The sequence below is a fragment of the Stegodyphus dumicola genome, chromosome 2 (assembly GCF_044657685.1).
Source record: "Stegodyphus dumicola isolate Sdum_Otavi_A_Nest chromosome 2, ASM4465768v1".
Classification (NCBI taxonomy): Eukaryota; Metazoa; Arthropoda; class Arachnida; order Araneae; family Eresidae; genus Stegodyphus; species Stegodyphus dumicola.
The window spans coordinates 87,967,097-88,225,994 of NC_140769.1; the positions used below are offsets into that span (position 1 = coordinate 87,967,097).

Here is a 258,898-nt window from a genome sequence, read left to right on the forward strand (position 1 = left end):
TTTTCCAGCTTCTTAATAATTGCCGACCACAGTCGTGTAGCGACTTCGTGAGAAGAAATTGGTTGCTCCTGCGCTTTGACGTAAGACTTATCTCATCCAACTGCATCCTGTAAAAAAAAATGTATGGCTCGACCGTAAATCCTGGATATATGGGTTCCCTGCAGCCGTTTGAAAAAAAAATATATTATCCAGCTAGAATTGGGAAGAACCACGTTTTCTTTCGATTAGTGTGTTCCACGTGTTGTGACCTGAACCCTCGTAGTTGAATTTGGAAGATGTTATTTTTGCATTTAATCCTCATGTGAATGAGCGTCGCCAGCTTCTTCAGAAACACTCCAAGTCACCGTGTTGGATAAAATCCGGACAGATTACCAATTTTTTTGGCCAGGAGCTTTGCTGCCGTGTAGGACTTTCGGTTCCCGTTTTCGACGATAGTTCTTCCAGTTTCAGTGCAGGAGTTCAGTTCCCCTTCAAGATAAGTGTTTCTCTTTATTCATACTACAAACTAAGAAGTGGCCTAGTAGCTGATCACTAACTTTCAATGAATATAAATTAAAAAAATTAATTAGCAAAAAAACTCTTAATTGATTCACCTAGTAATTACGTCTTGTGTTGGTATTAAAATAGGCATTATTGACAAATTGATATATGCTTGGCATTTGGTGTGATGATGACGCGCGCCGCAGAACTAACAGTGAGTGCAATTAGAACAGTATTTGTAACTGTGGGTAATGTCTTGACAATTAGAGCATCTTTTTATTCCATAATATTCAATGATTCTTATAAATTGCCATCCAATGTTAATTGTTTTTTGTTTGGAAGTTGAGTGAAAGCGTCTGGAGAACATTCAACAAGCGACTTTGAGGTAGATTCTGTGCGTTCAGAGAATTTAAACAAGGGAGTGAATTCTTGACTTGGGAGGTTGGTTGACGAAGAAAGAAGTTTTATAATATCTTGTTCAGAATATTGTGCAGGAACATGATGAAGGTTGCATTTAGGAAGTCTTGGTATTGAATTTCTGAGCAAACAATCTTTTACTGGACTACTAAGTATTTTGTCCTTAAGTTAGACAATGTGTTTGCTATTGTGCACGAAACGGCAATTCCACCACGTCTGAGTTTAGAGATTTTGACGAAGTTAATATTGAGGCAATTGAGCGGGAGATCCTGATCTAAGTCTTCTAACAGTTTCGTTTTTCGTATTATGTTTGGGATAAATGAGAAGAGCTGGTAGTCTTTTATTAGAGTATTCGTCTTCATTGTTATAATTATTCATGACTGAAGTAGTTGGATTGTAAGCGTGCGATGTATTTCTAACATGATCTTGATGTAGGCATTTGTCAATATCAGCATAAGAATGTTCATTAGTCTGGGATTCTTGAAATTTAGAGTCTGGGATTATTTGATGTGATTTATGTTTTTTGGTTATACACTGTTGGTTATATACCGTAAATGCAACACCCTGAAGGAAACATGAAATTTACAACATGCATTAGCGGAGGTGAGATATGCAAATGATCAGAATTTCAGCGCAGACGCACATCACGCGCGTGTGTGGCGCCACTTCAAAGCGCTACTTAAGGCTTGGAGTTTACGACGATTTCAAGTTCGACAATTGTGTTTTTCTTGTAGTTTTTTTCAAAAAAAAATCAATTATACCTCGTAGTAAACAGCGATCATCCTTTGATCAAGTATCCGAGTTCGACAGAGGAAGGATAGTGGCCTACCGAGAGTGGATTACTTTTCAGGGAAATCGGTAGTCATGTTGGACGAAACCAAACAACTGTAATGCAGATATGTGACTTTTGGATACAGAAGGGTACGACGGACCGACGTGTTCGATCGCATCCACCTCAGTGCAACACTTCACGTGATGACAGGAACATTGTGCGCATGGCAGTGACGGATCGCTCAGTCACATCACGAACCATAGCACAGCACATTCAGTCTGTAATGCATCATGCAGTGTCTGCGCGTACCATTCGACGTCGTTTACAGCAGAGTTGTCTGTCCGCAAGACGTCCATTGCTTCGTCTACCCTTAACGCAGAACCACAGACGTCTCCGGCGCCCATGGTGCGATGAAAGAAGGATGTGGACGGTAGAATGGAATTAAATTGTCTTTACTGACGAGTAACACTTCTGTCTGCAACATCACGATGCTCGGATTCGAGTCTGGAGACACCGTGGAGAGAGGATGCTGAACAGCTGCGTTATGCACCGTCACACTGGTCCTGCACCGGGTATTATGGTATAGGGCAGTATTGGATATCACTCTCGCACTCCTCTAGCACGCATTGTCGGTACTTTAAACAGCCAGCGCTATATCTCCGAGGTGTTGAAGCTAGTTGTATTTCCTTACCTTCAGGGCTTGCCCACAGCCATATTTCAACAGGATAATGCGCGACCTGACGTGGCACGCATTGTCCAAGGATTCTTCGTCAATCGCCAGATTGAATTGCTTCCCTCACCAGCTCGATCTCCGGATCTTTCGCCGATAGAAAATATGTGGTCCATGGTTGCTGAACGATTGACCCAGATTACAGCCCAAGCTGCCACACCAGATCAACTTTGGCAACGTATGGAAGCTGCTTGGTCTGTTGTACCCCAAGAACACATCCAAAGTCTCTTTGAATCAATGCCGAGGCGTGTGTCAGCGGAGATCTCCAACAATGGCGGCTACTCTGGCTACTGATTCTGGAAGGAACCACATTTCACAGAAGTTTATAAATTTAATCGTTTGATACTTGGTCAACAAGTTATTCACTAAATAATTTTTGTTGTGATATCTCTTGTCTTTCTTAGTGTTGCAATTTTGGGTGGCCAGCAGTGTATTTGATTTATGTATATCTGGAGAAAATTTTGTTGGTGTAACTGGAGTGGTAGTGTTCATTTGGATCTTCTTATCCGTGAAGTTGAGTACAGCGTCCTTTAGTTTGTTCAAAACGTTCTTAAAACTTATCTTGGAGTTTGCGATGTATGATTGTTTTAGATCCTTTTCTCATTTTTAGTAATTTTATGCCCAGGTTGTGGTAATGGTCGATGATAGTTGCCTTGTCTGAACAATTTAATATTAAGTCTTGTGATTTTTCTAAGACTGAGTCTGTATTAAAGTCGAAATCATAATCAGAGTTCGTATCAGACATCGTTGCATCTATATGGCTCATACTGCAATGAAAAATGGTGGACTGATTTGCTAAATGAGCTTGCAATTAAATCAAGCAAAATAATTAGAAATTTTTTCTTACGTTACTAATGTTAACAAGTAAAAATAAGATTACATGCAATATGGCTAATCTTCCATAAGCGGGGTAAGTTGGCGCCAAACTATTGTGGCTTTCAAAATATAGCGAATTTTTTTGGCGGCAATGTGAGCACTAAGATGTGATTTTTAAACGTAAAGAGAATTTTTAAGTTTTGCAGTAGTGAAGTGCCGTTATTCTATGTAAACCGAATCGTAAAATGAGATAAAATACTAGACGAGTAAAACTTGCAAAGCATCGGCTTTGCAATCCATCGTTGAGTCCATCGGCTTTGCAAGTAAAAACATAATCCTATCTTTGTAATTCACAATAAACTAGTATAATGAATAATAAAATAATAAATTGTATAACACTTTCTTTGGACTTCAAAATTGTCAACCAAGTAAATATGTTCAAATTCACTAACAACGGATGCATCCATAAATTCACTAAAATATATAAATATGCACTATGGGTTTTAGAAGTTACTATCGTGGTGGAATTCAACACATTAAACAACTTTCGTTCAAAACTTTAAACATTCCCCATCTTTCGATTGCCACATACAAGAAACAAAACTAAAAATAAATAAATATTTAAATTATGTCCAAAGGGGTGTTTTTTAAAGTTTTATGTGTTACCCTTAGTTATTAACTATCATGTTCTCCGCATTTAAACCGTAAAATTCAGTTCAACAGCAATATCGCAAAATAATTTTAAAATGAGCATATCTTTAGAATTTCCGATACACAGTTCCGCGCGCTGACGATAAAAAGGTTCCCGCCCTCCCCCCCCCCGTAGAGTGTTGCCATCGCTCGCTTTTAAATTGTTGAGTTTGTTAATCAAAAAACAAAATACAAATATGAAATAGATATAAAATATGAAATTTACAAAATATGAAATAGATAATAAAACAAATTCAAATTTGTGCTTCCAGATGCCCATATTCGGGTGGAAACTTAACGTTATTCAAAATTGGATAGCTTTAGGTACAGTTGTTTTATCACAATGCGAAAAACATACATACATTTATGCAGATTCTTCATTAGTTAATTTCTTTAAATATAATATAAGGCGATAATATTTGGAGGCAACAATTTGAAAAGTAAATCGGATATTTATAGTGAACCAACGCAAAATGCCAAAAGTAAAATAATAGTCCTGAGACCCTGTGGACTAATAATAAACTGACCCGGGAAAATATTAACGAAATAATAGCAAATGAAAACATTCATAAATTATAAAATTCATGTCATCTGAAATCCAACATTCTCCCACCAACAACAACTTAGCTTCTTGCAAATATTAAACAGTAAAACTTTCGAAAACAAACACAGTTTTACAAAATTAAATTTTAAAAAAAATCTTGTGATCTTGTCGGAGAATCAGTCGCCGAAATAAAGCTCTAGGTTTGCCACAGGAAAACATACAGCCGGAAAACACAACCAAATCAAAATCACGCCAAATTAAAAACTCTCGCCGAGTTTTGCGCTCACCTTGATTATGGAAGTTTAACCAGCAATATTAAAAATACAGGATTATATTTAGATTTATGAAGATTGTTTTCTTGCATTATTGTACAAAGAAGGAAAAATGAAAATGCAAGTAATATTAAATGCATAACGTATTAATATAATTACCAGAAATGACCCTAATTTGCTAATTAATCCTTATTAATGTGTTGAGTCATATTGAGCTTGACAACAATAGAGCATGAAAAATATTCATTGTTCATATAGATTAACGTTTACTTATTGACTGATTTTACACCAATCAACTTCTGGAAATGGAGGAGATTCTTGAACACGATCTGCTGGAAGCGGAGCTGTGACTTGCACTGCTGGGCGAACCTTATATCGCCTGCATATTAAGCACTTATTGAGCACAGACTTAACGTTCTGTCTTTCTTTGAGAATCCAAAATTTGCTCCGTAGTTCAGCCAGTGTGTCAGCTATTCCTGAATGTAGTACCTTATTGTGCGCGTCCATAATTAAGAGTTCTGCTTACTTGTATCCTCCAGGAATTAACTATGGGTGTTTTTCTTTCATTTCACATTTTGAAAATTGTAGTCTTCCCTTTATGCATATCAGTTTGTTTTCATCTTATGCTGGATCGAACTCAATAAGTTTCGATACCTTTGCTATTGGTTGATGATTAAGCAGTTGATTTTTTTCTTCTTCAAAATACTTTGATTGGATAATTTTCACCCAATAAATTTCTGCTTCTGACAATTGTAAAGCTGCTAGGGGACCTTCTTTCTTCTCACCAAATTTTCTCGCATTATGTATAAAGCGTTTTATCCAAGCTGTAATTCGATACAATCTTGACAATTTGCTATATATTTCTACATCGAGAACTGGTTCTGGTATTGGTGTGACATTACATGCAAACTGCACTGTAGTTTTCAGTTTTCAAGTCTTCTGAATTAACTTCACTCAAATTGCTTCGAGGCCATAAACAATCTGGTAACATTAACCATGGAGGACCTTGTCACTTAACATCTTTCATTAAATTTGAAACACTTTTTCCTGAGTATATCGGCTGGGTTATCCAATCCCTTATAATGATTCCAGTTTTGAGACTCGGTATAGTTCTTTATTTCAGCTACCCTATTGAATACAAATGGTTTCCAATCCTTCACCGTTCCTTTTATCCAATGCAATGTAATGGAAGAGTCTGACCAAAGTAAAGTATTGCTCACTTCGAATACATCTTTCAGATAATCGGCAATTCTGGCTGCAATCACTGCACTCATTAATTCTAATCTCGGTAGTGTCAGTTTCTTTAGAGGAGAAATTCTGGTTTTAGCCATCACAAAACTAGTGCTGATGTTCTCACTTTCTTGAAATCTGAGCTATGCTACTGCGCCGTAAGCTCTAGGGCTGGCATCGCAAAATATGTGTAACTGCAATCATCCCCACATTAGTTGGAAAGTATTTCCTTGGAACTGAAAATTCCTTCAGGATTTTACTTCAGAGCACCAGTTCTTCCAGCTTTCCTTTAATTCTTGACGTAATTCTTCATCCCAATGAATTCCTCGTTCCTATAATTCTTGGAAAATTATTTTTAGCCTGATTGTGAAGGGGGAAAGAAAACCCACTGGGTCAAATATTCTTCCTGCAGCTCTTATTATAAACAAAATATATGTAAGTCTATAATAAAGCAGACTGGATCAAATGTAAGTAATAAACAGAGGAGCGTTACTCCACACAACGTTTGTTGACGAACACCAAAGACGAACTGATACATATACATAATTATGAAATCACAGTTTCTTTCTACAAACAAACACTACCGCCATCTATTGGCAATCTAAGGATACATAATCCTAAACTTAACACTCCCCCCCCATGCATCCGTAAACGGATGCATAAATTTTATTGAACTTCAAGATTATAAAGTCTTTCAATTGGTCTTCTAACAACACCCTTATCCAACTGAATCTCACAAGATCTAATTCTATCATCTCTTCCGTGAAATAATTCCTTTATCCTAGCTATCTTCCAGTTACAGCGTTTCGCATTATCTTCTCGTACAAGTACAACATCATTAATTTTAAACACGGGAGAACTCTTTGGAGGTTTTGAAAACATGACTGATCTTAATTCTAACAAATATTCTTTATAAAACCTTTTCCAAAAATCCTCTAATATTAATTGCCTATGCTTCCATCTTTTAATCAACTGAGATCTTGTAGATTCTAGTTTCAGATGAAGGTAAAACAGTCAATCTAGATCCAGTTATAAAATGAGGTGGTGAAAGAGGATCAGGTTCATTTGGTTCATTGTATACATACGTTATAGGTCTAGAATTAATAACAGCTTCAACTTCAACTAAGACAGTATATAGTTCTTCATAATATAAAGAAGCTTTACCTAAGATACGTTTTAAACAAGTTTTTACATATCTTACCAAACGTTTCCAGAATCTACCCCACCAAGGAGCACCTTCTACAATAAATTTCTATTCAAACCCATTTTTACCAAGGAAATTTAGAACCTTTTCATCTTTACATAATTTATACAAATATTTTAATTCACGATCAGCAGTTTTAAATGTTTTAGCATTATCAGAATATATAACTCTACAAATACCCCTACGTGCAAAAAATCTACGTAAGGCTTGAATGAAACACTCTGTACTTAACTTCGATAACAATTCTAAATGGACTCCTCGAGTCACTGCACAGGTAAACGATGAAATATACACTTTTGTACCATCCTTTAAATACAAAGGGCCAGCGAAATCTATGCCACTTACCTCAAATGGTTGAGCTTTCTCCACTCGATCAGCAGGAAGAGGAGTCGATATCTCGTGTCCAGCTTTAGCATTATATTTTTTACAAAATCTACAATCATGTAACACAGATTTTACAAAACGTCTAGCTTTTAAAATCCAAAATTTCCCTCTTACTTGCATTAAAGTTTCATTTACACCACTATGAAGTACCTTTTCATGACAATTCAAAATAATTAGAGAAAAATAATTATTTGGTAATATTATAGGCTGAATTTCATCGACATCTAATGATGATTTTACTAATCTACTTCCAACTCTTAAACAACCTTTTTCATCCATTACTGGATTTAACCCAAACAATTTGGAATTATGAGACAATGGTTTTTTACATTTAACATCATTCAATTCTGCAAAAAAATACTCACCTTGTGATAAGATAATCCAATAACACATAGCATTACATATTTCATTTTTGGTCACAGGACCAATTATTCTGTGACTTTAAATTATTAATGAATCTAAATATATATGATGTTACTCGTAAAAGTTTACCTAAATCACTAAAGTTCTCTATTTTTAACACAGGTTGTAAAGGTTGAACACTGCTAGTAACTTGAGTCACAACTCTCTCTTCAACACTATCTACTATGTTACGATGCTCGTTCACTTTAGGCCAATTTATTTCATCTTGATGAAGCCATGGAGGTCCATGCCACCACACTTGATCTACTACAAGATCACTCACTTTAACACCACGTGTGATTTTGACGGCCGGATTATCTGAGCCAGGGCAATGATGCCACATACTGGGGGATGTTTTGTCTTGAATTTCAGACACTCGATTGTGTACGAATGTTTTCCATCGCCGTGGTGAGTTCTTTATCCAATGAAGCACAATAAGAGAACCTGTCCATAAATGAATCTTAGCTTGAGGAAAATGCACACGGACTGTAGTTACAAGTCTTGCACCTAACACTGCTGCCATAAGCTCGAGTCTTGGTAAAGATAATTTTTTCAGGGGAGCCACTCTGCTCTTGGCTATCACTAAACTTGTTCCAGAATATTTTAAGCTACGGAATTTCAGGTACACTGCTGCTCCGTAAGCACTTCGAGATGAATCACAAAACCAATGTAGTTCCAGTGTTTCAGGCGTTTCATCAACATCACGAAAATACCACCGAGGTATCTGGATTTTAGGTAGATCACATAGTTGCCTAAACCATTTGTACCACTTGTCTTGCAATTCTGGTGGTATAATTTCATCCCAATTTACACCTTTCAGCCATAAATCCTGAAACAGAACTTTTGCTTGAATAAAATATGGAGCAAGAAACCCAACAGGATCGAAGATTTTTGAAGCGGCTTTTAAAACACAACGTTTTGTTTGGTCATTTGACTGGATGAAAACAATAACGTCTTGAGCATTAAAACAGAAGATATCCTTAACTGTATCCCATTGAAGTCCAAGAATCTTTGAGGCGGAATCATAGTCAGGCAATTTAAAGCTAACGAAGTTGTCACTTGATTTATACTGGTTTTTTATAGTATCCGAATTAGAATTCCATTTGGTCAGTCATTGATGCCTTTTTCATTATATCATTGGCTGCATGATATATCTGTATAGCTTCCTCCTCCGTATCTGATCCACAAATAAAATCGTCAATATACATGAAGTTTTTTAACATTTCTACAGTTATGGGATGTAGTCTTCAAATTTCTTTAAATGATGCTTAATGCAAGCGCTCAGCAAAAATGGACTTGATTTTGCTCCAAAAATTACACGACACATCCGATAAACTTGAATTCTCGGATTGCTCAAACTTGAATTCTCATCAATCCACAAAAATCGCATTGAATCTCGATCTTCAGGTGCAACAGAAATTTGCAAAAACGCCTTCTCAATATCTGACGTAAATGCAATTCGATGAAGTCGAAAATTTATTAAAACTTTCAAAAGTTCAGGAAGAAGATTTGGTCCTTGTAGTAAATTATCATTTAGAGATTCATGATTTTTTTCCTTTGAAGAAGCATCATAAACAATGCGAAGTTTTGTAGAATTATGATCTTCACGGATGACAGCACGGTGAGGTATGCAGTAAGTTCGTCTCCCAGATGGAGTACCAAGATCGACCTTTTCTATGATTTCTTCCTTAAACTGATAGTCAATCACTTCTTTATATTGCGCATAAAAGTTCAAGTTTGATTTAAATTGTTCGATCAGATTTAAAAATCGTCTTTCAGCATTCTTAAAATTGTCCCTTAAAATCACATTCTGATCTTTCCATGGAAGTCTAACTTCGTATCTATCACCCTTTTGTGTAATCGAGTTGTTAAATATTTGCAAGGCCATTTCATTTTGTTCTTCGTCAGAAATATTTTTAATTCCTATAGATTCAGTATCCCAAAACGATTCGACGCTTTTTAGAAGTTTCTCTTCTACACTTACGTTTAAACACGCATCATGGATTTCAAAGTCTGATGAAGAAAATTTGCCTTGTATACACCACCCAACAAGGTTTTCATCGCTACGGCATTTCTGTTTATCCTTTTTATTTCTTCGCTTGCTATTTTCCACATACTGTCCGCACCGATAAATATGACTCATTCCATCGGCGCCACGTAAGTCTGTCAAAATGACGCCGAATACTTGGAGTTTGGATTTCATTTCTACATCTGGTATCCGTATATCGGCATTTGTTATGACTGGTACTTCAGTGACTTCGAGATTTATGGATTTTTCAGGGTCATTAATATTTCGGAGCGTAAGTTCAACTTTCTTTCGCCGCCAGTGCTTCGCGTTCTTCTCACCGCAGTGTATGCAGATTTAAAACAGTTTCTCCTTTCACTGGTAACTGTAATTTTCTTGATAAATCTTCTCGAATTGCAGAGATTTGGCTACCGCCGTCAAGAAGACAGCTCACAATACAATTCTTATTTCTGCCCTCAGCCACAGCATACACCGTTTGAAGTATAACATTAGATCCAGTTTTGGCAGAAGAATTTTGAACAATTTCCGCCGATGTTTCGGTTTCCTTATTTTTTACGCTGGAGACAGCTGATGCGGGATTTACACACACACTTTCATGATGTTTACCGCGGCACTTTTTGCAGGAAAACTGTTTTTACAGTTGACAGCTAAATGTTTACTTCCAAAACACAGAAAACATTTTCCTGTACGTTTCAAAATGTTGCGTTTCTCTTCAGAGTTCACGTCAGTACATTTATATTTCGTATGATCTTCTTTGTCACAAAATATACATTTGTATCCAATTGTTGATAAAGCTGAAGCAGTCGGAACTTTTGGTTTATAATTCGGATAAACTTTCGTGCGTTGTTCATTTTGATGAATGTATGGTTTCTGATTCGTTTTCGCAGAGTTCATTAAACTTGCAGCTTCTCGACAGTTAACTTCCTTTTTTAAGAATTCTATAAGTTCCTTTATAACAAATCCTGCTTCCGTTTTTCGACTTCGATTAAATTCCAAATTTAATTCCTCTGGAAATTTCTGCAAAATGATAGGACAGAGAATATTTCCATAACTTCCAGAAGTAACATTTAACGATTCTAAACTTCGAATGTTGACTTCGCATTCATCGTACAGCTTACGCAGTGCTTTAACATTTGAAATGTTCCCCACTGGTTCAAGAGATAATAATTTATTCATATGCGAAGTGATAACAACATCTTGTCTTCCAAAACGTTCTTTCAATATTTCTACTGCAGAATCATAATTCTGGTCACTTAAAGCGAAACCGAAAATGGCAGCTAAGGCATTACCGCCAAGTAAGGATTTTAGGTACGCAAATTTTTCAGTTTTTCTCAATCCACTATGATTGTGAATTGTATTTTCGAACTGGTTCCAGAAGTCCAACCATTTACACGAATCTCCGTAATAAGTTCCGATTTGAAGACGTGGTAACTTCATTGTTTTCGTTTCAACTGGAAGTGCAACATTAGCCGTTTCGTTCTGATGAACTGTTCTAGAAGATTCCGAATTCTTCTTCAAAAATCGTTGCATTCTTCCTCTCCATATAACAGTTTTATCCTGGTATTCTTAACTTAAGGTAACTTCATTTTCAATCTCCTCCAAAGTTACTTTCGTTTCTATTTCTGAATCTAAACTTTTCAGTTCGTTGATTTTCTCAATTAACTGTTCATATAAATCCTCGATTATCTCAATTTTTCTCATTTAGCGGAATATTATTTACTAAATTCGTTTCGACTTTGGTTATCAGTTTCGTAGTTAATTGTCTTACAACTGATCGTTTCTTTTTCAAATTTTCAAGAACGCCCTCCATTTTCGAACTATTCAGTCTGTCGATTTTCCGGTTCGTAATAATCCCGGTTTGCAGGCACCATAAACAAAATATATGTAAGTCTATAATAAATCAGACTGGATCAAATGTAAAGAGGAGCGTTATTCCACACAACGTTTATTGACGAACACCAAAGACGAACTGATACATATACATAATTATGAAATCACAGTTTCTTTTTACAAACAAACACTACCACCATCTATTGGCAATCGAAGGATATATAATCCTAAACTTAACATATTATTATACGTTTAGTATCATCAGAATTCAAAACAAAATTTAATAGGTTTTTGACGTCAAATTTAAACAGTTCTTTTGAGTATCCCATAACATTCCCAATACCTTTGATGAAGTGCATGTATTATCTGGTGTACAAGTTTCAAATCCATAATCAGACTACAGATTTTCAAGTTCTACAGAATTACTTTTCCATTTCCGAAGTTTCATTCCTGCTTCTTTGATTATGTAGTCTGCTTCTTTTAATCTTCTGAAAGCTTCTTCTTTATTCGGAGCACCTAATAACAAATCGTCGACGTACATCGATTCATTTAAGATCAAACAAGTATCTGGATACATAGTGGAATACTGCTTCAAGTGGAATTTAATTACAGCAGCTAAAAGAAACGGACTTAAAGTATTACCAAACAAGACTCTAGTCATTCGTAGAATTTTTAGTTGAATATCAGATACGTTACCTGGCAAATCATCTATCCACAGAAATCGTACAACATCACGATCAGTCTCTACTAAACTAATTTGCAGAAATGCCTTCTCAATATCAGCAATAAATGCGATTCGGTTAATTCGAAATTTAAATACAAGTTTTAAGAGATCTGGGTTTAAGTTTGTTCCTCCAGGATGTAACAATTTGTTTAGCGAAGGAGCATGAGGAGGATGCGATGAAGCATAAAAAACAATCCTCAATTTCGTTGTATTCTTATCCTTTCGAATTACAGGGTGATGTGGTAAATAATATATCGGAATCTGACCTGTATCATTTTGTTCAGTTACTGATTCTACGATTCCCAACTTACAGTATTCTTCTATCTCATATTTATAGTCAGCATACAAGAATGGATCCTTATAAAATCTTCGAAGTCTTTTCTTAGCATTATCGTAATTATTTTCCAAATTATCAAAGTTATGTTTCCAAGGAAGTTGTACATCATAACGGCCTTCTTTAAAAGTCAAACTTGATTCGAAACTTCGAAGAGCTTCTTCATCCGAAGTGGACACTTTTAAGTCATTATAGATACCTAGGGATTCTAATTCCCAAAATGCTTTTAACTGAGACGACGTTAACTGATCCTCATCCAAATCCTTCGTAAGAACACCGTTTAAAACTTCAATGGATGATGGTTTTATGTTTAAAGAGGAATGTGTAACTGGACCTTGAATTGACCATCCCATCAATGTATATCTATTAACATCACCGATTAACTTAAAGTTTTTGTTTTACCAGAAACTATTTTCCAGGGGCGTAGCTAGAGGGGGCCAACTGCACCCGGGCGCAGAATCCAAGGAGCGCCAAACTGATGTTACGACATTTTAGAATTAAGTGCTTTCCATCCTTGGCAAGCAGTAGGGGGCGCGAAATCTTCAGTTGTCCCCGGGCGCTGAAAACCGTAGCTACGACTCCTATTTCCTATATTCCTCGAAATATTTCCCCGAAATAGTCTGATCCAATTAGAATGTCATTTTTATGATGATTACTTTCACCATCTTCATAATCAGATAAGTTAATATTTAAAGATTGGATCTGGTCATACAGTTCTTGGCTAGGAATTTGTATTAAATCATTACAAATTTCTGGGGATTCTAATGCTTCAATAGTCAGATGTTTATTTTCGTTTTCGATATTACATAACTGGAATTTAACCCTACATCTTGTATTGTTCACTGCAGCATTATTACCAAAAGTGTGTAAATTTATTTTTTCTTTACCTACTACTGGCAAATTTACTTTCTTCGATAAATTTTCATGAATAAATGTTCGTTGACTTCTTGAATCAAGTAAACAACGAACTTTTGTTTTCATTCCTGTTCCACGAACAATGGCTCGAAATGTCTGTAGAAAAACAATTTTTTTTTACCATTTGTAATTTCTTTCTTTTCTGGCATTACTGATGTCAATACTGTTTCAGAGTTATTAATAGAATTAACCTATTCACATGAGGAATCATTTACAACTGGATAGGCCTTTTCACATAAACCCTTTCTGTGTTGTTGCCTTTTATGGCATACATTACATTCAACCTTAATTCTGCATAATTTTCTGGTATGAAACTTTTTGTAATACAAGAGACATCTGCCATTTCGTTTCAGAATATCCTTCTTTTGTGCTATGTTAAATTTATTACAATCGTCTGATAAATGATCTGTTACTTTATCACAAAAACGCATAAATTATCAACAAATGTGTTCAATGCTGCAGCTGTTGACTGTTTTCTTGGATTTTTATTTTTATTTTCGTATGATACAAACTTTTTTTATTTTGTTTATTTGCGTGAATATATTTATCTATTTTTTGAATAAATATTATCGCAATCCATCGATTTAGATAAAAGAAATGTACGTTCTCTAGCTTCGATTTCTCTTTTTTAAAAAAGTTTAATAAATCCCGTTATTTTATTTCCTTCGGCATCATGCAGTCGGTTAAATTCTAAAGCTATATCAGTTAGTAATGCTCTAATTAAAATGGGGAAAGGAAGTGCTCCATAAGAATTTGGCTCAATGCCAAGGCTCGCTAACGCTTGTATTTCGATGTTAACGCGGTCTTAAATTCTTCTTAATGACGTTAAGTCTTTCGAGTATCAGGGGTATTTGTGGGACCCCAAAAAATCCCCTGAAACTTTTACGGACTTACTACCGACATTTTGAAGTTTCGAGAAGGGGGGGGAGAGAAATGAAAAATTACAATTATGAAGTATTGAATGACCTAATTATAAAAGTTCAATGAATTACTTTTTTTTTTCAAAATTAATAACCATAAATTTTCAAACATATAAACTACTACATCTTATGTAAATATTTTAAATTACCTGAATTAATTCTTTAAAAAAAATATCTAATTTCTGCTGCTTTTTTTTTCTGATGTTTGTGGGCTTGTCATTCTTTTGTGGTGAACTTCATAATTGCAGGAAGGTTGACTTTTATTTTCCTCATTTACAGTTGAAGAAATTTCCTCGAGAACTGCACATAAGAGGTAGAAGCAGTTTGCTTTTCTGCTAATGTAGAAGGTTTTTCAGAGACTTTTATAGGTGACTCATCTGAAATACATGTTTTTAAGTCCTCTTGATATGTTTTCCAACATCTGTTCATATTCAGTAAGAGATCTTTGTGAATTGGATCAGTCATTGGATTTTTTTAGCCATATTTTTCACATGAGGTTTCTTTAGAAGCCATATTTAATAGTCTGCACTGCATCTAGGGAATCAATCTTAAGAGAGGTTCTATAGTCAGTGACAAGTGTATCCATTAAGTTGAATGCATTTTCCACTAATGGGCCATGGAAGCTTTGACCAATTTAGCCAATGTAGGATACTTATAATCATTTGTGAAATCATATTTTAAATTAAAAACTTTAGACCAATATTTATCAATTGTACACTTGACTTAATTTCCACTTTCATCAGATGTGTAGAGCATTTCTTTGGTGATATCAATATCACTCTGGTATAACCTTATTTCAGCTTTTACTTTTGACTTTTCATTATCTCTAAAAATATGGGACATAAAAGATGATAATTTTTCAAAAACTAATATTGTACTGGTTTTACCTCTTAGCTGTGGATCTAATGCTGTAAAACTAATTAGATATGAACTTTTAAGGGGTAATTTCTGTTTCATATGCTGTGCTGTATTAGTATAAGCTTTCATCAGAGAAATTTGGAATTCTTTTGCTATTGGATGATTTTTTGATAATTTCTTCAGGAGAGTGGAAGCTTCTGCACCAGTAAATATTACTTTGCTAGGTAGATGGAATTCTGGATTTGTGACATCAACCTTTAATAAATCATTATAAGATGTGCACTCTATATTTTCTGGCTTCATAAAAAAAAGAGAAAAATTTTGCCATCAATTTATAAATACTGGAATGTATTAAATGAAGCATTGGTTTTTTTTTGTTTCAAATAATTTAATATATGTGTTGAACTCTGGTAATACTGCTGTATCTATCAAAACATGAAGCAAATTTTTTTTGCACAGTTATTAGCTGTGTGACATGTGTCACCATCAATATCTAATAAGTGGGGTGCTTTGTTTGATCGTAGTCTGGTTTCAACACCCTTTTTTTTTCCACGCATGGTGTTACATGAGTCCATTAATACACTAATTAAGTTTGCCCATGGAATATTATTATCTTCAATAGTATTAACAACTTCTTTAAAAACAGCTTCTGAATTGCAAGATTCCATCTTTAGAGATGCAAAATGATGAACTACGACTTCATTTTGATTGTTGTCATAAAACTGCACCAATATTGCCAGTATACTTTCTTGAGCATTGCTAGTACTTTCATCCAAATTTAGAGAAAATAGAGTCTCCTTTAAAGTTTTAATGATATTTTCCTTAATAGTTTTTGCGAGCCCATATTTCATCTTATAACATGCAGTAGTCCTGGACATTTCCAACGAGTTTAGTGCCATCTGATCGCGGCTCAACTGTTTGCAGAGTTCAATTAAATTGGGAGCTACATTGAAAGAAAGAGAATTCTCGGCGATAAACGAAGTTATTAATACCTCTTGGTGTGCTTTTCTTGTCACTATATCCAATGGCCGAGCATCAGTCTCCAGTAAGTCATCAGTATTTTTTGAATTAGCATAATTACTTAAAGTCATTGAATGTCTAATGCACTTTGAATATTTTATGTGCGTCACAGTTTTAGAATGATTTGTGAAAGCATTGAATCCTTCCCCACCATACTTCAGCAGTGAGTTACAAAAAACACAATATGCTTGTCCAGCAACATTTATTTTCTTGCATCATGTGCCGATGGTATCCCCATTACCATCTCTCCGTTCAATCCAATTCCACCTAAATGCATTCCGGACACCACCTTTTAATTGTATAATATCACTATTTATATAGAGAAATTTCATAGTGAAATTCTCTTGCGTACATAAATAAAAAATATTTCAATAAACGAAACGAAAAATTTACACGTGCATCAATAAATGAAACGAAAATTTTACACAGCGGAGAAAAAAAAGTTGAGAAGCGATCAATGACAAATAGCTAATACGGCGAAAAATCCCCCTTCTCTACTTATTGGCGCCACGCCAGGAGAGATAAGACCTTTGAACCCAGAGTCACGTGATCGCACATCCGGTCGAACGAAGTCTCTCCCTTTTTTTTCTGCCGCGCCTACTTGCCGAAAAGAATCCAGAAGAGAATGTCCGAGAACAGGGGGAATGAGTCATAACTCGCAATAAGAAAAGAACAAAAAAGAAGTTTTTCCCCCTTTTTCACACATTATCACTGCCTTTGGAGAAAGAAAGGAAACGTTTTCACCACACACACTGACCTTGCGTTTTCTGCTTTCAAAGCAAACAAAATTACCCAGATCAAAATAAATAATTCATTATTATTCCTAATTCCTTTTGAACGACAATCCCCGGAATTCCGGGGTTTCCCCTTAGCACAAACACCCCTGGAGTATTTACATGGCGTGAGATTGAGTAATCTAGACATACGAATGTCTATCTGTAATTCTTTCTACTAAAGCGCGATTTTAATATCGCGATTGCCTATGTTAAATGTTCATATAAAGTGTCTTTCCCTCGCTAGATGGCGCCAGAAGCTTCATTAGTGAGAGAAAGTCAAACTGTTTTTATTATTCTTTTTGTAAACAGTAGATAGTTCGGTTTCGAATCCGTGTGATGGACGGATAAATTGTTTCGTACAGCCATAAAAGAAAAAGAGAGGCTGTACAAGAAAATGTATTTAAATCTTAATTTGGTACAGCTTGAGTATAGGACCCCCATTGGCGACTTTTGGCTTGGCGCACTTTTTGGACGGTTGTTTTTCTGGTTACCCAGCAAATTCTAGAATACTCCACTTCGGCAACCCTGTCGCATTCCCGCGTGTTTTAAACTGGAAAGTGACATTTTCTTCGAAGAAGCAAAATATTGTTGTACAGTCAAAAGTCCTTAATTCGGACACCCATAATCCGGAATGATCTATAATCCGGACCTCAAAGCTACAAACTTTCTGCGCATGCGCGTAAGACTTTTAAGGCTGCGAATTTGCGTGTGCGCGTGGGCAAAATATGTTTACGAATGCATGTTTAATGTATAACGGACGGTATAAGCTAAGCTCTAATTATCTATTTCAGTTAATGTTGCAGATTGCGTTGTTCCTTAATCTTCGAATTGGATCCGGCTTATTATTTTTTGCAGACTGTTAGAGCAATTTTATAAAAGTAAGCTTGAACTTTCGATTATGTCAAATAGAATTTCCGATTTATATTTACTAATATGTAACGGATCTACAAAGCGAAAGTATGTTTCGGAGTCCATTAAACAAAAAGTGGAATTGCTGTAAAAATTGGATAAAGGCATATCCTTTGTTTATCTAAACTTTGTTTATCTTTAACGCTGCGGCGGGCGCGCAATGAATTGGAAGTTGATCTGTCAGCACTATCCTTATCTTCAGGGCAGATGTTTTTATTTTATTTGGCTTATAATTGCTTACTAAATGTAGTATTTCATTTCGATATACTCCGTCTTTGATATGATTTAAATCAAATGCCTCGTCATTATAATTCGCTTCCGATAGCGAAGAAACTGACAGAGGTTATTGAAAACGAAAAAATTTCGATTGACAAATTAGTCGGTATTCTCGACACAGCAATTATAGGACTTGAACAGCGGAACTTTGTAACTGAATAAGAAATTATGTATGTTTATAGAATTAAAGACAATGTATTATCACATAAAAAACGAAGCAACTTAAACAACTTACATTGAAAGAAATGTTTAATAAAGTAAACAAATAAATATTAAGCTTTTTTTTTTTTTTTTTGTAAATTTTGATACACTTTAGATCATAATTTTTCTTTATTTCGTAAATTACGGTTTCATATTTTTAATTTTATAATTTCTTTATGCCATTTTACCAGATTTAAACTGATGATCTATAATCCGGAATCGCCGAAGTCCCGACGAGTCCGGATTAACGACTTTTGACTGTATTGAACAAATTTCTCGAAATTGTAAGGGACATAAACTGGGCAGAGTATAGGATTTCTTTGTAAATTTACCATGATTTTGTAAACTTTACTAACTTTCCAGCATTTCTTTTATTTTTAATTTAAACACGTATTCTGAACTCCTGTTTTCAGTTTTATAACTTAAAACTTGCATTTTCAATATTGCTGCTTAAAATATGCCTCCATGTACTAGTGTATTTTCAAACTTTTCTTTACTTTTAATTTAAACATGCATTCTTAACTCCTATTTTTTTATTTCATATTTTTAATTAAAACATGTATTCTGAGCTATTTTCAATTTTATAGCTTGTAATTTGTATTTTCAGTATGACTGCTAAAAATATGCCGTTATTTATTTATTTTCAGTTTCACTGTTTAAATATATATTCTAAATTTGTATTTAAAATTTTTCTTATTAAAATGTGCATTCTAACATCTATTTTCAATATTACTACTTAAAATGTGTCCCTACTAACTTATGTACCTTCAAATTTGCTGTTTAAACATATATTCTAAAATTTTTTCTGGTTAAAACGTGCTTTCTAACTTGGGAAGCACTTCCGCAGAGAAGCCGGTAAATGTAAACATCGCCAAATTTGGCGATAATAGTTCAAACCTGGTAACCCATCCGATATATCCTATTCGATTGTTCGAAGTATGCAACCATTTCTCTTGCGTTTATTTTGTTGAATTATCACTGCCGTTGTTCGCATTTGCAGATTTATATTATTCTTCTCTTTTTTATTATTATTTTTTCTGAATTTTTTAACAACGAATACATGGAAATATTTTCGTAGATAGATGCCGGTTCTCGGTTCGGGATGAAAGGAGAGGTGAATGGTACTTTGTAACACGGCTGTTCACGTTGTGTTCTTAATTATTAACAGCTCTAAGAACCATGAGGTTTCCAACGTCTAAAATAATTTGTTTTCCTAGACAGCAAAAATGTGCATGTGCATTTTAAATAATTAAGTAATGCTTTTATTTTTATTATTGGTTCTGAGAATAAATGAATTTTTATGGCGTAAAATTTTAACAAGATAATATATTGTTAATGCTTTCCTAACAATAACCTTTCAGAGGATGGCAGGTGTAACATAAATAGATGATTAAATTGAAATAAAAAAAATATTATTATCTAGGACGACAGAATAGTTTGATGCATCACCATGGTCATCAAAATTAGCAAACCACTGCTGAAGTAAGGAATATATTGTTTTTTGTGTTAACTGGACTTAAAGATAAATTTTTTTCGTATATCACATTTAACCGGTTAATTTCAGTATATTAATACTAATTTATAATTTTAAATAAATTTTTATTTCCGTTATAAATGCTCTTATGCTTAATATATTCTTTTCTGTGCTAACTTGAATTTAATACAATTTTCGTATATCACGTTTAACCGGTTAGTTTTACATCTACATGCTTATTATCTGTGAATTTTTACTACAATATGCTCAATATATTGTTTTATATGCCAACTTGAATTTACATGCACTAAAAATCACGTTCAACGGCTCGGCTCATCGTCGATGAACCGCGAGCTTGGCGAGTAAAAATGCAACTGCGCCAACGGGTTCTCTGCGGATGAAAACCCCTAACTTGTGTTTTCAATTTTAACGGCTTTTCCATGGCTTGGCGACCAATCGCCAATGGGGTCCTATACTCAAGCTGTTCCATTTTCTTAATTAAAACATTACAGTCTTTTCCTCTTTCTAACACCAAAAGAAAACCCTGATAAGAAATATAAAATTATCAGTAAAAATAAATTATATTATTGAATGACACTTTACATTAATTACACTTATGCATATATTATTTCAAAATCAAAGAAGAGAAGGGGGAGAAACTTTAATATTGGCATTTCTAAAATGATATAATCATTAATCATTTAGTTCAGTTTGTTATTTCAGGCAAAAAGAATTCACTTTTCTGGATAGCATTTATATTTCCAACTCACTTTCAATGAAACATTAAGAGAAATGCATATAATTTAAATACCAGTTTATTTTATTCATCAGACAGATTATGTCAACTAAAAAAAACCTATCAGTAAAATTCGGTAGTAATAATTCTGAATGTTAGACAACTTGCAAGATTCAACAAAAATTATCAATATTTTTATTATAATGACAATACTACAGTAACATGAACATAAAATTAAACTGCATATAACTACAAAATAAGCCAGCATATAATAATGGTGTATTGGTTTCTAAAACAATGGGCTGGATGAAAAAATATATGTATTATGGTAGCTATTCATATTCTTCAGCTTTCCTAATATTCTCATGTTCACTTTACATAACTAAAGTATCTAAAATACAATAAAAATGCAAACAATATTTATGAGAAAATGTTAAAAGCAATCATTTGATTGAATGACCATATTTTGTCTTCCTGCAAGTCGAATCTTAAAATGATATGCAGTTTGAAAAATGCGGCTAATCTTTGGTATATGGTAACAGGTAGTTTGGCGACATTTTGGTAAGGCGATAAAGGTTACTAGTTAGGACTTTAGCAGTGTACATGGATAAAGTCAAGAGTGTGCGCAATGCCATTTTTGTGCAATTCTGGGATGTTTTTTTACGTGGAAATAGGTCGACGTGTACATGGATGCTCTGTATGTGCAATTCTTAAACACGCGGCAAGCAGTTTGCGATTCTGCACTTTCTCCCAATTTCGCACCTAATCTTCGTCATGATTAAGCACTTTTGTTCCATAAAAGTTCTAGCATAAGCGTAATTCGGCTAGCAAATTGTTGGAAAAAAATGTTGAGTAGGGGAAGGGAAAAAAAAAAAAAAATGCCTTTACTTCGTGAAAACAAAATGGCGTCCAAGCAAAAACTAGCAGGTTGCTGTAGCAAGGTTGGTCGCCAAATTTTCGCCAAAAAAAATTCCAAGTTACCATAATCCAAAGATTAACCAAAAATGCTTAATCCTTTTGTAAAATATTCAAAAAAGGTAAGAAAAGGTACTGTTCTGTTATCAGGACCGGGTTCAGAAATGTATTTATGTATGCTTGTATATTTGTATGTGTGTGTGTCTACATATATACACATCTATGCACATACTTACAAACACAGGTTCATACATTTCCGAATATGGTCCCGATAACAAAACAGTACCCCCCAAAAAACTTAAAACTTCTAATTCTCCATGTTTTAAAATTGAATTACAAACTAGATTAAGATAATGCTTCAACCATACGTATTTTGGACAAAACAATGAAACTCTTATTTTTATACAATTGTTCAAACTATTTAACATAAATTTATTGCTGCAATAAAATAATAAGCAATCTGATCACACATATTATTTTGAAACTGAATGCATAAACTAGACTAAAAAAAATTCAATCATAAACATTTGGATAGCAGGGCAAATTAGATATTTGAAAAGATATACACGTAATTCACGACAGAATGGTAACAATTCATAAAGCTGTAATAGCTAACACATTTAACTGTCGAAATGACATAATTCGAAAAGTCAAATGTCAAAATTCGAAAAGCAAAAAAAGTAAACATACAAGTACTGCAAATGAACTTACCTTTCATGCAGCAAAAAATATTCATACAAGTAAACCTCATGGCGCAGCCATTTTGGATTTCGCTTCAAATCAGACAGACGTTTACGGATTTGCGGAAGAATACAAGCAACTAGTAGTTTCCCGGATACAATGCAATGACGTGAAAGAATATAGTTCTGCAGAACTTCCTACATTATTCCGTAATAAACAGTACTGTTTCATAATTTTTTTCTTTATCTAATTAATTAATTAATAGGGAAATAGTTAAATAATGCTGAATTCATTTTTAATTAAATGTAAAATTTTGCATGTATGTGACGACCACCTTCTGTCCAATATTTCTGAGAATATAAACAAATTTTGGAATCTGAGAGTATCAGTAAATAAATATATAGAATATCACCTCTCAAACGACCACTTCTGAAAGTGACCAATAGTTCTAAGATTATGAATAAATATTGATATTAAGTATTATTTTTCAAAGACGACCATCTCTATATAAGACCAAAGCTTCTAGAATCTTGGATAGTCATCACAGAATTATTTTTACTGCGAAATTATCGCACGACTGTAATTCAATATCAATAACAGATCGCGCGATTGAAAAACATTTTCAGTCCTGTAATTAGGGGAAAGTTTTTTCCCCTAATAAGGTATTTCTCCCGCTTTCCTAGAGTGCCTTCGTGGTGTAGTGGTTCTGCCCGCTGAGCCGGTAGTTCAGAGGTCTGTGGTTCGATTCCCGGTGAAGATGGTTGCTAATTTTTCATCTCTCCGGCACTCCAAAAAAATCCTAATGTCTCTACAGTGGCGCCCGAACTAAAAGGGTGTTGGAAGAGATATATCCACACCCAGAATTTAGCGATTGGGTCCCCCTTTAAAAAAAGTCCCTGTTTAAAAAGGGCAGTAATATAAGGTATTTCTCTCGCTTTCCTAGTGTGCCTTTGTGGTGTAGTGGTTCTGCACTCTGGGCTGGCATTCGAGAGGTCCGTGGTTCGATTCCCGGTGAAGGCAGTTGTTAATTTTTCATCTTTCCTGCTTCCAAAAAAAATACCTAATGTCTCTACACCCTAATTAAAAAAAAATTCCAATTTTTACCTGTATTTATAGTAGGGTTTGTAATCTGTAAGTAATTATACATGTAATTTATACATTTTTTATTAAAAAATATATGTTATTTGGAATTTAGCAAATATTCTAGAAAATGCTAATCCATTGAAAAAAATCTTTTCATGACTAAATAATTTTTAAGAACGTCAGAAAAAATAGCAGTTAAAATTAATAACAAAATAACAAGAATAAATTATCAATCATATCAATATTTTTAGTGTACAGCATTTAGAAACAACTTTGTAAAATACATATGAAAATTAAATAATGTGCAAGTTTCAGATGTGCAATGTCATAAAACTAAAACTGGTAAATTTGAGAACAAATATCCTCAGAATGTTTGACAACCGAAGTCCTCTGGACGATGCAGTATGAATGTCCTCAGGATGTGAAATTGGTGAAGTCCTCAGGACATCTGAGAATCAACATCCTCAGGACATCCTCTCATATCCCGGGACATAGCGACTTAAATAAGACATCGTCAGGATGTTAAATTACGATGTCCTCAGGACATCCTAAGTATTGCGACTTAAATAGTAAATCCGGGATATTGCGACTTAAATAGGACATCCTAAGGATGTTTTGTGCTATGGGGGATCTATTTAATCCGTTATCTAGTTTTGAGTTTTCATAACAACATTTAACTCTGTGTTATAAACCTTGAAGAAACGTGTTTACTGCATTTTCTGGATGTTACAAATAAATTAATAAAGCAGTAATTATTGTTAAATTATGAGGAGTCATGTAGCATTGCCGGCATAACGTATAAGACTGCAGAGCGCTGGATATATTTTTTTCGCGCTTTGTTTAGCAAAGACCGAATATTTGTATGGTTAAAGAGGTAGCAAAGTGAGGTTTGAGGAGAGTAAGAACTTAGTGTTGGTTCTTCGCATTCTTAAACCTCATTTTCCTATTACAGAGAGGTAAAAAATAAGTTACTTCTTACCTCAGTCGCTTTGAAAGACTAATTCTCATTATTAAAGAACTTACCAGAAAATGAACGAAGAAACTGCAATGAAATTTTTAGCCCAATAAAATTATTCTTCTGTTTATAAATTCAAATTAAAACAAATTAAACCTCGTACAGACTAAACTGCGTCTGTAAATTAAAATTTCGTTTGTTAAAAAAAAAAAAAATGTTGTTAATTATTACTGCACAGCACTAAACATCATTCATTACTAATATAATAGTGTAACAGATCAAAAAGTATTTTTTTCTTTTGAAGTTTCAAAATATAGTTATTTCTATGCTAAGAACTATCGATGAATTTAATAGAATACTTTTATAACTTGATATTTCTGATTAGTGCCTCAGAGACGGGTAAGTGATTAGTGACTGATTGTCGTACAGAAGGGCTCAATTTCGAATGACAGATAAGGCATGGATGGACATCATGCCCATCTGTTCATAGAATAAATGTCTTCGTAAAAGATTTTCTGAGTTAACCTGTAACGTAAATAATATTTGTGTTCAAAGATATTAGAAAAGTATCTAAAATAATGTTTACAAAATATATGATGTAGCAATTAGAATTTAATCGTAAACACACTTTCAATATGAAACTCAAAACGGCTGAAAACACGTGCATATAATTTGTAAGAAAGTACTCTGATCACTAGGCACTGTGAAACAACAACAAAAATTTGAAAATATTATTACTTAATACTTACAGCCAACATACACAAGACAAAAACCAGTGTAAGCATAACAATTAAATTTTCATATGCAGAATAGGTAATCCATAGAGTAAGATTTCGATTCTTATAACATGACTTGCGTGTGGTACAAGGTTACTTTACTTTAATATTTTCAGATATGAGCTTCCATAAAAAGTAAGTACTGAAGATATCTGAGAAACAACATCCTTAAGATGTTGATTTACGAAGTCCTCAGGATATCTGAAAATCAACATCCTGAGGAGATCTTCACATATCCCGGGACATTGAGACTTGAATAGGATATCCTCAGGATGTTGACTTAAGAAGTCCTCAGGATATCTGAGAATCAACATCCTCATGATATTCTAACTGCTTCCCGGGACATTGCAACTTAAATAGGATATCCTGAGAATGTCTTGTGTTATGGGGGGATAAACTATGCTGGTTGAACGAGGCCGGATTAGGTCCGGCGGGTGATTTCACCCGGCCACCGAGATATTTCTAGTATTTTATGCTTCTCGAAATTACTGGAATTCATATGAGAGCTGGTTACAGTTACATATGAATTCAATAAAATTTATTCAATTACGATATGCGATTACTCGTATATATATATGATACAGGGAAATGGCGAAGATGTCGCCAAGACTGGCGACTTTTTACGATTTTCCGCCAAATTAGGTGACTAAAATTAGTCGCCAGAACAGTTACCGAGATAGCCATTTACTCAATGTTAAAAGCTTTCCTTTGTATTATTATATTTCCGGCAGAACATCCTCCTTCTAGATTTTCATGTTACATTATACAGAAAAATATTTAACAGTTCCACATATAATTTCACTAAAATTTTCTGTATTTGTACAGAATAAATAACAATATCTTGAAGAACATAATATAATTTATAAGCAAATTTATTTAACACCTCAACATTTGGGGAGTGCATAGCATAAAAACAGAATAAACTAATCAAGCATTGTTCTCATAAGAATTTAATAATAATTCTGACATCTATGAAACCTTCAGATGAATGGAAGTATTTTTTATTCCTCCTGAAGTTATATTTCTTCAGAAATTGAATATATTGTCAGGAAAACTTTTGAGGAATTATAAGTAAAACTGTTGTATTTCTTTTATATAAAGTAACATGAAAAATTCAAAGAGAAGAGCTATGCCAGAAAAGTAAGAATACAGGGGCAAGTCCATTTAACTTTGAGTAAATGGGTATTCAGGAAATTTGGGGAGAAATCGCCAAAAGTCGTCAAACATGGCGACCATCAACGTAATAAATATTGTAGCTGAAAAAATGTAATTGATCACCATATTAGCTGCAACCGTAATTCGACATTCATATAACTTTCCAGTAATTTCGAGAAGCAGAAAGTACTAGAAATATCTCGGCGGCCGGGTGAAAACTATATAAAATCGGAGAGAGAGTCTACTCTCAGTTGTTCAGTTGTTGTTTTTGCGAGTTGTTAGTACAGCGTGAATTGAGATATCTCCGGGTTAGCCTTTCTCTTTAGATGGGCTTTACATTGCGTTGTGTTTAACATTATTAGTAGTTTGAAGTGTAACTACTGATTGTACTTTGTGATACTGTGAACACCTGTACGAGTATTTCTGTGGAAAATTCCAGAACTTTAAAGTGTTCCTTTTCATAAAATAAATTTATCCTATCATTGGACCTGTGTGGATTCCGTCTATTACGAACACATACTCGTGCAAAAGTGGGATTGAATGCCGGTGAGAAGAGCGATGGAAAAGCAACTAAGACATCTCGTGACTGCCTTTGCTGCATTCCATGAAGAGATAGAAGGGACAATCAAATCCGTTATAGAAGATGTGAGAGCTGTTCAAGCAAAGATGGAAGCTGGTTAAGAATCCGTTAAAAAAGAGATGAAACTGTTCAAGACGAGATAGAAGCTGGTCAAATATTCTCTAAAGCATAGATGAAAGCCATTTAAAGCTGGTCAAGAAAATAGGCAAAATAGTCAAGAATCGGTTAAGGAGGTGCAAGCCGTTCAAAAAAAAAAAAGATCGTTGCTGATCAAGAATCTGTTAAAGAAGAAATGCAAACTGATCAAGGAAAGATTGAAGCAGGTCAAGAGGAAATGAAAAGAAAAATTATGTGCATAATTTAGAAAACAAATTTGAGCCTATGGAATGCAGAATAAACGTGGTTTGAAATAATGTCGGACAAATTGAAGAGTTTCTTCTGTCAAAGAACAAATAGATGAGAGAGTTTCTGCCGTGGAACAACAAATCAATTACATAATTTCTGCTGTTACTAAAGAAGGTGACACTTTAAAGAAATTCATAGTGACAGCAGGAAGCAATACTGATGGTTCTAAATTTTTACACATGCCTTTTCGTCCCTCTCTAAAGTTATCTACATAAGATGGCAAGTCCTCTTGGCAAGTATATAAGACATAATGTTCTATATCGGCGGAAGAGAATGGATGGAATTCCAAAGCTAGGGCCTGTTATCTCGCCGCTTTTCTGAGAGCATACGAAGCGGATATCCTTCATCTTCCCGAAAATCAGAGGCTAGACTTCGAAACTCAATTTGGCACGTTTGAGCTGCGCTTTGGCGAGAAGTGCTTAAAGGATTATATCAGACTTCAAATAAAACCAAGTCAACAGAAGACCAGCAAAACACACCAGGAACTTGCCACGGATGTTTGAAAGGCCATCTCATCTCGCCTTTTAGGAGTGCTTGCGATTAACAAGGGAAATCCTGACCTGTAAGTATTTCATCGAAGGCGTCCGAGATCCTGAAGTAGAGGAGGCTTTGCGAATGGCGGATGTCAATGATTTAAAAAGCGCTCTAGTGTAACAATTTAAACAGAAAAGTCAGTGACTTAAGATAGAATAGGAGTGGCAAGAAACCAAACTTAAAGTGCTGAAGGCTACGCACGAAGGAGCTGCAGAACACCCCAGGGCACAGAAGAAAAGATATTTCCTAGGAACAACTCAGGAAACTAATTAGAGGCCGTCTTGCGGGGCGGAGTAATGAGAAGCCCCATCCTAAAGCGCTTCATACTTCTACACTGAGTGGCGGCAATAAAAAACTCTTAACCCCTTCCGGTTTTTTATTTTGAATGCATAAATAAAAAATATTTAAATATTGAATTTTGGAACAATATTGAAAGAACTTTTTACACCATTTAACTGAAGTTAATTCTTCACACCAACCATAAATAAATCTTACACATTTCATGAAACTCAACACTCGGCGACTTTATCGCTTGCACCGGCGAAGGAAAAGTACCGTTTTTCCTTTACAGAAATATATATTGACCGATGCTCACACTAAATTTTTACACGAATGAAATCTTACAGACTAACAACAATTCGGCCGTGACTTGTACCAAGAAATTCTAACGGTAAGCAATATGTGATAGGATCTGTGATATTTCCACAAGTAAAAAAGGTGTTGCCAAATTCAGTACTCTAGAAATTTTAAACTAAATTAATTATCATATTTAACAGTATGCATGACGAGTGTAGCTCGTCATTGTGCGATATGGCATGAAAAACCAATGACGAGTTAGTCTCGTCATTTTACTGGAAGGCGGTTAATCATGGGGCATATGAATGGAGTTCCTTGCAATGTGATCATTGATTCCGGAGCCAATGTTACCGTCATTTATCTAACAGTTTAAAGATAAACTCATTTGGACGCCATCCTGTGCGTTACCCTCCAAAATGCGTCTGGTGATAAAATCGAAATTGATGGGAAGTTAAACGTAAACATCGCGTTTGGAAGTGCCGCCTACCATCACACGTCATACGTTGCAGATATTACAGATCCTGGTATATTCGGATATCCGTCATCGAAACACCGATGCCTCTTCTACAAGATCCTGCTCAGAAAGCTGACGATTTTGTTCTAGGATCGAACGGAAACACCAGCTTATTCGGTCTTACGTCAAGTTACAGGACATTTCGATCCACAGTCCTACGACAAAATAGTATTGGTTTCTTTAACACTCACTCCATATTCGAAACGGCGTCTTGTTCTAGAAATTTGAATTGGACGATGGAAAGGCTTTCCGATGGCACCTGATGCTTCCAAGATCCCGGACTTCATTGAAGAACTACATAGCTGTCCTACAGGAGGGCACTTCGGAATAATGAAGACTTTACACACAGTTTAATCGAACTATCCTTAATAACCGCTCGTTTGTCGTTTTCAGAAACCAACAGAACTGGAACAAGAAGTTACCTCTGCTTTTACTGGCCTATCGCAGTGCTGTTCACGAGAATACCGGCTGTTCCCCATCCTAGATGCTCTTCGTCTGCCTTGTGATGGCGACTTGTTTGATTTCCCTCCGAATATGCCTTCAATCGCGTGAGGAGTACATGCAACATCTCCAGGCAGGGTTTGAAGTGATGCATAGTTTTGCACGAAAGCGGATCAACTTGACGACGGAGAAGATGAAAACCCGATACGATACGAGAGCTACAGGACATCGATTCAACGAAAGAGACAAGGTGTGGCTGTGGAATCCGATTCGACGGAAAGAACAGTCTCCAAAACTACAATTCCCTTGGGATGGTGCTTACACAGTCCTAAAACAGGCTGTACGACGACGTAGTTCGGATCCGTAAATCAGCGAATTCGAAGTCTAAAGTAGTTCATTACCACAGGCTAGCTCCTGGCCATAGTATGTAGTGTATACACTGACTACCAATAAGTATTTGGACACCTGTGATAGAAAAGAAAAACTAACTTTATTCAAAATTAATAGTTGGTAGAGCCTCCACGAGAGGTAATTACAGCGTGGACCCTCCGGGGCGTACTTTCCACCAGTCTTTGTATGACAGCTAGTGGTATTTTCTTCAACTCGGCTTGGAGAAGACATAGAGTTCCTTCACCGATTTTGCACGGGTAGTGCACCCCATTCGGCGATGCAACTCGTCCCAGAGGTTCTCGATAGGGTTCAAGTCTGGACTCTGGGCAGGCCAGTCCATTCGATGAAATCTATTGGCACCATACCAAGCCTTGGTTAACGTCGAAACATGACAACTGGCATTGTCGTCCTGAAAGTAACAGGGGTCCAACCCGTTTAACTGCCACAACGTAGGAAGCACATTGTCATCCAAAATAGTACAGTAAGCATCGGAGTTGAGCTTACCATGAATGGGGACCAAGGGTCCCAGCCCATACCAGGAGAAACATCCCCAGACCATAATTCCACGTCCGCCGAACTTGACTGTTGGCACAATGCATTCTGGCAGGAGACGTTCTCCAGGTAGACGCCAGACCCAGACCCTGCCATCCGAACGGTAAAGGGTGAACCTTTATTCGTCACTCCAAAGAACCCGTTTCCACTGATCTACGGTCCGATTTCGACGTGCTTTGCACCACATTAACTAAGCAGCGCGATTGGACTTTGTGATCAAATGCTTATGGGCAGCAGCACGACCATGAAAACCAAGCAGATGTGCTTCCTTACAGATGGTTATCATTGAAACAATACTCCCGGATGCCCGTGAAACTCCTTGCGGATGAGGGCTATGGGTTGGGTGCGGTTCTTCGGAATTTCTCTGAAGAGCACTCGTCGGTCTCTATCCCCCAGTTTCGTTGGTCTGCCGACTCGGGTCACATTCCGACAATCACCGCTCACCTTCCACTTCTTAATCACATAGGCCACTGTCGATATTGGGTACTTCAGATCGCTAGATCTGTCCCTTAAGGATCGGCCACATTTTTGATACCCGATAATTATACCTATCTCGAAATCAAAGAGCTCCGAACTGCGAGGCATCTTGCATGCGACTAAAGCCGATGCTGTTTCCTACACGATATATACCGGCGGAGTCCGTGACGTACCTTGGGACCGCAGTTATCGTCATTTGCATAGGTGTCCAAATACTTATTGGTAGTCAGTGTATAATGTAAGTAGTATACTAAGACCATGGTCCTATTTGTTTCTAAATTCGTAAAATTTTGCACTCATTTATTGATTTAGAATTTGATTTGTTTTATGTTATTTATTGCAATTATTGTTTAAGTATTCCCTTAGTTGTAAGTAAAGCTTCCTGTCCAGGGATTGTCTTGCCCGGGACGTGCAGACCATGGCAATGTTACGAATTCTGTACTTAGACAGGTAATTTTAGTAGAATTGTAAATAAAACTATTGTATTTCTTTTGTATAATGTAACATGAAAATGCTAAAGAGACGAACTATGCCGGAAAATTAAGAATATAAGGGACGCCCTTCTAACATTGAGTAAATGGGTATCTCGGTAATTTGGCCACATTTTGGTCCGTTCCGTGCATTACCGTAATAAATATTGTAACTGAATAAATGACATTGATCACTATATTAGCTGCAACTGTAATTCGACACTCATATCGCCTGCCAGTAATTTCTAGAAACAGAAAGTACTAGAAATATCTCGGCGGGCGGGCGAAAACTATATAAGGCCGGAGAGAGAGCATCTTCTTTTAGTTATGTAGTTGTTGTTTTTGTTTGTTATTAATTCAGCGTGACCTGAGATATCTCCGGGTTAGCTTTCTCTTCAGATGCATTGCCTTGTGTTTAACGCTATTAGTGGTTTCAAGTGTAACTACTGACTGTGATAATGCTCTGTAATTCCCTGTACGAGTATTTTCGCGGAAAATTCCAGAACTTTGAAGTGTTTCTTTTAATAAAATAAATTTTATTAACCTATCATCGAACCTGTACGCACGTAACAATATACTGATCAGTTAAATTTATTACTTGATTTGATAAATTTAACATTCTGATGTCCTTATACAAAATATTTCAGAGAGTTACTGTAATTTTATTACTTATAGTATGTACTATTTTGCTACTACACTGCTTTTAGACTTTTTTCAATATTAGTATGTACTCTAATGTCCAAAAATTAATCACAATGATCTAGTTTCCCAATGCTTTTTATTATAGAAGCTGAATGATTAAAACAAAAATCTATCTAAAAAATGGGTCACGTGCAGTCAGTCTACCAAGCCACATCTTGTTCGAGTTTCTCATTATGTCTCAATGTCATTTTATTTTTTAAAGATTAAATTAAAACAAAATTGCCAGTGTCATGCTGTTTATGGTGATGTCAATAAGTTGTCCGGAAAGCAGGGCCCATTGATGATGTAAAAAAGTTTTACTCCTCTCTAGGTTAGTGAAAGAGGTTGAAGGTCAACAATATGCCTCTTGAAAGCATCCCACGCTTGCTCAATGGGATTAAAGTCAGGACAGCATGCTAGGCATTCATTTGAACTACAGTTTCTTCTTCAAGAAACTGATGCATGAGCCAAGCATTGTTAGGGTGCGCATTATCTATTTGCCAAATGAAGTTGTGGCCAATTGTAGTAGCATATGTAGAACCAATATAATCCAGTATGTAGTCTCTATAACTGAAAGTGGAGATTGGCAAAACTGTTTTTTTATGGAACCGGATCAGAACCCTTCGCTCACTAAAAATTAATCAGATATATTTCCCGATTCACTGCTCACTAATAATAACCTTGATGGAAAAGATCCAGAACTATGAAAGAATCAAGAGCGGTTAGCGAGGTTAGAGTGAAGAGTGGAAAAATTCAAATGAGATCTATTTAGCGAGGCTGGGGAGAAGAGAGAAAAGTATCGAGCGATCCTTGGAATCCGAAAAACTGACTCAATCAAATGCTAACTCCCTGAATTGGTTTCTTTGAAGCATAGTTCCGAGATTCCCTAAAGCCTCCTTTCTACACAGAACTAACAATAAAATCATAGAATAAAAATTTTTCAAATAGTTGGAAATGATAAAAATAAACTCAGTTTTAACAATTTAACAAGGGAGGATAAACAGTCTTTTCTCCTCTAAAATGGGAAGTGAATACGCTTTCCTTCCATTCTTTTTTCACCACTCATGCTTTCACTCGCTTAGTACATGAATGAATAGTAGATCTCTATTTCGGCCACGATTCCAAAAAAGCTGTCCATGAACCGTAAAACAGCTACGATTCCATACTTCCGGAATTGGAGTAAATTCGTTCAGTAAAGTGAATCTTTTCTTTGAATCAGTTCCGGAACAGATCATCCAATTCTACATCTGAGCATTAAGAGTTCCATGTGGTAACGCATACAGATCTGTGCAGCAACCTAAAGATACTCCTCCCCATATAAGAAAAATACAAGTATTCCTTTCCCATATATTAGACGGAAGATATCGAATGTTTGCTTCTCTCCATATGTAAACATGTCGAGAATTACTCTGTAAAGCAAAGTGGGACTCATCTGTGAACAGAACTCACCTCTACTGATTTTTAGTCCGGTTTACATGCCTAATTCAAACACTCCCTCTGGGGACAGAAGATAAGAGGGATACACAATGCTAGTTGCCCAGCACACAGAACTCTTTCATGCAGTCTTCTGGTACTGTCGTAGATGATATTGTTCTTCCTGTAACAGAAATAAGTGCGGATCTAAGCTATGATGGAACTGAAGTCCTGTTGCAACGCACATTCAGCCACAAATGCTGGTCATCTCCAGAAATAATAACCTTCAGTAGATTTTTAAGAGGCTGGTTAGATATTGGTTTCACAACTGGCTTACAACAAAACAGTTGACATTTAGCTATCTTGCAACATTTGACTATCGTACCTCTGCTTTTAATCAGCTTATATAGCATAATTCTGCTGGTAAATATCACTTCGAGCTCATTTAAAAATGAGCTATCTCAAATTTGTTTCATTTACTGTTGTTTATTGAACAGGGATTCCCTCCTAAACAGCTGGCTTTAAGCCATATCATATTTATGTAAAGTGATGGCAGCACCACTCTTTTGCAAAATGCTACTCGATGAAGTTTGCTTTTATTTGTAACATATGCAAATTTAAAAAAAATGTGAACTATTTTAGCCAATTTATAGCAACTCTTCAATTTGTCGCTTGCAAGTGATAAAACAGTATCACACAGGATTGAGAATATTATACTTATAATCAATTTCTATTTAACTTATGCATCGATTTGCGGTTTGAAGGATAAGAAATTTCGAATACTGACTTGCCTTTTTAGGCATTCTGCCGAAACAGATCCAGAGTCCTCCGTTCACTGTTTTGATGTAGAGTGGTGTACATGCCCAGGTGCCTGAGCATGTGGCTCCAGGGCTTGGTGTACAAAATTAGAAGTGCTGGCACCCTAGAGCAAGCCATCAGGAAGGATAAAAAATAAATGTAAATAAATAATAAAAATTAGAAAATTAATTTGAATTTTAAAACAAAATAAAGTACCGAATTTCTTTTTATTTGGAGCACAAACTGGAATTACAGTTTCCCTCGAAACCTGAAAAGTACAGCAGCCAGGCTCCGGTAAGTTCCAACTGAATTTAAACCATGAATATATTTCAAGGAATACTAGAACACAAATCATTCTTTTTTCTGTATACCAATGAAAAAATGTTTAAGAGTGGTTAAATTTTCACTAATGAGAGAGGAGAGAATACTAGAAATAGTATGAAGACATGGAAGAAAATATGGGTACGATGACAAAGAAGAATCAAACACTGTTTAACCATTATCCTAGTTGATGTAATTACTGTGGTAAGAAGAAGGTGTGAAAGGAGAAAAGTGCCCCGAATCAGAGAGTCGATCTGTAAGCTGAGAACATATGTAAAATTCTGACCCTTTTCATCCACATTATCTGATAACATTGGTCTGATTAATTCAGCAATTAGGTGTTACACATATTTTGCACAGCCTTAGTTTAAAACACAGACAAACACTGGGGGGTGGCTAATGATAAAAGATCAGTGATATAAAAGCATTTTCCTTATCGTGATATTGATGGAATATCGATCTCCCAATATCATAAATATGAGTGATTTTATGGATTAGGAATTTTCCAGTTAAAATTTGTAGAGACTTTATGAAAAAAATATGATAAATGTAAAAAACAGTTTCAACTAAAGATATCCATAAAATTTGACACATCTAATTTTTATACATAGGAAGATTCTCTATAGAAATATAAAATAATAATAAAGTTTTAGAAAACTGAATGGGACCAAAGTGTTTGCTATAAACTAGTCTCACTACAGTCAGGTGTGATTATCTATATATATTTTGCAAAAACAATATTACATACTTTCTAAATCATCACAGTATTCAGTAGTAATATGAAAACGATATAATGAATATTTGTGTAAGTGATTTGAAAGACAGCAAGTAAATGAAACAGCAAGCATATAAGATAAAATAATTTATTTTAACAGCTATGATTAATATTTGAACTTTATACATGATAATTTTGGCATATCTTAACATTTGTGTATATAACATTTCAGTTTAAACATAACTGAAAAAGTATGAAATATAAACAATCTTTATCAATTTCATTTCGCATGAGCTGTACAAAATATTCATACATGATTATTCAATGATGACTATATTACAAATGAACAACATTATCAGATCTTAATAAACACATTTCACACAAAATGAAATATTTTGAATGAATGTTTTTCCATTATCTAAGCAAAATGTAAAGAAAAATATACATTTACATAATACATATTTTTCACAGCATTATGTTAATGGATAATTTATCTATTAATAGAAACAGCTAATTCTGTAGTTATCTGTTAATCGAAACAACTAACTCCTAAATCTTGGAAGGTATTAAGAATTAAGTAAAATTAAATGATCATAAAAATATAATAAATACAAAAAACAGGTATTAATATAAAGTTGACCAGGAAAAAAATCAACACAAAATATTAATTTTTTTATGTCTGAATAGGAAATCTGTTGTGTTAAGGAAGAATTTATCATAAGAATAACAATTATTACAAATAAACTCTACAATAGCATTTCTTTGTAAAAATTAGACAATTTCAATTTTTAAGATTACTTACATGCCATGAGCTTGATTTTCTGTATTAACTAATAAATAATATTCTAGGAATGAAATCCATCAGTCTTGTACCAATTTCTCCAGAGTAGGTTCTTCATATGGAATAAACATGCACTAATTTCTCTTATAAAGGTCTTAATCTGGGCAGACAATCTTTAAAAACTCTGCCAGAATAAAAAAACTTCAATTCATGAATTATTACAAAACTGTGATCAGCAGGAACAAAAGAATTGTGATATAAAAAAACTCTAACTGTTAAATCCTATCTAGTTTGGTAGCACTTTCTTATAATTAAATGCAGTATTTTAAAGACTGAATAACAGAAAAATGGAAGATTTGTTTTCCCTTGTTCATCATAACTTTTTAATATTATACAAAATTAAAATATATAAAATGGAATGTGAAAAAGAAAATAAAATGTCATAAAATGGAAGTATATTATACATTTTTATCATTTTAGTTTTCAAAAAACTTTTATATATATGATATGATAAAAAGCTCCAATCTACTAGGGCTGTGGAGTCAGTAGGGAAAATGACTGACTCCTGGAATTTTAATGACTCCGACTCCTTCATATATATGTAAACATATACACATGGGTACAGCTTATTTTTTAATATAAAAGAAGTAATAGATGCTACAGAAAAAAAAATTGATGCATAGCAAATTTTTTATATTAATTAGCATTTACTATGAAATGGAAAAACTGGCATTAGTAATTTCTAAGAAATAGTAAAACTTTGGTAAGACCCTCTTTGTTAGAGGACTATAGATCCGATTTGATAAACTTCAGATCTGAAAAGAGTCTTTCCGCACTGATTTGAGTAGGATGAAGAGATGTTACTGTTAGGGCTACTTCCTTTAACTTTTCAGGATAGATTTTTATAAATTCTAAAAGAGGTGTCTTGCAAGAGCAATCATATTTATCTATTTCTTCAAAGGCAGTGTATACATCTTGTTTGTATTTTTTAATTTTTTATCTAAAGGCTCTTGGTTATTTATTTTCATTCGCTTTGCCTTAGCCTTTTCAATATTATCCAAATATTTTTCAAAATCTAATTCATCAGTGGAAGACGATGATAGAGATTCAGTTACAATATCTGCAGTTTGACTGTCCTGATTTGAATACTCCAGTTGTTTTGATAATAATTTCATTTTTAATGAAAGTTCATAGATGGCTTGATTTGCCTTTTTACTCTGATTCCTTCTGCAATAAACCCTCCATTTCAGGAATAACAAAGATCACATTCTTCCAATCTTGCCTCTTGTTAATTTTTCAGATTGTAGCTTTTACGGTATAGAAAGAAGAGTTTCCAATTCTGCAAGATAATTCCACAGTCTTTCTATTAGTGAAACATTAAGGTTATCTACATCTTCTAACATTCTCATTTCCTGTTAATTCTTCAGATTGTAGCTTTTTTATGGCTATATACGGTGTTGAAAGAAGGGTTTCCAGTTCTGCAGGATCATTCCACAGTCTTTTTGTTAGTGAAATATTAGGGTTATTTACATCTTCTGAAAAAGTTATTAATCCAAACAGCCACTATATCATCAACTATGTACTTCTCCATAGCGTTGCTCTTTTTCCTGCTCGCTTCCTAAGAATGGCATCAATTGTGGGAGTTCTTGCTGCTTACCTCAATTCACCAATGAGATTAGCAACTAAATGAATCAGTTTAATTAATAATGGCAAATATCACACCCATCTTGTTTCCTTATATTTATTTATTATTATGTCAATAAAATAGAAAATAACTATTTATTAATGTATATAGTCCATAAATAAAAATATTAACTTAGTTTGTCATTAATTTTTTTTCAATTCACTTTAATTTCATTTCAAATTCAAACTGTTCAATAAAAACTGGAGTCGGAGTCGACGTTTTTTTTAGCAACTCCAACTTCGACTCCTTTTACCCAAAAATCTACCCGACTCCACAGCCCTGCAATCTACTATTAAAGTCTCAATTAAGTCCCATTTTCTGAAATTGACTTAAAAAGACAATACATAATTACCCAAACAAAAAAAAGAGTATTTTGTCTTTTGATATAATTTATGCTTCTAATTTTCTCAATCACGTGTAAAATGAGTTTCCGATTAGAGGGGGAAAAAAGAGAGAGCCATTGCCACCTAACTGAGAAGGGGGGAAAGTTCATTATTTTTTTTAATATTTTATTTTATGTGATACAAAACAAAACTTATGGAAAGATAAAGACTAACATGCTATATTTAAATTAATAACTGAAGGAAAACAACCACTAAGATAATTTATATTCAAAAGAGTGAAAATTAACTTTGAAAATATATCCAACATTAGAGACAAATTAATTATTACGGAATGTACAACAGTGAAATTTTGGTCTTCTGTGGATTTGGCTTCCTTATAGAACAAGACTATTAACGATATTATATACCAGTGTTCATTCGCTTTCTAAGAAATTCTGATAAATTCAGTAATGGTCATTACACAGAGGCAGATTTATAGGATAGCATAAGTTACAACAGTAAGGAGCTTCATGTTCCAAGGCGTCCTCTAATAATTAATTAAGTTAACAAATGGTTTGTGTCTTCAAATAGAACTTCAAAAATTTAGGCGAGATGAATCCTCTACTTCATAAATCTATCACTGTTGCCATAAAAAGATTTACTATATCACCATTTCTTGCCTTTAGTACTGATTAAAAGGAAGAACATTACATTAAGAGTGAACAGCAAGTTTCTAATTACAAAGAATAAAAAGCTAATTTTTTCAATTCATCTATGAACACGGATAATCCCTGGAACTGAAGTAATGTTTCAGATGTTATGTTTAAATCATAGATGCAAGTTTCCATAAGCATAAGATGCAGACAGACAATTATTAAGTATTTAGTATGTATAAAATTTTTTATCTGAAATGTTCTAAAATTTTAAAACTACTGACAGCAGAAACTAGAAATGTACAAAGATGATTAATGAAATGACACCAAGGAAAAATATATCTTTAATAATAAAAAATCATGGCATTATTATTTAAAATGATGTTTTGCCTACAGTTATATTTAAAACTGACACTTTCTCTTTCATGCTTAGAATCAGATATAAGGTATAGGAAGACGTTAATCATAAAGGACGATACAAAAGTTTCCATTTGAGGGCATCGCTGCAGCATATATGCAAATTAGTGTTTCACTGATGTTGGTATATAATCACTAACATCTTGGCACGGATTATTGTAGCATTCGTTTATTTCTGAAGTTTGAATGTTGACAATAGCAACTTTATTACCAAATGCATACAAACGGGATCAATGTGATGTTATTCTTTTTTTTTGGCTGCCAAAGAACAAAAACTAGTAGCCATTCATCAGAGAATGAAGGGATTGCAGAAGCATGCCTATCAAAAACCACCCTTGTGGAATGGTGCTCTATGTTCAGTGACAGTTGCGATTTGACTCAAAATGCAAGTCAATTTGGAAGGCCCTTCACATTCCTTACAGACAACAACACACAGGTAGTTGATGATGGGATTAGGGCAGAACACTGGATATCCATGCGTGCACTCTCAAGGAATCTCGATATAAGCTTTGATAGCAGGCAATGCATTATCTGTCAAGAGTTAGGCTACCATAAGGTCTGCAGCCAGTGGATACCCTGGTATTGGATTCTGAACAAAAATCAAACCGGATGGCTGTTTGCCTAAAGCAAACATGGTGCATTTTCAATACTGAAGGCAACACGTTCCTTGCACATATTGTTGCAAGTGACAAAAGCTGGTGCCACCACCAGGAACCTGAGTTGAAACCATTGACTATGCAGTGGTGTCATCCTTTGTCCCAAAAAGTTCAAAAGCCTGTCATCTGTTAGAAAAGTGATGCATTTGTTCTTTGATTTCTAGGGTCCATTGTTTATTCATTTCAAGAATCTAGGTATCTCCATCACTGGGAAATGGTATGGCAATGCTGAAGAGATTATGATGTGCAGTTAAGGTAAAACATCCGGGAAAAGTGCAGAATGGGGTGATTCTGCTTCATGATAATGCATGTTTCCAATTGCAAATGTCACGATGGAGAAGTTAGACACGCCAAAGTGGGGGATGACCGAGCACTCACCTTACAGTTCTGATCACTCCCCATGCAATTTTTATGCCTTCGGTACCTTAAAAAGCCTTTGAAAGGTTGATGGTTCTGGTTGGATGGACAGGCAGTTTTAAACTCATCAAGAAGCAGAAAAAAAAAAAAAAAAAAAAAGTTTTACCCAACTAGTATATCCAACCTGGTGAAGCGGTGGAGATGATTACCTAAAAGCTCAAGGTGATTTTTCATGATCGGCATAACAAATTTGGACAGCACAACCTTTGAATGAAAACTTTATGATCTCCCCTTATATTTAGCAACTGCTTTTTTGGCACAAAAGTTATTCAAAAATTTCTTTTCCACACAATTTAATAAAAATAATATGACAATTTAAAAAATCAAAACACTTACTACCGTAATTTCCGGAAGAAAGGCAGCATCAGCGTAAACACTGCACTCGAGAAAAATCGCGGGAAGAAAATTAAAATTACACAGAAACGCCGCAATAGATTAAATTGCGCCTGACATCGTCGTGGGCTGTATAGATGCAAAAACTCAACCTACGTCCTGATATATGACATACCAGTTAAGAAAAATGCATGAAATGAAACCATAACTCAAAAATAAATTAAAGGTAAGAAATGTATAGCTTCTGTGCCGTTTAGAGACATTTTCAAAAATTTTCCGCTCCCTTCTTGCTTAAAAACTATCCAACAAGTACTTGTACCCAAACTGATGGGATCTGTATTTGGCAGAATGCCAAGAAAAATCCATTCATGCTGAAGGGGAAATATGTCAGAGTTCGTTATTGCGAGGCAGGTGGAGTCGTGTCCGCCTTTGAAAAAAATTGCAGAAAAGGCAGGGGTGGGGAGAGGATGGGTCCTGGAAGATTCATCGAATGACAGAGGAGAGAGACTATTCAAACTGATGAGAATGTTGATTTGAAAGGGGGAAGAATGTTATTGTTCTGAGATCTCGTTTAGGGTGAATAAGGCATGTAGGTCCGTTCAAGGGAAAGAATGTAAACAAAATAACGCTCGCAAAAAGCAACTGAGTGGTCTTTTGCACCAGTCTATGCACAATGACAAGGCCATCCAAACTATGTACAATGACCATCATAGGAAATATTTTATTTTTAGTGCACCTAAACGCCGCATGGGTAGAAACGCCACACCCGCTGAAAATTTAAGTTTTAAACACGTAAATGCCGCGGCATTTCTTCCGGAAATTACGGTATATCCTTTAGCAAACAGATCTTATTTTTTCAAAAACTTTTATTATACTGATGAGATTGTGAAATGACCAGTGAGTTCATCTATCTGCCAGTGAATAAATATCCTAATCATCAAGAGCTTTACCACTATGGAAAATACACTGTACTAAGTATAAAATCTGCTGTCCACACTGAGCTATTTTCAAAACCTGACTAATAATTTAATACATCCAATAAATTAAAACACTTAATACAATGAAACCTTAAATTAGACTTTTGGCCTAGTTTCAGATATACATATTTATTTATATTTAAATTATACTGTCTATCATTTTTATAAATTAGAAATATAAAAAACAACACATTGTGAAAAAATATTAAGATATGGTATACTATTGTGAAAATATAAATATATAAGATAAATTTTAAACTTAGCATTTGCATAGTTTATAATGGCTGTAAATGACATAGAAAAGAAAGAAATTATGCACACTGAACAAGTATTTCTAATTATTGAAGAAATGTAACTTATATGCACCACAACTATTTGTTAATGTATGGTAATATGTAAAATGACAAGAGATTACTTTTATTACATTCCTAAAGTCAGAAAGCATATGGAATAAGGAAATCACTGGTTTAATTAAAATTATATCTCCCCCAAACAATAAAATTATCTTTTTTTTAAACTTTACTTTTTAATCAACCATTTATAGCTTTTAGATATATTTTATTTAACTAAATGCAATATAAGGTTTTTTTTAATTACTTTTAACAGACCTGATACATAACCTGATATATTTTTTTATCTGGGAGACTAAGAATTCTTTCTACAATCCCCATCTAAATATTGTTCCTATATCAGTAAAATAATATAATAATTAATTAATTAATATAGAATACTATACAGTGTTTCAAAAAGCTTCTCATCATTGTATACCAATTGATCTTTGAACTCTTAATATATTAATTTAAATTTTACCCAGTGTAAAATTTGATTACACATACTGAAAAAGAAAACACAGCAATTCTGACACCATATTAGGCCATCCTCCAAAATCACCTACAGTACAAAGTTCGAGATCTGGATGTTCAGTATCTGCAGTGATTGAATATTTAAATCTCCAGACTTCCAGAAATATTTTGCAAAAAGGGGGAAAGAAGTAGGTTCTAAAAGCTGCATCTCGCTTTAGCATATGTTTAATGCATAACACATGTGCAAACAGTTTTTTCATAATAAAGTACGTGAAAGCACTGATTCTTACTTTAAGTTCAGCACTAAGTAAAGCATCTCCCTGTTGAAGAAACACAATTATTTATTAACATGAATGTATATGATTAATAATTTTTTGACCTCATAGCTGCCTTTTTGCTTGACATACATCTCAAAGCAAAACAGCCTATCAAAATTCATTGCTGATTTTACACATACTGAATAGCTTCAAACCCTGATGTCAACCTGGTAATCATTTTTGCTATTAGCCCAAAAGAAGCTATTAATCTGGAAATCAAATTTTGTGTTAGTTCAATATAAATAGCATATTTAAAGAAATTAAATAATGAAGAATCTGCATGTATGTATGAATGATTCTTAGCCTGTGGAAAAAAGACAGTACCTAGAGCCATCAGACTTTGAATAATGTAATCCTCCAGTCAAACATGTGCATATGGAAACCCAAGTCTTGAATTTCAAATATGTTTTATTATTTATTTTATATTTTTTAAAACTTCAATGAATTTTTTATTAACAAACTCAACAATCTGAAAGCAAGCAGTGGCAACACTCTTCAAAATAAAATGTTTTTATCTCCAGAGCTAGAAACTATTATCATTTGGAAAAATGTAAGATATTCATCTTTCAATTTTAATTTAGAAACTTGGCTATATGAAAGCAATGTGTTAGTGAAACCAGAAATACAAAACTTTTATCGTCCATGCACCAGCATATTGCCATTCAGTAAATTCTAACATACTTTCAAATTTAATCTGAAAGGTAATTATTGAAAGCTTAATAAATTTAATTTTATGTGGTATAAGTGCGAAGAAGGTGATATTTAATAAATGAAGTTAACACATAAAAAGACATAAATAAAAATTTGTTTAGCCACCTTATTAAGAAAACTGAACTTCTTTGAAACCCTTAAGAGAATTCTAAACATGTGCTGTTATGCAGCCTTTAAAAATTCAGTGAAGTTTTGTTGTTGAACTGTATGTGACATTAGCGCAAAGAAAATAATACTTAATAATAAGTTAAAAAGAAAAGAAAAAGAGATTAGCAGGAGTGTGTGCAAGAGCAGACTGGTAGACTGTGAGCTTAATGAGAGCATACAAAACCTTTACAAACTCTTTTGGGCAAAAATCTAAAAGCTTTCAGATTTTTTGAAAAATCATTTTAATTTTTTGATTTCATCACCATGTAACTATCAATCCATGACAACTTGGGAAATAACGCATGGAGTTATTTCTCATGTACCAAATTGAATACCAAACAGCATGGTACCTTTTATGTTGATATTATGCTTGGGAATGATTACAAATTCAGCTAACTGTCCTTTGTAGTGCTGAGTGTGTTGAAAAGAAAAAATTTAACAGAAATTTCTCTTCATCTGAGGCCTAACAACTGTATTTGCTTCCACTTCAATTAAGAATAACTCATTTGTTATTCAAGCCCTAAATATATATGAGAATTTATTTATTTGGACTCAGCCTTAAGCATATGCAGAAAACAGACATAATTATATCGAATAACTAAACTAATATTATTCAGCCTTAATTTAAGCAGCATGCTACAGATGCAAGACAAAATTTATCAGAACAATGAATCTTTAGTCTCCGATATCAGGATACATTTCCAATACTAAATAAGACATGCTAGCTAAGCATTAATCTATACTAAAACAAGACACAACTAAAAATCTCTAGAAAATCTAAATGCAGAAAATATCGCTATCGATAATGAAGAAAGTGACAAAGAAGTTGCTGTGAAAACATTTTGACTGGCAATTAAGTGGGAATTCTTGACTTGGTAATTACAGAACTTTTTTTTTTTTTTTTAAATTTGATATCCTTAATATCATAAATGATTAATGTTTGATAAATAACTATTTCATATTTTTTATTTTATTTATAATTTGTTAATATTTTCAATTTTATAATTTAATTATATAAACATCATTTTACTAGATTTAAACTGATGATCTAAAATCGAAAAATTCTGAAATCTGGAATAGCTGAAGTTTCAACAAGTCCAGATCTAGGATTTTGTATTGTAGCTCTTTTTGATGTTTTTTCACAAATAAATGGAAAAACTATGATAAATATCCTTATCTTTAGGAAGTTTTTTCAATACTACTTATATTACTCATATCAAATATGAAGGGAACTCTCTCTACAGTGATAGTAGTCATTTTGGAAAGGCAATATTCAATGCTAATATTTGTTTTCAGGAATACTAGCAACTTTCAGAAGTAACTGTCAGAAAAATATTCTCTATATTTAGAAATGTAACTAAATGACTATTACTGCAAACTAACAATTTATAGAATTTCCAGTATTCATAAGAAAAATATGATTTTTGGAGCTGTTTAACTAAGTCTTACCTCACATAAAAGTTGAATGTACATAGTTGTTAATTAATCACATATAAATTTTCATTTATATTACATAATTTCTTGTTTCTATCATGATATGAAATTATTTAGTTACCGTTAAAACAAATGTTTACAAACTAATGAAGTTTCATTTGTACCATATAAAACACAAAATATATTACTGATCAACAAACAGCTGTCCCAAAGAAAAATATGAAATGTTCAAATAAATTGCAGCTGTTTTTTGTAAATACAGTTTTCATTAGATTTGATTTATGCATAGACCTCTGCTGGCTAAAATTAAGATTTGCTCATGTAAGAATGAGGTAAGAAAACCTTTATAAAAATTATAAAATAGCAAACGTAAGCCTTTATACTCAGCTATACAGAAATTGCAGTCCTGCTGCAATATTACATAAACTGAGTGAAAGACAACTGCAAAAATAAGATACTAACAGTTCATTAAATAATCAGATCGGTTATACTATACACATTAAGTAAAAACACGAAATAATAATAATAAAAAAAATACAGGCATGCAAAATCACAACTTACACTGAACAATTACTTTTCAAAGTATAAGAGAACAGGAAAAATAACTAAATTACCACATAGAGTATATTTTATTTCTTCTAGATTTAAAAGCAAATATTTCTTGGTTATTTTAATATTTGATATAAAACATTTATATAAAATCACATTAAAAATTGTTTTCACCAAGAATGTATCTCATTCACCAATAACTCTTTACAGACAATCAAGGTAAAAAAATGGTTAATTTCATATATTTAGACATATGTTTCATATTTACCTGATTGGCTCATAGGATTAAATTATTTGCATTCCAATTGGAGTAAAAAATTCAAATCACTAAATTTCTTACAAATTTTCTTTCATTGGCTACAAGAAATATTACTAAATTACAATATCTTTCCAATATATTCCCCAACATTTTCAAATACACTTTATATTTAAAGTATTTTAAATACAGTTATTTTTTAATTTGGCTTTCTTTCTTCACTTTATGATATGAACAAAAGTCAAACCTATTTATTTAAATATTAAAAGATGTTGAGCACAATGAGGCATTTGTTATTTTAATAAATAAACTGTCTGAAGCATAAATACATCTAAAGCACTGCAATTAAAAATGATGGTATTTATAAAAATATTTTTGAAATTCTCTCAAGAGTTATAGTACATTTTAAAGCAATGCCTAAATGATTATGATTCATGAAATTACACGTCTATGATATTGAACACTCAGATGTTTGATTTTCCTCTTGCGGAGAATCTAAACTTTCTGCAGATTCAGCTAGAGAACTTTCATCATCTTTATCAATTTGTGTACCCTGTAACACAAGAGTACCTTCTATGCCTGGTATATCACTACTTGTAGAAAGTCTGTGACTGCTTTGTTCTTTGCTATAAAGAACATCACTGCAAAATTCTTCAGAAGCTGGCTGCATGTCAAGTTTGAGCAGAGATGATGATGGAGAACACTTTTTGCTGAGAGCTTTTGCTTGGTTGTGTATGACATGCATAAAGGCTTTATAACCTGAGCTGTAGTGGGGAAAGAAAAAAAAAAAAAAAAAAAAAAAAAAAAAAAAAAAAAAGATAATATAAGTAATATGATCACAAAATCTAATATTGGCTAATCTTATATGCCAGAATTTCGTGGCATATACAGCAGCATATCTTAAAAACCATGAGTTTATTGCAGCTATCTAAGAAAGTATGAAATCCAAGTAATTTCATAATGGATATTTGATAAATACATGTGAAAACTTTAATTTCAGAATTTTTGAAAGATTCCCCATTTTTAAAATGCTGACTTCAGTTTTATTAAATCTTAACAGTAATGTATAAAATAATTTGTTTCAAGTTAAAAAGGGAAAACTAAACAGGAATTTAAAATTTATTTTTCCAATGCAAAATAATGAATAGCAAATTACTTAAATGATTTTCTCCACCATGCAAAAACATATAGCAAAAATTTCTGTACTTGTTACTTGTATCAAGTGCCCATGATAACACCGAGAAGAAAAAATGTGTAAATACAGTATAGGTAACCAAATGTATTATATATAACTAGGGTTAGTTTTATCATTAGCCGATTTTAGGGATTACGTAATCAGCAAGGGTGACAAGATGGGTGCACAGATTTTCCTCATTAAAAAAAAAAAAAAAAAAAAATTAGTCAAAAAGTCTAGCCAACAATAATTTAATATAAATGAATAAAACTTTAATACTGTAAATAAATATAGAATGAAATCCTTCACAGCAGTTATCTTCATAAGATCCTTCATGATAAATATCTTCCTTCACCTTCGAAAGTGACTGGCATTGCTGAACACTACAGATGGGTATTCATTTCATTCATATATTTATACATCCTCTTAGGTGAACATCTTTAAAGACCAATCTCATTCAGAACCTTGTGTAATCATCTCATAAAGGTTTGATTACATACAGTATATACACAAAAGCACAGGAGCACCTAAATTTTCTTTGTGTAGGGCATCAGATACACTTTTGCCAACTCTATATACAGCATTGAAAATCTTTTTTTGTCTTAAAAAATGGACAGAAAACACTCAACAGCAATTTTTCGGCAATTACTTATTACAGCCCATTATTTAAAGCAGACTGTATAATTTACATCATCATAAAAGCACACACAAGCATTCTGTTTATTTACTATATATTCAACAACAGCTTTTGTTTTTCTGATTACTATCTTTTGATGAGTCATGATTTTGTTGTCTTTTTTTTAATAGAAATGAAATTATGATAAAAAAATATTTCATTTCCATAGTAAAATCATCTTCAATTCTAGCCACTGCATTTAAGAAGCTCATTACTTTAAATCTTTTCCACATGATATCTCACGACCAGTTCCTCACACTGACAGTATCCATATCATAGCTGATTCACCATCCTTTTGTACTTGTACAATACCACCACATAGTATAGTCATTTCTTCCCATGGAAATGCCAGCACAGAGATTGCATAGTTCAGTATTTGTTTCCCCTTATATAATCCTTTTTTAAAATCAAGGTAAGACATTACAGGAACATACATGACATTTTAAATTAACTACCATTTTTTTCCTGTATTCACACAATAACTTCCTGTGATAATCTCCCGAAAAACACCAGCATGGAGATTACATGGGTTAGCATTTTTTTCCTTTCTAAAAAATACATAGATACTACATGAAGACATAGAGTATTTTAAATCAAGCATCATACTTTAGATGATTCAGAAAACCTACTAATTCAGCAGCATTATAGTTTGTATTCCATAATTTTTACTCTTCCTGTAATTTTAGACTTATTTCATAGTTCATATGTGTAAGTTTATAATCATATGTGTGTGAATTAGAATTTATTCAACATCAAGATTATTTTCAGATGAGGAAATATGTTTTAGATAATTTCTTTTAGGTATGCATTATTTAATTTTTTTTAAAATTAGCCCTCACAGTGATGCATTTTTTTAGATCTGCTCATATATTTAAATAGCATTTATTAGCTAATTTTGTATCATTTTATATTTTAGCCTCGGTTTTTATGAACACCTGTATTTAAATAGCATTTATTAGCTAAATTTGTATCATTTTTTGTTTTAGTCTCAGTTTTTATAAACACCATTCATTAAATATGATATTTAAATCATTAAAGGAAGCACAAAAACAAAATATTTTAAGTCATTAGCTAATATAAAGCAAATGGGGGAAAAAAACAACAACTTATGACCAGATAAAACCAGTTCTGCTATTCAGGGAGATACAAACATTATTATTAGCCTTTAATCATGTTCTATAATGTTATTCAAATTAAAAAAAAAATTCAAATTAATTCAGAAAAATTAGTGAATCATAAAAAAATTGTGGTTTGCTCTCAAATGAACAACTATGATTTTCTGTGATTCTTCTCACCCTTTCCCCCCCCCCACTAATAGCAATTCAGTATTCAAATATTTCCTTCTCCTTATTTTGTTATACAGTCAAAAGTCTTTAACCTGGACTCGTCGGGACTTCAGCGATTCCGGATTATAAATCATCAGTTTAAATCTGGTATAAGATGATAAATTATAAAATTAAAAATATGAAACTGTAATTTATGAAAAAGAGCAATTATGATCTAAAGGGTATCAAAATAATAATAATAAAAAAGCTTTATATTTATTTGTTTACATTATTAAACATTACTTTCAACGCATGCATGCATAAAGCATACATTACGCATAGTCAAAATTAAAAAATTGCAACCAGAAAACTATTTGATGTGCATTCGTGATATTTATAATGACGAGGGAAATACTACATTTAGTAAGGAATCATAAGCCGAATAAAATAAAAACATCTGCTCTGAAGATAAGGATAGTGCTGACAGACCAACTTCTAGTTCATTTCGTGCCTAGCCCCCCCCCCCGCAGAGCAGCGTGAAATTGATAAACACACTTCGGAATAATTAGAGAATCAAAGGATATGCCTTTATCCATTTTTTGCAGCAATTCCACTTTTTGTTTGATGGACATCGAAACGTGCTTTCGCTTTGTAGATCCTTTGGCAGCTCCAGCATTGGAAATTCTATTTGACATAATCGAAAGTTCAAGCTTACTTTTATAAAATTGCTCTAACAGTCTGCAAAAAATACGCCGGATCCAATTAGAAGATTAAGGAACAACGCAATCTGCAACATTAACTGAAATAGATAATTAGATAATTTTAGCTTAGCTTATACCGTCCATTATACATTAAATGCGCATGTGTAAACGTATTATGCGCATGCATAGATGCATATGCACATGCATAAAGGTATTATGCACATGCGTTAACGCATTATGCATTGACGCATGCACAGAAAGTTTGTAGCTTTGAGGTCTGGATTATAGATCATTCCGGATTATGGACATCCGGATTAAAGACTTTTAACTGTATATACAACAACAATTTTATAAATCTTCTAAGCTTGTAAAACTGTATTGTAAATTTGTATACATTAAAACCATAAAAAAAATTTCATTCACAATTTACTTCCTCTTTCTCTGTACATATGTGAAAAGGATGTAAATAATATATTTTAAGTAATTACTACAGTAAAAAGTCGTTAATTCGGACACCCATAATCCGAAATGATCTATAATCCGGACCTCAAAGCTAAAAACTTTCTGTGCATGCGCCGCGTTGACACATGCGCATAGGCGTTTACGTGTGCGTGTAAGACTTTTTACGACTGCGCATATGCAGAATACGTTTTCGCGTGCGCGTTTTATGTATAATGGACGGTATAAGCTAAAATTATCTAATTATCTCAGTTAATGTTGATAATTGCGTTGTTCCTTAATTTTCGAACTGGATCCGGCTTATTATTTTTTGCAGACTGTAAGAGCAATACTATAAAAGTAAACTTGAACTTTCGATTATGTCGAACAGAATTTCCAATTCTGGAGCTCCCAAAGGATCGTACAAAACGAAAGTATGTTTCGTTGTCCAACAAACAAAAAGTGGAATTGCTGCAAAAAATGGATAAAGACATGAAGAATGTGACAGAGAGGTTAGTGAAAACGAAAAAATTTTGATTGACAAGTTAGTTGGTATTCTCGGCACAGCAATTAACGGGACTTGAACAGCAGAACTTTGTAACTGAACAAGAAATTATGTTTGTTTATAGAATTAAAGAGAAAGTATTATCACATAAAACGAAGCAACTTAAACAACTTACATTGAAAGAAATGTTTAATAAAGTAAATAAATAAATATTAAGCTTTTTTTTTTTTTTTTTTGTAAATTTTGATACTCTTTAGATCATAATTGTTCTTTATTTCATAAATTACGGTTTCATATTTTTAATTTTAGAATTTCTACATGCCATCTTATAAGATTTAAACTGATGATCTATAATCCGTAAAAATCGATAATCCGGAATCGCCGAAGTCCCGACGAGTCCGGATTAACAACTTTTGATTGTATTTAGCTGGAGCTAAAAGGTACAAGAATCTAAAATGTATTCAAACAAAGCTTTGAGACACTTATATGGCATAGCTAAAAAATTATACTAGCCAGTTAAAATAAATAAATATTTCATTCAAAAAAGTACATTAAACATTTCATACAAAGCAACAATTGATAAATTTCTATACATATATAATTTATATCACTTAAAAAAATACCATTCTCTTTCAGCCCACTGTTCAATGGATGCCATTCCATCTCGTAGGTGTTTCAAAATTTCTTGAGGTTGGTCAGGTTGCTTTGCTAAATTTACAACACGTATCACAGCCATTGCATCTCGTAAAATTATTGCAATAAGAAGAGACCAATCTAAACATCCCGCTTCTAGAAGCAGCTGCAGTAGATACCTAATACAATTATTTATTACAAATAAACAATGTTATTATGAATGTGATATTACATAATCATAAACTACTTATGGACACATAAAATGTACAATGGTTTTTTTTTGTAAATAAATCATGATATTTTTCACCTTATTTTTTAAATAAAATATGAGCTTGTGGAATTTGCCAGCAATGGAAGAAACTGCAGTAAAATTTATGGAGGAATACAGAATTCTGATGAAAATTTTCTAAGGGGAACAATCACTAAATGAGTTTCCTAGATAGCTGCTGTTCCCAAGAATCACACGGAGCCGACTCTCTGTGATTATCTGATGTTTTTTCAAGTGAAAATGGATTGCTGTGTACTTCAGGAAAAGAACAGTGGGAGGGATACAGAAAGATTTGAAGAATTTTTTTCTCTCTCTTTTTTTTTTTTAACATACCATGTAATCATTATTTAAGACTTCAAATTTGTATTTTAAATTACTGTAGTATGTTTTCTTTTCTTAATTGACTTACGATAAATAAATAAGGCAAAAAAATATTTAAGAAACATTATATATTAGCTTACTTTTTACATTTTATTTTAAACATTTTATACAGTCAAAAGTCTTTAATCCGGACGTCCATAATCCGGAATGATCTATAATCCGGACCTCAAAGCTACAAACTTTCTGCGCATGCGTAAATGCTTGCGCATATGCGTTTATGCATGCGCTTAATACCTTTATGCATGCACATAATATGTTTACGCATGCACGTTTAATAAATAACGGACGGTATAAGCTAAGCTAAAATTATCTAATTATCTATTTCAGTTAATGTTGCAGATTGCGTTGTTCCTTAATCTTCGAATTGGATCCAGCTTATTTTTTTTTGCAGACTGTTAGAGCAATTTTATGAAAGTAAGCTTGAACTTTCGATTATGTCAAATAGAATTTCCAATTCTGGAGCTGCCAAAGGATCTACAAAGCGAAAGCATGTTTCGATGTCCATTCAACAAAAAGTGGAATTGAAGCAAAAAATGGATAAAGGCATGAAGAAAGTGACAGAGAGGTGATTTGTTTCTCTAACCATTCTGAAATCTGTTTATCAATTTTACGCTGCTCGCGGGTGTGGGGGGGGGACGTAGCGGCGCGCAATGAACTGGATATTGATATGTCAGTACTATCCTCAGCTTTAGGGCAGATGTTTTTATTTTAGTCGGCTTATAATTCCTTACTAAATGTAGTATTTCATCTCGATGTATTCCGTCTTTGATATGATTTAAATCAATTTCTTCGTCATTATAAATATCACGAATATGCATAAAATAGTTTTCTGGTTGCAATTTTCTAATTTCGACTATGCGTAATGTATGCTTTACACATGCATGCATTGAAAGAAATGTTTAATAAAGTAAAAAAAAATAAATATTAAGGGTTTTTTTTGTACATTTTGATATCCTTTAGATCACAATTGCTCTTTATTTCATAAATTATGCTTTCATATTTTTAATTGTATAATTTCTGTCTGCCATCTTACCAGATTTAAACTTATGATCTATAATCCGGAATCGCCGAAGTTCCGACGAGTCCGGATTAAAGACTTTTGACTGTACATTAGCTTGAAATTTATTACGATATTTCAATCACCGTGTAACACTTTTGATATCCTAAATAATTCACTTTTAAATGATTTGCAATAGATGATCTTTAAATTTTAAATAAATAACAAAAGAATGGATTTGCATCAAACTTATTACATGTTCTAGAAATTTAAGGAGAGTTACTTTAGCGCAGCCTTTCTTAATCTTCTTGAGCATGCGAACCCCATGAAACAATACATTAAAAAGGCCAAAATCCAGACATCCCAATATCTGGACCATCAGCAACTTTTTAACCCAAAGGGGCAATTTGCCCAGAGGGGTTATTAATTTCATTTTGCATCGATTTACTATAAAGTGCGAATTACTTTTTAAATTGTTGCCACCAAATATTAGAGCCCTGTATTATATTTAAAGAAATTAAATAATGAAGAATCTGCATAAATTTATATATGTTTCTGGCATTGTGATAAAACAATAGCACCTAGAGACATCGAATTTCAAATAATGTAAGTCTCCACCCGAATATGGCAACACGGTACAGGGGGACATTTTTATCTCCAGCATGTGAGACTGTGTATCTGAAATTCTACAGATATGTTCTTTTAAACATTTTGTGATATTGCTGTCAAATTGAATTTTATGGTTTAAGTGTGAAGAACATGATATTTTGTAAACAAACGTAACACACGAAACATATATATATATATATATATATATATATATATATATATAAAAGACCCTTTGGGCATAATATAAAATCTGAAAGCTTTCAGTTCTTCCCCTTTTCTTTTTTTTTTTTTAATTTTTATTTTTTGTATGCTATTCACGCAAGCACATTTCATACCTTTTTATAATAAAATATGTGGAGAGTCCTGATTCTAAATTTCGCTTTGGCACTAAATAATATGCTTCCATATAAAAGAAACAATTATTTATTAACATAAATCTGTAAAATCAATAACTTGACTCTGTAGCTGCATTTCTACTTGGCATACATCTCAAAATGAAACCTTCTATTTTGAAATATCCTTAATTTAAAACCCTCTTGCTGTGCAAATTTTTTTTTATCAAAATGGGTTAAAAAATTTCATATTTTTTCCATTACATATTTCAAATTTACATATATTTTAGAATTAAAATCCACAAAATTTTTTTGTAAAAGAGTTTTTTTCAATATCGAATCGAATCATAAAAAAGGGTTGTTGGAAACTTGAAGAATAATTATATAAAAGCAAAATTCTGAAAATTAATCTTGGCTAAATTTTCATTTACTTTATGAAATACAAAAGTAAAGGGTATATACTAATGAAAATATGCAAAATACTTCCAAAATATTTATTAGAAATAAAGTTTATTATGATAAACTTTGAAACAAGATTGAAAAAAGATTTGAAACAAAGATTGCAAGTCCTACATTGCAATCTTTGCACCAAATTTGTGTTTCTTTGAGAATTTCTTTGCCAGTTTCAGTTTCTTTTTAGCAATAAACAGCACACTGTCTACGAGGCTCTTTCTTGATGGAAATTGGGGGGTGGGTGGATTATAGCTAACAAAATGTCGAGCAGTTAGTCTCATGGAATTGAGAGTTGAACTACATCTGCCAGGGTAAACATTTGAATACTTTTGAATGCTTAGCCAAATAATTTGCAAATGGAACTCTAGAAGCATTATATTATGCAATGGGTTATCTTTTTTATGAAGGATATAAGCATTTCAGAGTGATTGATATATTAATCCTTGGAACATTTTTATGTAATATTTTCCTTGTTTTCTGAGAGTCATATTTCTTGGTCACATAAATCAATCCCACCCATCATGTTATTGTAATCACAAACAACTAGTTTCATTACAGTTTTGTTTGACTTGCAAAATTAACCAAAACTTGCATCATGAATTGTACTCATCAGAAAAACACTCTTTTTGGGCTGCCATTTCAAAGCCATTAACTTTAGCCCTTTGGTAAGCAATGACTTCACCATTAGGGATTTCTTCTTTGCAAAATTTGGAGGAAAGTCTTTCCTGGTCTTATTTACAATGTCTTATGAGTCTGTTTTTTCTGAAACTAAAATGTCTGCTAATTGTGGAGAAATATTGTAGTTGTCCATAGTTGCACAGTAACTTTTGCCAAGGAATCTGTCCATCAAGTGCAAAACAGTTTTATTGGAAACTGGATAATTCGAAATTTAGGGTTAAAAACAGTTCCATTACCTGTATATATCACGAAGTCTGATAGATTTCCAGTTTATGCATCACAAAGCACAAAAAATTAAGGCCAAATCTCGCTTTTTTTTTTTTTTTTTAAAAAAAAAAAAGATAAACATTTTCCAGCTGAGTCTGCCTTTAAAAAGCATCAAATTCTCATCTATGCTCAGATTTTTTCCTGGTATAGAAATATTTCAAAATTTATTTCAAAGATGCTTTATGATGTCATAAATTTTATTTAATTTTGGTCATGGATGATTGTCTTTATAAAACTCTTCATTATTTGTAAAATGAAGAAGCTTCATCAGCAAAATAAATTTATCTTTTTGAATTATTTGTTAGAAAATTGGTGCTTGCAATATATGATGTTTAGACCAATAATATACCTGTTTTGGCTTTTTTTACAATTCCTTGGAGAGATAAAACAGGAAAGAATAATCCATTCATATCTGTCCATTTCTTCCACCTTGATCTTTCTTTAAGAACTGCTCTATTGATATACTGCTTAGTGTAACTATTGGTCTCTTGTACTATTATTTGTAATATAAGACAGTAAACAAAAAGTAAAAAATAATCCAAAGTTGTATCATTTTTCATAATAAAAGTAGCTCCAGTATTGCCAAGAAAAACAAATGAAGCAGGAGCTGGGGAAATATTTTGCACCACTGTTGAGCGTTTTGAATGTAAAGTGAATCTTTAGATTAATCACTATCTGCAGAGAAATCCGAGAAATTCTCATCAGTTTTGCTATAACTATCTTCAATACACTTGAAATCAAAGTCAGAACTACTATCAGTGCTTGAAATATTGTGAGGAATATAGGTTACATCACTTGAAAAACACTTCCTGCCAGACAGCTTTCAGCTTTGAAAAGAGAGTGCAATATGTTGCAAAACATATTTGCATATTTTATAACTATCTTCAATAAACTTGAAATCAAAGTCAGAACTACTATCAGTGTTTGAAATATTGTCAGGAATCTAGGTTACATCATTTGCATCCGAAATGAAACCATAAACAGGAAAAAAGCAGGTTGCACAGTTACATAGATGAAAAAGATGCATTCCTGCGGAAACTGCAGGTTGTGCAAATTTTGCTACTTCTACGTTGTCTGTGGAAATTGTGGGATATGCAGCAGGTATTGTGACATATAGTGTGGGAAATTGTGGGTTGGCATGACAGATGTAAATTATTCAGTAGGTAATAATTTACATCTGTCATGCCAACCTAGCGAATCATTATTTGTAATTTTTTGCTTTCATCACCAGATGACTGTCAACACGTGGCAGCTTGAGAAATGACTTACACATAGCAATGCTTAAACAAGTTTTATATATATATTAGTAACTGAATATCAAAGATAATGGTAACCTTTCATCTCAAATGACACTTGGTGATCATTACAGACTTCAACCAACTGTGTTATGAAGTGCTGAGGAGGAGAAGTTTAATAGACATTTCTTCCAAATGTAAAAAATTGGTTTTGTAAATCATACTCATAGCCTAAAAGATTACATTTAGTGCTGTTTGAATTGAGGATAACTAATTTATTAGTTAGATAATCCCAGTACTGGCATCAGAGCAGGTGCAGCCTTTTATAATTCAGTGAAGCAATAATTGACAAAATTAAATGATGACAAAATCTTTAGAATTCAGTGAAGGCACAGGGACACAAAATTTTCAGTGGTTTGAAGGTTTTCAAATATTCAAAACAAAAAACTAAATTTCCAATTGATGAAATTTGCGAAGAAATGTGGAGAAGTGATAATAAATGAAGATGATATAAGAGAAGTTTTTCATTGCAATGACAATGCTCCAATCATCAATTAACTAAGAGAAGGTGAAATCTGTAGTATGGTTCTAAACTCAGAAGATATCACTATCAATAGTGAAGAAAAGTGACAAAGAGATTGTTCAGAATGAAAATATTTTGATTAACAGTTTAGTGGGAATTCTCGACATGGCAATTACAAGACTAAAACAATGGAACTTTATGATTGAAGAAGACATTATATCTGTCTATAAAATTAAAGAGAAGGCATTAGCACAAAAAATAAAGCAAATTAAACAACTTACGTTGAAAGAAATGTTTAACAAAGTAAAAAAATAAATATTGAGGCTTTTTTTTGGGGTACATTTTGATTAAGGTCATAAATTCTTCATTATTTCATAAACCACAGTTTCATATTTTTAATTTTATAATTTTTACATGTCATCTTACTAGATTTAAACTTACTAGATATCTGAAAAAATCTCAAGTCCAGAATTGCTAAAGTTTCAACATGTTCAGATTTTGGACTTTGAACTGTATTCATGTTCCAAGAAATCTTTATATTCTGAATCACAATTGCATTTACATACGATTATACATTTTTCACTGAATGCCTAGAGATTTCTCATGAACATCATGATACCAGAGAACCCTGGCAAGCTATATGGCTATAAGGTAACATAGTACAGCTGCTGAAAATACTAAAGTATTTTTAAAGAACAAATCTTATCATAAAAAATCATCATCTTACATCATATTACATTATGAAATGAGTAAAAGTAGAATGCAAATTATAATAATATCTCTAGAATAAGTCACAAAAATAAAAACAAAAATAAGAGATACATATTGAGCAAATGTAATCGTACTACAGTTGTGTGAAACTTTTTTAAGAATGCAATTTCACTGAAGAATGATTTTATTTTGAAGATTTTAAGTCATTAGGCAAATGAAGCAATGGGTTAAAATCATAATTAAATACACATTTTTAAAACAGCATTTATTTTAAATTTACTGACAGTAGTTACATTTAGTGTCCAGTTAAAAATCTGATTTAGCTACCTCTAATGCATAAGATGCAACAAAACAAACAACAACAAAAAATATGTTATTAACTGAAAATCTTCGTAATCCCTTAATAATGCCTGTGATCTCGAAGAAGGTCATAATTCAACAACAGGTTAGCATTACCATACAGTATATAAATGCATCACACTACTTGCTATCAGCAGCATAATTAATTCTTTTAAAGACAAGTAATTATACAAGGTGACTACAATGTTGCACTTATTAACCATAATGTATGAATAAAAAATTATTCAGAACAAAAATACAAAAAGATGCAACAGAATAACATGCATGCTAACTGAATTATGAATGTTATCAAAATCCGCATTAAGAGAGCTAATCTTAATCCTCTATTTTGATTGTAAATTTATAAGAATACAGTTTTCAGAATTATATATTACAAGATTATGAATAAATAAGTTTATAAAATGGTGAACTATACAATAAAAACAAAGACATCTGTTTTTAACTATATATACATATTTTTATTATCATTTTTATATTTCTTGAAAATGAGGGATTAATGTTAATTACATTAATAAAGGAGTTATACAAATAAATGACTAATATCACAAAAAAATGTTACCGTAACTGAACTTCAGTTTGTAAAGGTCCTCGGCTAGCCAGTTCCTCTGAAATAGCTTCTAACTCTGTAGGTAAAGGCATATTGGATAAGCTTTCATCATCAAGAGTATTTAAACTTTCTTCTGTCCATAAAGAACTATTCTCCGACACATCTAAATTCAATAAACTGTCCCCTGTAAAATATACTAGAAAAGGGAAGATTCTTCTTAACAATGATAAAAATCTTCATAACTAAACTACAAATATCAGTCAACAACAACAACAACAACAACAACAACAACAACAACAACCAAAAAAAAAAAAAAAAAAAAAAAAAAAAAAAAAAAGAGCTGAAAACTATTGTGAAAAATTTATGGTATAGGCAATAATGTCAATTACAATGAAAACAGTCACATCCCTACGGAAAATAAGGGGGATAGCATTGTGAAGCATGTGATATTATAAACAGCAAGAATTTCAACATGTGAATAACAAGGGGGCAGGCTTACTGCATGTGATATTCAAAATGTAGTAGCACACTAAAACTAAGAAATTGATTCATTGAAGGAAAAACAGTGAGGTGTAGTACACATTTGATACTGAAAATAACCTTGTGAACTTCAAGAGATTTCCACAAATTTCAGTACCTTACACTCACTGAATCACCTGATAACCCTTCTACCAGATAAAGTATACTAAAATCTATAATATAAAAAACTAAGCATATTCCTGCAGTCGAATATCGTGCTACAGCTTGTCAATGTAGTTAGAAGATCCAAGTTTTCCCTGAGAAGCCACCCATGAAGGCATTCATCCCAACAAGCAACTCTAACATGCTTTTCTGTACTTAAATAATTTATCATCCATTCCCATCAGCCCATCTCTTTGTTTTCATATGCAGATAACTTCTGGATGGTGTAAGCAGTAAGTTAATCCCTCGACAATCATATAAAGTGCAGCTATTAGTGCTAAATGTAAAGGTTTGTCATTTTCATTACAGATGTGGTTGGTTCCCTAACAATTGGCATCATTGCCTGCCCAAAAAATTTTCAGTAATAGCATCAAGTTTATTTTTTATCGTTTCCCCATCATACATTCAAACTATAAATAAATTAATAATTCAGAGATATGTATTTTATTCTACCAAAAAAATATTAAAATACTAACCAATCTCCAAAATTAATAATATATATTCCATATGCTGTGATATTTCTTATACAGTACAAAGTCCGTAATCCGGACTCGTCGGGACTTCGGCGATTCCGAATTAGGGGTTTTTCTGGATTATAGATCATCAATTTAAATCTGGTAAGATGGCATGCAGAAATTATACAATTCAAAATACGAAACCGTAATTTATGAAATAAAGAGCAATTATGATCTAAAGGGTATCAAAATTTACAGAAAAAGCTTAATATTTATTTGTTTACTTTATTAATCATTTCTTTCAATGTAAGTTGTTTAAGTTGCTTCGTTTTTTGTGCTAATACTTTCTCTTTAATTCTATAAACAGACATAATTTCTTGTTCAGTTACAAAGTTCCACTGTTCAAGTCCTGTAATTGCTGTGTCGAGAATACCGACAAACTTGTCAATCGAAATTTTTTCGTTTTCAATAACATCTCTTTCACTTTCTTCACTATTGATAACACGCATGGGTAAACACTACACACGTGCGTAAGTATGTGACCTTTGAGGTCCGGATTACAGATCATTCCGGATAATGGATGTCCGGATTATGGACTTTGTACTGTAATTAATTAATGTTTAATGCATTAAATATACAGACAAGTACAGTCAAAGTATTAGAAGGAGAAAAGAGACAAGTATTAGAAGGCAAGCCAATTAAAAATAAGTGCAGGAAACATAAAATAAATGTTTAGGAAATAAAAACTGTTAGTAAACTAGCATATTTATATGAAAACTGATAAAATGAATAATAAATATTTTATTTTCTTTAACAGCACTCTACCTAAATGTCAAAAGGCATGATTGTTGAGCAGATGATGTATACTGCATGTTTATGCATTTTGGATGAGAGCATGAGATAAAAAAAAAATACGAAAGCTTTCAGATTTTACATTAGGTCCAAAGGGGCTTTTATTTAACATTTGTGTGTTACCTTTATTTATTAAATATCATGTTCTTTGCACTTAAACCATTAACTTCAGTTCAACAGCAATATTGCAAAATAATTTTGAAATGAGCATATCCTTAGAATTACAGTCTCGCGCTCCGTAGATAAAAAGGCTTTTTTTTCCTCCGTACAATATTGCCATTTCTTGCTTTGCAATCACTGAGTTGCTTAATCAAAAACTCATAAATGCTTTAGAAAATATGAAATAGGTAATAAAACAAAGTCCAAATTTGGGTTTCCAGATGCCCATATTGTGGAGCAATTCATAACGACAGCGATGAGGCTGTACAACTCCCCCCTCACCCCCGCTAACTGTGATTGGACTTGATCCAAAAAAAAAGGGGGGGAAGGAGAAACATTCTCTCCTTGTACGACTCACTTCTCGCGTTATGCAATGGACAGTAAACAACGCTTGTAATCATCGCTATATTTTTTCCCTTCATATACCTAATAAATATGTTATTTTTGTGTTTGCTAATACAATGATCGTGTTCCTTACCTCCGCAGCTTGGGTTACACTTTATTAAGGTAAGAACTTTAATTCTGTTTTATTCATCTGCTCGTCTCGATTTAGCGAAGTTGTAACAGTAAACAGAAATGAACCACGAATACCTTCAACAAAAGATTATGAGACCGAAAATATGTTTACTTCAACTAAACGCATAAAATATATCGAGATAAGCCATTAAGAATAAAAAACAGAAAAGATACTTTACCATAAATTATCGCTGGATAATCCGAAAAAGGAAAAGCCAAGCCTGTCTTCAAAAGCGAAACAAAACTGCATAGTTGCATACTGCGCATTCGAAATACAGAAGCAGAAATATCATGTTCAAGATAAATATTCGAAAGATAAATATTTTATTGCGAAAATAAATATTCGATCATGAAACTAAACAATAACAATTATCAAATATGGAAATACAAACTTGAAATGATCCTGAAAAAGGAAAATTTATGGGATTTAATAGCAGATGATACACCAAAAGAAATAAACGTCGAATGGAGAAAACGAGATGAACAAGCACAAGCTACCATTAGTTTACTCGTAGAGGACAACCAAATCGTACACATAAGAAATAAAACGACAGCCAAAGAAATATAGAATGAATTAAAGAAAATACATGAAAGAAAGAATCTTTCCAATAAACTTTACCTACTGAGAAAGCTGTATACAATAAAAGCAGAAAACGAATACAAACTCAAAGAACACGTCAACAAAATGCTCGAAATCGTAGATGAACTGCGAGGAATTGGTGAAGAAATAAAGGACAGTCACATTGCCGCGTTCTTACTAAGCGGCTTACCAAAGAGCTACGAAAATCTCATTGCAGCTTTAGAAGCACGCCCAGAAGAAGAACTAACGCTGGAATACATAAAAACGAAACTCATCGACGAATGCCTGAGAAGAAAAGAAGGCACGCGAGCAGAAGAAATGACTGCCTTCAAAACGAATTTTAGCACAAATTTCAAGCATTTCAATCAACGAAGATGCAATTATTGCAAAAAAATAGGACACTTAGAAAAAGAGTGCAGATTCTTAAATAACCACAAAGAAAAAGATAAAAACGAAAGTAACTCATTTTTCAAGAATGAAAAGCAAACGAATAAAGAAAATTATGGAAATAAACAGAAAACGAAAGTTGCTGTAAACGAGGATACACATGAAGATGAAAGTGAAGATAATCATGAGAAGACTGAGAATTACACGTTCGAAGTCACCAGAGAAAGAAAATCTCAAAACTCAAACTGGTCAGTTGACTCAGGTGCTACTTGTCATATGACCGATAACATAAACTTTTTCACCAAATTGGATAGAAGCAAAACTGAGCAGATAACAATTGCTAACGGCACGCAGATGAAGTCCGAAGGTATAGGAGAAGGATACTTATACTATACAGACGACGAAGATAACAAAATAGAAGTGAGACTCGTAGATGTTCTGTACGTTCCTGACCTAGAAGGAGGATTGATATCCGTACGAAAAATTACAAAGAAAGGATTCACAGTTGAATTTGAAGAAGATATTTTCAGAATAAAGAAGAAAAATAAAACCATAGGAATTGCTAAAGCAGAAGGAAATTTATACACCATAGTTGAATCGCAAAGAAGAAAAGCCAAAATTGCAGCTGCAGAAAGAAGAGAAAATAGTATAGATCTTTGGCATAGAAGGCTAGGACATAGAAATTATGAAGCAATCAAGAGGCTAAAGAATGATGACCTGGCAACCGGAATAAGAATTGACGGAGAAGCCAAAAAGGAAAAAGAATGCGAATGCTGTATCAAAAGCAAAATGACTGAATTGCCGTATCCCAAGCTGAACAACTATAGAGCAAAATCAGTTCTAGACTTGATACATTCACATATCTGTGGACCAATCGGTACAACATCACTAGGAGGAAAGAAATACTTCATAACATTCATCGACGATCATTCGAGATACACAACAATCTATCTGCTAGCGACAAAAGATGAAGCTATCTCCAAATTAAAACAATTTGTAACCATGACGAAGAACAAATTTGGAAAGAAGCCAAAAGTATTAAGAAGAGACAATGGAGGAGAATATACAAGCAAAGAGATTGAAGACTATCTAAAGGAAGAGGGAATCGAACATCAAACCTCCGTAGCATATTCACCGCAACAGAACGGTAGAGCAGAAAGAAAAAATCGATACTTAATGGAAATGACAAGATGCCTGCTACTCGATTCAGGACTCAAAAGAGAATTTTGGGGTGAAGCCGTAATGACAGCCACCTATTTACAAAACAAGCTACCATCAAGATCAGTTGAAAAAACACCGTATGAACTATGGAATAATAAGAAGCCGAACCTAAGCCATATCAGAGTTTTCGACAGCCCAGCTTATGGTCGAGTTCCAAAGCAGAAAAGAAGCAAACTAGACGAAAGAGCAGAAAAAGGAATTCTTGTTGGATATAGTGACCGTACTAAAGGATATAGAATTTACATGCCACATGTAAACAACGTCGTGATCAGAAGAAGCGTAATATTCGATGAAAACAAAAAAGAAGAAATGCCTTGTCAATTAAACGATCAGCATGAGGAAATAGAATGGCCTTTTAAAGAAAATAAATTGACAGAACCACGTCCAAGTGGTATTACAGAGGAAATAATTGAAACAGAAGAAATTCCCCCATTACTGAGAAGATCCCACAGAACGACTAAAGGAATCCCACCAAACAGATTCTCATAAATGGCTAAGAATGAAGAAATCAAAGTTCCTAAAGACTGGGAAGAACTTCACACTTTTCCTACCAAAGAAAAGGAACTGTGGTTAAAAGCTACGAAAAAAGAAATGGAAGCACCGAAGAGGAACAAAACATGGGAACTAGTCGATCTTCCAAAAGGAAAGAAAGCAATTGGAAACAAATGGACATTTAAAACAAAATCCGACGCTTCAGGAAATATTATCAGATACAAAGCTCGTTTAGTAGCTAAAGGATATTGCCAAAAATTTGGGCACGACTACGACAAAACATTCGCACCAGTCGTAAAGTATACAACAATAAGGACTATTTTGGCAATAGCAGCTCAAAAGAAAATGCACGTAAATCACTTCGATGTAAAAACAGCTTTTCTATATGGAGATCTGAAAGAAGATATATATATGAAGCAACCAGAAGGCTACATCTCTGCTTCAGAAGCAAATAAAGTCTGTAAACTGAATAAAAGTATCTACGGACTAAAACAGGCAGCCAGAAACTGGAATCACAAGATAGCTGAAATCCTGCACAAACAAGGATACGTTCAAGGAAAGGCTGATCCATGTTCCTTCACACTAATCGAGAAAAAGTCAAGAACTTACATAATCGTTTACGTTGATGACATATTAGTCGCGAGTGACAAGTGTGAATCAATTCAAGAAGTTAAACGAATTCTCAAAGAATATTTCGACATTCGAAATCTTGGAGAAGTATCTACATATCTAGGAATTGAAATCGAAAGAGAAAAAGACGGAAGCTTTAAACTTCATCAAGCTAACAAGATTAATAGTATGATCGAAAAATTCGACGGAGAGTCACCAAAGAAACTAAGCTATACACCCATGACTACGAATTTTACGAAGAACCAAAACAACCAGGATGACGTTTTTTCCGATAATCGGAAGTATAGGGAAGCAGTGGGAGCACTTTTATATTTAGCAACAGTATCAAGACCTGACATAGCAAATTCTGTTGGAATACTTAGCAGAAAAGTAGAAAATCCATCAACATCGGACTGGAACGGTATCATTAAAATCATACGATATCTGAGAGCGACAATTAATTACAAATTATATCTAAAATCCAATGGTGCACCAGTCATCAAAGCTTACAGTGATGCTGATTGGGCAGGAGATACCTCTGACAGAAAATCCACATCCGGATATATATTTCAAATAGGAAACAGTACGGTATCATGGGGAAGCAAGAAACAAAACTGTGTCGCCCTATCTTCGACAGAAGCCGAATACATCGCTCTAGCCTTAACATTGCAGAAGCTACAATGGATTAGACAACTGATGGGAGATTTAGGTTTCGCTCAACAGGAAGCTAACATCGTATTCGAGGACAATATATCATGCATAAATCTTTCCAGAAAAGAGAAAGGAAGCAGTTACACCAAACACATCGATGTGAAATATCATTATGTATGTGATCTACAAAATCAAGGGATTGTTAAATTAATACACTGCAACAGTAAAATGATGTATGCAGACATGTTCACGAAACCTTTGCCCAGACAACGGCTGGAATTTCTATTGAAAGGAATCGGGCTTACTTCGGACAAAACAGCTCATCGAGTGGGAGATTGTGGAGCAATTCATAATGACAGCGATGAGGCTGTACAACTCCCCCCTCACCCCCACTAATTGTGATTGGACTTGATCCAAAAAAAAAAGGGGGGGGAGGAGAAACATTCTCTTCTTGTACGACTCACTTCTCGCGTTATGCAATGGACAGTAAACAACGCTTGTAATCATCGCTATATTTTTTTCCTTCATATACCTAATAAATATGTTATTTTTGTGTTTGCTAATACAATGATCGTGTTCCTTACCTCCGCAGCTTGGATTACACTTTATTAAGGTAAAAACTTTAATTCTGTTTTATTCATCTGCTCGTCTCGATTTAGCGATGTTGTAACAGTAAACAGAAATGAACCACGAATACCTTCAACACATATTCAGGTAGAAACATACGTTATTCAAAATTTGATGGCTCTATGTACCGTTGTTTTATCACAATATGAGAAATATACATACATTTATGCAGATTCTTCATTATTTAATTTCTTTAAATATAATACAGGGCTCTAATATTTGATAGCAACAATTTGAAAAGTGAACTAACATTTAAAGTTTTCAACGCAAAATGCCAAAATGAATTTAATAGCCCTTCTGAGCTAAAAAGAAAGAAAGAAAAAAAATGTTCTTTCCTTCTAAGTTGATAGTACATACTTGGTTGAAGAATCTATTTAATATGTTTCGTTTTATAAAAGACTAATAGAAGCTTTAGAAGAATCTGATTTTAATGTGACATAACTTCATTCATCCCTCCACAGTATTTGTTGTTCACATCCCTTCATAAGATTTGTTGCCCTCACAATAACTAGGAATAAGTAACAGTTATATTAAAGCCATACATACCTGCAGACCTATACCTAGACTTTTAATTCCAATATTTTAGAAACACTTAAGTTCTGATTTATGATGTATGATGTAACATAAACTCTGTTAGCATTATGATTCAGCCTATAAGGCTTTTTCTAATCTTTTTATACATCAACAACTCTCATGCTCTGGAACATACCTGTTAAATGCCTTTTTAGAAAATACACATATAACACATTTTAAATTTTCTTCACTACCTAACTTAGACTTAAAGTTATGCTGTGTATTAGCCATAAAGACCCTAAATCTGTAGACTGGTGAATGCATGGAGAAAGACAAAATAAAATGATACCATTAGATCTTTTAGAAAAATGTCATTTTATTTAGAAAGACATTAGTTAAATTTTAATTATCAAAATGATAAAAATAATAAGAAAAAATATATACGCTTTACCCGGGTAAAATAAAAAAAAAAAAAAAGAAAAACTGACATATGATATTGTTAACAAATGTACAGGCGCAGTGAGATGGCTTCCCTGCAAAGCAATTTTAGGGTTGTTATAAAATGGCAAGGGAAGGCAGGGTTACCATATTTGGCAAGAAATCGCCCATTTTGCGACATTTGGGAACAAAATTATATTATGGACAGACGGAGAACCTTCTGGAATGAATTCTTACCGGTTTAGTACAGAATGTTCTCAGACACAAGCTGAAAGCTATATAAACCCTGCTGTTCCGCAGTCAGTTAGTGTGTGCCTCGTCTAGCGAGTTGATAATCAGTCATCAAACGAGTGTCTCGAAGTCTAGTGCCGAGTGCATTGAAGAGTCTCTTAGTGTATCACAGTTAGTGCATCATCGAGAGAGTGTGTTAAGCTCCGGGAATGACTGAACCGAACAGTCGGGAGCTGTGCTCTGTGTGCCGTCGAGTGCATCGCGAGTTGTACCGTGAAGAGTCTTGAGAGTACGTGGAGTTCCAAGAACGACCGAGCAGAGTTGGGAGCTGTACTCTGGTGCTTTGCAGTGAAGCTATCTCCACCATCATTGCCTGACAGTGTGAAGGCTATGTTGCTGATTGTGTCAGCGTGTTTATAATAGTTCTTCAATGACTGTAAAAGTGTTATGGAGCTGTCCTGATTAATATTGGCTAAATAAAGCGTGTCTCAATACTTCATCAAGTGTCGTTGCTATTCACTCCAAATCTAGGAATGTGAAGGTAGAAAATAATGTAACAACTGGTGTCAGAAAAGAAAAACGCAAAAATATTTTATAAACTTTAATATTGCACTATTTCTATTCACTTTACATTTTCATATCTATTATACACTATTTGTAATCTACATAGATTTTGTTTTGACAAAGGTTACTTGATAACGTTATGGTATAACAAATGTAATTTCAACAATATTGCATATATAAAATTAATTAACCAAAAGACTTTACAAACCTTAACAAATTTCTCGGAGTAAACAAAATTAAAATTTGAGTTACAAATTCTTGCCAAGGGAGTTAAGAAATGGTTTTCTTAAGCCATCTGATACACTAAAATCAATTAACCTTAACAAAATGAATTAATCTTAACAAATTTAATTAACATTAACAAAATTAATTATCCTTAACCAAATTCCATTAACTTAATATCTATTAAAAATTTTTCTTTTATTTCTAACAAGGTACTTCAGGTAAGTTTAGCATGGTTAACCATTGTTCCCTCACAAATTACCTAACAAATTGGTTTATTAAACTTAGCAGGGTTGAACAAAACTAAGAGAGAAGTGGATTATGACTTATCTTTATAAATGAGGAACGACGATGTGGTCACACGGGATTAATACCAACTTGTTACAAGGATCTCCTTTATGTAGAACCAATGGCTCAGGCAGGCGACGAACAGGAACCTGGTATCAGAGATGGACTCAGATATAAGTGGATGTAGAATATCCATTAACTCAGGCACTCAAAGATGGAGTAAGAGATGCTAACACCAAGACATCTCCCTGAAGAACTCACGCCGAAGAAAGAGACGATGAGCGGAACTAAAAACTCTATGGAACATTGAAGATTTCGTGAAAGCAGATCACACAACCAGCAGGAGAAAAACTAAATTTTTTCGTTAATCATTCAGCAGCTGGCAAAGTCGATGAGGTGGCTGAATTTGACGATATACTTCTGATAGATAGGAAACTAGAGATGCTGGCTATGAAGGAAACGTTGAATTTTGGTTAGAATATCTTACATCATTTTGAAGAAATTACTGCAGTTCGGCAACATAGCAAGCTCTTGGGCCGAAGCCATGAGAATCCGCTTCTTCGACATTTCTCAGGGAACATAGGTCAAGCAAAGCAGCTCTTTCAAAAGTGTAAATGATGTGCAGGAGCAAGGGTCAAGAAGGACAAATTCCTGCGAAACAACCCCCTTTAGATATGACGGGTCCGCCACCTTGGCCAAACCTGCACCCAAAAAGGTGAAAAAAAACCAGTTGTCGATAACTCCCGCCTTAAGCCATGCAAAATTTCTACTTTTCCTGAATGTTGAACTAAAAACAAACTTAATTATCATGCCAATCCAAGGCCACGCCTGGTGCAGGTGCAGAGGCCAATATGACAACCCTCGAATTCCCCCGGCCGGAAGTCACTTCCCGCCTCAACCGAACATGGAATTTTTGTTACAATCTTGACTTCTTTCACCCCTTTTTTTCCAAACACACTTAGGAAGTTTTTCGTTAATTAAATGACTATAGCTTAAAATCTGCTCAAGCTAGAATTATGAAAGTGATCTTTTTATGAATTATGAAAGTGAACAATTTTTCTGCATCTAATGATACTAAATATTAAGAGTTAAACTTAAATTAAGTCACAAAAATCCTAGTTTATTATGTAGAAATTTACCCAATTCCATTGTGTGTTTCAGCACATTTGCAAGTAACGAGTACAGAAAATCCCAATTAAAATTAAACCAAACAGTGTTAAATAATTAATTGAAATACACGTTGCATAGCATAAATTTAGAATAGTTAATAAATTAAATTTTGATAAGCAGTAATTAAAATAATTAAATGAATTTGCTACACAACATACCTGCGAATATGTGACTACTTCCCTGACCATCAATGCCAAAAATATTATGCAATAAATAGAAATTAACTGTAATTCGACTGAAATTTATTTAAAATAAGATTTCTTTGTGATAAGATTTGAAAGTGGTTTTTCTGGCAACTTAGTTTCTCATGATAAAAATCTGTATAAAAAATATTTTCTAGAAAGAAAAAGTGCATTTTTCAATTCTCCTATATATATAAATTTAAAATATGGAAAAAAAAAAAAAAAAAAAAGCAATCTTGGAAGCAGTTTCGGCCCACAAATTGAGCAGTCAGAGGATTAAAGTATTTAATTTCATTAATAACCACACACAGTTTGTTGCTCTAAAATAAATTTTGCTCAGAATGTATAATAGACATGGTCTGTGACTTAAACCAGATTTTAAAGTGGTACAAAATCCATACTTACGATTTGAAGATAGCATCTAAACAGATGGCAACTATTTTGTTAAATGCCACTAATAGCTCTATTAGAAGTAAATCGTAATCTAAAGATTAAGCTTTTTAGAAACAAAGATAGGCAATATACTAACAATGAAACTATTTTATTTTAAAGAAAAGAAACTTACCTCCAAGTTTTGGAGATAAACGAGCTTCAATAGTTTGTTCACGAACAGTACTTAAACTTGAATTTGAAGTAACATTTGAGATATTTTTAGAATCCAGTTTTTCTGATAGATTGCTCCCATAACCATTATCAGGAGTATCATTGGCATTCAGCTCATTTAATTTGACAGGAGAATTAAAAGGTTTATAGCTTGAGTCTGCGAATATTGTTTTATGGTCCAAAAAATGATTCACATAACCTAAAATTTTTAAATAAAACATTTAACATGACAAAATTAATACAAAGTAATATTATATATTTAAACATTTACAATATATAGTCATGTTTTAAAATAAAATGCTTAACATATAACTATAGATATACATATATAGAGAACCCCAAATAAAAATATGATAATTTGATTTACATTGACAATTTTACAGGTTTTTTTTTTGGGGGGGGGAGTGTTATGTTTTGTTAATTTTAGGGCAGTAGTACTGTAAGAAATATAGTTAATGATAGTGCTCAGTATCCCCATGATAGCTAGTTAGTGAAATCTCAGTATATGAAGTTAGTGCTGATACAGAAGCAAAGACTTTTTATTGTAAAGCCATATGCAATATGTGTCTCCTTTAAAATTTGTGTCAAAATGAATGTTAGCTAAATTTCACGTAGCACTACTAATCAAAGCTGCTATACAAAAATATATTAAAAGAAAGAACTGCTAGAAGAAAGAACTGCTAGAAAGAACTGGCCTATGCCTACAAGCAGCAGATCAGTTTCAACACTTTCTGTAGCAAAACTACTTAAATGCATGGCAATACAGTATACAGTCAAAAGTCTTTAATCTGCTTAATATTTATTAAACATTCTGTCAATGCGTGCATGCGTACAGCATACATTACGCATAATCGAGATTAGAAAATTGCAACCAAAAAACTATTTGATGTGTATTCGTGATATTTATAATGAATTTGATTTAAATCATATCAAAGACAGAGAACATCGAGATGAAATACTACATTTAGTAATGAATTATAAGCCGAATAAAATAAAAGCATCTGCCCTGAAGATAAGGATAGTGCTGACAAATCAACTTCCAGTTCATTGTGCGCCACGACGTTTCCCTCCCCTGCAGAGCAGCGTGAAATTGATAAACAGATTTCAGAATAGTTAGAGAAACAAAGGATATGCCTTTATCCATTTTTTTTGCAGCAATTCCACTTTTTGTTTGATGGACATCGAAACATACTTTCGCTTTGTAGATCCTTTACATATTAGTAAATATATATCGGAAATTCTATTTGACATAATCGAAAGTTCAAGCTTACTTTTATAAAATTGCTCTAACAGTCTGCAAAAAATAAGCTGGATCCAATTCAAAGATTAAGGAACAACGCAATCTGCAACATTAACTGAAATAGATAATTAGATAATTTTAGCTTAGCTTAAACCGTCTGTTATATATTAAACGCACATGCGTACACGCATATGCGCATGCGTAATGGTATTACGAGCATGGGTGAACGCATTATGCGTTGACGCATGCACAGAAAGTTTGTAGCTTTGAGGTCTGGATTATCGATCATTCCGGATTATGGGCATCCAGATTAACGAATTTTGACTGTATTAGTATGTCTATGCTACATATACACTTAAAAAAGCAGTGCTGTACTGAAATTTGATGTGAGTATACTTCTATTTGGGATATCCTATATATTATGTAGATATAAGAAAGATATTATAAAGTATATACACACATTATAGGCATAAATGGACTTTGAAAATCTAATGCTATCACTGCTAAGAATAAAAATGCAAAATTAATTATTAATTTTCTATTTCTGATTATTTCCTAGGAAAGGAAGTGCAAGCTCATAATACTTAAGAGAACAGTAATAAAGCTATTAAAACTTGTAACAAAAGTTTAAAATTTGTAATGGTATGCATCAAAAACATTAATTTTTAAAAAAGAAAAAGAATGACACGTACATAAAAATGCAAGAAATTTCCAATGATTTCTTGGAAAAGGGGGAAGTAACTATCCCCCCCAAACATTCTGTAACAGTTTCGGTACGATCATGTTTTGCCTTTTTCGTATGTTTGAATGAATTCTTTTAATTGAAAAAAAAAAAAAAAAAAAAAACTAATTTTTAAAATTTGGATTTAAATTAATAATTTTCAAACTTGAAGGTAATTAGAAGTATCAATTAAAAATTGGCAATGTATATATAACTGCTGTAAAAATATTATACAATTGAATCTATCATATAATTATAATGTCTTAATTACTTTATTTATAATTACATTATATAAAGAGCTCCCGCAAAATATAAATTTTAATCCTAACTTATAGTTTAAACTTCAAGGCTGCAATTGTAAATTTTTTAATGGAGAAAGATGTTCGTTGAAACCAACACTTGAAGAATGCTTAGGTTTACCATAAAAGAGGTGGGAAAGAGTAGCAAAAACTGCATATGTAAATAGGAATGGCAAGAACTGAATTCAAAGGAAGCCCGTTGATTGGATGTACACCAACAAAATTTAAATGGTATGTGTGAGGGTGTTAGACGAGCACTTTTATCTTCCTTTTGGTTATTATGTGAATAAACAGCTTTGGATTTGAGTAAATAAATCAAAATTAAATATTAGAATATTTTCTGGTTGAAAGTCAAGGATATAGGAACTAGTAAGAATAACAGTCAAACGTCTTCATCCAGAATTTCAGAGATATTAGGGTTTTCAGAAACTAAAAAGCATTTTGTTAATGAAAGGAAAGTAGCCAGAACTATTTACACTAATTTACAATTAAATATAAAATATAAAAATCTTTAAAGCAAACAAAACATCTGGATTTAAGATAAGCACATCATTCAAGAATAAATATGAAAGTTGATGCTTATTTTATTAAGTGAATAATTAATAAAATAGGAAGGAATTTGATTACCTATAAGAACTTGTGTGAATAATCAATTCATCTTTTAAGTAGTTTATTTCCATGCAGATATTTTTTATTATATGATATATAATTGTATTGCTAATAACTTTTCTTGATAAGCTGGTTTGTCAATTAATTGATATGATAGCGATAAATTTAAATTCTCTTCTTTTAACAGTTTAATTTTTAACTGTTATTAAATAGCAAAATATTGTATTCTGTAGATGAATTGTATCTGTAGTAGTATTTCTTGTTGACTTGCATTAGTTTTATTAAGTGTTATGCAAGAAGGGTATATATGAAATTTCTCAACAGATCCCAAATTATTTAAAGTAATAATATTATTAATGTACCTGTATGCATTGGCATAAAATTTTAAATTAGTATTGTGCAAAGACTTGTGAAAATGATATTCTTTTGTAAGTAAGAATAAACTGCAGTTTGAGAAGAGAAATTACAGCCCATAGGGGGATTCTGTTAATTTGTTTAAAACTAAGGACATTAAACGTTGCAAAGTTGCAAAAGAATGTGCAATGGATGAAATCTTTCCATTTGTCTTTTGCTAAATGAGTAAGCATTTCAGGAAACATATTTGGAAGAAATTGTAGATAACTACAAATTTCTTCCAAAGGAAGAGTAGTATAGAGATTTTCAAAATTGCAGCACTGAATTTCTTGAATTTTGAGATTTTTAATTCTTGAAATAACAGGGAGATTATTATTGATAATCCAACAGAAACTGTGATCTTGTCTAGCTGAACTAAAAATAATAGAACAATTTTTTAAAATTGGATCACAAATTTTTATAGTCAATATTTTTCTTAATACTTTTTGGTACCAATTCACTACAGATCTGAATTTAAATAGTTTCTTACCAGAACTGGGATAGGTTAGAGACTTTGTTGCAGTCAGGTGTAGCAGAAATTTCAAGTCTGTAGTGAAAAGGCTTTTGTTTGTTGATAATGGAAATTTCTTTTTCATATGTTTTGGTAGGTAATATGTAGATAAAGTTCAGTTTCAACTACCTGGCTGTAAATTTGTTTTCATATGATATTGAAATAATTGCTTATTTTATCTATTATGGTAACAGTAAATTCTTCTTAATTTTTAGTACTTTGTACTTAAATGCATTCCAGTTTAAATTTCCTATAAACTTCAATTTATTAATTCTAATCTAAATTTTTCTAAAAACCTTTCTCTCCCAATCTAAGAATGGAAGAGTGAGTTTATAAGCTGATTTTAATTATAAATTCATTCAGGTTATTTTTAATATTGCTCAGATAGCTGTTGTTGATTCTGTGTACTAATCTGAATTTAGTACCAAGTTTCATTAATTCCTCTGATTGTAGTTCATTGAAAATGCCCAAATTGCTTGTGATTACGATGATCACTGACATGAGAAAGATATTCTGTTTCTTGGAAATATCAAATTCCTTCAGTATTGTGTTAATTATGGTTAATGAGCCAATTGATTAAAGTCTTTTGATATTTAAATGAAAGAATTATACTAGCATTAACCGCAGGGAAGAAGCATTGCTTATTCTTGAAAATATACCTGAATTTAATTTTGTCAAATTTAGGATGTAAGAAGTTGACGTTGCAGTAAAACTTGCTGGATTGTTATTCAGACTAGAAAGTCTATAATTACAAAAATCTAGCACAAGATCCTTAATAATATTTTAACCTGCATAAGTCATTTGAATGAAATTTTTATTTGAATTAAGAACCTGTTTTTAGAAGTTTGCAACGAATTAATTAGATTTTTGATCAAATTTAATGAATTTTCTGTATTAGTAAATTCAAATTTTATATATTAGTTAGTATCAGATCATAAATCCAAATTTTATATGCTAGTTTTGTGTCAATTCAGTGTCACTGTAAAAAAAGCGAAGAACATACTCTGCACATATCTTTTTGGGACTGTTACTCTGAAAGTTCAAATTCTGCAGTCTATTTCAACTGATATAATGATAGGAACTCAGAATCAGAAAAAAGAACACAGATTTTTTTTTTTTTTGTTTTGTTTTTGGTGTGTGTGTGTGTGTCATATTGTATACCTGAAGGGGTGAACAAACGGCTTACCTCTCGCCTGTGGCCTATCACAAGAATAAGAAAATGATACTTGGCAGTAGACTTAATAATTCAAGCATACTTGGTATACTACATATTTCTTTTGATAATGCCCTGCATACTACAAATTCTCAATTAAAAAGTTCATAAACATTTCTTAAAAAGAAATTAAAGAATCAACAACAAAAAAACTTATGGACCTATCAGCATACAGAAATGAATAAATTCACACAATTATAAACATAAACACATTCACTCTTGTAATACTATTCTAATGATGTAATTCGGATGTAAGTAGAATGAATTATTGTTACACATAATCTAATATTTAACATAAAGCAATAAATATATAATAACTGAAAGTAAAACTTCAAAATTCTTAAAGCTTTCAAACAGTTAACATTAAATTACAAACATAATTTTGTGAAACGTTTATATTTTACAATACATATTTTGCACTTATTAAAAACTTTTTTTTTTTTTTTTTTCCAAATGGCGGGCACTTGCCTACAATGGCATTGGCCATTTTTAAGGCCAAAAGTGGTGACCATTTTATTGTGGAAGAACCTAACAAGAGGCCACCGTTACCTCCTATGAGGGGACAGACAATTTACATTCATGCCTTCTCAGGGATTCGAACAAGAGCCCTTTGGTATCATAGTTAGCTCTCCTAACTACTATACCATCTGGGCGCACTATTAAAACCATGGTGTAAGCAAATTTCTCAGCTTAACACTTAATTACATACACAATTTGTTATTATATACACAGTGTTGGTTTTTAAATTATATTACCTATATAACAAAACATCCAAAACATGATGGATACACCTGCTCACCACTAGGGGACGCTAAGAGCGCTATTATGTGTGTTCATGCAGATGGATGTGAGACATGATAAAGGAGACACATCAGATTATGATACATGGATTGTTAATTAAATTAATTTTGTTATTACTGATTGTGATTAATACTGAAAATTTGATATAATGACCACTGAACCACTTAATTAATCAGTTTGTCCATATACGACACAATAAATGTCAATTTTAAATGTCAAATTAAGAACAACAATTAATTGTCTTCTTAATTTGACATTTTACAGGTATTTTTGCTTATTTACATCTGTTCCATCCTCTTTATTCTTTTAGTACATCAGCTTTAATAAATAAATTAATGTTCAGATCAGTCTTTGCATCATCTGCTAATTTGTTAAAATCTTCAACATCCATATGAAGAAGAATTTTATTTTGTTTTATGTAACCAATTTTTTATTCAATAATTTTTCTCTTCATCTATAAATTTCCAGACTTAATTAAAAAAAATAAACTTCTTTTTCTAAAAAATTGTTTCTGATTTTTTTTTTAATAATTAATATATATATATATATAAACTTTGATTAAAAAAATTGCATTTAAATTGTGCAGATCTTATTATCTAATCTTATTTCTTTAATTCAATACTGAGAATAACTCCAGAAAACCTTTATGAGATGATATAATACATATTCAGATATATAATATGGATATTTTAAACTGTTAATTTTCGTTAGAGTAATTTTTATTAACACCAAAAATTCTTTTCTATAGATGGCCTGTACATATGTCAATATTAGAATCTTTTTTGTAGTTTTCCACACTTCTGAATAGAAAAAATTGTGTAAAAGAAGAGAAAATAAAGAAAAGAGAAATGCATTTGAAATCAAAAGAAAGGCGCATCCTTATTATTATAGGCATTGTTATTTAAACTGCTGACTTGCACCAAAATAGCAATCAACATGGTACTCTTTATATGCCATTGCCAAACGGCTGACAGTCCTAACCATAATCACTATATGCCCATTAACAGAACAGTCTGAGTAGGGTTGCCATTTTGACATAGTCCACTAACAAGAAGATTCTTGGCATCATTTAAGTAATGAAGTCATAATGATAACGATGTACTGTAAAGAATCCAGATAACATTATTCTTCACACTTTTCCCAAACATTTCCCAATTAAAAAAAAGAAACCATTTATTTTGTGTTAATAACATTAATACATTTATTATTTTCTCATAGGCTTATTTAGAACTTTTAGCCATTAACATATCTGCCAGCTTCCTGACACAGCATTAAGGTTTTTGCCACTTGGTACCAAATCTTACAAATTTTGCCACCTAGTTCAAGTGCACTTATTCTGCCATCGGCCCTGTTTGGCACCACATTTTTTCAAAATGCAAAAATATTTGGTTACTTAATAGGTTCCATAAAATTAACATCTGTATAAATTACCTTTTGCCTAATTTTGAATTTGAAATTGGCATACTTCTGTTCCATATATAGTGAATCCTTTCTAAGATAACTACCAACAGTTTCAGATAGATTTGGTTTCCTGTGGAAGTCATTTTGGTAAGGATTTTTCTGATATTTTCAATGTTCTGCTTACTTTCAAAAATGATCATCATAAGCGTTTTCAGTATGATTGATATAGCATTTTATAATATAAGTGAGTAAAAAATACATACATTTCTCTACTTTGTATCTATACATACAAAATACTCTATGTGTATATAATATATACATTGATATACACATATATAACATGAACTATGAAATTACTTATACCATTTTTATGTACCAATGAAACTGACCCCCCCCCCCAAAAAAAAAGAGAAAAGAAAAGAAAGGGGGGGTCTAAAATCTAACATTTTTAGAAAGCATTCTCTTTTTTAAGAAAATAACAAGAAATTTATACAAAATTTAGTGTATGACTAAATCTTTGAAAACAGAAACCGCTGCCACAGTACACATTTCACATATAGCTTTCATTCAACACAGAAGTGGAAACATTCTATTCCTAAAGAGAATATAGTGCCCAGTCTTTGAGTCACAGATACTGTATTGAGTGAAATATTAGCAGCTCTTTTGTTAAACAGAGGGGATGAATTACATATTTTATAGCTAATTGTTTTCCCACCAAACTATACCAAGGAAGTAACACATTATTGCCATAAAAATGAGGCTAAACTTACAAAATTTGCTCTTTATCATTCAATATCTCCAGCCCATCTGTTAATGGAAATCAATACAAAAAGCTAGTATGAATCCATCTTAATGTATGATGGTACTTTCCAGCCGTTTCACTGAGAAAGAAATTCTATATATATTTTAATCAGACCTAATTATATCACAAACCAATTAAATACTTTCACAAAATGGTAAAATGCATGTTTCATTTCATCTATTTTTAATGAAATTTTTGACTGACAGTTTTATACATTTATGTTGCATTTGTTTCAGCATCAAAGGATTTATTCCAGTTTTCTCAGAAAATATTTTTAGATTTGATACAACATGCATCAAGTATAATTCCAACAACAACAACAACAACAACAAAAAAAAAAAAAAAAAAAAAAAAGGAAATAGTAAGATTACCTGAATTTTTATTTACAGAATAAGAGGAAAAAATCGCAGATGACAATGGAAAAGGCCACTGAAAATCTTGATGCAATGTAAATAAAGCTCTAATAAAATCGTCAACATGGGCAGCTCCACTTCTAATAAGAACAAATACATTTATTTAATTAAAATTTCACACTAATTCATCTGTATCACATTAGTTAATTCAGCTTCAATGAAATAAATTATTATAATCTAAAAAAAAATTACCTTTCTTTAGAAAAAAATGTCACTAAATGAAAATCAAGATAGGCAGCAAAATATCCCAAATCTTTTAATTTTCCAGCCCTGAGAAGTTTTCTTGCATGGCGAGCTAATAATGTATCTATAAAAAATTCTTCAGATGTTCCCTTTTCTTTGTGATCAGAAATTCTTCTGCAAATAAATGTAATAAAAGCATATTACAAAAAGCCAGAAATCAAATACTATTTAAAAAATGTAAAATATTTAACTTTGTACACATCATCTATACACATTTAGTACATGCAAAAATATTTTACAATAAGCTAAATATAAAATTCACATATTAAAAAAAACCATAAAATTTAAAAAGAAGGGTGTTCTGGAATTCAAAATATCACATTTAAAACATATATAGTGTGATTTCAGCAGTATTTTTGCATAGAGGGAAGATATTGGTAAAAAGATTTTATCAATAAAATAAAATAAATAAATATGTTAAATTAACAACTCCTGCAACTTATCCTCAAATGCTGCACTGTTCCTGAAATGATTTGATATATAGTTCAGTTTTATACAGCTTTACTGATCTAATCACATGTTCATTACACAATTTAGTGTGTCTAAACATAAAATGCTACAACTCTTTCTCTTCAGGCATAACTTAACACTGTTACTTTGCATACAGGAAAAATTCAATAACTTTTCACTTCTTCCCATATGTGTGATCCTTTTCTTAATTAGATACATCCAGTGCCAGATGCTCTAAATCCACTTTGCATAATCCTATCTCAAGACATCAGCTAAATTGGATAAGATATTGGATCATATACAAATGTTGGCATTTGTTTTGCATGCAAAACATACAGTTTAAGAAATATAAGAGCTGCTGACAACACTGTGCAATTTTTATGATATCTATTATTCAATACAACCTTTTCTTTAATCGTTTTCCATCTATTATATTATTTGGTCATAATTTGATTAAAATACAGCTGACTTCAATCTGAATACTGTGTGCTCTAAAATTATAAATTGAATTAACAGAAGAATGCTTTTATTAAAAATTAGAGATGTAATCTTCAATATTTAATCCTTAGCTTAGAACTGCCAGACCAAAGTATTCTATAAAATCAAAGTTAAGCAAAATTACATTAACATAATCTGCTTTCAAAACCTAAACTCTGTAGTCAAACTTCCAACAGGAAAAAAATTTTAATAAAAAATGGAAAAAATAAAAGAAAAACTAGCCAAACAAGTACACTTATTAACTATTTTCATTTCAAGACATTCAGCCAGATTTAGGTACTTCTTCTATTAAACCCTTTAAGATGGTAAATAGAGTAAAGTCCATGTAATAAATGTATTAACATCTTAAAAAATACTATTAACATTTAAAAAACTGTATTAGCATCTAAAAAATGAATCTGAAAAATTTCTGCCACTGATGGTTTTTCATAAATGAAACATAATACATAACATTAAACATGTTTTCATAAATGAAACATGATGACATAATAAATTTAATTCACTTAACGAAAACACTTGATAAATGTGTAGAGGGCGACCTATCATAAAGGAGTACCTAAAAAATAGGTTAATAATTCTGAGAATATAAATAAATAACTAAACTGAATATCACAAACAGTCATGCAAATAAAGCAACAACTAATATTAAAAAATAAAACTGTCTGGATTCATGCACAGTTTTCTTAAGGAGGTCTCACTGTATTAGTTATAATAAAATACAAACACCTGTTTAGAAATAAACAGAATATGCATATGAAACTACATATCTTGATAATGTTGCTGTTTCCATAAGAACTTAGATAAGCAAGTTTTATTGTCTATAAAACAATATAATAAGTATTTGGGAACAATATTTCATGAGTAGCTATAAGACATGCTAAAAAATGTATGAATCTTCAGCAGGTCCATGTAATACACTTGATAAAGAAAGACAGAGGGAAAAGAAAAGTATTCATGAAGAAACTAAGATGTGTATTTTTAATACTTACAATGAAAGCACATAACAATTTCTTATTTTAATCTAATTTTAAATTAAATAATTTAACATATTAATTATTTATTATTTGATAAAAACTGATACTCTTTACATATTAAATTCAAACATATTTTCTGTTCATCACAAAGTCTTTGAAATACTCAGTTATAGATTAAACATGATGATAAATTATGTCTACTATCTCACCTCTTTCGTGGAATGTTATGGGGATCACTGATTGTTCTGGAAATGTCTTGATGCTGAATGCGAGAACTTTTCTCCTGAGTTGAAGAAGCAAGTTTTTGAGTTACAGTAGTACTATGAGAACGTCCTCTGGTCAATGACACAGTACCAAGCACAAATGATAAATCATCTTCTGTAGGACTGACAGGTGGAGTTGAATGAGGAAGACCATATTTGTTGGGAGGATTGAATGAACGTGGCAAACTTTCGTTGTCACTGGGATCTAAAAATGAATTTAATGATCTAATCACCATTATTATTTTTAGTGGAGTTTACTGATACTATAAGAGATACTTATACATTGTAATTAATTATTTTTTATAAAATATACAATATTTCAAAATATACCTAAAGTTTTTGCTTTAATTATAGGTAATACTATGCTTGTTGATACCAAACATTTGATTTCTTTGTATGTAATTCACACATATAAATTCATTGAAAAATTATTAAAATTTATAGAAAACTTGAAATGATAAATACCAATTAATGCACAGATAATTGACAAAATCAATGTGAAAATAAAATAAAATAAAATAAAATCTTAAATTTTAGTCAATGCTTAAGCATAAGAACAAGTGATTGAACTCTTAAACACGGCAGTTTTTTACTGTAAAATTTTAGTTCCTGTTACTACCCACTTGTTCAGTTAGCCTTCTAAAATAGAAATCACAGAAATAGAAAATAATGATTTTAATCAATCATTCTAATGTAATTTCACAGGACCAACTAATTATTAATAACAATAGAGATTAGGAACTGCATCTACTGCTTCTAAATTGTTTAGCTTGTTAATCAATAAGAGACAAATTAAATTTTAAGGAAAAATTAAATACCATATGTTTTGCCTATCAGCAATAAGTACAGCATGCAGAATCAAAATATTATATTCTGGGCAGGGGCAACACATTTCCTTTAAATTGTTGAATTTTCTGAGTAGACTTGAAACACAAATGTCTTAAGTTTTGCAGAGTGGCAATACATTTCTTTTAAATCACTGAGTTTTCTGATTAATTCTGAAACACTGATACCTTATGCTTTACCAAGTGGTAACACACTGCTTTTTAGAGCATCCAGTTTGCTAATCAAGATGCCATTAAATTTGCACAAAATATGAAATAAATAAATTTAAAAATAAAAAACTCACAATCTGGGCTTCGAGGTGTACCTAAGAAGATAAAGGACTATTATGTGTGTTCACATTTAACAGCTCTCACTGCCGCTGCTTATCGACAATGAGAGGGACATACACATATACATAACAGAAAGACCCAAAAGTAACTGAAAGCATACTCCTGTGCATTATGTACTTGTAATACAAATTAGAGCCACTACAGCACTGTGGAAGGACCTCTCTTGGGTCAGTATGCCAAGCAGCATCAACTGACAATGTGTGTGGCTTCTTTGGCAGTTCTGTATGTGTGTGTCAGTAGTGCACTCATGACACAAAGAAACAGCTGACTCTCACAAAAAAACATGCGGTTATGAAATTTGGTTTCTTACTTGGCAAGAAACATGGCTGACACTATTATGATGATGCAAGCACTTACAAAGAACATGCTCTCAATAAAATGCAAGAATATGAATGAGAAAAAGGGGGTGAAAAGGCCATTAAAGATCAGCCCTATCCTGGTCATCCTTTAAGTGCACGACACATGGAAAACATCCCCCAAATCTCATCAGGAAAGATTTGATGCAGAACAATCAACCAGTTTATCCAGCGCATTTGTGTTTTTCCATTCATTTTGCATGACAGTTTGGGAATGCAGAGTGGCTGTGAATTTTATGCCCAGACTTCTCACCAAAGAGCAAACAGATCGTTGTGTGGAAGCCTGTTGTGAAATAAAGGATGTAATCACAGATGATCAACAGCTTTTCAACAAAATCATCATAGGTGATGAGTCATGGTACTATGGGTACAATCCTGAAAGTTAACAACAGTCAAGTCAATGAAGTCACCTGACTTGCTTCATCCAAAAAAAAGCTTGTCAGGTAAAATCAAATTTGAAGAAAATACTGACTGCTTTTTTGACATCAAAGGAACTGTACACTCAGAATTTGTCCCTTAAAACCAGACCATCAATCAACAATTCTATCTGAAGGTGTTGAAACAGTTGCTGAGAGGTGTGGTGCAAAAACATTCAGCCTTATGAAATTCCAGAAAATCTTTCCCGCATTATGACAATATTCCTGCATACATGGCTCTCGGGGTCCACCAATTTTTGGCCTAAAAACAGACAACTACCTTGACCCATGTGCTCTATTTGCCAGATTTGACTTCCACAGACTTCTTCCTATTTCACTGCATGAAGAGGGACTTAAAAGGGAGTGTTTTGCCGATGTCGACAAAGCCAAATACAGTATTACAATGGCACTAGCAGGTAACAACCAAGCTGAATTTCAAGGTACTTTTGACAATGAAAAGAATATTTGAACAAGTGCATAAGTACCAATGGAGAGCACTTTGAATGTCATTAAAACCGTACCTGAAAAACAGTTGTATATAACACACACAGCTGTACACAGCTGTAATGAAAAAAATACATGTCATGATTTTTATATCCCCCCTCCTTGTGTACATACTGTTATATGTATGCAGGTTTGTAATGGTTTGAATGCTCACAGACCCAAAATGAAAGCTTGATGAAACTTATTTTTTCAAAAATGTTTTACAGTTCTGGAACTTTTCACACAAAAGTAGTCATACAGCTTTTGTAAGTATGACAGCGCACAATGAGTAGTTACCACTTCAAACTACTAAGAATGTTGAACACAAGGTAATGAATGCCAAGAGCCTCAAAAGCATAGCTCACACAGTAAACTCTCAATACTCAGAGCTAAACTCTGAACTAGACTGAAAACTGACACTCTCTCTGGTCTTAAATAGTTCCCCCTATTTGGCGAGACATTTCCAATATTTTTGGTTTCTCAAAATTGCTGGAAGGAATACACAATTACAGTTATATAGAGATCGGACAACTGGCGACAAAAATTAGTTGCCAAAACATCGCTACCTTGATAATTGGCAAGAGAGCCATTTATCTAAATGTTAAACAAACTTACATTTGTAACCCTTTCTCCCTCCTTTGAGGTCTTTCATGTTACATTATACAGGAGATACAATGATTTACATATATGAAAAGCTTAACAATAAAGTTATAAATTCTTCATTATTTAATAATACAGATAATACATCCTGAATCTTAAAAAATGCTATACTATGAAGGATAACAGCAGAATCATATTTGTTTTACAAATATATTATAATGAAAGCATGAAATAATTATAATTCCAAGCAGTTTTGAGTTAGACAATATGTAAAAATATATATCCTGAACATCTACTTCTGGCAATAACAGCAGCCATCATACAACCTAGCATGGAGTCAAAAAGCCTTTTGATAGTAGTTATGAGGATTGCAGACCATGAAGCTTTAATTCCATGCTACAGTTCCTATTATCATACTGTCTGATGATTGTTGTCATGACAATCTCTCTGTAACCACTGATTAAAAATTTTCAAATGATGGGAGCATGTGTTGGTAGAATTAGTATTCAAACACCTTATGTATTGAAGAAACATACGACAGGAAACATGCTGTCTTGTATTATTTTGGTCAAAGTACAGTCAAAAGTCGTTAATTCGGACACCCATAATCCGGAATGATCTATAATCCGGACCTCAAAGCTAAAAACTTTCTGCGCATGCGCCGCGTTGGCACATGCGCACAGTCGTTTTACACGTGCGCGTAAGACTTTGACTACTGTGCATATGCGTGTGCGCAAGTGCAGAATACGTTTTTGCCTGCGCGTTTAATGTATAACGGACGGTGTATGCTAAAATTATCTAATTATCTATTTCAGTTAATGTTAATGATTGCGTTGTTCCTTAATCTTCGAATTGGATCCCGCTTATTATTTTTTGCAGACTGTAAGAGCAATTTTATAAAAGTAAACTTGAACTTTCGATTATGTCAAATAGAATTTCCGATGCTGGAAGTTCCAAAGGATCTACAAAACGAAAGTATGTTTCAATGTCCAACAAACAAAAAGTGGAATTGCTGCAAAAAATGGATAAAGACATGAAGAATGTGACAGAGAGGTTAGTGAAAACGAAAAAATTTTGATTGACAAGTTAGTCGGTATTCTCGGCACAGCAATTAACGGGACTTGAACAGCGGAACTTTGTAACTGAACATGAAATTATGTCTGTTTATAGAATTAAAGAGAAAGTATTATCACATAAAATGAAACAACTTAAACAACTTACATTGAAAAAAATGTTTAATAAAGTAAACAAAAAAATATTAAGCTTTTTTTTTTTTGGTAAATTTTGATACCCTTTAGATCATAATTGTTCTCTATTTCATAAATTACGGTTTCATATTTTTAATTTTAGAATTTCTGCATGCCATCTTACTAGATTTAAACTGATGATCTATAATCCGGAATCGCCGAAGTCCCGACTAGTCCGGATTAACGACTTTTGACTGTATTGGTCATTTTGGTGGCTGGTCAGTGTACTAGATTTGAGAACTACCGCTAAACAGGATATATACATAATATTACTCATACTATCAATCCAGAATCTTTGCTGATGTGAGGATGAAGAATGCAAGCTCTCAATGTTTGAGTCTCCATAGGTGGCCAGGTGACGAGATCCCTGAAAACTGGCGATTCAACCCTGGTTTAAATCCCAGCAAAGGAGCCTGTGCCATCATTGGTCTTCATGGTTTTCCCTACATGTAATGTGAATGCAAGCTAAGAGCCAAGCCTTAAAAGGATTCTCCACAAAAGTATCTTTTTTCTAACACAGGCCCACCAATGGCCAAGTGCTGAGCACTTGGCCTCAGCAATGGTGCTCAGCAATGCAGCAATGGTGCATCACTGAATTTGTCATTCTAGGCACTTATCCCTATGCAGTAATGGTCGCCCTACCGACAATCTGAGGTGTTAAGAATGTCATTACACTGTACATGTGAATATTTGGTGCTGTGCAACACACCCAATTTTTTGATGCAGGATACATGATTTCTTTGTATGATCCCTTACAGCAAAGTAACAAGATGTCTGTTTACTTAGGCATTCGTAAATGGGAGTCATTGTGATATCACATACCATTCTATATAGCATTCTGAATTCACAGATTGCAATTTCAAATAACAAGTTACTGGAAACAGTTGGGCAGTATGGAAACCCACAGTCCCACTAGCTATGATTCTCCAGAAATTAAATTTTGAGACAAGTATGAGTAGCATGAGTTCCTCTTATAAGAGACGTAATTCAACCTTCAACACACACAAAAAGAGCAAATGCACTTTTGGATGAAAAATTAGCATTTCCATCTGTCTTTTCATGCTGTTGTTGATACTGTATTGTGCAAATACCATGAATTACCAATCATTTACATATATTAGCTTTTTTCTCCTTTCATAACAATCTTAGTTTTGATGTGCACTTCCATTAAAATGCAGCAATTTTATCAGTCAGTAGTGTAACATTAGAGTTTATTTATTATGCATGCATAGTTTTATATATATCCACATACACACATTAGAAAGAATGCATGGACAAAGTACATATAATACTGATATTTTTTAAAAAAAGTGACCAATGCAGCTTCAAATATTCTCAAAAAAGCAATATTAGTACCACATCTACACACAATGAATAAAAAAAAATTAGTAATATAATAAACAACTTATTGGAATATATAAATTAATCAAAAAAGTATAAGTAACAGACATTTTTAAAAAAAAACAAAAGAAAACATTACCTATTGCTTTGAGAAATCTAACCAGTTCATTGGCTAGCTGTAAAAAAAAAAAAAAAAAAAAAAAAAAAAAAAAAAAAAAAATATATATATATATATATATATATATATATATAGATATAGATATATTACTATGAAAGCTAAATAGTTTAAAAACATGTATTATTTTTATACTTTCAGATTTATTATTTGGGTGAAATTTTTCTTTTACAGATACTGTAAAAGAATTTTTAAATATTTGAACACACACACAAAAAAAAAGGTGCATCTTAACTATATTTAAAAGATAAATTAGTATTCTATTTATTTAAACTATATGACAACTATTAAACAATTAATAAACAGATGTGGGTTTATTAAACAATTAATAAACAGATATTTAATGGCAAAAAGCAGTATGACTTCATTATGTTTTTCCATTTACTTTTATGGGCTAACTATTTAGGGTACACACATCCATCTAAATTAATTTAAATCTTTTACACATATAACTGATTGCCATTTCAAAATGTGTGGATCTGATTTCCACACAAGGTTTGTTATTTGTGTGCTATGTTTCCTTCTCATTGCAAGTACAATAACAAGTGTCCTAAATGGTGCTCCCGTGCAATGCCTTTATTGACATTTATTATTGAAAAATAAAAGAAACTGCCCTCCAGAAAATATATATCAGTACTTTTATAAAACTAAATAAAAAATAGAAAAATGTAAATTTTATTTAAAACTGCATTAAAAAATAAAAGGGAGTCAAACTTTACTATAAAGAACATGATGGAAAATAACAATGAGTTCAAAATTATATGAAACATATATCATTACTAACAGTAAATACCCATTCGCAAATGTTCAAGTTATATTATGTTATTCCACTTACATACTTACATATATACGAGGGTTGGAACTTTAATAGTGGCAACTATTTATTTAAAAGTGATTCATGTCACCATGTTTTACAGTCCTTCAATATAGTCACCAGCATTGTGTACGACCCATTTCCAACGATGTGGAAGTCACAGAATACCTGTAGCAGTGCCTGTTTTGTTGATAGTTTGAATGAACTAGTCTACTGCCGCAAGAATCTCAGGAACAGTTTGGAAGTGAGTGCCACGAAGTGGTTCCTTCATCTTAGGAATTAAGTCAGAGTCACAACGGCTTAGATCTGGGGAGTATGGTGGATGGTAAAGCACTTCCCAGCCCCATCACTTGAACAAATCAGTCACAGTTTGCGCTGCATGCGGCCGAGCATTGTCATGCACAATGAGAGGACATTCTGCAGAAAGTGTCGCCTTTTTTTTTTTTTTTTCAAAGCTGGTCGAAGATTGTGCTCCAAAAATGAGCAGTAATACTGCGCAGTGATGGTCCGCTGGGGGAAACGGTATGCGTTAGGATGACACCATCACAGTCGCACATGAGAATCACCATAACTTTCACATTGCTGGGGTTCTGACGAAATTTCGAACATCGTGGTGACCCGTGATGACGCCATTCGTTTCATTGGCGTTTCAGTTCTGGCTGATACGATCAGGCCCAAGTCTCATCCAGCGTAATGATACTGCGTAAAAAAGCATCTCCTTCGCACTCATAGCGCTCCAGGTGGGTTCGGGCAGCATCGTATCGTAGCCATTTCTGCATTTCCGTCAATTGATGTGGAACCCATCGTGAAGCAATTTTTCTCATGGACAGGCGTTCCTTCAGAATGTGCAGCACAGTCGTATGCGCTAATCCTGTTTGTCCGGCCAGCAGATGAATCATTTGGATGCGATCACTGTCCATTAGTGCGGCAACAGCTTGCATGTCTGCATCGCTGACACTCGGACGACCTGGCCGCTGCATGTCTGCCACGTTTTGGCATCCTTCATTGAATGCTTTCACCCATTTTGCTACAGTTCTGTAAAGCAATGCAGATTCCCCACAAGCCTCTTGAAGCCCTTGATGACACTGTCATGCTGTACGACCTCTGGTACATTCAATTTTTATCCAACATCGTTGTTCTTGTTTTGAAAACATCCTGACAACACTTACTTTAGACCACGAGCTGATACAAGGATTCGTTCTTCGCATCACTCCGCATGCGCGTGACGTAGCCAGGACGAGTCTTTTTGCTAAGAGGTAAGGTAGGTATGTAGTTCACGTGTGGTACACGCGATATTCTTTGGTTTTGTTGCGTAGCGATTTTTCAGTTGTGTTGCCACTATTAAAGTTCCAACCCTCGTATATATATGTAGAGAGAGATACACACACACACACATATACATATATATATATACATAAAAAAAAGTAAAAAGCAGTTCAAAATCTAATCCAATTGCTCGCTGAAACAACAACAGATGTTTAGCAACAAGTGGTGGTAATAATGCAAAATAAAATAAATAATACATTTAAAATTCATTCTGCATTATTACATATGCTCATTTCAAATTGAATATGGGATGAATTTTAAATGAATTATTTACTTTCATTTATTTTGCATTACATATATATATATCTGTATCACCACCCAGACGGTACAGTAGTTAGGGGAGCTGACTGCGATATCAAAGGGCCTGGGTTTGAATCCCGAAGAAGGCATAGTTGTAGCTGTCTGTCCTTTCAGAAGAGCCAAAGGTGGCCCCCACCTATTAGGTGCCTTCATAATAAAGTGACCACCACTTCTGGCTTTAGTAGTGGCCACTCTGATGTTGGCTGAGGGCCCACCATTGGGGGAAAAAAAAAAAAATCTATATCTGTATATATATAGTACAAAGCCCAAAATCTGGAATCATGGGCACTGGTAATTCCAGATTTTAGATCATCAGTGTAAACCCAAAAAGATGGCAAAATTGGAGCTTCGTTTATGCTCTAAGTCATTAAGGCTAAAAATATTATAATATTAAATTTCCAAAAGAACAGTGCTAGTGCACTGGGCAGTGGTGGCAAAAATTTTAGAATTTAGAGGAGTGCTGAGCAGAAAAAATTAGGGATGCTAAACTTTAGTCCAAAGGCGTGTTAGTCAAAAAGGGCACTTTGTGTTGATTCACTATAAACAGTGCTGTTTAACTTTTCAAACTGTTGTCACCAAATATTATCGCCCTGTATTATATTCAAAGAAATTAAATAATGAAGCACCTGCATGAATGTATGCATGTTTCTAGCATTGTGAAAAAATGATTCATTTATTTTGCATTACATATATATATATATATCTATATCGCCACCCAGACAGTACAGTAGTTAGGGAAGCTGACTGCGATATCAAAGGGCACAGGTTCGAATCCCAGAGAAGGCATAGTTGTAACTGTCTGTCCTTTCATAAGAGCCAAAGGTGGCCCACCTATTAGGTGCCTCCATAATAAAGTGACCACCACTTCTGGCTTTAGTAGTGGCCACTCTGATGTTGGCTGAGGGCCCACCATTGGTAAAAAAAAAAAATCTATATCTGTATATATATATATAGTACAAAGCCCAAAATCTGGAATCATGGGGACTGGTAATTCCAAATTTTAGATCATCAGTGTAAACCCAAAAAGTGGCTTTGTTTACGCTCTAAGTCATTAAGGCTAAAAATATTAAAATATTAAATTTCCAACAGGACAGTGCTACTGCACTGGGCAGTGGTGGCAAAAATTTTAGAATTTAGAGGAGCCCTGAGCAGAAAAAATTAGGGATGGCAAAACTTTTAGCCCAAAGATGTGTTAGCCAAAAAGGGCTATCAGTTTAAAAATGGCACTTTGAGTTGATTCACTATAAATAGTACTGTTCCACTTTTCAAACTGTTGTCACAAAATATTATCGCCCTGTATTATATTCAAAGAAATTAAATAATGAAGCACCTGCATCAATGTATGCATGTTTCTGGTATTGTGAAAAAATTATACCTAGAGCCATCAAATTTCGAATAGCGTATTCCTGCATCCAAATATGGGCACATGGAAGCTGGAATCTTGAATTTGTTTTAATATTTATTTCATATATTTTTTAAACTTTAATGAATTTTTGATTAAGAAACTCAATAATTTCAAAGCCAGCAGTGGTAGCACACTATACAGAATAAAACATTTTTATCTCTAACGTTTCAAACCGTCTATCAGAAATTCTTAAGATACATGGTTTTTAAATATTTTTAGCCTTAATGCTCTCAAAACGTGCACATATATGTAAATGGAGGGGGGGAGGCTTGGGCATAATAGAAGCTCTCAGATTTTTTTTTCCCAGAATTTAAAAAGACACTGAGTAGCAAAATTTTGGGACAGCAATATTTGTAGAAACTAACTACAGAGCTATCAGGCAGCAGAACTTAACTACCTGCAGAGTCTGTAGGTAGGTGAAATGCGAAACTCTCCCCTCCTCCATAACCACTTAACCCCTTCGCGCCGACTGACACGTATACGTGCCAGCAACGAACACACTTAGCTACCAGACAACACGCAGGCGTGCCAGAGCATTTTTGCGTTTACTACCGACTGTCACGTATTTGTGCCAGTACCCTGGAACGTTTTTCAAATTATAATTTCTGCCACAAATGGCACTGAATGTCCATATGGTTTCAGATACATGTACATTAGACCTTCTACTCGAAATGAGAGAAGCATGACTCACATACACGTGTTTTTGATTATATAAACAAATGGGGAACTAAATGTTTCTGAATGGCGTGATTTATGACGTCTCTTTAAATCGCACTTTATTCGCACGTGGTGGTTGTTTATTGTAAGTAGAAGTTTTATATGCGCTAAAGCGTTGAGTATTTCGGTTTACAGTTCAGTTTTTAGAAAATAATTAGATCTTGTTAGACGTGAATTCTTTCTGCTTTTACTGTTTCAATGTCGAAGCGTCGAAAATGTTTAACAGAGCATGAAATAGCAGAAATGATGCAAAATATTTCAGATATTGATTCTGAAATTCTGATATTCTGATATTGATTCTGAAAGATTAACTGAAAGACATTTTCCAAAACTTTGTTCAGAAGAGACTGATAAGAAAATGAGACGACGATGATTTGTTTGTTCACATTCCCGGAAAAATCCTCCAAACCGGCAAATGAGTTATCACGAGTTCAAGGAATGTAACGTAGGACTGTGTGTAGATCCCTGTTTTCAAATTTTTCATACGAAAAGAGAATTTTAAGTAATATATTTAGTTTTCAGATGTATAATGTTAAAAGTCATAAAATGGTGAGTAATTAAAATAAAATGTGTATAATATGCATTTAAACAAGAAATAAGATAATTAAAGTATATATATAAAAATATTTATAAAGCATAAGCCCTTTAAATACTCTATAGAACATTATTAAACAATGCGTTGATACTTCGGAAATTTCATGGATTTAGGCTTAGTAGCAAAAAAGTCCCCGGCCCTGGAGAGACGCTCACGGAAGACACTGCCGGCCTCCGCGATAAGCGCGCGTTTTTGCTACTCAGCTCGAAGGGGTTAAGTCCTGTCTGCATGAGCAGATATATCTCAAACAAGTACCTCTGTAAGTGTGTGGTGCTTGCATCAATCCATTTACAATGAGAAACAAAATCTCCAGTGCATCAGATACATGTCTACGATGCCTACACTGACAGGCATGAATAAAGCACAGGGTAATCATCCAGACATAATTCAGAAATGGGGCTCTGTTGAAAATTTTCTCGCTGCTTCTTGAAAAGAAGCAAATAATTTTCAAATATTCGTTATTATGTTATTTCAAATAATTGTTATTTTATGTTTCGTTCTTGCTTCAATTATAACTTCTATTCTTCCTTTAGTCAGTTTGCCACTCGTATTAATTGAATTACTATCTTTCAATTATTCCATTAACTTAGCAGCATACTGCAAGGTTTTAATAATTAATACATGACTTTAGTAATTAAAAATCTTAATTTTGGAATTTATAAACTCTTGATTATATATATATGAAATGTAATTTCTCATACATTATTTGTTTTGTGCAGCCGGGGCAACAGGAATGAGACAAATTTTGGAATATAAAGTGGTAGGTTTATTTCAGCATCCATCTCACAAGCGTTCTCCTCGTACCTTGAGCAGAAGCCCTACTTATACATATGTGTACGTCACGAAGCTCCTCCAATCAGCGATATTAATTGAAATCACGAGATGACGCTATCTTCTCATCAGGAGTGTTCTTAAGTACTTTATGTAATATGACAGATTTATGACTTTGGTGATTTGGCGGGCGCCAACAGGTTAATATATTTTATACTAAAGAAAGGATTCCGCCAAAATTTTGGAAAAGGGATGCAATTTAGGTAGAGAATCGCCAACACATTATTAAGCAATATTAATAGAATTTAATTTAATCAATTGCTTTAAAAATATCATTACATATATATATATATATAGTTATGAATTTTGTATGTATGCCAATAAGTTCAGTGAAATTATACGCAAAATAGTAGTATCTCTTGTATAATGTAACATAACGGAGCAAGGCCAACTTATACTCAAGGCCTACCAGTGTGAAAATATTCTTTTGTGTTTTCAGTTGCCTGCGTGATATTCCTACTGACTGCAAGATGGTGCTACAATTCTGCTACACTTTGCGATGTTTACAAAAATCAGAAAAGTACCAAAAACGAATTCTGTCTTGTTATATGCAGAGTTTAAAAACGATTAATCTATAGTAGTCAGAAATTGTTGATTATTTTAATTAGAAGGAAAGCACGGAATTTTAAGCTATCTCACCTTTTATTTATTTTTTTTTCCACATAAACACCAGCTATTTGATCTCGATTTTAATTCCTGCTTTCATCTAGAAATGCGCTATTCTGAATTGTACGCATTACAACTATTTATTCTAATTTAGAGGTAATTCAGAGTATACACCTTATTTTTTAATTATTTATACAGTAAGAAGTAAACAGATAGCTTCAGATCATGTACTATTTCAGTGAAAAATTTTCAAAATATTTCTATCGGCTGTACTGGGCCAAAAAAAAATTTAGTATCCCCTATCAAAGATGTAATTAACATATTAATACACCGTGATCTAAAATTTGTATATCTGTTTCCACAGCATTGGAGTAAAAATATTACTTAAAGAGATTAAATTTTACATACTGAAGAATTTTTTAAAATTATTAAATAACTGTTTTTAGGAAATCTTAAACAATAAAAGTTTAAATAATGCAGATTTTGATCTCTGTGCAGTATTTGCATTGCAGATATTCAAAGACATTCTAAAATTATTAGGCACCCTCCCAAAAAAAAAAAGTCTTACTGTGGCATAGATTTTGAATGAAACTCAAACCCAAAGTTGCTTTTTTTGACTAATTTTAATATTACACAGGTGTGTTTCTCTTCACTTTCATTTGTATTCTAAATTTCATTGATGTTAACATTAAGAAACTAGTAATTGAATTAAGTGCATTGTAGCAATTTACATTTTCAGTATTAGAGAAACTTCAATTTTTCAAATGAAAATAATGAAATTTTTGATAAAGCTATTGATCAAATCAATCTGTTTGTTATAAATAAAAGAGACACAGACATCATAAAATATATTTTAGCAGCACACAAAAAAATAATAACTCTCATAATCACAATATACACTTAAGAAAACGTTCAGTTCAAGGATAAAATTTGAAAACTTGCAATGGCTGAATATAAATAACTTATCCATCACACATGCCCACAATGCTAAGTAGAATGAGGTATATACACAATTTTAGATACATATGCATTTAAAGTTAGGCAAAAAAACAAGCTTATTAAATGCATCACTTAAAATATACATCAGGTAGACATTTTTACACACATACAACATTTATCAGAACGACATGTATACAAAATTTTATGGCTGGCAGCATGAGATCCTGATATAGTTCATTATCAAGAATAATGTATACATGAAATAAAATTACTGAATTTCACAAAACAATATCACTATTAAGCACACATACACATGAGTGCCATCTTGATACATTACCTACATGACATAAATGCATGTGTAGCATTCCCATTCCAGATTAATCAGAAGAAAGTTCCACGCAAAGTTTTGAAAGTAACAGCATTAGATGCACAAAGATTTCAGAATTAAATAAGCAGAATGAAGAATTTCAGAACTGAGTTCAATGAGGTATATACACAATTTTAAACCTATATGCATATAAAGTTAGGCAAAAAAACAAGCTTATTAAGTATAGCCCTTAAATATAAAACAGCTAGATATTTTTTACACATATACAACATTAATCAGAATGACATGTGTGCAAAATTTTATGGCTGGCAGCGTGAGATACTGATATAGTTCATCATCAAGAATAATGTATATATGAAATAATATTACTGAATTTCACAAAACAATATTATCACTATTAAGCACACATATACATGAGTGCCATCTTGATACATTACCTACATGCAACTACCTGACATAAATCCATGTGTACCATTCCCATTCCAGATTAATCAGAAGAAAGTTACAAAGTTTTGAAAATAACAACATTAGATGCAAAAAGATTTCAGAATTAAATAAGCAGAATGAGGAATTTCAGAACTGAGTTCAATGAGGTATATACACAATTTTAAACCTATATGCGTATAAAGTTAAATGAAAAAAAAAAACTAAGCTTGATAAGTATAGCCCTTAAATATACAGCAACTAGACATAAAATACACTTTTTGTTAATAACGAGCCACGTTACAAATAGTGAGCGTATAACAAAATTGTAGCAGAGTGCGAGCGCCACCTAGTGATGAATTTCACGAAAGCCACTGAAAACTGGGAACCGGAATTTAGTTCAGTCTGGTAGGCCTTGAGTATACGTTGACCTTGAACGGAGAGAGCAAAGTTTCGCTGGAAAATTAAGGTTACAGAGGGGAGTCTATTTAACACAGAGGTAAATGGTTGTCTTGCCAGATTAGCAAGATAGCACCAAGCTGGCAAGAAATTGCCAAATGGCACCAAATTAATGACTATTTATGCAACATTTTGGTATGACCCCTGTATACTATAACTGGTCCAATAATTATGTAACTATAACTGTGTCCAACCATATGTAACTGTAACTGTAACTGTATGCCTTCCACAAATTTCGAGAAATTGAAGTTGCTGGAAGTTTCTTGGCTGCCAGGGAGGCTATGAAAAGCATCAGTTCTTTTCAGTTCAGTACTGAAATTTTGTATACTGTCTTGTGTTTAATGTCCTTAGCAGTTTGAAGTGATAACTATTGTGATAACTACTGAGAAGAGTTGTACAAGAACTCTTGTGAAAAGTTTCAGAATTGTAAAGTGTTTCTTTAGGGAAAATAAATTTCATCAAGCTGTTACTGGTTCCATGTGCATTCAATCCACTATTTGCTGTTAGTATTTATTCTGGTCAGGTATGCAAAGTGTTTTGAGTGTTAATAAAAGGAAAAATGAACAAGCAGTTAAGAATGTTTCAAACATTCCACTTCAATCACAAAAGGCTACAAATCTCAGCCTTTGACACAAAGGCAGACAAGCACACACAGAGCTGTAGATAAAGGGCTACACATTCAGCAACAAATTTTAGTATCTCTAAGAAAAATGCAATTTTTTTCAACAAATAAGATCTTACAGAACCACATGAATGCAGCAAATATAATTTTAAAAGCAACATTATGAAGCTACGTGCAATGTGACATTGATAGAAATGTTCCGAATCTTTTTATTTCTGGATTTCTAACTAAAGTATTTCTATTTCATGCACATTTTGCTCAAAAACATAAATGCTTTAGAATAATGCTGTCGAGAGCTTAATCAAGCAAAGAGAAGAAAAATTATGATCAGAACCGTTCTTTGCCATTGTTGGTAATAATAGATTTTTACTTGAAATTCACAGGAAGCTTCTGATTGAAACAATAATATAGATATATACAAAAAACGTCTCATAAAAGTCGTGGTTAGTTATCAATTATGAAAAATTGTTGTTAGATTTACTCCTTACTGTCTTACCTGCCCTGATGGACTAAAATAATGACAAGATTTTAAAAGTTAATCCTTTTCTGTTCCTATGTTTCAATCTCCTAAACCTCACATCCATGAAATTTTAATGATCCAACTTAACACATCATCAACACCTTTATAACTACTCAGTCTTCTACTATGCTGCTTGCTACCTTCTTGATTTCAGAAAGCAAAACTACACTACTCTAAAAGAAGAAATGTTGATTTATGATGATAAATTGAAATTTGGAAGTATGATAACTACACACTATACAAAAGAAATAAACATCAGTTTAGACTATGCCTTTATCATAACATTCTTACTTTTACTTTATACTAGATTTTTTTTAAAGATTTATACATTATTTGATGTGATTCACAATAGGCTACTTTTGGGGTTTGGGAATACTCTAGAATACTTCTCACATAAATTAATCATAAAAGGTTTTTTTGGTGGGGAAGGGGGCTATTTTATTTAAGGAATAAATTTACTATAAAGCTCAACTTCCAGATAACAGGAAATACCAATATCTAACGAATGAATGCATATGCAATTTCTACATACACATAAGTTTCAATGAAAAATTTTAAAATGCAGTGCATTTATCCAGTATCTTATATGTATACATTTTTTTATTTATAAATAATTGAAAAATGAACATACCTCCCATTTTCCAGCTTCTAATGATGAGTCTAAAAGAAGAGTTGCATGCTGTTGACTTACAGACGATAATTCCAAGTTCTGTAGAATGATTAGATAAGAAGCAGCAGTATCAAGTTGGCCTTGATTAAGACAAGCCTGAGAAAAATAGTCATTTCAAATAAAAATAGGAATTTCCTTATTATTCTCATCCCTACAAAAAGTCCTCAACTCACTGGTAACTTTGCAAAATACTTGTTTATGGGTAATAAGTACTGTTCTGTTAATAAATAATTATAACAAGAAATGTAAGTAAAACAGAAATTTATATGGCCAACATTTACAATTTTACAGCCCATGAATAAGACTCAGAAAAATAAAGGATGTAAATCCACATGCACTCAAACACATGCATAGTATGCTCACACATGGGTTGGTTGGCTATTGTCAAATGTATACTCAAGAGTAGGCCAAAGACACAGTAATTCTATGAAATGTTGAAATAAGGGGTGTATGTTAGTCAGAAAGTACTTACAAAAATATATTATTCCATTAATATTCTAAAAATACATAAATATGCATCACATAATATCGAGAAAAAGACACACAGTATACTAGATATATGACAAGAGAGTTCATGCCTTCTAATAATACAAAGGTATATAATTAAGATTACGAAGCACTGTACCAAAGATGAATAAAAATGTATGCTTAAAATAATATCAAGATTTATACAGAAAATAAATAAATTTATTTAATCTATTATTTAAAATCTGAATTTACTACTTTATTATTATTTCATTCTCATACTTTTTACTATCACTACATTCTGGTCAAAATATTTTTAAATATTATCCATGATTACGTAAATTAGCACACCACTCAAATACAGCTCCATGCTACTTAAGATAATACAAAATCTAGAGAAAACTAAATTAATTGAGTTATTTAAAATACAGTGATTTTAACACATATTTATGTATTTTTTTTTATTGTTCTTTATTTTAACCTTAAAAATAACACTTACTTGAAACAAGTTCTTAGGGTTACCAACAGCTGAAAAGAGATAAGGCCATAATGCTAGTTCTGTCTTTCTTGCACATTGTACAACAGTTTGTAGAAAAACAGGAAATTCCTGAATAAAATCTATTATTCTAGGGAGTAAGGCATCTGAAAATTTAAAAAATGCAGTGTCAGAATACATGCAGATCAAAGTACATAATTATAAAAATAAAGAGCAAAAGATCACTTCACACTGAGGATCGAGATTTAAATGCAAAAATTCTAAAAAATTGCATTCACACATAGTAAAAAAAAAAAAAAAAAAAAAAAAAAGCACCTTTGCAGTTAGGGCTCAAATAAAAAATAACTAAAAAATGTTAAATACTTAAAATACTTTAAAAACAAAAAACATCCCAAACGAGAAATCTTTTTCACAAATGTAACATAAAATAAAAAATTAGTAACAAGTTTTAATTAAACTAAACTTAGTGATAAAATATTAAATAGAATTTAGTATCATAGATGGATCTAAATTCTAGTTTTATTCCTTAAGTAAAAGTATAAATGCATACAAATTCAGAATTTTTAGATTCCTGATTCATACAGAGAGTTTTAATTAGATGGGAAAATCTTGATCAGGAGAACACGTAGTTAAAAAATCATTACATACAAATGACAAAAGAAAAAATAATTAGTAAATTTTCATACTAAATACATAAGTAATTAAGTAGTTTATTAAAAAGTTAGTTTCTTGCATGCTTTATTATTGACAATTCCTTATACTAAAAAAGATAACTCTGCTTATTTTCATAATTTGTTTTCAAAACTCCTATTACATTCACTGCAATATGCAGTGGGCTGAAAGTGTTTGGCAGCACAATGTTTCAAGAAAATGTAACATAACATATATATGTGTTTCAAAATAAAACACATAGATTTCAATTTATCAATACATGAATTTAAGTACTGGTATTTCTCAGTTGGTTTAAATATAAAGTTAATAAAAAAAACAATAAATAATAATATAAAAACAAATTAATAAAAAAGTAAAACTTTGTATTCAGAAATACAATGATAATTGATTCACAGGTTGTCATAGCAAATAATTTCTAATTTCGACTATGCGTAATGTATGCTTTACACATGGGCGCGCTGAAAAAAATGTTTAATAAAGTCAACAAATAAATATTAAGCTTATATATATATATATATATATATTGCATGCAGATTTATATATATAAATATACATTCTATAGAACCCCCCCCAAAAAAAAAATCAACACACAAGAAGGAATCATCCAATTGCTTTGAAATTTCATATGCATAAATGTTTTGATCAAATATGGAAATGATTAAAATTTTGGTGTCCAGTGAATGAATGAATAGTACGATCTCCAGCTCATTGGAACTGTGCATCCAGCAGATGTATAGCGACTTCGATTTTGGATACCTTTCAACGATTGAAAAAATACCTCGCCGCAGGATTAGAGCTCGTTAAAAGCAACTGTCAAGAGCTTGAAAGAGGTCATATCATTGGATTGAAAGAGACAGGTCAGGTAAATTGGAAAATCGCTCGTCATATGAGTTTAAGTGATATGGTGATTAAAAGATACTGGCAAGAATGGGTAGACAATGGCAGATTTCAGAGTCAGGATGGTAGCAGTTGACCTAGGGCAACAACAGATCAGGAAGACAGAGTGATTGTCAGATCAGCTGTTACAGTGCCTGATTCATTGCTATCAACTATCAGATGTGTAACACACACACGAATGTCCACCATGACCATTCACAGATGGCTGATAGAGCAAAATCTATGCTTGTTATGCCACCTGCCCCTCATGCCTGCACACTAATGAGCCAAATTACATTGTCTGGCTCGATCAAGTTGGAATGATGCTGCTTGGGGGTGTATAGTCTTCAGCAATGAAACCCGCTTCTAATTGTGTTGTCACGATCATCAAAGACGTGTCTGGAAAAGCCCAAAGCACTATGCTGATCCTGCTTTCCCTACTGCATCTACACACTGCATGTCTAGGATGCCATTTCCATTAATAGCCGGACCCTTTGGTTGTCATTAGAGGCACACTTACAACACAGTGGTATGTTAACGACATTCTGACACCTGTTTTGATATTGTTCCTTTTGAAATACCCTGGCCTTATTTTTCAGCAAGATAATGCCAGACTACATATGGCAGTTGTTACTACGCATTGTCTTACAGCTTGTTAAACACTTCTTTAGCCAGCCAGTTCACCAGATCTCTCTCTCGTCAAACGTGCCTGGGATATGATGGGAAGGCAACTGCATCTACCAGGGAAAGGTTTTTGCATTCGACAGAGCTCAAAACGGATATTTTTGTTGAAATATGATACCTGAAATTTTTCGTGAGTACAATACTTCCTTTACTTCATACAAGGAAGTAAAAAGGGAGAAAATAAGCATTCTGGATTAATAACTTTTTGGTTCCTTATTTCCACAAAAAAAATTTATTTTCTTAAATACAATTTATGTTGTTCTTATATTTTTGCGTAGACGCATGCTTCAGTATGTTGGCTCATCCACCATGCAAAATAGAAAAACCTTACAGAAAATGGCATATATTGCAAATATAGTACATTCTCTTGATGAAGTAATACAAGGAAAGTCATCTGTATAGTGTTTTCAAAAAGTACATGAACATATTAATTCCACAGACCAAAGTTCACAAATCCTTAAACAACTTCAACAAGCACACAAACTTCACACTGCTTACCAACTCAAGGAATACAGAATACTCAGTCATGCTTTGTGATCATTGATTGATATGTGCCAGATGATTTGCAGCTGCACTTGATCTCACTGGAGAATCAGATCATGGTATTTTCAGATAAATCTACTTTCACATGCATAATGGTAGAAGTTGATGAAACCTTTTTTAAAAAATTGGAAGAATCACGGAAATCAAGTTTTGGGATTTAATATATATATATATATATATATTACGGTGAATTTTAAAAAAAATCTTGAGAAATTTTAGGAATAAGAGAAGGTTGAAGATATATGTCATAAATGGTGTTGTCATGAGTGTTGTAAAATATCAGTAGTCTCCCACCTTGAAGATCTGGCCAGGTTTTTATCACAGAACATCTAAAGTAATAAAAATCCACCTCAAGTATGTTAATTATGAAATTGATTTTGCTGAATAGCTTGCTAATAATGCCAAAATACTTTGTGATTATTTGTGTGGGAAATGATAACTGTGTGAAGGTTGTTTAAAGGAAAACTGGCTCAAATTTATATTACACATGCAGAAATTCATGAAAGTACCTATATGCCGTCCATATTCTACTGCCATGAATTGAACCTGAGATGAAACTAAAAGTATTATAAACATTTAAAAACCACTGATTTATTTACAAGATTACAGGTTTTATCACAAAAGAAAAATATATATGAATATACTTTTCTTGAACTACACCCACCTGGAATAGGATCTGAAGATGTAGCTTCTTCTTCTAAGATTTCATGTAAAAGAAGCTCTAGTGAATGAGGAAAATATGGTAGAGTTGAGCAACTTCGGGCAATTTCCCAAGCATGATAACCTAAACTACATAAAACATAAAATATTACATTGCAATCTGTGTAAAAGAAACTTTCATAAATAATAAATGCAAGCAGATGGCACAAATAAAATAAATAACAAAAAATCAGAATAAAGACTGTGATATGATATTTCTACAGCAACAAAGACAGAATGTAAAGTTAAAAATCACTTAATGCTTATTCTTTTACTACCATTACATCACAAACAAAAGTATTTTTCTTTTTAGAAATTTGCTACATAATCACAGAAAGTAACTTACATTTCAAGAAGCTACAAATAAGGCATAACTTTAAAATACCTGCCTTAAAATTAATTTCAAGACCATTAGCTACAAGGTGTGTTCAAAAAGTTCGGTGATTGGTCTCATAATTAAAAAATCGCACCGGTTAGGATCTTGCACTCATGCAGACGCAGTGAGAGAAATGTCATCTAGAGCCATCTAATGGCCATTTTACGACAGATAAGAGGAAGCGCACGCTATGAGCATTTTAACACAGTCAGTGTGACATGGAGCAATGCATAAACATAAAGTTTTGCTTCAGGTTAGGCAAAACAGCGACGGAGGCACATGACATGTTAGTGAAAGTTTATGGTTAGGAAGCAGTGAGTAAAATGTGTGTTTATGAGTGGTTTAAACGCTTTACAGATGGAAAGGAGGATGTTAAAGATGAGCCGCGGTCAGGGCGCCCTACAACAAGCACAACTCCAGACAAAGTGGAACGAGCTCGACGGATGCTTGCAGCAGATCAACGACTATCTTTAAGAATGATAGCTGGTGAATTGCAGATAAGCCTAGACAGTGTGAGCACCATTGTGCACAAACATTTGCATAAACGTAAGATATGCACCCGGTTTGTACCCCACTCGCTATCAGACGAGCAAAAGCAATACCAGATGGAAACCTCTGGAGATTTTATCGACATGTGTGACCGGAATCCGCAATTCTTGGAAGCAATAATTACAGGAGATGAGTCGTGGTGCTATCAATATGATCTGGAGACCAAGCGGCAATCCATGGCATGGTGTTGAACGTCATCACCCCCTACAAAAAAAAAAGTTGTTTGACACAATTCAGGATCAAGACGCTGTTGATCGTCTTTTTCGACAGTAAGGGTTTGATCCATCATGAATTTGTACCCGCGGCTACAACCATCAATGCGGAATACTAGGAGGGGGTTTTGAAACTGCTGCTACGCATATGCCGGATTCGGCCACAGTACCAGAATGGACAGTGGAATCTGCTCCATGATAATGCTCGACCGCACACTGCAATCTGTGTAACCCAATTCCTCGAGAGGCCGCAGGTTCCAGTTTTGGATCTCCCTCCATATTCTCCAGATCTGGCTCCCGTGGACTTCTTCCTATTTCCCTACCTCAAAGGAGTTCTGAAAGGCCAACACTTTTCCGACATTACTGAGATCCAACAATGTGTGACAACGGTGCTTTGAGCCATAGCGAAAGATGCATTTGCAGACAGTTTCCAACAACTGTACACCCGGTGTCAAAAGTGTATTGTTGCTAATGGCGAATACTTTGAAGGCCAGTAAAGCTATTTTGCTTGTTTCTCTTGTTTCTTTTTTTTTATGGTAAAATTCACCGAACTTTTCGAACACACCTTATATTAGTCTACATATCATAAATTTATATTTTTATAGCTTTCATTTTCTTTATAATATTAATTTGGGTGCAGTGACTTTGTTTAAATAAGTACCTTGATTTCAGAGCAGAAAGAATATTTTAAATGATTCAGGAAATTTTAGATTTGCCAGCCTGTTCTCATATGTGCATTTTGCAATGAGATACACATACATCCAAAATCCTTAAAAATGGAATTTCATAAAAAATAACTTTATGGCTGCCTAAAGTGTATTTCCATAAATTCTAGAAAGAAACTCATTGCAAACAATATATCAAGAAAAATGCAAATATAACATCACTTTGAATATTATAAAGCCAAGAAACTCATTTGTACTTATCTCATTTGTAAATGCACTCACATCTAATATACTACCACATTTACTGACATTATTTTTTGAATCACATGAATACTTTGGCAGAATCTCATCATGTTAAAGAAAGATAACGTGGATGTAAAAAAAAAAAAAAAAAAAAAAAATCTTTTCGAAGAAACTTTTTTGAATGTGCTAAACTATCAGTTATAATGCATGGGTACTTAGCACATTAATCGTACATGGTTAAAAAAAGTTTAGAATTAATTTTCTGAGAGAGATATTTTAAGAACTTTGAGATTTTTTAACTTTGTATTTTTGATAAAGTAAATCACACAACAGAGAACTCTAAATGAAGTTAAAAGTTTAACAGGACCCTAATACAAAGTACAGGTGTAAGGCATAGCCAAAGAAGAGACAATAGAAAAAAGCCTTAATGGAACTTTGGATGTACATGTTTTCCAAAATGAAAGTGAAAATAATATGCAGAAGTACCTGTAGAAAGATGACAACAAAAAGGATTGTACAATTTAATCAGCCTAAAGAATTGCAAATGCAATAACTGAAGAGTAGCTAATATAAAAGCAAGGACAAAGATGGAAATGAGCTACAGTGAGGAACTGAAATACATAGACAATCTACCCCATTATAGGAACAATGTAGATATGCCATATTTTTAGACCATACAGTGAATATTATCTAAAACTGACATCACAAATTTATATATAATAATGCCACATTTTACACAGTATTCATTATATTGCCCTAAACAATGCTAATCTGCAAAATAAAAGAAACACAAATACTTTTCTGGGGAAAACAAGGTGACAAATCAAACCAATTATTATTTTAATTAAACTCTAGCTTAAACAACACAGTGTATACTGATTCTTTAAAACATACGAAAAATTCATTTCTTACAACATACAAAATGTTTTTAATCACATGTAGTCTCAATTTTATCCATACATTAATCAGCTTGGTTAATTACAAGAGTTTAATACATATCTAATTTAGCTAATTATCATTAAATCAAATAATAAAAACTTAATACAAACATAAATTAAGCACATAATAATACATAAAAATAATCTATTATTTAGAAATACTAATTAAGTGTCAATTAAAAATAAAATACTGATACATGAAAATAGGCTTCAAATATTGATAAACAAATATTAATACAGAATGATGTAGACCTTAATTTTTAATTATGTATTATAGGAGTCTCATATCACAGAGAGTTTGTTTAATACAAAGCTCCATTCAATTCATATTAACAAATCTAAGGGCCTAGTAACTTTGAAAGTACCCAAAATAAAATCCTCTTCTGAACTTTCCACCATGAAAAAATTTATTCAGCCTTCATAAATTCAGGCATCTTTAATGAAGATATATATGGATGATTTGGCATTGTATGACTGAGTTTATATGATTGTTTGAGCTTACAAAACAACAATCTACTGGCTTAACCCTGCAATGGAGGAGCCGGCGTACAGAGTACGCCAATACCATCTTTTGGGCTGTAATTTTTAGACAACCTCTTCCTGAGCTTCCTCTACCCTCCTAGAAATATTCCATGAGTGCAATGCATATGATATTTCTGGTCAATCTGGTTTTTGCCTCCCTTCCGAAAGCAGTTATGGTGAACATGTCGCGTAGGCGAATGCAGTATGCCACTCCTCCAAGTATGCACAGAAAGAATATTGTACCTCCTGAAGATTATTTGCGCGTTTTGAAAGAACTCTCGGTTGATGAAGACTCCGACAATTTGGATAACGCATCTGATGTCGATGAATTGGAAGTCATCGAACATTCTAATCATGAAAGTGACTCAGAAATTGAGGGAAATGTTTCTAAACATCCTCATTTGCCTTCCTCAAATGATGTTTCCCCAACAAATGATGATTTTAGTGATGTTGAAAATAACATGAGTGATTTAAAATATGAGGACTTTTTTGTAAAAACAATTTACAAAAAGAAGAAAGTTGGAGGAAAGTTTCTGAAAAAAGAAAAGGAAACTTATAAGTGGAATAAATTTTCCCTGAAGAGCAAATTTGCCAGAACTCCTCGAAAAAATTTGATGAAAAAATATGCCCAAGTGCCAAAACTTGTGACGATATAAATGATGAGCTTTCTACTTTCCAGAAAATCATAAATACAAATATGATTGATGCTATCATACAATATACAAATATTTATCTCAAATGTAACAGGACTGCAGATGATCTCCAAAACGTCTCAAACAGAAGCTTGTATGATACTAATAGAGCAGAAATGTTGGCCTTTTTAGGAATTTTATTCTTAGTAGGGTGCAAAAAAATGTCAAAACTCAATTTGGAGGAAGCATGGGCAAAAGACAGTACTGGAATTGAAATTTTGCAAGGGGTCATGGGTCTCAAGCGATTCAGAAACCTGTGAGCTGCTATTAGATTCGACGATAAAGGCACAAGGTATGTGCGAAGAAAAACTAATAAGCTTGCTGCACTAAGGGAATTTTCTGAATCTTTCAATCAGAACTGTCAAAACTTTTATATACCAGGTGATGAACTTGCAGTCGAGGAGAAGTTGGAACCCTTTCGCGGGAGATGCTCCTTTATTCAATTCGTCCCCAACAAGCCCGCAAAGTACGGTCTGAAAATTTTTGCAGTTGTTGACTCACGAACGTTTTATACATTGAAGCTTGAAATTTATTGTGGCAATCAACCCCCAGGACCTTACAAGGCTTCTAATTCACATATTGATATTGTCAAAAGGCTAATTGATGTATACAAAGGTTCCAAACGTAACCTGACGACTGATAATTGGTATACAAGCTACCCGCTAGCTCAATATCTTCTTACCCACTTGTGAGCACGCTGAAAAAAAAATAAAAATAAAATTTCAAATGAATTCCAGCCATCAAAAACAAGTTAAGTCAGCAGTTCACTGTTTAGTTTTCAAAAGGATATGACAATTGTTTCATATGCAACGAAAAAAAATAAGTGTGTAATACTGCTCAGTACTTTATATAATGATGACGAAATTGACCAGGAAATGAATAAACCTCACATAATCTTGGATTATAACAAATGTAAAGGCAGAGTTGACACCATAGACCAACTTTGTAGTAATTTCACTGTCGCACGGAAAACCAAGAAGTGGACAATGGCAATATTTTTTGCACTGCTAAACGTAGCGGGCATAAATTTGCAAGTTTTCTTGAACTTCGCCAAACCTGATGCAACTATCAAGTTTAGAAGATATTTTTTTTTAAATCTAGCTACATCTTTGATGAAACCAATTCTTCAGAATCATCTGAAAATGCCGTTTCTCCTGTCGCATTCCAAAGCTATTATTAGAAGGCTGGTAACAACAGAAGTGGACAAGATGGCCGAAAGGGACGAGGAACAACCTGCATAAAAGATCAAAGGACGCTGCGCTGAGTGCGGTAGAATGAAGAATAATTACATGACTATAAAATGCTCTGAGTGTTCTAAGTTTACATGCAAAAATCATCTGGACAAGACAGTACAACTTTGCAAACAATGCTGCAGTGAACAGGGACAATCTGAAGAGGATTAAAGTAGCAAAAGGTTTTTAATTTTTTCATTTGTGAAATTTATTACTTACTGAACTTTTCTTTACGGAATATTTATAATTTGTAAATTTGATTTATGATCTTATAATTGTCATACAGAAAATTATACAGAATACTATATAACTTTAAATTACATTTCCAGTGCATCCATTTTTTAAATTAATTAAAAACTCATAATTTCCATCTATATTGCTTTTTTCTGTTATTCTTTTTCTTATATCGTTTTTACTATGATGAATCCCCTTATTAATGGCATGTATAAGATTAAATAATTTCAAACCCAAAGCAGAGGCTCGAAAAACGACCTGGCGTACTTCATACGCCGCCCCTCTAAAATTGTACCATATGCCAGCCCCTCCAGCTGAGGGTTAAATGCAGTCACTATTTTTTTGAACCCTTTTGATCTTCAAATTTTTACCTGCATCATGATTATTGGCAAATAAGCTTTTTTTAACACTATTAGTAATGATGCATCAGACTTAACAGAGCTATCCTATACTGCTCCATCTTTGGGATTTTATGCATACATTGTTTGACGTACCAGAAGAAACACTGATCTAGATTTAGAATCATATCAGTTTAAAATCATATAAAAAGTGCAACAATATTTAATAAAGAATTTTATGCAAAGTACATACAATATGAATCTGCTGTTAGGTCATGAGTGAAAAGCTAATTTTGAAACTTAAGAAATGTAAAAAGCATTGTGACCAATCCCCCTTAAAAGACTCATGGTTCTTCATTTCCACCTTAGCCTCTTCGCACTATATTTCGTATATTAATTCCATTCATCATTTTAAGCATTTTCATAATAGATGTATAACTTCAAAAAGATTACTGCCATACATGATTTTGAAAGCTCGAATAAACAGAGAACTTTTACTACGTTAATAAGATAAACTAATGAAACGTATTTGAAGAAAAAAAAAAAAAACTACACTCACTTTCTTTTCAATAACTGCCTTAAAATATGATGAAGGTATACTTGACTCTGAAATTAAAAAAAATAATAATAAAGCACAGGCAGATATAAAAAAGGTGCTTAAGTGACACTTTTTTAGGAAGAGGGATTGATTATCACTCTTCCTAAAAAAGTGTACAGAGGGATTGATTATCACTCTTACTAAAAAAGTGTACACTAAAAGAGTGTACAGTACAGAAACTGATACACATCAAAACACATACCGTACGAGAAACAATGGAAAATGGATGTTTGTCATAACTATCAACAGAGAGGAGAACAGTTTCATTTTCAGCACCTAAGATAACAGCATCTTCATATAATACAGCTGCAGTAAAATAAGAGAAATTATACATCAGAAAATAGAAGTCATAATTAGTACAATATGTAATACATGGCAATTTGAAAACTCTAAATAACAGTTTATAAAAGTAAGCAAGAAAGCTTAAAAGAAAAAGATTAATATTATGTAAATGTTATATTATTCTAAAACACATGAAAATTAAATCTAATGACTACTTCATTAGAATATAATATGTCTGAAATGTTTTACTAAGTACAGAGATTTTACTAAAGTGTAACAATCCATAAACTAATTTTGTTATTTGTTTTGTACATTTAAAGTTATCATTAATGATGGGTTTGCATTCTAATAGAGATTCAATAAATAAATTGAATGAATACCCCAAGAACTGATTTGAGAACATCAACTTTTAATTCAATTAAATTTTATTCTCAATTTTTGCTTAATAACTACTGACATTTGTAGAAGAGCACTACATTATCCTGCACCAAAATTATGTCGTAAGCCATGGATAAAAAATTTGCAGAAATGAAAAGAAAGAGAAACCATACTTTACAAAAATAGTATATATTACCTTATTGATAAATAATCTAAAAGGCTAAAAATTAATTAATAAATGTTTAAAACTAAATTTCATTCCCATTCAATCTGAAAATTTTCAGAATGGAAGCATAGCATATGCAGTTAAAATTATTAAATGCATTTTATTCAATTTCCTTCAGATAAATTTATTAATAAAAAGTTAACATATTTCCAAACATAAATTAAGATGACTTTCATCAGCTTTATAATTAAATATAAATACAATGGATATGATTTATTTTGTAATTAAACTGTTGATGTATTGTTTAAATATTATAGAACACCCACATTTAAGAGTTTCAACCAATGTTTCCTTATTTAAATTGATCTGCCACTTTTTTGCACTTTTTAGGAATATATTTTCCCACTTATGCACTATGCAAACTTTAAGACAATTCATACTTCTTTCACAGTAACATTTTATTTACAATCAAACACTCTGCAATTAGATGACAAAATACTGTGGAATTACTATACTAACTTCCTTAAGAAATTTCGTTCATTGAGTTTCATCTTAAAAAGTAATAATATACTGTAATTTTAATTGCCGCTATACAATAGCAGCACTTTATTTTAAAAGCTTTCTCTTTTAATTTGCCATATTAGGATATTCTACATTTATTTCAGATTTTTAAATGTTGGCGTAATTTTACAATTCAACACAAAAGATATTCTTGTGACATGAAAATTGAATTCTGTATGTACTAAAAAGACAGAAACTGTTTTTATAATACTGCTTTAGCAATGACGAGCAAACTTCTTTGGATTATTATGTTCTTGAATTTGTTATCCTCCTTCATCAATATTTGCTATTAAAGCTAGTGAAGATAACTTTATTATAAGACTGAAATTTCCATATTCATTAAAAATGGGGGAGGGGGGAATAGAAAGTACTTTTATTCATTTAGGAAGATTATCAATAAGTATTGCTTATTGATAATGTTACAGATGAGTATAACAAGATTTACATTTTCAAGGAAGATGTAAATCTTGTTATACTCATCTGTGCTCATGCCACAACAGAAAGGCACTGAGAGGAACTTAAAATGCTCAGTGCAAATGCCAATGAAATGAGATAACACACTTCTTCCATGTGAACTCATTTTCCGTATCAAACACATATCACCTTCTGTTTTAGCATAAACTCTGTATAATATATATTGAATAGAAATATTTAATATATATAGTAATATCATAAATATATTATATAAATACATTTTTTAAATTTGCTGCAGGCCAGACCTTAGGTGGGCTGGAGCTGGAACACAGGTCGTAGTTTACCCACCTCTGGTTTAAAAGATAAATAAGCCAGAATAACAGTTGAAATTTCGATAGTACAATACTCTCATGTCCAAAATTATGAAAATTTGTATATGATTTTAATGAAATTTGCTATAAATATACATTTATGACAGAGAAAGAGATGTACCCTTCAAAAGTCATTTTATACACCCACGACCATCAGTAATGCTCACAGTGCAGGGCTATCAAAAAGTCACATTGTGATATCAAACTAAAAATCAATCTAATATGAGGTATGGTCTTCTCACACAGCCAGAGTTGAGGAGTACTTAAGGCAGTCAATCCCACTCCTGCAGCAAGGCAGTTTTCAACGCTGGGGTGGTTCTAAGAAAGGGGATGGTGAGATGAAATTGCCTTCATAAAAGCATCTCAGACATACTCTATACAGTTAAGGTCAGGAGATCTGGATGGCCAAACCATGTGGCAAATATTCTCACTTTCCAGGTAATTTTTGATTAGCAAAGCCCTATGTGGATAAGCATTATCATACATTAATAGCAACCCATGACCAACTGTCCCCTTGTCGAACACAGGACTTTAGCATGTCCTTTCTGTACCTCATCACAGCCACAAAGCCTTTATAACACATATCCATGGATGTACGGCTATCTAACACAATACCTATCTAACCATTACACCTAAATCATAATGATTCCTTTCTGTGATGAGGGAGGGATGGTATGATACTCTCTCCAGATACAGGTATGCTGAGAATCAGTATCCAGGCTAAATCTTGACTCATCTGTAAAAAAGTATAGCACTCCACTGAAGTCTGGTCCAAGGCGCATGTTGTCTGCACAAAGTTAAATGTACTGTGCCCTGCAGTAAGTGGGACACAAACAACAGGTCTTCTGGCATACAGCCCTATCTCATGGTGGTATACAGCTCATGTGAGAGCTGTGAAGCTGTAGCAACCCTGTGTCACCGGCAAGTGCCGAATAACAATCCTCATTCATCCTTGTGAGTTTTGATTGACATTGTCCATGTCTACTCAATATAGATTCAGTGTCAACACTGGGTGCCCCACTGAGCTCTGTAGCTACTTGCACTTGTGATTGGCGCCTGCCTCCAATCTACCGACTATTCTTTATCTCATTCCATCATACTCATTTTACCTGATACCTCAGAAAATTTACCTAACTCTTGCGAGAAACATGGCAAATGTCATAAAAGAGCATAAGCACACAAATCACTAAAAACCCTCATACGATTATACCTCCTCTTATAATCACGGCTCCAAAAGACACGCACAGCTAAGCTTACATATTTGACTCCCAATGTTTGCATAATTCTTTTACAGGATAATTAATACTTTTGGATTAATACTTTAAAAAAAAAGAGACATAATTTCCAAATTCTCTTAATTTTGTATGAGTATATTTGTTTACATCTTAGAAAGTTTTGAAAAACAGAGATTCTCTTTTAAGTATTAATTCCCACTTCAATAACTGCTGCTGAAATATTTTCAGAAACAAAATACCTTTATATTGTCATTGACAGAACAAGTAGAAGCACCAGAAGTAAATGAAAACAGATTGAAATATACATAAAATTTTGATAATGATGATTTTAATCTTAAAATAATATTGAAATAAATACTTAAAACAAGTTTATCAAACAAAAAGAAATACACAGAAGACAAACATATATTGACAAATTTCAATGCAAATATGTTACACATGTGAACTCCAGTTTTAACAAAATTAAAATGCAATTACTGAAAATAACCCATAAAAAGGAAAGCTCCAATGCTGAATAACTGTGAAATTTTAAATTACTTACATAAACATAAACATATTTTGGCAATTTCAAAATTTTATATACTGGAGGAGGATAGTTCAAATCTGTATTTCAAACTATATGTTTTTAAAAACTAGAATTTAACAAAACACAATCAAGTGCTTCAGGACAGTCCACTCAAAGCTTTTTGTTTTGATTTGAAGTTGATACAAATTTCTTCAAACTGCTCACTGTCAATATGCTAAAATATATACTAATGTAGATTATTAATTATAGAATGATCAGCCATAAATATAATGAAAAATAATTAAGAACAGAATGTATCAAATTATTTCTCTCATATGAAAAGAACATTATAGCTTTACCTAAAGGATATATATATACAGGAACTGGTAGCATAATTCTTTTGGACATGAAGTTATGAGCCCGCTGTTTCTCACCATCACGTGGAAACAAAGGTAACCATACCTTTATGAAATATGCAACAATAATTAGAAAGAAACTTAAAAGCAAAATATAAATGATAAATTATTTTCAGTACATCTACACACATATACACATTACTTTTCACACTCATATTTTCATTTCCTAAGATGGGAAAACAAAAGCAATATACCAATATGCATACGAATGAAATAAAAATTCACCAGTCTGAGTATCATACAAGTTTTATTCTCTTGTTTATAAATCACAGACAAATATTCAAACAACATAAGAAGATTTATCGGTCTGATACATCAAAACTGATTTTATTCTACTGTTTCATGAATCCCAATTAAATTAGTTGTTCACAAAATTAATCAGAATATACATTGAAATTCATTCCTTAATTAGTGACATGTTACAGTAAACATCTACAATGACACACCACTAATTCATGTTAAGGAATGAATATTCAATGTATATTCCAATTTTATTTCTTATACAACTAAGCATTTATTATGTTAGGATAGATGTTTTCTTAAAATATTTTTTTTTTCATTCACTATCTTGCTCTCTGTTGTTTAACACGATATAATTAGTAAAAACAGAACTAGTAAACAAATATATATTTATACTGTATGAACTGTATATTAAAATAATTCATGTATTTTAAAAAAGATTAAATGTAGCTACTTAAAGTTAACTATAGTATGAACTTCTACGGCATAAAATAAATTATCATACACAAGCTTTAAAATATTAAATGCTAAGACCATAAAAGTTATGAAGCATAACTGTCCAGTTTAAAAATCAGTAACTAATTAGAATGGGGAAAAAGGATCTACATCAAAAGTTTTGTAAATATTTCTGTTTAACCTATTACACTTATAAATATGTAATAATCAGGAATGGGTAACCCACAAATTTGCTTATGCCTGAGTATTGCTTTGAGTAACTTTTAAAATTTTTGCTACTAAAATACAGTGTTCTGGGATCTGAAAAACTTTTTCATAAAGATGATTTCTCCACAAAAATTATTTTATAAAATTATTATTGGCTGAAGTCTTTATGTAAGAGCAGGCATCATTGGTGTTACATTAGAACATTATGATATGGATTAATTTTGAAACGATGCAGTTTAGAGATTTATTATAAACAGTTACTATTTTTAAGACAGAAATATGAAATAGCCAAATAAAATAGACAATTAAGAGACTACTGCATATTAAAGTCAGAATTTTACCTTATACATTTTTATCTTGCATATATACAAAGTATAAGTCCAGCTATCTAAAATCCAATTAACCAGAAAGCTCAAGAAAGCAAAATATTTTAGAATTTTTTAGACCAAAAAAATACACAAATAAGATATCTGTAATGGTATCATGAAATACACATAATACTACTACTCAGAATCCTGCTTATAACACCTAATATTAAAGGTGCAATTACACAGCTCTCCTTCAGATGATGTAGCAACCTCCTACTGTTGAATCCATCATATTTTGCCAATTTATCCCCTACTGTTGCATTCATCATATTTTACAAAGTATAAGTCCAGCTATCTAAAATTCAATTAACCAGAAAGCTCAAGAAAGCAGAGTATTTTAGAATTTTTTAGACCAAAAAAATACACAAATAACAGATCTGTAATGGTAACATAAAATACACATAAGACTACTACTCAGAATCCTGCTTATAACACCTAAAATTAAAGATGCAATTACACTGCTCTCCTTCAGAAGATGTAGCAACCCCCTACTGTTGAATCCATCATATTTTGCCAATTTATCCTCTAGTGTTGTATCCATCGTATTTTGCCAATTTATAAATCTAATTAATTTCTCAATAAACTGATTTAGTTTTTTTAAAGAAGGATATTAAATAAATTGTTATTTATCTGTTTTTTTCCTTGCATTCTGGAAAAAATTATTAAAATTTGAAACTTCCCTTCTATGGAAGTGCATGCAGTAGAATATTTTCAAAATTATGAGATCATGGCATCAAAAAGTTTGCGTTAAATAGGCATGATACATAACTTTATTTGAAAATGGATAAACAATCACTAGCCAACGTGAAATATTACGAAAAGCTATTAAAGTTTTTTACACGCTGTATCTATAGCTTGTATCAATTGATTATCTAACTACATAAAATATAGTTTGTTCTTTCCACCTGCCAATGTGAAATATTATGAAAAGCTATTAAAGTTTTTTACACGCTGTACCTATAGCTTGTATCTATTGATTATCTAACTACATAAAATGTAGTCTGTTCTTTCCAACTGCTCTTGGCATGGTCGGCACAAGTTTCACAGGATCTCTGCCAACTTTCACAGTTCATGGGATTTTATTGTATGTTACAATGTTTTACTTTTATATGTTTAAGGCTTATAAAAATACAGAGTCTGCCAGAAAAATGTATCCACCCTTTGTCATCCTGTATTGCGATACTCACATTGACAATTGTTCTGAAATTTAAATATGTTGTAGTATGATTTTTCACCCAACAGATGTTGCTACTGTCAGCATGGTTAGTGAGATAAGAAAATGGCAGACGCGTGCTTGATGTTTGAGCAGCATAAGTATGTTTTGAGGTATTTTTATCAAGTTTGAAAATGCCACCAAAGTGCAGCGTCAATGGGGAGAGGACCAACCTGCCTACGAATTAAATGCATTGTTGACAAGTGAGGTGCATGGAATGATTTATGAGATTCACAAAGGAAGATTAGAAAGAATGCCCACAGCAACAAGTCCTGCTTCATCGGCTCATGTGTTGAAAAAGATTGAAACGTCACTACAGAAGTCTGCTACATAATGTGCATGGGAGGTAGGGGTAAGCAATACAAGTGTATGATGAACTGAAAAACACTACGTCGAAATGCTACATTCCACAATTACTGCATGCCATTAATGCTGATGATCCCGATTGTTGAATGCAATTTTGTGAATGGTATCAGCAAATGGTAACTAACAATGAAGAGTTTGTGATGAAGGTAGTTGTGGTCTGATGAGGCCCAGTTTAAAGCAAATGGAACAGTCAATTGACATATAACTGTGTCTACTGGGCGGTGTTGAAAATCTGCATGTCCATGTTGATAAGGCAGTCAATCTACCAGTGGTTACTGTCTGGTGTGGACTTACAACTCAGTGTTTGACAAAACCCTTCTTCTTTGATGGCACTGTCACTGGAGAAACATACCTGTAAATGTTACATACATTAATTCTACCAGGTGTACATGCACTTTATAGAGACAACAATGTCTACCAACAAGACGGGGCCCCACCCCACTACCACCTAGAAGTATGAGCTTTCCTGGATGACAATCTGCAAGGCCATTTGATTGGACAAAGATGGCCCATTGAGTTGACTCCCTCTTTGCCAGATATTACCCTCATGGAATTCTTCTTGTGGGGAATTGTGAAAGATAAAGTGTATTGAGGTAAGCCGCGCACGCTCGATAGCCTTCGCCAGAAGATTACAGAGGCATATGCATCGGTCCCCACTGATACATTGACTACTGTCGCTGCTGTGACCACTCATCATTCTGTTAGGTGTTTGGCTGCCAATAGCCAACATTTTAAATATCTAATGTAAACATATGCTTACTTGAAGGTTTATAACAAATATCTGAATAACAAGTAAATGTAATTAAGAAATATGATATACAGAGTTCCCCCCCCTTTAAAAAGTGTAACAGTGTATACATTTTTCTGGCGGACTCCTCACACTGGCTTTTATGCCTGATATGCACTTTTTTCTCCAGAATCTTTCATAATTTTAAATGTAGATGTTTGATGACAAATAAAGGGACTGTTTTTATAACTTCAAATCTGAAATTTCTTCTTCCATTGATTTGACTTTACCATGAAATACACTTTTTATATGCTCAACTACCTAGAATTTTCATATATTTAACATGTGACATTTCTCACACTTTCCGGATAGTTGAGTTTTTACTGTACAGGAAGGACTACAATTTACATATTACTACAAAATTTCATTATCATTATTAAATTTTAAACTGGATGCAGATAACAGTGTACTGAAGAAATCAATATACTATTTAAAGAAATATTGTAATCAACATAGAAAATTATATCATTGATGTTGGAAAATATTTTTAATTATCATGCATACTGTATGCAATAACATTTGTTTCAAAATTTTCATTAAAGAATGTAGACCAAATAACTTTTTAAATGTTCAACTTCGTTGCAATGATAGCAATTTTCATACTAAAAATAAATAAAATATTTTATGCATCATCAAATGTCGATCTTAATAAATCAGACAGAACTTTTTATTAAAATGGAAACAATAACACTTTTTCAAGATGTTAGAAAAGAGTACTTAAGTGTTATCACAACCACCTTAGTAGAAGTCACCAAATTTTCAGGATGTGTCAAACTCTGGCAACCACATGCATAGCCAATTCTTCATATAATCATTCCCATAGCAATTCTTCAGTCAAGCGATGTTATTATTTTTAAAAGCATTCTCTTTGTTGTATTACATGTTCCAATGACTTCAAATGATGATATTTTTTGCTTTAATTTTAAAATATGCACTTGCAGAATGAAAGAAATTGTGGTATAATTTCTGCAGGAAAATAGAATTTTGCTATAAAATCTATAAATGGAACAACAAAGAAGATACATTTGATAGACAATTGAAATTGCAGAGGTTTGCATGATCTTGAATCTCTGCAATTCTATGATATTTCTTTAAGAGAAAACAAATTGATAAGTACTCAGAAAGAAGAATAATGCAAAAACATTATAGAAAGATTTGGTAAAAAATATAAGTGTTTATTTTTTCCCCATATATCATGTAATCCTTATTTAGTAATTAAAATTTCTATTTGTTATTTCAAATTGTTAAAGTATGTTTTACTTCCATCTGTTGATAATGTTTGCTGACTTGCAACAAATATCTACAGTTCAAGAATCTTTCTAAAAAAGCTGTGAAAATCACCAACTTGTACCTGATAAATACTTTTTCACCTGTAAAAAATTGCCAAATTGTGCCAAGGTGCCGTGCTAATACGTAGGTACCAAAAATGTCAAGCAGGGATTTTAAATAGCTCAGCACACTTCCAAAACTAGATAGATAAAAAGTTGGGAACATTTTGCTTTGTATTTCAACACAAACAAAATATCTTGCACCTAGTTTTTTTATCCCTAGAGCTTCATAAATTTATTATTTCATTATCTGGCTAAATAGATGACATAAGTTATTCACACTGCTAAGAAAATACGCTAAAAGTACCTACTCGCATACCATGAGCACCACAAGCAATCCATAATGCTTCTGTCAAATGAGGAGTGTCTTTTGAACTATGAGAACAAACCCAAACATTTTCTACACATGAAGCTAAGACTGTTGGTAATCCATATGACGGAATTTTCTGAAACACGCAAAAAACAAACAAGATATAATAATGCAAAAGAATTTGGAATTTGCTTTAAAAAATTTTTACATTACAAATTTCAAAATTCAGGTACAGTCAAAAGTCATTAATCCGGACACCCATAATCCGGAATGATCTATAATCCGGACCTCAAAGCTACAAACTTTCCGCGCATGCGTCAACACCTAATGCGTTAATGCATGCACGTAATACCTTTACGCATGCGCATGTGTGTTTAATGTATAACGGACAGTATAAGCTAAGTTAAAATTATCTAATTATCTCTGATGCAGATTGTTGCAGATTGCGTTGTTCCTTAATCTTCAAAATGGATCCGGCTTATTATTTTTTGCAGACTGTTAAAGCAATTTTATAAAAGTAAACTTGAACTTTCAATTATGTCAAATAGAATTTCCGATGCTGGAGCTGCCAAAGAATCTATCTACAAAGCAAAAGTATGTTTCGATGTCCATCAAACAAAAAATGGAATAGCTGCAAAAAAAGGATAAAGGCATATCCTTTGTTTCTCTAACCATTCCGAAATCTGTTTATCAATTTCACGCTGCTCTGCAGGGGGGGGCGCAACGTCGCGGCGTGCAATGAACTGGAAGTTGATCTGTCAGCACTAGCCTTATCTTCAGGGCAGATGTTTTTATTTTATTTGGCTTATAATTCCTTATTAAATGTAGTATTTCATTTCGATGTACTCCGTCTTTGATATGATTTAAATCAAATTCCTCGTCATTATAATTTGCTTCCGATACTGAAGAAAGTGACACAGAGGTTATTGAAAACGAAAAAATTTCGATTGACAAATTAATCGGTATTCGCGACACAGCATTATAGGAATTGAACAGTGGGACTTTGTAACTGAACAAGAAATTACGTCTGTTTATAGAATTAAAGAGAAAGTATTATCACATAAAACGAAGCAACTTAAACAACATACATTGAAAGAAATGTTTAATAAAGTAAACAAATAAAATTTTATACAAAATAAAACAAATAAATTTTTTTATATAAATTTTGGTACCGTTTAGATCATAATTGTTCTTTATTTCATAAATTACGGTTTCATATTTTTAATTTTATAATTTCTGTATGCCATCTTACCAGAAACTTATGATCTGTAATCCGGAAAAATCGATAATCCGGAATCGCCGAAGTCCCGACGAGTCCAAGTTTAAAGATTTTTGACAGTATCAGGAATCTAATAATCAGAAAGATTGCCTCCATAAAGCTTTTTTTTTTTTTTTTTTTTCCATATAATGTAGGAACCAAGAATATGATACTCAACGTGCACTGTAAATCGATTTTTCTTTTATCAGAGATTTCATCTGCTGAGAAGCATCATGATTTGTGATAGTTTAAATCGTCTTGCATGTTCTTTCAACTTCGAACATACATCAGGTAATGACCCACATTTCCATTCTAAGCCCTCGAGTGGATGTTTTGAATGGTGGGACAGCAATTTTTTTTTATCTTATCTAACCTGTAAAAGATAAGTAAAGCTGAAAAACTACTATTTATTGGGAATGAATAGTTGTATATATTAGTTTTATTTTGCTGGGAAGAAGGATTTAAATTCCAATTAACTTAAGCTCAGCTTCCAGTACAAACTGTACTTAACTTTCTGATTTGATCCAATTTATTATTTCATTCAGGCTATTATTACTGTTATCTCATTAAAATTAAAGATAGCATCTCAGTTTTTAGTCTTCCCTGAGCTAATGAACATCAGAATTTTGACTGCACTGAAATACAGACATAAAACAGCCTTATTAAAGTCAATGTAAGGCCCCAGTAAGGCCATAATAAAATATTTTAATATAAACTCTGCTGCATTGTAAGGTTGTAGCAGGTCATATATGCAGATATTTGTTTTAAATGCGTGCAGTTATTTATAGCCCACTACCTTTAGTATGATGACAGCCAAGATTCTGAAGGTTTCTGGATGGCAAAGTTTTCTGCATAATGGAATGTGTGAAGAAAAGCTAACTGAAGATGACATGACTGAGGTCTTCCATTGTGATAACAATGCTCAAATCATCAATGAATGAAAGGATGGTGTAATCTCTAGTAATATAAACTGTCAAAAATATCGCCATTTCAGTTTCAAGTCATATTTTAATTTCATGAAGTGATTATTCAAACATAATCTCTCCCCCCCTTTTCACATAGTTATTCTTTCTTGAAGAAACAGAATAGCCACATGTTAATTTCTCAACAAATTTTATTATAAAAAATCAATTCAGTAAACAGTGGAGAAAAACATATGATTGCATCAGGAAAAAAGCCAAACCAAAAAGGTGATGCCTGGTGCTCAAGGAGTGCACCACATCTAAAAAATGACAAGCGTTATGTCTTTGACAAAAGATAAATGCAAATTTTTCAATTAATGGAATATAAGAAAATATGCAAAGAAATGTGAAATGAAGACAAGATAACTTGCAATGACAATGCCCCATTTTTCAATCCATTAGTAGATGGCAAAATGTGTAGCATGCTTTTAAATCCAGAAAATATCACCACTAACAATGAAAAAAAATCAAGAAGTTATTAAGAATGAAAAGATTTCAATCAACAATTTTGTGAGAATTTGAAAAGTGGAGTTTTGTAACTGAACAAGAATTTATGCTTTTCTATAATATTAAATAGAAAGTATAAACACACATAAAAAAATAAAATAAATGTTTCAATAATTTATGTTGATGCTCAATTAAAACAAATGTTAACATCAAGCTTTAAAAAAATTTTTGGTTCTCATTAGGTCATAAATGCTTTATTATTTCATAAACATCCATTTCATATTTTTTATTTTATCTTAAGATATAAAATAATGATCTAAAATTCAGATAATTCCCAAAAAAAGTCTTACCAAAGTAACAAAGTAAGGATGACGTTTGTTCTTATTATACTGATGATCTTTGTACTTTGTATTATATAACAAAAAGTTACCAAAAAAAAAAAAAAAAAAGAGTTTTATTTTGATATTTCAATAAAATAAATAGATACGAAAAATATATGACATTTTGAAAACATACTTGTGTATTATTATTTGCAGCATCAGATGTTCTCGACACAGGATCTTGCTGCAGTAGTAATAAACGACCACAGATGTTAATAAGTATGCTTTCATCTCCTTTACGAGGCCATCTCACTGTAATAAGTTACATACATGTACGCTAAAAAAACAGGTAAATAAAAATTGTAACTTTAATTTGCAACAGCCCTTTAACATTCTATTTTAATCTGGTTATTTCCCCATTTTATCCTAAAAATAGTAACTGCTTAGAACAAACCTCTCTAAACTGAGTCATTTCAAAATTCTTGCTAGCATATGATTCTTATCTAAAATTAATAATGAAGAGATTTTACATAATGCATCAGCAAGCAAAATTTCAAATTTGAAAATTGAAACATTAATCAATCAAAATAAAGTTAAACAAAAACCAAATTATTATGAACAAGAATTTCATCTTGCACATCCCATTTGCTCTCCACTTCTCTTTCTAGCTAAATTGCTATATCTAAACGGTCAAGTGAAAAACAAGTTAAAGATCTCATGTTCCATGTAGTGGCAACACATGACAAAGTGCACAGTAATAAAACATAAACAGTCTAAAAATTTTGGAAAAATTCTAAGTATGCTTCTAATGTTAAAAAAGTTAATAAAACGCAATCTTTTATTTATCACAGGCAATCATAATATCACAGCCATTAAAAATGATTAGGTAATGTAAGGAAATTTCCCAGAAAATATACATAGAAACACATTAAAAATTAAAGATTTCATAAACTATCAAAATGTTGACTTTAAAATCCTTCCTCGGAAATAAAATAAAAAACCAAATGAAATAAGTGCTAACTCATTACAAAAAGTTCCAATTTAAAGCAAACTAAGTGTCACTTACATTTAATAATTTTTCAACTAATAAAAATAATGTAAAATGCAAGTATTAGGATTAATTATTATTATGATTGCTTAAATAACAGTAAGAAATTCTTATGAAATTAAATTTGTGAGTAAACATAAAATGCAATTTAATAAAAATACCTAACATAAATTACATAATTTCTGTTTGTTAAATTATAACATCTACAAAATTATAAAATTAAAAATTAAAACTGACCTGTTTCTGTACACAAAGATGTGAGTAACGTTGACACAACACAAGCTGGATGGAAGACTAAATTTGTAACATCAAGTTCTAAAAGCCTTGTAATATGTAATACGCTACCTATAACAATAATTCAGTTAATAAAAAAACTTGAGTATATAAAATTTAGAACATTATTGAATTTCAAATTTATTTTAGAAACATTATATATTACAGAGTAATGTTTTCAATTAAACTTGAACAATAAAATTATAAATACACAATTTACTTACTTGTAGGTGATGTTTTTCTTTGTAAAAGAAAAAGAGTCAAGTGAGAATCTGCACAAAAACTAAGAAGCCTATCTCCAAGAGCTGATAACTGAAGAACTTGAGAATCCATTTTCACAACACGGACGAATTGATTATCAAGTTTGCTGTCTTGAGGATAAACTCGAATCTATCATGAAAACAATAGTTTAAAATCAGTACATTGTTATGATTTTTTAAAATATTTATTGCGTAACTATTTACACAAAGTGCTGAGACACTTTCCCTAATCCAAAAAACAAAAATTATTTGCCATTCTAAATATGATGCTAACATTTTAAAACTATGTAAATGATATCAGCAAACACAGAATTTCCCATTTTTAACAGCCCATTCAATAGGAGAAAATTTATGAAAAATTATGAACATGGTGTATATAACTGTATGCATGCAATGGCTTTAAGTTACCATATATTATGCTCGCAGTATACATGGCAACAGACAAAACAGTTAGCAAGAAGAACATTGCACTGAACAAGAGCAGCTAACTGGAGTGAGATCTCTGTTTAGCAAAGGAATTGAAGTTATGTATTTTCATCAGCAGATCGGAATTCAGTACAGTGATAGGAAAGTTACGCATAAGTATGAGGACCACGAAAATGACCAGCGTCATTAGAATGAAGGAATTTCATTCTAATGACACTGAATATGTATTTTCAATATTACTGATGAATATGTATTTTCATCAGCAGATCGGAATTCAGTACAGTGATAGGAAAGTTACGCATAAGTATGAGGACCAAGAAAATGACCAGCGTCATTAGAATGAAGGAATTTCCTCACTTGGTTCTGTACTCAAGTACGGCAATATTGCAATTGTTGAAAATGTGATATGGTAAAGACAATATATCATAGGCCATTAGTTGAATCAACCCATCATATCATTCTTAATAAGATGAAATTTCAAGAAGTGGATAAAAAACGGGTATGCAAATGGTTGGCACTTGCAGGGACAGAAAAATGTATCAGTTCCAGTATCAGCATAAGATTGAAGAAGAAACATGTTTGCAGTGTAATATCACATGATGAGATATGGATACCTTTTTAAATGGAATGCAGTTATGGGAAAAAATTGAGGATTGATCATTGGTACATAAGTGGGTGTACCAGCACTTGACATGTATACAGATATGACAGAAAAAGATTCTTAAAGAATCCCTTCAACCCATGGCATTTACATACTTGTGTAAAACTGAAATTAGCACATTGAATTAAATGGAACTACACTGAACAATGGTAATATAATTTTAATGTTTATAATAAATACTCTAGACAAAACATTTCAGTTTCCCAGTGACTACACTAATATATTAAATAAGAATTAACAACATCACACACATAAAGCTAGTAACTTGAATAAGCATTTAATAATAGATTAAAATCAGTCATTCAATAACTTAGTGACTGAAGAGGTTGAGTATCACTATCCAATAAACTGGACAGAAAGTTTTACAATGTTTGAATGTTCTTAACATTTAAATAAATATGTGAAATCTTATCTCCTAAAAGAAAATAATCATATTACTATTTTATAATATCATAAGTCATTTGCTTGTGATAAATTGTAAATACATGAATTCAATACATTAGCCACATGTAAAAATATAAAAATCTGATGCGTACAATACATGACTTCCTTGTACGGAATATTAAATTATGCGCATTTTTTTCTTGAATTTCATTTAAATTGATTGGATTGAATTAAATCTACTTCGTCGACAGCGCATAAACCACAATTGAATAAATGCACTCTTTAAAATTCACTATATTTGTTTACTATAATGACACTCTGAATGCACAAAATTTATATCATTTGAAGAATTATCTTATCGTTGCCACATGTTCTATTCAAATACTATAATAAAGCTAGAACGATGTATGAAAGAAATTAAGCAAACAAAACAGAAAAGAAACAGTTTTTCACACACAATTTAGTATTTCTCATTCAATTAATTCAGTTCTCACTTCGCGGCAAGGCAAAAATAAATAAAAACTCAAAATATCTGTATTAAAAATTACGAAGTAAATCTTAAACACTTATTTCCTCGAAAAAATTACAGAAGGGATTAAGCATGATTTAATTCGCAACAATAAATGAAGGTGTTATTTTTGTTGTTGCGAAGCTTAGTCTCTCTAGATTGGCAACAAATCTACAATTCTGCTGTTTCAAATGTAAACAAATATGTCCGCCATGTTATTTAAAACTTAACCGCACTTAAACAGCTTTTAAATTCTTGATAATTGTACAAATATTGCTTCCAGAATTACGAAAGGCATAAAAACCTTAACCGGAAGATAAGAACAACATAATTCAATCATTTTTAAAGCAAAAAATGTACAATTTACAAACATATAATAAATAAACTGAGATTACAGTGCCAAGTAACAGAGTGGATATATATATAAATACAGTCAAAAGTTGTTAATCCGGACTCGTCGGGACTTCGGCGATTCCGGATTATAGATCATCAGTTTAAATCTGGTAAGATGGCATGCAGAAATTATAAAATTAAAAATATGAAACCATAATTTATGAAATAAAGAACAATTATGATCTAAAGGGTATCAAAATTTACAAAAAAAAAGCTTAATATTTATTTGTTTATTTTATTAAACATTTCTTTCAATGTAAGTTGTTTAAGTTGTTTCATTTTCTATGTGATAATACTTTCTCTTTAATTCTATAAACAGACATAATTTCTTGTTCAGTTACAAAGTTCCGCTGTTCAAGTCCTATAATTGCTGTGTCAAGAATACCGACTAATTTGTCAATCGAAATTCTTTCGTTTTCGAAGAAGCTATCGGAAGCGAATTATTATGACATGGAATTTGATTTAAATCATATCAAAGACGGAGTACATCGAGATGAAATACTACATTTAGTAAGGAATTATAAGCCAAATAACATAAAAAACATCTGTCCTGAAGATAAGGATAGTGCTGACAGATCAACTTCCAGTTCATTGCGCGCCGCGACGTCCCTCCCTCCCACACAGAGCAGCGTGAAATTGATAAACAGATTTCAAAATTGTTAGATAAACAAATCCATTATCATTTATCCATTTCTTGAAGCAATTCCCATTTTTGATTAATGGACTTCGAAACCTACTTTCGCTTTGTAGATCCTTTACATATTAGTAAATATATATCAGAAATTCTATTTGACATAATCGAAAGTTCAAGCTTACTTTTATAAAATTGTTCTAACAGTCTGCAAAAAATAATAAGCCGGATCCAATTTGAAGATTAAGGAACAACGCAATCTGCAACATTAACTGAATTAGATAATTTTAGCTTAGCTTATACCGTCCATTATACATTAAACGCGCATTCGTAAACATATTTTGCGCATGTGCACACGCATATTCGCAGCCGTAAAGGTGTTACGCGAATGCGTCAACGATACGCATGCACAGAAAGTTTGTAGCTTTGAGGTCCGGATTATGGGTGTCCAACTTTTGACAGTATAGTATTTATATACATTTGGTGCGGCCGATTGCAACCAAAATACGAGGTGCATATCTTCATGTTATAGCAGTCCTATATACAAAATTTCAACGTTCTTGAGACTACTCGTTTTCAAGTTATGTGAGATACGTACGTACGTACATATGTTCGTACAGACGCCACGAAACATTCTCTTCAGAATTAATTTTAAAGCAGTTTTATAATTTAATTTTTTTGAGGAAACGAGTCTTTTATTCTGTCCTTACGTACAGATATCACGCAAAAACATTGTTAAATTGCATTTGATAGCGGTCAAAATGGATACTTTCGTTGAAATATGCTGCCTGAAACTTTTGGCGATTACAATACTTCCTTTTTACTTCGTACAAGGAAGAAAAAAATGCACATCTTGAGGAATAGCCTGGAAATATCTTGATTTATTAAATTATTATTTATTGATAATTTGAGTAACAGATTCACATATACCTTTTTATATTAACCTTCTGCTATTTTATATTCCAGAAACTTCCTCATACATTTAAATCAGCAGACTTTACTTCCTTACTGTGATGAGCACAACTTTTTTAATCATCTTGTGTGTATATAGATATATAATACATAACTAAAAGTGCATTTACCTCATCCCTTAAATCACGAAGATTGAAGCACCCAAGTATTATCTGGTCCTCCCACCACAATAAGCCACCCATGACAACAAAATCTCTTTCCTGAAGAGGAGGAAAAACTTGTCATATTGACTGTTACAGCTCACAAATTTTAAGTTTTGAATTTTTTAATACTGCGAAAAATATTACCTGAGTTTCATTCCCAAAGAGTTTCCAGCGCTTTAATAACAATGAATAATGAGCTAAGCCACTTCTCCCAGCAACAGCCATACTCTGTCCTTGAGAATCTATAGCTGTATACTGGGGGAAAAAATAATAATAATAAATCATGCAAATGATAAAAGTACATTAAATTTAATTTTTCATCAATAACAGAAGTTCTAATTGTTTGCATAAATGCAGTGGATATTACTAATCATGATTGTCCACCGCTGTTACAATAAGTTTAGTGTCAATTAGCAGTAAACAAAGTGGAAATATCTCAATGCGTTTTAATTAACTTATAAGTAATACATACATACAGAAACAATTAAATAATTTAAATTAGAAATAAAAGTTAAAATGATGTTAAATTATCAATAATAGACTATTTAAATTCTCTACCCAAATTTTATTTAAAAATTGTTTATCATCATAGTATTTCTGAAAATTAATTGGCTGATGTTGTACATCTAATAAGATGAATGCTTTTGCCCTATCAGCTCTAAGACGCACTTTTTCATCAACTTCATTACCATCTTCTTCAAAAAATTTCTTGCATGTTACACTTTAATATGTTTAACAAAGTTATCCCAGATACAATGTATCTCATTAGTGCTGTAATTTGAACCATTTCATCATTATATATACAAACTTCAAATTTCTTACAACTTGTATTAGTTGAACATGTTGCATTTCTTCTATAACTTCCTCTGTTTTACCATTTATTTGAAAATTGTTAATAGTAAAACATTTCTTCTTTCTAAGCTGTAATTCAGACATACATATTCAGTAAAAGCAATGCATCACACAGTATTGTTTTTCCAGCTTCATCTGCAATCACATTCCTATTTTCCATGTTCAGAATGATTCTATTTAACTGACAGTGATAATATCCTTTCACAATTCTAGTAATCCATGCAATATAACAGATTAATTATGAACATGCTATCTGCTAGAAGGAATAGCACTTCAATATGCTTTTAGGAAGAGATTTAAACTGCATGCAATGCAGTTATCATTTAAGAAAAGGATATAATTCCTTAATTCATTACTCTTTTTTAAAAATCAATTCATTAAAAACAAAGGATGCCATCCGTTTTCCGAATTATAGTTTCACAACTTTACTCCACCTAGAAAAACACTGCTCTATGTTGGAACTTTTCATAGGATAGAGGGCGCTGTTGCACCAAAGGAATTCTGTTTTTTTTTTTTTTTTTTTTTTTTTTTTTTTTTACATTATGTAACTGTGGTTCGCCATTGCGATGTATGTGTATTGCTGTGATATATTTTGGTGCTTTCATTACATATAAATGAAAGATATCGTCATGAATTTTTTGTATCCAAATCAAGATCAAATTTACCACTGATGCAAACTCGTTTAAACAAAATATAGTTCAAACAAGAATAGTCAAGTTATTACTAGCCTTTCGAACTACGCATTAGATATCGTTATTCGCTTCGTAACATGTGGTGCATCGGCCGGGAATTATTGTAATGGTGGGATGAGTAAATAGTATCGTTGAAAATTTGGTTGAATAGAATATTTTGTAATTGTTGAAGTAGTAGGGTTGTTTGATGTTGTTGATCTTGTTTGGTAAAAATTTACAACTTTAGGTTTCGCATTTACTGAATATTTGCATTGGTATTTGCAAGTAAGAAAATGTTGTGCTTTCTTAGAATTAGAATTTGTTGTTAATGCTTGAAGTGTGATTTGTTGTTGAAAATTACAGTTTGTTTTCTTAGAATTCTAGAATTAGAATTTATTGTTAAAGTATTTGAGGGGTAAAATTTGTTGCTAGAAACTGTGAAAATGGCTAAATTGTTAAAGCTTCGAACTAAGCGTGACACACATCGTGAACAAACTTTAAAGTTAGTAGAAAAAATAAACATATATTTGAATGAATCAGATATTGACATAGATGTATGTGATTCATATTTAGAACAGTTGAATAGTAAAATTGAAATTATTAACGTACTAAATAGTGACATTGATGAATTGTTGAAAGAAGAACAAGAAATTAAGGATGAAATTAACACAGTAGATGAATATAACGAAAAAATAATACCAGTTAAAGTAAAGTTGCAAAACAAAATTAAATCAATTGGAAAAGTTCCATATCAGTCAGGTGAACAAACAGTAAATCCAGAAAATGTTCACGTAGAAAATAAAAATTTGCATTTAGAAAACAGAACTAAACTTCCTAAGCTTTCACTTCCTCGATTCTATGGTGAGCCTTCAGAATATTTAGATTTTTGGAATCAGTTTGAGAATTCTGTACATAATAATTCTAATTTAACTGAGGTTGACAAATTTTGCTATTTAAAGTCGTTATTAGGTGGTAAAGCCCTAGCTAGCATTAAAGGATTCTCAATTACTCCAGAGAATTATAAACAGGCTGTTAAATTAATTTCTGAAACATTTGGCCAAAGAGACATTTTAATAAATGCTCACTTGTCAAATTTATTAAATCTGGCTCCTGTAAAAAATGCTTCTAACATTCAAGCCCTTCGTAACCTTTATTTTGAAGCCCAAACTCAAATTAGATGTTTAGAGGAATTAAATGTCAAATCGGAAACATACACAACAATACTGACTAACATAATACTAAAAAATCTGCCAGAAGAATTGACTCTTGAATTTTCTAAGCAAAATATAAATAATTGTCATGATTTACAGGAATTGATGAAGTTTTTACACAATGCTATTAGTGCAAGAGAAAAGGCATTCCGTATTAATTCTAATAATGTATCTTCATATAATAATTTTCATTCTAACCAATACAAACAAAACAATTTTCGAAATCAGAAACGAAACTTCCCTCCCAGTCGCAATAAACAACACGCGTCAGTAACAGAATTTATGGCGAAAACTTCCGAAGTTTGTTTATTCTGTGGTCAAGGTCACTGTAAGACTGAATGTGAAAGCATGACTGTACAGCAAAAAAGGGATAAATTAATTAAGGAAAGGAGATGTCTGTTATGTTGTAACACAAACTGTTTTGTGAAAAAATGTAATGCTAAACAGTGTTCATTCTGCTTTGGTAGACACGCCAAAGCTATTTGTTTTAAATTTGAAAATTCTAGCAAGTGTAAATCTAATTCAAAACCGGAAGAAGAAAAACCAAAGGAATTGGAAATTCAGCCTACTATTTCGAATTCAGTTGTAAATGATAGGAATGTGATTTTATTGCAGTGTGTTAGGACAGAAAATGTTGGTCGTAAATCGTCAGGTACAGTTATTGCAATGTTTGATAACGGTAGTGAGAAGAGTTTTATTAAAAGAAATGTATCTATGAAGTTGGGATTAAAATGTCTAGGGTCAGAAACATTAAAGATTTATTCATTTGGAGCAAAGGATTCTAGGTTGCAAACATGTTGCAAAGTTGGAGTGAGATTGCGAAATATTTTAGATGGAAATGAAGTCGTGATACAGGCGTTGAAAACAGATGAAATTTCGAGGGCGGCGATTAATTTGCCGAATGAGCGTACAAGAGCTGAAATGGAAGCCAAGGGATTAACTTTAACGTGGGGTTATAATCAAGCGTCAGATGATAATGAAATTTCCTTGTTAATAGGTATAGATTTTTATTGGAAGTTGACAAAAGGTTTTGAAAGGTTAAATACGTCTTTGGTAGCTGTAAACACAGAACTTGGATGGTCCTTGCAGGGAAATTGTGGTGATATGAGTAAAACGGCTGCTGTGAACTTAGTTTTAGGTGATCAAAGCACTGTATCAGCTGAACTCAGGCGTTTCTGGGAACTGGAAAGTTTAGGTATTGAAAACAAGGAAGCGGAGTGTTTGACTTTAGTGGAACAGGAGATACTTGATGAATTTAATAATTCTGTTAGGTTCGTAGATGGAAGATATTGTGTAAAGTTGCCGTGGAAACCAGGTATGCAGGAGAAATTAGCAAATAATAGAAAAGTGGCTCGGAAACGTTTCAATAGTCTGGTTAGGAGATTTAGAAATGATACAGCTTTTTATGAGGATTACAAAAGGGTAATTGATGATTATCGTAGGGAAAGTATCATTGAGAATTCGTCGTCAGATATTGAAGTGTCATATTCTGAGCAGTCATTCTACTTACCCCACCACGCTGTCATTCGCGAGGACAAATCTACTAGTCGACTTCGAATCGTGTTTGATGGTTCTTCTCATGAAGGAGGACAACTTTCAATTAATGACTGTTTATTTAAAGGACTAAACTTGTATCCAAATCTATTTGAAATGATTTTAAAGTTTCGACAAAATACAATCGCCTTCACAGCGGATATAAAGCAAGCGTATCTACAAATTTTGATCGATCCTAGTGATAGAAAATTTACTAGATTCTTCTGGACTGATGATATCGGTTCTAATTCATATCAAGAAATGAACTTTAGTAGAGTTTTATTTGGACTAAAACCAAGTCCATATTTGTTAGCTGCAACTCTGAAATATCATTTTGATAAATGTAAAGAAGAATTTCCTGATACTTGCAAATTACTGTCAGAATGGTTTTATGTCGACGATTTGATTGGAGGAGAAGAAGACTTGCAAGCGGCTTTGAAAATTACGACTGAAAGTGTAGAAATTCTCAAAAGATGTGGCATGATATTACGAAAATGGAAAACCAATTCCATGGAATTGCGTAAGCTGTGGAAAGATTCTGAGTTCGACATCGATGAGGAAAAGAGCTCAAGTACGGGACTTGACTCACCATCCAAGGTGTTGGGTCTAGTTTGGGATCCAGATGCGGACAGTATATCTTTTAACGTAAAAGAATTATCAAAGTTTGTCAGGAACGGAACTGCTTCGAAAAGGTTTATTCTTCGAGTAGTGGGTCGTATTTATGATCCTATCGGATTTCTTGGGCCTTTCATCATAAAGCTGAAGTGCATTCTACAGGAACTGTGGAGTCATGACATAGACTGGGATGATAAACTTCCATCATCACTGGATCACAAGTGGCAGTTGTGGTGCAGTGAAATCGAACACTTAGAAGATCTCCAGACTCCTAGATGTTATTTTTCAAATTTGAACTGTAAATTTATTTCATTTGAATTTCATTCTTTTTCAGATTCATCTCTTTTAGCCTATGGAACTGTATTGTATTTAAGAGCTATATCTGAATATGGGAGGATAAGTATCAGTTTTATTTGTTCTAAAAGTCGTGTAGCTCCTCTGAAAAGTCTTACATTACCAAGACTGGAATTAATGGGAGCTTTATTGTCCGCAAGATTAGTCCATCAAGTAAGTAAATGTCTTAAATTTAATACTTCTAGTTATTTTTGGACCGACTCGATGATTACATTATGTTGGATTAAGGGACAAGCTAGTAAATACAAAACTTTCGTAAAAAATAGAATAGAAGAAATTCAATCTTTATCAGATACCAATAATTGGGCTCATTGCTCTGGTAAGGATAACCCTGCAGATATCTTGTCCAGAGGAATTTCTGCAGCAAATTTAGCTACAAACCATCTTTGGTGGCATGGTCCAACGTGGCTAAGCCAATCACCTGAATACTGGCCTACTGAAAGAGAGAACTTAAAATCTACAGACGTAGACTTAGAGCTAAAAAAAGAATTTGAAAGTACAGTGCAAAATAACTGTTTGGAAGAAAATTCGAAATTTATTTTAGATTTAAGGAAACATAGTTGTTTGTTAAAAGTACTAAGAGTAACTGCACTAGTTAAACGGTTTGTTAATAAACTTCAAAAACGACAAACGATTGCAGGTCCCCTCACAGCAGAAGAACTTCAAAATGCTGAAATAGACTGGATAAAACATGAGCAAAACATAGAGTTCAACTTAGAATTGCAGAACCTTGAAAATGGTAAATCGATTCCTAAAAACTCTCCACTTTCGAATTTAGCCCCATTTCTCAACAGTTGTGGTGTATTGCGCATAAAAGGAAGGTTAGAACAAGGAGCGTTTACAAAGGATGAAGCTCATCCTATACTTCTTCCTAAGCAGTCTAAATTTACAGAGTTAATTATTATTCGAGAACATAATAAAATTTTTCATGGTGGAGTTACATTTACGCTAGCCAAAATTAGGTCTAGATTTTGGATTCCACGAGGTAGACAAATTATAAAAAGAGTATTAGGTAACTGCCTAATTTGTCGAAAGTCAAAAAATAGATTTGTCGAAAGTTGAAACCAGCTAAACAAATAACTAGTCAACTACCTAAATGTAGAATTACTGAAAACCCTCCTTTTACTGTAACTGGCATAGATTTCACTGGCCCAGTTTTAATAAAATCAGGAAAGGATACGCCTCAAAAGGCTTACATAACATTATTTACATGCAGTGTTACTAGAGCTGTGCACATAGAATTAATCACAAATATGTCAACAAAAAATTTTATTTTGTCATTAAGGAGATTTGTAGCTAGGAGAGGAAATTGTAAAGTTATCATTTCCGACAATGCTAAGAGCTTTAGAGCCACTAATGAAATTCTTAAAGAATTTGCAAAAATTATAATAGATTCAAAATTGAAAGATTTCATATCAATAAACAGCATAACTTGGCAATATATTGCGCCTCACGCGCCTTGGTGGGGTGGTTTTTATGAAAGGCTTATGAAAAGTATCAAAGATCCTTTGAGAAAGGTTCTCGGAAGGGCTCTTCTTAACTTTGAGGAAATGATGACTATTCTATCAGAAATTGAGTTAGTTTTAAATCATAGACCTCTTACTTATGTCCATAATGAAATAAAAGAGCCAGAAGCTCTTACACCTGCCCATTTCTTGTTTCCAGGGCAAGAAAATATTTCTTATCCTGTACATTTCGCCGACCTTTTCAGGAATGAACCATTGAACAGGCAGATTTTGACTAGGAGAAAACTGTATCAAACTAATCTTCTGAAACAAATTTGGAAAAAGTAGAAGGAGAATTATCTTCTCGAATTACGGTCTGCGCATACTTTTCTAAATCCATCTCCTGAAAGGAATCTTAAAAAGGGTGAGGTTGTATTGCTGGAGGGGTCAACGAAATCAAAATTTTTATGGCCTATTGGAATTATAGAAGAAGTTTATAAAGGTAGGGATGGGTACGTTCGTTCATGTTTGATTCGTACTTCTCAAGGACTTTATCGAAGACCCGTCCGATTAATCTATCCTTTTGAAGTTTAAAGTTATATATATATGTTTGTTTCATGTATTGTATTTAATTTGCAATGTAGTTTTTCGGTATTAATTTGTGCATATTGATTTTGATTATATCTAAATATATTATTGATATGTAAATTTAATGTGCTCTTAAAAGAGCACAGGTGGGGTGTGTTGGAACTTTTCATAGGATAGAGGGCACTGTTGTGCCAAAGGAATTCTGTTTTTTTTTTTTACATTATGTAACTGTGGTTCGCCATTGCGATGTATGTGTATTGCTGTGATATATTTTAGTGCTTTCATTAAATATAAATGAAAGATATCGTCATGAATTTTTTGTATCCAAATCAAGATCAAATTTACCACTGATGCAAACTCGTTTAAACAAAATATAGTTCAAACAAGAATAGTCAAGTTATTACTAGCCATTCGAACTACGCATTAGATATCGTTATTCGCTTCGTAACACTCTACAACATTTTGATCAGGCTTGCTAACTAAGATAAACAATTATTTCCTAGGCTTTTGCATACAAACAGGTGATTTCAATAATTTAATAACAATATCAAAATGATAATATTAAATACAATCATATTACATACCACATCATTATAAACACATGACAAAAGTTAAAAAAATAAGAATTCCAAGAACAAGGATTTTAATTACCAGGCTTTTTTTAACCCCTCTGAAAGTAATTTTTCAAAACCCATGCAGTTTAAACATAAAACTTGACTTTCCACTTTAAGTAACGGACATCAAGTATTTATGAAACAGCTATCAGTTAAGATTAAAAAGTAATTGAAGAAAAAGCTGAATCAATCCCCCCCAAAAAAGAAAGTCTGGAATTTAAAAAAAATGAGGACTAGGTTTACATCGTGAACATTCAAAACAGTTAAACCTAATTACTTATTCAAATTCATAACACTCCTACTGTAATTTTACAAAAACATTTTTTGACAACAACCAATTTTTCAGAAAAATCAAAGAACAAGTAACAGCCTAAATAACACATGTTAATAACAATGGTTATTACTCTGAATATCCAAATTATTTTATTTACAAAAAAAAAAAAAAAAAAAAAAAAAAAAAAAAAAAAAAGGTTAAAAATACTTACCCTTATTGGCCAATTATTTCCCAGATATGCATAGGGTATCTAATAAGAAATAAATGTTATACAATTAAAAATAGTAATTAAATTTGAATTAATGAATTTAAAACAGTATCCTTATGTAATATTTAAAAATATTTTACACGTAAAGAATGCCAAGTACTTTATGTCAATGCTTAAAATTATCTTTATAAACACAAAATGACTAATATCTAAATACTGTTGCATAAAATTAAATGAATTCATATGGTGCATAACATCATACCACATAAATACAAACTGAAAAATTAAATGTGAGCACACATTGCATAAAAATAAAATGTGCTAGTGAAATTTTAGAAAAAATGTGAATTAGAAAAATATTCAAACTTTAAATAGGGAATTCATAGTCCTCTAAATTGTTTACACATATCACAATATAAGCACTGGGATTACAGGAAGAAGGATTCAGTTATGTAGTTAGTCTTGGAACAAGGGTATTCCATGTTATGACTGTTGTGTCAATTATTTCAAACTGAATTTAATGGCTATGTTTAGTCGTACTATAAGATGTCATAAAACTGCTGACTTTTTACTGTTAAGTTTTAAAATGTTAAGTCTAAATGTTAAGTTTTTTTCATAAAACTGACTACTTTCTGACTGTGCCAAAAGCTGATAAAAATATAAAGTTTATGGCCAAACTGCTTTTTAAAAAGGGAATTTAGGGAATAATGTACATTTGCATTAAACTGTGGATAATGCTTTTCTTTAGCCATCAAGTTCAAATTTTACATCAAACTATGATTGGAGATATTATTGACTTAATAAAATTTCTGTACCAATCTTCTGATTTCAACTGACTTTATCAAAACAGCATTATTATAATTCAAACGGCAGAAATGATAACTCCACTTGTTTCATTCTACATCTATGCATCTATGCAGCCAATGTGCATGTTTCTGAGATATTATATAATCTATTAATAATCATATACCACATATTCTTAGCTATGCAAGCATTCTATTCATAAGATTTTAATTATTATTATTCGTATTACACTTTTCTCAAGATTTAATCATAAATATTATTCCTCCAGATTCAACAATAAATATTATATATCATTCTCATATATCTGAATTTTATATTTTCTTAGTGATAAAGTTACACTTACACTCCCATATACACAATTTCACTTATCATGGTTCCGAGTAAAAAAAGTGCTTTTAAGTTGTTACACTGCAATTATAATTACAAAGTAATTGCATAATTTAATTGTAATTGATGTGATGCATTATAATAATAACTGCAATAATATTTTAATTATAGTTATAATGCAACTCTGATATATAATTGCAATTAGGAAAGTAATTACCCCTGATAATTTCAATTATGCAGCCTTGGGAAATTGTTATAACAGTTGAAAATTACAGTAAAATGCAGCATATCTAAATTGGTTCATCATTTTGGACAACAAGTTCTTAAATAATAAAAAGGTATGGCGACATAAAAAAATAGTAGTATTTCGTGTCTGGAAACCTGCTGCTTAAACTCTGCATATACTGGAATTTGTGGCAATGACATAAATTATGAACTAGTTCTCTATTACATGATACAAATATTTTTCTTAAATGAGAAAAAGAAATATAGTTACAAGTGGAATGTATTTACAAGAACTAACTTTGGACGTTTCATGCAGAAATAAATACACATGACTTTGTTAGGCAAATATATGTGTTTATAATATTCAGCGATATACATATGGATTTGAATTAGTCATTTAAGGGAAAGCAAAGACTGTATGCCTATGGAATGAGATGCCTTCTTAGAGGGTTTGTTACAGGAAACTAAATACAGGAAATGAAAATTTAATTTTGCCTTCCTGTCTCAGCAAAGAGATCAATTACATGGCCAAACTACATGTTTCATAATCTTATCTCACTCAATATCTGGGCAGCCTCAGCTGACAAAAAATTACTCTGATCCATAATCCTTCTGCTTAACTCCTCTGTGTATTAAAATTTTAAAAAACACTATAGATTATGAATCCTTTTTTTTTTTTATTAAATACAACTTTGTTACACATAACACATATTTTCAATACATATTTAAAAGGCACTATTTACTTACAAGTGCATCTCACACAAGCTAATTTCCACAACTTCAGTTACAAATAAAGAAGCATAATACTGCTAAGTGCCAATAGACGATTTCTGTAGTTTGTAAAGTCTATTTTATTCTATTCTGATTGGTCCAAAAATTTATATTTGTTTGACATGTTTTGCATGACTTAGCAGATTTTTATCTTTCAGTGCTTAGATTTTTCACATGCATTTTACAGCTGATTTGATAACTTTATTGGTGTATAAGGAGTTAAAACTAGTTTTCACCATAAAAAAAAAAAGGCTAATTTAAAATCTATGCAGCAAATTTCTTGCCATTCAGAGTGATTCGGAATCAGAGCCTGAACTGTTAGGTATGGTAGGAGTAAAAGTTCTCTAGATGACTTCTTGTAGATATCTGTTTATGGAATGCTTATGTGTTGTATAAAAACATAGCTGTAAGCACACAAATTTACAGCTTCAATTGAACATTATCATTTGACAGACTGAAAGGTAAACAGCAGAAGGTAAAAGAAAAGTCTTCCTGAATGTTTATCAGCTTCACTAAAACTGGCAGAAAGACACGCAATTTTATCAACAGGGGGAAAAAAAATAATAAGAGCTGGTACTATGTGTGTTTACTGAAGGAAAACGACAACAGTAAAAGAATTAGCCTCTTGCTTTGTTTTAACATCACTAAATCAGAAATTAATTATCACACTAAATCAGATCTTCGGAAAAAAAAAAAAAAAAAAAAAAAGGGAGAGAGAGAGAGGTTAGGTCAATGTAATTGTAATAAAATGTAACTGTAAAGTAATTACATATTTTATACATACAACCTAAAAGGTGATAGTTAGGTGCTGATGTCAGAAGAAAGAACATCTTCCAAATAATAAATATTATTTTATTTGCTGTAAAAAAGCTGTTCTAGATGCTTAAAAATATTACAAATATTTATTTTAATAACATTCTCCCACTTACAAATGAAAAATGAGCAAAAATTGCAATTAAAAAAAAAGTGAAAATTTTTGGATTGAATTCAGGGAAAAAAAATAAAATAGTTAATTGTTTAATTATTAAACAGGCCTTTATTAAACATAACCCATATTTCAATCAATACTCAAAAGGCATTACTTTGTTACAATTTGATGCACTTGAACGACCAATTTTCCACAGCTTCAAATAGAAATAAATGAATATAATATTAAGTGTCAGCAGATGGTAGTTGCTGGTATCTTTAATTTGAGGTTGATGCAAATAGTATAAATAGTTCATAAATTTACTGTATGGTAATTTTGGCTATCAGAGATTACAGAATATTTATTTGACTTACATTGATTTCTATACCCATACTCCTTTAAGATACTTTCATTCTTGATTCTAGAATTCAGCCTATTCACATTAGTGTTTTGTTATCATAATTCCCTAGCAATTCAAAGTTCTATTTATCATAGAAGGACTCCAAAAGCTAAAAATAATGATACAAGTACTTGGTAGCTACCAGTGTACTATAAGGATAGGAAAATTAATGATACAGTCAAAAGTCTTTAATCCGGAATGATCTATAATCCGGATCTCAAAGCTATAAACTTTCTGCGCATAATACATTTACGCATGCACATTTAATGCATAACGGATGGTATAAGCTAAGCTAAAATCATCTACTTATCTATTTCAGTTACTGTTGCAGATTGTGTTGTTCCTTAATCTTCGAACTGGATCCAGCTTATTATTTTTTGCCGACTGTTAGAGCAATTTTATAAAAAGTAAGCTTGAACTTTTGATTATGTCAAAAAGAGTTTCCAATTCTGGAGCTGCCAAAAGATCTACAAAGTGAAAGCATGTTTCGATGTCCATTAAACAAAAAGTGAAATTGCTGCAAAAAATGGATAAAGGCATATCCTTTGTTTCTCTAACCATTCCGAAATCTGTTTATCAATTTCACGCTGCTCTGCGGGGAAGGGGAACGTCGCGGCGCGCAATGAACTGGAAGTTGATCTGTCAGCACTATCCTTATCTTCAGGGCAGACGTTTTTATTTTTTTTTCGGCTTATAATTCATTGCTAAATGTAGCATTTCATCTCGATGTACTCTGTCTTTGATATGATTTAAATCAAATTCATTATAAATATCACGAATACACATCAAATAGTTTTCTGGTTGCAATTTTATAATTTCGACTATGCATAATGTATGCTGTACGTATGCGTGCGTTGAAAGAAATGTTTAATAAAGCAAACAAATAAATATTAAGCCTTTTTTTGTAAATTTTGATACCCTTTAGATCACAATTGCTCTTTATTTCATAAATTATGGTTTCATATTTTTAATTTTGTAATTTTTGCATGCCATCTTACCAGATTTAAACTGATGATCTATAAACCGGAAAAACCGATAATCTGGAATCGTCGAAGTCCCAACGATTCCGGATTAAAGACTTTTGACTGTATTTATTTCTACCATTCTTGGAAATAGTACATTATATTATACTATATGGTACACAAACTATATTTCATTTTTTCTCATGTGCCTTTTGGAAATTAAATTTAAAATGTCAGAAGGTCTTACATTTATAAATATTAAGCGATAAAGTAGATTCTAATATATAATATGTTTGCATTACTTTCATACTAGAGTATATAATAAACAATTCAATATAGCACTGTTGCATAGAAACGACTTTATTATTTAATGCTAGTTTTATTTTACGTACATAATTTATCAATTGCACTTAACTGTAATAATGTATAGTTGACATTATTACAGTTAAGTGCAATTAAATGAATATTAAATGAATATTCTACTTTATGTATACTAAATGAATATTTTTATTTTTATATACTAAATGAATATTCTACTTTATGTAGTTTTTGCTACTATTTCCATTGAGTCTTTGAATGTATTACATGCAGATACAAGGGTACTACTATAACAACTTTATCACAGAAAAGTTTAGAATTAAGTGTTACATAATTCATTTGTTGACAAACTTACACACACATTCATATAAAAAGTTGAATCAATTAGCATTAAATAAAAGAAAAGGCCATTTTGCTGTAGACGAAATACTTAACAGTTTATTTTGCTGGTAAAAGATAATGTAGTAAAAGGCTATTTATTGTATATATGCCTTTTAATTGGCATACTATTAAAAACACTTTTAGATAATTAGCTTTGTATTTATTAAACTGCAATTCCCAAGAAAACAGCAAAAGCAAGTTTCAACACTGGCTAATTTTTTAAAAAAAATTTAAGGCTTAAAAGGTTAAAAACAAACACAATGCAAATTTAAAAGCAGAATATTTCCAATATAGCCCAATCATTTCTGAGGAATTTGACGCAATTGTTTTTTTCATACTTCATACCTTCATTAGTTTGCGAGATATTGAAAATAATGTAAATATCGAAGCAGCTGTTTTTCTTACATGGGCAATGATCGTGGCAGCTGCTGTAGTGTTTGTTTATAGTTTTAAAGGGCCTCAGTTTGGATTTCGTGTGCTGAAAGCCAGCCACTGCTATTTTTAAATAAAAATATGCCAGTGGAAGAAGAGGAGATGAAATGTTACTTCTACTTTAATTTTGTTTTGATACGTTATCGCTTGCTTATCACGTTGTAGTAGAAAATGAGAGCTAAGTTTAAGAACTGTGATTTCGTTTGAAGTTTGTTGCCTTGTTTATAAGATTTTACCGTGGTTTATTGTGTGTATTTACTGATTATATTAACTAAATAGTACGCTTTAAATACTCTTTACAAGTACTTTATTAATTTAGTTATGAATATGGATTGTGAAACTCCTAAACGTTCTTCTGGCAAGCGTCAGAAGAAGCGAAAGTTTCATGGTAATCGTTTCACAACACCAGACAAGCAAAGCATTTTTGTGAGTGCTTCAGCAAGAAAACTTAATTCTAGTTGTTTTGAAAACGTAATTGTTGATTCTAAATTTAAAGGATATAGAATTTTGGATATCGAAATTTTATTCAGTAATATTTCCAAGTATCTGTGTTGTAAACAATGTGGATCGGATGTACAAGTGTGCGAAAACAACACTAATGGATTATCTTCAAAATTTTTTCTGCTTTGCGATACTTGTGGTGAACTGACTTCTTTTTATTCTTCGTCTATGATGGGTGACAAGAAAAACATTCCAGAAATTAATGAAAGATTTATGTATGGAATGAGATGTATTAGTCAAGGTCTTGCAGGTATGCGCACATTTTGTGGTGTAATGGACTTACCACCACCTATCCAAAAATCTGCATATTATAGAAAATTAAGAAAAATGCTGTCGACAACTTCAAAAATTGCTGAAATGTCTATGTCGTATGCTGCGAAACAAGAAATTGAAGCAACTGGCTGCTCAGACCTCACAGTTAGTGGGGATGGATCATGGAAAACGCGCGGCCATTCATCACACGTGGGATTTGCGAGTGTAATTGGTGCAGAAACTGGTAAAATTTTAGACATTGAGGTACTTTCATCATACTGTAAAGGTTGTGAATCTTGGAAAGGGCCAAAGTATGGAGCACAATATCTTTTATGGAAAGCAAATCATGAACAAAAATGTATAAAAAATCACGAAGGATCTGCAGGTAAGATGGAAGTTGATGGAATATGTAAAATATTCAATCGTTCCATAGAAAAGCACAGTGTCCAATATGTCAGCTATATTGGGGATGGTGATACGAAAACATTTTCTGAATTGCAGAAAAATCATAACTATGGAAGTGATATTGTGTTGAAAAAAATCGAATGTGTTGGTCATGTACAGAAACGAATGGGTAATAGGTTGCGACAATTAAAAATCAATATGAGAGGAAAACAATTGGCTGATCATAAGCCACTAAGTGGAAAAGGTCGATTAACAGATAAAGTTATAGATCAAATCACAACGTACTATGGTAATGCTATTAGGAGCAACAAGGGATCATGCATGGATATGCGTAAAGCTGTGTGGGCTATATTCTATCATAAACGTTCTACCGATGATGAACCTCTTCACGAATTTTGTCCACAAGGTGAGAATTCATGGTGTGCGTTCCAAAGAGCAAAAGCTGCTGGTTCTGAGAAAGGATTCCAACACAAGAACAGCATGCCAGCTGCAGTGATGGACTGTATAAAACCTATATTTAAAGATCTTTCAGATCCCAAACTTTTGAAACGTTGCTTTGGGACAAAAACACAAAACTCCAATGAATCATTTAATTCCCTTGTGTGGAAACTATGCCCCAAAACAAGCGGATCGAGTAAACTTATCGCACAGCTTGCTGCATATGAAGCAATTATATCATTCAATGATGGGAGAATAGGTCGACTTGAATGTATAAAAAGAATGGGCTTTCGTGTAGGACAGTATGCAATTGAATCAGCAAAAAAAGCTGATAAAAGTCGAATTTTTGATGCAGAAATTCGTAGTTCAGCTATGAGTTTAGAAAGTCGCAGAGCAAAACGCATGGCAAACTCTGTAAAATTTGAAACTCAGAAAGAAATAGAGGGCATTCTATATGAAGCTGGAAAATTTTAAAGCTGCTTTATATTTTCTTTAATAAATTAAAATATTCTATAATACTTGTGTTATATAGATCTCTATTATATAGACTATGATCAACTTTTAACTATCACTTAAATTTTCTTCTTTTATTTAAGTGAATTTGCAAATTTTGTATTTTTTCAAAGAATTTAGCTTTTTTTCGAAGATATTTGTGCCACGTAAGTATACATAAGAAGTCATATTTTTGTCATTTTTTGATGTTTCATTCCAAAATTTATTAATACACTGGCAAATAGTCATAGTTACGTGTATAAAATGTATTTTTTCATGAAAGTTCAAAATAGATTACTTTATTCATAAATTTATACTTTAATTGCATTTATCTCAAAACGCTGTTTTTACAACTTGCGCGCAGGATATTTCCAAAACTATTTAAGTAACTCTTTTGCAAATTTGTAAACACTTAACAACAATTATGATTACCCTTGTGTTCTACTGACATTGATATACATTGTAAATTAACACTTTTATGACCATCTTAAAAGCAAAAATTATGCAAAATTAATTTTTATATATATATTGTAATATTTAAGAATAAAAATTTTAAAATAATTAATATATAATAGAACAAAATTAGAAACTAAATCTTTTCTTTAATTTAGCATTAAATTTATTACTAAAAAATAAATATAAAATTAAATATCTGGCGCGCAGTGAAAAGTTGAATTTTCGAAAAATGAAAACATAATTTTATTTAAGATAATTTTTAAGTATCTAAATATTAAATTTTCTTCATTAATTATTTTTTTATTTTATTATAAATAATGGATCTACATACTCTGAAAGTTTTATGCATATAACTGGAATAGTTGTTTTTTAAAAAAATGAGAAACATTGGTCAAATTTTGAACATTTTCGGATTGTTAAAGGTGTACTGTCCCCTTAAATAGTTCTTATAACAAGAATATTCCTAATTTCCTTAGAATAAAAAGTGCTACTTTTTACTGAGGAATTTTTGCTTAATTCACCTAATAATTTTTCCATGTGACAGTGTATATCATCATAATCTGTGCAACTTAAAGTATATTGTCAGTTCATTGCATGCACCATGATTGTTAATATATTTTCAGATTATAAAATGTAAAACTTACAGGAATTACAATCCATTGTTTATTTCCAAACAACATTTGATCCCTGGAAAAACCAACAGAGGCAGGAACTTCATGATCTTGCTTGCGATCAAATGATGTAGGTTTGTTATGAATGATATCAGACCCAGCACTGATATACAGCCTATCTTCTGCTTGAAGAAAGACATGCTCCCGTCCAGTCTTAGAAAATTAATACAGTATTTAATACAGTTTGCACAAAATAATTTAAAAGAAAAGGCATTTTATAATTAAAAATTTTTGTACCTTAATCCTTCCAAGACAAAGGTGGAGAGAATAATATTATGTGTTTTCAAAATTAAAACAGTAATACTTCTATTAAAAAGGTATTTTTAATATAGTGTTTTTATATATGTAGGCTAAATACAAGGTTGTTATTGCGATTCTGATATTAGAACTTGCTAAATCAATCAGAGGCGAAGGTTTTGTGAACATGGCTATTGAGGATTTTTAAGATTTATTAGCAGAAGAAAGAAGAAATTGACGAAGATTTGATAGAAATGGCATCTGAAGCTGCAAATCAAATCGATTCTGAAAACACTACCACTGATGAAGATTGTGAAGCTAATAAGTTAACATTTTAAATGTTAAAAGAAGGTTTATGCTAAGCTGAAAATCTCAAGCTATTTTTGAGTGCAGACCCTTCCGCTAAAATAAGCCGAAAATTCAAAAGAGAGCTGCAAAACTGTCTAGGTCTATATCAAGAATTTAAAATGACCGAGTAAGAACTAGTAATCAAACAAAATTACAAATTTTTTAAAGAGGGAAGAAAATGCAAGAACTTTTAATGAAGAATGAAATTTTGAAAGTGAAAGCGATCTTATTTCACTGAAAAAACATTCTCTGTTGATTATACTGAACAATGACAATGAACAAATTTATTAAACTAAAGTTGCGTTAAATTAAAATATGTAATATTTTTTGTTTTTTGTTATACATGCATATAAATTTTAATAAAAATTAAGTTGTTTATGTATAATTAAAAAAATATTTTTAATACGTTTTCGGAACGTAACCCCCCTTTTTATACTGCTTTTGGGTCTCATACAACATGGTTTCACACAACATGGCATTTTCTAGGAACCTACACTGCCTACGCTGTATTTACCGTGTTATACGAGGGTTACTTGTATATCTAATCTTTTAAGTACATTAAATACACAGATTCGCATTACTTTTTAAATGGGTTAAGTGCTCAACCTATAAACTGCTACAAGACTCTTATAAAAATATTTATTACATATATATTTCTTAAACAATAGTAAAATGTAATATTAATTTCATTTGAATAGAGATAATATCTGAATAAGGATTCATTATTAAAACATAATTAAAATATTTGAATAAGGATACTATAAGATTAATGGTATTTTCATTTTTTTCTTGCTTGTGGTACAATAACATTTAACTAAATATTTATTTTGTATTTTTATTATCAAATACTAACCATTCCAGCATTTACAGTTAAAGCACTTTTAACAAACTGAAACACAGCCACTGCTTTGTAACCCCGGTTTGGTACAGATAATTCACATTTCTTTCTTGAATGTAAACTATTTACTACAACAGTCCACAGGTGGTATCCCTCTGGTCCCCACTCCTAAAATTGAAAAATATACAAAATGCTATCATTATAAATTCTAATCCTGTAAATGACAAGCCACAGTTAAGTAAAATAAGAATTATCTTTCTAAGATTTTTTTCAAACAGTATTCTTCCCCCCCCCCCCAATAGCTTAAGCAGGAATTCAGAATTTTAAGGAATTAAATTCTTAATTAAACAAATCTCAGAAATAAATAGATAAAATAAATTTGCTTTAACTATTTATTGGTGATAAATTGATGCTTAAATCTGTGTTGGAAGTATGGAACTAATTTCTTTTTTTTATTGGCATGACAGACTAGGGTGGTCCAAGGTATTCAATATAACCTACTTCCACACTCTAGTCTGTACTTGGACCTGAATTTTAATAATGTTAATGCCATATTAGAAATAGTTCAACCATCAAAGCCTTAGTTTTCTTACATGTTTAAAAATTTTAAAGAATAAGAATTCATCTGGCAAATGTGATCAAATTTCATGCAGTTAATATTTATGTATTTGATATCACTTTTTTATGCAATTTATAAGGTTTATTTTGTATCTCTATTGCTAAAAGTCATCAATTTTTACAATAATTTTGTTTTAGAATTCTCGTTTCAAAAGCAGTTAAATGAGTTTCTTGTACAGCCCATTTTAAAAAAAATAATAAAAATTACAAATGGACACTAATGTCAAAGTCAAAAAATGTACTGGTAAGCAAGATTAAAGAAATACAGTCTTAGGATGCACTTGCCTTCTGCGGAATTGCATGCAGTGAAGTATTTTCAAAGTTGCAGTACCTCAGCATTAAGAAAAGTATGCATTAATGGGCATGATAAGCAATTTTATTTGAAAAAAGATAAACAATAGTTGTGGAACATGAAAACCTAGGATAAGCAACTTAAAATTTTTATATGTTATATCCAAAACTTGTATCTATTAATTATCTAACTAATAAAGAATATTCCCTTTAATCTCCTGCTGGGATCATTCGTGCAGGTTTGGTGACATCCCCCCTCCCAACTTTCGTGGTTGAAAGGATTTCATAATCAAATAAGATATTTCACTTTCATATGTTTACTACCACAAGCAAAAATTAATAAAGCAAAAAGCAAAGATTTTCGTATGCTCAACTATCCAGAATTTTCACATATCCAACATTTTGAGGCAGTTTTAATTCCCTTTTTATTTGAATTCAAATTTGCGGTCATAACTTACTTGGTACTCTAATCGTGCCCGTTCAACAACATTTACATTTTTGATATTATTGAGATAGGAAGCGAGCACAACAAAATAGCGACCAAGCCGCACAGAAGTTCAAGCTAAAAGTGGTGCATTTATCCAATATGGAAGCTCGCCAAGAGGAAGGTTTTGGAAAAGTTTCAGTTCTCAAAATTGTGACTTTAGGTTTGAATTAGTTACATCATAGCATTATGCAAGCCATGCAAGGTGAACTGTTTTAGAAATGAAGCAATCTAGAGAAGTTATTATGATTTTTAGAATAGAGAGGAAGAATTAAGAGGGTTAGTTTAAATTACAATTTTGATTGACAAATTTTTTATCTTACATATAAATAAATTAAGCATTTTCAACCTCTTATCTAAATTCATTCCCCATTTTCCCAAAATCCTTTAGACTCAAGCACCCACCAGCGGTCGAGTGGTAAAGTCACTGAACACTGGTAGTTCGGTCCGAGGTTCGAATCCAACAAACGGGCTGGCTGCATGGGCATTTTCAAGGTTTTCCCCATGTGTAACGTGTATACGAGCCAATTTCCCTTAGAAAGGCCTCCCCGAAGACATCCCTCCCCTTAGGCAGATAGCCCTAGTGTGCTTTGCCATAATTAAAATAAACCAAACCTTTAGACTCAAACAGTTTTGCATTAACAAAGATCATTGCTATTATCTGAGCTCCTAAACATCATTACTACTGATAAAACATTGCTCTAAGTCCTACATTACTGCAAGGACTAGACTGCTTTTTATGACCGACTATTTACTTTTCACCCACCTCTTTTTATTTTACTCACATTTATTTTTACATATAAAAATTAAAAATAAAAATATTTTCAGAATTTCTTTAACTAAGGACAAAGTAAAGATTTTCAACACTCTACAAATTACCTTCGTATTTGTTGTTACCATTTTTCTTTCATTTGTTTATTCCTTAATTCATTAGAAGTCATTGCAAATATAAAATTCAATATAATAAAATTAAATAAATGAAAAATTTAACAGTTAATATTAAAAACTGCTTTGTCCATTCTACATAAATAATCATATCACAAACTATAAAAACTGAGGGAAAAAGTAAGATCAGTAAAACAATATTATACCAGAGATGTAATTGTTAACACATTCTTCATTATATCAGCTGATCTAAAAAAAGATAAAATTTAATATAATGAAAAAATACTGTTACAAAATTCAGAATTTATGATTTTATCACAAACAAATATATATTTTAAGAATTCAACAAATGATATTCATGGAAATGTATTTGAATTTCGATAAGGCAGAACTGATAGGAACAGATAAGAATTCCAGGTAATGATCTGGGTTGGGTTCAGTTGCATTCTATCGTACAAAACCAGTAAATTGGTCATTCTGTACCAAACACAAGACTAATTATCCCCCTCCCCCCCCCAAAAAAAACTGAAAGAGCTAAAACTTTAGAAACTTTAGTAAAAACAGATAAACTATTCTTACACGATACATAAAAACTGTATGGTGAAAGCTAACGTGTACAAATGACAAATAAAATGCAAATGAAAAGGGATAAAATTATGTGAATAAAAAGAATTAAAACACTAGATCATATGTACGATACTTATAATAACATGTTGGGAGGCTTAACCCTCTGAGCTGCGCAGAATTTTAGATCTGGCATTGAAGACCGGTATTTAAACAGTATTTATTAATTGAGTCAGTAAATTACTTATTTTAGTCTGTATTTTCATAAATGTACATTCATTAAGATGATATTTACATTATTAAAGAAAGTAAGAAAGCTAAATATCTTAAATTATAAGCTAATATATGCCCAGTAGCAAAACTTCTGATGACCGGATAAAGTTGGCCATAACGTTCAGAGGGTTAAAGTACGCATGAATGAAAAATGATGAAAATGAGTATGTTAAAACACCATTCAATTAATATACAGTAAATACATTATTTATTAAACCAAATGGTAAAATCTTATCTCTCTCAAAAAATGAATCACACTAAAACTCGGTTTTCCCTTATTAACATCGATAATGTTAAAATTTAAAGTATTAAAATATCTCTGGCAAACATAGTTAAAACTTACACAATTAAAATGTCATATGAACAGCAGGACATAACAACTTGCACACTCACTTTTTAACAAATGCAGCTATGTGAAACTAACATTGATCTACAAGGTTGTTCAATAAGTTCACGGAGCGCCATCTATTCATCAATATTAGACCTAAAACTTCGATGCCATTTTCACATTTGTTCTTTCTTAGGAACACGTCAAAAGTTTCATTTCGATCTGTTCATTTATTCATTGTTTAACCGCCCTTTATATCTAACATGTTGTGCCTTTTTTTAGGTATGGATAAAATTGAGCAAGGTGCAGTTATCAAATTCTTTGTAAAGAAAGGTTTAAAGGCAATGGAAATTCATACCGAAATGGTGAATGTTTTGGGTGAATCTTCTCCTTCAAAAACAATGGTTTTCAAGTGGGTTAGTTTATTCAAAAGTGGTCGTACCAGCCTTGAAGATGATCTGCGAGAGGGACGTCCAAAAATTGCATCAACACCGGAAATCATTGGAAAAATACAAGATATAGTATTGAAAGACCGTCGATTGACTGAAAGAGATTTAACAGAGGCTTTAGGCATTTCATTGGGCACAGTGAGCAATATTTTGAGTGCTAATTTGGGTTTCAAAAAACTCTGTGCAAAATGGGTGCCGCATTCTCTAACGATGGAGCAAAAACACATTCGGATGCGACTTTGCCAGCAACATTTGGAGCATTTTAAGAAGAATAAAAGCGACTTTATCCATCGATTTCTCACAATGGATGAGACTTGGGTCTACCATCATGATCCTGAATCAAAACAGGAGGCTAAGGAGTGGTGTGAACCCGGCTCTTTGGCGCTGAAGCGAGTTCATGTGCAAAAATCAGCTAAGAAGGTGTTAGCATCAGTTTTTTGGGATGTGAAAGGAATTTTGTTTATAGATTACCTTCAAACTGGCAAAACAATTAATTCAGATTATTATTGTAACCTTTTGAATCAATTAGACGAAAAAATTCGTGAAAGAAGACCTGGATTACAGAAGAAGAAAATCATTTTCCACCAAGATAACGCACCTGCGCACACAGCTCAAAAAATCATTGCTAAAATAACTGAATTGAAGTACAAATTGTTGCGACATCCAGTCTATTCGCCAGATTAAAATAAAGTCATTTTTACAAATAAAAATTGGTTTCTTCATTTTCGTTCCGCGAACTTATTGAACAACCTGGTATCTTTAGTTGAGTTAAATTCTTCCTTTATATTCCTGCCCAACTCCCAGTTCTCAACTGCAGTTTAATGATTCATAATTTATTTTTTGGTCTCAAATCTTCTGTCATTTGTTTAGGCTTCTCTGCTCGGTTTGTAGTTTTTATGTCTAAAAAAGGAACAGATTGGTTTAGCAAATCGACAGCATTCTTGGCCATTATACCTGCTAGTTCATTGCCTTTTATGCTCACATGTCCTAGAATCCAGCAGCAAAGAATTTGAAGCCTCAACTTTTCAGGTCTGTATTTTGGTTCAAAATTTCAACAACTAAAGCGCAGTCTCCATAAAGCACTGGATGAATCAAAGTGAATGATGAATTTTCACAAGCATAATGCATAGAAAATAGACATCAGTTTGAAGTGAATATAGAGCAAACCTGGTGCAGAAAGGACTAAGTTTCACATCAAGGAGGAATTTCAAAATGCTTTATCATTTGAACACTGATCTCTGATACACAACATTTCTCAAGCAGAGAACAACACCTCAACGAAAAGAAGGCACACACAGGAGTCGTGCTTGGAATAGTACATTATATGAATTATCGAGCAGTGGAACTTCAGCCGGATGGTTGGGTTGCATCATTATATTAGAATAATAAAAAAAGAGACAACTTTTCTTACCTCAACTGAAGCAATGGTTCAAGACATTCTAGACAAAGACTCTGGAATGGAGATGTTCTGAAAGCTCCAGAACAAATCTACAGATGATGATGAACAGGATCTAATTTTAACAACACAAAAAACCATACAGACCTATAAATGATCATAATTAGTTTTAGATCAGATAACAGCTGTGCAAATGAGAAGTAGAGAAGACCAATCAACTCCCAAGGACGTCTTGCATAAGACTCCCAGAATATTTAAATTCCCTTTCCCCCCCCATACATAATATCTTCAAGTTTGAAATAAGCAAAAGGAAAAATTGAGCTTTTTGTTGAAAATTTTACACCTAAATAATTTGCCTGGATCAAAATTTATCTCAAATAATCATAAAATTGATAGTAAAAATATGAATATTTCTTGATTTAGGAATGCTGCCAAGTTTATGAATATGTTTAGCAGGGAACTAGAGCACAAATTTTAAAAATCCCCTGAATCACATTCAGGCATGATTGTTGAAAACTTTTGAGTATACTTTTAAATGCTAACAAGGGGGGAAAAGTGAAGTTATTTATGGGGATGAATGAATAACCCAGAAAACCAAAGAAATGAAAAGTATTCCATATCTAAGGATTCTAACAAGAATTTGAGGCATGGCCTTTGAATTTTAGACATAGCATCTGATTATAACTCATTAAAGTAGAAATTTGAGAGAATAAAGCAATTATAGATTAAATGTGGCAGAAGCTGCTGCAGTGTCAAGATAACTTGAATTAATTTTGGCAGTGATCTTGATACAAGGACTTGATGATTCAAGTATTAGTTTTTTCTCTTTGAGCAATGCAAATTTCTCAAAGATATCTGTTCCAATTAATAACAGTTTTATCTACCAGATCCGATTCCTTTTTTTAGCAAAACGTGACTGTCAGTTCATTACATTTATGGTATGTACAGCTATTGCAAATATAATAAATCTCATTCAAATTAATCTCTTACTATCTGTGTTACTTTTCAGTGTTATGCTTCCATAAAACATTTTCTTTAACAAGGTATATTTTCACTCCATAGGAATTCCTTAACTTTTTGGCAATGTTTTGTTTCTCTGAAGAGGGGAACAGAAAATTTTCATTTTGTTCTTTCAAAAATGGCAGAAACCTGCTAGGAAAAAAGCACCTCAAAGATAAAAGTGTAAGGTTGCAAGCAGTTAATGAAGGATGACAGCACAGCTGTAACATGGTGGCAAAAATTTATTGCCAGCTTACACCATTCTCATTTCCGAGTAGCAATTTATATACAAGTACCAAAAATAATTTTCATGTCATTCAAAAAAGTTTGAGTTATTATACATTTTAAAATAAAATAACTTATCAAGAAAATGTAACTTTAATAGACTTCATCTACAGGAAATAATTCATTATTTTGCCTCATGGAAAATTTTGAATATATTAAAGTTAATCTATAAATATTTTTAAATTATATAAATGAAAACAAAACTCACCCATAATCCCAACCCAAACTGCACATTAGAAGTGCACCAAACACACTCCAGAGTGCTAAACCTCCTTTTTCCCAAGTCATAGCCAAAGCTCCACCATCAGGTGTCCATTTTAAATTGGATACTGCTCCAGCTGCAGAAGCTACATCTTCAGAAAAAGATATTCTTGAATGAATTTCATTTACTGCTACATTCAAACAAAGCATTATATAATTAAAATGTTTATAACACTTTCCTGAAAAACATACAAAAACTTAAAACTACAAAACATACATTCTAAATATCCATACACTCATTAGAAAGTTGACTCATTAATAGCTTTGGAGAGCATTTGCAAACTCATCATTGATTAACTTTTTCAAAGCTAATGCAAGAATGGTAACACCTATTCTAAAATGGTTGCACCCTAAAAATTCCATACAGGAACAATCAATCAACAGAACTGAACAAGCAAGAAACACCTGAAATAAAATGCTTATCTTTTTTGAGAAACCGAGCCCCCCTCCCAATGTTGAACATGTACACAACATTCTGTTTTCAATTAAAAAAAATCAGAGAATTGCAGACACTGAACATAGTACAACATCAACACTACACACAAGTAAAAACAGAAATGTGCTATGCACATACCTGGGTTACCATATGGATAGTTTTTGCCAACACCATCATCAGGTTTTGACACATAACTATATAAGCAACACACTGCACCTGCCTCGTAAATAATTTTTTTGTGTCTTTTCGGTGGAGTGTAGATACTAAGGAAACTTCTTTTAGTATCAGAAAACATAATTCTTACAGTACATCGAAATAAAGAAAAAGAAAATTGTCATGTCATTTCAGAAAAAGTTTGATTTTGTGTCAAAATACCTATATTAGAACAATGCTATATATAAATCTAATATATATCATAGTCACGCTTTCGAGACACGAAGAATGCAAGTTGAATTTCATCATTCGGCCCAGCAGAATGGGAGATATAGAATTATCCCTTTTTGTGTGTGTGTGTATGTGTGTGTGCATGCAGTGTACATATTGGGGTAGCCTAAAACTATTTACAGTTGAAGTAATAGTCATAAGAACACATTCTGAAATTTAAAACATCTTATTCTTTCAGATCTTTTCCTTTAATGAAATATGCACATCACAAGTATAATAAAATCTTAATGCAAAATTTATAAAAAATATTTAAAAAGTGATATAAATAAATATTTAACTTTCTGTGCATTTTTATTTAAATGTGAAACAGAAGAAAAGAAACAAAGTCCTCCAAATAATGCAATATCAGAAAGTTGAGTAAAAAAGTTCATATATGGAAATTTCCAAATATAATTCTGTAGTACTAGAAAATATACAAAATGTTAATGAATAAATTCAAAAAATCAGAGTTCTCTATCACATATTATTTTATGTTTAAGCTGAAACTATATAATGAAGAGCCAAAACATTATGACCACCTACTCAGTAACCTGTTGTGAGACCACTGGCCTGCAAAACAGCTGAAACTCACCTTGGCATGGATGCCGCAAGTTTCTGATATATGACTGGAGACAGGTTGTGCCAAATGTCTAAGCAGTGGCCATGCAAATTCGAGATATTCTGACACTGTGGTGTTTCAGCTCTGAGCTGCCGCTTCATGACATCCCAAATGTGCTCTATTGGGTTAAGATCTGACAGTTAGCTAGCCTGAACATTAATTGGAATTTGTCACTATGTTGCTCGAACCACTCCAACACAATTCCAGCCTTGTGACATGGGGTGTTATCCCTCTGGACGATTCCAGTTAGGAAGACAGATGCCATGCAAGGATGCAATTGATCTGCTGTTATGTTCAGATAGTCCACAGATTTCATAGTCTGTTCTACCACAACTAAGTGTTCTACAGCCACACATGAGAAGTTCTGTCAAAGCATAATACTGCCACTACCAGGCTGCATATGACCTACTGTACAGGGATGGGGGGAGCAACTGTTTGCCTGGAAGACCGTGTACTCTGACATGATCATTGAGATGATATATGAGAAATCATGATTCATCCAACCAGGCAACTTTCTTCCATTTATCCATTGCTAGGCTCACTACAGATATAGTTGACAATGATGTTGGGTCAACAAAGGCATACAAGTGGGACTTCAGCTGGACACTCCCATACCCATATCCAACAGTGTCCACTGCACTGTGTGTTCTGAAACACTTGCACTTTGACCTGCATTATATTGGGCTGTCAGCTGAGTCACTGTCTGGAACCAATTTAGCTGTACCAAGTGGGACAGTTCCCGCTGTTCTGCTGGACAGTCCCTTTCTTTGATGATGTGTGGACATCCAACACCTTGGCATCTACTGCTGGTTTCACAATCATTTATCCACTTTGCATAAGTGTGCCCGGGCTCACCGATAATCTAGGACAATTGAGAGTCTGTATTCTTTGTTCCTACGCATCTCATCGGTCAGTTCATTGACAACAATGCTCATTTCAGCACTCTTTTCGAAGCTCTATTTAATCAGTGTGCCACTTTGGGCACACCCACAGAATTAAAACGATAAGTGTTATCTTCACAAAATTTTACTTGTTTAACTTAATTTCCCCTCTAGTCCTAATTAGACTGCCTACCTTTTTTTCCCAATCAAAACTCCGACTTTAAAAGGTAGCGTGCCGGAAAAGGTTATCAGAAAGGGACACCTCAAGGTTTCAGTCTAGGGCTCACTTTATGAAATATCTTGGCTGATACTGCTTTAAATTTAGAATTTGACACAGGTAAAAAAGTTCAAGCATATGCTGATGATTTCTTAGTCATCATTTCTGGTAGTAGCAGACTGCGAATTGAACAAAAGGCTCATAGAACTTTAGAAAACTTGAGCAGTGGAGCAACAAATATCAACTTAATTTCAGTATTGATAAAACCAAATTAATTTTGTTTCCTAAAGGCACTAAATTACATAGATCGCATCCATGTACTAAGTAGGACAACATTACTATCTCAAGAAGTTTTACATTATAATACTTGGGTTTTAGTCTTGATTCTACACTTAGTAAATTAAGCTCGCCCCTTCTTTGACCAGTTTTTAGCTTTTGCTTCTTCCCTTTTTAGCCAAAAGGCACCCCCTCCTCTTTTGGCTGTTTGGCTTTTCTCTGAGGCTCCCTTTCTTAGCTGACGTGCTCTGCCTTGTTTTTTAGCCTAGTGGCTTTCGCCCACCTTGGTACTTAGCACCTGTCTCCTCCTGCCTAATATGAAGTGAGAAAATGGAGTGTCTAGAAGCATGGATTCCAACCCACACGTTGGCGGCAATCGTTACGAAATGCCGCAGTTGTTTTCAGTAGCAATAGTGGTTATAAGAGTTTGTTGTTGTTATCTCATTTCATACATATATTTTATTTGCATAAGAGTCGCACCATTCACCTATGATTGCTGCATGTGGCTCATGAGCCATGCTATGGAAACTTCTGATATATGTATAACAAAAATGGTTTCTAAACATTTTTAAAAATATTTTTGATGGTGGATAACACAGATGCAGGATTATGAAGTGATGAGACATGTAGCATAAATATGGTAGCAATTTTGGGCATCTTAACATTTTCTGTTATTGGTGCACAGCATTTCTGGATGCAAAAACAGCTACATCATTACAGTATGACCAATCTTGATCAGTTATATTTATGCCTTTTCCACATCTTTATTACAATATATTTGATGAAAGAAAGGGAATTGGTGACAGGTTACCAGATCTGTAAGCATGGGAAGAATGCATAATTTCCAAATAATTGGCTAATTTTAGGTTTAATTTTGAAAATTTTAATGTTATGTCTGCATTATTAGTGTTATTTAGGCATTAGTGTTATTTAAGAATCATATGAGAAGGATTTTTTTAATTTTAAAATGACATAGCTTGGAAAGGTTTATTTTAAGCAGTTACTGTTATTAAGCTGGAAAAAGAAAATAATTAAATTTAGAAGGAAAGTTAAGGGGCTAATGAAAATCAAAGTAAGATGTGTATCAGTACAGCAGTGACAAACTCTCAGGAGAGATAGAGTACACCTAGACGATGAGAAATCATACAGCAACGCATGGTCAGAAATGCTTTCCTGGCATGGTAGTGACGACACAAAATGCAAAAAAGAAAGGATACAAACAGTGAGATAAAACATGTTTAATTATGTTTAGTACAGTAGAAATCTACAAATAAGAACAAAACCAAAAAATGATTGTCATTAAAGAAGATTTCGAAATTACAACCAAGGACTGTGATGCATGCCTCACTTCTCTGAAGCATTGAAGATTTGCATCATGAATGGAAGATTGCATGGAAGATGCCTGACGCACGATTCCTATATCACGGTCTGGGTCATAATTTTGAACACCTTTGATGATGCTCGTTGTCTCATTATGTTGTTTTTTCTTTGTTTTTGTTGTATTCCGAATAATAAACATGATTTCTTATCCCGTTCGTGTCCTTTCTTTCTTGACTTTTATGTCATCACTACCGTGCAAAGAAAGCATTTCCAAGCATGCATTGAGGTGTGATTTCCCATCATCTAGGTCTACTCTATCTCTCCTGAAAGTTTGTCACCACTGTACTGATACCTTGTATACTGATATATATACATGATGTGACAGAATTGATTGTCATAACCTGAAGGGGTCATAAAGCATATTACAATGAAAATTTTCATATAGGAATGTATGAGTGCAAGTGATTCATCTAGGCATAAAAAAAAGAAATAAGATCTGAAAGAAAGCACATATTATTTATCTGCAGTATAGATAAATGCTTCCTTACTACTGTATTTAAAACAACTGCTAAAAATCGCTTCCATCAACAAGAATAGTACATGCTTAGTATAATATTGATAAAGTGATTTGCTTGTACTGTTGCTAGCAGAAGACAGTACATGGCTTGCATGGCAGAAATAGCTGCCATCTTAAAAATTGCATGCAGATCACTCCTTCAATGTTGCCAAGCATGTACTGGGAGTATACATATGCAGTTTATGCATTCTGCAATGTTTTTATGAGAAACAGAAATGAAGCAGTACAGAAACATAGCAAAATTTTATTGAATCACATAAGCACAATTTCATTCTATCACATTTTTCTACCTTTACGGCAAATTGTAAATTTCTTTGTTTTTTTAAACAAAGAAATTTACCATTTGCCATAAAGTTATTGAGGTGCTATTTGATAAAAAAAAGTTATTGAGGTGCTATTTGATAGTCTCTAAAGAAGTTAACTCCAAGCCATTCAGAAAATTCTGAAGTGACTCAAAGAGATGAAAATAGGAGGAGACAAAGGTCTGGAGAGTTTGTGAAGGGGAGTAACATAAAACATTCCAGCTTTATGCATAAGTCTGTCTGGCATGCATCCAAATGTCAGAAAGAGCAAATGAAGGAAGACAATATTCTGACAAATTTTCCGTTCTGGGCCCTTTGCTTCAATTTCTGCTTTTAAAACTTCCACTTAGGAACAGTATTTTCCCAAATTTATTGACTTATATAGTTGCAAGTTTATAATATACAGTTCTAGTACTTACATATTATCTCGTCAGCCGTGGAAGTTGCCCAAGATCCCATTAATAGTGTGCCAATCATTTCTGCTGAATTCTGAAAAAACTGAAGTGTCTTTATTTAATAAACAATCGGTACTCAATCCACTTTTTGTGATTCACAAAAATGATTTTGTTAATTTCTACTATTTTATTAAGCCCTCCCATTTCATCAAAAGCACTGTCTAGAATGCTATGAGTATAAACTTCCTATATGTAACTGTTTCAACCTATTATTGTTTTGTCAGCTATATTCAGCTACCCATATTGTGTAAATTAATATATGCTTTTTTTGATGGTAGGATCCCATAACTTGAAAATAATCTGCTGCTTCTGTTTTGTAGAAAGCAGGTTACAAATTTTAATAATATTTTCAAGATGCAGGGAAAAAGTATAGCAATAATTAAGTTACATCTGTTTTCATAAAAACAAAAGAGATTTTATTGAAAATCAACCAGAATTACATCAAACGAAAGCACAAGCAAATGTTATAAGTGTCATGCTATGTTACACTTATCCATAACTGGCATTAAATTTCACTGCTTGACGACAATTTGCAGTCGACAGGATAATACGTAAATATCACCATTTCTTTATAGTCCCACCAAACATAAGGCATTGCTTTTTTGATATGTATTCTCCCTTTCAATGATACTGAATAAAATTCTTTTAATTTATCCCAGGACTTTTTTCCTGTAAAATTTCTGTGTACTATCCACTTCTAATTTATAAGGCATTTCAAAAAAGGAGCTCCTTTATTTCTTTTCAACAAAGAAACACATGCTGAAATTCGAGCAAGCATATTCTGCTCTATTAAAGCATGGATTACCAATACACCACAACAGTTTATATATCCAATCTTCATCAGGTGATCATGCTCTGTACTTTTTCGAATATTTAGTCAGCCTGATAGTTCCTTAGCATATAAATTGGATTTAAATATCTTCTTTTAACAGGACCTTGTTAACAAAGGAGTGGGCATCATCTCCTAGGCTGACATTCTCATGCTTAAACTTTTCAAACTATGTCAGCAGAAGCATCATTTTGCTCACAAATAGTATACATTTTATGAGCAGTCTCACTAGCATGTCTTCTTCTTTTTTGTAAATAAATGACATAATATAACAAAAATGAGCTTTCAGGTTCTCCCCTCTTAGCACTTCACTAAAACAAAAAAATTATGCAACAAGACATCCTAGAAGTATTCAACATGAGTAGAAAGAACTGTATTTAAACATTCAATCAAAATCACTCCTCATCAGCAGTAATAAAATAATTAGAAGAAAACATACATAGTATTTCGGATGACCCAATATTACTGTTGGTGGATGCTATTTTGAGCAATTATTGTACGTACTTGTAAAGAAGCTTTTATCAGTGATGGCAGAAGCAAATAATTTGTATTTTCTTCCAGGTCTTATTTCTAGTGTTGTGCCTCAATGTACCACTTGTGTCCATATATACCCATACCAAACATGTTTGTTGTAGGGTGCTCTATCACCCCTTAAAGCTGTGACCATTAATTTTGCTTATACCCTGTGTGTGCATATGCTTGCATGTGCACATGTTTGTATGTGTCTATGTACGCATGAATGTGTATATGTACACTCACACACATACGAAAAGAATTTTGCAATAAAATTTAGGTGCTTTATCCCAAAACTACTCCAAAATTAATTAATATGAGAGATTTGAATAATTAATTGAGAAATCTTGAATAATACACGGACTTTACGAATGTTTCTAGCTGTTCAAAAGAATGGATTTTTGCTGTAATAACTCAGTATGTAAAAGCATTATCATCATCATAATTGTTTCAAGCAAGAAATTACTAGTAATTCTTTCTCACTTTATTGACATTATATTCATAATTAAATTTATCTTCCTAAAAAATAATTTATAATGCAATTAACTTTTTGCATAAGTTGCATTTTGAAGTACGCCGTCGTTTTAAGCAAGTAAGCGGCAGCAGCATACATAAAAAGCATCTTGCTGGCAGGAGAGCTTATCCGTAAAAAGGAAAGCGTATCAGAGACTTCAGAGGAACAAGGGTGGGAGTCGGAAAAGTTTCAGTTCAGAGTTTTGGTTTACAGTTAATTTGATTGGACAAGAGGCATCTGCATTAAAACGTTACGTAAGATAGAAAAATCTGGAACCTGTGAGAAGAGATGTATTTAGGGGCAGATCACCAAATTTAGAATGTTAATTTTGAGGTCACCAATTATATTTTTGAAACAGCTATCATATTTTGTTATATCTTACACACACACACACACACATATATATATTTTTGACATGGCTGATTGCAACCAAAATAGGAGTTGTACAACTACATGTTATAGCAGTCCTATATACAAAATTTCAATGTTCTGAGTTTACTCGTTTTTGAATTATGCGAGATACATACATACAGACGGCATCAAAAAATCTCTTCTGAATCCATTTTAAATCAATTTTATAATTCGTTTGGGAATAAAGAGCCCTTTATTTGGTCCTTGCGTACAGATGTGACGCATAAATATTGTTAAAATGAATTCAATAGCAGTCAAAATGGATATTTTTGTTGAAATACGATACCCAGAATTTGTAGTGATTACAATACTTCCTTTACTTCGTACAAGGAAGTAAAAAATGTTATGTAACACTTTATTAGTAATACAAAAGAAAAAATATATTACCAGGAAAATCTTTGCTAGATAAAATTAGTTGATGTGTAGTCTGCAAAGCACCAGTAATATCATCAACACAAAATACCACACCTTGAGCACTAGAAAAGAAAATTATGCTAAAAGAAACAATATAAATTTGATATGATACATTAAAAAAAAAAAAAAGAACAGATAAACCATGAAATATTATTTGAAATTCAGAACCTAAAAGTAAAATATTTATGAAATACTCAAAACATAGTATGATGTACAAAACAAAGCACTTAAAAACTGAAACAGTTACTTTTATGAATCTTGATTACAAAGGCAAATGCACTACTGGCACAAGAGTATCTGATACCCCTTTTACAGAAAGAAAAGTTAGTTACCCTCATACACTGGCAGTATGTCTAGGTAAGATAAAATTCTAACTTATATCTAATTCATTAGAGGCCCTTAACTTTCCTTTTTAATTTAGTTCTTTGTCTTTAAAAAAACAGTAAAGTGCTTATAATTAATCTTTCTGAAAGTCATTTCAAAATTAATTCATATCATGTGGTTCTTATAAAAAGCAAATTATGCACACACGTACTTACATAATAGCAACTGAGAAACTGACCTATTTGCAATGAAACTTGTTCAACTAAAGTTTTAATTCAATCAAAAGAAATAATGTTATGTTTTCAGCTGAGAAATGTAGTAACTTCACTGTTCTTCATCTAACATCAATATTAAAGTCTTACTTTCGCAATGCTTTTCACTGTCTATGTGAAATCACTAAACATTGGGTGCACATATCTCAGCACTTATATTGTTTAGTTGTACAAAATATCAATCATCAAAAATATACCTGATGAAGATGATCCCCATATATTCAGCTTCATCCTCTTCATTTCTACATTAGACTAAATTTGTTATAATACATGCACGCATAGTGAAACCACCCAAGGACAACTAACTATCCATGCTTCCACATGATTTTGGTCTTTTGTGGAGCTGAAAAAAGATGACTTTAAGGCACTGATGTTTATTTATATAATACAGTACAAAGTCCGAGATCCGGACCTCCAATACCTGGAATGATTTAAAATCTGGACATTAATACCACCAACAACTATTTATTTATTTTTTGTATGCTTTATGCATGATCATTTGATTCCCTCCTCCATGCAAAATAAAACTTGTGGAGAGTCCAGATTTGTAATTTCCCTTCAGCACTAAATAAAATGCCTCATTATTGAAGAAACAATCATTTTAGCATAAATTTATATGATCAAGAATTTGACTCCAATCCACATCTGGTTGGTATATATCTCAAACCAAAACATTCTACATAAATACATCATTAATTTTACACCTACTAATATATTACATCCCTGATGCCAATCTGGCGAATTATTATTTACTATATTTTGCTTTCATCACCTCGTGTTTATTAACACAACAACTTAAATAATGACTCATGTAGCGATGCTTAAACAATTTTTTCATGTCAGTAATTGAATAATAAAGAGTATGGTAACCTTTTACACTGACATTACGCTTGGTGATGATTACAGATTTAAGTTAAATGTGCTAGAAATGTTAACGAGGAAAAATTAAACAAAAATTTCTTTCCATATGCTATAGACTTTCTTCGTGATACTCATAGACTAAAAGATTACATTTACTGCTATTTGAATTAAGAAACTGATTTGTTACTCACATAAATCAAAAACCAGCGCCAGGGTTTGTATGGCTGCACTGTGCGGCAGAATTTAGGGAAGCCAAAGGGAAGCTCTTGATAGCAGAATTTAGGACCCACAGAGACTGCATCAAGCAGTACGATATCTAGTGCCGGCCCTTAATAAGCTAAAGTATATGTGAGAATTTATTTATTCAGGAATCAGATAAGCTTTAAGCATGTGCAAGAAATAGACATAAGTATAATAAATGACTAAACTGGTAAATTGAGGCTTAATTGTCTCAAAGCACGACAGAACCAGGATAAAATTTAATGGAGCAACCTTAATCACCAAAGTAAACAAATAAATATTAAATTTTTTTTTTGTGTGTGTGTAAATTTTGATACGCTTTGTTTGTAATTTTGAAACATTTATGATTTTGATCATAAATGCTTCATAAATCACAATTTCATATTTTTTATTTTATAATTTCTACAAGCCATCTTATTAGATTTAAATTGATGATCTAATATCCAAAAAAAATGCCAAATCTGGAATCGCTAAGTCCTGACAAGTCCGGATCTCGGACTTTGCACTGTAGTTACTTTGAGGGTATTTGTAACAAGATATTTCCCTCTGCATTTATTTAAAACTTCAAATTATCTAACATTTTCTTTTTGGTAACAAGCAAGATCATCACTCCCATATACATTTGCGCCTATGTATTTGCTTAGCTTCACCTATTGTAAAACTAGCCCAGAGTATATAAAAAGAAAGCAGCAGTCACAATGGATATACACATTTGAATATACAGAACAAAAGCAATCAACAGAAATAATGCTTACTAATAATGAATATTAAATTAGAATATATGAATGGTACAAATTATATACAAAAGTTTTTGATAACACTCTAAATGGTTAGGTTAGAGAGTGAAAACTTAACACCGCAAGAGGTGTAATGTCCAGCAGAACTACGCAATCATAATAGAATATTTTATCATTCTTTAAGACTTGATAAAGGTTTAGGTTTTTCAAGAAAATTATATTCAGTCATGGTAGAATGTTTTTTGGAACAATTCTTTAACATCTGCTATAAATGTTCAATATATTTCTTTCATCTGATATAAAAATCAGTACATCTACCTAACATAGATGCCAAAACATTTTTGCAAAATATTGTTAGCCATGATAAAACTGATTCAACAATATATTATAATTACTAAACTAAAACTAAACTCAGTGGCACAACAGCACTAGCGGGCTAAGGACAGCTGTGCCCCAATGTGCACTTGCTTTCTTGACCGTGTTCCCTGGAGTGCGTAAGCATATATTCTGAACTAGTGGTCAGCTTGTCGTAGAACCCCCAGTGTTTAGTCTCCATGTGAACTTGGTACTCATTTTATCGACCCAAGGGATGAAAGGCTGAGTCGACCTTGCCCAGTCCAGGGATCGAACCCCAGACCTGTGGCGCTGCTGCGCGATGTGCTGGCCACTGCGCCATCGGGCCTCACTGTATACTGGAAGGGGTAAAAAGAGATGATTATGGCAAAATTTCTTGTGTTTAAGATCAACCCTGTTTTGATGAGATTTTGAGAAACTGGTTGAACTGAAATGCATTAAGTACCATAAAAAACTCACTTTTTTAATCCATATGCAATTAATCGATATCTGTGATTTACAGCTGTACATGTTGCATTTTGAATGTCCTGAGCAAGGATTCCAAATACTTGCTGTAAGAAAATATATAGCATAGCATTACATATCTAATGTACCACAAATCAATATAAAAAAGATGTTAAATACATTAAACGGTTGCTTACATTTATGTAATATGTATACTTGCACACTCTTAAAGTCTTCAATGTCAGAAAAGAATTCAAAACATTACATTTAAAGAAAACCGTATTTTCTTATTTATTTCCATCTAGCTTTCTAGTGTTAGGTTCAGAAATTTAAAAAAAAAATATATATATTTGCATCATTTCCCCTTCCTGTATTTATACATGGTTTTTCTCTCTCAGGGCTGGGTAAATTGCATTCCCTTGATTTTTTAAAATTTTATTCATTATGTTCAATTTGTATTTGACCCATTTATTTTCTTTTGCACTTATTATTAATATTAGCAACGTATTTTGTGTCTGGGTAGCTTAGCAGTGGTTCTGTTTTAGACGTGGCAGGTAATTTCATGTCTATGAAGTTTTCGAAAACACATGATGCTACCTTACTTCCATTATTTATATTCCAAGTCATTGCATCCTTATTTACTGCTGATGTATTTGATCTTTTGAAATACAAGTCTTTTGTGTGGCCCTTTTCTCTTTCATTCCTCTGATGTCTCTCTTGGGATCTGCAGTCGAGACTTTTCATGTGAACTAGAGGTGTCATGACTGTCTGACTCAGTTACCATTAGATATCAGCTCAATATCTGTCATTGTAATATTAATATTACCAAGTATTCTTATTGGAATGTAGGATGTAAGAATTATGTTAATTTTATTAACATTTAAATTTTGAGTTAAACTTCCTTTCCTATCGTTTCTTAATTTCAACTTACCACCTCCGGCTAGAACATAGTTTTAGAATACATAGTTTTGCATGTGTCCATCTTTTTAAGCTACTCTCTAATATGCTATTATTACGCTCAGCTATACTTTAGGCCCTTGATAGCTTCGCAGTCAATTAGCGTCAAGGGGCCAACTCTGTTAGAATTTTGATAGCTTCAGCTATATCTCTTTAGTTAAGATTAGTTTAGTTTAATTCTTAGTCTCTTAAGTTCAAGCCCAAGTGTCAGCTTTATTGTACAACTCCAAGACGAAGTTTTGTTAAACTTGGAATAATAAAGGGTTATTTCACCCTTCTCCCTTGTTGTTTTCTATCTCAAGAACTCAAGCGATTATTCGCTTACTAGTTCTTAAGATTCTTCTCTCTCAACTGTAACTTAGAAATACATAGTGGAAAATCGCACAAGGTTTCTTTTAAAGAGATAATGTTGTGATAGTTACCAGTAGTTTATCTGTGACTACTTTTCATTTGTTATGTTCTTACTGTAAACATATTCTTCAGAAATTAAATTACTCATATAATTTCCCCTTCTTGGTTTTTGGATGAAAGGTTATTTAAAAAAGGAGAAAAACAGTATCTAAGAGGGCAATGTAAATTGCAATAGAAAAGCAAAAGGGAATAGATTTTCTACGCTTTCTATATTTTAATGGGAATAAAAATATAATTTAAAAAACATAAGTTATCAATGCACCTCTAATATAGTTAACTGCTCAGCAAATAAAACTACAGACATATTATAGGAATTTTAAAGCCTAACATTGATAGAATCTGAATTATGTCTCAAAAGTCTTTTTAAAAAAATTCCAACAACAAAAGTTACTCACGTGAGGTTCAAATTTTAAAGTTGTAGCTGTTATAAAAGCTGCTTGCCCATTTGATAAAACAACAGAAAAACCACCAATGATTGGAGAATACTCCATACTCTTGACATAGAATCCGGAGCCATCAAATGTTAATCCTACAGTAAATATTCAGTGTAAAATTTTATTACATTTAAATCAAGCTAAACACTAATTTGTCATAAAATGGAATAAATGAAACAGATGAAAGGCAAATGCAGTATGCACATATCTTTCCTATAAATTGTGTCCATATATTCAAAATTAATCAAACAGATGTGCGTTTCAAATATCAAACAATTGATTTACATCTCTTTTCTCACATTTAGTTAATTTATACATATAAAAAAAATCATTTTCATTTTTGCACAATCTGATGAAATAGTCATAAATGTCATTATTAATAATAAGATACAGAAATTATCTCTAATATAAAACCTTATGTTAAGCAGTTTTATCTGCCTGGCCAAACAAAGACATTTTCTTAATTAATTCAAATGACTTAATAATGAGAATAAAAGCAACGGGAGGATAACTACAAAAACGAAAATGACAATACAAGGGAGATTTATGTACTATGCAGATATATAATGTGATTCTGAAATTTAATTAAAATTTACTTAAATTTCAGAGTCTTAACTTACAATTCAAAACAATTACTATCTCAATGATAAAATTAAAATAAAAGCATTTTCTCTTTTACTAAATTAACCATACCTCTAGACTGCAACTGATCCAAACAGAAAGAAATATTTCCCAAATTAAGAGTATAATCTTCATTTAATTGTCCTTCCCAATGTACTCTCCAGAAGTGACCATCTATTGTTGTAACCATCAATTCATCTCTGATGCATACTAAACTAAAAATGTATAAACAAAACCAAAATACACTTTCAGTTCCTTTTTATTAAATGTCTTCTTATAAATGCAATTAATTATATATATCATATGTACAAACTTGCTAACACCAAGGATATACTAATTTACAAATTTAACTTTGATAAGAAACAGCTATATCAATGTACAAAATATTTACATACCTACATATTTGAGAATGCAGACATAATGTATGAACATGATCTAATGAAATGGGAGGAACTTTTCCTTTAATAAACAACTCATCACTTTCTCTTCGCAACCCAGAAATCCTAAATTAAACGGAATTGCTCAATACTGATTATAATATACTAATACAAGAGTAATTTAATGTAATTTCTATGCCAAGAAAATCTTTTACCATCCAGTTTATAACTTTAAAAAGTATAAAATATTTCAGATTTTTTTCATACAACCAAGACTTTTTTAAGGCTGAGAAATGTGTCAAGTAAAAATTGAAAATAGAAAAAAAAAAAAAAAAAAATTAAATATGTTACAGAATTTTGATGACAACGAAAAAATACACAATATAAAGTATCAGTGCTACTGAAAATGATGAGAGTACATGCTACATTAAATTAAAAGCCAAATTAAATATTAAAACTATACATTTAAAGCTCTTAGTTTTATTAGTTCAGAAACATAGAAAATCGAAGCAATAGCAACAGTACACTTTCACTATAAGACTAACGACAGCTGCATCAATGAAGCTTTTAAAAACTTAAAACTACCAAACTGTTGCCCAAAACTATGTTAATTAATTTAAATGCACACATGACAGTATCAACAGCCCTCTTTTATGGGCTGTCTTAATCAAGAATGGTCTTGATTAAGATAATCCAGGGCCCTAAGCAATCATCTTTGTAAGTACTTCAGTGAACATTTGCTTCTCCCCCTTATTTAAAAAAAAAAAAAAAAAAAGCAAAATAAGATTCTGGAGCTTTCTGAAACCTGAGGCTGTAAGTACTAATAAGGGTCTATCTGCATGCACCCATTGTTTATTTTTACATATCCAAAAGATTTCATATTGTCAATGCTGTCTGTGACTTAACCTACTGCCGGTTTTCACTTTGATAGTGAAAATGAACCAAAATGTCTCACAAAAGTTTTAACTTTCATCCTCAAAAAGGGCTTGCCTCAAGCTCAGAGTGTCTCAAAACGGTTTTGCCTCCAGCAAAAAAACTTCTTCCCTCCCATTCGTTTTTCGTTTCTTAAACATCAAAGACAAGAGTGTTGTAAAACTGAAGTATATTCAAAGCTTAGATACTCCTAACTTCCCCCTTGGGTTATTTGGAGCAGTGTTGAACAATATAGCCTTCAACTTGTGTTATAAAAAAAGGGTACCCATGTCAATGACTACTTCCATGACTGAGGTGTTTGTATGATGTAGAAATTTATAATTAGAGTTTCTACAACTGTTCAGGAAGGTAGCCTTTCTACTAATCTAGATATTACATTTTAAAACAATAAGTATTTCTATGGAATCCTATATTAATGTTTAACTTTTGTTTTATGCTTCTTATAATCACATTTATGAATACAGAAGTTATGTGATGATAGTTCCATTAAATATTTTAAATTAATTTCTTGAGTGATATTTATTTCCTGTGAACTGAGTGGGTGAGTTAAGTATTATTAAATTGGGTCAAAAATAAAGAAAAAAAAAAAGACACTTATTTCTGTTACAGATAAAAGTACTATACTTATTATTAATTGCATTATTTATTTATCTATTTAATTTATCAAGTAATATAAGCATATTCCATTTCTTTCACGATTAGTAATGTCTATTAGTAATATTGCAGATAGAATAATGAAAAGGTGTGCATTGTCAAAATTTTTGTTATAAGAATGAAATACTTTTTACCAAGTTTGATATCAATTACATTTTATTATGTCCATTTTTGTTTTATTTATTGGTTATTAACATGTTGACTGTCATGCGCATTTTACATGGTTTGCCCATGATGTCAACTTGAAAATTTTAATATGCAATGTATATTATGTTGAAATATTATCTACAGAAGATAATGTGAGTTATATAATTGTGCTTAATGCATTTTACGTGGTGGGGGGTCACCAATGAACCGCCAAGGCTCTGTAAACCATTATTGCGATTTATAATTAAAATTTTTACGACATTATTCTTCAAACCATTATAGTAACAATGATGCTATTTAAAAATTTATCAGTATCAATATTTACTCTAATTATGTATTTTACTATTGGTCACATCACCAGTGGCACCCATGGCACTGTAGCCGAGTGCTGGTCACCGGTGACCCCCATGGCAGTCAATGTGTTAATAATAATGCTTCATCTTAAAATTGTTCATTCTTTGGTTCATGTGTAATCAATTCAAAAGAAATGCATAATATTGTCATTCAGGTTGAATACTTGTTACAAATTTCTCAAATGTCAAATTTATTAATATTACCTTAAAATGTTTAAGTTCTAAATTAAAACTGTGTTTTAACTTTCAGAACAATTGCTGAGTTATTTGTCTGCAAAATTTTTTTTAATTAACACAGTTTTAATTAATAAACTTAAAAATGCTAGTTAAAAATCCAATATTATAATTATTCAATTCAAAGCATTTTTTTTTTCGTATAAAATGTTATATTATCAACAACTTTTAATTAGCAAGCAATCTTAATGTCATTGCATAAATACTTCAATGCCATTTGCTGTATAAATTTCAATGAAATGATCAAAATAATTAAAGTGAATCTGATCTTTGACATGCTCCACATTACGCATATATAATATATTTATGTATATATAATATAGTATATTAAATATGTTACAAAAATAAAAATACTATAACTAAATATATTTGAGAAGATGCTTACATAAAAGAAATTTCTGCAAACATTTTTGAGTTTTAACCATGCTGCTATAAGTTAATATACAACTTATAGCTATAAGTTAATATACAACAATCTACATTATAAACAATATTTTGATTTGAAATCTAGTGACAGTAGTATCTGTTTCCAAAATGCTAAATGCAAACTTCCTTCCGTCACATTCACAAAATATTAAATTTTGAATAATTCAGAGAAAGTTAATGTGGAAACATTCTGTGCATACAATACAGAGAAGTTTATTGCTCACATAAAGTTTCAGTACATAAAACTCTCCAACACGTAAATAAGTGGTCGAAAAAATACAAATTCATGTAGATTATATGTAAAGTTCTATGGATTTGCATTATCGACTGATTGATGTGTATTTTTTATATTACACAAACACACACACACACACACATACAAAAAAAAAACAAAAAAAAAAAAAAACAAAAAAACAAAAAAAAACCCTGCAATTTTTGACATCATTAGGAGTTATACATTAAAAAAGAGATCATTCTGTCTCATAAAAAGGTTAGGTTGTTAGAATATGACAGAGTACATAAAAGCTTTTTGCTTAAGGCGAGGAATGCTTTCATGACATATTTTCATAGGAAAACTGGCTTGCATTCGCATTACACATGTGGAAAACCATGCAAACAAATTATGCAGTCAATGTTTTCGCCTGGGATCGAATCCCGGTTGAACTACCAGGGTGCCCCGTGGCCACCAGCAGAACCATCACTCTTTTGCTTAAAAACTGTTTATCACCTCTTTCTTTTCCCAATATTAGATTTTGTCATTATTAGGGGGCTTTGTTTACCATTGTTTAATTTCAATGAATAATAGCAAAGCAGTCAAAGCCTATCAACCTGAAAGATAAAATGCTCTCAGGTAGGATTTCTAGGAAACTGGCTCGTGTTCATTTCATGCATCAGGAAAATTAAAAAAATGCATATGTAGCCAGTCCGTTCCTCAGCATCTGGAAGTAGGCCGATTTACCAGGGCTCAACGGTAAAACTCTAAGAATTGCTGAAAATTTAAAAATTGTTTTTGATAAAATATTCTTTGATTTTAAGATAAATGAAATGCTTTCATCCTGCTTTAAATTCCTTCATCATTCTTTCACTACTAGGATTTATTTTCTTCTTTTACCTATTGATTATATATCTGTAATTTATCTGATTATACATGCGAGTTATATACATAGCGTATTTGGAAACTAAGTACCGTTTCATTCTAGCGGCGTCGCAGCGCTGTGGTAGGCGTTCAGCGATTGCGCACTAGTCTTTCTTGTTCACTGACTTTCAATTGTCACCATTTTGGTTGCTCTATGTTGTGTTTTCAGTTTGCTGTGCACATTCAAAATGTTTAGGACAATTAGTTCTCCCACTGACTGTGAGATTTGTGCCGTGATTAAATTTTTTAACGCGAGGAATGTTAAACCGGCCGAAATTTATCGTCAAGTGACAGAAGTTTACGGTGAATATGCAATAAGTGATGCAATGGTGTGAAAGTGGGTAAGAATGTTTAATGCAGGTCCAACAAATGTCCACGCGGAGGCTCGGAGTGGTCGGCCTTCTGTCGTCACCGATGATTTGGTAAGTAAAGTTGATGAAGCAATTCATGAGAACAGACGCTTCACAATGACAACTCTTTCAGAGGCATTTCCACAAATTTCACGTACTTTTTTGTTCGAAATTGTGTCTGAATGCTTGAATTATCGCAAACTGTGTTCCCGATGGGTTCCAAAAATGCTCACTGATGTTCACAAAACAAAGCGACTTGGTAGTGCCCTGAAATTTCTCACGCGATACAGTGATGAGGGAGAAAAATTTTTAAACCAAATTGTGACAGGTGATGAAACTTGGGTGTGTCATTTCACACCAGAATCGAAACAACAATCGATAGAGTGGAGACACACTCATTCTCCGAAAAAACAAAGTTCAAAGTGACAATGTCATCACAAAAAATCATGTGCACTGTCTTCTGGGATAGGAAAGGCGTTTTGCTTACTGAATTTCTTCCCAGAGGTGAAACGATTAATGCGGCACGATATTGTGAGACTTTAACAAAACTAAAGCGTGCCATTCAAAACAAACGAAGAGGAAAGCTCAGTAAAGGAATTGTGTTGCTCCATGACAATGCTCGGCCGCATACTGCTGGTGTCACTCAATCGTTAATTTGACAGTTTCATTGGGAGCAGTTCGATCACCCGCCGTACAGCCCGGATTTGGCGCCGTCCGACTATCACTTGTTTCTGCACATGAAGCGCAAGCTTGGTGGCAAGCGCTTTGGATCTGATGATGACACGAAAAATGCCGTGGAGTCGTGGTTATCGAAACTGGCGGGAAGTTTCTTTGATGATGGTATACAAAAACTGGTCCCCCGCCATGACAAGTGTTTGATCATTGGCGGAAACTATGTTGAAAAATAGTTTAAGACATGTATTTTCATGTAAAAATAAAATCAGATTCGAAAAAATTGTTTTACTATTTTTTTTTCAAAACTGTACTTAGTTTCCGAATATGCCTCGTAGTTTCTTACGCCGCCATCTTGGGCTGACCATCACTCCCTCCTCGACAGTAATAATTTTACAGACCACACCTGACCATCAACACTCCCACACACAAAATATAACCGGGTAGGATATTTTGAACACATGCTAAAATACTTAGTTCTGCTATTGGACAGTTTGAACTTGTCGCATACAACTAAAAAACTTCGGCTTCCCCACAGCAGTTTGAATTCTACTTTCTTTAGCAAGAACACCGTTTGGTCATCTTTAGAATTCAGTAAAATTACGCTTTTCAATTATTGCTTCAAATGGGTTTTCAGTTTTTAGCTGTTTAAGTTCAGTTTTAATCTTTTTATTTAACCTTTTGAGGCCGGGGCTTTGGTAGCAGTAAAAGCTACCAAAAGATGAGGAATCTTGAACCGAATGCTTTCCCCCTTTAAGAAATCACCTCCTATTTGCAACAAAGATTCTTGTGTTTAGTTTAATGGATTCTCAGAGGGGTGCATCTATGCCGCAAAAGGAAGACCTTTGAAAGAGATAAGTGGTTAAAACCCTAGGGCGTCAAATTTGACATTTCACCCCACTTTTCAGCCTGGAAAATGGGGGAAATAGACATGGCCACTAAAGTGGACAACCCCGCCTTTTCAAAGAGAGGACTCTAAGGCCACTATAATGGCCATCCCGTCTTCAAAAGGTTAATAAATCTCTAAGCATAGTTTTTCGTTTTCTTGATATTAAAAAATTTGTTTAGCATAATTGGAGACCTCCCAATTTTTAGTTTGTCTAAATGACTACAGTCAAAAGTCTTTAATCTGGACTCGTTGGGACTTCGGCGTTTCCGGATTATCGGTTATTCCGGATTATAGATCATCAGTCTAAATCTGGTAAGATGGCATGCAGAAATTATAAAATTAAAAATATGAAACCATAATTTATGAAATAAAGAGCAATTACAATCTAAAGGGCATCAAAATTTACAAAAAAAAAATCTTAATATTTATTTGTTTACTTTATTAAACATTTCTTTCAATGGTCATGCATAAAGCATACATTACGCATAGTCAAAATTAGAAAATTGCAACCAGAAAACTATTTGAAATGTATTTGTGATATTTATAATGACGAGGAATTTGATTTAAATCATATCAAAGACAGAGTACATCAAGATTAAATACTACATTTAGTAAGGAATTATAAGCCGAATAAAATAAAAACATCTGCCCTGAAGATAAGGATAGTGCTGACAGATCAACTTCCAGTTCATTGCGCGCCGCGACGTCCCCCCCCCCCCCCGCGCGCAGAGCAGTGTGAAATTGATAAACAGATTTCGGAACGGTTAGATAAACAAAGGATATGCCTTTATCCATTTTTTGCGGCAATTCCACTTTTTGTTTGATGTACATCGAAACATGCTTTTGCCTTGTAGATCCTTTGGTAGCTCCAGAATCGGAAATTCTTTTTGACATAATCGAAAGTTGAAGCTTACTTTTATAAAATTGTTCTAACAGTCTGCAAAAAATAATAAGCCGGATTCAAATAGAAGATTAAGGAACAACGCAATCCACAACATTAACTGAAATAGATAATTAGATAATTTTAGCTTAGCTTATACCGTCCGTTATACATTTAATGCGCATGTGTAAATGTATTACGCGCATGCGTAGACGCATATGCGCATGTACAGAAGGTTTGTAGCTTTGAGGTCCGGATTATAGATCATTCCGGATTATGGACGTCCAGATTAAAGACTTTTGACTGTATTAGTTTTGTTCTTTTTTTTATACTTGATTTTCAGATTAGCATATTTTGGTTTTAGAACTTTTTTTTTTTTGGAGGGGTGCTTGTTTGTTTTCTGTTGTTTTGTTGGATTTTAATGCACGTAATGTAAAGTTCTATGGTTTACCATACAGAGTATATTTTTTACAGTCAATTTTGGTAATGCTCGAATTTTGAGGGAAAAGGAAAGTCAAGATCTCCACAAATAAACACACTTTCCCTCGTTCAGTGCTGTCTCTCTTTACTGAGGAATTAACACCACAGGAGGACTGTTTTCACCCAAAGGTTCGGCCTTTGTGTGAATGATTAGGGAAAACAAAAGAAGAAAGAAATCGGCAGTCTTTGATTCATTAATTGGCAGTCTGCAAGAAGCACTAGTGAGTAGAAGACGGCCATTTGCGAAGATGTATTTCAGCATAAAAAGGTTTGCAAATCCAAATAACATTAATTTAGAGAAATTTTTATGTATGCAATATATTATTCTAAGATAAAAGCATAAAAGTAAGTAAACAGGAATGTAGGGACAGGCTGCCAAATGAAAAAATGTTCCATACTAATAATCAAGATTTTTTTGAGATCATCAAATAGTATCTTTTGTGAAATGTTCTGTGTTGATATCGCTACTTTTGATTTTTAAAGTAGATCATAATTCATTATATTTTCCCACATGTAAAATCTGGTTAAATGTTTCCTCATTTATAAATTACAGAAGTTTCTTTCAATTATTCCTGATATTTTAAAGGAAAATTTCCATGTATATGTTGGCATATTTTCCATGCATTAAATTGGCATAAAACTGTGTCGATTTCTCCAACAATCTATATAAATATGTTTCCAAAAAACTGCTAAAATATGAAAAGTTGTATTTGTAGAACATTTATTAGTTAGATTTGTAATTACCCAGTCAGCTGTTGGTTTTTATAACCTTCCATTCATTAGAATAGTAATAAAGTCATTTAGCATGGGGGGGCAGGCAAAAAGGAATTTTAAAGAAAGTCTTTTTTACAAAATGACACAAAATTTCTTAATCTATTATAAGTAGTTATATAACTCAAATAATTAAATATTTGCGAGAATTTTGTTGACCTCTCTCAATGTTACCAACATTTCTGTATAGAAATAGAACATAATTAAATATTGAATAATGAGTATCATACACAGTTGAGCATACAGATTAAGCATCACAATATTTTCAAAGGCAGCCATTTTGACAAATGAACAGAATTCTTGGGAATCATGTATGAATGCCACACACGTTTCATAACACCAAGAATGTTATATAAAAATAATGGTTATGTGATAGCAACAATTTACCGATCTTTCCAAAGTGTTTAAAAATACAATATATAAAAGTTGGCAAGTTCGCTTCAAAAACTGTATTCAGTTCACTCACGGTGTTTGTCGCTATAATCTGAAGCTTGTCATCGATTTTTAAATTACTTCTTGATAAGCTATCAAGTTCAAATTTTGTATGCACGCTGTTTACGGATGATGATACAGCGTGGTAAAGTGAGTTTTATAAAATTCAATTTATAGTTTTTTAAATTTAATGTTGAATTTAAAATTCAATTACAATAAATAAATTTTAAAGTTGCATTTCTCCAAAAACTTCGCCTTAGGATTGTTGTATTTATCAGAAGCAATTAGGGTGCAAGGTGTGCTCCTTATCATTATCACTACATGAAAAAGGATATTTTATATACAGTACTATTAAACACTGAAGAATGACATGCTGAATTGTGAATTCTGCCAAAAACCACAAAAAAGCCAGAGACATCAACAGAATTATGATGTAATTGGGATGTAATGAAACAATAAACTCTGACTACTGTCGACAGATGGGCTGACCGAGAAAAAATTTGACATCTAAGTGGCCAGCATTTGTTAGCCACAAGATATTTATTTTTAATTTTTACAATAATGTCAAACCTCATGCAGCTTTAATTATGTGGCAGAAATAGCTAGTTTTAGTTGGGAAACTTGGAAAAAAACTTGGATGACGGTGGTCGTTTACTCAGCTTCTCTTAATAGAATTTTGATTTGAATGGAGAATCATTCCCATTTTTTTATTTAAAATTAATCTTGAACCATGTATATAGTGTAATACAGTAGCTGTACATAAATAGTCACAGCAATTTGGCTTGAATTGTGATTCGAGTCTGAATTGGTGTACGAAATCAAAAGCTCTCCCAAAGCAAAAATTGTCGACTAAAACATTAAAGATAATGGTTATTTCAAGAAATTAAATCGGTTTTATATTTTATGTCTATATATTCTCTGCCTCTCTCTTTGTTTTCCCCCCAACTAAAAAGTAAGTAGAACTTCTAAACATACTTAACAAATAAAATATTAAAAGAATTTTATACAGTCAAAAGTCGTTAATTCGGACACCCATAATTCGGAATGATCTATAATCCGGACCTCAAAACTAAAAACTTTCTGCGCATGCGCCGTGTTGACACATGCGCATAGGCGTTTACACGTGCGCGTAAGACCTTTTATGACTGCGCATATGAGTGTGCACAAGTGCAGAATACGTTTTCGCGTGCACGTTTTATGTAGAATGGATGTATAAGCTAAAATTATCTAATTATCTATTTCAGTTAATGTTGATGATTGCGTTGTTCCTTAATTTTCGAATTGGATCCGGCTTATTATTTTTTGCAGACTGTAAGAGCAATTTTATAAAAGTAAGCTTAAACTTTCGATTATACCAAATAGAATTTCCGATATATATTTGTTAATATGTAAAGGATCTAAAGCGAAAGTATGTTTTGAAATCCGAAATCTGTTTATCAATTTCACGCTGCTCGGCGGGGGGGAACGCCGTGTAATGAATTGGAAGTTGATCTGTCAGCATTATCCTTATCTTCAGCGCAGATGTTTTTATTTTATTTGGCTTATAATTCCTTACCAAATGTAGTATTTCATCTCGATATGCTCCGTCTTTGATATGATTTAAAACATGTTCCTCGTCATTATAATTCGCTTCCGATAGCGAAGAAAATGACAGAGGTTATCGAAAACGAAAAAATTTCGATTGACAAATTAGTCGGTGTTCTCGACACAGCAATTATAGGACTTGAACAGCGGAACTTTGTAACTGAACAAGAAATTATGTCTGTTTAATAGAATTAAAGAGAAAGTATTATCACATGAAATGAAGCAAAACTTAAACAACTTACATTGAAAGAAATGTTTAATAAAGTAAACAAATAAATATTAAGCTTTTTCTTTTTGCAAATTTTGATACCCTTTAGATCATAATTGTTCTTTATTTCATAAATTACGGTTTCATATTTTTAATTTTAGAATTTCTGCATGCCATCTTACGAGATTTAAACTGATGATCTATAATCCGGAAAAATCGATAATCCGGAATCGCCGAAGTCCCGACGAGTCCGGATTAACGACTTTTGACTGTAATAAACATAAAAGAATATTGATAGCTGTTAGATAAAAACTGAGGAATTCTCATCTGCAGCATCAAATTTCAACTGTCATGTCAAAGACTAAAGCAAATGGAGAAATTTAACACTATAAATGGTAGAATAGAAGAGAAACACGTCAATGTGACAATTAAAATTGCATTAACAACTTTATATTTAGCGTACATATATTAAAACAATCGATTTCGAGAGCAGCTAAAGGTCCTTCCTCATCAGGAGAAAGAAATTACTAGAAAGGGGAAAAAAGAATAAAAATAAAACATCGGCAAAGGAGTCTTAGAAACACATGGTCGTCATCAGCACTGCCCGTGGTCATAACCGGATTTTGAATCAGAGTTACACTGGCCGCCTACTTTTACTGAGCCAGGCTATCTGATCAAACATATAACACATACACTAAAATGAAAAAAAAGGTTCAGACCTCTTTTATTCAAGGTTCAGACTTGGTATGTGAAGGTGCAGTTGCCCCCCACTCGCTATTTTTTTTTTTTTTTTTTTTTTTTTTTTTTTTTTTTCATTTTAGTCTATGTGTTATATGTTTGATCAGATAGCTTGGCTCAGTAAAAGTAGGCGGCCAGTGTAACTCTGATTCAAAATGCGGTTACGACCACGTGATTCTGAGACTCCTTTGCCGATGCTTTATTTTTCATCTTTTTTCCCCTTTCTAGTAATTTCTTTCTTCTGATGAGGAGGGACCTTTAGCTGCCTTCAAAATCGATTGAGTGTTTTGATATATGTACGCTAAATACAAGGTTGTTATTGCGATTTTGAATATAAATAGTTTCAGAATCTAAGCATGGATTTTTCTTGCTTTCTGGAAGATGAGTTCTAGAGATTTGCTGAGATATTCCCTTAAGTTCCTCTATATTAAAGCACAGTGAAGTCACAGACATGCAATATAACACTGGCTCACAGAATATTATTGAATATGCAATATCTATCTGCATGATTATTACAAATTATCAAAAAATACTTAATATGAAAGTCAAGCGCACAATTTAAGGAAATTCTCTTAAATTATTTTCATTAAAATGAAATGATCTTGATATGCTTACTTGCTATCCAATTGCTCATACAGACTTTTTACAGAATCATCAATATCAACATTGTAAAACAGAAGATGATTCAAACAAGTCTAAAAAAAATGCATATAAAAAAGAAATTATTCTATACATTGTTTTTCTTTTTGACTCAAGAACATTTATATATATAAAAAAGAGAGAATTTCAATTAATTAAATTTTACAGGAACAAGCTCAGCACAAAATTATGTTTTCTAAAATTTGAGTCAACTTCCAAAGCCATATTTTAATACATCCAATTTTCAACATGTTTCAACAAATAACTGAAAATAAAATTGTTAATAATAACTTGAAAATAATTTTACATCTAAAAAACCAAAATTAGCCTTACTTTTTATTTTACAGAAATTACATCCTAATTTTATATACAGTCCAACCTATTTACAGTAAAATCATAAGAATGCTAGTAAAAATTCATTATTCATGAAACTCTTTATAAAACAAATACAGCAAGAATGACAAATACTGTCAATATATAGTACTCTCAACTAATTGTGCATTGTCTCAGCTAACTGTACTGTTTTTTACAATAATATTGTAAAAAAAATATTGAAAAGCACATAGGCTAATGAGGTACAGTGTTCCCTCGCCACTTCGCACTTCATGTTTTGCGGCTTCAGTGCTTCGCGGGTTTTTCCAAAATATTCATCAAAAAATAAAAATGAAAAAATATAACCATGTTGGCAGCCACATTGCAAAAAGGAATGTTGTTTCATGTTAATGCATGCGAGAGAAGTATCCCTGCATGTCAAAGAGATGAGTTGACTCAGAGTACATACCACGGGCTCTCATAAAGGTGCATGATTGGTTTCGGTGCAACATCTACCAATGAGTACGAGTGGATTTATACGAGTGAGTTGATTGCCTACTCATCATTGCAGGATCACCTAGCATATTCCCTTGTATCTGGCCAGTTTTGTCCATGATGTTGACTGTCTCACATACTGTATTTTAGTGTTGTATTGGCGATAACGTTTTTTGTTAAAGTGACAACTTTTTTTATTAATTAAGCCCTTATAATGCCGCCTAAGTGCTCCCTCTGAGGTGCCCAAGAGGACGAAGAAGAAGATGACCATCAGTGAAAAAGTGAAACTTTTAGATATGATCAAAGAGGGCAGAAGTTATACATCTGTGGCACGCCACTACGGGGTGAATGAATCTACAGTGCGGTACATCAAGAAAGAGGAAGCAAACATCTACACTGCTAAACCTTCAAAACCTAAAAAAATAACCTTCAATAAAGAAGCAAAACATGTGGTAACTCCACATGATAAGAGAATTGTGAAAATGGAAGATACACTGCCATTGTGGATTGCTGATTGCAGAAAAAAAACAGCGAGTTTGGATGCTAATATGATCAGGACAAAGGCCAAAGCTCTCTCCGACCAAATCTTGCCCGATGACGACAATGAAGAGGCTGAAGAAGGCGCTGACGAACCCCAAGCCAGTAATAGCGCTGCCAGGAGTGATTCGCCTACTCGAGGACGAGGCTTTTCAGCCAGCAAAGGATGGTTCAAAAATTTCAAAAAAGATACAGCCTCAGAAATGCACTTCTGTACGGTGAGGCTTCCTCTGCTGACAACGATGCTGCTTGTCGTTACATGGAGGAAGAGTTTCCTAACCTCATCAGTGAGGAAGGATACCTCCCTGAACAACTTTTCAACATGGATGAAACATGCCTTTTTTGGAAGAGGATGCCTTCACGCACATTCCTCTTCAAGGACGATGTGAAGAGGCCAGGCTTGAAGGCTCACAAAGACTGTGTGACTATCATCATGGCTGGCAACGCTGCAGGTTTTATGCTTAAGCCAGACCTTATTTATAAAGCCAAAAATACACTGGCATTAAAAAACAAAAATACGGATCTGTTGCCCGTGTTCTGAATGCATAACCAAAAGGCCTGGATAATGAAAGCTCTGACCCTTGAATGGTTCCTCCATTGCTTCATTCCCCAGGTGAAGCTGTATCTGGCTGAAAAGGGGCCTCCCTTTTAAGGTCCCTTTCTTGATGGACTGTGCAGGCCATGCAATATGACGGTGTGCAGATAGAGTTTCTAACCCCGAACACTACATCTCTAATTCAGCCGATGGATCAAGGTGTCATTCGTGCCTTTAAGACACTCTACACTCGGTCCAGCACAGAGGGCCTCATCTCGGCAATTGAGGATGCCAATGACGAATTCACCTTGAAAGCATACTGGTACAGTTAGGACATTGCCTCATGTTTATCTAATATTTAGCGAGCCTTAAAAAACTTCACTTCTGAAGAAGTTTATCACTCAGCTGGCTCACATCATAAGATATGAAGGATTTGTCAACACGACAAAAGAAGACATAAGCACCTTATATCACATATAGACATAAGCATATAGACATAAGCACCTTATATCACCTTTGCCCCGCGGACCCACTGACCGATGAAGACTTCCTTGAGATGACAAAGTCTGCAAGTGAGGAAGAAAACAAAGAGGAAGATGAAGAAGAAACTGAAAAGCATGGCAATCTGCCACGCTTTTCAGTCAGCTCTGGAGAATCTGCAACAATTGTACAACATGGCAGGAGCGAAGCAACAATTTGCACATGACATTGACAACAATATGGTTCGAGCTGTCGAGTTCAGCAATTCTGTTGACGGGGTTATGTCCTTGTACAGGGGAATTTTGAAGGTGAAAAAAAAAAAAAAAAAAAAGACAGCAACTACCCATTACCATGTTTCTCCCCAAGGTAAAGCCCCCAGCTCTACCATCAGTGCCTCCAGCAGAAGAGTCTCTGCTTCTGAGCCTAAAGCTTCTACGAGTCAAGTGAGAGCCTCTTCTCTGCCACCAACACAAGACTCTTCGCCTCTCTCAGAAAGCAATGTTGATTAATGTTTATTACTGTATAAGGTTTTATAATTAACCTTATTAATTAGCACTGACATATTTAAGTAAATACGTATACTGTTGTTATTTTTGTCTTAAATGTGTAAAGTATAAATACTGTTTACATATTTAAAGCATTCTTGTACCCACATACACAAAAATTCCTAGAGGCAAATCCTACTTCGTGGTTTTTCAGCTTTCGCGGAAGGTTCTGGTCCCCATTAACCGCAAAAATGAGGGATCACTGTATACTCAAAATGGCCAGGATTTGTAATAAACAAATAGTAGATTTTTCTAATTATTTATTAAATATTATAGTACTTCATATATAAACAAAAACAATTTTAGGAAATTATACATAATTTATTCATTCAAGACTAATACACAGGTCAAAATGTATCACAAAATACCACACAAAGAAAAATAAAGAAACAAACAAGTATAATTTTTAAAAAATTTAGAAAGTCAAGCATTACAATTACAGCAAAAGCTTAATAACCTCCACCAGACCTGGAAAAAAAAATTCCATCCCCTCTAAACAAAATATAGATTGTACTTTTTATTCCTAAAGAACCCACCTTATATACAGCCTAATACCTAGAAAATAGGTCATTCTTCACTTTTCCAGATTTTATCTTTAAAGAAAACATGTAAGGGTTGCTGAACTTCCATGATGGAAATACTAAGATCAGTTGTCTTTTTAAATACACTCATGTCCATAAATTAAGGATAATTTGGAGTCACACGGAAATCGAACTCTAAAATAAATATATCACCTGTAAAATCACTACACACATCTTCAAGAATCATATGCAAATTTTAGGAAGTAACCAGATGACACCAATGGTACATAACAATGACGAGAGTGTAAGAGAGTGATATATAAGAAATACAGGCAAAGAAGTAAAATTGTTCGCAGGCGCTTTATAAGCATTTCAGTGCCATAACCGAATAGTTATGACACAAAAGATGCATTTGGATGATTTTTTACGTGGTAGAATTATCGGCCGTCTGGAATGTGGGCGTACCCAACTGGAAGTATCAGACAAACTTGGAATTGCCCAGAGTGTCATCTCCAGGCTTTGGCAACGATTCCAAGATGATGGTAATGTGAGTAGACGTTACAGCACAGTCGCCCCAGAGTTACAACGCCGAATGAGGACCGGTATTTGGCAGTTTCTGCCAAAATAAACAGGCAGAGCAGAGCTTCTGACCTGTCTCGTCAGCTCTCTTCAGCCACTGCTACGATAATTTCAAGGCAGACCGTGTACAGACACTTAGGACAGATTGGTCTATATGCTCGTAGACCTGTCAGATGCGTTCCACTTACTGCAACTCACTGTCGCCTGCGGTTAGCCTGGAGTAGAGAGCATGCATTGTGGACACCGCAACAGTGGGCTTGTGTGATGTTTTCCGAAGAGTCCAGGTTTAGCTTGCAGTCTGATTCTCACCAGACTTTCATATGGATAGTCCAGGTACCCGTTACCACCACGAAAACATCATTGAAAGACACCATTAAGGTGGTGCAGGAGTGCTCGTTTGGGGTGGAATTATTCTGGGTTCCAGAAATCACCTGCATGTTCAAATTGAAACCATGACAAGCCAAATCTATTAGGACGTCATTCTAGAACAACATGTACGTTTGTTTCGGGGCGCCATGGGTGCACAATTTGTGTTTATGGATGACAACGCCCGTCCTCACCGTGCAAACATCGTAAGCGAATACCTTCAATCGGAGGATTTCACCCGTATGGACTGGCCAGCATTCTCACCGGACCTTGAATCCAGTAGAGCACGTGTGGGACATGCTTAACCGATGAGTTGCAGCCCGTCAACCTCCTCCTACATGTCTACTGGAACTTTGGAGAGCATTGCTTTTTGAGTGGTGTAATATCCAAGATCAGATCGATAATTTGATACTCAGCATGCCTAGGCATTGTAGGGACTGTATTGCATCGTCTGGGAGACATACAATGTATTAACAATCATACCAACCATGTAATATTGGTTTTTTGTAAATAGTTTTTTTTTTTATTATTATTTGCTCCAGGTAGGAAAAATCGCTAATTTTTTTAATTTCAAACATATAGCATCTTTTTTTGTTCTTTACATTTTGTTTAATAAATAAGCTTTACAAATAAGTCAAATTTGTTTTGCTTCTAACACTTCCTTTGCCTGATTTTGCATTGTCCTTAATTTATGGACATGAGTGTATTTATTTTGAAGCTTAACACAAGTTTTCTTCATTAAATAAAATGTAAATATAACATCTCAATTACAGAAAAAGAGAGACAGCAGCTGTTGTTTTTTCCCAAGAGAAACAGGAAGTTCTCTAATATAAAGCTGATTACGCATAAGATATTGTATTTATACTTGTTAACTGTCTTTTTGCATAAGACCTCAGAATATCAAGAGCACATTTGTGCGGCCATTTCATATACAAACTCTTTTATTATCTAGAAAACACTTCAGAAAATGTACTCAGCCTGCATATTTGCCACATACAATATCTAAAAATACAATAATTTAAACAAATTTTTTAAAAAAATTCTTTAAATCTTAATTTGAAAGAAAATGCTTCCTCTAAACTAGGGGTCTTCAACCCGTGGCCCGCGATGCCTGATATTATTTGAGATAAAATTTTCTGAAAATGACGAATTTTAGTCAGTTTGCCTTATTTGCAACAACAATGTAGCTGTGACGAAGGAATGCATTAAGAGACATTATGATACTAAGCACAGTGAGAAATATTCTGCATTGGAAGGTCATTTTCGAAGTGATAAGGTGAGTAAATTAAAATCAAAACTAAATTTTCAGCAGATTTTCTTCACCACAGCGAATAAAGAATCTGAAAATAGTGTTCGTATTAGTTACAAGATAGCAGAAAAAATTGCTAAGCATAGAAAACCTTTTGCTTATGGAGAATTTGCAAAAGAATGTCTTCAGAATGCAGTTGATGTGCTTTGTCCATCACAGGCTCAAGATCGAATATTAGCTTGTCTGGTGTGACAGTAGCTAGGCGCATAGAGGATCTCGCAACAGATATATTCAGTAAATTAAAATCCAAAGGCAAACAATTTGAGTTTTATTCTGTAGCGATGGGTGAATCAACAGATGCAAAAGATAATTCACAAGTAGCCACTTTTATTCGTGGTGTTGATAGAGACAATTGTAGAGGAATTAGCGCCAGTATCGTTGCACTCAAAGGTACAACATGAGGAACGGATTTGTATTTGAATCTGACACAAACTTTGGATAAATATGAGTTAGACTTCAGTAATATATCTGCTATAACCCCGGATGGTGCTAAATGTATGATTGGAGAGAAAATAGAAGTAACAACATTATTTCAATCTGATGTGAAGGCAAGTGGAAATAATACTATGATGACTTTTCCACTGCATCATGCACCAAGAAAATTTATGTAAGAAGTCCTTCTCAAACTTCGAACATGTGATGAATGTTGTTGTAAAAGTGGTTAATTTCATTCGGTCTAAAGGACTTGATCGCAGACAATTTCAATAGTTCTTGAGCAATTTGGAAGCTGAATATGGTGATGTTGTGTATTATGTGGAAATACGTTGGTTGAGTGGAGGAAAGATGCTTCAGCGCCTGTTTTCTTTGAAGAGCGAAGTTCAAGAATTCATGTAATCTAAAGGGAAATCTATTCACAAATTCAGTGATGAGAAATGGTTGAGAGACTTTGCATTTCTTGTCGATATTACAGGCCATCTCAATGATTTTAACAATTGCTTACTGGGAAAAGATCTACTTGTTCGTAATCTTTATTACTTTGTGAAAGCTTCTGAAACAAAATTAATCCTGTGCGAAAGTCAGTTGCTAAATAAGAATTTCACTCACTTTGCAAAATTGATGGAGTGCATGAAGAATTCTACAACATGAAATTCAAATAATTATGTACAATGCACTTCAAATTTGAAAGAGGAATTCAAAAGCAAATTTATGCGAAAATGAAATTTTTATCAGAATGTTCTCCTCGCCATTTTCAGTAAATGTTGGAAGTGTTCCACCTAAACTTCAATTAGAATTTATAGATTTACAGTGTAACTTCAGTAAAATGCAAGTTTCTTGAAAATCCTACGCTAATTTATTTTTATTCGATGTACGTGAAGTTTCGAAGTACGTGACCAAAGACAAGTATCCAGGAATTCGTAAACATGCACTCTTCATATCTTCTATCTTTGGCAGTACCCACAAATGTGAACAGCATTTTAGTAAAATGAAAATCCTAAAATCAAAACAAGAACACGGCTGACAGACAGACATTTGGAGGAAATTTTACAAATTGCAACAACACAGATTAAACCGGATACTGAAGCTTTAATCAGGGAAAAACAATGTTGAATTTCACATTAAAACTAAAGTAACTACCATGTCCCACCAGTAATGTTTTTTTTTTTTTTTCGTAAATGCATTTTCTAACATCATTTTGTACAATCATCCTTATGCTTTTTTTTTTTTTCCATAGTTAAAAAAAGTTGCAAAACATTTTAATTTGATTTGACTTTTTGGAACCAATGTGTGTATGTATATATATATATATACAAATCTGTAACATTATTTCTTCACCTAGAATCAATTGTAGCCTTGCAAAATAAACCTCCTCTTTTTTTTAATAAATTTTCTGACTACACTATTTTTTGACAGACATGTGGCCCGCGAATATTTGTGAATTTATTGATGTGGCCCTTGGGCGTGAAAGGTTGAAGACCCCTACTCTAAACAATTTGTTTCTTACAAATTAATTAGTTTATGTTTTTAGTATATATGTATATATTTCCTGATGTAGAACTACTAACTTACAGTGACAACAATCATTAAGGAATCTGGTTTCCATTCTGCAAGCTGATTTGCTCCAAAAGCAGCTATGGATTCTTTACTCCTTCTATAACATGTAACTTCAACACAAGGCTAGAAAGAGGGGAAAAAAAATTAATTTTAATTTCATTAGTTAATTTTTGACTTTATAACTTGAAAGAGACTAAATACATAAATATTTAAGATTGCAATACTTAATTACATTAAGACCACTCTTCTGGTCAATACTTTGGATAAAGCCATATAAATACTAGGAAAAAGGTTACGCCTTTAGTTTCTAAAGGTAGAGAAAACATGGAAACTAAGGTACCTAATTTTTCCAGGAGCAAAAAATAAAAACTGTAACTAATATTCCTCTCTTCCTCTTTAAATACAATAAAATATATCAACTTTATTACTTTGATGGAAATACTTCAGAAATGTCATTTAAAAGAATACTTATCATGTAATTTAAAGAAAACAGAGAGGTTTATTTCTTAAATGATGTGAAATTTAAAATATGTAGGTAAGTTGAAAAATAAGTTTCCCTGTCGACTGTGGTCAGAGTTGTGTATGAAAGTCAAAAAATAGAATGAGTCATTAAAGATATGGCATACCTTTATTTTTCCACATAGGTACCAAGTACATTGAGACATTTGTCATATCGCTTGATAAGCTTCAAAAATCCCTCCAGGAAAAAATCAGGGCTTTGCATATAGAAGAAGCGTTGAATGGCTTGTTTCACTTCAGTATTCCTTCCAAAGTGCCTTTCCCCGAGATTTTTCTTCAAAGCCGGAACATCTCGTGCGTTATCATGAAGATGGCAATGACTTTCTGTTTCAGATTGTGACGGGGGATGAAACATGGGTCCACCATTTCACGCCAGAATCGAAGGCCGCATCTATGGAGTGGAAACATCCATCATCACCTGTCCGAAAGAAGTTCAAGACAACTCCCTCTGCAGGTAAAGTGCTCCTCACAGTTTTCTGGGATGCCCAAGGAGTTTTGTTGCTGGACTTTTTGGAGGTTGGAACCATCAATGCTATGCACTGTGACACCCTGTCGAAATTGAAAGAGGCGATTCGGAAAAAGCGGCTTGGCCTTCTCACATCGCGTTCTGCTGTTGGATGACAATGCCAGACCACATTTGGCGACGGCAACGCAAAACCATATTGCAACTCTTGGTTGGGAGCGCCTACACCATCCACCATACAGTCCTGATCTCGCACCAAGCGACTTCCATCTGTTTCTGGCTTTAAGAAAAAACTCGGGGGAAGGCGCTTTGGAAGCAATACTGAAGTGAAACAAGCCATTCAACGCTTCTTCCATATGCAATGCCCTGATTTTTTCCTGAAGGGCTTTTTGAAGCTTATCAAGCGATATGAAAAATGTCTCAATGTACTTGGTACCTATGTGGAAAAATAAAGGTATGTCATATCTTTAATGTCTCATTCTATTTTTTGACTTTCATACACAACTCTGACCACAGTCGACAGGGGAAACTTATTTTTCAACTTATCCCCGTAGTATACAATGTTAAAAAAGAAAAGCTTACTCTTTAATATAGGAAGTTAAAACTTAAATGTATACATTACCTATCCTTAAAACTATTGCATAATACAAAATGTAAAATATTCCTAAAAGTTTGATATTATATATGGATAATGCAATTATTATTACATCGGTTGATCTTTACATTATGGTAACTTGGCGTTTTTTTGGCGACCAACTCTCCTACAGCAACCCTCTATTTTTTTTTCCCGCCGCCATTTTGTCTTCACGAAGTAAAGACATGTTTCTTTTCTTTTTATCTACTGAACACTTCTTCCAACAATCTACTAGCCGAATTACACTTATGCTAGAAATTTTATCTAACAAAACTGCTTAATCATGACAAATATTCACTGCAAAATTGGGAAAAAGTGCACAATACCATACTCCTTACGCGTTTTTCAAAATAACACATACACATAAACCATGTACACGCCGACTTATTTTTACTTAAAAAAACATCCCAGAATTGCACAAAAATGGCATTGCGCACACTCTTCACTATATCCATGTACACTGCTTTTTTCTCATAAATTAGAAAAATTTCACGAAAATACAAGACAATTTTCTCAATCTTTAAACCCGGTAAAAAGAACATATATGAAATTACCTGATCGCGAAAAAGTATTTACCCTTTCCAAATATGAACATTTCCAAATATAAAATAAATAAAATATCCAAAAACTTTTACCTCTAAATCATCTATTACATTATACACGTCACCAACGAATTCATACCGCAAGCATTACAAATACTTAGTATCAAATATTTAAATTATTTCCATGCACATTTACTTCAACTTAAACGTGTACCAAATTCCTACAAACATAAAATTCACAAAATAACTATCATTTAATTAAAATATCACTAAACCATGTACACGTCGACTTATTTTTACTTAAAAAAACATCCCAGAATTGCACAAAAATGGCATTGCGCACACTCTTCACTATATCCATGTACACTGCTTTTTTCTCATAAATTAGAAAAATTTCACGAAAATACATGACAATTTTCTCAATCTTTAAACCCGGTAAAAAGAACATATATGAAATTACCTGATCGTGAAAAAGTAATGAACATTTCCACATATAAAATAAATAAAATATCCAAAAACTTTTACCTCGAAATCATCTATTACATTATACACGTCACCAACGAATTCATACCGCAACCATTACAAATATTTAGTGTCAGATATTTAAATTATTTCCATGCACATTTACTTCAACTAAAACGTATACCAAATTCCTACAAACATAAAATTCACAAAATAACTATCATTTAATTAAAATATAATTAAATTCAAAAACACTATTTAAAATATAAATGAGCACATGCATTAAATTAATACATACATAAATACCCATTTCGAATTCACTTTAGTTATGGCCATGGGATCCAAAAATTCATGAACACTGTTTCACACAACATAGAATAAAGCCAAATACAAAATTTCCAGATTTTTTCCCGATTTCCCCCCTTTTCCGATTAAAGAACCGTAATTCGTCCATTAATATCACATGACATATCCCATGATCTCTCATTTCCCTCATACAAAATAATGTGTAATCGGAACTGAGTACTGCTCACATTATTACCAAAGTGCCAGGTAGTAACCTTTATCGCCTCCAAAATGTCGCCAAACTACCAGTTACCATATTGTAAAGATCAACCATTACATCCAACTAAATAATAACAACAAATAAAATAAAAAGGGACAGAAAGAAAATAAACATTCTAAAATGAATACTGTTTGGAAAAAATGATAAAATTGTTAAGTAAAAACCAGTTTAAAATAATAAATCCAATAAAAACTTAATATTATATTTTTTTACATTCAGAACTCAAGGTTCCATACAAAAAATTTGATACAGACTAAAAAATGAAGAAATTATCTTAAATTCATCAGATAATTTCATTGTTCAACAAACAATTAGCAACAATGGCATGCAAAATACATATCTAATATTTCAAAATAAAAATTAAAAAGTTAAATTTGTAGTGACTTTTTCTAAACTTTTGTATAACACACACATAAAATAAAAAGACAGGAAACAAATTCAGAGACAATCAAAACAAAACTAATACAAATTAGAATATTTCAGAAAAAAACATCTACTGTAACAATTCATTTTTCTTCCTTTTTTTCCTTAAATTTATAGTATAGTATTTCTAGAAAGGATATAGAATTAATGCTTGCTACCCCATCAGATTACCTCCATAAACATTAATGGATATATGCAGCAGTGTCACACTAATATGTTATTTTTAGTGTTTCTGCTTAGAGGATTATCTGTATATTATCTTCCAAAAATGTTCTCCATCTGACACCTGACAAAGAAAAACTGTACAGTTCTTGACACAATTATATTGTTTAAAATAAAATTAAAACTTTGATGCTAATCAATCGCTGAAAAAGACAAACGAAGGTTCTACTAATCAAGAACTAATACTATTCATATTCAATGAAATTATTTCTAGTGTTGAAGAATTCAAAAATATAAATGAAGAAAACACACACATATAGAGAAAAAAAAACTGAATGCTGACTGAAAGGTAAAATATATTTCAGGGTGTCCCTTGACGAAAATTTGCGATTGGCCAGCAAGGCACAATGGCCGCTACACAAAACCAAAATAACAAGTCAAAGAAATGAATAAACTCGGTGTTAATGCACACATCAATCTATTTTCACTTTTAAAAAAATCGGGAGAATAATGACATTATATAATGTTAAAACAAAGTTATTCATCACCAAATTGAACAAAATTTAGCCAATTGAAGCTTAAAAACTACATTTTAAATCACACAATGAAATAACATAAAAAGGGAAATATCAACTTGCCATATTTAGAAATTTCTGTATCTTCAGTCTGTGACACACAAAATTCCTTAACAGCAGCCAAAAACTTTCTAAAATTATCTTAATTAGAAATGCAAACTGCTGTCACAACATAAATTCACAAAAATAAGAGTAAAAAATATCCTCCATAGTGCCGAACTGTTGGTGGCATTTCTTGCATGAACCTTTCTTGCGACAAACCCATTCAAAGCCATCTGAACAATCTTTACATTTCACTATATGCATTTCCTATGTACAAACAGGACACTTATAATGACTACTAGGTAAAACTTCATTTACACACCAGTCAATTAATGCTTTCTTTCCCCTTTCATTCCAAACCATACATAAACTTTGCATTAATCTCATCATATACAGCCATTTTTCAGTGTACAGCAAAAAATAAGCAATGTACTTTCTAACTGACATCCAAGGAAGAAGTAAGCCCTTACATGTATTTTCCCATCAGTAAAATTCACCACAATCATGCAACCAAGCACATCATAATAGCATTTCCATAATATTCAACTACTCAGGTTACCATAAATAAAACACCAATTTGGCGATAATCCAAGGGGTACGTTAAATATAAACTAACTGACTGGTATTTGCATTTTATGACATGCTTTAAATAAATATCTATTTCTTGTGAAAAATTTAATGGGGAAAGAGAAATTGAACTTGTGTTAAATAAACTCATGAATTGTGTTAGGTATGCACACAATTCATTAAGCATCACTGGTTTGGCAATTTTTTTACAGTTCTTGGAAATGGAGTAGCACCAAAATTTTTGGTATTCTTTGCTTATCGGTAGCGGATTCAGAAATGAATGCATGTATGGATGAATGGCAGTGTTCATGTATGCATGCACATGTGCATGTATGTATGTATGTGTGCACGCATATATTCAAACATATATGCACACCTACATATATTTCTGAATCTAGTCTTGATAACAGAAGGGTACCAAATCTTTTTGCTCCTAAAGAAAAGACACCTATATCTGGACACACTTGAAATCAAGAGAATTTTATTTAAAGTCTACACTGAATTAAGGTTGCTTATTAGTCAAATTTCAAATTAATTTCATTGTTCAATTACGCACACACGTGATAAATATTCTGAAGTTTGTGATACATCACTATTCTGACACTTCAGATATGTTGCCATTATCTGACACATCAACTGTCATTTTTATATGTTGATAAAAAAGTACATTTTTAAAAGTGCAATATTTTTTGTTTCCATGCATATAAATTATAATGATAAAACAGTACTTTTCCATTATTTGCCTGCTACATATTTTGGCAATACAGTATGCGCTCAATAATTCTTGTTTATGCACACACACATACAGATAGTCCTCGGACATTGCCACTGTTGGATCTTGACATGTATTTGGGTTGTCTTTAAAGAGGTCAAGAAGCATGGCAGGTGCAGAAAAGTACTGATAAAACAATTACCAATTAAAGAATTTTTTAGGAACACTTTCAAGGAAAACCAACAATTAATGCAGAAGGATCTTGAAACTTATTTTCTCTTCAGAAATGACAGTAACGAGTTTTAACATTCACAGAGCGATCATATAGCAGTAGCAGCAGATGAATATTACTTTGTAAAATGAAAAGTTTAATATGAAAACGACAACACAAAGTTTACATCTTAAAATTGCACAGAAGGAATATTTCCCAAAACTAAAGAATCCATCGGAAGGCTGAATGAGATTTTATCCACGAATTTATCTCTCATCCTAATTATAGTCAAAAATACAGTATGTAAACAACTATTTGGCAGGAAAGAATTACAACATAATTTATTACTTCTTTTAAATTAAGAGAGAATACTTAGAGAGGCATTTACAAGTGACAACACCTTGCAAGAAATCACACATAAACTTCTGAACTGGCACACGTATTAGTAAGTAATGTAAAAAAAATTGTGAAATCCTAGTATATGGTGCAGCCTTAGAGCGATTTTGAAAATTATCGCGAACACCAAAATGACCGTTTAACTACTCATCGTATATGTCCCGTTTACTGCTCATCATAATGTCGCCAAATTCCATGTGCACCGGATACTAGGATTAAACCAAAAAAATTAATTTCGTAAAGAAATATGAGGATTACGAGACGTATTAAATAGATTTAACACCAAGATTTAATTTCGATAATTCAATTGATTGACATCTGAAATAATATTTTATAATACTTGAAATTATATGAAAATAAATGTAATAAAACAGTGTTAATATTAGCATACCCTTATATACCAAATACTAATACTGTCTTCAGTTAAAACACCAAAAAGTGTACGATCTCTATTACAAAACACAGATATGGGCAAACAATTAATGTTTTGACGTTCTAGATATTTAGGCCATCCAACTGTAAAGTACATATTTACAAATCAACCAACAACGCTATAACAAGAAGTAATAGTTCGATTGTCAACTTAATTCAATCATCTTCAGCAGACAGCTGCCATGTTGTAAACATGAGCCGTCGTAAAACAACTAAACACTAAACACTTTTCGAACACTACAACTTAAGAATTTCAAATCTTAATAAAATCTGAATGCATTATTCCTTATAAATTTTCTTTTTCCTTAATTTTAAGAACTACAATTAGTTATTAAAATCTGTGTTGCAACAGTATTTAAAAAAACTACAAAGCTACCGAGAAAACTACTTTGATAAATTTTAATTACATCTTAATTATTTATCTTTATCATAGTCAAACATATATTTAGTTGACCTTTCGAAAACTCTTTTTAATATTACACGGAAGAACAAATGCATTCGCTCAAAAATAAATACGCCAACAAGCCAAAGAAACAACTCAGACTTCAACTGTTTAAACCGTTATTACAACAAAGTCTGTCAATTTCGAGTTGTGTTATATATCATTGTGAATACTTTTATAATTGTGAATTGTCTCTTGTTCATAAGAATGTCGTCAACAGATTTCTATCTTCGTTATTATGTTGGTCATAGAGGGAAATTTGGCCATGAATTTTTGGAATTTGAATTTAGACCGGACGGTAAGTACCCATTTTGTTAATCTTCTGTAAGAGTTGCATCTAATTTTCAATTAATGCATGTGTTTTAATTCTGAAATGTGGCTGTTTTTTAGGAAAGTTGAGGTATGCTAACAACTCCAACTATAAAAATGATACGATGATCAGAAAAGAAGTGAGTGTTATTTTGTATTTTTGCTGTACAAAATCAGTCCAGTTGTATTATTCTATTGCTCTTTTTTGTTAATTTTTTATTTTAATATTGAAACATGGTGATTCTTAAGAATTATTGCTTCATATAAAAAACCAAAATTTTTAAGTTTTTAGCTGGTCTTAAAATTATGTCTTGGGAAATCATTCTTCTACAATGTCTATTGATAATGTGACTCTACTAAAACGGTAAAAGCTTACAATTGGGTGCCCCTTGTTTTTTGGGGATTCCTTTTTGATGGCAAGATCGGCGTCAGGAAGACACAATTTCAAGATGTCCGCTACACAAAACCAAAATCAAAGTCAAAGAATTGCATAAACTGTGTGTCCATGTACACATCGATCTGTTTTCACTTAAAAAAACATCCTAGAATTGCACAAACTAGGCATTGCGCACTGTTTAAATTTGTCCATGTACACATCAATCTATTTTTGTTTAAAAAAAATCAGGATGCTAAAGCAAAGTTACACTATCATGGTAACCAGAAATACGATTTCATAGCCAAAATTTTACAAAAAATTGTCGCTAATCGAAGGGACACCCAATTCTACACTGGAGCCACTAAAACTTCATGGCACACTGCAGGCAACCATTTTAACGGCTAGAAATTCTTTCACTGAGGAAGTTTACAGTTACCTGAAGATTTGATCCTGGATACCAATTAGAGAATAAAAAAGCCTTATTTCTTTTCCATTTTGTGCATTTTCTAAGATTTGGTCTCTAAAGAAAACTAAGGTTGATCTTTGGATGTTGATCTTTGGATTATAGTAACTTGGCGAAAATTTGGCGACCAACTCTGCTACAGCAACCCTCTATTTTTTTTTCGCCCCCTAAAGACATGTTTCGGTACTTTTCCGTTTCGCCGGCACAAATCTCGCCAAGCAGACTTTATTGGCGACAACATACAGTATACACATAAAAAATATTTAAAAAAATGTTAGTTCTAAGAATTTTTTATTTTGAAGGCATAAACATTTTAATATCGCTTAAAATTTTATAAAAAGCCAATAAATGAAGACAATAAATTAGTAAAAAGACATTAATTTAAGAATTTACTATGCTTTCATGGTTCAACATCCTGATTCACCGGTTCATATCACGTGACCCAAGTGATCTCATCTCATGTAAACTACTCTACAAAAATCTAATGCTCTCAGTAATTATCTACGTTAATTTCAAGTTAAATCTGAATTTGGAACACAAGTTTATATGCAAGAAATATTTCAATTCGTACGAATAGCTTACTCAGAAATTATGTAAAACTGCAGTGCTTTACTTCGCTAATGCATTCTCATTAGAATTGATGAATTTAACCCTTGACTTTACCTTTTCTATATTTTCGGCTTCGGGTAAGCGCTGTGATTGCATCCTAATTGACTTAATTATCGAAAATAGCCTTAGACATAAAACTGTACTATCTGATAAAAATCCTATGTAATTATATGCCAGTATTGAAAGAAACAATCAATCTGATAAGAAAAAGCTGCGACTTGTTTCGAAAATGAGGCGTAAAAGGTTACCAGTGAGAATATTCCGTTTGGCATCGGTTGTACCATTATTGGCGACTTTATCACTTGCGTCGGCATAACGGAAAAGTACCCATGTTTCTTTTCTTTTTACTTACTGAACACTTTTTCCAACAATCTATTAACCGAATTACACTTATGCTAGAAATTTTATGTAACAAAACTGCTTAATCATGACAAATATTAACTGCAGAATTGGGAAAAAGTGCACAATCGCAAACTCCTTGCGCGTTTTTCAGAATAGCACATACACATAAACCATTTACACGTCAACTTATTTTTACTTTAAACAAAACCCAGAATTGCACAAAAATGGCATTGCACACACTCTTAACTTTATCCATCTACACTGCTATTTTCTCATAAATTACAAAAATTTGCACAAAAATGCAAAAAAATTTTGTGAATCTTTAAACTCGGTAAAAAGCATGTATATGAAATTACCTGATCGCGAAAAAGTATATACCCTTTCCAAGGATGAACATTTCCACGTATAAAATAAATAAAATATCCAAAAACTTTTACCTCTAAATTATCTATTATAAACGTCACCAACGAATTCATACCGCAAACATTACAAATGGTTATAAATACTTGGTGTCAAATATTTAAATTATTTCCATGCACGTTTACTTTAACTGAAACATATACCAAATTCCTACAAACATAAAATTCACAAAATAACTATCATTTAATTAAAATATCACTAAACCATGTACACGTCGACTTATTTTTACTTAAAAAAAATCCCAGAATTGCACAAAAATGGCATTGCGCACACTCTTCACTATATCCATGTACACTGCTTTTTCTCATAAATTAGAAAAATTTCATGAAAATGCATGAAAATTTTGTGAATCTTTAAATCCGGTAAAAAGAACATATATGAAATTACCTGATCGCGAAAAAGTATTTACCCTTTCCAAAGATGAACATTTCCACGTATAAAATAAATAAAATATCCAAAAACTTTTACCTCTAAATTATCTATTATATTATAAACGTCACCAACGAATTCATACCTCAAACATTACAAATGGTTACAAATACTTAGTGTCAAATATTTAAATTATTTCCATGCACGTTTACGTCCACTGAAACGTATACCAAATTCCTACAAACATATAATTCACAAAATAACTATCATTTAAGTAAAATATTATTAAATTCAAAAACACTACTTAAAATATAAATAAGCACAAACATTAAATTAATAAAAATTAGCTTACAATCCTAATTACTTTAAACTAAAACATTGCTAATAACAGTTTTCCAATAATACCATATTACTTTATTTACTCCTTACATTTAGAACAATGCATAAAAATAACATCCTCAAATAGTTAAAAGTACTAACTTACCTAATCTTCTTCAGAATCTTGATTACGTGGCCGATAAACTTTTCTTATTTCGTCCGCTAAATAAAAAGCAAGCCTATGTGTGCCTGTTTCAGAATCTTTAAAATCATACTTATAGTTCACAGCAAGGTACCAGGTAAAATAAATAACTTAATAAAACATCTTTACTTCTATCTTGCACAACCTTAAAAAAACACTTATTACTCCCCTTTCAATCCCACTAAATACCCATTTCGAATTCACTTTAGTTAGGGCCATAGGATCCAAAAATTAACCAACAGTGTTTCACACAACACAGAATAAAGCTAAATACAAAATTTCCATATTTTTTCCAGATTTCCCCCCTTTTCCGATTAAAGAACTGTAATTCGTCCATTAATGTCACATGACATACCTCATGATCTCTCATTTCCCTCACACAAAATAATGCGTAATCGGAACTGAGTACTTCTCACATTATTACCAAAGTCCTAGGTAGTAACCTTTATCGCCTCCAAAATGTCGCCAAACTTCGAGTTACCATATTCCAAAGATCAGCCGAAACTAATAATTCATTTCATTGGGTTGTATAATTTTTTTTTATTACATTTCATTCATGTTTGATGATGAAAGATCCTCCCCCCCCCGCATATATATGTGTTTTTATACATATATATGTATGTAAAACCTTTTAGTTTACAAAGAATTATTGTGTATTTAATACAATACCATCTGAATATTTAGTAGCCCATTTCATACATCTTCATACATTATTCTTCTGGAAAAGGAAGTAATTGTAATTAGTGTAACAATTAATATGATGATTAACTCTTTTATTTTTAATGCAATCTTTTTATGACCCATAATATAAATAATTGTCAGCTTGGGGAGGGAACTATCAAGTTATATAATTCTGTTTTCCAGATGGTTGGCTCATATGGTGCATTTAGAATTTTTCTTTTTTTAATTACAATTGAATATATTGTAAGTTGTAAATGTAATTCCCATTTATTTTCTAGACTCGGTAGTGCAACAAATAACAATCTTCATGATTTAGAATCGAAAGCATAGCTGTCAGCTGTCTTGGTTTTACTGGAAGACTGTCAGCTTTGTATCAGGTCCCCCAGCAGATCACCAAATCTCCCAGTTTTTAACTATTAGCTTTTACTAATGAAGTGTTTCTCAACAATGAATAAAATTTATTCAATTAATGAAGAAGGAATCTTAAATTATACAAACATGATTCTTCCACTCCTAATGATCTTCGGCATAATTTTTCTTACTATATTTTGTTTTATCTGAATTGTCTTTAATCTACTGTAGACAATTGTAGAACTTTATATGAAAATTCAACCACTATTTAACTGCTTTTTATATCTATACTTAATTTTGCTTTATATCACTATATGGTACACTATTAAGTTTCTCCACGCAATAATATTAATTATAGACTTTCATAAGTTCAAGTGTAACAAAAGCAAAAAAATTAAAATGTTCCCTACTCTGGATTTTCTCAGTTTAACAGTGCAAGAAAATTACAAGATGAAATTAGGTGAAAAATGTAAGAATTTAGAATATCTAATTAAATATTAATATATTTTACATCAGTTGAATAACCAAAATCATGCATTGTAAAATGAATTTAAGCCTTTTTCTTTTTTTTTAATTATGCCCTTGTGCAACTCGAAAACAGAAGCTCCCAGTTTTTAATATTTCAAGGTTGGTGGGCTATGTTAAAAGAATTAAAAATATGATTTATTTTTTATTAAGGTATCCTTTTCCCCTGAACAGTAATAGTTTTTTACTGCATTTCATTGGTTTATTTAATTTTAGTCAGCAGTTTGTTGTTTTAGAATTTGTCACCAAGTATCTTGCTGAAACTTGGCTACAGTTAAAAAAAGTAAAGATAAATGAAAATGCATCAGAAGTACTATTTACTTCTCGGAGTTTATTTCAAATTCTGTAGTTTGAAATTAAGAACATAGGCTTGTTTGCATTTTAATTTTGTTTTTTAAAATAAATAATAATATATAAATGTTTAATTTCTCCTTTCATAATGCAATTTTTAGAGGATTTTATTTTGGTAAGCAACCAGATCTTGCTAAAAAGTCATCCAGATATTAGTTTGTTTACTGCATAATCATAATGTTTGGGTCCAAACCAAATCTTCTTTAATTTCCATGTAATGTGTAATTGTAATTAACATTTCAGTTACTGATGCTGGTTATCAATCATATTCAAATTTGTATTATGAACAAAATATTGATTCACCTGAATGAAAGTAGGTTTATTTTTTGTTCCAAACTAGGCTAAATTCTTATTTTTTTTATCCATCAAATCAGTTACCATTTATCAGTCAAGAAAACAAAGACCAGATACTTGGATCTGTAGAGAGTAAAATGAATGTTTTCGAAATTTATTTTCAGCTCCTGTTTTAATCTTATCACTTGGCACCCAAGCAGGGTTTGCAGATTTTAATGACTTCCGTACCAGTTCCCTGAAAGGTCTTTAGCATATTGCTTGAAGGGGTAGGATATTGTAAATGAAGTATAGTTATTCACTATTCTAGAAATGGGAGTATGGGTTTTTAGATTTTTGTGTTATAAGCAGTTTTATTTCTCCTGCATTTCTCAAAATATAGTTCCTGAACTCAAGCAATAATTTCTCCTTAAGTCCCAAGGAGATGCTGTAAAGTATAATATTTGTTTCTCAAAAAAAAAAAAGTCATGACAAAAATGCTTTTGAGTATATCAGGTGGAAAACTTAAAATATTTTATGTATTGGAATATTGGAAGAAATATGGAATATCCAAAGTAGCATTTGCCAAAACACACAGTATGACAAGAATATCTTTGGATAACATTCTCATATCCAAAGAAAAGGTACTTACGGGAAATCCCGTCAACCATTTTTGCCTTATAAAGAAAAGTCTTCTCCAAACACGCTGGGTTTGATGTAACCGTGATTACACTTGAATAATTATTATTCTTAAGTAAAGACTCCTTTTTTCACCCTCTATTTTGCATTTTTGAAAAAAAAAAAAAAAAAATTATTAAAATTTGGGACCTGCCTTCTACAGAAGAGCATGCTTTTAAATAGCGAAAAAAAGTATTTCGCAAGACTTATATTTTCTTGCAAAAATTAAAACCTAGCATAAATAATTGCTTTTACAGTATATCTCCTTATTAAAAAATAATGGAAAATTTTAAGGAAAAATTATATATAATTAAATGATAATATAATAAATTTTGAAGGGAAAATAAGAATAGAGGGTTTTCTTCTTGTATCGCTTTGGCACGATTGGTACCATCTCTTGTGGTCAATATGATTTTCCGTAAGTACCAAAGAAAAACTGAAACATTGTTTACTGGGAACAAATGAAAGAGGAAACATTTGGGTATTCTGTTATCACGACTGGATTAGAAAATGTATGTCAATTTGCCTGTATACAGTCAAAAGTCGTTAATTCGGACACCCATAATCCGGAATGATCTATAATTCGGACCTCAAAGCTACAAACTTTCTGCGCTTGCGTCGTGTCGACGTAAGACCTTTACTGCTGCGAATATGCGTGTGCACGTGCGCAAAATACGTTTACGAATGTGCGTTTAATGTATAACGGACGGTATAAGCTAAGCTAAAATTACCTAATTATCTATTTTAGTTAATGTTGCAGATTGCGTTGTTCCTTAATCTTCGAATTGGATCCAGCTTATTATTTTTTGCAGACTGTTAGAGCAATTTTATGAAAGTAAGCTTGAACTTTCGATTATGCCAAATAGAATTTCTGATATATATTTACTAACATGTAAAGGATCTACAAAGCGAAAGTATGTTTCGAAGTCCATTAAACAAAAAGTGAAATTGCTGCAAAAAATGGATAAAGGCATATCCTTTGTTTATCTAAACTTTAACGTTTGTTTATCTTTAACGCCGCAGCGCGCAATGAATTGGAAGTTGATCTGTCAGCACTATCCTTATCTTCAGGGCAGATGTTTTTATTTTATTTGGCTTATAATTCCTTACTAAATGTAGTATTTCATCTCGATGTACTCCGTCTTTGATATGATTTAAATCAAATTCCTCGTCATTATAATCCGCTTCCGATAGCGAAGAAAGTGATAGAGGTTATTGAAAACGAAAAAATTTCGATTGACTAATTAGTCAGTAGACACAGCAATTATAGGACTTGAACAGTGTAACTTTGTAACTGAACAAGAAATTATGTCTGTTTATAGAATTAAAGAGAATGTATTATCACATAAAAAACGAAGCAACTTAAACAACTTACATTGAAAGAAATGTTTAATAAAGTAAACAAATAAATATTAAACTTTTTTTTTTTTTTTTTTTTTTGTAAATTTTGATACCCTTTAGATCATAATTGTTCTTTATTTCATAAATTACGGTTTCATATTTTTAATTTTATAATTTCTGCATGCTATCTTACCAGATTTAAACTGATGATCTATATTCCGGAATCACTGAAGTCCCGACGAGTCCGGATTAACGACTTTTGACTGTATATGGATATATGTTTTCATATATGCATGTATATATGTCTATACACACACATTTACGTGCATTCATGCATACACACATTTCTGAATCTAGTCTTCGATAACAGAAGAGTACCACAATTTGTTAAAAATTTTCAGCTGTAGTTGGCAGAATCACAGCTGAAAATGTGTCCATACGAGGTATTTTAAAAAGACGCTTGAAAGACAAAAGAATTTAAAAACCAAGAAGAATCAAGGATACTTGAATAAAAGACATAGGCTTTCTTCTAAGTAGGTTTGTAGAGAACTAGTATCAGTAGATAATGCTACCATAGAAGAATAGGGAAATGGTATTCTGAAAAATATTTTACTATTATTTATTGTTATCAAACTTCCAATGTATTAAATTATAAATGAAGTTATTCTTTTGCCTTTCACTAGAAGATACATTATCTTTCTCTTCTGGAAAATGTCACACAGGCAGAAAAGTTGAGATCAGATAACTGTACCATCTGATATAAATGTATCTGGTACTGACATACAAGTCTCTTGTCTTAACAAATATTTCATATAAGGGTGCCATAAAAATATGAGAAGTCTCTGTGTGAAGTGGAGAAGTAAATAAAGTATAAATGACTGCCGCACTTTGACTAGAAGCAATCAAAGAGTTAGATGAGGGATTTCAAAATGAGATGTGAAAAATCATTGTTATTATAGATAACTATATTGCTTATTCTGAAATCAAGGTATTAAAAGCAGTCAAGCCTCTAAATATCATGAGCTGTCAGCATTTGGACTAAGAAATTATCCTGAATTTCAGGTGTCATTTGCAAAAGCTCATGATAAAGATTAGATCGAACCACTGCTGAAAACTGATTTTTGCTCTAAAGTAGTGTAGCAAGGGTGGACATCTGTCTTTAGTCACAGAATCCAGGGAGTATGAAATTGGTGTTTCGAAATTTTAGAACAAAATGTTCTCCATTTTTAGCAGACAAGAGAAGATGTAAAATCTTCAGTTGTCCTTATGCACTTAAGCACTTGAAAACTCTATCTACAGCTGCATTTTTAAGAGTTGGAACAGTGTCTCAGTAAGTGGCTGAGTATGAAAAGCCATATAAGTTGATAGTAATTATTTTACCTCAACATCAGTAATGTTATGTGTACTTTAGGCAAAGCTTTTTGTGTTAATGTTGATGATGGAAAGTGACTGTGAAGAGATTTCTAAAAAAAAAAAAAAAAAAAAAAAAAAGGGGGTCAGGAGAAAAGGGAATTTTTGGTATCGAATTGAAGATAGAATTAACAGTAGCTATACCAAAAATTATTTTTAAATCCCATAATTATTATTATTTTTTTTTTAATATATATATATATGTGTGTGTGTGTGTGTGTCATACTTGCACCGAAAAAGGACTATTCTTGCATCTCTGAATAATAAATCATCTTTTCCTGTTCCCAAGGCTTCTTAATAAGATTTTATCTTACAAGGATGCTACATGAGCACTTTCATTGATTAAAGATGTAAGCAATATAATTAAATTTAAAAAATATGTGTTTTAAACTAGCAAAATAAACTATGCATTGAAAATACAGTTATAATATTCACAATAAAGTGCTATCAAGTTTAGGAAATTGGATGCATATTTTTAATCCAGATGCATCCAATTACACTTATTTGATAACATAGTTTTTTTAAATAGTACATTTATTTATTTAATTTTAGCTAGTATGTAAGTTTTATTAAATGTGATTTAAATTTAGATTCTTTAGTATGTTTATAAGAATAGAAATTTATAACAGCTATATAGTGAATATTTCTGTGGCTGTTTTTTTCCTAAAATATAAGTCACAGTTTTTTTTCATGTAGTCAATTATTGTGAAAACTAGCATTATAAAATAAATTTCATGTCTATTTTTCAAATTGCTAGGCATATGTGCATAAATGTGTCATGGAAGAACTGAAGCGTATTATAGAAGATTCTGAAATTATGAAAGAAGATGACAATTTATGGCCACAACCAGACCGTGTTGGAAGACAGGTATGTTCCTGTTAAAATTTTTCTATCTTTCATTTTCTTCAAATTTTTAAGTTAATTTAATGCAGGTTTAGCTTACAAGAGCTAATTGCCTAAACTCCATCACAATTTTCAGTAAGATGCACATGAGAGAGTGACATCCAAAAGCCTCATACTTATTTTCTTGTAGCCAATCTTTCAAGAGAAATTTCTAGTTTTACTGATTTTAAATGTATTCGTATTGCAAAGGCAGTACAATCACAAATATTCATACTTTAGCCAGCATTCCTATTCAAATACTGTAACAAGTAAATCAATCCTCTGTCAGCCAATATGCCATCAAAAATGCTGGTTGTAAAACAGTTCCTTATTTTAGAGGAATTCAGTAAAATAATATTTTACAAAAATAAAGGATCCTCGTTTTATACAGGAGATAACTTTCATATTTATTGCTTTTGAAATTAGGGTTCAATATATCTCTTTGCAAACATTGTAAGAAAGCAGATAAAAGATCGTTCATTATTTTATATCAGTGGTTTTCAACCTTTTTTTCCCATGCTCCTCTTTAACGATTACCAGACAATTATCCCCCTTCCTTTCAATAACTCAAAAAACAGATATACATTTATTTAAATTTATATTATTGTTTGTTTTTATGAATTAAACAAGAAGTATAAATCAGGCATCAGCAACCTATGACGCGCATACCATATTTGGTATCTACAACACTGTACAAAGTTATCAGATAAAGTTAAATCTCCTGTCTCTCTTCTTTGTGGCATTCTAACTCGCATATTTTCTCTCCTTTCGTTTGGTTCGTCATGCAGATACACAAGTATTGAGTATGATTTTAGTCGAAAGTAAAACTTAGTTTGATACACATCGTGTATCCTATAGATTACTTTTAACTGTATGACATGTTCTTAGTCTTATTGTGAAAATTTGTATTTTATTTGTGTTAATATTGTGACATTCCATACCTGCATAATTAATCAAATGGCTGCTAAAAAAAGAAAGTTTGATGTTCACAGTTTTCAAGACTGTTGGATGAATAAATATGGATTTGTACAATAAAAGGATTGTGCTGTAGGTGTGTTATGCTGCGAAAGCATCGTATGTTGCATGTCAAGTATGCAGAGACGTTTTCAAACTAAACATCGGCTCATATTTCAGAATTGTGATGAGAAATGTGAAATTATAAAAAAAGCAGTTACTAGGTATAAGAAACAAGTTACATTTTTTGGTCAAACAATTGGAACCAAACTGATTGGTGACTAAATGTAGTTTTTTATTGCTCATTGAGTAGCTGCCAAAGGCAAATCTTTCACAGATGTCGAATATGTAAAGAACACATTTTTAGAATGTGTTGAAATATTGTTAAGCAATTTATGAAATCTGCAAGCAATATTATCCCGAATTTAAGAAATCCCGGCTTCTGTGTGAACTATTGAAAGATGAATAACTCTAATGGCAGAACAGAATTCTGGATTTCATGAAATTGTTGCATCATTGACACCAGTTGGAGCTTTTTCTGTATAGTATGCCAAGGTATCTTGTGGTACATTTTGCCAGAAAAGACCAGTTTCATCAACTTTGTAAATTTGTCGAGATAACTTTTCAGTATTAGTGAGTTCAATAAATTCATCTGCAAATAGTTCAGCAGCTTCAGTATCAGCTATCATGAGATTGCGATGAAGGACACATTGTTTTGCTAAATTTTGTCTTACTTCTATCATGCACAGAGACAAATAAGCCTGAATTGTATTATTTATTTATTTATTGCACATGCTTAAAGCTTATCTTAGTCCTGAATAAAAAAATTCCCACATATACTTAAGGCTTATTGAGGGCCATGCTAGATATCTTACCGCCTGATGCAATCTCTGCAGGTCCTAAATTCTAAACATTTTGTCATGCTTTAATTTTGTTGCTCGGTGCTTCTGTAAATTCCAAAAATTCTGTCTTCCCTAAATTAGCTTTTTAAGAAGAGTGACATCATCTCAAGAAGCTTGATGTAACAGGTCTGTGAACCTGGTCAAGATCAAGAGTAGGACATGACCTGCAATGTATATAGTGTCCACTATAGTAAATTTAATTAATTAACCCTAATAACGAACACAGTTACAAAGTTAAACTAACGTTTCTATCTTGATGGATTTTGTTTTGTTAATAAGTGTATGTGTTTAATAAAGGACAGCAGTCCACACAAGCAGTAATAGGTATCCAAACTGCCTAGATTACTGGCGCAATGGCCAGAATGATTTCAAATCTGGTAGTGCCTTCTCCTCGATTGGCGGAACTGGTCAGTGTCAGAAAACACGTCCCTAAATTCCACCACCCGATGCGGCCATATGAGCTTTGGCACCGGTTCTGGATTTATGTGAATTACAAATCAGTTATTCTTAATTCAAATAGCACTAATTGTAATCATTTGGCCTATAAATATCATTAACAAAATCTGTTTTTAGCATATGGAAAGAAATTTTTGTTAAATTTTTCGTCATCAACATCTTTTAGGGCATTAAACTTAAATCTGTAAACACCACCAACCGTAAAGTCAAAATAAAAGTTTACCATATTATTTGCTATTCTGTTACTAATATTTTTTTTAAAAAAATTGTTTGGGCATCGCTGCATGAGTCATTACAAAAGTTGTCATGTGCTTATAAACATGCGGTGATGAAAGCCAAATGTAATAAATAATGATTCGCCAGGTTGGCATCAGGGATATAAATTATTAGTTTGGGGTAAAATCAATGATGTTTCTTTGTAGAATGTTTTGCTAGATGTATGTCAAGCAAATACGCAGCTACAGAGCCAAATTGTTGATCACACAAATTTATGCTAGCATATTTTTGTTTCTGAAATAATAACGTATTTTATTTAGTTAAGTGAAATTAAGAATCAGAACTCTCCGCATGTTTTATTTTTTGGGGGGGGGGAGAATCCCATACGTAAGTCGAACGCCAAAAAAAGTTTTTCATGGCTTTGAGGTCCGGATTTTAGATGATTCCAGATAATTGGACTTCCGGACTTTGTACCAGGGCTGTGGAGTCGGTAGGGAAAATGTCCGACTCCGATTCCCTCATATATAAGTAAACATATAACACATGGGTTGTAACTTATTTTTTAATATAAAAGAAGTAATAAATGTGACAGAAAAAGATTGATGGCATAGCAAATTATTTACACTCATGTCCATAAATTAAGGATAATTCGGAGTCACGCGGAAATCGAACTGTAAAATAAATATATCACCTGTAAAATCACTACACACATCTTCAAGAATCATATGCAAGGAAATAACCAGATGACACCGATGGTATGTCACACCGATGAGAGTGATATATAAGGAATACAGGCAAAGAAGTAAAATTGTTCGCAGGCGCTTTATAAGCATTTCAGTGCAATAACTGAATAGTTATGACACAAAGGTCTCATTTGGATGATTTTTTACGTGGTAGAATTATCGGCCGTCTGGAATGTGGGTGTACCCAACTGGAAGTATCAGACGAACTTGGAATTTCCCAGAGTGTCATCTCCAGGCTTTGGTAACGACTCAAAGATTATGGTAATGCGAGTAGATGTTACAGCACAGTCGCCCCAGAGTTACAACGCTGAATGAGGACCTGTATTTGGCAGTTACTGCCAAATGAAACAGGCGGAGCACAGCCTCAGACTTGTCTCATCAGCTCTCTTCAGCTACTGGTACGACAATTTCAAGGCAGACTGTGTACAGACGCTTTGGGCAGATTGGTCTATATGCTCATAGACCTGTCAGATGCATTCCACTTACTGCAACTCACTGTCGCCTGCGGTTAGCCTGGAGTAGAGAGCATGCATTGTGGACACCACAACAGTGGGCTTGTGTGATGTTTTCCGACGAGTCCAGGTTTAGCTTGCAGTCTGATTCTCGCCGGACTTTCATATGGAGAGCTCAAGATACTCGTTACAACCAAGAAAACATCATTGAATGACACCGTTACAGTGGTGCAGGAGTACTCGTTTGGGGTGGAATTATTCTGGGTTCCAGAACTGACCTGCATGTTCAAATTGGAACTTTGACAAGCCAAATATATCGGGATGTCATTCTCGAACAAAATGTACGTTTGTTTCGGGGCACCATGGGCGCACAATTTGTATTTATGGATGACAACGCCCGTCCTCACCGTGCAAACATCGTAAGCGAATGCCTTCAATAGGAGGATATTACCCGTATGGACCAGCCAGCTTTCTCACCGGACTTGAATCCATTAGAGTACGTGTGGGACATGCTTGGCCGACGAGTTGCAGCCCGTCAGCCTCCTCCTACATGTCTACCGGAACTTCGGAGAGCATTGCTTTTTGTGTAATATCCCCCAAGATCAGATCGATAATTTGATACTCAGCATGCCTAGGTGTTGTACGGACTGTATTGCATAGTCTGGGAGACATACACTATATTAACAATCATACCAACCATGTAATATTGTTTTTTTTTTTTTTTTTTTTTTTTTTTTTTTTTTTTTTTTTTTTTTGTAAATTTTTTTTTTAATTTGCTCTAGGTAGAAAAAATCGCTAATTTTTTTAATAATATCAAACATATAGCATCTTTTTTTGTTCTTTACCTTTTGTTTAATAAATAAGCTTTACAAATAAGTCAAATTTGTTTTTCTTCTAACCCTTCCTTTGCCTGATTTTGCATTATCCTTAATTTATGGACATGAGTGTATATTAATTAGCATTTACTATGAAATGGAAAAATTGGCATTAGTAATTTTTAAGAAATGGTATAGCTTCGGCAAGAGCTTCTTTGATAAAGGACCATAGATCCAATTTGATTAACTTCAGAGCTAAGAAGTCTTTCCACACTGACTGTAGGATGAAGAGCTGTTACTGTTATAGCTACTTCTTTTAACATTTCAGGCTAGGTTTTTTGAAATTCTAAAAGAGTTGTCTTGCTAGAGCAATCATATATCTCTATTTCTTTAAATGCCATGTAGAAATTGTTTTTGTATTTTTTCATTTTTATATGTAAAAGTTCTTTATTTTCATTCACTTTGCCTTAGCTTTTTCAATATTGTTCAAATATTTCTCAAAATCTAATTCATCAGTGGAAGAGGATGATAGAGACTTAACTGCAATGTCTGCAGTTTGACTATCCTGATTTGAATTCTCCAGTTGTTTTGAGAATAATTTCATTTTTAATTAAAGTTAATAGATGGCTTTCTTTGTCTTTTTAATTTGTTCGTCATTCAATAAAATTCGGTGTTTTGGATCTGCATATATTGAACGTAGCAAGATGTCATTGTCTAGCAAACTAGTTTCTCTTTTCTTCATTGCAGAACTGATTCCTTCTGCAATAAACCCTCCATTTCAGAAAGAACAAACATCATATTCTTCCATTCTTTACTCCTGTTAATTCTTCAGATTGTAGCTTTTTTGTGGCTATATTCATTGTAGGAAGATGCGTTTCCAGTTCTGCAAGATAATTCCACAGTATTTCTGTTAATGAAACATTAGGGTTATCTACGTGTTCTAAAAAAGTTACAAATTCTAAAAACCTCTTTATCATCAAATATGTACTTCCCCAACATGTTCCTTGATCAATAGTTGCTCCTTTTCCTGCTCGCTTCCTAAGAATGGCATCAATTTTGGAAGTTCTTGCTGCTTACTAAATTTTAACTAAATGAAGCAGTTTAATCAATAATGGCAACTATCACATCCTAACCTCCTCCCTTATATTTATTTATCAATATGTCAATAAAATAGAAAATAACTATTTATGTATAGTCCATAAACAAAAATAATAACTGAATTTGTCATTAAATCTTTTTTTTTTTTAATTCACTTTAATTTCATTTCAAATTCAAACTGTCCAACATAAACTGAAGTTGAAGTCAATGTGTTTTTAGCAACTTATTTTACCCAAAAATCTGAACTCCAATTCCGACTCCACAGCCCTCCCTGCTTTTACTGTATATGGATCTCTCCTTATACAGTAATGTCTGTTGCCTTTGCCAAGGTGTAGTCTCTTGAATAAGTTTGTGTTATGTATGGAACACATTAAAGTTTTTCTTAATGTGAAGGAACATTTTCCCGAATTGAACGATAAAGCATAGTTATACAAATTCAGAGTTGCCAACTCTCCCGATTTTCGACCGCTTTCCTGCCAACCCGATTTACAATATATTTCTCCCGACTTTTTCTTATTCTTAAAATTTCTCACGATTTTTATGAAACTTATGAACCAAAAAAAAAAAAAAAAAGTGACTTTGGACGTCTGAAAGCAACTGAATTTTAGGTTATGTCTAAAACAAAACCTTGCGAATCAGATAACTTCTGCTTTGTGAGTGAGAGCATATACGTATTCAGAAACTCGTTCTCCAGTTCTCCAATGAGCATCGAGCTCCACTGTGTGTCATCTGGCGTATATTAGCCAATGAGGACAAAGCAAGCTGTTATTTGGATGTTCTTTAGTTATTTCATTCATTTTGTCCTTAGTTGTGCGAGTACACGTGCCTTCGGGAAATAGTTTTAGAAATTATCCTCTTTTGTTATTTCTACGAGAAAGGTGAAATACTCGTGTACGTTTCAAAAATCGTACACAGTTGACTTTCTTTCCATTATTTCCTCAAGGAAATGTAATAAATTTGCGATGTGTACCGTCTGTCATTGCGATTTTTCGATTAATTGTTTCTTTTTTTAATCCACAGTCTTCAGAAATTGAGTGCAGTTTACTTTCTGTCCCCACTTTAGAAGGACATTTGACAGGCTTTAATAAAGCACAGCTAATTATTAAAACTTTAAAAGAAAATGCAGTCCCTCTGGATAATTCCTTAGCACTTGGTGCCGATAATGCACCAGTATCGGTAGGCTTGGAAGACTGGTGTTGCAAGCATCTTATGAAATGAAAATTCAGATTTGCAGATTATGAGGTGCACCTGTCACCTCTTAAATTTAGCAGCTTCTTTACCAATAAATGTGGATGAACACATTGTTGATATTTATTATTATCTTGAAAGAAGTTCTAAAAGGAAAGAAAAATTGAAACAGTTCCAACAGCTGCATAACAGCAGTTTAGAATTAGAAAACTTGGATGAAGTTATAAAATCAGCTAGGATTGACACCCAGTGGAGTTTAATTGGAAAACTGAAAGATGCTAATGGAATTTTGAAATATTGTTAGGGATTTGGTATTTAAATAGCTTATGTTAGTTGAATTGTAAATTAAACGGTTTTATTTCCTGCTCAGTGCAGCGCGTGATGAATATTAAAAGAGAGCTAAGCCGGAAAATTGAAAATACAAGAGCGCGTGCATGTAACATTTAATAAATATCTCTTTTTGATTTCGAGAAAGTACTAGAAAATTCTCGTGCACGATTTTAAAATCTTATAAAGGAGGAAAACCTCTCAGTTCGAAGTAGTTACGTAGTTTGTTGTTGTTTAGAAAACTGCTCTTGTTGACTGTAGCGAATTCGCGGAATAGCTTTCTCTAGCTGTTTTGAATTAAGTTCTTTTGAACGTTTCAGTAGTTAGAAGATAACTACTGTGAGATATTATAAAACTGAAAGAATATCTGAGGGAATTTAAGCATCTTGTGATAATAATAAATTTTTTTTGTTCATTTTTCATCAGACTTGTGCATTCATTTCGTAACGAACCCGTACACACGCAACAATTTTTGGTGTCGGATGTGGGATTTGAATGCCAATCACTAGAGCGATGGAGGAACAATTGAGACAGCTCATTACTGCTTTTGCTGCAGTCCAAGAAAAGATGGAAACTGGCCAAGCATCATTTAAAGAGGAAATGAAAGATTCCGTTAAAGAGATAATATCTGATCATGAAAAGATGGAACCTAGACAGGAAAAGATGGAAGAATCCGTTAGAAGAGAGATGAAATCTGTTAAAGAGGAAATGAAGAAAGAAATTACTTGCATAATAGAAAACAAGTTCGAGGCTATGGAAGGAAGAATAAATACAGTAGAAGACAAATTTGGAGAAATTCAAGAAAGAGTTTCTTCGGTAGAGGAACAAATTGAACAAAGAGTTTCTGTTGTCCAACAACAAATTGAGGAAAGGATTTCTGCTGCTGCTGCCAAAGAAGTTGACACTTTAAAGAAGAGCATAGCTACAGAAGGAAGCAATTCTGATTTTTAAATTCTTACCGATGCTTGCTCGTCCATCTCTGAAGCTATCCACATATGATGGGAATACATCCTGGCAAGTGCATAAGACCCAATTTTCTATCGTTGCAGATGAGAATGGATGGGATTCCCGAACTAAGGCCTGTGAGAGCAGACGCTTTCAAAAAATCAGAGACTAGAATTTGAAGCTCTATCCGGCGCTTTGGGGGAAAGTGTTTGAAAGACTACAGCAGGCTTCAACTAAAATCCCGTCAACGGAAGCCCACCGAAGCACTTCAGGACCTCGCCACGGATGTTAAAAGGCTGTCACATCACGCCTTTTCGAAGGGCCCGACAGAAACCAGGGAAATCCTGTCCCTGCAGTACTTCATCGACAGTGTCCAGTATCCTGAAATACAGAAAGCTCTTCGAATGGCAGATGTGAAGGACATAAAAAGCGCTCTGTTGTACGCTATGAAGTTCGAGGCAGCCCAGCATGCAACTAGTATAGATTGCTACCCAGTCAGAGCTGTGCGAGTCCACGAGCCAGTGGATCAACTGATGGCTCGTTTAGATGATTTATCCAGACAATTTGACGCTTTGATACGAGTAGGAGCGAGAACAAAGTGAATCTAAGGTGTTGGAGATGTGGTAGTGAAGGTCACTTAAGACGGAATTGCAGAACACTCCAGGGTACGGAATATAAAACAAATAATTTTACCAGACACATTAGTGGCTTGAGACGGGACAGAAGTGAAAAGAAACCAGTTCTAAAGTGCTGGAACTGTGGTTTTGAAGGCCACGTGCGAAAGAACTGCAGAACTCTCCAGAGCACGGAAAATAAGACAGACGAGTTGAACAGACAATTAAATGCTATCGGACGAAAAAGGAGTGACAAGAAACTAAAGTGCTGGAACAGTGGAGCTGAAGGCCACGTATGAAAGAATTGCAGAACACCGCAGGGTACGAAAATTGAGACTATTTCCCAGCAACAACACAGGAAACAAATTAGTGACCATATCGAGGAACTGAGGTTGCAAGAGAATGAAAAACGCCCTTTTAGAGCGCTCAAGATTTCAGCAGTGAGTAACAACAGCAATGGACTATCCATCAATGGGCATATCGACGAAGTTCCTTGCAATATGATCATTGACACAGGAGCTAATGTTACCATCATTCGGAAAGATTTAGCTCAACAATTTAAAGATAAACTGATTTGGATGCCATCTTGTGTTACCCTCCAGACTGTGTCTGGCGAAGAAATCTCCATAGCTGGGAAGTTAAACGTGAGCATCATGTTTGGAAGTTCTGTCTACCATCACACTGCTTATGTGGCGGATATCACAGATCCATGCATACTCGGACTGGACCTTTTAAGGAAATATAATTTTTCCTTAGACTTCAAAAACAACAAACTGCTGTCAACATCTGAGGACATGACTATCCATCGTCAGAAGGGATCCTCACCTAGAAACGCCTAGGCCTTGTCTGAAAGACCCAGCTCAGAACGCTGCTGAAATCATACTAGGGTCGGAGAGAAACACCAGACTACCGGCTATTCTTCATCCGAGATGCTCTTCAGTCGAGACCTTCATCAGCCTCGTGACCGCCTGTTTGGTCACCCTACGGATGCACCTTCATTGCCTGAGGAAAACATCCAAGATGTCTAGGCCCGGTTTGAGGTGATGCACCGTTCTGCACGAAAGCGTCAACGGAGAAGGTGAAGACCACATACGACACGAGAGCTACTGGACATAAATTCAAGGAAGGAGACAAGCTGTGGTTTTGGAACCCGATTCAATGAAAAGGACTCAGTCCTAAATTACAGTCGCTTTCGGATGGTCCATATACAGTGCTGAACAGACTGAATGACGTCATGGTTCGGATCCGTAAGTCTTCGAACTCTAAACCTAAAGTCATTCATTACAACAGGTTAGCTCATTACTATGGCCATAGTATGTAATGTAAATAATTGTAGATTGTCTAAGACCATGGTCCTTTTTGTTTCTGAATGTGTATTTAGTATTTGATTTGTATTTGATAGCATTTGATTTGTTTTATTTATTGCATTTATTGTTCATGTTGTTTAGTATTGTAATGCTTATTATTGCATTTATGCCACACTTGTAAGTTTGGCATCCTGTCCAGGAATTGTACTGCCCGGGACGTGCAGTCCTTGGGAAGGGGGCAGTGTTACGGATTTGGTATTTAAATAGCTTATGTTAGTTGAATTGTAAATTAAATGCTTTTATTTCCCGCACAGTGCAGCGCGTGACGAATATTAAAAGAAAGCTAAGCTGGAAAATTGAAAATACAAGAGCGCGTGCATGTAACATTTAATAAATATCTCTTTTTGATTTCGAGAAAGTACTAGAAAATTCTCTCGCGCGATTTTAAAATCTTATAAAAGGAGGAAAACCTCTCAGTTTGAAGTAGTTACTTAGTTTGTTGTTGTTTAGAAAACTGCTCTTGTTGACTGTAGCAAATTCGCGGATTAGCTTTCTCTAGCTGTTTTGAATTAAGTGCTTTTGAATGTTTGAGTATAGTTAGAAGATAACTACTGTGAGATATTGTAAAACTGAAAGAATATCTGAAGGAATTTAAGCATTTTGTGATAATAATATTTTTTTTTTTTTTTTTTTTTTTGTTCATTTTTCATTGGACTTCTGCATTCATTTTGTAACGAACCCGTATGCACGCAACAATATAGTGAAATGTCTAGAATTATGTTGGCCATCATGAGAGTTCCCCTTGACAGTTCGTCTTGCAGTAGTAATGCAGAGTGTGAGAGGATTTTCAATGTTGTTGCGAAAACAAGGACTAAATTTAGATCTAATACAGTCAAAAGTCTTTAGTCGGGACTTCGGCGATTCTGGATTATCGATTTTTCCGGATTATAGATCATCAGTTTAAATCTGGTAAGATCTCATGCAGAAATTATAAAATTTAAAATATGAAACCGTAATTTATAAAATAATGAGCAATTATGATCTAAAGGGTATCAAAATTTACAAAAAAAAGAAGCTTAATATTTATTTGTTTACTTTATTAAACATTTCTTTCAACGCGCGCATGCGTAAAGCATACATTACGCATAGTCGAAATTAGAAAATTGCAACCAGAAAACTATTTGATTTGTATTCGTGATATTTATAATGACGAGGAATTTGATTTAAATCATATCAAAGACAGAGTAGATCGAGATGAAATACAACATTTAGTAAGGAATTATAAGCCGACTAAAATAAAAACATCTGTCCTGAAGATAACAATAGTGCTGAGAGATCAACTTACAGTTCATTGCTAGCCGCGATGTCCCCCCCCTTGCGCGCAGAGCAGTGTGAAATTGATAAACAGATTTCGAAACGGTTAGATAAACAAAGGATATGCCTTTATCCATTTTTTGCAGCAATTCCACTTTTTGTTTGATGGACATCGAAACATACTTTCGTTTTGTAGATCCTTTGGGAGCTCCAGCATCGGAAATTCTATTTGACATAATCGAAAGTTCAAGCTTACTTTTATAAAATTGCTCTTACATTCTGCAAAAAATAATAAGCCGGATCCAATTCGAAGATTAAGGAACAACGCAATCATCAACATTAACTGAAATAGATAATTAGATAATTTTAGCTTATACCGTCCGTTATTAAAACTCGCACATGAAAACGTATTCTACGCTTGCGCAGACGCATATGCAAGTCGTAAAGGTCTTGCGCGCATGCGCAGAAAGATTTTAGCTTTGAGGTCCGGATTATGGGTGTCCGAATTAACGACTTTTGACTGTGGTGACACATTAGAAAAACTTTTATTAGTGAAAGCAGGCCTATGTGGCAATTGCTATGAACAAAATTATGAAGTTTCTTTCTTTAAGAAAGCAAAATCTGCCACTGATAATAACATTTGTATGGAGACTGAATAAAGTTTTTTTTTTTTTTTTTTTTTTTTTTTTTTAAATGTGTAAGGTAGTTTTGTGTTTCTTGCGTTTAAGAATTAGTTACTCTTTAAAGTTAATTCATTATTAAAAACTATATTTTTATCGTTTAAAAAGTCTTTTTAACATTGTGAAAAATCTGATTTCTTAAAAAAATCTCCTGATTTTTGGGTCTCATAGGTTGGCAAGTATGCAAATTGATGTTTCTAACTGATATAGCTAAACATCTCAAGGAACTAAATGTAGCATTGCAAGGAAAGAGCCAAACGGTGTTTTTTATTATTATTTATTGGAGGAAAAGGCTTTGCTACAAAATTAGGTTAGTCTATACTTTAAGGTACCCCGTGGATTATTGCCAAGTTGTTTTATTTATGGTAACTTGAGTAGTTGAATGTTATGAAAACCCTATTATGATGTGATTGGTTGCATGATAGCAGTGAATTTTAATGATGGGAAAATATCTGTAAGGGCTTATTTATGTGTTGGATGTTGGATAGGAAGTACGTTACACCGTAAAATGCCTGCTGGTGGTATGATTAACCTGAAGTTTCTGTACATTTTAAAACTAATGCAAAAGGAAACATTGATTGACTGGTGTGTAAATGAAGATTTAAATGGCTTTGTTCACCTCTCGGTAAATTATGCAGTGAGATTTAAGGTTTTGGAAACCAGAGCTCATACCAACACTATGGAAGGTATGTGGGATGTAATAAAAAGAATTTTCTAAAGAAATTCCATCAACAGTCCAGTAGTATGGAGAATATTTTTCATTTTTACTTTTGTGAATTTATGTGGCGACGGCAGTATACAGATTCTAGTTTAGATAATTTAAAGGAAAATGGGTCGTTTTGGTGATGGTGACAATTTTCAAAATTGTGCCAAGACCGCGTACTGTTTACACCTTTTTGTTCTTTTTAACAAATGCCTTATTTGTCATTTTGCATTAAAATGAAAAAAATAGTAATCAGTCATCTAGGCTAACCATTAATATTTGTCAAAATATCATTAATTATTGTAATTAAATTTTTTATCTTTAAATAATTAATATTATTTTAATATTATTCGTATCAATTATTATTATTTTTGTATCGAAGGCGCACACTTGCCTTTTTTCAACATTGGCCACTCCTAAGGCAAGAAGTGCACCGTTACCTCCTGTGAAGGGACAGACACTTTAACATCCAGGCCTTCTCCAAATCGGCTTCCCTAACCATTATACCGTCTCCACTGTGTATCATTTAATGTGGCTTCCCTAACCATTATACCGGCTCGGCTGTGTATCATTTAATGTGGCTTCTTCCTTCTAAATTTATTATTAATTAATAATACTTTCAAATGTCAGACAATTGGGCATACTTCTGACACTAGTTCTAGCAGTATGATGACATACCATCGTGAAATTTAATGCATATATTTTTTGCTTATATATGCTATAAATAAATATAAAATACCTGAATTTATTTAAAAATATTATTAAATAGATTTCTTTCTTTTGTTTAGCTGCAGAACGTTTACAAAAAAAAAAGAAAAGAAAAGAAGAAAAAGACATTTTTTAACCCAGATTGGGCAGATTCTATTTGAAGTGTTCAGTGGAGAAAACAACTCCTATTATAGTTATAATAGTAATGCTTGGGGATTATATATCATATATATTTGGAACATTTTTTGTGTTTTCAAGTGATACCATAATTAATTTACCTCTCAGCACAGCCAAAGTGCAGATAGACTGAAATTTTCTTAAAACACACGTGGAAAAGTCAGGGGATTTCATTCTCCTGTTTGAGTGGCAACCCTGTGGATGTCATTTACGGAGAGATTTAATTGTTTGAAGAAAATTTCCACTTTTGGTTCTACATATCCATGTGAACAAATGTTTTCTCATTTGAAAAATAAAGAAGTTGTGTAACAAATAAACGTGCAGAATCATGTGCCAAATTGAAATTCAACAGTTATACCCTGATATTGTGATATTAAGTAGAGCAGTGCAGAGAGAAGATTAGCATTAAAATTAAAAATTTGTATTTAAATTTATTAAAGGAATACTTATATTTTATGTTTATTTTTTATTTTAATAAATATATTTGTAAACTTTTTTTTTAATGTATTTTCCCGATTGGCAAAAAAAATTTTTTTGGGAGGGGGGAACGGAAATTTTTTAGGACAATGTTTCGGAATAAAGGAAGTAAAGCTAACATTTCAGAAGTGGGATTAACTAGAATTATTACCTAGGATTTAACAACATATTGCCTTAATGTACGTTAAGCCGAAACTGAATGTGGAAGCTCGCTAAAACTGAAGGTAGAAAGGTACGTGCATTTATGAACTGTTTATGCTATGTGCAAGTATTAAACGGAAAGAACTTACGTATAATTATTGTATTATTATTTGAAAATTGAAGTCCAAGATGGCTTATTTGGCAAGGGGCAAAAAATGTGACTTAAAAGAACTTGCCTTTGAACTTGATGTAGATCCCTTCTGTTATAAAAATTGTAAGCTTAAGGGATATTATTTGAATTGTAAGAACTATAAGGAAGACTTTATTAAACAAATGCTAAATAGAATTATAAATGATTGTTCAGAAAAGGAAAAGTTAGAAATTTTAGAAAAAGTTAAGCAAAGAACATTTGAACTCGAAAAATTGAAAATAGAAGCGGAAATCAGTAGTAGTAATGTAAATGATTCTGTTCCTTCTAATGTTAGTAGAAGTAATATTTGTGATATGAGTAAATTAATGCATAAGTGTGATTTGAATGAAGGTGATGTAAGTTTTTATTTAGTTTTATTTGAGAGACAGGCACAACGTATTGGGTTTCTCAGCTGTTCAATCTATTGCCTTATGAAATAACTCAATTAATTGCGTGTGAATTAGAAGAAAAAGTTTACGACTATAAGCACGTTAACCAACTGCTATTGAGAAAATTTAAGTTAAGCCCTGAACAGTTTCGGTAAAAAGTGCGTTGATCATATTAAAATGTTACGTAATATGTGGAGAGAATTCACGTTTGAATTTAAAAATTATTTTAGAGTGGTTTGCTGGATTAAATGAAATAGATTTTGACTCTTTAAAACAGTTTATTTGTATGGATCGATTAAAGAAAAGGACCCCCATTGCTACACGAGATCATTTCATCGATAATTGGTCTAAATTCATTAATCCTGAAGAGTTGGCTGAAAAAGTAGATGAATATGAAAATATTCGAACAGGGATAAAAGTACTTCAAGTAGAAAACAAAACTTTTAGGCATGATCCTAAGCCTAAATTTAGTTCTAAATTTTCTGAGGGATCCTATAATCAGTATTCAAGACCCAGAAATGTCAACGATTCTGTGCAGACAGATGGTAATTTTAAAGTGGATTTTAAAAACAGTTTTGATAATAAATATAATTTGAGAGATAAATTTTATAAAATAGACGATAGGAAAAGGGAATATAATTCTGGTACTTGCAATGAAAAGGGTGAGCCGAAATGCTTCAATTGTAATGATTATGGACATATAGCGATGGATTGTCCTCAACCTAAAAAAGAAATTAGTTGCAGGAAATGTAATGAAAAAGGTCATAATTTTAAAAAGTGTACATCTAAGAGTTCAGACTTGACAAATGTTAAAAATAATTTATCCGTGGACCAGAATTCAGGTGTTTCACCAACTGTATATTTAAAGTATGCTCACATCAATAATGGAGAAGAAATTACTGCAGTTGTAGATACGGGTTCTAGTTCACGTTTATTGAAACAGTCTGCGACTAAGAAACTGTTTCTTATTATAAAACCTGATGTGGAGGAATTGTTTGGCTCTGGGAACCAGAGTAAACCAGCCGCTAGAACATTGGGAAAAGTAACTGTTAATTTAGAGATTGATAATGTGGAAGGAAAGGACATTGCAGTTCTAATTGTAGGAGCTAAAACGCAACCGCATGACTTATTAGTTGGTCAAACATGGATTGATTTACCACATATTGGATATGCCAAAATAGGTAATACCTTACACATACGCTATGCTTAATGAATGTCCATTTTCACAGTTGCAAAATAATATCAACACTCTGCGAATTAAACTGAAGGCTTCCCAAGAAACTGAAATCGAAAGTAATACGATTAATTTGATGAAAAGTAAATAACGATTATGTTTTAATAAGTGGATCGGAAGATGAGTTGGGCTCATTATTGAAAGTAATACAGGGAGAAACAGTGATTACCAGTCACTAACTAAAGTGACTGAAAATTAATTTTGAAAGAGAATCAATGTATCGGTAGAGCGGAAGTAGCAAAATTAGTTGAAGCTGAAGAGTTAAGCATTTTGCCAAACAAAAAAAGTAAAAGTATTTAGAGATGGCAAAATAATAGTTAAAAATTGTAAAAATGAAAGTGAATCAGAAGACAGTTCTAATTTAAATGATGAAGATTCCTGTCCAGAATCAGCAGCAACTCTGGACTATGATGGAAAGTTTGAAAATCCAAATACAATCAATGTTTGACGGAAATGTTTTTGAATAAAGGAAGTAAAGCTAACATATTTAAGAGATTCATGATGTATAATATATGTACAATTTGGTTTCCCACACCACAGATACCAAGTCTTACCCCTGATATAGAAAATATTGATAAATACTAAAACTTGAACAAAAGCAGTTTTTATATTAATAGTATAAATCTGCATACTAAATAAATATAAGGCTGACCTCATTCTTCCCTCCCTTCCCTGAAACTACGAAATTCTTCCCAAAAGGGGAATTCCCCCTGGTTGAGAATCCCAATTTTAGATATAGGTGTATAAATGTGTTGCAATTTATACTTGATATTGCAATACACATTTATTTCTCCCTTTCACATTTGAAAATAGCCAACATGGATTATTTGAAATGGCATCACCCGTTTAGTTCAGATGCAGATGTCTGTATACCTTTTAATTTGTCATTAGAAAACTTTTTAATACCATCTCCAAGGAACAGAAATTCAATTAAAACCATAAATTATAATAAATAAATTTTATACAGTATTTTAATAGTATTATATATATATATATATATATATATATATATGTATGTATATTATATATCTTAATGTCTTTTAAATAATTGAATTTTATAAAAATGCTTAGTTTAAAAATTTGTAATATTAATGAAAGTTGATCAAATGAAATCACTTTCAAGAAGTTTTTGAAAGGGAAAAATTATTTTTATACAAAATATAAAAATGATAAATATTGTTTTAAATAGGAAATTAATTTATATATTTCTTAATACTGGTTATCATTGCCAGTATATTATTAGAACAGATATTTCATCTAGTAGAAAATTGTAATCAATCTTATTCTCTGCAAAATCCGTAAAATAAAATTAACTTTGTGAGTCGTATTTAAATGAATTTATAATTTGTACTCATTCAGATAATGTGTGATCATGGTAAAGAGGCATCAGCATTTAAAAATAGATTTTTCTCCCGACACCTTGCTGTTCCATTTTGAATGTTTAGCAACTGTTAGCTACACCTGCTAGCATTTCTGAAATTAAGGAAGGAGAGAAATTTATTCTGAGAGAGTCATCTTTCTTCTTTATGGAAGAAACTTGCACACAGTGCAGAAATAATTTTGTAAATGTTACCTTCCAACATATTCAGCTAAGTGAAACATGAAATGTCTTTTGGGTCTGTTTACTGCCACAAGATAAACCTCTTTTTTTTTTTTTTTTTTTTTTTTTTTTTTTTTTTTTTTTTTTTTTTTTCTGATGTCTAATATGTGATTTCGTATGCCATAAATAGCTAATGAAAATTGTTTTTGTATCAAGAATTTGCCAAATATTTATTATTAACAGCTTAGTACTTAAATAAATCTTATTATAAATTAGCCCCTCCCCCCCAAAAAAAAAAGCTTAATTTGTAGCTTATCATTAAAGCACATAATATCTCAAATTCCTACTGTAGAGGGGTTTTTTTAATGCCAATTATTTTGTAAAATGCTGAATGTTAGTTATTAGTAACCTTTTACCTGTGGAATATAGTTCACAGAAATGTTAAAAATGAAAACATTTTCTATTCTTTCACTCTAGATAAGCCCCTGTTCAACTAATCCTGCCCAATAATCCCAATAAATGAGGAACAAATGTCGTCGTCTCTTGATAAAACATTGAATTACATTCCATTAAGCATCTTATAAAAGAAAATGAATTCATTCAAGGTTTCATGGAATAGAAACACTAATTTTTCTCCTGTTCAGAGTCGATTTGGGCATTCCGTATTCAGCACAATTCGATTGCCTGAATTGAATTCAGGTGATACTGATAAAGGGTTAAAAATAAATACAATACAAAGTCCGTAATCCGGACTCGTCGGGGCTTCGGCGATTTCGGATTAAGGGTTTTTTTCAAATTATAGATCATCAATTTAAATCTAGTAAGATGGCATGCAGAAATTATACAATTAAAAATATGAAACCGTAATTTATGAAATAAAGAGCAATTATGATCTAAAGGGTATCAAATTTTACAAGAAAAAAAGCTTAATATTTATTTGTTTACTTTATTGAACATTTCTTTCAACGCGCGCATGGGTAAAGCATACATTATGCATAGTCGAAATTAGAAAATTGCGACCAGAAAACTATTTGATGTGTATTCGTGATATTTATAATGACAAGGAAATTGATTTAAATCATATCAAAGACGAAGTACATCAAGATGAAATACTACACTTAGGAATTATAAGCTGAATAAAATAAAAATATCTGCCCTGAAGATGAGGATAATGCTGACAGATCAACTTCCAGTTCATTGTGCCCCCTCCCCCTGGAATTTCGGATTACGGAATGGTTAGAGAAACAAATCATTAAGCAGAGCTGTTCTGATTACGTAAGTAATATCATGCTAAGTAGAAAAAAATGCGGTTCATTTAGACTGTGTTTGGCTTTAACGACACTTAAAACCTGGTGAATCCCTTTCCGAATATTTAATTGCCATGCGTGAAATAGCCAGACACTGTTTTGTTGATGATTCATCAATTCTTGAATATGTAATCAATGGGATACCCTATCAGAGTAGTAACAAATTTATTTTGTATGGGCGTAAAACTATTTTTTAATTCAAAGAGAAATTAAAAATTTATTAGAAAATCCACGTTCCAGATACGAAGAATAAGGGTTATTTAAGTACTAACACACAAAATAAATCACGTGCTATACCTAATAAGAGTAGCGAACCAAGATGTTATGACTGTGGAAGTATAGAGCGCGTAATGTTTGCTCATTCTTTAGGCGCATGCATAAAGCATTAAAAAAAAAAAAACAGTTTGTGGCTTTGAGGTCGGATTATAGATCATTACGGATAATGGACGTCCGGATTACAGACTTTGTACTGTATAATTTTTAACTGAGTATTAGAAAAGAAACATAATTTTGTAAATCTAGGAAATTATTTTCTTTGAAAGTTAATATTCATTAACATTAATATTTTTTATGTATAGGAATTGGAAATAGTGATGGGAGATGAACATGTTTCATTCACTACTTCAAAAATTGGCTCATTAGTTGATGTTAACCAAAGCAAGTAAGTTATTTTTAATTTATCATGATTTTATTCAGAAATATTACTTTGCCAATAGTAGCACCATTTCAGAAAGACCGTTATGAAATTGTGATCAGTTGCTAAATGCCATTACTGTTTACAAAAGAAAGCCAATAAATGCTTTTCTGGAGATTTCTAGTAATGCTGATGATTGTATAATTTTTGTCTTTTGATTAGATTGAGTTTAAAACAATAAACAAATACTTGAACAAATATACAGAGTAAAATCCAAATGTTGAGAAAGCATATATTTCCTTATCCTTAATTAAATCCAAAAATTCTAAAATGAAAAGGAAACATGCTGAAGAAAGAAACTGAATACATAAAGAAAATTATTCTTCAAAGCTCTGTGCAGTTATTATTATGTAAATTACTCAATTGTTTATTATTTCAACCTTTACTATAATTTCCCATTTCTATTTCCTCATATGATAGAATTTCTGAACCAGATTAAATTAAAATTAAATTGTATAATCTTTGACCACTATTCCACATTTTTAGTTTGAATTTGACTGTTCTTGTTTAATTACGTCACTGGAGCTATAATTGATTTTGTTAGCATCAGAACATGCCTTTATATTCTAAGTTCTTTTTAAATAAGAGGCTTATTTAAACCTTTGATATTGTAGTTACTTTCAGACATAGCAATAATATGCTTCAAGCCTGTCGGGGGTTTTGGACTATTTAACTTTTAGCAGATCAAGTAAACGCTCATAGGTACATTATGAAGAGGTTGACAAGTTAGAAGATAAAGCACGCAGAAACTAGTGAGAGCATTAGTTTGCATATTGAGTCAAATCTCTAATTGTTAAAAAAGATGCTTAAAGAGAAGGAAATCGGCATAAACCAGCCAAAGTGATTGGAAAGGCTTAAATTAAAATGGCGGATAAATATTTTGTTGAGTGTTGTTGTTACAAAACATAAACGTTTTGTAGCTTTTAATGTGTCCTAATCCTAATATCATTTAAGAATCAGTGTCATAAAATTGCGTGTATTTTAAACTGTGAAATTTTATTAGATTTTGATTTAATAGGGCTTTTTTAACAAATACTGTTAAAAAATAAAATTTAATAGTCACCATGTAAATCCATAATGTTTAAGGTTGTCAAACTACTTAATTTAATTATTTTTAACTAACTGCTTACCCTTAAAAATAATCTCTACGTATTAAAGCGAATTATTGCCTTTTATTAATACTCACTGTGGTCACAAGATGCACCACAGTAGATGGTTACAAAAATGTAAAAATTCAAGTAAAACTTATTCTTTGCATCTAGTGAGACTTAAAATAATACAAAATAACTTATCACTTCTGGTGCTTTAATGGCTTATTGGAACCTTAAAGTATATTAACTGAAACTGCACGAACCTTCGGCACTAACTGCATCAAACAGAGCCTGACTAACTTTCAGCACTTGCCAACCGTGCTTAGATCAGGTTTTTCAGGTTTATTCTAATCAGCAGGTCTCTCTCTAGATAAGCAGCAGCAGTGACAACATCCAGTCTTTTGTTATGAATCATGCTGATTATGATCTTACTTCTCATTTTAATCTATGCCGTTTGATATAAAATCTACCTGCTATTTACTAAACCTCTAGACTAACCAAGTATGTGACAAAATGAGACATTAAAAAAAAAATAAATCAACATTAAGCTAACTGTTAGTAAAACGTAAATGTCACTTATTTTCTTTCAAATAATATGTCAAACTATTATAAGTGGAAAATATTTAATGCTACTTGATAAATTGCTTAAGTTTATTTCATTCTCAAATTTATTAATAACTATGTTAATTAATTCATGTTTAGTAATAATACATACTACTTAGGGATCAATTTTATTTTTAGGATCGTATTACAAAAATTCAGGCATAGATAATAGTTTTAATTGAATTTATTCAGTTCCTGTTTGCTCATAGGTCCTTAATTTTTTTTCATTGATAGTCCTTTAACGTCCTTAAAAATGGTTGGCAGAGTTTGGCACATTCTAAAAATGTGTTGACTTCTGTCAAGGTAATTGCAGTTTTTTATTATTATTATTATTTATTGAATATTATGCTCGATGTAACTGCATTTATGTATGGTTGTATAAAAATTTAAAAACAGAACAAGATCTCGCAGCAGTAATAAGAGAAGCAGTCTGTCATAAGTTAATACTTGTTGATTTATTGATAAGTGATGGTAGTTTTGATATTCTTTCCCTGTTATTGATAGAGAAAAACCTCATATTTATGAGAATGCATTGTCTTTTCTTGACATAGGATTAATAGCAGTAAAATGTCTTTTTTTTTATTACTTCATTAATATGATAATTTTTTGAGAATTTTATTTTTTATGCTAATCATTATTAAGCCTATTATGTTTACAACTACATTAATATGGTCTGTATATGTCTGAATTGTGTTATGCAATAAAATTGGCTGTTTTATTAAATTATTTTTAACATAAATTTATTCCAAAATTGTTTTATTTTCTTTACAGGGATCAAGATGGTTTGAGGTGTTTTTACTATTTGGTACAAGATTTAAAATGTCTTGTATTTTCACTTATTGGTTTGCATTTCAAAATTAAACCAATTTGAATATTATTTCTTCAATAAATGTTTTATTAAAAATGTATATAATTTCATTTCTTATGAAGGGATAAATTGCAGACTTTAATATTGGATGTTGCTGATGAAATAAAAAATGCCATAACCACATGTTTACTTCTATAATTTTACCTAGTTTCATGTATATATATATATGATATGTAATAGGGTAACTTGGAGTGGCTTTACTGCTCAGAAGGATGACGCTCTAAGGCAGATGTAGCCATAAATTCCATACATAATTTTATTCCTGAATAATTTATTCTAAGGATACATATTCTTTTTCATTTCATATCATCATTGTGGGTGTACTATGAAGGTCACAATTTAATTCAATTTATATTTTTAGAACAACAGACAATAGCTGGCAGAGGCTAAGTGAGCTAACTAGTATCTTAACGGAAAGAGAGCTGAATGAAAAGTCGCAGTTATCCAACCTGGAAGCTCACCAAGAGAAGGTTTTGGTTTAAGTTGCTTATTAAGAGAAAGTTTCATTTCTCAAAATTTTGAGTTCAAGTTCCAAATTAGCTATGTCATTAGTGTTATATAAGTCATACGAGGTGGATTGATCTAGAAATGATGCAGTCTGTATTTAGATGATGTCATAGGCATTACTATTTTTATATATTTTAGAATGGAGAGAGGAAATTAAGAGGCTATTGCTAGTTTAAATCAAAATCTTGATTTGCATATTTATGTAAGAAAAATAAAAGCTATATAAATATAATTTGTAATTTAGCAATAGCCTCTTAATGCTTAATTTTAATTTGGATGTTCCCTCTCTGTAATGTAAAAATAGTAATACCTTTTTTTGTACTGCGTCATTTTGAGACTAAATGTCACATGGCTCTTACATGTTATTGCTGTTGATGCTCACTTGTCTGACATAGTCAGCCCACGAAATTCGCTGGGGCAAGGAGTGGAAGATTACACCTGCCGTTAGCAACAGCCTCAAGCACCTAACAGGTGACAGTGTGATTTGGCTCAGTTCCATCCCCAACTTTGATGGAGAGCACCCTGGGAGGGGAGACGGGTCTTAGGGTCTCCCACTCCTCTCCCCTTCCACCAAGCCACACGAGGACTTTCGGCCATGCCGCACCGACACTATACATTTACAAACATCCATGCCTTCTCCGGGATTTGAACCCAAGCCCTTCAGCATGGCAGTCAGCAACGCTAACCACTATACCGGTTGGGCGGCAGCTCTTACATAATGCTGGGGATGTAAATGGAGCTAAAACTCAAATAAGCAATAATAATTTTATAGTATTATTAATGATTTATTCAACTACTCATTCTGAATTAAAATTTCATCTTGAACACAAGTCACTTGCTTTCTGCACTGCCGCCTATATAGACTGGAGCTTACTTCTCTTTTTACCACAAAGCTATCCAAAATGTGAATGTTTTTGAAAAGGCACAGATAGTGTGCTAATTTGTGGTTGCAATTTTTTTTTCAATAATTACAAATAAACATTTGTAAATTGGAATGCTTCTACATCATTACATCCAAAATTTGCTTCATTACATGTGTGTTTGTGTGTATATATATTACATAAAGAAACTTAATAAGAGGCAGAAATTAAAAACAAATTTTTTATACCCATCCTGCACTATAGCTGCCTGATTAAAGTAAAATAAACTTACGGCATCTAAAGTTAAAAGTAAATTGGAGTCAAGTAAGGTAATTCCTCAACAATATTAATAATTGCATCCTTGTATAAGAGGTTTACCATATTATCTAAACAATTCAAAATTAAAAAGGGATCATAGTAGTATAAACTCGAACACTAAAAAATGCAAAAGGGGGAAAATATACTAGAAATAAAAATATAAAATTAATCTCCTTTTACTGAAACTCCAACTCAGAACTCATCACTGGAAAATAAATTAAAGCTTCATAAAAGTTGATTAATATGCTTCGAAAATGTGTTTCCTTCTCCTGTTTCATTTGAGATCAAAAACCGAAAAAAGAAACAAATTATTATTACTTTAAAATTCATATAAAACCAAAAAAAGGGAATCTTAAATACACCAGAATTTTCCCTACACGCCTTCGAAACACTTGGCAAAAAGAATAAAACATAACATTGTTTCAAACTGACAACCTCCCAAAAAACCCATAAAACTTTACATTATGTAAAATGACCATTGGAAAAAAAACCAAATTGGTCTAAAATTATCATATGAAAGTCAAATACAAATATACTTTAAACCAAATAGTCATTTAAACAATACTCTAAAAGTGGGCGATCCTCGATTATGCTTAACTGAACTTTTTAATTCCAAGAAAACGAAAAAATTTTTTAGAGATTGAAATAATAAAATCAAATCTGAGCCTACTGCGGCAAAAAACTAAAAACCTATTGGAAACAAAATTGAAAAATGAAAACTTACTGAAATCATATGATGACCTTCAAGTGAAAATTTACCTAATTCTTTAGATGACCAAACAGTGTTTCTTGTAGAATTGATAGTTGCCCTGGAGAAGCAGAAAATGGTAGTTCTTGGGAAAAGTATGCGATAAGGTTCAAAGTGCTCAATAGCAAAACTAAGTATTTAAACATGTGTTCGAAAAATCCTATCCTGTTAAACTTTGTGTGCGGCGTGTCAAACGTGGATGCAGTCATAAAAATTATAACCACTGGGAAGGGTGTACATTGACTCCAAAATGGCAGCATTAAGAAACTTCTAAAAGATGCTGTTTTCTGCAAAATCTTAAAACGTGAAAGTAGTACTGGCTCAACGTTGAGGAAAAGGAAAAATATATGTTATAAAAGATAAAAGTCTTCATGTAATCAGTGTACAAAACGTCTTTGAAACTAAAAAACCCCATTTTTTTTTAGTAAAAGCAAAAATATGTGCCAGTATAAATTTATAAAATAGTAGAAAGAAAGTATACATAATAATTGAAAGGGAAAAAATAAGATCTTTGTACATATTTATATTAAATCTCTTATCGTAGTCATCAAACTATTACCTCTGATTAAGGTTTAAGTAATAATTATCATATCACTATAGATGAGAAATTTAAAAAAGGTAGTTAATACTAGCTTCTTTAGAGTTATATAAATTTTGAATTTTGACTAAATAATTGATTTCTTCAAGCATATGATTAATAAACCTGTAATTTATTAGTAGAATTTTCAACTTTCACTGAATTGAAATTTAATTACTATGAATTACAAACCAATTCATGGAATTTATTATATTGGTTTTCTTTGCAACTGCATTTTGGTCTAACGATTAATCCTTTTAAAATCCTAGTCAAACAGAGGCCCACCAGCGGCCGAGCAGTAAAGTCGCTGAACACTGGTAGTTCGGTCCGAGGTTCGAATCCCGCAAACGGGCTGGCTGCATGGGCGTTTTCGTGGTTTTCCTCATGTGTAACGTGTATACGAGCCAGTTTTCCTTAGAAAGTCCTCCACGAAGGCAACCCTCCCCTTAGGCAGATAGCCCTCGAGGCTTTGCCATAATCACACACACACACCTAGTCAAACAGATAGTATCTTTCAGTTTAAATTAGATTGCATCACAAAAAATTTTTAATTGTATGTATTGTCCAAGAGATAAGGAATAATTTAAAACATGAAGGCAAAAAGTTGTTTAAATTGTATTAAACAATAATAATTTTAACTGATTCCTTTAGAAAATCTAATATAGAATATTTACTCATATATATGTGTAATCTGCTGAGTTTATTTTCTTTAATTTTCTCATCTGAAAGAATACTAATGGTATAATTTTGCCTTTTCAATTTCTAAACAGTAAAATTATTTAATGTATGCAAACTGCGAGAAATTTGCTCTTTTGATGCATATTGTGATATGGAAGGATTCTTTTGATTGAAGTAAAATGTTTTGTCGCTTAGACAGTCCTTTTGAAAGAGGCAGAAAGAGAAAATTTCCAAGCACTCAACTCATCTTGTTTCAAATTTCATTATTCTAAAATTGAAGATTCAATGCATAGCTTAATACCAATAAATAAGATTTTGTTTAGCAACAATTCCTTTCCTGCACTTTTTATATGCTTTGTATTTGCTAAGATGGCATCCCTGATGATATTTAATTAAGCAACAAAGTTCATTGTTGTAATTTTTATTTATTTTTAAATGTATAATAAGATTATATGATAGTTTAGGGAAATAGGTATGAAAATATGCAGCATATTAAATATCTGTTTTAATTGTCTGAAATTAAATAATTCTTGCTCATTCCGAAAATTTAAATAAGATATTTAAAATATCATGGGATCTAATTAGCATGGTGTTCTCATTTTTTACCTTTTGATATATGAAAAGTGTTATGTGTCACCCGTTAGTATTATTTTACATTGCCAGTGTGACTTTAGGTAGTCCCATATATACCATATAAGATTTCGGAGATTTGAATAGCCATCCATGAAGTAATTTTAAACCATTTATGTCAAAATTTTTCTATATGAATATCATAAGATCTAATTAATATTTTGTTTATAGTACTGACGTTTTCATACTAGAGTAGTACTGACTTTTGTCAGTAAAATTGCATGAGTTTTTTAAGCACTCATATTTAGGATTCCTATATATGACCATTTGATGAACATAAGTGCAAATAAAAATTTAAGTTTTCTATCATATTTTCATGCATTTTTGCACTAATTTTATCATACGTTGTAAATTTATAAATATATAAGCTTTTGAAGCATTTATTAACTTCTGGATCTCTAGGTGTATAATGTGATTTATTTATATGTTGAAGAAATATAAAATAGTGGCTTATATTCCCACAAGACTGATAATTTTTACCGATTCTGTAACTACTTTTACATATGATTTATAAACAATAAATGGAACTGAAGCACTTATAAAAATAAAATTTTTATAAATAATAGCAGTACATAAAATTTACACATCAATAATATGCTTAATATGTAACTTGAAATGTTTTATGTATTAGTTGTTTAAATATTAATTCGTCGATCTAAATCCTGATGACAGTTTCTAACATGTGCTATTAAATTATCTTTTCTATTAAATGATTTGAAGCAGAAACGACATAAATGTGGACGTTTGCCTGAATGAACTCTTAAATGCCGCAACAGATTGTATCTCCTGGTTGCTGTATAGTCACACTGTGAACATCTAAAATCAGATCTTCCTTGAATCTTTTTTTGATTATAGGCTGTTTTCAAATATGTCATAAAAAGCCCATCACCTTCAGACATATATAACCCTATAAAAACCAAAAGTTTCCTTTATTATGTAACTCATTATATATTTCATACTCATATTTAGAAGTAAAAATTCATAAAATTTTAAATCAATATTTATTAACTCTTTGATATAATAAAAGGGCATCCAGTTCAAAAAATCAAAATAAATCAGATACAAGATTATTTTCTCGTTTTATGAAAATAAGCTGCGTGGTCATATATTTAATATAAAAATGCTAATATAGATGAATATATGCTTTATAGAGGTTTTACATGTTAATAACTTTTAAATATTTTATTAACATCTTAAAATAATAATTCAAAAGTTTTGGTTTAATCTTCACAATGTATTGTAAAAGGTTAAATTCCGGTTCGGGAAAGTTGCTTGCATGTCATTGTGAATTCATGCAAAATGCATCAAAAACATACTGAAATATCAGATTGAAAAAAGTCAGTAGTATCTAATTGTTCTTATCCCCCAGTTTCAATATTTGATATAATTATTTTTAGCATATTTTCAAGTATACACATAATAATAGCTGACCCATGCATGCACTTACCATATGTGTATTTAAGTACACATAAATTTACACACTTTAACTGACATTTTGCTGAATGGCATCCATCAACAAAAATGCCGTAAAGATAGCCAAACATGCGTTTTTAATAATCACAAAATCGCCAATGGTTTGTTGATTTTGGGGTGGAAGTGAGGATATCAGTACCAAAATTGCTCTGCAGAGTAGTTTTTTTTTCTTTTTTTTTTTTTTTTTTTTTTTTTTTTTTTTTTGAAAATATTTATAGAAAACATAAAAATAATCAACCTGTCAACCTACTAATAAAAAAACACATATATTTTAACATATAAATGAATCTATAGTTTTAATGTTTATATGTTCAGTTTTAATAAAAATAACACTTAAATTAATAAACTTGGGCATTAAATAAATCGTTACATGATAACATTTGAATCAAGGATTAATCTTGTACAATAAAGAGTATTTTATCTCTGAGTAAAATAGTATGACAAATATTAAAACTCTAATTATTTCTAAACTAATTTTGTTCTATGCAGACAAAAATCACATTTGGAATAAAGTTCATTGCAACTAGTTTTAAATATCAGTAAAGTACTAAATGTATAAACTGAGTGTAAATGCAGAAATTTTTTAAAACTTTCTCCATTCTTTGAAGACTTTCATTAATGATTAGTTAAGAATCAGTTTATGTAATTTTTTCATGAACTATAAATTATTATGACTACACATGCTTCATTAAAAACAGTCAAGAAAAAACTTTTAATACTTTTAATAATAAGCAATTCTGTTCATACGTACTTTCAGAAGCAATTTAATGAAATACTTTACATTAAAATGCTTTCTTTATCTGACAGTATGGTTTATATGAAAAAATCTGGTAAGTTTACAATTGGCTGCCCCTTGTTTTTTTTCCCGCGATTCTTTTTTGACGGCAGGCAGGCACAATTTCAAGATGGCCGCTAGACAAAACCAAAATAAGGGTCAAAGAATTGCACAAACTCAGTGTCCATGTACACATTGATCTATTACACTTAAAATAACATCAGAGAATTGCACAATCTAGGCATTGTGCACTGCCTTAACACTGTTTATGTACACATTGATCTCTTTTCCCTTTAAAAAAATCAGGAAGCTAAACAAAGTTAAAACTATCATGGTAGCCAGAAATGGGGTTTCATCCCCAAATTTGAACAAAATTTATTGTTAATCAAAGGAGCATCTAATTCTACAGTAGAGTGAAAAATTTGATGTATACACCACACTTCCTTGTATGAAATATTAAATTTACACATTTATCCTGCATTTCATTTAAACTTATTTTCTCGAATTTCATCATAGATATATTTCTTATTCAATTAATTCAGTTCTCACTCAGTGACAAGGCAAAAATGCGTAAAACCTCAAAATACTTTTATTAAAGCTATAGAAAAATATAAAATAGCAAATATAGTTAAAATAATTTTTACAATTAAAATTAGAGTTTCTACGCAAAAATAAGCAATTTGGCCAGCAGACAAGAAGGCAGATTTTTCGGTGCACAAAACTGAAAGTTTACTTTCGATCTCACTCGGCAAAAAGACACTGAAAGTGCAGAAGCTGATTTAATTCACTATTTTGCTAAGTTTCAAATCTAAACAAATATGGCTGCTATGGTAAAAAAAAAAAAAAAAAAATTAGGCTTAGCCGTACCTAAACAACTTTTAAATTGTTGATAATTCTATAAATATTGCATGCAGATTAACTAAAGGCATTAAAACCTTAACTGGAAGATAACAGCATAATTCAATCATCTTTAAAGCAAAAAATGCATAATTTATCAACATATAAGACTAAAAAAAAAGCGAGCACAGAGTCAAGTAACATATTGGATATATATATGTGTGTGTAACATTGTTAAATTGCATTCGATAGCGGTCAAAAAGGATATTTTCATTGAAATATGACACCTGAAAATTTTTACGATTACAATACTTCCTTTAATTTGTACAAGGAACTAAAAAATAATTTGTCTTGGATATAGTATATAAATCTACTAGTTACTGATAACGTTTTATTTTGGCTAAATAGCAATCTCTAAAAAATTTCATTTAAATAAATCAGTATGGTATGGCACTGCATATAGTTTGATTAAATGCTAAGATGCCCAATACAAAACCTTGTCAGTGTAATATTTTATGCACATGCTTAACATTTTGCTATAATGCAACAAAATTCATTAAATGTCTTAATATTGTATTAGATATATGATAGGATCTTAATCTTCAAATTTCATTTAATATTATATTAGATCTACAATAAGATCTTAATCTTCGAATTTATTTCGTTTTCTCATTCAGTGATATTTTGACATTCTCATATGGTGTTACATTTGCTATACACATAATACCATATCAATCATTAAAAAGTTGCATTATAAACATTTCCTTATTTTAAGAACTAGACATAAATTTCAACACATTTTTAACATCTTTATTTTATACACAATGTTCTTTCACAACCATTACTTTTTAAAAAATTCAACATTTGCTTTAAGAATAAATAATGATTGACAGCATCACAATGGTATGTTTTGTAGTTGAATGTAAATTCACTTATGTGCATCGAGGTGACATTTTCGAAAATGTGCTCCTAGATAGTCCTTTCGCTTAAATGATTTCAAACAGTAGGGACATTTATGTGGACGTTCTTCCAAATGTGCTCGTTGATGTCGCATTAAAGTATCTTTTCGGAGTGTTATATAATCACATTGTTGACATTTAAAACGAGTGAAAAGCATGCCTGTAAAAGCCAAGAATACTGCCATTACATATACGTTTTTCATAAATATTATAAAAATTTTAAAGAAAAGATAGTTCATATTCAAAATACCATGAAGGATAAGTTTATAAGATATCTCAGTGTATATTAAAATTATCCATCTCATTGTTCATATTAAAATATGAACACTGAGAAACTAATAAGCAATAATCACTGATGTTTAAAACAACAAACTAATAATCATAAAAAATGTCTTAATTATAATAATAAACAAGTACTTTTACCTTGAAATTAGTTTTTTAAATTTCAAGTTCATATATCATTAACTGTCACAAAAATACATTTGTCTGAATCATAATAATATAAGAATAAAACAAAAACCATATCTCAATTAAAACATTCATGAATGTGGCAGTAATTATGTTCAAAACATAATTAGTAACTATATTGCATTCTACACTTTTCTTATAGGGCAGTGAAAAAGATGAATATCTTCGAAGTGGCCAAGTGTTTGGCTCTAGACCTCTAAAGTTCTTTGAAAGGCTGGTAATGTTTTCTTTCTTCCAAGCAAATAGTACAGTCCTTTTCTTCTAATAGAGACACATTTCAAGATAATATTTTTGAACATACATATATGGTTTGTTAGCATAGTGAATTAAACAACTTTAACTAGTAGTAATTTTTTATTCCTTTTTGAAACATTAAAGAGATGAAGAGGGATCTGTACATGTTTGGCCTCAAAATTGATAGTCTTGACTAAAATCTACGCCAAATAAAAGGTTTTTGTTTTGCTAATTTTATGATTTCTTTATTTATAATAAATTATATAATTTAGTATGAATTATATAAATACATTTAATGCTGTTGTAATTATTAGTTTAGAAGATTATGTTACATAACTGTGATTTAAATGTTTTTACTTGCCTAATAACTTGTGAAGCAAATAGTATTTGGGAAAATGTGATATGTATAGGAAAATAATGTAGTACAAAACAAATTTATTTACACAATAGACATTATATATCGTTTTGGAAGCAGCACAAAATAGGTTGAGCATTAAATGTGAATGTTAAATTTCTTAAATAAATCAAAATGTATAGATAAATAAATACATAAATAATTACCTTTTAATTATATTTAGGCTTACCTTTGGTAAAAGAAGAAAAAAGTGAAAATTGCAGTCATTTATAAAAATGAACTATTTTTAACAGAATGTAAAAAATATTTTATGAATAAACTAAAAAATAAATCAACTCGTGCAATTTTATTTCCAGGTCTTTTTTTCTTCAAAAAAAAAAACAGTTTCACTTCAATTTAAAAATTTATTTATTTATAAAACAAGGTGCTGGTATTACTGTAATGAACGAAGTAAACTTCTGTCAGATTCCCATAAATGTGATGACTAGAATTATAAATAAATAAAAGATTAAGCTTCTCTCACAAATTAATTTTTTTAAGGGAAAGAATTCTCTAAATTTTTTTAAGTATCTTACAAAATCAGTGTAGCCATTTTTTAATCATTAAATTAAACTTATTCCTATCCTATTAAATTACTTAAAATAATTAAGTCAATATGAAATATCATAAAATGAAAATGCACACCATAGTTCTTTACACTGTTCACATAAAAACAGATACAGAAAAAGTGTACTGTTAGTCTGAAATAAATTCTGTAAATCAGCATTTCTCAAAATGGGAAAATACCACACACATCCTTAGAATGTTAGAATTATCTAGTAGTCATTAAATATCGAGGGATAAAGTAAACAAGTTTCAGAGGTGCCAAGAGGGCAGTAAAACTACAAAATAAAATAGACACAATTTATTTGATAACTTGGAACATTATAAAGAATAACATCAGTTTTTTCATTCTTTCCAACAATCTCCCCCCTAATCAATACTAAATCCAATATCATATTTGATTAAATGAAATTTTAGTGCTGCATGTTAATTTAAAAAAAAATAATAATAATTAAAAACTCGAGAAATCGTTGAACATACTGATTTACAATGCCTATAAACAAATAATAATATTAATTTTTATATGCTACCTCCATTAATCCATTCCATTGATTAAATAATAAAATATTCTTTCTATTGAAATACTAACGGTAATGTGTGTATGTATTATTAAGCTTAAAATATGTTATTCAATTGCTTCTATTGATAATATTTTGCAAAAATAATAGTAAATTTTATATGAATGGATCATTTGTTACATAATGAATGGATTAAATTACATACTAGTTTATGATTACATAATATGTAAATCAAATGTATGTCATACATTTGTAGACATATAAAAGAGGTATGGGATGTTAGAAAGGGGGAACATGATTTCAATCACAGGCGCAATAACCTGAAAGTTAGTTAATGTGCATTTAAAAATTACAATCCATTCATGAAGTTTAACTCATTAGTCAAAAAAATTTCATCAAATCCTCTGCGTCTTTTTTTTTTAATCGAATATGTTAATAATATGTTTTAATTACATAACAAATTCAAATAATAGTAAAAATATTCAAATTAATTTAGATATGATAATTTCTAATTTTTAGCTTGTATACAAAATCTTAAACAATTGTAAAATTGCATTTATGAAAAAAGTATATATATATATATTTTCTTCTACATTCCATGTTGCATGTATTTTTAATATAAAAGATTATTCATAAGTTTTTTAAATATTAAAAAACTTTTTAACATAAATTATGCAACTAGAACCAAACTTTATTATATTTAAATAAATTCATTAGCTAGTCTATATTTTAGAATACTCCTTCGATTATCGCCAAGTTGTTGTTTCATTTACTGTAACCTGAGTAGTTAAATGTTATGGAAACCCTATTATGACGTAATTGGTTATGTGATTGCGGCGAGTTTGATTGATGGAAAAATATTTGTAAATGCTTATTTTATGTGTTGGATGTTGGTTAGGAAGTACGTTGCTTATTTTGTTCTTTACATCATAAAATACCTACTGGTGGTACGATTAATCTGAAGTTTCTGTACACTTTAGAACAATTGGGAAAGAAAACATTGATTGACTGGTTGTAAATGATTTAATTGTCTTTGTTCACCTCTCAGTAAATTACGCAGTGAGATTTAAGGATTTGGAAACCACAGCTCGTATCAAACACTATTGAAGGTATGTGGGGTGTAATAAAGGGGATTTTTGAAAGAAATGCGATCCAACAGTCCAGCAGTACGGAGATTATTTTTCATTTTTACTTTTGTGAATTATCTGGAGACGCTAGTATACAGATTTTAGTTTAGATAATTTAAATAATTTTTGAATGCTGTTAAGGAATTTTGTGTGTCTCACATACCAAACAGAAATTTTTAAATAAGGTAAGTCGATATTTCCTTTTTGTATTGCGTAGATTACATAACATGTATTTCTATTCTTATGTTATTAGCTTCTTGATCTTAAATGCAGTTTGTTGAGATTATATACATTAATTATGTTTTATTACATTACGTTTTGGACACAATTTTACTGGGGAGGGCATTGGACGTAAGCAGGAATAGTGCCAAAAGAAATCGCCGAGGGGTACCCTGAAATATATATTTACCCATTAATTTTCTTAAACATATATCGCAAATGCTAAATGTATGCACCTTTGCTAGTACAGCAAATGTCTACACATTATTGGAGGATTCATTGGGACATATTGAAAAGCAGGCTAATGCCACAGTTGAGGAAAATAATAATGATTACTTCTTTTAATATGACAATTATGTCCAGCTCACTGCCATTGATACTGTTTGCAAGAGTGTCTTGGTCAAAATTTACCATAAAAATCTAAAAAATTGCATGAGTATCTCGATTACTTTGTCACTATGGTAGACAGGATATGCAAAACAAAAGTATCTTAGTGCTGTGGTGACCACAATCTTCTTCCATACACCTGTTTCTTGTAAAAGTAAAAAACGAGTCTTTCTGCCTCCAATCTTCACAATCTCCAGAACTTCTGCAACCAAATCACTAATGCTATACTTCAAGTTGCTCATGATGTACTCGCTCGTGTGAGATGAAATGAATTATCAGATAAATGTCTACTATATCAATAAAGGCAAATATATTGCGCATTTATGAAAACATAATAAAGCATTGTTTGTCCTTAATTTAAATAAAATAAAATTTGCTGTAGGTCGCATATTTTGTGTGTAATAAATTTTTAAAGTGTTTCATAGAATTTTTAATAATCCAGCATAGTGATTTACATAAAATGTATATAACATAAGATAAATGTAATTCGGCAAAGCTCAATTCTAAAATCATATAATTGCTAGTATATACAAATGATAAATCTGAAATAATTCCAGCTTAGCATCTCTATTAAATTACTACTAGTTTTTAAACTGATTCCTAACTTAACAAAATCAGTGATTTAGATCAACTTATTAAATCAGCAGCTATTGAATATTGCATATTAGGAAATATATCATTTCAGTTGTGAGGATTATTACATTGCATGAGCAAACAAATAAAGTTTCGAAGGAGATGGCAGGACTGTGGTACTTCAATTCTCCATCAATTTGAGAATAGTCACCATGACAGATAACAGAAATTCCTTCTAAAATCAACTAAAGTTGATTTGTTAAGTTGCAGGTAGTCAATATTAAAGATTCATGCTAATCATAATACATAGCAGAGAATAAAATTATGATTAGATCTGAAAATTGGTCACTTTATAACTCTTTGGTTTGCTTACTATTGTGTAAAGTAAATAAATTAAATACAAAGCAATCCTTATGCAGTATAACATTAAATATCTTATTTTCTGAATGATTTAATTGAAGTTTCATATACTCATGTATGAAATTTTATAAAATTCCTAATAAATTATCCCCCCTCCAAAAAAAAAATAATAAAAAACAAGATATCTTGTGATTAGCAAATTTGAACTAATTTTAATGGATTTTTTTTCCTGTGTAGTTTTATTTAATTACATAGTGCTGTGTTTTTAATAACTGAATTGTAAACATGGTGACTAAACATTCATGTTTTATTGCCTGATACAACCTGAAAAGATTAAAAAATTGATTAAAGATAATTAATCAGATTATCTTTGATCATCAAGAGATTGATTTAATTAAAGATATGAGATTTAAATTATGATAGTTTTGGAACTTATGTTTATTTTATATTTTATGTGGTATTCATTCTACCCATTGAGTGATTTCAGCACCTGATGGTAACAGAAATTGACTGATAATTGAGTTTTCATTGTCCTAAGTCTTCATTGTCATTTGCTATTAAAAAGCAAATATTTTTCCCCTAAGTAATTAGTTGAAATTACAAAAAATAATTCCAAAACAAATTCAAAACACAATTGTATACAATAGAAAAAATTTGAAAACTGGTTTCAGAATTTCTTAGATCAATAATAAACTACTAGAGGGGGGGGAACTTCAAAATGATTTCTTAAAATTTACCTACTTTGAAACATGTTTTCACATACATGTCCTTAATTGTTTAAATAATAATGAACTGACACATAGAGAATGAGAAACATATAATTATTCTACAATAGGAAGAATGTAAAATAGTTATGCTTTAAATACAATTACAATAGTTACATTTAAAAGAGTAATACCATATCTCTACATGGAGAATAAATGGACAAATGCAAATCAATTAATAATTAATCAATCATAAATTGTTTACTGAAAGTAAAAATTGGGAATCAAGAACTTTGTTAAAGAGGCACACAAACATCAAAAATATTTTTGCATCTTAGATTCATAAAAAAAAGCTATCGTAAATTAAAATATAGCAATAAGCAATTTTCTCTTAAACTGGATTTCTACAGAAATTGAAAGTATGAGTTGGTAATAATAATTACAGTATATTAAAATTTGCATAAAACAACACACTGAAAATATTAGCTTGCCATATTTTTTATTTCAAAACCATTTAATATGCTAAAAAAAGCTATATTTAACAGTCAAAAATATTAATTTTATATTCACAAATAGAAAAAATTAGCAATTATCTGTGTACAATCATATGCCTTTTGAGATTTTGTTTTGTGGTGAATCCAGAAGCACAAAGACAGCATTTATAAGGCCGTTCACCACTATGAACAAGTTTATGATTATTAAAACTAGTAGTCCTTTCAGTGGAATAGGAACAATGTGGGCATTTGTAGCGGTATTTTAATATCTTATGTTCACGTCGATGTACAAGAGCTGTAGCTAAGGATTCAAAACAGATGTGACAAATGCTGCAAAAATATTTTCGAGCACCTGAAACAAAAATGATAAAATAATCAGACTCAACTGAAACATCAAATATAAATAAAACAGTATGTAAATTATACCTCATATGATTGTCTGTACTAAACCATGAAAATTACTGTCATGAAGAACTTTTATTTTTATTCAAAATGAAATACACATGCAATACAAAGTTTTGGATATGATCCTATAACTCTTTAAGAGGTTAATATAATTAAATTATTAAGTAATGTTTAGTTTAAAAAAACCTTTAGAATATTGTTTAATTTTGGATTACATCATTTATTACAAAAGGTTAAAAATTCTTTATGCTCAACTGCATGTGTTAATTCTTTTATAAAGCTCAAAACACTATATATAAAGTAAATAAAAAGACCATTCATTTCAGAGCAAATGCTTTACACAGATTCTCAAGATTTCTTGTACATACTGTGTTTATTATCAGTGAAGAACTGTATGAATGATAATCAAAAATACAAAATAAAATTTCAAAGAAAAATATGGAATACATCCATTCATTGCTACTGATCAGGCACCTAAGGGGTAACAAAAATAAAGATGCCACCTGTGATCATGTCTAAAAGGTGACAGATAAAAACAGACAAATTTTCAAAGGCACACAGCATGGATACATAAGGTTAATTACAGCATAAAATTAAATAAAATGATAAATGCACAGAAGTCAAAAGAATATTGCTGCTGATTAGAAACAAATTAACAAAAAGGTTATTATATATAGTCATTTGAAAACTTCTGCCTCCCAAAAACAGCTACAAGATTTTTTTTAATATACTTATTGTTATCTGTAATATAGTATCTTTAAAATAGTAATATAGTAATGTTTCTGATGTGCACTCTTTTGCCATCCTCTTGTCATGTATAGTCTAAAGGAAATATATCCATAAATGAATATAATGCAAATATAATTAATACAATAATTTTAAATGCAAATTAATAAAATGAATATAATTTTAATAAAAATATATCATTTAAATAGATTTAATATTAGCAATCATGCATTCATCATACACTTTATTAAAAAAGAATTATATTCAGTTTAAGGCAAAAAGTGCTAAACAATTTTGTCACTCTTCTGTTATCAGGATCGGATTTAAAAATGTATGTATATATGGCATGCATTAATGGATGGATGTATTCATGTATATATGTACGTACATATCTGTATGTATACACACACACACAAATATATGCACATACAAATATGACTGACATAAAATTCTTCTAAAATAAGAAACAAACTTTTTTCTGTTAATTATTTCATCAAACAATAAAAGAAATAGAATGACATACTTTAAAAAATTTTTCATTGGCAATATTTACTTCAAAAATTATAACACTGATATGAAAGATAAAAACAATATTTCAGTTTAATGATCAATATGCAACACTGTCATCTTTTTCAGAAAATTTTCTTTTCTTAGAATGGAAAAAGGTCCCAGAAATGTTAATTTATAACAGGCAGAAAATTTTTATAGGCAGATGATAAACATCATTTTGTATTTAATGAATGTTTAGAAATAACAGTCTACAGTACTATTTATATAAAACTAAATATATGGCTTTTAAAGACAAAAAAATAGAACTCAAAATGATTTCAAGCAACATATGGGAAAAGATTAATTGAAAATAGTAAGAATGATTAGTGTTTAAATAAATTAATACTAACATTGGTTTTACTTAAAAATAATTAGAATTATATACATCTAATGAAACTATCACAAGCAGCTAACAACATACAGCTATACATACAGATAGAGAAAGAAAATACTATAAACATTTTAACATATAATAGAAACAGCTATTACTTTAGATGCCAAAATAATGATTGACTGAAAAATACATATTTAAAATTACTATTAATTACCATAAGAAAAATGTTATCACAGTACATTAATTTAAAAGATCAAAATATTTTGCATTAGTATTAGAAAATTTATTACATCAGTAGAAGTAATAAATTGCAACAGTATCCAAAATTTAGGCAGCTGCCACCTTTTATCTATGGAAAGAAATTTAAAAAGAAAAAGCATTATTTAAGAATTAACATACATTTAATTACATATAATTACTAGTTACAATTATTAATAGCCGAACTCTTTCAAACCATATGATTTTAAGAAATTAAAGTTAATTTAAAAAATCAGAAAGGAATTTTTCAGAAACACATTTTTCATATTAAGGGTAATAAAAATGCAGGAAAGCAGACTTGTATAATAAACATGTAACTAGATTATTCTTAACTTTAAAAAAAATATACTAAAATTTTGAAACAACAAAAAATAAAAAAGGTATTTGACAATACTTCCCAATGCAAGTTATGTACTAATTTCAGTTTTACAAATAAAAATTTAATATAGCATTGGAAAAATTACCTCATATGAAAGGTACTGATTATTAGGTAAAATAAAAAAAAAAAGTGATATGCAAAATGACAGAGAAACACAAATAATGTTTCAAAAATTATAGAAAATGTCAAAAAAAAATTTTTTTTTTTTAAATGCAAGTTAATAAAGAACAATTATGCAACTGGTACTTACGTATTATTAAAACTACCTTAGCAGAAATCACGGTACTTTGCTGTTATCGGGACCGGGTTTAGAAATGTATATATTTAAGTATGTATGTGCATATATCCGAGTGTGTATACATATACATACGTATGTACTCACAATATATACATGCATACATGAAGACATCCATCCATAGGTACACGCATACATTTCTGAATCTGATCCTGATAACAGAAGAGTACTGAAATCGCCAAACTCTGACAACCATGCACAAAACAGTTCTTTAGGTAACCATTTCCACTGTAAGCTGCATTTAAAAAATTCAACAAATCACCTTTTATTTCAGTAAAAAATCACGAAGCTTGTTGCAGTAATATGTAGGTACCAAACAACTTTTATATTTTGATAATAAGTTTTCTTTCTGAAAACATTCTGCGTATATTTTTAAATTTTAATATAATGTTATTTAATATTTTGTAATTCTTTATTATAACAGCTCCTGTTTTATAAATGGTGCCAAGATTATCAAAAAACTGCAATGCAAATTCAAATGGCCAGTAGTCCTAAGAACAAATCATTTATAGTTTGCTTATAAGAGAAGGACTCCAAGTGAATGATGTGTTATCATATTTTCTTTTTTCATATAAATGTTTACAATTCACAATCACTCGTAATTCTCTCATCACGAGTACAGCTCAAGTTATTTTACATGTTGGCACATTTTTTTTAAATAAAGACATTTTAGAAGTGTTTGATTTACTGAGACGTGATGAAGATTTTATAGCTTTCTTCCAAGAAAGATGCATTTTATTTCATATTCAATTACACAGGAACAGCTATTAGATAAGCTACATATCAATGAATACATTTGAAAGTGCAATATGAAAAGTTGCAAATTAAGAAAAAGCATATGTTTTGGCAACTGGTTCAATAGTTTCAGAATAATGTTTGCAACCACAGCAATTACTTTTGGGCAAAGGAAATGACGATGGGAGAAGTTACTCAACCTTTATGAAAATATAATTTTTGACTAAACAGTTTTATGAGAGAGGTGTATTCTCTAATCTGACAACCAAATAAGCAAATACGTGGCCATAAAATAAAAATTTATTCATATGGCGAAGAAAAAAAGCTAGCAGAGTTTTTCCACAATGCTTGAGATTTGGCACATCATACTGAGAAACTGGTAAATTCTTTCTCACTTAAATACAGAGACAACCACATAAAGGGGGCAAATCACCAACTATATACAAGAAGAATCAATGATTTATTCAGATTGTTCGCAAGCATATGAAAAGAGGAACTAAAAAAAAAAAAAAAAAATAGGTTAGAGACATTTTATTGTGCATCATTAATTGTCTTTTGTTGATCTAACAACAGCAGCTCATAAACAAAGTGTCAAAAGATTGTGGCACTCAGCTCACCGGTGCAATAAAAATGAATGAGGCCTGGTGCACCATCATAAGTGTATCTTATAGAGTTCATATGGCGAAAGTTCTTGAGATGAGAAAATGCTTCTAATGTAAACATGTAATGCATTAAAAACAATCATGGAAATATGGCAGACACAAAGTGTATGCAAGAAGTAAACATGTATATGGCAATAGTCCTAGCACCAACTTGCTATTTAAAAATAAAGGTCATAATAATAAGGAAATACCAGGTTTTCAATATGTTGTTACCAAAATTAATATGTTTAATTTTTGCATAATTAAGTAACTGATAAATACTAACCTTATTACTGTTACTTCCACTTACATTATTAAGCATACAACAAATATTTCATAAGAAATAAAATAAATCATTAAACAAAAAATTATATTTTGAAACAAATAAGATTATGGTTAAAAAATCATCTCTAAAATATCTAAATTATTTTTTGTATCTTAGCATACAGACACCCCCCCACTTTCAAAATATGAACAAACCTGTTCTCAGAGGTTGAAATTAGTTCAATTGAAAAGATAATAATAACATTTTATGGCAATTTTGGAAGGACTACAAATCAATACTGTGTACAGAACATCCAGAATGCTTGTGAAGATTTAAAACATATGAATGGAAATCTACTTGAAAATGTATGTGCTCCAATTTTGTTCAAGATTATCATGGTTTTTTGGAAAATTAAGACCCAAATTCTAAGAGTTTTTTAAAGAAACATCTGCTGTGCATGATATCATATAGGGTTATCCTTTTATTTATAATAAAATAATTTTTTAAAAAAACTAATTAGACACTTATTTTCTTAAGAAAGACATTTCAAAAATTAGTGTTGCTAGCCAATCTAATATACTGACTTCTTCCACCTCTCATACAGCCTCCTCATCACATGCTCTGTTTACTTGACTAGCGTCTCAAAACAGAGATGGCTGTGAACGGCTCCCTATGAGAAAATTTTTTGAACGAACTGTGCATGCGCCGTTTCTTTTTATCGCCAACAAATGATGGTAAACCTATTGTAATTTCTCGCCAGCGTTTCTCGTTTCATTTGAATTAGAATTTCATTTGAATTTGTGTTGTCAGTGAGATTAATAACAATGATAATAAAAAAAAGTAATTTCAAATGTTTACACAAGGAAATATTTTTTGCTCTTTTTCGCACTATATATGCTATCATCGATAGAATTCAAGAACTTTTAGTAATTAGGTCAAAATTAATTTTTTGACCTAATTACTAAAGTAATAACGTGTAAATTTCAAACTCACAAATTTGAGTACAGATTTTCATCAGATGTCTGAAAGGCAGTTACTATATTTCAGTACAGCAAATCCTGGAATATAAAAGAAAAATAATTTAATTGAAGTCTATTCTTCAGCTTCATTCTAATTCCTATCAGTACATCTCTCTAAAACAGTTTATTACAGAAGTTTCAGATGTAAAAGAAGTTCATAAAAGTATTGATCAATGAAATTATTTCCAATGGTCAGTGAAATTGGTTGCAGTTTCAGACACTGTTGCAGAAGTTCTCACATACAATTGCTGTTTATTGTGCAAGTAATATTCAAACTAACTAAAGTGCTTGCATAGATTTCTGCATCTTGGAGGAAAAATTGGAACATTAGTGGAAACAAATTATGTATATATTGATACTGTAAAATTTGGGAGGTTTCAAAGATCCAGCAGAAAATATGGTGGCATTGATATCAGTTGCATATTTACTTTTCCAGACTATTATATCTGAAAAGTACGAAAAGCATTTCATCTACACCATCAGCTTCTTACAAAAATAGCTGAGGCTCATCTCAGTTAGTTTTGTAATATAGTATGTACGTATTAGTAAAAGATGCTGTGAATGTAATTTGCTGTACAAGGTAATAAACATGAGTGTTGTCAGGATTTCTAAATATATGTTTGAACAATTATGTACAAAACATTCCTTCAAATTCACTTGAAAGAAATGAGGAAACGAAACTGAAAAAATTCAAGAATCAGTAAAAAGCAACTTTTTTTTATATTTGGATGATATTTTCTTAATGCTATGTTTAAAATCACAATTTCTTAAACTGTTTGTTTTAAGTATACATTTATACTTCTTGCAGGGTTAAAGTGGCCTAAATCAACATCATTTATTATATTATAAATAATGAAACTTTGTCATTGTACATTACTTATATAAAGAGAAACATAAAGTGACATAGTATGATAAGTTAGGTTTGTAAAGGTAATTGAAATATTTTCATTGTGCAAGACTTGTATGCTTAAGAATTTTTCAATCTTGGTTTTATTTATCATATAAAACATCACAATTCAAATAAAAGTACTATTTTGTGGTATAATTCCATTATAAGGGCCGTAGCAAATTGCAGCGAAAACGTATGCGCAAAATCTAGCAAAAGCAGCGATTTCACACCACGTAAATTTAAATAGTTCTATAGTATTTGTAAGTCACCGCCCACACGATATATTGATTAGGGAAGCTGACTGCGATACCACAAGGCCTGGGCTCGAATTCCGGAGAAGGCATGGTTATAACTGCTGGTTCCTTCATAGATTTTTCCGCACACCCCTATTGGTTTATTAGGTGCCTCCATAATAAAGTGACCACCACCTGGCCTTAGTTGTGGCCAAGCTGAAGGCCCGCCGTTGGGAAGGGGGAAATATTTGTAAGTCGCCATTGAAATACTGATTTATTTTTTTTTTAATTCTTTTTTGATAATGATATGGATCTAACAATTTGGGAATTGCCCAATGACAAAATGTCTGCAATAGAATTTTTTCAAAGAAAAGACATCATTCATTATAGAATATTATGATCGAAAAACCACGAGATGAAATTATGTTTTAGCGGTAACTCAATAGCGAAATGGAGGTGCAGGAATGAACCTGTATTCTGAAGAAAGGATTAAGAAGTCAGATATTGGATCAAAGGAACGAAAATCCCCTTCCTTGTAACTGATAGGCAGGCTTACCTATTTTTGGTATCAAGAGATGACATCTATTGAATTTTGTGAACTCCAACTGAAGATGAACCACAATACAACTGTAGACTGGAAGATGTGCATGAGGTGTGTGCCATAGCTTTATTTCTCAGCCTAAGTTGAAATTCGGCGGATGTGGAAAAAATTATGAAGCAGACGAAAGCCTTTTCAGTAGAAGCAAGAATAACGTTGGACGTGTTTTTCTGCCACAATGGGTCTTACGAGATTTAAACTGGTGATCTATAATCCGGAAAAATCGATAACCCGGAATTGCCGAAGTCCCGACGAGTCCTGATTAACGACTTTTGACTGTAGTATGCGGTGTAACTGAAAATCGAGTAAAAACATTTTATGATAAAATTATTATATCTGAAACTGCAAGATAATTTTCTTTTTTCCCTTTTTGTAATTTATTGTGTACTTTTCTTTATACCTTTCTATTAAAACTTGTTATTGAGTTCTTACATTTCCTTATTTTTCAAGTGTTAGAATACTATATGAAATTTTCCTGCAGTATAATTGATTTTTCAGTAAAATAAAAATTTATTTTTGATTTGTGCAATATTCTTACTTTATGAAATCACAAAACTTGTTTAAGAACTACAAAACTCGTTTAAGAACATCTTATTACAAATAATGTTTAAACATTTAATACTTCTAAAATCTAAATTTATAGGTGATGAAAGCATAAATGAAGAAGTACGTCGTACTCAATTAATCACACTACATAAGAGAAACATTTATGAAAGTCAGTAAACATGTATTGCTACTATTTCACCATTTTTTTTTTTTTTTTTTTTTTTAATTTGCATTTTTAAAATTCTCTAAAATAGGGCATAAATAATATAATGATAGAAATAAAATGACTGCATAATAGGTATATAAAGGGGCTGAAATCTGATGTAAGAAAGTTAATTTTATTATATTATGCAACGATGAATTTCAGTCATGAAGTTGGAAGGTTTGTTTAGAAGGAGATTCTGATATAACCCTAGAGCTTCTGTGGAAGTTTATATTGTTGGTCGTGAGGCATCCCTCCTTAAGGCAGATATCTGTAAAATACTTTTCCATAATCCAAATAATCCTAATCCCTTAGTTCTCAGTGAAGGTATTCCTTCTGTTAGGTAGCTAGCACACATTTTATCATTCTCAATTAAACTAGCAAACCTCTTTAAATGTAATAGCTTTCATTTCCATAGAACATTTTAAAATTTAGGAAAATATTTTTTGTTATCTACATGAGCATTAAAGTTATATATGAATGGAAAATACTCAAATAATTATACCAAAACTAAATAAATTATGGTTATTAGAGAAAAAATTCTGAAATTTGTAATTTTCTTTTTTTGGTTTGTTAAAGATGTCTTCAAATTAATCCATAATAAAATTATTACTTTCAGGTTAGGTTAACTTCATATGGACTATCTGCCTAAGGAAAGGGATGCTTCCATGGAGGACCTTTCTTAGGGAAACTAGCACCCAAAGTATTTATTTTCATGACAGGAATTTCTCTTATTTTGTTCTCAGAAGCACTATCATAATATTCGAAAAATGTCTCTTCTGCCTAGTGATGGCTCGGAAACTGAACGTGAATGATTTCACGGAAAGAATTTTAATATTTAACTGTTCAGTTTTCATTGTTCGCAATGAACGCTGTCTAAATAGCAGATCTTTCATTTTCAGCATTTAAAACAGTTATCATATGCGTGAAAAATATTATTTATATATAAAGTGAAAAAGGAACCACTCTCACATTCGATTTTTCCGATAATTGATAGAAACAATGCCAAGTGCGCATAATAGTCAAATGTAGTAGTCCAATGATCATTTGAAAATAAATACAATTCACTATGTCCGTGAGCATGCGCATAACGTGCCTTCCGTAAGGAGCCGATCGCAGCCATCCCTGTTTTGAGCCGCTAGTCTTTACTTGTGGATAAGTCTTCAGATGGCTAGTCAGATGTTAATTCACCCCCTACCCATGTAAATATCATCTATCCTCACCCCATCCACAAATGCCTCAAAGACAGCAATTTAAGATATGTACTGTGTAATATTTAATTGTAATGTGTTTAAAACTTAAAATGCAGTATTTTTTTTAGCATTTTTTAATTGCTTATTTGATAGTGATAATAGCTAATTCAGAAGTCAAACAACAAAAATCAGCGTTAATTTACAAAATTTTGACTAGTTTCGATGGTTTTACCAAACCATCATCTTCAGCTGCAAAACCGCAAATTATTTGTATGGTTTTGTTGTTTTCTGAATTAGTATTTATTCGGCGTGTTATTGTGTCTTAGTGATAATAATAATAGCTCTTATGTCATAAGCAGTGTTAGGAGATATGTGTAGTGAATCTAGTAACATTTTATGAACAATCATTCAGAATGTAATTTATTTGTATGGTGAATAGCATTTTTTATTATATGTCCAAATTCTTTGTAAATAGAAAATACAAAATTAAAACACACAGAACACTTAAAATTCAATTTTGTCTATCAATATTACCACAATATTTAGTATCTTTTAAACAAGATAGTTTAATGTAAGAGTATAATATAACACTTTAATAAAATTTACATACATTGTAACTAATTTTAAAAATTCACTAGATTCACTAAATTTAAGAGTGCTCACAAAACTCTGCCAGAGGTTTGCAACTTCTTAACCCAATTATAAACACATACACTAAGAATAATAAATACTAAGCATATCTAATTTATAAGAGTAAACAGAAAATCTCTAACCATAAAAAAAAAAATTTTTTAATTAAAAAAAAAAGAGAAAGACGAGGGCACCACAACTTTCTTATATGGGCTATTAAATTATACATACTTTTGGCAGCCTTCCTTGAATTACTCGAACTTAAGTAACTGATATCTCAAAGGAAGTTGAAAATGACATCAGAATCTGCAAATTTTGAAATTATATATCCCAGTCAATTTTTGATGTACAGGAGTCAAAAATCTTATAATTTTATTTTTTCATAACTTTCCCAAATATGAGTATAGAAACCAGAAAATTACATTAAACGTCAGACTTCATTATTTGTTGAAAATTCCCCCCCCCCCTTTTTTTTTTTTTTTTTGTTATTTGACATTGTCAAAACATAAAAATTTTTGACATTTAAAACACTTTTGTAACTGGAAGCATATGACTGTAACCAATAACAATAATACAATGACTGGAAAAAAAAAAAGTTGCACAGTTGCAACAAAAAAAAAAAAAAAAAAAAAAAAGGCCAGGTAAGGGCTTTTAAGCTGGGGAAGATATATATATATATATAAAAGTAGCAAGACAACTTGAATTAGAGAGACTTTAGTGGTCAAGAATTTTGCGCATTGAGCTGCAAATTTTTTTAAAATTTAATAAGTAAGAAGAATGTTAAAAAGGTAACGCTAAAAAATATGTTTTGACACTATAGTTCCTTGGTAAAAATGTAAAATCATGTCACAATTAGAAATAATAATAAAGTAGTAAAAACTATCTCATAAAAATTAAAGTTAAAAATTACAAATCGAGATGACTTCAACATAAAAAAAAGGGTGATAAAAAATACAAAAATTTTAACATACAAAGAATTTTAAACAACTCTTTTAAAATTAAATATATTTCAAATACACAGTAAATATGTACAAAAACATGCCATAAATGGTAAATAGCTCAACTTGAGGTTAGAGCCGGATTTATCAAAGGAAAAGCAACTCAAATCCTGAATTAAGTTAATGCCTACAGTGCATTTTGTGAAACAATAATAATTGAGATTATAAATGTAATTTCACTAATAGAAAAGTCCAACTCAATAATCTAAAAAAGTTCGGCAAGTCTCAATTATATCATTCCTTTTCCCGATGCTATATATATATTGGGTTTTAATGAAAGTTTCCCGCCACTGCAAATATTCTCTGCGCAAACAATTTGTGTTGCTCTGAAAAATCATATTTTGTCAAGCAATTTTTGGCATTTGAAAGAAACAGGCTTGCTTTAGAACACTGTGTTGTGAAATCTGTAAAAACATATCGCTATCATTAAGTAGAAGATGTCTGAAATGAAACTATTACGCTACCAGATTAGTATCATCATTTACTTCCAGTTTTGTTGCAAAAATTCAGCTACAGTATATCACCAAATCTTGAGTACAAATAGGTACTAATGTTGTATTATATGACTATGTGAAGGTTTGGTACCGAAAGTTCAAAAACAAGGTCTATGACATTCAAGAAACAGAGTGCTCTGGCCAGCCTACTGATGTTGATGAGGCCTGCCTTCGAGAACTTGTGGAAGATCATTATGCAACTACTCGAGAGCTTGTAAGGAGTTAGACGTTAGTGCCATGTACATTAATCATGCTATGCATCACATAAACTTTATGTACAAGTTCAATTGCTGGGTGCTGCATGAGCTGATTCAAGAAGATAAGGGCAGATGTGTTCAGGCCTACATTAATCTGCTCGAATATCAATGCAAGGACAAAATTCTGAACCGAATCATTATTTTAGGGTGAAAAGTGAATTTACTTGAACAACTAAAAAAGATGGGATTGGTCATGTCCGGTGGGCTCGTCGGCAGTGTCGCAAAGCACAATTTTATTATCAAAAAGATAATGCTTCGTATCTAGTAGGATTGCCATGGTATTATCTATTAAGAGTAATCAGGAAATCTCAAATATTAAAGAAGGGGGAGATCTCTTAAGCAGCTGTAAATAAAGGGGAAGATTTTTAGAAAGCATTGAAGTACTTTCTGACTACCTTCCACTGAAACTCGTTGCTGAATCTGGAGAGCATTCATCAAAATAGTAGGCAATTTTGGAGAGAAATGTTTGTTTGAATATTTTTACGTTTAATTCAATGACACATCAAGTGCCGCCTATGTTTTCACAATTTTCTCTTTCCATATAAGATATAGTCACTTCTCAGTTTTTAATGTGCTAGTCTTCCCATATATGCAGGAATCTATTTTCATTAAAAAAAAAAAAAGTCAAGACACAACACACAATTTCAGCACCAAAATCCTAAAATGAGAAGAAAATGAGCCATATGATGCCTTAAAGAAAACCACATATATGCACAATGTTTGCAGAGAGTAAAAACCAAGATTTTGACAAAGACAATGAAACTGCAGTATATGATTCACAGCTATGTTAAAATGCTGTAGTTCCCATAGGAGTTATCATAATCTGCATTCGCACTGCTGAAAATATTCAGAGAAGTGGAAATTGTCTGAAAGGTGATATTATATGAATACCTGGGGTTGCCACATAAATACTTTTGGGCAACATGGTGCATTGCCTTGATACTTTTTGCGGCTTTTCTGGTAGGATGTTGATAATCAGAAAGTATCAATAAAACATCTGAAAAAGAAAAACAAACTCAAAAATGATATTAAAACATGAAATTATATAAAATACAGGAAAAAAAAGAAAACCAATTATTTTGAAGTTCCAATCTGTACTGAGTGACTAAACTATCAAAAATGCTAGTGACAGGAGTTACTGGTTGCTGATCAGTACTGTTATATTTGCACAGTTTTCTAACTTCATGTATTACTTACTGTTAATTGAAAACAGACATTTATACATCAATTTAAGCAAATACTGGCAGAAGTGAAAAACTTTACTATGAGCACTTTCCTTGGGATATTTTAGATTCCTAACTCTATAATAAAAAACACTATGACAATAAAATAAAACTTTGAAATTAAAATTTCCCTGCTATCTTTTAGAGTTTGTGAAAACATCAGGTAATCATATATGTATATTTAAAAGAACTAAAATAAAATGAAATATAATTATTCATATTTTAAACCTGATGACACAATTGGTTGAAAGATTTCCTCTATACCACTTAGTTTGTTCTGTAAAATATTTAATCTTTTAATTAATGTTAATGACTTTGAAGTCATAACTTTTTGATTGTTAAAATAAATTATAATTGAACATAAAGCAAAATGAATTTTCTGGAAGTATAACATGCATTAATGGCTCTGAAGTGCCACAGGGAAAGAAGAATGAATAAAACTTCAATTCACAGTAATTTTCACACATTTAGCAAATATTAAAATATAATTTAAGTTTATTATGTAAAACAAAATCAACTAAGAGAAGTTCACATTCCATCTTTATTCATTATTCTGGATTTAATTTATATACCACTGTTCAGATTCATTTAAAAAATAATTTGATAATTTGAAGATTTTGATAACTACACATACTGAGAATACTAGCATATTGTTACATCAGAATGAAATATTATGGCTCTTATATAATTTTCACAATCCTTTACACAAAAACAAAATACTTGCTCAATATTCTTACTTAAATTTTTGATAATACGGTATTTTATTATAGAAACAGAGGACTAAATAAATAAAATAAAGACTTCTAAGAATACAGTCAATACAGAGATAGCTTAGATCCCTGATTTACAAATCCAACATACGCTTTATGTCGTCAGCTAATTTTTGGTGTTTTGCAAAATGTTTTGTAGATTATTATTTTCTTACAGAATCATAAATTTTAATTCATAATTATTAATAAGCAGTTATTTATTTGTTAATTTTACATTATTTATTTCGAATATTTTCCATCTTTTTCAGCAACCACAGACATTTGGCTAGCAAAATACTGCCAATTTAAAAATTATAAATATAATGATGAAAAGTTTGAGAACTGCCCGAGATATAAAAATCTACTTGAAATTAACACAGTCAGGCTTGCATACCATCATGATTAAAATATTAAAACGTTCACCTGAATTACGCATTAATAAAAGGTTTCGGTAAGTATTAGTAAGAACAAGTAGATATATAAAAATGATGAAAAGTGATTTTAAAATTAATCAAAGCTTTTTTTATATATACGGGAAATGAAATCGCAAACCATTCACAATAAAAGGAAAAAATTTATCAAAATTAATGGAAAACGCTAGTTCATTAAATTAAACATGTAACATAAATTCTTTGTTAATCATATTAATAAGAAGCCTCCCAAAATTAGCACCAAAGAGAGAAATTTTCCACAAAGCAATAGTATAGCTGTATCTAATTGACAACTACAAATTCTTTGTGTCATTTCATTTGCTTTATCGCTAATACTTTATTAGAATTTTTTTAATTATATAATTATCACTTTACTCATTTTAAGTAAATATTCTGCGTTCTATATAAATACAAAATAAAATAATAATAATAAACGATATATATGTATTTTAAGAAAATTTACTAATGATAGTTTAACTTCCTTATTTTCATTAACATTTTGCTTTTAAAGCGGTATATCCACATTCCAAAAATTAAAAGTGATCAAGGAAAATGTATACATAAACAACGCTCAGCTGTTTGACAGCATTTATTTGAAAAATAACCTTGTTGCCAATCATTTCTAAGCATATTTTAAGCAAATGTTGTAAATATCAGTCGGCGCTAAATCCCCAAACACGGAGAGAGGTCCCGTGACATGCATATTCACAAAGCCTACAGACCTTTTCTACTATGGTGTGCTCCGATTGGTTAAAACAGGAAACGTAGGGTTACAGAATCTTGGTCTTGGCGATTTTTGTTTCATCGCCGTTGCTATTTGTGTTTGAGGGTGGTGTATCAAAACGTGTTGATATAAAAATAGCGCATACTGGAATAAAATATAATATTAGTCATACTTACTCATAATTTAAGAAAAACGAATATATATCCGACAGCCTTAAATGTTTATTGAATGTTTTCATTTGGTTTATGTTGAGTATTGATTTATTTTACCATATTCCTCCGCTATCTTCAGAAATGGTTTAGTTTAAACCTTGCATAACTGTGTGCTGTGAAAGTTATATATTTTCCTTTCGTTATACATTTTCATTGGGGATGCCTAAATTACAATAAACATATTAAATTCATACAGTGTAAATGCTCGGCTTTCTAAGCAACATATATATGTAATACGAGATACCATCGCGATTAAACCTCAGCCACAAATAAATATTTCAGTTATGATGTGACAGGCTTTCCAAAAAATATAAAATACATTGTGATATTACGAACAGAATTACCAAACTTTCATCAGTCATTTCTCCTGTATAATTCTCTGATGACATGATATCCATCTTTTCTCACTGCTATCTTAGCATATTAATGGTACAATAATCTGAATTGAAATGATAGTGGCAAACCATGAAAAAGAGCTGCACAATTGTCTTGTGGACTGACTGTTAATTTGCTATTCATAAAGATATCTGGATTAAGCAATGCTGAGTTCCAAAATAAATGTATTTATCCGTATATTTTGAAACTAACCTAAGTTAATGCAAATTTGATTTTTTTTAGAGTTTGCTTTCCTGAAATAGTTATAATAATAAGTTTTAGGAATATATACATGAAATAAAGTTGTATACTGTATGGCATGTTTAATACTTTCAACTCCTGTTTGTTCAAATTCTATGAAATACAATGTTATATTTCATTTTGTGCATAACATAAAAATTTAGTTAAAACTTCTAAAGCATATATATTTTGCAGTATCTTAAACATAATTTTAGTACAGTAAGACCCCGCTTAACGCGGGGGATACGTTCCATCAAAGTAGAGCGTAATGCGAAACAGCGCTAAACGAGGCTATCTTTACATGTAAATATTGGGGTAAGATGGCTAGGAAATTGGTTAGGTATTAAATTTAAAAAGTATGTTTTTTTAATAAAAAATAAAACCAAACATTTATTTCTTAAAGCCCAAATTAATACCACATTATTATTTCTTGCAAAAATAAAAACAAAATATAAATAACAAAACGAATATTCTTAAAAAAAACAAATAAAATTCTAAGTCAGTCATATTTAGTTAGCCTTCCGCGTTCGTTTCGGCATTCTTTTCCAAAACAAGCCTGTTTTATCAACATTAAAAACCAATTCTGGAGGATAGTTTCCTTCTTCAATTATTTTTTTTTAATATCGCTGGAAATTCAGCCACCGCTTTTGTATCACCACTTGCTGCTTCTCCTGTAATCTTTATGTTGTGAAGGTTATTTCGATGTTTAAATCTATTAAACCATCCTCGACTAGCAACGAAAGTTTCACTTTTGTCAATTGTCTCAGCCTGAATGTAATTAAAAATTCTTCTAGCTTTTTCCATTATGATAGATTGGCTTAATGGCATATTGCGGTCAATTTCGTCGTCAATCCATATAGACAGTCGTTTTTCCATTTCCTCTATGATATTATTTCTACAACGGGTAATTCTAGTTGCAGAGCTTGACGTAGTTGCAGTTGTCGATGACAGTATTTTTCTTTATTCTTCATGATGGTCCTTATTGTTGAAGTTGGCAAATTCAATGAAGCACTAATTAGAGTTTGACGTTCACCAGAATCTAATCTTCTAATCACTTCCATTTTAGTTTTGAGTGAAATGCTTTTTCTGGTTGCTTTCTTTTCTTTTTCATTATCACCCATAGTAAAAAACTAAAGATCAAAATATTTGACACTGTAATATAGTATTACATATGTAAATTAATACCTACTTACAATAATGTCAACAAATGTTTCCAATAATAAAAATATGTCTGTACAATACCGCACCAAACAAGAAATACAAGTACACTCTTTCGGATATGTATTTGAAACCCATCGCTGCATAATATTTCGGGGAATCTCCGTATGCTGCGAGCGATTTCGTGGAATCCCCGGGTTAAAATAAAAGAGCGCTAAACCGAAATAGCGCTAAACGAAACAGCGTTAAGCGGGGTCTTACTGTAATATGAAATGGAAAGAACAATTTGTCATTAAAAATTTTCCCTTTCTATTTATAGTATCTGACAGCTATATTGCATACTGAACTGAGAAGCAGCAATAAATTTTGTCTTCCAAATAAATATTTCTATATATACAATAGTAAAATACTGTACACAAAAAAGTGAAGTAAACCAGGTCAATGCGTAGCATCTTCCCAGACGGTTTTCCGTCTCTCGAGATATTTTTGTCAATGTGACTGCAGATTTTGATCCGTCCTATAGGAATTTTAGCACTTTAGCATAGCTGAGGAACCTGCAGTTTTCACCATTTTTGGAAAAATCTCTGACTTAAATTTCTAGACACATATAGAACAATGTGCCTCCCTTAAAGTAGCTCTTTTTTTTCCTTTTAGTATTTTGGTGCTGAGGTTGTGTGCAATGCCAATTTTGTGCAGTTCTCTGATTTTTAAGCAAAAACTGGTTGCTGTTTACACAAGAACAAAAGCACATACACACACAAAAAAAGTGTGCATATTTCATATGGGAAAAGAAGAATGTAAAAAAATTGCATCACTGACGCATCCCCAACCAAATGTCTCTCCTTAGTTTCGGCAATGAGTTTGCACTTTTTGGTGGGGATTCAGATAGTTGGGAAGTATCGAACAAACTTATATGCTTTACTAATAAACTTTAAATAGTTTCATTTTCTTATTTTAACCCTTTGCAGTCATATATCTACTCTCAACCACCAAAGCATTTTTACCGTTCCAATCATTTGTCTGTTGTCAACTACCACGGCAAAGAATCATATTTATCTCATATTATTTTAATTATATTGATCTCATATTATTTTAATTATATTGATCTCATATTATTTTAATTATATTAAGCAGAGAAGCTTCATAATGTTGCATATTAAGTGTTACTGTTCGTTAAATGAAAATTAGTTCTGAGCATAAATCATTTATAACTTACAATTTATGTAACTATGTTAAAATAAAGATTCTATATTTCATATGACTTATTTTAAATTGGCGGAAATTCTTGGTAGTTGGTTGTGGTTACAGCCAGGACTTAGAAGAGAAGGGCTAGCTCATAGAGCTTTTCCCCCCTGAAGCAGAAAGTGAGAAGTGATGACGTAGCCATGATGACACTGAGCGCGCAGATGCAATTCACAGCTTGAAAATTAGCGATTTTGAACCAGCGTTTGAAATGAGCTGTGTGTGAAAGATAGCTATAATTTAGAAGAGACAATGTTACTGCTTTATGCATTTTAGACTGAACCATTAAAAAATTTAATAATACTTACTCAATTTTAAAATAATAGATAAAATGTGCTACTCTTTTAACATAAAGTTCCGTGGGTTTTTTTCAATTTTTATTTGCAGGTTTTTTATTTAATGAACGTTTATTTCTAATCATTTCTTTATCTGCATGTGAGCTGAGAGAATTTTTATACTGCTTCTAAGATAACTATAATAGCAGCTATTTAAATTTACTCAAAAAACAATTTTACATTGACATAGTTTTAAACATATATGACATATATGGCAACATTTCTGCTAACCTACGTTTGATTTTTTGCCTAATTGTAAATTTTACATTGTTATAATTCCCTTCCGATTCAATATAATAATTTTTTTAAATAATTTTGTAATTTATACTTATATCTATATTACAATTAAATAAATGTATGTAAGATTGTTACTTTAATTTTGACAAAATAGCTTTACTCAGAGTACCTAATACAGTTATTTAATTTTTCAAAAGTGTGAGTAAAGGAAGCAAGTCTTTTTATGCCAATTACTTTGATGTTTTATACTATTATATTTTATCTAGAATGCTAATTTAGCACAAAATCTAATCAATAATTAGTTACAAAGGATACAATAAAAATAACTTTAACAAGTACTTAACAAAATTAGTTTGTTAAATACTTGTTATTCTTGTTGGTACTATTCATAATACCGAAGATATTATCGATTAACTCATAGAAGTCAGATGCTTTTTGATTTCCTGTGGGATGGAGTATAGCTTTTGCCGTACTTTTTGAAAATAATGTTTTCTCTGGAGCGACTTTTTGTCTCTCGTTTCCTTTGACCATTAAATAATTCGGTTTTAGTTTGTGACATAATTTGATTTCTTCTCAATCTCTATTTAAAACCTCTTTAATAATAACAAAATTTAAAACAGTTCCATCTTCTAAAACAAATCCTTTATCTAAAACGTGGTTTCTCAGTAATTTGAGGCAGAGCGCGAAATGAGACCTCTGATTAAAACAAACTGCACATTTTGAAAAGAACCGAGAACTTGGTCCAGTTTAGAGTCATAGCAGAGTTTTCAATCTAGATGCATTTCGTCGAAACTGAGAACGCATATTTTTTCTACAGAATACAAATATTCGTCTCTTTCCTTCTTTAGAGTAAGAACATCACTTTGAATTCTTCGACTACACTAAAATTTAGCGCACCATTTCTTTAATTTGCTAATACTAGGTAAAGATATTCCAGTTTTTTTTTCTTAATTTTTTTTTCTTTCCAAAAATCATAGCTTTAAGATGACAGAGCTCTTATGACAATGCAACGTGAAATATCTTCACTAGTCCACCTGATTTTTTCCTTCTTTTTCAGTAATGTATTAATCTGCGTCTTTATAAAAATAGGCTTTAGACATTTTTTCAAATTCTCCGATTTGTGCTTCTCCCCCTAATTTCGCTATTTGAGATTTTAATTTCTGATACCAATTTCTGTCTAGATGTCGTCCACCTTCTTTGCCGCTGAACAAACATTCTAAAATTTTTCTTTTCTGTATTTTTCAATACTTTAATACAATTTTCTAAGGATATTATTTTGTTCTTCAAATTATCAATGCATTCTTGTTTTTCCTTAAACTTAGGGCATTCAGGAATATCTATATTTTCATTTGTGAGTTTTATTTCAAAATCATTAAAATTTGATTTACTATTGTCATCATCAATTTCGGTTTATTATTGTCATCATAATTTACTTTCGGC

General features: G+C 32.0%; 3 protein-coding genes and 1 non-coding gene across 25 annotated transcripts; 2 read left to right on the forward strand and 2 right to left on the reverse strand.

Annotated features, from left to right (window-relative positions):
* Positions 1–23,482: 23,482 nt before the first annotated feature.
* TRNAA-GGC (transfer RNA alanine (anticodon GGC)) lies at positions 23,483–23,556 on the forward strand. Its single transcript has one exon. It is a non-coding gene; the product is annotated as a tRNA-Ala (tRNA).
* Positions 23,557–39,134: 15,578 nt separating this feature from the next.
* Positions 39,135–192,200, reverse strand: Rich (Guanine nucleotide exchange factor subunit Rich). 3 transcript variants are annotated; one of them, XM_035353446.2, is made up of 33 exons: positions 191,969–192,199; positions 185,320–185,427; positions 177,610–177,689; positions 166,127–166,234; positions 165,804–165,946; positions 165,072–165,205; positions 163,324–163,415; positions 160,050–160,138; positions 151,837–151,981; positions 147,541–147,583; positions 145,072–145,224; positions 143,607–143,786; positions 134,895–134,933; positions 126,671–126,781; positions 126,494–126,583; positions 122,373–122,538; positions 122,113–122,220; positions 121,024–121,139; positions 117,842–117,976; positions 112,509–112,611; positions 108,440–108,543; positions 108,199–108,245; positions 101,604–101,728; positions 98,168–98,310; positions 97,165–97,299; positions 86,613–86,649; positions 80,802–81,060; positions 78,620–78,784; positions 78,386–78,507; positions 69,987–70,223; positions 58,596–58,767; positions 51,213–51,401; positions 39,135–46,594 (listed from the first exon to the last, which is right to left on the reverse strand). In XM_035353446.2, the coding sequence occupies exons 1-33, from the start codon at positions 192,104–192,106 to the stop codon at positions 46,279–46,281; spliced, it is 4,332 nt and encodes a 1,443-aa protein (XP_035209337.1). In that variant the 5' UTR covers positions 192,107–192,199; the 3' UTR covers positions 39,135–46,278. The 3 variants fall into 3 exon arrangements, with proteins under 3 accessions (XP_035209337.1, XP_035209336.1, XP_085666973.1); XM_035353445.2 differs by having other exon boundaries at positions 58,596–58,779; XM_085810847.1 differs by lacking the exon at positions 51,213–51,401 and having other exon boundaries at positions 58,596–58,779; positions 191,969–192,200.
* Positions 192,201–192,537: 337 nt separating this feature from the next.
* mago (mago, exon junction complex subunit) lies at positions 192,538–224,605 on the forward strand. Its single transcript, XM_035353444.2, has 5 exons — positions 192,538–192,749; positions 192,842–192,900; positions 202,224–202,334; positions 221,805–221,887; positions 224,386–224,605. The coding sequence occupies exons 1-5, from the start codon at positions 192,659–192,661 to the stop codon at positions 224,483–224,485; spliced, it is 444 nt and encodes a 147-aa protein (XP_035209335.1). The 5' UTR covers positions 192,538–192,658; the 3' UTR covers positions 224,486–224,605.
* A 14,269-nt stretch (positions 224,606–238,874) lies between these two features.
* Positions 238,875–254,234, reverse strand: LOC118183841 (uncharacterized). 20 transcript variants are annotated; one of them, XR_015039475.1, is made up of 6 exons: positions 253,399–253,534; positions 251,424–251,529; positions 249,015–249,089; positions 244,467–244,531; positions 241,191–241,249; positions 238,875–239,238 (listed from the first exon to the last, which is right to left on the reverse strand). XR_015039475.1 is itself a non-coding variant. In XM_085810851.1 (3 exons), the coding sequence occupies exons 1-3, from the start codon at positions 253,563–253,565 to the stop codon at positions 239,196–239,198; spliced, it is 174 nt and encodes a 57-aa protein (XP_085666977.1). In that variant the 5' UTR covers positions 253,566–253,646; the 3' UTR covers positions 238,875–239,195. The 20 variants fall into 20 exon arrangements, 4 of the variants coding, with proteins under 4 accessions (XP_085666977.1, XP_085666974.1, XP_085666976.1 ...); XR_015039481.1 differs by lacking the exons at positions 249,015–249,089; positions 253,399–253,534 and adding an exon at positions 253,541–253,646; XR_015039479.1 differs by lacking the exons at positions 244,467–244,531; positions 253,399–253,534 and adding an exon at positions 253,541–253,646.
* Between the last annotated feature and the right edge of the window lie 4,664 nt (positions 254,235–258,898).

Excerpts from the sequence above, each read along its gene's own strand:
- Rich (XM_035353445.2), bottom strand. The coding sequence starts at position 192,106 with ATGTACTTTACAGTTGGATGGCCTAAATATCTAGAACGTCAAAACATT. Across the intron at positions 97,300-98,167 it reads ACCCTAAGAACTTGTTTCAA|GCTTGTCTTAATCAAGGCCA; the intron begins GTAAGTGTTATT and ends TATTTTTCTCAG. Across the intron at positions 46,595-51,212 it reads CAGTGGGCTGAAAGAGAATG|CTCAGGTTATAAAGCCTTTA; the intron begins GTATTTTTTTAA and ends TCCCCACTACAG.
- mago (XM_035353444.2), top strand. The coding sequence starts at position 192,659 with ATGTCGTCAACAGATTTCTATCTTCGTTATTATGTTGGTCATAGAGGG. Across the intron at positions 192,901-202,223 it reads ATACGATGATCAGAAAAGAA|GCATATGTGCATAAATGTGT; the intron begins GTGAGTGTTATT and ends TCAAATTGCTAG. Across the intron at positions 202,335-221,804 it reads CAGACCGTGTTGGAAGACAG|GAATTGGAAATAGTGATGGG; the intron begins GTATGTTCCTGT and ends TTTTATGTATAG.
- LOC118183841 (XM_085810848.1), bottom strand. The coding sequence starts at position 251,457 with ATGTTGCCCAAAAGTATTTATGTGGCAACCCCAG. Across the intron at positions 239,239-251,423 it reads TATTTATGTGGCAACCCCAG|GTGCTCGAAAATATTTTTGC; the intron begins GTATTCATATAA and ends TTTTTGTTTCAG.